The 236,926-nt window shown below is 40.3% G+C and overlaps 3 protein-coding genes and 1 pseudogene across 11 annotated transcripts; 3 read left to right on the top strand and 1 right to left on the bottom strand.

Moving 5' to 3' along the window:
* Window positions 1–9,632: 9,632 nt before the first annotated feature.
* Window positions 9,633–34,647, top strand: ZMYM1 (zinc finger MYM-type containing 1). 4 transcript variants are annotated; one of them, XM_081086314.1, is made up of 10 exons: window positions 9,633–9,782; window positions 15,877–16,032; window positions 17,261–17,333; window positions 17,532–17,781; window positions 24,412–24,568; window positions 24,661–24,873; window positions 28,657–28,810; window positions 30,678–30,833; window positions 30,997–31,034; window positions 31,853–34,647. In XM_081086314.1, the coding sequence occupies exons 2-10, from the start codon at window positions 15,940–15,942 to the stop codon at window positions 34,157–34,159; spliced, it is 3,441 nt and encodes a 1,146-aa protein (XP_080942440.1). In that variant the 5' UTR covers window positions 9,633–9,782; window positions 15,877–15,939; the 3' UTR covers window positions 34,160–34,647. The 4 variants fall into 4 exon arrangements, with proteins under 4 accessions (XP_080942440.1, XP_080942441.1, XP_080942442.1 ...); XM_081086315.1 differs by having other exon boundaries at window positions 9,689–10,215; XM_081086316.1 differs by lacking the exon at window positions 24,661–24,873 and having other exon boundaries at window positions 9,701–9,772.
* Window positions 34,648–44,065: 9,418 nt separating this feature from the next.
* On the bottom strand, window positions 44,066–58,982 carry SFPQ (splicing factor proline and glutamine rich). Of its 2 annotated transcripts, XM_081086313.1 has the most exons (12): window positions 58,083–58,982; window positions 57,122–57,310; window positions 56,266–56,567; window positions 56,071–56,166; window positions 55,522–55,718; window positions 55,333–55,417; window positions 54,773–54,890; window positions 54,409–54,457; window positions 54,206–54,327; window positions 45,181–45,228; window positions 44,767–44,848; window positions 44,066–44,155 (listed from the first exon to the last, which is right to left on the bottom strand). In XM_081086313.1, the coding sequence occupies exons 1-10, from the start codon at window positions 58,911–58,913 to the stop codon at window positions 45,205–45,207; spliced, it is 2,013 nt and encodes a 670-aa protein (XP_080942439.1). In that variant the 5' UTR covers window positions 58,914–58,982; the 3' UTR covers window positions 44,066–44,155; window positions 44,767–44,848; window positions 45,181–45,204. The 2 variants fall into 2 exon arrangements, with proteins under 2 accessions (XP_080942439.1, XP_080942438.1); XM_081086312.1 differs by lacking the exons at window positions 44,066–44,155; window positions 44,767–44,848; window positions 45,181–45,228 and adding an exon at window positions 50,532–51,535.
* A 47,856-nt stretch (window positions 58,983–106,838) lies between these two features.
* On the top strand, window positions 106,839–109,916 carry LOC308515576 (large ribosomal subunit protein uL11-like; annotated as a pseudogene). Its single transcript has 3 exons — window positions 106,839–107,009; window positions 109,398–109,524; window positions 109,719–109,916. The product of its transcript is annotated as a large ribosomal subunit protein uL11-like (transcript).
* Window positions 109,917–111,910: 1,994 nt separating this feature from the next.
* On the top strand, window positions 111,911–236,473 carry ZMYM4 (zinc finger MYM-type containing 4). Of its 4 annotated transcripts, none has more exons than XM_081086307.1 (31): window positions 111,911–112,346; window positions 136,954–136,999; window positions 175,770–176,291; window positions 177,870–177,931; window positions 178,269–178,439; window positions 188,395–188,479; window positions 188,716–188,971; window positions 194,986–195,160; window positions 195,271–195,483; window positions 198,853–199,003; window positions 199,528–199,643; window positions 200,080–200,355; window positions 200,525–200,675; window positions 201,899–202,071; window positions 202,603–202,753; window positions 203,308–203,448; window positions 204,280–204,317; window positions 205,217–205,361; window positions 209,350–209,468; window positions 210,225–210,393; window positions 213,497–213,757; window positions 215,328–215,381; window positions 215,800–215,979; window positions 216,379–216,473; window positions 220,144–220,315; window positions 220,505–220,600; window positions 221,372–221,523; window positions 229,206–229,317; window positions 231,245–231,493; window positions 233,462–233,591; window positions 234,484–236,473. In XM_081086307.1, exons 1-31 carry the CDS (start codon window positions 112,308–112,310, stop codon window positions 234,689–234,691), a joined length of 4,908 nt encoding a protein of 1,635 aa, XP_080942433.1. In that variant the 5' UTR covers window positions 111,911–112,307; the 3' UTR covers window positions 234,692–236,473. The 4 variants fall into 4 exon arrangements, with proteins under 4 accessions (XP_080942433.1, XP_080942435.1, XP_080942432.1 ...); XM_081086306.1 differs by having other exon boundaries at window positions 111,957–112,355; XM_081086309.1 differs by lacking the exon at window positions 213,497–213,757.
* The last annotated feature ends 453 nt before the right edge of the window (window positions 236,474–236,926 follow it).

The raw sequence follows: 236,926 nt of genomic DNA, 5'->3' as shown, positions 1-236,926 counted from the left end.
AAGAAATTAAGTTGTACAAAGTCAAGATTTGGTATGTTTTAATTCAACATTGTTTTGGAGATTCATCTATGACTTGTGAGGCTGTCTCGTTCGTTCATTTGGACTGCTGTGTTGTATTCCATTTTAGAAATATGCTGCAATTTAACCTCCTACTATTGATGGACATTTGACGTGTCTCCAATTTTTAGCTCTTAGGAATAATGTTGCTGTATTTTGTGGCACATATGCACATATGGTAATTTTATACCTAGCAGCGAAATTGCTTGTTATGTATTTGTATAACTTAACTGGATAATGTCAAACAATTTTTTTAAAAGATCTTTTATTGATTTTTTAGAGAGAGAGGAAGGGAGCGGGAGATAAACACCCATGTGATCGGCCGCCTCCCACACGCCCCCTAGCGGGATCGAGCCTGCAACCCTTTGGTGCACTGGAAGCCCAACCTAGCTGCACTGTCCAGAGCTCAAACAACTTAAGAAAGTAGTGGTTTCAGTTTGCACTTCACCAGCCATGTATGAGAGTTCCAGTTGCCAATAACTGGCCAATAACTACTACTGTACCAGCACATCTTTTTAATTTTAATCATTCTGGTGGGGGTACAGTGGTATTTGATTATGGTTTTAATTTGGATTTTCCAGATTACAAATGAGTTTGAGTCCATTTTCATGTTGTCGCTTTTTAAATATATTTTTATTGATTTCAGAGAGAAAGGGAGAGGAAGAGAGAGATAGAAACATCAATGATGAAAGAGAATCCTTGATTGGCTGCCTCCTACACGCCTCATACTGGGAATCAAGCCAGGCGGGTGCCCTTGACTGGAATCGAACTTGGGACCCTTCAGTCCACGGGCCAATGCGCTCTCCACTGAGCCAAACCAGCTAGGGACATTTTCATGTTTTTTTTAATATCTGGATATCCTCTTTTATGAAGTGTCTATTTAAGTCTCAGACCTATTTTTGTATTGGATTATCTGCCAATTTCTTACGATATGTATTCTGGATATGAGTCCTTTGCTGAATATACGTATGTATTGCCATTATCTTCTCCCACTCAGAGGACAGTCTTTCCACTTTATTATTTGTGTCTTTTTAAATTTTATTTGTTGATTTTAGAGAGAGAGAGGGAGAGAGAAAGAAACATCAGTTTATTGTTTCACTTATTTATGCATTCATTGTGCCCTGACTGGGCATGGAACCTACAACCTTATCTGAACAATGCTCTAACCAACTGAACTACCTGGCCAGAGCCTATTATTGGTGTCTTTTGTTGTTGTTGTTAATCCTCACCTGAGGATATTTTTTCCCGGTTGATTTTTAGAGACAATTGAAGGGAGGAAGGGGGAAGGAGGAGAGAGAGAGATAAACATCGATGTGAGAGAGGCACATCAATTGCTTGCCTGCCGCCTGCACGTGCCCCCCCACTGGGGATTGAACCTGCAACCCAGGTACATGCCCTTGACGGGAATCGGTGCTCAGACTGACTCTCCAACCACTGAGCAACACAGGCCATGGCTATTGGTGTCTTTTGATGAACATAAAAGACCTTTAAAGCTCAGTGCTTCTTGTATCTGTTCAAAAATATTTTCCTACCAAAGGTTCTTACTAATTTCTGAAACTGTTATTACTTTGTCTTTCTTATTTAGATCTACAACCTAAAGTTGGTTTTTGTGTACGGTATGAGATAAGTCAAATTTCATTTTTTCCATACGAATGCTAATCTGATTAAGTGCTGTTTTTGAAAAGTCTGTCTTTTCCCTACTGCTTTGTATTGTCGCCTTTGCATATATAGTTGTCTATAAAGGTGTGGATCTGTTTCGGGACTGTGTAACCTATTCCTTTTGTCTCTCTTTGCAGAAATATTACACTGTCTCCATTTCTATGACAGCTTTATAATAAATCTTGTTATGTGATAGAAAAAGTTTTCCTTCCCATTATGTCCTTCAAGATCATCTTGGCTTTTTTTGGTTCTTTGCACATTCATATAAATTTTAGCATCAACTTGCCAAATGCAACAAAACTTTCCTTATAAACTTTAGAAGCAGCTAGGATTTTGTTTAGTATGCACTAAAGCTGTAGACGTGTTTTGGAGAATTAGCATTTGTTATTCATTGTGTTGAATCATGTCCTCCAAAAAGATACGTTGCAGTCCTAATCCTGAAAATGTGGCTTTATTTGGAAACTAGAGGCCCGGTGCACAATATCCGCACACAGTGTGGTCCTTAGGCCTGGCCAGCGATCAAAGTGTGACCTCTGGGCCCTGGGCAACACCTGGGCCCCCAGGCCCCTGCGCACCGCCCATATGCCTGAGTCACAGCGCCAGAGTCCCCATGTCGAGATGTGGTGAACGCAGCCAGATGCCACAGACTGGGGCACAGTGTAGGCCTCTGGGCCACCCAGTGGCACCACAGGGATGCTGGGCGGGCAGCACACTCTCTCCCAGCCGGCCTCGTAGACCGGGTCCTGCACAAACACACAGGGAGCTGGACAGGCCCCTGCGGTCCCAGCGGCCACAGCCCAGCTCACCTGGAAGAGGCCACGTGGGTGCGGGGCAGGCTCCTCACAGGTGCCCAGCACCTGAGCATGGGGGTGGGGGGGACAGGGGGTTCCCCAGTGAGCGAGCCCTCACATCCCAAGGGAGGGTAGCAGTAGGAGTGAGAGCAAGCTCGGCAGATATCCCGCATTCTCACTGCACCTCCATCCCATCACCCTCACCCCCAGGTAGCCAGCGAGAGGTTGCAACGCATTGCTGACACCCGCCATGTTCCGCGCCTGCTTCCTGGTGGTCAGCACACATCATAGCGAGTGGTCGAACTCTCCTCCCGTCTCCTGGTCGAACAACCGCCCAAGGGGACAATTTGCATATTAGGCTTTTATTATATAGGATAGGGTTGTTGCAGGTGTAATTAGTTAAGATGAGGTCATATGGGTGTAAGGTTAGCCCTTAATGCAATATGACATGTCCTTATAAAAAGAGGAGATATAGAGACAGACATATGGTGGGAGAACACCAGGCGACAATCGAGGCACAGATCGAAGTGCTGCAGCTGCAAGCCAAGGAATTCCAAGGATTGGTGATAAACACCAGAAGCTAAAAGAGGCAAGGAAGGATTCTCCCATACAGATTTCAGAAAGACTAAGGCTCCACTGATACCTTGATTGTGAACTTCCAGCCTCCAGAACTGTGCGACAGTAAATTTCTGTTTGTAGCACTTTGTTACAGCAGGCCTAGGAAACTAAGATAGCATTATATAGAGTATACCACTCCATTTAATGTGTCTGTAATTTCTCTTAATGTTTTATAGTTTTTTAAGTGTAGAGATCTCACATCTTTTTTAGGCTTATTTTAGATCTTTGTTATTTTATGGTATTTTTAAATGGTAAAATTTAATTTTTATTAGTTATTTTCAGTATAAATATAGAATTACAATTATCCTTTGTATATTGGTCTTAAAGCCAGAACTCTTTTTAAAAAATATTTTTTTATTGATTTCAGAGAGGAAGGGAGGAGAGAGAGATCAACAATGAGAAACATCATTGATGAGAGAGAATCATTGATCAGCTGCCTTCAACATATCCCCTACTGGGGATTGAGCCCGCACCTGGGCATGTGCCCTGACTGGGAATCAAACCATGATCTCATGGTTCATAGTTCAACACTCAACCACTGAGCCATGCCGGCTGAGCTTGAATCTAGCACTCTTGCTAAGTTCACTTATTAATACTAATAGTGTAGCCATATGCATAAAAATCCGTGCAAGAGTAGGCCTTTCTTCCCCTGGCTGCAGCACCTGGGGCCCAGGCTGGCTTCCCTCCAGCCCCGGCTTCGTCAGGAAGGATGTCCGGAATGATGTCCAGAAGACATCTGGTCTAATTAGCATATTACCCTTTTATTATTATAGATATCTATATATAAAAGCATAAGTGACCGTTACGACCAGTCACTATGACATGCACTGACCACCAAGGGGCAGATGCTTAATGCAGGAGCATCCCCCTGGTGGTCAGTGTGTTCCCACAGCCAACCTCCTGCAGCCAGCCCACCTCCAGCAGTTCCTCCCCCTGGCCGGCTGCCCTAAACGGTCTTGGTCACCAACCAGGCCGAGGAACTCCACCTGTGCATGAATTTGTGCACCAGGCCTCTAGAGTGTGTGTGTGTGTGTGTGTGTGTGTGTATACATATATATATATATAATTTTATCCATATATTTTCTAATTTTTGAAGGTTTCAAGTATATAGAGAATAATAACAAATTTATCCCTTCCTTTCCAAGCATGTAACTTTTATTTTATTTTATTATCTTATTGCATTGGCTTAAACTTCTAGTAATATGTTAAATGGAAATGGTGATATTGGCACCTATATCTTCTTTAGGCTATATTGTTTTCAACATAAAATCATTAAATATTATACAGGGGTGGGCAAAAGTAGGCTAATAATAATACAAAGATAAATAAATATATAATAATACAAGAATAAACTCTATTTTATGTACTCACACTGTAAACCTGCTATTGCCCACCCCTTTATTTGCTTTAGAATTTTGTCATTAACCTGTCGAGGATTACATATGGTCATTCCTTTGTAACTCCACCCATCAAATGAGAAATTCTATTTCTCTACCCATTGTTTCTGGGTTGGCCTTTGAATTATTTTAACTACTAGAATGTGACGGATGTGATATCATGTGAATTCCCAAGCACAGGCCTCAATAGTCCTTGCAGCTTCTGTTTTTACTTTCATGAAACATTCCCACCACCATGTCAAGGTTAAATGGGTTAAACTGCTGAGTGATGAAAAATTACATACAGAAAGTAGCCCCCATGGCCAGCGCCAAGGCCCCATTCATATGAGTGGAACCATCTTAGACCCTCCAGGTTGTTAGATGACTCCAGCCTCATGAGTGAGCCCACGCAAGATCAACAGAATTGCCCAACTAAGCCCAAATTGTAGAAGAATGAATAAATAAATGGTTCTTGTTTTAAGCCAGTAATTTTGGAGTGCTTTGTTACTTAGCAATATATAACTTATAGAATTGTTATCTAAAAGTGGAGTATTGCCATAACAAAAACTTAAAATGTGACATTTGTCCCTGGCTGGGTAGCTCAGTTGGTTAGAGTGTCATCCCAACATGCCAAGGTTGTGGCTTCAATCCGTAGTCAGGGCACATACAAGAATCAACCAATGAATGTATAAATAAGTGAGAAAACAAATCTATCTTTCTCTCCCTCCCCCTACCTCTCTCTTTCTAAAATCAATACATTTTTAAAAAATTAAATGGAGCCGAAGCCGGTTTAGCTCAGTGGATGGAGCATCGGCCTGCGGACTGAAGGGTCCCGGGTTCGATTCCGGTCAGGGGCATGTACCTGGGTTGCGGGCACATCCCCAGTGGGAGATGTGCAGGAGGCGGCTGATTGATGTTTCTCTCTCATCAATGTTTCTAGCTTTCTGTCTCTCTCCCTTCCTCTCTGTGAAAAATCAATAAAATATATTTAAAAAAAAAAAAATTAAATGGATTATTAAATCATTCCCACAGAACAAAACAAAGAGCATCCCTGTCTTTAGAGTTTGAGAATCTAACAACAGGTGCCCAGGTAGTGAATTACTATGAGCAGGGGAAACATGGTGGGTAGTTGGCTAGCTGCAATAGATGCTGGGGAAGGTTCTGGGGAATCTAACTATTCTAAGTTAAGAGTTTCTACCAATTCGTATTCCACCACATACCATTTGAAATAACCTGATGCTTCTGCATCCTGAGCCTTTCTGGAGTTCTATGGAGTGGGCTGACTTCATTCTAGGGATACCTCACCTCTGCAGGTATACAGTAGTTTCCTCCTCATGTAAGTTACCTCTCTTCCATAAGTTTCCAGTCTTCTAAAATGTGGTGAACTCTTCAGTTCTTTAATTATCTCCTTTCCCATTCTTTTTGCCTTTTGTATGTATCCTTTTTATTCCTTTAATGTCAATTTGAGTTTTAGGAAGAAAATATTTTTAATCAGAATTTAGTTCTGTCAATACTACTCCCAAATATTTTTCACTGTTTTGCTCTTTGAAGGAAGCATGGGGACATGTGTGAAGGGATCATGTCCTGCCATTCTGCCCCATGCCAGGAAATGGGCCTGTCATGAGTGGGAAATGGTGGAGATTCCAGGAGGCCAAGGTTCATCCTATGGCTGAAGAAAGCCAAGGTTCCAGGCAGTCTGTGAGTCCTGTTTACCACTCACATATGCCCAGGACATTTTCGATGGGGGAGCAAGAAGGGCTCTGGGAAGGGTGGGAGGACCCCAGATCCTCTTCTCATCCTTTGACTTTCTTTCCAAAGCTGTTCCAATTCTTTTGGAAAGAGTCTATGGTACTGGAAAGGCATGTCTGTCTGTCTGCCTCTCTCTCTGTTTACCTGCCTGACTGCCTATCAGTGTTCCTCCCTGGTCTAGAGGGTTCTGACTGTGCTTCCCTGCCCAAGCATCACCACCTCTGCCTCTAGATATTGGTCTGGGCTTCAGAGTCCCCTCCAGCTGTATTGGCCTGGCTGACTTGGGAGTGGTTATGAATTTAATTATTTAGTTTCTCCATCCATCACAGACAGGCCCAACCTTCTCTATACCTTTTGCTGTCTTGGGACTACCTGGCCAATCCCAAGAAGAAGGAACTCCATAGCTTTACCTGAGCCTGGGGGTAATGGAAGAAGTTTTAAATAGAGTGAAGCAGTATTTATAAATTGGGGCCAGTGAGTATTTATTTAATGATGCATTTATGTTTTAACATGTTTATCTGCAAAGAATATATGAAGATAAACATTCATAACAGCATGTATATACAGGCAGGTGTTTCTGTTATTTGTAACTTTTTTTTTAATTGATTTCAGAGAGGAAGGAAGAGGGAGAGAGATACATTAATGATGACAGAGAATCATTGATTAGCTGCCTCCTGCACGCCCCCTGCTGGGAATCAAGCCCGCAACCTGGGCATGTGCCCTTGATCAGAATCGAATCTGGGACCCTTCAGTCCGCAGTCCAATGCTCTATCCAACTGAGCCAAACCAGCTAGGGTTTTTTGTTTTTTATTGGTTTCAGAAAGGGAGAGAGAGAGAGAAACATCAATGATGAGAGAGAATCATGATTTTGTCTGTGATTTAAATAACTAACATGGGTGTCCATGTACATGGAAGGGATAGAAGGAATTGGGGGTTAATTAGATTGGGACAGTATCCTGAGTGGTCTTGGGCAGCCTTGGCCATGACAGGACATTTCGATAGGCAGTTTTCTGTGTGCTGTACCTTTCTGGGACCAGCCTCATGCTCTCCCACAATCTTAGACTTCAGAGTTGGAAGGCACTACTAGATCTCCCAGGTATTGTGGTTAGGTCAGTGAAGGTCATTTGATGGAGTCAGCACTTTGCTGGTATTTCCCACCCAAAAAAAACCAGGAAATACATTTCTACATCCAGTGAAAATATCCTTCAGGAATGGAGGTAAAGTAAAAACATTGTTAGAAGAGGAAAACCAAAATAATGTTTTGCCAAAAGACCTGCTCTAAAAGATTTGCTAAATGAAGTTCATCAGATAGAAGGCAAATGATATCTGAAGGAACCTGGAGCATCAAGGACAGAAATGGTAAATATCTGCGTAAACATAATAAACTATTCCCCTCTTGAGTTCTTTTATAAAAATATTTTATTAATTTTAGAGAGGAAGGGAGAGGGAGAGAGAGATAGAAACATCAATGATGAGAGAGAATCACCCCCTACTGGGCATCTAGCCCACAACCGGGGCATGTGCCCTTGACCGGAATCAAACCTGGGACCCTTCAGTCCGCAGACCAACACTCTATCCACTGAGCAAAAGCAGCTAGGGCTCCTCTTGAGTTCTTTTTAAAATATTTGATAGTTTATAGCAAAAATTGTAATTCAAATTTTCACAATTAGAATTTTATGATTCTAATATATATGACAACTATATATAAAAGGTAGGGAAGATAAAGGGACTTATATGAGGGTAAAAATCCCACTTGAAGTGGCCAAATTTTAATTCTAAGTGAACTCTGAAAAGTTACTTATGTTTATTGTAATCCCTAAAACAACCACTAAAAATAATATACAAAGAGATATGGTCATAAACACAATAGATAAAACCAAATACTAAAAAGGTGTTCAAATTAGCCAAAAGAAGACAAGAAAAGGGAACAGAGAACAGATAACAAAATGTTATACCTAATTTCTATATACCATATTATGAAGGTAAGAATAGCTGTTGGAGAAATTAACTTCAGTTACCAGTCTAATACAGCAGGTCCTTGAATAACGTTTCATTTAAAGTTGATGAGGCCGTAGGAACTTAACACTTGTTTGTGCCAATTAGCCTAAGGTAAAATTGAGTTCATTATACTTCATTTCCCTTAAAGTTGCTGAACCTATCAATGATATTGAGGACTATTTTCAACATCACCAAAGGGTCTGAATTTGAGGTTAATTAACTGCAGAAGATGTTTAGGGACTACAGCAGCTGGGATCAGGAGGCCCTTTTGGCGTCATCCCATTCACAAGGGGCCTCATATTTAGACTTCATAATATCTCAAATAGTATGGTCAAAGACAGGATTGCAATAAATCCACTCAACTTTATATATTGTATAGTCCTATTATGACTTAAGGAATAGCACATTTTTTGATCCTATGCTTTTTTTATGTATTGATGGTGTTCAACTCCTTAAATAGCATTTAAAATCTACCATAATCTCACTTACGTGTGGAATCTAATCAACAAAATAAACTGACAAACAAAATAGACATGGAAGCACGGCAAAGACTAAAGCATCTCAAAGGGAAGGGGGGAGAACTTTTGGCATCTATATATATAAAAGCCTATTATGCAAAGTGTCCCCTAGGGAGTTCGACCAACCCAGAGTTGAATTGCTCACTATGATGGGCTCTGACCACCAGGGGGCGACGCGGAAGGAAGGAAGGCCCCAGCAGGCAGCTGACAGCCATGAGGGACCCTACCTGTGCCAGAATTTGGTGCGCTGAGCCTCTAGTATATGCATAATCCCTGGACACAGACAACAGTGCAGTGAAGGGGGTGGGCGGAAGTGGGCTGGAGGGGGTCAATAGAGGAAAACGGGGCACATTTATAATACTTTCAACAATAAAGATACATTTTTAAAAAGTAAAGTCTACCATAATTTTTGCCACGCTGTTTTGGAATTATTTTAATTTTTAAAATACTCTGAGCTCCCCAAAACGGAAGAAGCCTGAACCCCCCCCCCCCTCTCTCTCTGCGAATAATTCCTTTTCCTGGGAATTTAGTCTGCACCCAGCACTTGACTAACATCCCTTTCTAATCTTCACAAGCCCATGAGGTAGGCAGTATAATTATCCTCATTTCAAAGATGAAGAAATGGGGATTAAAAAAATAAAAAGTCGCTAATAGAGTCGTCTCTCAAACTCAGGAAATCTAATGGCCCCGCCTGAGCTCTTGTCTGGGTCAATACACGCTGCTCAGCCTTTCGGGGTCCAGACTTGGCTGCCATCGCGATGAGGCCGCAAGGGTTAAGGTCCCCGGAGGCCGGCGGGCTCGCCCCGCCCCTCCCGCGCCTCAGGCCCCATCCGGCAGCGTCGCCCTCTCCCACCCAGGGAGTCGGAGCCGCGGCGGTCGGCTGCGCTGCGCTGCGCATGCTCGGCCGCAAAGCACCGCGGGAAAAGGGCTGGGCCTCCGCGACCTTTCGGTGCCTGGGAAGTGGCCGTGAGAATCCTCCCCTGGCAAGCGGCCTGGCGAGGAGCGTGTAAGCCTCCGTACGTGGCCCCGGTGCCGGTCTTTACGTCTGTGCCTGTCGGATGGGCAGAGAGTTTCGCGTGTGGAGGGAGGAGGAAGCGTCTTGTTGGGTAGAGTTTCTGGAGACACGGCCGTGCGTGCGGTTTCCGCCGTCGGGGCGTCGGGAATGCGGAGAGGAGGCCCCCGGTTCGCGTTCGCGGTCTCCTGTGAACGGACGCTCCCTGAGCCGGCGGGTTACTGCCCCCCGCTTGCGGCGTGTCTCGTCGTCTGCGGCTTCCGTGTCGCACTCGGGCTTCCAGCCTTTGGTTTCTCTGCGGCTTCCGTTTCTAAAACGTTCGTCTGATAACATTAGTGGCGTCTCCTTCGTTCAGTGGTCATTGGTTTCAACCTTGGAAACCTGGAACTCCTTTTGCAAGTTGAATTGTACACGGGATCTCGGCTAAAAAAGATGAAGTAATTATTTAAGAGTTTGACTTTTTTATTTTATTTTTATTTTTTTTAAATATATTTTATTGAATTTTTACAGAGAGGAAGGGAGAGGAATAGAGAGTTAGAAACATCGATGAGAGAGAAGCATCGATCAGCCGCCTCCTGCACACCTCCAACTGGGGATGTGCCCGCAACCAAGGTACATGCCCTTGACCGGAATCGAACCTGGGACCCTTGAGTCCGCAGGCCGACGCTCAATCCACTGAGCCAAACCGATTAGGGCGAGTTTGACTTTTTTTAAAAAAATGATTTTTAGGTAAAGGTAATAGAATTTTTCTTTTTCTTTTTAATATGTTTTTATTTTTAGAGAGATAAGGGAGAGGGATAGAAAGAAACATCAGTGAGAGAGGAGCATCACCCATGGGCTGCACGCCCCCACCTGGGGATCAAGCCGCTTTCGGGGTCCTACCGACCCCTTAGTTCCTGGGTCCACGCTCAGTCACTGAGCCCGTACACCGTCCGGGTTTAAAAGTTTGACCTTTGATGAATTAGGATTTGATCTGGGATCAGATGAAGGGGCAATTTTTATCACTTTATGTGTGTTTTGCTTTAGTATGCAGGATGGAGAGTATCGTGGTTTGCATGGACTAGTGTTTGCAAGCGGATATTTTTTCAGCTTTCTCAGGATGCCATATTGGCAAACTTTTCAGTTAAACTCAACCGAAAGCTTGAAAGTAAATGAGAATTTCTTCTCAGGAGTTGAATTCCCCAGTAACATCTGACAATTACTTGTCATATAACATCTCATCCCAAATAATATCTCATCCCAAATTTTGTAAGACAAGAAGCCCTTAACATAACAAGAACTAAATTACGCCCTATCCGGTTTGGCTCAGTGGATAGAGCATCAGCCTGTGGACTGAAGGGTCCCAGGTTCGATTCTGGTCAAGGGCATGTACCTTGGTTGAAGGCACATCCCCAGTAGGGAGTGTGCAGGAGGCAGCTGATCGATGTTTCTGTCATTGATGTTTGTAACTCTCTATACCTCTCCCTTTTTCTCTGTGAAAAATCAATAAAATATACTTTAAAAAAAAAGAACTAAATTACAACACCTTGCCCGTTTAACTCCTAGGTTTTGGCAAGAATATTAGAGCCCTGACCGGTTTGGCTCAGTGGATAGAGCTTCGGCCTGCGGACTGAAGGGTCCCAGGTTCCATTCTGGTCAAGGGCACATCCCCAGTAGGAGGTGTGCAGGAGGCAGCTGATCGATGTTTCTGACTCTCTGTCTCCCTTCCTCTCTGTAAAAAATCAATAAAATGTATTTAAAAAAAAAAAAAAAAAAAAAGAATATTAGAGGAGTGGATGCCTTTGCTAAATTAGTGAATTTGCTTCTAGGGTTTTCTGTGCATGAAAAAGGATAGGTATAAATTGTAACCTTCCTCATCAGTGACATAGCTACAAGGAATTGAACATTTACCCAAATGGCAGGAAAAGCTATTTTCTGGAGATCTGAAGTAAATTTTTATTTTTAAAATGAGATGCAGCCCTGGCCGGCATTATTCAGTGTTTAGAGCTTTGACGGCACACTGGAGGGTCACGGGTTCAATTTATGGTCAAGGGTATGTACCTGGGTTGTAGGTCTGATCCCACCCTGGGTCAGGGCATGTGTGTGTGTGGCAGGGGGGAGGGACGGGACGGGACAACCAATGGATGTGTATCTCCCATTCATGTTTTCTCTCTCCCTCCCTCCCTCTTCTTTTCTCTCTCTTTCTCCCCCAACCCCCCACTACCTTCCACTCTCTAAAAATCAATGGGGAAAAATATCCTCGGGTAAGAATTTAAAAAAGGGATGGGAATGAAATGTTTGCTGAACCTCAAAGGCTACTTATTTATAGGATTAATTTCAAAGTTTTTGGTTTTCAAAGACCTTCCTGACATGATCCCTTTCTGCTTTTCCAACTTCATTTCCTTCCACTACCATTTTTGTATTTTATCTTTAATGGTAACTCCACTCCTTACTGGTATAGTTCCAATATGCTTTTGCACATGCTGCCCCTATACCTGGAATATCCCTTATTATTGCTTCATAGAAACCTACTTTAATATATTAATTTTTTTACAGAGAGGAAGGGAGAGGGATAGAGATTTAGAAACATCAATGAGAGAGAAACATCTGTCAGCTGCCTCCTGAATACCTCCTACTGGGGATGTCCCCCCAACCAAGGTACATGCCCTTGACCAGAATCGAACCTGGGACCCTTCAGTGTGCAGGCTGATGCTCTATCCACTGAGCCAAACTGGTTAGGGCTTAGAAACCTACTTTAAAACCTGGCTCAAGCCCAGCTGGCATGGCTCAGTCATATTTCTCTCCTCCCCCCTTCCACTCTTTCTGAAAATCAATGGAAAAAACACCTTCTGGTGAGGCTTTAAAAAAAAAAAAAGTTATAGGCCAGGGGCATGACTACCCACCATGATCTGCCCAGTTAAGAATTTATAATCTGATCACCCTGTGAGGTTACTTTCCATAGAACCCCTTCTTTTGTCCACATGGGGAATTATGCATTGGGGGAACACAAGTACTTTAGAAGCAGGTGGGGGAAATGTTTGAAAAGACATAGGAGAAAAAAAACAAAAACAAGGGGGTATAAATTCAATAAAAATGAAAAAAAAGACATAGGAAAATAAATAGGTCTTAGAATCATAGGACTCAGGGAAGGAGAGAATTTCAAGAAGGGAAAGTAGTTCTGAGAGGGGCAATAGGTTTAGAGGTTGGATCATTGAATGTGTTTAAATGCTTATATATGACAGGAATCAAGGAGGGGAAGAGGGGTTGGTTCAGTGATAACTGGCTCAATAGGAGGGCAGTGGTGGGGAGAGGTAGTGCGTACAGGTGATTGGATTAATGTCAGATAGAAAGATTTACATTTTCTAAGACTATCTGATAAATAATCAGATTATTTTTGGATTTGGTGGCATTATGCTGTACTCAGACCAAGGAGAATAGAAGTGGAGAAGACTAGTCACAGAAGAAAGTTGAGAAGTGGAAAGCTTAGTGCCGGGGTCCAACCCCAGCAGGTCCAGGGGTCCCCGAAGGTGTGGACGGAGTTAGTGAAGAAGGAATGACACGGAGAGGGTGTTCAGATGATCATCATAGCGAGGTTCTCTAGCCAAGTTCTGGTCAGGATCTCCAGTGAAGTTCTGGTTAGGATCTCCAGCCAGGTTCTGTGTCCATGTTCTCTTGCTAGGTTCCCCAGCCAGGTTCTGTCCAGGTTCTCCAGCCAGGTTCAGTCACCAGATTCTAGTCAGGTTCTCTTGCCAATTTCTGTAGTCAGGTTCAGTCCAGGATCTTTTGCCATGTTCTCTCACTAGGTTCTGTCTCTAGGTTCTGTCCAGGATCTTTTGCCATGTTCTCTCCAGCGAAGTTCTTCTGTCTCTAGGTTCTGTGTAGGTTCTGTGTGTAGGTTCTGTGCCTCTTGGTTCTGTCTTCTAAGTTCTGTCTTGTTACATCTGTATTTATACCAGTTGATTCCAATCCTATCAATCTCTATTCCAAAGGTTAGGGCGTTTCTTATCTCCATTCCAGGGAGTAAAGATTATGTAGCTTAAGCATGATTGTTAAAGTGATTAATTACCCGCCTGGCACTTATTTAAGAGGTTTTATTCCCTCCCTAACTTCAGGGGAAAATCCCTACCTGGGAAACAACCTTTCTCAGAGACCTTGGTTAAAACACATAGTGCCAAGAAGGTGAGCAAACATATTAAGAACAGTATGCCATATATGCCAGGTCCCTTGAAACAGCAAGCATGGACTGGCTCCCGGCAAATTCCCCCTTTTTTATTTTTTAAAAGCAGGCATTAAAAAGAAAAACCTAAAAAAAAAAAAAAAAAGAAAGAAAGAAAAACCTGAAATGCTCTCTTGTATCCATTTTAAGAGTAGGATTGGCGCTTTCTGCTATTACCTGAGTCCTGATCTATCACCCCAGGGAGAGCTTGCCAATCCTGCACTTTCCTGGGGTGGAAAGGCTGCAGTGGGGTTAAGGATAAGGCTCCTTGGGCCTATCTTCTCCCATGCCTTTACATTTACCTTTCCGGCACCTTTCCTTCCTCAGAAAAGCATGGACATACTTCTTGTATAAAACATTCCATCTGACTGGGCGTAACCTTAACTCCTCTGCTAGCAAGCATATGTGTTAAAAGATCAATACGGAGTCTTTTTTCTTTAGACACAGTATGGCACATCTTCTTAATCTAAAGATCAATACAGAGTCTTCTTTCTTTGGACTCAGTATGGCACATCTTCTCAATCTAAGAATCAATAGAGTCTTCTTTCTTTGGACTCAGTATGGCACATCTTCTCAATCTAAGTTCTGTACTATCCACCTTCTTACCCTACTTATCCTCTATAGGGGGGTCTGCAGTACCCTGGTGGAGTCCTATCCGTCCCGAGTGTGGGGTTCTCAATGGGGGGGCGGGGAGGGGCTTACCTAGGGGAATCCTGTTTCAGGGGTTCCCAAAGGTGTGGATGGAGTCAGCGAAGACTATCCACCCTCTTCCTATGGTGGAGTCCTATCCGTCCCGAGTGCGGGGCACTTACCTAGGGGTCCCTGTTCGGGCGCCAGATTCCGGGGTCCAACCCCAGCAGGTCCAGGGGTTCCCAAAGGCGTAGACGGAGTCGGCGAAGAAGGAAGGACATGGAGACAGTGTTCAGTTGATCAGCAGCCTAGCCAGGATCTCCAGCCAGGATCTCCAACCAAGTTCTGGTCTGGATCTCCAGAGAGGTTCTGCTTAGGATCTCCAGCCAGGTTCTGTGTCCATGTTCTCTTGCTAGGTTCTCCAGGTTCTCCAGCCAGGTTCTGTAGCCATGTTCCCTCGCTAGGTTCTCCAGCCAGGTTTTGTCCAGGTTCTCCAGCCAGGTTCAGTCACCAGGTTCTAGTCAGGTTCTCTTGCCAATTTCTGTAGTCAGGTTCAGCCCAGGATCTTTTGCCATGTTCTCTCCAGCGAAGTTCTTCTGTCTCTAGGTTCTGTGTAGGTTCTGTCTTCTAAGTTCTGTCTTGTTACATCTGTATTTATACCAGTTGATTCCAATCCTATCAATCTCTATTCCAAAGGTTAGGGTGTTTCTTATCTCCATTCCAGGGAGTAAAGATTATGTAGCTTAAGCATGATTGTTCGTAGTTAAAGTGATTAATTACCCGCCTGGCACTTAGTTAAGAGGTTTTATTCCCTCCCTAACTTCAGGGGAAAATCCCTACCTGGGAAACAACCTTTCTCAGAGACCTTGGTTAAAACACATAGTGCCAAGAAGGTGAGCAAACATATTAAGAACAGTATGCCATATATGCCAGGTCCCTTGAAACAACAAGCATGGACCGGCTCCTGGCAGCAAAGCTGTATTGGGGAAAAGTGGATGAAGGGAGGAAAGTAAGTATTGGTATTGTGAGAACCTCGAGACCAAGCTATCTGAAGACCCTTTTGTTGCTTGTATGAGCAGCAGGAAAATGGCACCAGGTGTGAACCTTGGTTCAGCAAACTCAGTTCTTGAGTTCTGGCTAAGGGAAGAATTCAGAGCCACGTCTCAAATTATAAAAGAAAGTTTATTTAGAAAGTCACGGAGGTAGAGTGGGCTATAGGGAGTTGGAGGAGTTCTTATCTCAGAACTCTTCATCAACTCATTTTTCATTTTAGGTATCCGGAAACTGTTCCCCAAGAAGAAAGGAAGTGGAGAATTCCTTTACATCAGATACTCAAATGAAAGAATCACCAGCAGAGGGTGGTGACAAGGCAGTGGCACCACCACTGCTGCAGCTGGATGAAATTAAGACAGAACCCGACAATGCTCAGGTAAAATGGTACTTGTTTTCTTTTTTCTAGAGCAGCATCAAATTATAAATTTTATTTAGATGCTGGTTTATTGGTTGAAATTTTTAAATCCCAAAGCAGTGGATCAAATAATATAAGGTATGTGGTGTTCAGTGCCAAAACAAGTATGTACAAGAATGTGATTTGAGAGAAGAATGAACTGTTTAGAACTGGTCGCCCACAACTGCCCTCCTCTGCCAGCCTGGTCACCCACAGCTGGCCTCCCCTGGCAGCCATCTTGTGGCCATCTTGCAGTGACGTGAGGGCATCGTGTGAGGGCGCGAGGACCACCTAGGCTTTTAATAGTATAGATTAGGTGAAGTCACATTTAGGTACAATCCTATATAATAAAAGGGTAATATGCAAAATGGTCCTAACTGTGGAACAACCGGTCGCTGTGATGCACACTGACCACCAGGGGGCAGACACTCAATGCAGGAGCTGCCCCCTAGTGGTCATTGCACCTCCACAGGGGGAGCACCACTCAGCCAGAACTGGCTCATGGCTGGCCAGTGTCCTGCCTCTGTGGCAGCACTAAGGATGTCCTCTGAGGGCTCCTGGGCTGCCAGAGGGATGTCCGACTGCCAGCTTAGGCCTGATCCCCTGGGGAGAGGGCCTAAGCTGGCAGGTGGACATCCCCCAAAGGGTCCCGAACAGGCTGAGGGACACACACACACACTCTCTCACTCTCCCCCACCACCACCACCACCACCACCACCCACACCCAGTGCATGAATTTTCATACACCAGGCCTCTAGTAGAAAATAATGTAGTATTTGATTGGTGTTATTAGTCAAAGGTCACCAAAAGGGGAGTGTTTATCTATGTGCCATGGTTCAATTCAATTGTACAAATTCACTGAATAGACTTTAGCATAATTTATCATTTTGTTCAATTAAGTGGTTGGTTTTTTTTTTTGTTTTTTTTTAAATATATTTTATTGATCTCTTACAGAGAGGAAGGGAGAGAGATAGAGAGTCAGAAACATCGATGAGAGAGAAACATCGATCAGCTGCCTCCTGCACATCTCCTACTGGGGATATGCCCGCAACCCAGGTACATGCCCTTGACCGGAATCGAACCTGGGACCTTTCAGTCCGCAGGCCGATGCTCTATCCACTGAGCCAAACCGGTTTTGGCTTTTTGGCTTTTTTTTTTTTTTTTAATTAAGTGGTTGTTTAAAATACATTGTGTTCATTATTTTCTTTAGGAGTATTGTCAAGCCCAACAGTCCAAAACTAAGGAGAATGAAGAGAAAATAAGCACTACATTTACAGACAGTGGTAATGGAATTTTTTAAATTAATCCTATTTATTCTGACCAATATGATAGCCACTTTATTCTTTTTTAGAATGTCATTGAATAGTGCATTTTTTGAGTTTTAAATCCAGAAGTAGCTTCTAAAATAAATGGGGGGGGGGGGAAGCATACTTAATTTTATGTAAATACTGAATGTGTTCTTTCCTGTTTTGTGTTTATAGCTTCACAGACAATTACAGGCATTCAGCCTTCTCTGGCATCATCTGGCATGAATAAAATGCTTCCTTCACTTTCAACCGCAGCTATTCAGGTTTCCTGTTCTGGTTGTAAAAAAGTTCTTCTGAAGGGGCAAACTGCTTATCACAGAAAAGGATCTACTCAGCTTTTCTGCTCCACACCGTGTATCACTGAATACATTTCATCTGGCAGTTCATCAGCTCTTCCCAAGAGAACTTGTGCAAACTGCTCAAGGTATATAATTCTAAATTATGCCACTTTTTACTTCTCTACCAAGATCTTGATTAGAGTCTTGGCTGTAGTTTTCTACATTTTCATTTTTTCTGAAGAAATATTACCTTGGTTTAGGGCAGTGGTCGGCAAACTGTGGCTTGCAAGTCACATGCAGCTCTTTGGCCCCTTGAGTGTGGCTCTTCCACAAAATACCGACTTCTGCGCATGGGCCACGAAGTTTCAATCGCACTGTACATGCACGCCCACACGTGGTATTTTGTGGAAGAGCCACACTCAAGGGGCCAAAGAACCGCATGTGGCTCGAGAGCTGCAGTTTGCCGACCACTGGCTTAGGGAAAAGCTGCTTCTGTTTTCAGTTCCTCTAATAGAGTCTTTAGAAATCTTTTTTTTTTTTAATATATATTTTATTGATTTTTCACAGAGGGGAAGGGAGAGGGATAGAGAGTCAGAAACATCGATGAGAGAGAAACATCAATCAGCTGCCTCCTGCACACCTCCTACTGGGGATATGCCTGCAACCAAGGTACATGCCCTTGACCGGAATCGAACCTGGGACCCTTCAGTTCGCAGGCCGACACTCTATCCACTGAGCCAAACCAGCCAGAGCTAGAAATCTTTTTAGCCCTAGCCGGTTTGGCTCAGTGGATAGAGCATCGGCCTGTGGACTGGAGGGTCCTGGGTTCAATTCCGGTCAAGGGCACATACTTGGGTTTCAGGCTCAATCCCCAGTAGCGGGTATGCAGGAGGCAGCCGATCAATGATTCTCATCATTGATGTTTCTGTCTCTCTCCCTCTCCCTTCCTCTCTGAAATAAATAAAAATATATATATTTTTAAAAAAATCTTTTTATGTTATTTATTGAGAGATTTGCAGAATTTAAAATGTGAGTTCTGTTTCTCTTTAACTTTAAACAATGTGATTTCCAAAGCTTTTATGGTATGCCCATTTTATTTGATTTAACTGTGTAGGGAGCAACCGTTCAAAAAAAATTAATCATATAACAGTTATTTTGAATCTTCAAAGGTATAACTGAAGTTATTTAATTTTCTTGAAAAATTGAATAGCCATAGGTAAACATAGATGGATGGATATAATCTTTTCAAGATTTCTGTGAGCGCCGAAACCGGTTTGGCTCAGTGGATGGAGTGTTGGCCTGCGGACTGAAGGGTCCTGGGTTCGATTCCGGTCAAGGGCATGTACCTGAGTTGCGGGCACATCCCCAGTGGGAGATGTGCAGGAGGCGGCTGATCGATGTTTCTCTCTCATCGATGTTTCTGACTATCTCTCTCCCTTCCTCTCTGTAAAAAATCAATAAAAATATGTTTAAAAAAAAAAAAAAAGATTTCTGTGAGCTATTGTTTTGGTCTTAGTTTACTTTTTTACATATGTAAGTCATTTCTGATACAGAGAAAGAAGGTAGTAGTCATTTTGTAATAAATTCATAAAAAATGTCCAGAACTTTGAACTATGCCCTGAGATGTGTAAAGCATCGGTGCTTTGAGAGTCTTACTGTATCTAGTATAATTCTGGTTTATTAATACTCATTAAATGATAATGCTAAGTTTTAAATGTCTTTGTTTCAGAACACAAATTTCTTTCAAATGATGTCTTATTTGGGAATCAGATTACCATAATTTGAATCTTCTTTTTTTAAAATACTTTTTAAATTGATTTTTTATTTATTTTACATTTTTTAAAATATATTTTTATTGATTTCAGAGAGAGAAAGAGAGAAGGAAACATCAGTGATGAGAGAGAATCATTGATCAGCTGCCTCCTGCACACCCCACACTGGGAATCGAGCCCACAACCTGGGCATGTGCCCTCACCAAGAATCCAACTGTGACCTCCTGGTTCATAGGTTGATGCTTAACCACTGAGCCACACCTCCTGGTCACTGTTGAGGTTTTATAGCAATGATTTTTAATCTGTTTTTAGTTAATGAAATTCTTAATATATTTCATGAATGAGATAAAAAATAGCTTGGAAAATGACATTTTAAATCAGGTTAGACGACTTTTTTTTGAGAGCTATGTATTTAAGAAGTATCATTTCTGTCCTTTAGTATCCCAGTTGGAACCAACTGGAGATCCTGAGAGCAATCAGTAGAGTTCAAAATAGGCCCATGTACTAATGTTGAACACTTATTTGTAGGAAAGTTGTTCAGATCTATGCTGAGAGTTTGTTTAAGCTAATTTTAGGCACTTGTTACAAAATTCCCCTTTTGAGTTTTTATTTATAAGGCTTTAGTTGATTAGAAGCAGCAATCTAATATACTAACAATATAAGCCAGTAAGCATTTTCAGAGTTCCATGCTTCTGTCAATGCAATATCTTCTGCCTCTCTTCCCAACTGGCTAATTTTGTGTCTTAAAGGTCTGCCTCAAATATCTTTACCTCTTATCTATTCCCACACTATTCCTTCCTCTTTTACCACCATCCACCCACCCATATTTATAGTTCATGCTCTGTTTTTATAGTGTTCACAACTCCCAAAACATTGATCATAAAATTAATGTTTTAAAGAATTGATACTGCCCAGTTTAGATAATGAGCTTCATCTTCTTCATTTTTTTTTAATGTTTTTATTAATTTCAGAGAGGAAGGAAGAGGGAGAGAGAGAGATAGAAACATCAATGATGAGAGAGAGTCATTGATAGACTGCCTCCTGCACGACCCTTACTGGGGATCAAGCACCCAACCTGGGCATGTGTCATGAACTGGAATCTAACTGTGACCTCCTGGTTCATGGGTCAGTGCTCAACCTCAGAGCCACACCTTCCGGCTACAGTGAACTTCTTTTTTTTTTTTTAAATATATTTTATTGATTTTTTACAGAGAGAAAGGGAGAGAGATAGAGAGTTAGAAACATCGATGGGAGAGAAACATCGACCAGCCGCCTCCTGCACATCTCCCACTGGGGATGTGCCCGCAGCCCAGGTACATGCCCTTGACCGGAATCGAACCTGGGACCCCTCAGTCCGCAGGCCGACGCTCTATCCACTGAGCCAAACCGGTTTCGGCTACATTGAACTTCTTACCATTAGAAACTAGATTACAGTCATCTTTATATCCCCATCATATAAACACTGCCTGGCACCAGTGGATCCTAGAATTTTTGTCATGAAGTACAAGGATAACACAACTCAAACTGCATTTAGAGCTATGATTTAAACCAATAAAATGATTGATGATGTGATAATGAAATGAACATGTTATTTTGGGTATCATCTGTTTAAAAGGGTAGAAAAAGCATGCATAATACACTAAAACTTCGTAAACGTTGAGCTATTAAAATAGTGTTCATTTCAATAGTATTTAATCTCGGGGGGGGGGGTAGGGGAGCAATAGGGGATAAGGACACATATGTAATACCTTAATCAAGAAAAAATAAGAGTATTTAATCTGAAAAACTGTTATTCTGAAATATTGATATTCTGGAGGTTCTAGGTAGCCAGGTATGTTGGTCATTTCCTATAGTGGCAGTTCTCAAATTTTCTGTTCTCCAGGCCCCTTTACACTCTGGAAAATGATTGGAGACCCAAAGAGTTTTAGCTTTAGATAGGTTATGTCTACGAATACATACTGTTTTAGAAGTTAAAACTGAGGAATTTAAAAACTATTAGCTGATTTAAAATAATACACTCAGTGCATGTTGACATGAATATCATGAAAAATAGCCTTTTTTTTTAATATATTTTTTATTGATTTTTTACAGAGAGGAAGGGAGAGAGATAGAGAGTTAGAAACATTAATGAGAGAGAAACATCGATCAGCTGCCGCCTGCACATCTCCTACTGGGGATGTGCCTGCAACCCAGGTACATGCCCTTGACCGGAACTGAACCCGGGACCCTTCAGTCCGCAGGCCGACGCTCTATCCACTGAGCCAAACCAGTTTCGGCATGAAAAATAGCCTTTTTTAAAAAATTTCGTGAGAAGAAAAATTTAGTGGGCATTGTTTTTATCAGTTTTACTTTAATGGCAGGCTGGGTTTGCATATCTGCTTTTGTATCCAGTTTCTTGCAAAATACTGTTTTGGCAGAAGTCTAAAGAAATCTGGCCTTATAAAATGTGTAATTGAAAAAGAGAGGAATGTTCTACTAGCATTTAGATCATTGTGGATGCTCTTTGATACAACATCAGAAAACGAAGTGGTAGGTTTTTAAAGGTTGGTTGTAATATGTAATCTGAAACCATATCAATGAACTTTTTGTACTGCTAAATTAAAATTCATTGGTCTATTTGTACTTTGGTTATTTTCCCCATAAATGATTTCTGTTACGTGCAATCAATTGAAAATATTGGTTTAGTGAGTTATGCAGATGTTGATGTATTTCATTACACAATATTTTTAAAATCACTTGTTTTTTTAAAATCACTAATGTCATCAGGAATGTCTAAGTGATGGGGAGCGATTAAGCTGGAAGTAGCAGATACAATTTTTCAAAAATTCTTATTTTCAATGAAGCTCAAATTTTATCATTGGCAATGAATACTGCCAATTGTGTTCTTTGAAATAACAGTCTTACTTAATTCATTTTTGAGAAAAAATATCTTCCAGGTATCTACTTCTGGGTAATAGTTGTTCTTTCAGGTAAAAATGTGTTTCATAGAAAAAGTGGCTAACCTAGGTTATAAGTCTTAACATTCCCACACGTGGTTTTCCTTGAGACAACCGTCATTCTTGAGTGCACATGGGTAATTCTTTATGCCTATATCCTATTTTACCACACAGAAAAGATGTGATGTACTCAAGGATCAAGTTTAGTAAAGTGAGTAATTTTTACAGCGAATGCTTGGCTGTGAATAACACTAGTATTGGTACATTTTTGTGCTACTGCCTTGATTTATGGTAAGGTTCTGGCAGTTTTGCCCACCATTGCTTTCCCCCCCCCCCCCTCACAACTTAGGGAGGTGAAATTCACATAACAAAAAACCATTTCAGTAACATTCATACGTTGGCAGTGTTGTACAACTACCACCTCTATCTAGTTCTAAAACATTTCTGTCACTCCAAAGTAAAATGCTTTATTTAGTTTCTCCACATTTCCCTCTCCTGTCCCCTCAGCCCCTGGCAACCACCAGCCTGTGTTCTATGTATTTATCCATTCTGGATATTTCATATAAATGGAATCCTACAGGTGATCTTTTGTTCCTGGCTTCTTTCCCTTAGCATGTGTTTGAACTTCATCCATGTTGTAGCTTGTATATCAGTACTTCATTCTTTCTTATAGCTGAATAATACTCCACTGCATGAATATACCACAATTTCTTTATCCTTTCATTCATTGGTGAACATTTAGGCTGTTTTAACTATTGTGAATAGTGCTGTTATGAACATGCATGTACATGTTCTTTTTTAAGTACTTATTTTCAATTCTTTGGGGTGTAAACCTAGGCGTATAATTAAAGGGGCCACCATTGCTTTTCAGATGTACAGTTAAAAAAGCAAATAACATTTTTAAAATATGTATTTCTTTATTGATTTCAGAGAGGAAGGGAGAGGAAGAGAGAGAGAGAAACATCAATGATGAGCGAGAATCATTGATTGGCTGCCTCCTGTATGCCCCCTACTGGGGATCAAGCCCGAAACCGGGGCATGTGCCCTTGACCAGAATCGAACCTGGGACCCTTCAGTCTGCAGGCCAACACTCTATCCACTGAGCCAAGCCAGCTTGGGCAGTGATCAGCAAACTGCAGCCCCTTGAGTGTGGCTCTTCCACAAAATGCCACGTGCGGGCACGCATGTACAGTGCAATTGAAACTTTGTGGCCACACTCAAGGGACCAAAGAGCCGCATGTGGCTCACGAGCCGCAGTTTGCTGACCACTGGGATAGGGCAGCAAAATAACATCTTAATGTGGAAATAGTTTTTATTTTGTGGATTCCCTCAGAGCATCTGGGGGATCCCCAGGGATTTACAGATCATACTTTGAAATCTTCTGTCCTGTAGATTCCAAAGTTGGTCAGGTATGAATATGTGACATCATTTATTATTTCTAGCACCAGCTGACATAGGTTAGGTAATCCTTAAAACTGCATTGTCAGATGTGTTTTATAATCCCTACTTTATAGATGAGTAAACTAACATGTACAGAATAAAAATGACCTATAAGTAAAAGAACTAGATACTAAATTTGGGTTTTCTTATATGAAGGCTGATATTCTTACTGTTTCACAGTTCTACAGGTAAATGAAACAATAAGGGAGAAAGTTGTTTGAGGGTGTGATTTAGCTTATAGAGAGAAATTATAATTATGGTAAAACTGTTTAATGATGCCCTATTCTTCAGGTAAATGAAACAATAAGGGATGCCCTAGCTGGTTTGGCTCAGTGGATAGAGCATCGGCCCGCGGACTGAAGGGTCCCAGGTTCGATTCCAGTCAAGGGCACATGCCCAGGTTGTGGACTTGATCCCCAGTAAGGGGCATGCAGGAGGCAATTGATCAATGATTCTCTCTCATTATTGATGTTTCTTTCTCTCACTCTCCTTTCCTCTCTGAAATCAATAAAAATATTTTTAAAAAAGAAACAAGGGAGAAGGTTGTTTAAGGGAGTGATTTAGCTTATAGAGAGAAATTATAATTATGACAAAACTGTTTAATGATGCCCTTGTTATTTATTTTCAGAGACATTTCAAATCTAAAGGATGTCATCAGTGTCCAGCCGAAAGATTCTACCTTTAGCAAAATTTTTTGCAGCCAATCTTGTCTAAGAAAACTATCTGTTAAGCTATATACTGATAGGATTTCAACCAAATGCAGCATGTGTCAGAAGACTACTCTCGTAAGTTGCAATTTTTTCATCTTTAGGGACTCTGGTTGATCCGCTTAAATACTAGAATTTTTACTGAATCTTTTTTTTTTTTTTTACCCTAGATTCAGTATGAAGTAGAATATCAGAATGTGAAACATATGCTTTGCAGTAATGCCTGTTTTTCAAAGTTTCACTCTGCTAACAACCTCACCATAAACTGTTGTGAGAACTGTGGAGTTTACTGTTACACTAGTTCTGATCTGTTCCATATACTTCAGGTGGAAGGACAGTCCCATTACTTAAACAGTTCAAAGAATATTACAGCATGCCAGCAGGTATGAATAAAGATGTGTTGCCTAAAGGGAGGACTACTCCATTTGAATTTGACTGCATAGGACTCAATGAAAAATTGAAGATTGAGTCCCTTCTATTAGTTTGCTTGTGAACGGTTTCACTTTAGGAAAATGTGGGGGTAATAGATTTTAATACCATTGGGAACAGTTTCAGTTGGTAAAATGATGGAGATGAAATAAAAGGCTTCTGATAGTTCCTTCTTGAAAATAATTCATGATAAGTGCTAGGTGGAGATTTTCCTAAAGAATCTCAGGTGATCATCTTACCTTGAGGAAAGCCAAGCAGATGGAAGCTCGTTTATAAACTACAAATAAAGCTAATACAAATAACAGTCTACTGGTAAGACTCAGCCACAAAAGTGTTTTTGTTTTTAGTTCCATATATTTCTTTCTTTTTTTTTTTTAACACATTTTTATTGATTTCAGAGAGGAAAGGAGAGGGAGAGAGAGACAGAAACATCAATGATGAGAGAGAATCACCCCCTACTGGGGATCGAGCCCGCAACCTGAGCATATGCCCTTGACCGGAATCCAACCTAGGACCTTTCAGTCTGCAGGCCAACACTCTATCCACTGAGCCAAATCGGCTAGGGCCCATGTGTTTCTTCACACCTAAGCAAGGTTAAGGTGAATCAAGAATGTCATGCTTTTTCTGAGTGAATCATAGGAGGAAATAAACCAATGAGAAATACCCCCCTACTGTTGATAGGAGAGTCTTGGGTGGGTGGTCTGAGCAGAGAAGCTTTGGTAGATGCAATGAACATAGTCTGAGCCCCTTTCATGACGTGGGATTATCACATATCTTGTTTATATGATGCTTTGAGACTCAACTCTATCCGTATATAATTCTTTCTTTAAAGAAAGTTACTGGCCCTAACCGGTTTGGCTCAGTGGATCAAGTGTCAGCCTGCGGACTGAAGGGTCCCAGGTTTGATTCCGGTCAAGGGCGTGTACCTTGGTTGCGGGCACATCCCCAGTGTGGGGGTGTGTAGGAGGCGGCTGATCGATGTTTCTCTCATCGATGTTTCTAACTTTCTATCTCTCTCCCTTCCTCTCTGTAAAAAATCAACAAAATATATATATTTTTTAAAAAGTTATTGAAGATGGGAATCTTTTTTTTTTTAATATATTTTATTGATTTTTCACAGAGAGGAAGGGAGAGGGATAGAGAGCCAGAAATATCGATGAGAGAGAGACATCGATCAGCTGCCTCCTGCACACCTCCTACTGGGGATGTGCCCGCAACCAAGGTACATGCGCCCTTGGCCGGAATCGAACCTGGGACCTTTCAGTCCGTAGGCCGATGCTCTATCCACTGAGCCAAACCGGTTAGGGCTGAAGATGGGAATCTTATCAAACCACAATTCAAATAGGTCATTTGTGAGCCACATCTCTTTTTATATAGAGATAGCTATAGATAGATATACATATACACATACATATTTTTTTTGTATTGATTTCAGAGAGGAAGGGAGAGGGAGAGAGAGATAGAAACATCAATGGTGAGAGAGAATCATTGGCTACCTCCTGCACGCCCCACATTGGGAATCGAGGCAGCAACCCCGGCATGTGCCCTTGACAGGAATTGAACCCGGGAGCCTTCAGTCTGCAGGCCAACGCTCTATCCACTGAGCCAAACCAGCTAGGGCAAGCCATATCTTTTTTTTATGGCAGGCTGCCCACACCAGAGAATATAATGTCTTGGGAACAGAAATGGGACAATGGAAGTCAGGGAAATCTTCCAAAGGCAAGAAATGCCATTCCTTATTTTCCTTCTTTATCCCTCACACTTAATAAATACGCCTTGTCCTGGTTTTAAGAACCTATATTGAGTACTTATCCAACCTATGTGATGGGGTAGGGCTGATTTGGGTAAAGGAGTTTAAAAGCACCACCTAGCCCGGCCAGTGTTGCTCAGTGGTTGGAGCATCGCCCCATTCACCAAGAGGTCACTGGTTCGTTTCCTGGTTAGAGCGCATGCCCAGGTTGCAGGCTTGATCCCCAGTAATGGGGCATGCAGGAGGCAGATTATCGTTTCTATATCATTAATGTTCCTCTTTCCCTCTCTCTTCCTCTCTCTCTAAAAAATCAATATAAACAGCCCAGCTGGTGTAGCTCAGCAATTGAGCATCGAGCCAGGAACCAAGAGGCCACTGGTTTGATTCCTCCTCAGGGCACATGCCCCGCTTGTGGGCTCGATCCCCTGTGGGGGGTGTACAGGAGGCAGCCGATTGATGATGTTTCTCATCATTGATGTCTCTCTCTCTCCCTCTCCCTTCCCCTCTCTCTCTCTCTCTCTCTCTTAAAAAAAAAAATCAATAAAAACATATTTGTTTTGTTTTTTAAAGCACCACCTAACACTGTAAAGCATTCAAGATACTGTGTGACAGTGTTAATGGAGAAAATCTAAATTATTAGTGAACTCTAATCAAGAATTAGAAAGTGTTCATATCTGTCTAAAAATGGGGTGACTTAAAAAGTGGGTTGTTGGCGAAACTGGTTTGGCTCAGTGGATAGAGCGTCAGCCTGCAGACTGAAAGGTCCCAGGTTTGATTCCGGTCAAGGGCATGTACCTGGGTTGCAGGCACATCCCCAGTGGGAGATGTGCAGGAGGCAGCTGATTGATGTTTCTCTCTCATCAATGTTTCTAGCTCTCTATCTCTCTCCCTTCCTCTCTGTAAAAAATCAATAAAATATATTTTTTAAAAAAAAGAAGAAATGCAGAATCTTGGCTCTGCCCCAGACCGCCTAAGCCAGAAACTGCCTTTAAAAAAAAAAAAAAAAAAGTGGGTTGTTTGGTAGAAATGTAATTATTTTGGCTACATCTCAGTAGAGTATATTATTATAAGTATTATCTTTCCCATATGAATAATTAATAATAAATTATACCACTATTGTTGGTTAATGTTAAATATCAGTGGATTTTTAGGAGTTTCTGAAAATATAATCATACTAATAAAGGATAAAAATACAAATTTTCAAAATTATACTCTGCTTTTTGTTTCATTGTTTCTTTGCCAATATTCTTTCACAGAAAAAAAATTGTACAAGGTATTTTAATTTGTCTTTGTACTTTGTGGCCACAAAAGCAGTTCTGTTTCATCATTGCCATCAGTATTAACTTCTTAAACTCAAGAATGATGGTTCCTGTTTTACTAAAAAGAATACTAGTAGGTGATGAATCTCACAGTTTCTCTCTTTTTCCTTTGCACACATACTGCTTATTGAACACTTTATTCTATACCTCTTACTGCTTCAATGCTTTCTTTGAATATGCTTGCAATTTTTACCATGTAAGTTGGCCTAGAAAAAGTGACTTCCCACAACATCTTGTGAAGTGTGTTAAGACCTTTTCTAGCTCCTCCTTAGCACCAATAGGTTTTCCTGAATTGATGCTCAAACAGGTTTTGAGGAAAAAGCTATAGTTGTAAGACTTTTTTTTTTCTTTTTTTTTCCCCCCATAAAATTGGCTTTGATTGCCTGGGATGGTGAACATCTTCTATGATCACTTTTTTCATTGCTTGCACATATATTATAATTGCTATTAACATATCGGACAAAAAATACAAATAGTTATCTAATAGATTGATTAATTTCCTGTATTTCCATCATTGTAACTTATGATGCCTTTTCTGGTCTTTAATAAGGTGAAAATGTGGGTTCACTGTCATTAATTTGTAGAGTAGTGGTATTGGGTATATTTTTATGATAGTATGTTAAAAATTTGTCATATACCAGGAATATATTATATTAATCTCTTAACAGAAACCAGCCCGAACGCTTATATCTGGTCTTTGCAAATCATTGAAGCCCTCAGATGAAATGATTGAGATTACCAATGACTTGGGGAAGACAGAGCTTTTCTGCTCTGTTAATTGTTTTTCTGCTTACAGTAAAGCTAAGATGGAATCTTCTACAGGTAATATTTGCTTAGTAATCAGAGGTTTAGTAATTACTGAAGAATATTATCGCTTCATTTAATTTATAGCCTTGATTTATTTCCAAATTAGATTTAAAAGTCAGAACCATTCAAGACTTGTTGCAAAGAAATGGTTTCCAGTATTTTTGTATAAAAGGAAGACTACTTTACCACCAGAGATTTAATATTTGTAAAGATTGTTGTGTTAGAATAGAATCCTGTACTTAGCCCTCCTTTGTAAAAACAAGGCTATTAGAATTTTCACATGAAAGTGGAGCCAATTGGAACTACTTTGAACTTCACTAAGAGAAAAGCACAGATAATCCAGGGCCAACTATGTATGTAATACCATCGAAGAGCCACGTATAGCACCAGTGGTGCTATTTACATAGTCAGTGGAGTGAATGATGCTCTTGGGGCTTGTACATCTTGCAAAATGGCTTATTATTGAAATATCTACAATACTAGCTTAGCCCTAGCCAGTTTTGCTCAGTGGATAGAACGTCGGCCTGCAGACCAAAGGGCCCTGGGTTTGATTCTGGTCAAGGGCATGTACCTTGGTTGCAGGCTCCTCCCCAGCACATGCCCTGGTCAGGGTGTGTGCAGGAGGCAACCAATCGATGTGTTTCTCTCACATCGGATGTTTCTGTCTTTCCCTACCCTATACTCCCTAAAAATCAATGGAAAAATTTCCTCGGATGAGGATTTAAAAAAAAGTGAGAATTAAAAAATACTAGCTTTGCCGAAACCGGTTTGGCTCAGTGGATAGAGCGTCGGCTTGCGGACTGAAAGGTCCCAGGTTCGATTCCTGTCAAGGGCATGTACCTGGGTTGCGGGCACATCCCCAGTAGGAGATGTGCAGGAGGCAGCTGATCGATGTTTCTCTCTCATCAATGTTTCTAACTCTCTACTCTCTCCCTTCCTCTCTGTAAAAAAATCAATAAAACATATTTAAAAAAAAAATACTAGCTTGGATAGCAACCCAGCTCCATTCGTATTGAGGTTTGTGAATCCAGAAGAGTTAGAAGTGATACCCATTAGTAGATTCTGTAGGAGTCTCTTTTCTGTTCTTTTTTTTTTTTCTTCTTCTTCTTCTTCCTTTTTTTTTTTAAATAAAATATATTTTTGTATTGATTTCAGATAGGAAGGGAGAGGGAGAGAGAGAGACAAACATGAATGAAGAGAGAGAATTATTGACCGGCTGCCTCCTGCATGGTCCTGGGGATCGAGCCCACAACCTGGACATGTGCCCTTGACCAGAATCAAACCTGGGACCCTTCAGTCCACAGGCCAGTGCTCTAGCCACTGAGCCAAACTGGTTAGGGCATTTTTATTTTTATTTTTTAATCCTCATCCAAGTATATTTTTCCATTGATTTTTAGAGAGAGTAGAAGGGAGGAAGTGACAGAAGAGAGGCACATCAATTGGTTGCCTCCTGCATGAACCTGACCAGGGATGGAGCCTGCATTCAAGGTACATGCCCTTTGGCCAGAATTGAACCCAGGACCTCTAGTTCATGGGCCGACACCCTGTCCACGGAGCCAAACTTATTAGGGCTCTTTTTTGTTCTTCATGTGTAATTTCACAGAAAAAGTTGCTTTGAAATTTAAAACAAATAGCATAAAGAATGAGGAATTGTTTGCAAAGGTAAAAGATATAAAATGATAGGAAAGTAAATTATTGTATAAATGTTGTTATTGATATTATCCTAAAGAACCTGGCTATCCCTAAGCCCTACTAAAAATTACCCCAATACACAGCAACTCCTAAAGCTATTAGATATTTGCATTGTTCTTTGAAACACTTGTTATTAAACAATGCTAATTGATTCTGCCTGGTTTATAAGAAATCTCTTTATTTTTATCAGTAAATATTCCCATGGTGCACAATACTTCAACAGAGCTCCTTTCTCCAGAGAAGCACCTTTCTCCAAAGAAAGATACAACTCCAGTTATAAGCAATATAATGTCATTGGCAGATACTCATGCTGCCCTGCCCATCATGAACTCTGATATCTTACAAGGTAAAAATTGATGTGCTATTTGACATAATATAGTTTTGCCCTGCTTGATGATTTTTCTATAGTCTAAGTTTTCTTTATGTTGTCTCATATAAAAGAAGCAATTATTGTTTATGATGCTGTTTTATAGATTATGGTATAAGATCTTGAATTTATGCTTTAACAGGTACAGTTTCTTCAGTAAGAGGAAATGTCCTATTGGATGTAAGTTGTTGGGGTTTGGTTTTTTTGACTACTGTCTTTTCTTAAGCTTTTTAAATCGTGTGTGTGTGTGTGTGTGTGTGTGCATTTTAATTCCTATTTTGATGCTAGACCTCAAAAAAGTAGAGCAATAAACACCTTTTGGTATTTATATTCAGTTTCCCAAATCTCAAGTTTGAATTTAAATTATTAATAAGAATATTTAAAGAGAAGTATTCTTAACTCAGCATAGTGCCTAAGGGTGGAGGCTCTAGCCCCAGAATAAAGAGAAGTATTCTTTTTTTCTTTTTAAATATATTTATTGATTTCAGACAGAGGAAGGGAGAAGGAGAGGTAGAGGGAGAGGGAGAAAAAAACATCCATGATGAGAGAGAATCATGGATTGGCTGCCTCCTACACTCCTCTCGCTGAGGATCAAGCCCACAACCTGGGCATGTGCCCTTGACTGGGAATCGAACCCGGGACACTTCAGTCCACAGGCTGACACTCTATCCATTGAGCCAAGCCGGCTGGGGCAAAGAGAAGTATTCTTAGTCATGGGTTTTCCTTTAGGTTCTTTATTAATTTTCTTAATATTTATTAAGTAATTCTACTCACCTAAGCAATAAAAATTTTTATTACATACCAAAGTCCTTTGAACAAATGATATTGATTCTAGATTGCAAATAGATGTTATAAATAATTACTAATGTTTTCCCCTAGTGGAGTTCATACTGTAACTTATCCATTCACTAATTGTGTTACTAGCATAGATGTTTTTGATATTTTCATTATTTGTAAACAGTTAAAACAAATGTTATTTTATCATTTTTCTCCTAAAGGTTTCTAAGAGTTCACCCAGTGAGTCAAGCAGTGGTATCGCTAATAGTAGTATGGAACAACAGCTAAGCCTTTTGCCATCTTCATCAGTACTCAGTCAGCATACATCCCATATAGAAGTACAAAAGGATCAAGTCTCCAACCAAGATGCTACACTCAATAAGAAATCTATGAAAATAAGTAATAGACTATGTTACCCAAAATTTACATCTAAAGTACAAAAAGTTAAAAGTAAATCCCAAAGTATTAAAAAATCTTGGTGTTCAAATTTTCAGAAGTTAGGAACCACTATTAAAAAGGATTTAACATTCTGTTATTCCTGCCAGTTGTTCTGCCAGAAAAAATATAGCTTTGGAGGGGAGTCATTAGCAACCCAAGGAATTTCTAATTGGAAAAAAACTCTGAAAAATTTCACAAAGCATGAAAAAAGTATAATGCATTTGAAGTCATTGCAGTTTTGGAGGGAATACCAGTTTTGTGATGAAGCTGTCAGTGACAATTTATCTATTCATTCAAAACAGATAGAAGGAAATAAAAAGTACCTAAAGCTTATCATCGAAAATATTTTATTTCTTGGAAAGCAGTGTTTACCCTTAAGAGGAAAGGACCAGTCTATTTCATCTGTGAATAAAGGCCATTTTTTAGAATTGTTAGAAATCAGAGCAAAAGATAAAGGAGAAGAAATATTTAGACTTATGAATTCACAAGTTGATTTCTATAATAGCACACAAATTCAAAATGATATTATTGATATAATAAAGACTGAAATGTTACAAGATATTGCAAATGAAATCAATGTCTCCTCAGCTTTTTCAATAATATGTGATGAGGTAACTGATAGTGCCACTAAAGAACAGCTTTCAATTTGTGTAAGGTACCCAGAAAAAACATCAAAGGCTATCATAATTAAAGAAAGATTCTTGGGTTTCATAGATGTTGAAGAGATGACTGGAACCAGTTTACACAGGACTATCACAACTTACCTGCAGCAAATTGGAGTTGATATAAATAAAATAAGAGGCCAGGCCTATGATAGTACTACTAATTTGAGGGAAAAATTCAATAAAAGTGCAGCACAATTCAAGAAGGAAGAGCCAAGAGCTTTATACGTACATTGTTATGCCCATTTTTTGGATTTAGCAGTAATTAGGTTTTGTAAAGAAGTAAAAGAACTCCGAAGAGCTCTAAATACACTGAGTTCTGTGTTCAACATTATTCCTATGTCTAGGGAAATGTCTGCAAATTTTCAAAAGATACGAAAGCTAAGTCAAAACAAAACATGCAAGAAACATATATCACAATCATGTTGGACACTCCATGATCATACATTACTATCTGTGATTGAGGGCCTTCCAGACATTATTGAAACATTGGAAGATGTATCAAGCCATTCTAACACAAGTTTGGCTGATGAATTGAGTGATTTGTTGGCAATGGTTTCCAAATTTGAATTTATCTTTTGTTTAAAGTTTCTTTATCGAGTATTAAGTGTTATAGGAATTCTTTCCAAAGAGCTTCGAAGTGAAACCATAGACATTTTTTCTTTGTCTTCAAAAATAGAAGCAATTTTGGAATGTTTATCATCTGAAAGAAATGATGAGTGTTTCAAAATTTTCTGGGAGGAAGCAGAAGAAATATGTCAAAAAATAACCTGTAAAGGTTTTGAAGTTGAAAGGCCTTCTTTTCATAAAAGAAGAAAAATTCAGGAAACAAGAGCTCTTAATAATTCAGACAATATGTTTTTTCCTACCTCCACAGAAGAACAATATAAAATTGGCATTTATTACCAAGGATTAGATACTATATTACAGAATTTAAAAATATATTTTTCAGAATTTGATTATTGCAAAGTGAAGCAAATTTCAGAACTATTATTAAAATGGAATGAACCATTAAATGAAGCAACAGCCAAACATGTCCAAGAATTTTATAAACTTGATGGAGACATCATCCCAGAACTTCGATTTTATCGGCAATATGCAAAGCTCAACTTTGTCATAGATAATGATCATATCAATTTCAGCCACCTTGGCTACTTATTTATTCAGCATGGTCTTCATAACAATATTCCTTGCTTATCAAAGCTATTATATATTGCTTTGTCCTGGCCAGTCACTTCAGCAAGCGTTGAAAACTCATTTTCTATACTGCCTCGTCTTAAAACATATTTATGTAATTCCATGGGACAAGAGAAGCTTAGTGGCTTGGCCCTAATGGCTGTTGAACAGGAATTAGTAACTAAACTGCTGGAGCCTGAAAGACTCAGTGGAATTGTGGAAAAGTTTATACATCAGATGAATAAAATATAGTATTTGCTCACTGAATTTACCTGAGTTTCATATTTCTATTGGAATATAACAGTTTTTATTTCAAATGTTTGTCTAGGAAAAATCTATTTTCAACTTGCCTTTTTCACTTTACATGGTATTTTTGAGATTGTTCCATGTCAACACATAAAGAGTTTCCTGATTCTTTTTGTACAGCTGCACAGAATTGTATGAATATATCAATATATCCCATGATATATTGGGAACAGACATTTTAATTGTTTTCTTAGTATAAATAATGCTTCATTTAATAACTTTGCACATAAGTCATATTGCATATTAGTAAGTTACTGTAAGATAAAATTTTAAGTTAGAATTACTAGGTCAAAAGATTTGTGCATTCTTTATTTTTGATTGGCACATTGCTTTCTGTAAGGATTATGCCAGTTTACAGTCCTGCCAACAATATGTGAGTCAGATATTTTTATTTTTGCCAATCCATTAGTTGAATAAAGGTATATTAATCTCTGGAGATTTAATGAGTGGAATTTTGTACTGTCACTTAAGAATAAGGTTGGGTATGTGCTTGAGCCATTTGTATATCCTTTTCTGTGAACTGTTAACATTTGAATATTAAAACTTAACCTTCAAATATTAATATTAAATGTTAATATTAAATATTAACATTTAATATTTAAATATTAAAATATTGCTGTGTTTTTGCATGAAACCCTGACAAAGTAGTCTGCATAGTCCCAAAATAAGACTAGGTAGTGAAAAAATTCAAAAGCAGGTATAAGACCTGAATGGTATTGGCTGTCTGTATTGGTCATGGAGGAAAAGCAGTGGGATGTCTGATGGCCTTGAGAATAGATCCCCCCAATCAGCTTCCATTGGAAAGCATGCAGGCCAATTTGAAAACAACCAAAACAGGAAAGGATCCTGAAGATGCCCATTTGCAGGTGAATTTAAGGGGACTGAAGATGTTGAAATAGGCTAGGTCCTTATGAACTCTTGAAACTAATAAACCTAAGCTTCATTCCAAAACAAAATCCATTTAAGGAGAAACTACTGGCTGTAGATACCAAGTTGAGCAGGACAGGCAGACAATAGGGGCAGAGGAAAGACAAGGTGCATATTAAAGTGAGCGAGAGAAGACAAGGAAGCAGATCTCAGTAAAAATACTAGTAATAGGCCCTACTGGTTTGGCTCAAGTAGAGCGTTGGCCTGCGGACTGAAGGGTCCCCAGGTTTGATTCTGGCCAAGGGCACATGCCTGGGTTTCAGGCTTGACCCCCAGTAGGGGGCAGGCAGGAGGCAACCAATCAATGATCTTCTCTCATCAATGATGTTTATCTCCCTTCCTCTCTGAAATCAATAAAAATAATTTTTTTAAAAAAATACTAGTAATAGGATTTCATGAACCTTGAAGCTAGAAAAGTTATTCTGTCTCTTTCCCTCTCTTCTAAAAGGAAAATGGATTTCACATAAAAGTGAACAACAGAAAAGAATCGTGCCTCAGGGGGGGTAAGAGATCAACCGAAGGACTTGTATGCATGCATATAAGCATAACCAATGGACACAAGACACTGGGGAGGCAGGGGAAGGTCAAGGGGAAGAAAAAAAAAAGGAGACATGTAATACTCTTTGTAATACTTTAAGTAATAAAATTTTAAAAAAAGAATTGTGGCCCAGCCGGTATGGTTCAGTGGTTAAACATCGACCTATGAACCAGAAGGTCATGGTTCAATTTCTGGTCAGGGCACATGCCTGGGTTGGCTTGCAGAAGGCAGCCAATCAATATTTCTGTCTCTCTATCCCTCTCCCTTCCTCTCTAAAACATCAACTAAAACATTAAAAAAAAAAAAAAAAAAAAAAAGCCCCAACCAGTTTGGCTCTGGATAGAGAATCTGCCTGTGGACTGAAGGGTCCCAGTTCAATTCCTGTCAGGGGCACATGCCTCATTACAGCTCAATCCCCAGTAGGGGGCAGGCAGGAGGCAGCCAGTCAATGATTCTCATTAATGTTTCTATCACTCTCTGAAATAAAAATATATTTTTAAAATAATAAAGTTAAAAAAAAAAAAAGGACTGCCCGACTGGCATGGCTCAGTGGTTGAGCATTGACCTATGAACCCAGATCTGGGTCATGGTTCAATTCCCAATCAGGGCCCATGCCCAAGTTGCAGGCTCAAATCTCCACTGTAGGTGTGTAGGAGGCAGCCAAAAAATGATTCTCATTATTGATGTTTCTATCTCCCCCTGTGAAATCAATAAAGGTATATTCTTTAAAAAATTAATAAAATGATAAAAATTATAAAACAGCCCTGGCCAGTGTGGCTCAGTTGATTAAGCATCCTCCTTTATTCCCATTTGGGGCACATGCCCAAGTTGCAGGTTCAGTCCCCAGTTGGGGTTCATGTGGAGACAACCAATGGATGTTCCTCCCTTCTCTCTAAAAAAGCTATAAAACAGCCCTAGCTGGTTTGGCTCAGTGGATAGAGCATCAGCCTGTGGACTGAAAGGTCCCAGGTTCGATTCCGGCCAAGGGCATATGCCTGACTTGTGGGCTCAACCCCCAGTAGGGGGCATGCAGGAGGCAGCCAATCAATGGTTTTTTTCTCATCGATGTTTCTATCTCTCTTTCCCTCTCCCTTTCTCTCTGAAATCAATAAAGTATATTTTTTTAAAAAAGCTATAGAACAATATAAATCAGACTCAGATGAATAGATAAAAGATTTGAAAAGATAAATGACAATTCCGGAAGCATCTACACTAATAAAAGAGAAAAATGGTAATTGGTGTACGGCGCTACCCTTTTCATTGGCTAATCAGGGCTATATGCAAATTAACTGCCAACTAAGATGGCAGTTAACTGCCAACAAAGATGGCGGCTAATTTGCATATGTAGGCACAATGCAGAGAGGCGAAAGGGAAAGCAGGAAGAAGCCCCCTGCCGCTGACAGTGATTGGAAACCCTTGGGGCCGCCTTTGCCCTGCCCCCCAGCCATGATCGGAGAATCAGGTGCCTTTGCCGCCCTGGCCAGTGATAGCAGGAAGTAGGGGTGAAGCCAGCGATGGGAGCTGGGCACGGTTGAAGCTGGCAGTCCCGGGAGCTAGGGGTCCCTTGCCTGGGCCTAAAGTGAAGCCCACGATCGCGGCACCCCCAGCTGCCACTGCAGGTCCCCGCTGCCCGGGCTGGACGCCTAGGCCAGAGGCGTTAGGCCTGGGCAGGGGCGGAGCCTGCAACCGCGGGGAGCTAGGGGTCCCCTGCCCAGGCCTAATGCCTCGGCCAGAGGTGTTAGGCCTGGGCAGGGGCAGAGTGGGAGATCGCGGGGAGCTGGGAGTCCCCTGCCTAGGCCTAATGCCTCGGCCAGAGGCGTTAGGCCTGGGCAGGGGCAGAGCCTGCAACCACGGGGAGCTGGGGATCCCCTGCCCAGGCCTGACACCTCTGCCGGAGGCCTCAGGCCTGGTCAAGGGGCCGATCCGGTGATTGGTGATCGGAGGGTGATGGGGGTCAACTCCTCTGGCCGAGGCATCAGGCCTGGGCAGGGGGCTGGGGGTCCCCTGCCCAGGCCTGATGCCTGGGCCAGAGGCATCAGGCCTGGGTGGGGGGCGGAGCCGGGGATTGGAGGGATATGATGGTCCCCTTGCCCAGGCCTGAAGCCTGGGTCAGAGGCATCAGGCTTGGGCAGGGGGTGGAGCAAGCAATCAGAGGGAGATGGGGGTCCCCTGCCCAGGCATGATTCCTGGGCCAGAGGCCTCAGGCCTGGGCAGGGGTCAGAGTCAGTGATCGGGGGGAGATGGAGGTCCCCTGTCCAAGCCTGACACCTCTGGCGGAGGCGTCAGGCCTGGGCAAGGGGCCGATCAAGCGATCGGAGGGTGATGGGGGTCTATGCCTCTGGCCGAGGCATCAGGGCTGGGCTACGGGCAGAGCCAGCAATCGGAGGGATCTGGGGGTCCCCTGCCCAGGTCTGACGCCTGGGCCAGAGGCGTCAGGCCTGGGCAAGGGGCCGATCCTGCGATTGGAGGGTGATGGGGGTCAACGCCTGAGGGCTCCCAGTATGTGAGAAGGGGCAGGCTGGGCTGAGGGACACTCCCCCCCACACACACACCCAGTGCACGAATTTCATGCACCGGGCCCCTAGTTAGGAATAAAAAGTAATTGAAAACTAGAAGGAACTGAAAAGTGAATAAACAATTGATAATTCCTAGAAAAATAGAGATGGAAGGGATGAAAATGTTTTAAATCAGATTTGTATAGAATATTCCTTGGCTGTAAAAAATAAGGAAATCTTATCTTTTGAGATAGCATAATGCTAAGTGAAATAAGCCAATCAGAGAAAGGCAAGTAGCATATGATTTCACTTGTGGAATCTAATGAACAAAATAAACTCAAAGACATGGTACGGTGATTACTAGAGGGAAAGGGAGTGAGAGAAGGTAGACAAGGGTATTGGGGAAATAGTGATGGAAGAAGAGACTTGGGGTGGTGAACACAAAATACAATATACAGATTATGTATTCTAGAACTGTACACCTGAAATATATATACAAAAATACAGCAAAAAAAATCAATATAAAGCTATTCTGAATATAGAACACCTGGATATCTAATCTAATAAAAGGCAAACATGCAAATTGACCATACCTTCGCTACACCTTAAGCCATGCCCACCAGCAAATCAGAGCGACTATATGCAAATTAACCCAACCAAGATGGCGGCCAGCAGCCATGGAACTGGAGCAAGCAGGAGGCTTAGTTGCTCCAGTGATGGAGGAAGCCAAGTTTCCCGGCCGGCTCTGAGCTCCACTGAAGGCAACAAAGTTTCAATTATGGAAGATAAATAAACCCGAGATGCCTGCTTTCAGCCGGAGCTGGAGTGAGCAGGAAGCTAAGCTTCCCACCTGCTGTGGGGCTCTGAGCTCCACTGAAGGCAATAAAGTTTCTATTATAGAAGGTAAATAAATCGCGGAATAAAAAAAGAAAAAGAAAGGAGAGGCTGGGAACTTCCACCGCTGGGGGGCTTGGCCAGCCTGCAAACAGTCATCAGCCCCTCACCCAGGCTGGCCAAACCTCCATGAGGTGAGGGTCCCTACTGGGGGGGGGGGCTTGACCGGCCTGCAAACAGCCATCAGCCCCTCACCCAGGCTGGCCAGGCACCCCAGCGGGACCTCCACCCTGATCCAGGACACCCTTCAGGGCAAACCAGCCGGCCCCCACCCGTGCACCAGGCCTCTATCCTATATAATAAAAGGGTAATATGCAAATTGACCCTAACAGCATAACGATTGGGAATGACTGGTCACTATGACACACACTATCCACTCGGGGTCATACTCTCAGTGCAGGAGCTGCCCCCTGTTGGTCAGTGCACTCCCACAGGGGGAGCTCTGCTCAGCCACAAGCCAAGCTGATGGCTGCCAGTACAGTGGTGGTGGTGGGAGCCTCTCCCGCCTCCTCAGCAGCACTAAGGATATCAGACTGCAGCTTAGGCCTGCTCCCTGCTGGCAAGTGGACATACCCCAAGAGCTCCAGGGCTGCCAGATAGATGTCTGATTGCCAGCTTAGGCCCAATCCCCTGGGGAGCGGGCCTAAGCCAGCAGGTGGTCATCCTCTGAGGGGTCTCAGACTGCGAGAGGGCAAAACCGGGCTGAGGGATCCACCCCCCCCCCCCCCCCCGCCCAGTGCACAAATTTTTGTGCACCGGGCCTCTAGTCTGTATATAAAATGACTCCTCAAGTCCAAAGCAATGGAAAATACTGAACACTACATAGCAGTCCTTGTGATACCAGCACTGCTCTGTTAAGTTCACGCACATATTTTTTTTCTTTTATCTTAATATTTGATGAAAAGAAATCCCTGGTTCCAAGCTAATAGGTAAATTGAGAGCCAGTCTCCCTAAAGCACAAAATAAAATATCAATAAATTACTAAATACAAAAATTATTCCTCCTTAGGTCTATTACTGCCAAGGGCATAGTTTTTTCTACTGCTCAGTCCAAAACCCTTTTCTTAGACACACACTTGCTTCCCCTGTTCTCTTTTTCAAGGCAAGGCTGCTTTCCAATCTGTTGAGATTACTACTCCAGCATTTGTCATTTAGGTGTCTTCTCCCTCTCCTTACCACAGGCCGAGTCATTCTCCAAAGTCCCTCTTTGTCACTGGTCTCAAAGAGTCACTGGTCGCTTTTCCTTTTAGGAACTGAGACATATCTAATCATTTTATGGAAACAATACAATGTTCGAACCATCTCAGTTGAGGCCTCAGATATATGAGCAAAACAACCATCTTAGACAATAGTCATCCACCTCAACAGTCTTCAGAAAGTCTCTAGCTCCAGCCTCCATCTGACTGGCTGAGCCCTGTCAACATCCTTAGTTGTCCTGAGCCAGCAAGCATTAGATAACTGGCTGTGCTGAAAATAGATCACAGTGAGAAAGGAATAAGACAAATTAGGAGGCAATTTTAATTAGTTGATTTCAATACATCTTGTTCAAGTGGTTAATGAGAACAATGAAGAGCTCTTCAGATAAAAATCAGAATCCTAACATGGCCTAGAAGGGTTTCCATGATCTGACTTCTGTTCTGGTCTTGTAATTATACAAGTCCCAAGATCTTTTTTAAAAAAATGAAATTCACATTAACATACAATTTATCCAAAATATGTTTTTAGTATATTCAGATATGTATATGTCACCACTAATTTTATTTTCATTACTTCAGAAAGAACCTGTATCCTTCAGCAATCATACCCCTATTCTCCATTATACTCTCCTTCCTCAACTCTGATCCCGTCATAAACAACCATTAATCTACTATAGATTTTCCCATTTTGACCATTTTATAAGTAGAGTCATCTATGTGATCTTTTGTGACTGGATTCATCTATATTGTAGCATATATCACCATTTCATCCCTTTTTATGGCTAATATTCCATTGTTTGGATATGTACCGGTAATTTGCTTACCCATTTATCAGTTCATGGACATTTGAGTTGTTCCCACCTTTTCACTATTATGCTAAACATTCACATATTTTTGTTTCAGGTGTTAGAATTGCTGAGCCATACATAGGGTATGCAGGGGTGGGCAAACTTTTTGACTCGAGGGCCACAATGGGTTCTTAAACTGGACCGGAGGGCCGGAACAAAAGCATGGATGGAGTGTTTGTGTGAACTAATATAAATTCAAAGTAAACATCATTACATAAAAGGGTATGGTCTTTTTTTTTCGTTTTATTCATTTCAAACGGGCCGGATCCAGCCCGCGGGCCGCAGTTTGCCCACGGCTGGTATAGGGTAAAGGTTTGAGCAACTACCAGACTGTTTTTCAAGCTGGCTGACACCCTTTTAAATTGCCATCAGTAGTGCAAGGATTCGTCTCTCCACACCCTTCCCAACACTTGACTTTATTCTAGATATGATAGTGGGTGTTGAAGGGATATCTTCTCCCCCTACCCAGATTTAACTTAAGTTTAATTGACAAAACTGTTAAGATATTTAAAGTGTACATTGTGATTTGATAGCCATGTGCTGTTTAATGACAGGGACACATTCTTAGAAATGTGTTGTTAGGTGATTCCATGGTTGTGCAAACATCAAAGTACTATAAGCTTACACAGTATATAACTACAAAATGAGATTAAACCAAGCACAAGAAAAAAAAAAGGATGCATTTAAGATGCAGTAAACACAAGATGAGGTTGCTCCTTGTATAACATCGCATGTTTGGCAGCAAGCTTTTTTTTTTTTTTTTTTTTTTTTTAGAAAGAGTACTCTCTAACAAAAGTAAATACTTTTACCAAGTATTATGTAATGTACCTAATTGTATGTGCTATACTATTACACAAATTGCAGCACAGGTTTGCTTATAGCACCATCACCAGATGTAATATGTGGCACACCTTTGTCACTAAATAAGGAATTTTTCAGCTCCATTAATCTTTTTTATTAAATGTAGTTTATTGATTTTTTACAGAGAGGGAGAGGGATAGAAAGTTAGAAACATCCATCAGTTGCCTCCTGCACACCCCCTAGTGGGAATGTGCCCACAACCAAGGTACATGCTCTTGACTGGAATCAAATCCAGCACCCCTCAGTCCGCAGGCTGATGCTCTATCCACTGAGCCAAAGCAGTCAGGGCCACCTCCATTAATCTTATGAGACCATTGTGTATGCAACCTATTGGCTGAAACCAAATCACATGACTGTATATATAAATTGCAAAAGCTTCCACCACCTCACTTCTGAGAACAAATTCTCTTGGCAAGTTTCAATTCTATAATGCACTATTAACTTTAGTTACGTTAGATCCTCCGACCTTTCACCTTATAGCTTTTTTTGAATTTGCCATCTTATGGTTTGATTTGCATTTCCCTATTGACTGATGTCAAGCATCTTTTTAAAATATTTCCATTCAAACCCTTGGCCTATTTTTTAATTGGGGTTTTGTTCTTTACTGATAGAAGTCTCCAGAAATGTTATCTTAACTAAGAATCCTTTGCCAAACTCAGGATCATGATGTACCCACCCATCCCCACCAAGTACCTGTTTTCATTGCTACATTTGGATATCTGAACCATTTTTTTCAGTGTGGTAGAGGCCATACGAATCTTAGGATCAGTTTATCAATTTCATGAAGTCAGCTAGGATCATGTTGAATCTGTAAATGTTCAGAATATTGCCCGTATTCTTTCAATCCACAAATCTTCACAATTTCTTCCAAGTCATCCACTCTTAATTGCCATATTCCCTCTTACCTCATGCATTTAGAATTCAACCCATTTTGGTGCAATACATTACATGACCCCATATATCAGGTGTTAAAATCTTATTGGGCTTTACCATGTTAAAGTTCTGTGCTTTAATCTTGGTTTCCCGCCACCATGTTTTCATACTTATGCCAGACATTGTGCCAAGTATTTAAAATATCAACTACTAATCAAAATATAACGCCGCTAGGGCAGGGATTTAATACTTAAGGTTAAGTAACTTGTTAAAGCTGAATGGTCTCCCAATCCCTTCAGTACTAAGGATCTAATTTTCTCCTGAAGACTCCTTATGTCTAAAAGCTTACCAAAATTAACATGTCTCTATACTATGAAACATATAACTATCTTTCGCATCTTCTAATTACATGGTATAACTAGGAAGAGTTCTCAATTTTGTTGACTTTGAACCCTGATTTGAAAATATGGTCCAAAAAAAACATCTGATAGGTGGTTAATCTCACCCCAGTACACCAACGTTGCAGGATGGAACCAGGGTCAGGGAACATACAAGAATCAATCATTTCTCACTAAAACCAAAAAAAGCAAAAACACACACACACACAAATGAAAATATGTAGTTTGTAGGAGCATTGTCCTGTCCACCAAAAGGCTGCGGTTCAATTCTGGTCAGGGCACAGAGGGCAACCAATTGATGTTCTCTCTCAGCACGTCCTTGGGTGAGTATTAAAAAGTAAAATATCCTGATGTCCAAATCAAGTTGGTTAGGACATAAGTACCATCTAATTGATTGATTAAAAGGTTGAAGGAGCTTCGGCCAAAAAAAGTCTCAAGAAACAGTCCTGAATTATATATAATCTGTTCTATGTCTAGAACAGTGATGGCGAACCTTTTGAGCTCGCCGTGTCAGCATTTTGAAAAACCCTAACTTAACTCTGGTGCCGTGTCACATATAGAAATATTTTTGGTATTTGCAACCACAGTAAAACAAAGATTTATATTTTTGATATTTATTTTATATATTTAAATGCCATTTACAAAGAAAAATCAACCAAAAAAATGAGTTCGTGTGTCACCTCTGACACGTGTGTCACAGGTTCGCCATCACTGGTCTAGAATATGTAACCTCTTTACATCACCTAGAAACAAACTGATGACATAGGAAAATTCTAGAAAATTAAAGAGTCCCACTTAAAAACAGAATAAAAGGACAATCTGATTTTTTTTAAGATGTCTTTATTAACAATTAGGTTGTTCATTCCTCTTTGCCCTCTTCTTCACTGGTTTCCTGGACACAGTTCACCGAATCCTGCCAATAAAAGGAAACAATTACTTCCCAAAGATGTAAAAATCAGTTATCAAGTTTGTTAATACCAACCAAGTAAACTTCCTAATAACAAGGAAATATTAATAATGCAATGTGGTATCAAAAGTATTTAATCGTCTAATATATAAAGCTTATTTAAGATGTAGATTGTTTAGATTTCATACTGATTATAAGGGCCTTTTAAAACTGAGTGATATCTATCTATACATGCAATTTATGAGAAGTTAGTAAGCTACTATACACAGCCATCTTTTTATAAAATAATTTTATTGGACACAGCCATGTCCATTTGTTTATACACTGTCTATGACTGCTTTCTATCTAGACAGCAGAGTTAGGTAAATACATACATATATACTATACATATATAGACACTTTTTAATTGAAAACTGAAGTCCATTTTTCTGAGGCTTCAGCCAAACCAAGAAAGCCTACAACCTCAGAAAGCTGTTTTTACAATACTTAAATATTTACTTGTTTAAGAAAATTTCAATGTAGAAGAAATTAAAATGACATTCACACACAATTATTTTTGTACCACCCAAGCGTCCTTTTTTTCTGAAGGCAGTTAACAGTAAGATTGCTTAAGGTACCTTGATACTTCCTCTGTCTTGTAAGTTTTGGCTTTCTCTCTTGGTTGGCTTATGCTTTGACATCTTGAGAACAATTATCCACCTATTATTAAAAATGTAATTTTATTAAAATAAAGTAACATGCTCACCATATAACATTCTTAATATATAAACTGTGTTTTTTTATGTTTGGGTTCCAATCAATGGTTGTTTTATTTAGCTATGTTATTGCTTAGGAAAGATCTGGTCTACACCACAGTCATACTCTAAATTTTTTTCACCTGTACATACGAAATTTTGCCTATTGTCAAGGACTAGATAGACAGTAGTTACTCTACTATTTACTAGATAACAGCATTTCTCCACTAAATTCAAGCCCTCTTTTCTGCTCTTGATTGTTTTCTCTACATAACCATGTGTTCTAAGGATACTTACTTCAGGCGAATGAGCACTCGAGTATCAGCCAACATCAATCATTCGTACCTAAAGAATAATAAGAAAAAGTTAATATAAAAGACAAAGGCATAAGGTTTGAAAATGCTAGTTAACGTCAAAATTTTAAAGAGTAAAATTCCAGAGACCAAGATTGGGGGCAAGTTACAGCATAAAAAAATAGGAAGAAACTTCATGGGGGGTAGAAGGGGGAATCTAAAATTATTCTCACATAAATAAAATAGACACCTGAATCAGAATGAAAACTGTATCTTCTTTAAAATACGAAAGTCTAACTACTATTTATTTTCACCAGTCTGAGCACAAGTTTGACTGCAATCCAAAATATACTATCCCTTATGTGAAGGTATGTGACAACGTCTACCTTACCAAATGAATTTTAACATCGGTTCTCTTTTCATAAAAGCACATACCCTGCTCCCCATTCAAGTATGTTTTCCGTTCTCAGGTGGACTGACCACCTTCAGCAGAAGTCCTCCAAGAGTACCCTCCCCGTTCCACAGTACACAATGCAGTTGTTATCCTGCAATCCTATGTATTTGCCTCGTTCTTTCCCCTAAGTCCTCACTGAGTTTTAAGTTAGGGCAGGGAAGAGCTTGCCTTATTGGGACAGCAAGGAACCTGAGGGTTTTGTTTTTTTTGAGGGAGAAGACATTCACCTTCATTATATATACCTGCAGGGCCACTGCACAAAAACTGGACAGATCAGCCTTAATTCAAATTCTAGGTTTTTCTTCTTCCCTGATTATCAGTTACTGCTAAGGGCATTTGATAGTTCCCTGTTGCACATTTACCATCCATAAGGGATACTATATCGTTTTGCATTCTTCCCATTCTCCAGATTATCCTATGCTGCAACCAGCCCGCCCTTTTCATCCTCTGAATAAAATCTTTTCAGCACTGGTGTTCAAAAGCAACATTTTTATGGTTGATGGTTTACCAACAACTGTGAGATTTCCACAGTTGAGTCTTAAAAATTGCCAATCATTATCTAGCAGCAATGACAGATGATTATTAGGAGCAGTCAAATCCTCGGAGTTCTTTCCCTAATAGGCCATTTGAAAACTGCACTCGCTGACAAGAGCACTGAAACATTATCAGCTAAAGCCCAAACCAAATAAAGGCCCAGAACAAACATCCTGGCTCTCTAAAACCTGTCCACAAATCATTAAGGGAAGGACAGTAAATGCAGGACTGGGGATCGTGTCACTGCAGCTGACAATGATTAACAATAGGAGACATGCAACCCCCATTAAGGTTAAAAGTCCAAAACTAGTCACACGCATCTATCTCTATTGGGGGTGAGACTATTATACAGTCTTTGTAGGTTTTGCAACCTTGTGTGAAAAGCACCCATTGCATTTCTTTCATCTTTCAGAAAGCACCTGTATCTGTTTCCAAGGGCCTAACAGTACGAAAATGCATTCTGGCATCACACCTCTGAACATCAGACCATTCTCATTAAAAAGAGTAATTTTGATTTGTAACAAGGCTTATGAAATACAATGCAAGCACCTCAGTAGTGTTATTACTGAAACCCATTTATTCCCAGATTTTTGACTGAGTGGATTTTTTAAGACCCTCTGCACTAAGATTTACAAATTATAGCTATGTACAAATCCAAACTAATAAGAATCGACTTAAGTCACAAGTTTCTCATTTGAAAGTGCAAAGACCTATTCGTCTTAAAAGAAGCAAGAATGAAGCAAAGTTAACCCCCCACCCCAATGATGTTCCTGAAGTCCATTATTACAACAAGCACATTCTCTCAAAATTGTTATTGGTTGTTTAAGAAATAAACCTGAGCTTTTAAACACTCAATCCCTAAAATCACGGCAGCAAGTGCTGGCCACCGATTTAATGGATCATGCCACAGGAAAACTCCATCGGGATTATATGCCAACTTAGTGACACTCTTGTCACTAATACCTAAGCACTGTGTTTGCTTTGCATTATATTATTCATGTAGAGAGCTAAACTAATCACCATTTGTTCTTTCCTCTAGCAGGAGAGTCAGAAGTTATTTGCTTGAATGGTCTATGCATTACAGTACAAATTTGTCCCCACCTTGTGAATTGCTTGCTAAAGAGCAAGCCATTTTTCTTGATATAATGGAAGAAAATTCTCATATTCACGAAGAGTTTTCACACATTTATGCAAAATAAACCTCAAACCTTCCAGTTACAGAGCAGAAAGCATTATATATGAAAGATGTTTCTCATGCACACTAGCTAAAAACCAGAGAACAAAGTTCAGTTGAGGTCTGGAATAATAGTCGATGCAAAGCTTAAGTACTAAGCAACAAAATAAGGTGGTTAAGACCTTTTTTTGGTAATTAAAATCTTGAATTATAACATCATATACCTAAAGCTAAGGTAACCAAATTCAAAAACCTACTCTGAATATTTGCAGTTATCCTACAGAATACGACGAAGTCTTATGACTGGGAAATGATTCCCACCATGTATCCAACTGTAGGCAAGTCAATGTGCCACACCAATTTTCCCCAGGTTTAGAATATAGACATACTTAGTAAAATCATGTAATTTGAACTATTCACATTAGATTCCCATCTAAGCCCAAGTTAGTAAAGATGTTTCCATGGAGCTCATTTGAAAAAATTTATTAAATCACATTACAAAAAAAAACCACCCTGTACTTATAGTGTTAATTCACTCATCCTGCAGAATAATTACCAAGATTGCATTCTGAATTATTGATATTGCTGACCTATGGGCAGGTCAGTTGCTACAACAGAGACTAATTATCACATGCTATACAGTCCATATCAAGAGGCTAAAAAAGCACTCTACCTCCCAAGTATGGTTTGGTTCCCTTTCCCCCACACCACTGATATGTTCCATGTTATCTTCAGTTACAATGCAACTAAAGGAAACCACACAACTGAATCAGATATACCAAGGAATCAAGTTTGCACTTTTTATCTGAGAACTGCAACAGCACTGAATTCTGCCTGACAAATTACAGCTCTAAGCCCAAACCCACGCACTTTTGATAAGCTAGCTTTACCATACAAGTGTTAGGTGCTGCACTGTTATTTCATTGTCAGAAGTGTGATGTCAGAATGCCCACGGAATAAAAGTACATAGCAAGTCACCAAGTTAGATTATATTGCTTGTTACCTACCTGTATGCAGTCGGCAATGAGAATCTTGGAGCAAGCAGGAATACTACATCCGGGTCCTAATGTCCATTGCCATTTGCGGTACTACGTTCCTCACAGTTACGCACTGCAGAAATGCTGGCTAAATGCAGTTATGTAGCAGGCCACTACTTTAATAGTGCATAATTGCAGTCCAAGAACACCAGAAAACATTCTACCAAAACTTAGTGGCTTGCCCAAGAAAAGCCAAGTATCTAAGTTTTATCTGCCATAATATGCCACTTATAAAAATTGCACAGGCGTAACATTACAATTTCCCAAATTATAATGTTTATAATAGTGGTATATCTACATAAAGAGTGGTAGGGTTTATAGAACTTGTTAATGAGTTCAATTAGTGTTCTAAACAAAGAAGGATTATGATTTCACTAAATGTGAGCCAATGGGTTAAAAGCTTGAGATACCTATTAAAATATACAGGGGTCTCTTAGAGAATGCGGTTAACGATTTGGACTACTAAGTTTTAAAATGATCAGTGTTCCTCTTAAAAACAAAATTATGAGAATGGAGAAGGGGAAAATGGGGGCAGGTGATTTCTTCAAATGAGAAAAATGGCTAAATACTTTGAAACTACTACCTTCCCTCTCCCATCCCAAGTTTCACATCAGCTTTTAGGCAACGTTTTTTTTAAGATGACTTAAATTCCCATTAGGCTAAAAACTATCATATACAAGACTTACAGAAAGTCTATTTGAGTACCTTACAACCCTTGGTACACTGCTATTTCAGTGATAAAAGTAAAAAAACTTAGTTGAAACTGAGCAAGATTATTTGCTAAACAACATTTAGCAATTCTACAGCCCTCAGTAAGGCTATCAAAACCACAACTTTCAGCAGATTATCCATGAGCATCCTTCACCACTCTTCAAAGGTACAGTACTACCAAAAGCTTATTTTAGGGGTCTGTGCCAGCATCCCTTATAAAGAAAGGCATGTAATCTGAAAAATAAACTGAAACATTAATTTTATAGGCAGATTATCCCATTTCCCCACCAGCCCCCGCCCACACACATACAAGTTCACCCTCCACGGGTGTCCCATGAACACCCCTTATTTTATCATTAGTCGAGTCCCTACTACACAATCCAATCAAATTATAATGGACTTCTTTCAAATCAAGATCCTTGTTTCCGTACAGAAAAATCTCATATATAGCACCAATTCATACCTTAACTGGGGACAAAACTTCCTCATTAATATAATTATGGTAGAACTACCACCCATTTCCAGGTGTCTTAGTGAATAGAAATAATGAACATTTTCTAATGAGGTTTCCTTAATTAACACATCATGTACCTGTCAGTCACACAACCAGAATTGGGTGACATGCCTTTATACTCCACTAGTGTTTTACTTTTAGTATTATCCAGTTTCCCAGGCAGAAGGTGCTCAATTATTTCAACAGTAGGTGTCCCTTTGTACTCAGGCACAATACTAAACTTCAGCATTTGTTAAAATTTTACTTTTGCCAATTAGCACCAAGAACAGAGGTGAAAAGGAGGAAGACACATTCCATAGTAAAGAGTTCTACAATGTACAAATTTGAATGGAACCATAACTAAGAACAAAGCCAAGCCATTGAATTATTTTACCTACTTTTAGGAAGCTGTTCCCTCTGCTAACATAGATACACTGGGAAAACAGATTCCCACTGTTGTACTAACAGACAACAGTAACAATGTGCTTTAATATTAAGTCAAAATACCTCATTCTAATGGAAGGAGATTCAATGAAGTTGACAATAAACTGACAACACCATCGAAACACTCCAAAGCTTTATGGTGGGAGGGACATTTATATTTGCACTGTGTAACATAAGCAACTCTCTCCAGATTTAGTGCTGCATCAAAAGGGAACTATGGAAAAACAGATTAACAAATATTTTACAATTAAGAATGAATGGCTATCTGCAACCCTAAATGTCAACAGTCACCACTAATTCTTTGAAAAGAGAGCAAGTAGATTCATGGTCCTATAGTTTTTGCCCAATGAAGTAACAAAAGGAGATATAAAAGGTTCAGAGTACAAATGTATATATAACTACACCTCGTTACACCTCGTTTATGGTTACTATACTTCTTACTTTCAAGTTGAAATTTTCAAACTAAACCCCATCTTTACAAATCGCTTAAAGTAATACATGAAAAGACTTCATGTTTAATAATCTTTAATTCAAATGTGAAAGTTCAATACAAGCCAGTTGTAGGGCTTGGGACTTATTCTTTTAAAAACAAGAATGGAGGAATGCAACAAAATGATCTTTCCACTTTTTCTCCAGAAGCTTTCAAGAAAAGGATAACTCATAGGGCCATAAAAGATCCATTTAGTCATGCCCACTTTCTCCCCCTACCAATAGTCATACACCCAATTCCATAATCTTAATACATATTCCTGAATGAAGATTTACAGTTGTTTTACTTATATAACCATTTAAAAGTACTTAGCACCGCTTGCTTCCTATAATGCCAAACAAATCAAATCACGAATCTACTTCAGTATGTATTTCTTCTTTTTAAAACAAAGGGGTACTTATTTGTAAAAAGCAATACTTAGCCTACAAATACATTTCCCAGAAATGGCACATGCCATTTGAAGGTCTCCACACTCTCATGCTTTCAAAGTGGAATACCTAGCCTAATGTGCATGGAAGCATGAATGGCAAAATTGAAGATCAATATTTTAACTATTTTATCTATTTATTTGAAGCACAGTAAAAAAAAAAAAAAAAAAAAAAAAAGTACACTTTGGAAATTCGATGGCACAAAGTACACTGCCATAACTTGTGGGACATTATACAGTTAAAAAAAAAAGGAAAATAAAAAGGAAAAAATCCTGTTTCAAAACACTGTATTACATAATTTTACCTGCCCAAACAGACCATTTACAAATATTAGGTCAATAAACTGCTAACATCCATAAAAAGGTAGCTTTCTTACTAAAATGCAAGAATTTAAAAGATTGGTATCTAAACAAGAAAAGACAAAAACAAACTAGAATGAGAGCCTACATATCACATCTAAAATCGGGGCTTTTTGTTTGGGCCTTCATACTCTTCTCTCCCTCTACCATATCCTGCTGGAGTTCCAGGCCCCATTCCTCTAGGACCCTGTCCACCCACAGGTCCCGCGCCTCCCTGCCCAAAGCGCTCAGTACGCTATTGGAACAGTAATTAACAGTTCATTATATGTAGTTGATGTCCATGTGTGTTAAGTAAATATTTTAGAAGGTTCCGTAGTCAACGTTCGTCGATACAATCACCAATGAGTCGATCCACAGGTACCGGGAACATAGAAAGGAAAAAAGGGTAATTTGAAAATTAGTTTACGATAATACATGCCTTGTGGTATGTTCCCACTTGAGCCATTCTCATACACCTGTTTCAAAGAATAGATCTTCCCTGTAGTGCTAAAAAATTTAAGAATTAGTGTAGATGTGAAAACCCATTCCAAAATGAGTTAAAGAAATTTCACATCAGAATAAACCACTGAAAAGCTTGCAAACTTCTCACTTTCAAGGTCTGAACAGGAAAATTAATTTCCAAGTAAGCCTAGCAAGCCCAACCAGACAGATTCAATTCACTCAAAGAAGTGACAAAGGACCTACTCACCAGTTAGTGGCATGTGCTGCATAAGAAACCTTGTGCTTTTCAAGATCTCAAGACACATCTGCTAAGTTGCAGAAATCTTAAAAGGTTCAAAGTTTTAATAAAATGCTACCAGACTACAAAAAAAAAGCATAAAAGACTAATAGATTTAGTCATTTTACCGGCACAGTAACTTGATTAAAAAAAAATGTGTTGCCATATTCTCACAGGTGTACCACCTTTAGGAGCCATCACTATATGACAAGAGACACTTATGTTTACAGTACTATTCTGTATTATTGCAAATTGACTGGATATACAGCCCACCCCCATTAACAGTCCAACTTTTCCCTTAGGTCTTTGAAAAGTCCACTGGCACTTAGCTATGATTCCATGGTCTGGGTATCTCCCAAGCAGCCTAGCACCATGCTTAAGTAACTGCAATAAAGCAGGAGTTTATTATTCCATCTAGTTTCAGGTACTTACTTCTCAGTCTTAGAAAGCTATGTATCCAAAAAGAAAAACCCTAGAAATATGGAAGCACAGCAGCCTGAACTATCTTTCAAATTCCATTTAAAATAGATGTTACTAAGTATTACCACACCTCCCCCCCCCCCCAAATTTAAACAAAATACAAAAATGGCATTAGGGTTTAACTGTTCCTATATGTTGTAATTTCAACATGTCTCTTACAAAATACTATAGGGCTACTTGAAAAGACTAAATCTTGCCCTGGCTGGTTTGGCTCAGTGGATAGAGCATCAGCCTGCGGACAGAAGGGTCCCAGGTTCAATTCCGGTCAAGGGCACATGCCCGGGTTTGCGTGCAGGAGGCAGCTGATTGATGATTCTCTCATCATTGATGTTTCTACTGGTATCTCTCTCCCTTTCTGAAATCAATTAAAACATATTAAAAAAAGGACAATCTCAATCCTTTAAACTATTTTTCAAAAACCTAAAAATTTTAGGGTTTTAGCACACTGTACTATATATTTCATGAAGGCTATTAAGGAAAATTTGGGGATTTCACAATTATATCATTACATCTTAAACCCACAGGTTTTTTTTAACCTGTTATATGGAATACAGAATTTTAACTGTGGGAACATCATGTGAAGTTACATTTTTAACAAATTTGTTTACATACCTACAATATGCCTTTTAGGAAGCACATAAATGAAAATGTTACCCACACTATTTTTAAAATTTTATTTGAAGAAAGCTTATAGCACTACATTTAATGTAACCAGTCATTTATGGTTCTAATTCCCCAAAAGCCATAAATGGGTTTTAAAATAGGTGAGTTCCCATACTAAATTCTTATGTTCCTTATTTGTAAAGTGAAATTAGTGAGTTACATGCTGCAGCTTCCTTCCTTTGCCAAAATCCTGTAGATGAACTAATCAGACTTAATTCAGTTGTGAAAATGTATTCTTCCTTAAACCCATTTCTAAAGTCAATATTCAATTCTCCTACGGATTTGTAAAGCCCTAAACACAGCCACTCAGACCAATTCACATGCTTGTTCTAAAGCATCCGGATAGGCTATCTGCAGTTAAAATATGATAGCATCAAGAAGGTTCAGATCAAATGCACACAACTAGTATGCTTAAAATTATCATTGGTTTTGTTGCTACTCTGTAGCAAAACAGATGTCAGTTTATTTTAGAAGGTGTACCTATAGACAGCCCAACAGGTGGGAAACGACGAGTCAAAACTTTAAACAATTCCCTTTTCATGGATAGAAGCCACACCAAATATAGGTCAGAGTTCTACACATCACTAAAACATGCCTAGGAGCTGCAAACTACAAGTCTAATTCATATAGTTATGGCAAATGCCAGCTGAGTGAACAACAGTTTGCCATTTGATTACGCTCACTTAGATGTAGAATAATTAGGTACATTATCTAACGTTTAGAATTTGGATTTGCCATGCGATGGAGTGCAAAAGTACACAAGCAATATAATGGAAAGCACCTAAGTCTACTTATTGCCAAAGATAACTCCAACATACTAACAGCACTGACTTCGCGTTGGCAACCGTATCTGTTTAGGTTACCACACACTGAGTTCTTCTATGTTGCCAAAGTATCCCTCAATATTACGATTTACATGATAGGGAAACTAAAAGAAGTCCAGTCACCTACTTTAAAAAAAAACAAAACACAACAAAATAAAACACACACACAAGTTGTGAAAATGAGAATTTCCTTTGTACTACGTCCCACAGGATACATTACCATGTCGCTTCCCATCATGGAACCAGTCATGGTTGCTGGTGGAACTCCAGGATTAGCTTCATAACCTATGCCACCAGCACCACCTAATGGTGGAAATTTCTGGCCTCCTGAACCATAGGGATCTAGGGGAAACAAAAATGCCTGTTATAACTAAACCAGAATATTGCTCTCTAATGGCACTGCTAATTTATTTTCATGCTTACCTCCCATGTTCATTGCTCCTCCACCACCCATCCTCATGTCTCTTTCTCTCTGAAAGAAAAAAAAAACTTTCATGCATCTGTACTATACCCATACCATTTTTGAAAGTACAAAAAATCCCCAAACTTAAAGTTTCTAACCAATAAAAAAGGTTCATTTAAGGCAATTTAAAAAACTAGACTCTGAAAAATTTTTTTAAAATTTACCCGTTGACTTAATTTTCAAAAACCTAAAAGCTTCTTCCCAAAGAATCTTTGGCCTACCAAAAAAAAATGATAAAAGGCATATCATCATAATACATGTTTAAAATAAGTGGATATGATATGTTATTTTACTCTAATTAGATTACAACAGAAATTTACTTACTGGATCCATGTAGCCCATTCGGCTATAACTTTCCTCTCTTTGTCGTCTCATTTGTTCTTCCATCTCACGTTGACGAATCATCATCTCTTCTTCCCTTCTACGTCGTTCCTCTTCTTGTCTGGAAATGTTCATTAAGTATATAAATCAAAGTGTTTATCCACATCTTTTCAAACTCACTTTGAAAAAAAAAAAAATAGAGCGACAGAGAGAATAGTTTGCCTCACAACTTTACAAAGACTAGGTTGGGGCAAACACATAAAAGACCAGGAGAGTGAGTGTAGAATAGCCCTAGGGGCATTCTGGCTAAGAAAATAAGTATTACAGTACTTACTGACAATTGTACACACAATTTCAATTTAAATGTTATACCAACACTGACTCTTTCATTTGACTACACTGCAAAATTTAGGTTCACCTTTTGTCTAAATGTTAATGCAGAAGCAAAGGCCCTGGACGGTGTGGATCAGTTGGTTGAGCAAAGTCTCCCCTCCCTTCCCCCTCTCTAAAATCAATAAAAACATTTTTTTGAAAACAAAAGGCTTAGTTTAACAAAATTTTACCTTAATTGCATTTCTTTACGTTTCTGCATTTCTTGATTGTGAAGTTCTTCCATGCGTCTTAATTCTTCCTGGCGTCGCATCAGATCTGAACATTGGAAAATTTTGTTTTGGATTCACATTAATGAGATTACAGTAAGTTTTTTTTAAAAAAGATAATTGATCCCATCAGCAAACTTCAGCGTTTTTTACCTTGACGCAAAAGATTTGCCTGATGTTCATGATAGGCATCTTCCATTTCACTTTCCAGTTTGTCTTTTGCATCTTTCATGTTTTTTTCAACTTGTTCCCTTTGCTGTTTCTCCATTTCATCCAAGGACTTCCATCGCTGAGAATATTCATACTCAAATGTGCCATGCTGGGCAAAACGAGGAGGGGTTTCTCTCTCCCTGACAGTATTTAAATTTGAATCAATTTGGGATGCACATTAAGAAACACTACCTGACTCCCCTAAAACCACTGGTCTCTCCCCCGCCCCATCACTTGTAAGGAACACCGAGGGGCAAAGCCCACTTTGGTTCATATTGTAAGAACAAGAATAAATTGTGAAATATACATACTTCAGAAGCAAAAACTAGGCATTTGAATAACTGCTTCAAAACCTCAAATTTTCTGAGCCCAATGCTTTTATTAAGCATATTCATTTAGGAGAATTTTGCACATTTTAAACAAAACTGAAAAATTACTAGAACCAGTTCTCCCTTAAACTTAAAAACCTGCCAAAAGTTTAATCCATCTTACTTTTGATACATTGGATTCTTCTGTGCAAGTTTTTCAGGAAGCCCATCTTCATCATCCAATTGTTCAAGTGGTTCCACAATGACTGGACGAGGAGTTCTAATACAAAAGAAGGCTGCATCTTATTTTCCAGTCGTATCACAACTTCCTCATACAAGTTAATAAACAAAAATTATTAAAACAGGCACAAGAACTTACGTTGTCAGTAAGAAAACGCCTTCACTGCATCTTTCAAATGCTTTTCTTGCTGCTGGTTTAGAAGCAAATTCAACAATGCCTTTCCCTGTAGATCTTCCGCGATCATCCACAATTACAACAGCCCTTTCAATAGGACCAAACTGGCTAAAGGCTTCTTCCAACAGTTCATTGGAAACATAAGGTGAAAGATTTCTAACAGAAAGGGCAGCAGCATGTGTGGCAAAGCGAACCCGAAGCTGTCTACCTCTCATGGGTGTATCATCAAGTTCAGCTTTGGCAATTTCAGCCAATGCCCTGGACTCCTGAAAGTTATCAGACATACTCATGTTAACGACCTAAAAAATTGCCTAATGCCTACTCTGAAAGTCGTAAGCCTAATCCCCATTCCTATTCTTCCTCCAGCTCCCACCCTGACAGGGTTCTCAGTAGTTAAAATGCCTTGCCCCACCTACTCCCCTTGATTCTTAGATACCAACAATTATACACTATACAACATTTCATCTTTTCTGCAAGAATGATGAAAACATTGTTATCCTTTCATCCTCACCTGTAGATATACATGGGTGTGTGTGTGTGTGTGTTTCAGAGTTAAAGAGAGCATAAAACACTGATGTGAAAGAAGCATCAATCAGTTGTCTGTGTATGCCACCCCCTCTAGGATTGAACCCACAACCTTTTGGTGTACAGGACCACGCTCCAACCAATGGAGCAACCCGGCCACGGCAAGAATGACAAAAAATTAAAAGACCAATTGATTCATGTTCGTTTGAAAACCAGTACATTTGTAGTAGCAAAAAAAAAAAAAAAAAAAAGAGGACCCTTTAAATAATTATACATAAAAATCCAACAAACTCACGAGTTTAATAAATCCGAATCCTTTGCCTTTGTTGATAAAAACTTCTCCTGGTTCTCCATATTTAGCAAACAGTCTTTTGAATTCCTCCTCTGTAATATCAGCAGGTAGGTTCCCAACAAACAACCGACAACGCTGAGTGTAGGTTTTCTCCCCGGGTCTTCGCAGGAGAGACAAGTTGGCTTTAAAGCCCTAGTGGAAAACAAAGGGAATTTTTCAGACACCAGTGACCTGTGCCTGCAGGGGAAACGCGCTAATTTTTGCTTTTACCAAACTGGATTTTACCAACGGGGTTGCTCTTCTGTTTGCGTTTAAAGTCAAAGCAAGGTCCTACTATACTCGTGGGATTTCCAATGTCACCGCTATCCTAAACCAAACAGCCAGATTCATTCAAAATACTCGAGAACGGGCACTTGGCCCTCGCTATAGGTCCTTTCGGTGGGTCATTCCTTCCTCAATATTAGCTCACGGCTGACTGTCTCCCTCTCCACCTCTGTGTCTGTTCATCGTCCCACATCTGTATCCACAACCTCGTCCTTTCCATATGCTGAGCGTCCCTGGCTAAAACTGTAGCGGACATAAATTCAAATGGTCAAATAGTAAATGAAAAAAGAAAAAGAGCAAAATCCCGTCAGCAGCGACACGACCTCTGCGCGCCTGCATCTCACGGTCCGCTCTACTCCGGCTCCCAGGACCTCCTGGCTGTAGCCGGGCCCGCCCATCCCGTCACGGCGGCTCCTCGCCTCGCTGGCCCCCTCCCGCGAGCTCTGGCCGCCGGGCGGGAGGACCACGCGGCCCACCCCGCCGCCGCCGGAGAGCCCCGCCCCCGCCGGCAGCGCGCAGGCGCCCTTCCGGTCTCCGACAAAATGGAAGCCGGCGGGGGTGGGGGGAGGGGAGGAAGGGGGGCGAAGAGGGGGTAGCGGCCATCTTAGGCGAACGGACGCGTAGCTCCGGAGACACTCACCTCCGAGTCGGAGATCTTCTCCTCGGTGCGGCCGCCGGGCCCTCCGGGAGGGGGACCCTGGTGGTGCTGCTGGTGGTAGGGCGGGTGGTGCTGCCGTCCTCCGCGCGGCTCGACGCCTCCTCGGTGTGGCGGCTTCGGATGGCCGCCTGGAGTGCTGAGGCCCGGGCCCCCACCCGGCTTCGGCCCGCCCGGCATTTTACCGCCTTTGGGGCCGCCGGGTCCTGGGCCCGGCTTAGGCCCGGGCACCGGGCCCGCGGCGGGTGGAGGCGGCGGGCCCCCAGCCTGAGGTGGCGGGGTGGACACCACGCTGCTCGGAGGCGCCGGCGGGGGCGCCCCGGAGGGCGCCGAGGTGACAGCGGGCGGCGGGGTCGGGATAGGGCCTGGCCCCGTGCTGGCCCCAGAAGTCGGGGGAGTGGCGGGCGGCGCCGGGCCCGAGGCCGGCGGGGCGGTGCCTACCCCGGGAGCCGGGCCGGGTCCCGGAGGAACCACGGGCTTGGCTGAGTCCTGTGGCGGCGGCGGCTGCTGATGTGCAGGCGGCTGCTGAAGCGGCGGCGGCTGCTGATGTGGCGGCTGAAGCGGCGGCGGCTGCTGTGGGGGCGGCTGCTGCGGCGGCGGCTGCTGCTGCTGCTGTTGGTGTGGAGGCGGCGGCGGGATCGGGGGTTTGGGGCCGCCCTGGACCGGGCCGGGACCCAGGGGTCCGCGGTTCTGATTGAGGCCCATGCCGGGCGGCGGCGAGCGGAAGTCGTGAAGGCCGCCGCGGCCGCCGCCTCCTCCGCGCCGGTGGAAGCCGCCACCGCCACCGCCGCGACTCCGGAACCGATCTCGAGACATGTCTGTGGTCAAGGGGCGGTCGAGGCAGAAGCGGAGAAGTCGCTCAGGGAATGTGGATGCCACCTTGCTTCGCACAAAATGGCGGATGACACAGGCTGCGTGCCGCCTTTGTCCTCGTCTTATATAGGCAGGCTGAGAGGGCCCCGCCCACTCCTTGATCGGTAGCTCCGCTAGCCAATTGCAAGTGCCGTATTTGATGACACTATTTTACCGAGTGCTAGTCTCTTCTATTGGCTTCTTGGTGAGAGGCGGGAGGAGTGCGTAGCTGAAGTTTCCAGCTGGCCAATGAGCGGAAAAGGAGTTGGCTGTTGGCCACTGTGATTTGCTGGGAGAAATTTGAATGGGTTCGCCAGACCAATTTTCTCGGGAAAGCAAATCGTAAGGGCTCTATCAGCTCCAGGGGAAAGATAAGGGCCCTTTTCTTTCTCGATTGCCCCGGAAGCGGTCTATTGTTATCCTTTCCCTGAAAGAACGTTCTCTGGTTCAAAGGCATAAATTAAGTGCCTGCAATCTACTCTACCTTGTGTTGGGCCAGTGAAATAAGAAAAATTAAATATTACCGATTTCGCACGCGATCTTACTGTCATCTACGGAGCTTTTGGTGGGTCATTCCTCCCTCAGTATTCGCTCTTATCGCTTACCGGCCTTTTGGCTAAGATCAAGTGTAGTATCTGTTCTTGTCAGTTTAATATCTGATACGTCCTCTATCCGAGGACAAAATATTAAATGGATTTTTGGAGCAGGGAGATGGAATAGGAGCTTGCTCCGTCCACTCCACACATTGACCCAGTATTGCAGTACTTCCGGGAACGGTGCGCACACACACACACAAAATTTAGCTCTTTAGCTCATGGCTTATTGTCTTCCTTTCCACCTTTCTGTTCATCATCCAACGTCTATGTGGATGACCACCCAATACTCTGTCAATTCTTTATCTCCTCACCTCCAACAACCTTTCCTTCCATCCTTTATCAGCCGCTCCAACCCCACAACTGCTCTAAAGGTCACCATTGTGTTTGTTGTTGCCAGTAAGTATTCCATCTTTAAAATTTCTATTTCAAGAATCTCTACTGTCTCGCCCTGGCCGGTTTGGCTCAGTGGATAGAGCGTCGGCCTACGGACTCAGGGGTCCCAGGTTCGATTCCTGTCAGGGGCATAGCCCCAGTGGGGAGTGTGCAGGAGGCAGCTGATCGATGTTTCTAACTCTCTATCCCTTTCCCTTCCTCTCTGTAGAGAAATCAATAAAATATATTTTTAAAAAAAGAATCTCTACTGTCTGATCATAATAACTGATTCTTTGACTTCATCAAAAGCTCCAGACCATTAAATGTATTACTTTTTCACTCTCACATTTTTAACTTATTATTATTATTATTATTATTATTATTGATTTGAGAAAGGGAGAGAGAGATCGAAGCGAAACATTGACGGGTTGTCTCCTGCTCCAACCGGGATCAAACCTGCAACCTCCTGGTGCGTGGGAGGACACTCCAACCAACTGAGTCACACCGTCCAGGGCTCTCACATTCTCCTATTCAGAACTTGTGTTGCAGTTTAGATGTTAAGATTGCCTACAGCCCTAGCCGGTTTGGCTCAGTGGATAGAGCCTCGGCCTGCGGACTGAAAGGTCCCAGGTTCGATTCTCGTCAAGGGCATGTACGTTGGTTGTGGGCACATCCCCAGTAGGAGGTGTGCAGTCAGTCGGCAGCTGATCCATGTTTCTCTCTCATCAATGTTTCTAACTATCTCTCTTCCTTTCTCTCTGTAAAAAAGCAATAAAATATATATTTTAAAAAAAAGATTGCCTACAAACACAAACAACTTTTGTTTTCCTCCTCCATTATACTCACCTGGTAAAACCCCATTCTAGTTGGACCCAACAATTTACCTTCCTGAACAAAGGCTGCGGCTTTCACTTTAAAGTTGTGACCACAAGTCTCAAAAGGACATTAGACTCTCCCTGGCACTCTTACTGAATTCCGCTAGTAAGTTCACTTTCCCACTTCCAGAGATAGTGTATTTCATGCCTTCTCTGTTCAAACTCCTACACTTCTTCTATCACTTCACCATATATATAACCAATGCCTTTTCATATTTGAGAAAATAAAAATCATCAGGGAGGAACATTGTCATTCAACTGGAAAACCATGAGCCAACTTGATTTGTACTGTGGGGCACAAAAAAATAACTTTTCTCCCACCTTCTAAATTCTTCTAGCTGGGCTAATAATCCAATTAGCATGAGACAGAATAACAGAAGAAAAGATCCAAAATTTATTACTGGTGTATATTTTGGGGTGCCATAAGATATAAGACCCAAAGATGCATTAGGCAGTTGAGGTTTATGTGCTATTTTGGATGAAGGAGAAGGGGGCAGGGGTCTGGGATTTCAAAGAAAAAGTAGGCCATTCATATAAAAAGATCAAACATGTAAAATTCTTGTTGGGCCACCCAGAAACAATGGGACACAAAGGAAATGCAACAAACAGGCATTACTAGATTTCTCCTTGTCAGCCACATTTGGATTACTATTATTGTTATTATTTTTATTAATCCTTATCTGAGGATATTTTTTCCATGATTTTTAGAGATAGTGGAAGGGAGGGGGAGAGAGAGACGAGAGAGCAAGACATATTAATTGGTTGCTTCCTGCAAGCACCTAAACTGGGGCCAGGATGGAGCCTGCAATCGAGGTAGTGCCTTTGACCAGGGAATCAATCTGTCCCAGGGCCTACACTCCATCCATTGAGCCAAACCAGCTAGGGTTTAGTTTGTATTATGATGCTAAGGTTCTTTAAACAGGTTTTCCTATTTTAATTCCTTTAGGCATAAAGGGGGAGGAGCAAAGATTCATTCTGAGTCTTTCATTTCTTTTCTTTTTTAAATATATTTTATTGATTTTTTACAGAGAAGAAGGGAGAGGGACAGAGAGTTAGAAACATCGATGAGAGAGATCGATCAGCTGCCTCCTGCACACCCCCCACTGGGGATGTGCCCGCAATCAAGGTACATGCCCTTGAGTCTGCAGGCGGAAGCTCTATCCACTGAGCCAAACCGGTTCGGTGAGTCTTTCATTTCTTAATAACCAGCTTAAAATTAATATTCCAAAAGACACATTTTGAGGTGGCAATACTTTGGTTCCCCTCAATACCCATCTTCTTTTCCATCTTCCTGGTATCATGAAATATGTGTCTTTGCTCCTTTCAAAGGGCACCTCTCCTCCAGTTCTAGGGTCCATTGATTTTTAGAGAGAGTGAAAGGGAGGGGGAGAGACAGACATGCCTTTTCTAGGACTTTTCCTTGGATCATCAATGACTTCTACTGGATCATTATAATCTTAAAAATAAACAAAACTTTCCCTTTATCCTATTATTTCATTTATTCACTCCTCTTTACAACAAAACTAAAACAAGTCATTTACACTAGAAGTCTCCATTTCCACCCCAAATCTGCTTAACCTGTTCTTAAACTAGCTAAGGATACCAATGATTTACATATTGCCAATCCAACAAACACTTCTCTGTGCTCATCTCTTCTTACCTGTTAGTAACATTCAATAAAGATGGCACTTTCTTTCATGAAACACTTTTCTTGCTTGCCTCTGTGAAACCACATTCTCATAACTTTCCTCCTGCATCAGAAATCTGTCTTCTTCTCTGACTCCTTCCTCTTAGACCTCTAACTTTTGGGATTTCTCAGAGCTCATTTATGGATCCTTTTCAAGACTTCAAATACCACCTAAATTTAATAATCTTCAAATGTATATTTCCATGATAGCAAAGATCTCTCCTTTGAACTCCCAACTCATATCCAACTATTTATTAGACATTTCCACTTGGGAGTTTTAGCTGGCATGTCAATTAATATATCCAAACTGGGGCTCTCTATTTTATTAAGCTAATCTCTTCCTTTCCCTAATTTTCCCCAGCATAGTAAATAGCATCACCTCGTTATTAAAATAGCAAGGATTCATCCTGTTCATAAACTCCAAACATTAGTACTACCTCCAAAGTATATCTCAATTCCATTTACTTCTCTCCATCTCTGTCACTGCAAATCTAATATTTTTTTTACCTCCATCTCTTACCTAAATTACTGCAACTACTATTTAACTTGTCTCCTTGCTCTCTTTCTCGGTCCACTCTAATCTATTTTCCATGTGGCAGCTAGAGTGACCTTTTAAGAAAAACATAATTCATAAAAAATTAAAAACAACAATTCAGTTGTCCTTTTCCTTCCATATTTAAAGTGACTTCCATTTATCTTAGAATAAAATCCAAACACCTTAGCAAGATCTACATGACCTGACTCAATCTGACCTCTCTCTGCTTTAGCATCTTTCCTCTTAAATTCCCTAATCCTATCTACAGGGGGCCCTGTCTGGTTTTAGAATTTATCAAGTTATTTTGCATGCTTTTTGCCTTGGTCTACTTGAACTTGCTACTTATTCAGCCTTCTGCCATTATGGCATCTCTATTTTTCTATGTCACCTTGACTGTCACCTCAAAAAAGCCTTCCCTGCCAATTACTACATCTAAAGTAAGCCTCCTCTCTCAGTATGATAGCTCTCTTTGCAATTTGTATTTATCTTGTTTATTTATTCATTCACTTGTTTATTGTCTGACTAGGATTCTGTCTGAGTTCTTTAAGGTGATACTACTAGCCCAGAGATGCTTAATAAATATGTGTTAAACGAATAAATGAATGAATGAAAACATAACAATGAAGAACAACCTTTAGCCCTGACCGGTTTGGTTCAGTGGATAGAGCGTCGGCCTGCGGACTCAAGGGTCCCAGGTTCGATTCTGGTTAAGGGCATGTACCTTGGTTGTGGGCACATCCCCAGTGGGGAGTGTGCAGGAGGCAGCTGATCGATGTTTCTCTCTCATCGATGTTTCTAACTCTCTATCCCTCTCCCTTCCTCTCTGTAAAAAATCGATAAGATATATTAAAACAAAAAAAGAGAACAACCTTTACTTCCATCTACAGGACCTTGTCCCAAGGTCCTTCAAATTTCTGACACACTACCTTAGGTAAGTCATGATGTGTGAAGTGTTTAGTACTAAGTGCTCAGTAAATACTAGTAATTGATACAAAAAAATATCAGACTTCTAAAGGCACTTGAGTGTTAGAGGCTATAAGACAAATGGAGCCCTCTGGCCTGTCTCATTGGTTGAATGTGACCTATGAACCAGGAGGTCACGGTTCGATTCCCGGTCAGGGCACATGCCTGGGTTGCTGGCTCAATCCCCAGTGTGGGGTGTGCAGGAGGCAGCCAATCAATGATTCTCTCTCATCATTGATATTTCGACCTCTCGCTCCCTCTCCTTTCCTGTCTGAAATCAACAAAAATATATTGAAAAATAACAAAGACAAATGGAGATGAGTAATAAAAGTTTGGTTAGTGTATTCTTCTCGAAGAAGCAAGGAAGTTTATAATGCACTAAAAAAAAAAAAAAAAAGTCTAGCCCTAGCATTTGGCTCAATGGCCAGAGCATCGACCTGAGAACTGAAAGGTCCTGGGTTCAGTTCTTGTCAAAGGCACATGCCTGGGTTGCGGACTCTCTCTCCCTCTCCCTTCCTCTCTGAAATCAATAAAAAAATATTTTTAAAAATGTAATATAAATTCAATTAATCTGTTTCAGACCTCAACTGATTCCCTGTTGTAACCTTTCTTTTTTTTAACCTCTCTTATATAGTACACCAGAGGCCTGGTGCATGAAATTCATGAACGGAGGGGTGGTCGGGGGTCCCTCAGCCCGGCCTGCGTCCGCTCAGAATCTGGGACCCCTCAGGGGGATGTCAGGCCTAAACCAGCAGTCGGACATCCCCCTCGCAATCCAGGAGCTGCATTCAGCAGTGATCATACTTTTCATACAAGTGAAAGGCATCTTGCTATTGTATGGGCAGCTACATTTTTTTGCCCTAATTATAAAAAGTAGTACATAACATGATCCTTCTGAGGCAGTACTACCATTTTCCCCTTCTTATGGGTGGAAAAACTGAAGCAGAGAGAAGTTAAGTAATTGGCTTTGTCTTACAGTTATAAGTGTCAGAATCAGGGCTGACCACAAAATGTGCATGCCAGGATCCATACATGTCATTGCTGTTTTTTCAGTGTTAGAGTAGCCTTGCCAGGTTTTGGTTTTTAAATGTAAGAGACTGTTCCCAATATATAGGGTAGGGTCCCTAGGCCTGGCCGGCAATCAGGGCCCTCAGTGGGGTGACCGGTGGGCGGGGTGATTGGGGGGGTCCCCTGCTGGCACCGGCCTTGGCTGGTGGCCTGGCGCTGCCTGCTAGCTGGCCCCGAACCCCGATTGCTGCTGCCACTGCCGGGCACCTCCCTCTTGGGGGACAGACACTCAACGTAGGAGCTGTCCCCGACTGAGGGCAGCTTCTACGTTGAGTGTCTGCCTCCTGGTGGTCAGTGAGCATCTTAGCAACCGGTCATCCTGCCCTTCAGTCAATTTGCATTTTAGGGTTTGATTATATAGGATGTTTAATATACTGTTTAATCCATAAATAAACACTTCTTTTCTTTTTAAAAAAATATATATTTTATTGTTTTTTTTTACAGAGAGGAAGGGAAAGGGATAGAGAGTTAGAAACATTGATGAGAGAGAAACATTGATCAGCTGCCTCCTGCACACTCCCTACTGGGAATGTGCCTGCAACCAAGGTACATTCCCTTGACCGGAATCGAATCTGGCACCCTTCAGTCCGCAGGCCGACGCTCTATCCACTGAGCCAAACCGGCCACAGCAACACTTCTTTTCTTAAATTTATCGAACTAACCCTTACTAACCTTAAAGGAATTTTTCATATATCACTGCCTCCAAAATGCTATCACTGGTTAACTGCTTTTCCTTTATCCAATCAACAGTTTTTCTATCTATTCAATTGCCTGTAATTCTTATTTTGTGAGCATTTCCACACCCTTAGCAACATTAGCACTTTCTATGTTTATTGTTTTATTTTGCTTTAATATATTTTTATTAATTTCAGGGAGGAAGGGAGAGGGAGCGATAGAAACATCAACGATAAGAGAGACTCATTGATTGGCTGCCTCCTGCACAACCCCCACTGGGGATTGAGTCCACAACTCGGGCATGTGCCCTTGACTGGAATCAAACCTGGGATCCTTCAGTCCACAGGCTGGCACTCTGTCCACTGAGCCAAACCAGCTAGGGTACTCTTTATGTTTTAAAACTGTGCTAATCATAGATTTTGCCAGCAACAAAAACATTCTTAACTTTGCCTGAGAGACATTTTTTTGGTATCGGCATGAAAGGGTTGTCAAGTTGAAAACCGAAATTTTGTTTGACAACAGACATTTTTTCTTCAACAACTTGGTTGAACTGAATTGTTCAAGATGGGAGGTTTGACTGTAGAGTAAAAGAATGATCCCTCCCACCAGTATGACTCAGTGGTTGAGTAGCAACCCATGAACCAAGAGATCATGGTTCAAGTCCTGGTCAGGGCACATGCCTGGGTTGTGTGCTTGACCCAAGTATGGGGCCTGCAGGAAGCAGCCAATCAATGATTCTCTCTCATCATTGATGTTCTTTCTTTCCCTCTCCCCTCCTCTCGGAAATATATAAAAAAATATTTTTTAAAAAAGAATGATCCACCACAACTAAGTAGGAATGTCTATAATATTAGGGAAGTTATGATATTAGAAGAAAAGTATCAAGCTAATACATCCCATCAATAAATCAAATAAAGAAATAATCCTATCTAATAAGGAGGGAATATGCAAATTGACCGTCATGCCATACAAGATGGCTGCACCAACAGCAGAAGCTGAGTTCCTATAACAAGTTTTAACGAGCAATCAACAGGGCCTCTAGTAAATAAATAAAATAAGGAAAAACATGGGAGCTCAAAAGGCATTTGATAAAGTTCACTACTGATTGAGTTTTAAAATTTTTTAAAGTTTGGAACAGAATAATTCCTTAGAAAAAATTTTTTTTTCTAAGATTTTAAAATTGACTTTGAGAGAGAGAGAAGGGAAAGAGAGAGAGAGAAACATACATGTGCGAGCCTCTCTCTCTCGGGCCTCTCTCTCTCTCTCTCTCTCTCTCTCTCAAATCAATAAATATTTTTTTAAAGTTTGAAATGTGAACCAAAAGGAAAATCCTTTAAAATAATATTAGCTGCCTCAAATAATAACCAATATCATAACAATAGCCAAAGTTAATTGTTCATTTACTATATGCTAGTAAGTACTCAATATTGAATTCTCATTACAACTCTGAGATTGATAGTATTGTCATTTTCTCCATTTTACAAATTAAAAAACTACCGCCCTTATTGTTAAGTTGCCTAAGGAGGAAAGCATGAGGCCAGAGTGGTGAGGGATTACGAATTTATTCAATCATCTGCACACCAGGTGGCTGAGCCTGGATGGCTCCAGCACCCAGGGAGGGGAATCAGCAGCTTTTAAAGGACTTTTGGCGGGATTTTTCTGGGCAGAGACTTCATTGACTTCTTTATGCATACCCAGAGGGGAGAGAATGGAATGTGGTCACCACAAGTGAAATGTGGTCTTCAGCAAAGGGGAAGTCCATAGTGCAATGAGCTGAAAAGCCAGTTTCCAGGGAAGAGTATCAACTCAAATGCTCCATCAAACATAACAACTATAATCCAACCTAACAAGCAACGTGATTTCTCACCTAAACCTTTGCAAAAGCTTCCCAAATGGTGTCACAGTTGCCCTACTTTCTATTTTCTAGGCAGCAACCAAAAGTATCTTTTTAAAAAGCAGATCTGATGCTCTTAATCTCTTCTTTCAAGTCCCTTATTGTCTTCACATTACCCTTAGGAGAAAAATACAATGATTGCCCTCCATTCCCTGGCTATCATTTCCTCTCCCGTCACCTCCCCCTCTTGCATTCTTTGCTGCAATCACACTGACTGCCTTTTAGTTCTTCTTTTTTTAAAAAAAAAATATTTTTTTTTATTGATTTCTGAGAGAAAGGAAGAGGGAGAGAAAGATAGAAATATCAATGATGAGAGAGAATCATTGATTGGTTGCCTCCTGCAAGGAGGCTAGGGCTGCCTTTTAGTTCTTTTAACTTACTTTACTCTCACCAGAAATAATCTCTCCCTGGACACCCTCTTCCCATTTTTTGGTTAGCTCCTGTCCATCTTTCAGGACTTGACTTATACTTCTGAAGGCCTTCTGTGATCCCAAGGATCCAGTTGCTTTATTTGATTGGCACCCTGTACTTTTACTCCCATAATATTCATCCCACTTTATTGTAGAGACTTTCTAAAGTGTTCCCTTGAAACTGGAAGATCATTAGGGCAATGACAAAGATGCTCTTTTAACCCTAGAGCCTGGTGCTGGGATACTCAATATATATTTGAATGAGTGCATAAATGAGTGAATGAATAAACCCATTATCTTTCATTTTCTGAACCATTGAAGAATGCCCCTAGTCATAAATGACTAATTTCCGATATTAAACAACTCCATAATTCAAATGTGTATAAATTATGCTGGATAGTATGTAGGACAATCTTTACCTTGAATACTCTGAATGTGGATGAACTTACAATTCAAAACTATAATTACAATAAATAAAGAGTACAATTATCCTCTGGTTTGACTTTCTATAAGGCCTAAAAGGGTAAAGAGTGGAGACAATATGCTTGATGAAACACATTGCTACTCCTCAATGAATATTAATTGAATTGACTAAATTTATATCTTCAGCTGTATTCCAGGGCCTGAGAAACCATGTTGGTTCATTTAATTTGTATTAATTTAGCTTCATAGTTCCAACTTTACAGAGGCTATTCAGTTTCCAGGTCTATCAGCACTTGTCTCTATACCTTCATGCACACAATAGAGACCTCAACATATTTTGTTTGGGAGCAGAAAAGAGAGTACCCAAGCTCCCCAAATGCACAAGCCCCTGTAATAAGTGGTTCCTAGACCCACCCAACTGGCAAACTATTAGGGTGCAGTAAAGATCCGCACCACTAGGTGTCTCAGGACCATGCCACGTCCCTCATCTCTTTGGAAAACAGCTAGCTGCACACACTCCATTACTCCATTGTTACTGAGTCTCCAAACAAATAAGCTTTCCGGAGGGTCTATTTCAAATTTCCCAGCAGATCTATTCGGCATCTAGAACGCCCCTCTCAATAACAGAAACATTAGCTTAAACATAATCTCTCATTCAGCTATTGCTTTCCTTTGTTTAGAGATAATATGCTGTGTCTGTAGTACATTTATTTAATTATTTCTCTATCTATTTATTTATAGAAGAGGGGAGGCCTGAAGCGATTAGGATGTTCTATCGGATCTTGACCACCTCTCACCCTGACAGTAAGCTAAATGTCCTTCCAACCTCTCTTCTCACAGGTACAATAGACTTAAAGGCATTTATAACTCTTCGTTGCTAAACTAACCACTTAGGCTGATTTTTAAAGGTCAAAAAAGAGTTAAAGAATCACCAATGGAGGAAGAAGATAGCACAGAGACAGATTCCATACATGTGCATTTATTTATTTATTTTAAAATCTTTATTGTTGGAAGTATTACCAACAATACATGCCCTCTTTCTTCCCCCATTGACCCTTTCCAGCTCCCCCTGCCCCCCATTCATATGCATTTATATCATAAGGGGACTTCAGAAATCAATGAGATAGGAAAGAAATACTCAACAAATGATAGTAGAATAACTAGTTTACCAAAAACATTACTGAAGTAATTCCAGAAGGATTAAAAATATAAATATATTTAAAAATCAAATCCTGAAAGAACGAGAAAAAAAAGTGAGCGTTAGATCTTTGTCAGAAGAGAAATTTCTAAGATTTAATATTCTTTTTTTTTTAAAATATATTTTATTGAATTTTTACACAGAGGAAGGGAGAGAGATAGAGAGTTAGAAACATCGATGAGAGAGAAACATCGATCAGCTGCCTCCTGCACATCTCCTACTGGGGATGTGCCTGCAACCCAGGTACATGCCCTTGACCGGAATCGAACCTGGGACCTTTCAGTCCGCAAGCCGACGCTCTATCCACTGAGCTAAACCGGTTTCGGCTAATATTCTTATAAATTACAAAATATCAATAAATTTCCCTGCATGAAGAGTAGAAATCACCACATGAAAAAATGAGACAGTAACAAGAATTAAAAGTCAAACTGAAAAAATAATTGCATAGAAAAATTGTAATGGTTAATACCTTTAATATATAAAGAATTTATACAATTTTATAAGAAAAATCACTAAGACCCCAATAGACAGCCAAAATAAATGAACAAACATATGGAAAATATTTGTCTTGATTGATAAATTGAGGAATTCAAAGTAAATGGGGTAACCATTTTTCATCTAAGTTAACACAAATTGAAAGAAACACTACTGATATAACCCTTGTGGAAGATAATTTAATATAGCCTTTAGCATTCTCATTCTCTCTCTCTTCTCTCTCTCTTTCTCTCCTCAGACTCCTTCTCCCTCCAGCTCCCTCCCCCCTCTCTTTCATTCATTCATTTTTATTTTTTAATTTATTTTTTATTTATTTTTAAATATATTTTATTGATTTTTTTTTACAGAGAGGAAGGGAGAAGGATAGCTAGAAACATCTTTTTTTTGTTATTATGTTATGTTATGTTATTTTATTTTATTTTATTTTATTTTATTTTTTTATTGCTTAAAGTATTACAAAGGGTATTACATATGTGTCCTTTTTTTCCCCCACCCTTGACAATCCCCTGGCCTCCCCTACCCCCCAGTGTCTTATGTCCATTGGTTATGCTTATATGCATGCATACAAGTCCTTCGGTTGATCTCTTACCCCCCTCCCTCCTGCCCCCCAACCCTCCCCGGCCTTCCTGCTGCAGTTTGACAATCTGCTTGAGGCAGCTCTGCCTCTGTATCTATTATTGTTCAAAAGTTTATAATGGTCTCTATTATCCATGAATGAGTGAGATCATGTGGTATTTTTCCTTCATTGACTGGCTTATTTCACTTAGCATAATGCTCTCCAGTTCCATCCATGACGTTGCAAATGGTAAGAGTTCCTTCTTTTTTACAGCGGCATAGTATTCCATCGTGTAGATGTACCACAGTTTTCTAATCCATTCATCTACTGATGGGCACTTAGGCTGTTTCCAGATCTTAGCTATGGTGAATTGTGCTGCTATGAACATAGGGGTGCATATATCCTTTCTGATTGGTGTTTCTGGTTTCTTGGGATATATTCCTAGAAGTGGGATCACAGGGTCAAATGGGAGTTCCATTTTTAGTTTTTTGAGGAAACTCCATACTGTCTTCCATAGTGGCTGCACCAGTCTGCATTCCCACCAGCAGTGCACAAGTGTTCCTTTTTCTCCACATCCTCTCCAGCACTTGTCGTTTGTTGATTTGTTAATGATAGCCAGTCTGACAGGTGTGAGATGGTACCTCATTGTTATTTTGATTTGCGTCTCTCGGATGATTAGTGACTTTGAGCATGTTTTCATATGTCTCTTGGCTTTCTGAATGTCCTCTTTTTTTTTTTTTTTTAAATATATTTTATTGATTTTTTACAGAGAGGAAAGGAGAGAGAGAGTCAGAAACACTGATGAGAGAGAAACATCGACCAGCCGCCTCCTGGACATCCCCCACCCGGGATGTGCCCGCAACCCAGGTACATGCCCTTGACCGGAATCGAACCTGGGACCTTTCAGTCCGCAGGCCGACGCTCTATCCACTGAGCCAAACTGGTTTCGGCTGAATGTCCTCTTTTGAAAGGTGTCTATTTAGGTCCTTTGCCCATTTTTTGATTGGATTGTTTATCTTCCTTTTGTTAAGTTGTATGAGTTCCCTATAAATTTTGGAGATTAGGCCCTTATCAGATATGACATTGGCAAATATGTTTTCCCACGCAGTGGGTTTTCTTGTTGTTTTGTTGATGGTTTCTTTTGCTGTGCAGAAGCTTTTTATTTTGATGTAGTCCCATTTGTTCATTTTCTCTTTAGTTTCAAGTGCCCTAGGAGCTGTATCAGTGAAGAAATTGCTTCGGCATACGTTTGAGATTTTGTTGCCTTTGAATTCTTCTAGGATTTTTATTGTTTCTCGTTGTACATTTAAGTCCTTTACCCATTTTGAGTTTATTTTTGTGTATGGTGTAAGTTGGTGGTCTAGTTTCATTTTCTTGCATATATCTGTCCAGTTTTCCCAACACCATTTATTGAAGAGACTGTCTTGACTCCATTGTATGTTCTTGCCTCCTTTGCCAAATATTAATTGAGCATATTGGTTCGGGCCGATTTCTGGGCTCTCTATTCTATTCCATTGATCTATATGTCTGTTCTTGTGCCAGTACCAGGCAGTTTTGACAACAGTGGCTTTGTAATACAACTTGATATCTGGTATTGAGATCCCACCTGCTTTGTTCTTTCTCAGGATTGCTGCAGCTATTCAGGGTCTTTTTTTTTATTCCAGATGAATTTTTGGAGAGTTCGTTCTAGATCTATGAAGTATGCCGTTGGTATTTTAATGGGAAGTGCGTTGAATTTATAGATTGCTTTGGGTAATATGGACATTTTAATGATGTTGATTCTACCAATCCATGAACACGGTATGTTCTTCCATCTGTTTATGTCTTCCTCTATCTCTTTTTTCAACGTCCTGTAGTTTTCTGAGTAGAGGTCTTTTACCTCTTTAGTTAAGTTTATTCCTAGGTAGCTTAGTTTTTTTGGTGCAATGGTAAATGGGATTGTTTTTTTAGTGTCCCTTTCTGAAAGTTCACTATTGGTTTATAGAAATGCCTCAGATTTCTTGGGGTTAATTTTGTATCCTGCTACATTGCCAAATTCATGTATTAAGTCTAGTAGTTTTTTGATGGAGTCTCTAGGGTTTTGTATGTATAATATCATGTCATCTGCAAATAAGGACAGTTTTACTTCCTCTTTTCCAATTTGGATGCCTTTTATTTCTTCTTCTTCTCTAATTCCAATGGCTAATACTTCCAGTACTATGTTGAACAGGAGTGGTGAGAGTGGGCATCCCTGTCTTGTTCCTGTTCTTAGGGGAAATGGTGTTAGTTTTTGCCCATTGAGTATGATATTGGCTGTGGGCCTGTCATATATGGCTTTTATTATGTTGAGGTATGATCCTTCTACTCCCACCTTGCTGAGAGTTTTTATCAAAAATGGGTGTTGGATTTTGTCAAATGCTTTTTCTGCATCAATTGATATGACCATTTGGTTTTTTTCTTTCAGTTTGTTTATGTGATGTATCACATTTATTGATTTGTGGATGTTGTACCATCCTTGCATCCCTGGGATAAATCCTACTTGGTCATGGAGTATGATCTTTCTGATGTACTGCTGGATCCGATTTGCTAAGATTTTGTTGAGGATTTTAGCATCTATGTTCATGAGGGATATTGGCCTGTAATTCTCTTTCATTGTGTTGTCTTTACCTGGTTTTGGTATTAGGATGATGCTGGCTTCATAGAATGAGCTTGGAAGTGTTCCTTCCTCTTGAATTTTTTGTAGTAGTCTGAGGAGGATAGGTTTTAGTTCTTCCTTGAATGTTTGGTAAAACTCCCCTGTGAAGCCGTCTGGTCCTGGGCTTTTGTTTGCTGGAAGCTTTTTGATGACTGCTTCAATTTCTTCCATAGTTATTCGCCTGTTGAGATTTTTAGATTCTTCCTGATTGAGTTTTGGAATGTTGTATTTTTCTAGGAATTTGTCCATTTCCTCCAGGTTGTCTAGTTTGTTGGAGTAAAGCTGTCCATAGTATTTTTTAACAATCATTTGTATTTCTGTGGGGTCTGTTGTTATTTTGCCTCGATCGTTTCTGATTTTGTTTATTTGGGCCCTCTCTCTTTGCTTCTTGGTGAGCCTGGCTAGAGGTTTGTCAATCTTGTTATCCTTTCAAAGAACAAGCTCTTGGTTTCATTGATTTTCTGTATTGTTTTTTTGGTCTCTATGTCATTTATTTCTGCTCTAATCTTTATTATCTTCTTCCTTCTGCTCACTCTGGGGCTTTCTTGTTGCTCTCTTTCTAATTCTTTGAGTTGTAGAGTTAGATGATTTACTACCATTTTTTCTTGTTTTTTGAGATAGGCCTGTAGAGCTATAAACTTCCCTCTCAGGACTGCTTTCATTGCGTCCCATAGGTTTTGGATTGTTGTGTTTTCATTGTCATTAGTTTCCAGGATGTTTTTAATTTCTTCTTTGATCTCATTGGTAACCCAATCAATATTTAATAACATGCTATTTAGCTTCCAAGTGTTTGAGTATTTTGGGTTGTTTTTGTTGTAGTTTATTTCTAGAAACATCTTTTTTAAAAAATATATATATTTTATTGATTTTTTTATGGAGAGGAAGGGAGAGGGATAGAGAGCTAGAAACATCAATGAGAGAGAAACATTAATCAGCTGCCTCCTGCATACTCCCCACTGGGGATGTGCCCACAACCAAGGTACATGCCCTTGACCGGAATCGAACCTGGGACCTTTCAGTCTGCAGGCCAACGCTCTATCCACTGAGCCAAACTGGTTAGGGCTCATTCATTCATTTTTATTCAACAAATACTCTCTGTGTGCCTGCTAGGTGCCGGAATTTAGCCTAAATGCTAAGTACAGGAAAAAAAATTATCCCAATTTGTTCATCTCAATATGATCAGTAGTAATAGCCTCAAGTTGAACACCTCCTACATTGTCACCCATAGACAATGTGACAAATATACTATTTTGCTCAAGACAATCTTGGTTTATGTCTGATGTCCTAGTGTAATTATTAAATGACTTAGAGGCTCAGTGCATGAAATTCATGCACTGGTAGGGTCCCTAATGGCTGCTGGCTGCTGGCTGCTGGCTGGGTACTCCCTCCTTTCCCCCAGCCGCCTGCCAGCACTGGGGCCTCCCTCCCTGGCCATCCCCACGCCCTGGTTGAACTCCCAGACAACTCCCAATCGAGGGGACAATTTGCATACTACACTTTTATTATATAGGATGCCCCCTATTAAGACAACTTTCTGGCTGATGGCAGTCAAGTGCCTTGAGTTAGGGCCAGATTTTCTAATCTGTACAAAAGTACTTTGGGATTAGCCACTGACTATAGAGTTACTGAGGTTGGGTGATTTCTGGTTTTGTCTCTATTTTTAAAATAATTTCCAGATTTTTCTAAAATGGACTTTATGCCCTAACTGGCTTGGCTCAGTGGATAGAGTGTCAGCCTGCGGACTCAAGGGTCCCAGGTTCGATTCCAGTCAAGGGCATGTACCTTGGTTGAGGGCACACCCTCAGTGGGGAGTGTGTGGGAGGCGGCTGATTCATGTTTCTCTCTTATCAATGTTTCTAACTCTCTGTCCCTGTCCCTTCCTCTCTGTAAAAAAATCAATAAAATATATAAATAAATAAATAAAATGGACTTTATGTGCATATGGGCTTTACATTGATTAACTCATTTCAGTTTCATAGCGCTATAATTATTTCTTTTTTTATATTTCACTGTTTTTGAAAGATAAGGAAATTGAAGTACTGAGAGATTAAGTTACTTACCTAGGGTCACACATTAAGTGGTGGAACCAAGATTTATACCCAGGCAGTCTATCTCCAGACCTTTACACACTAAGGTAGTCTACCCAGAGTGACATTTACTTCCAATTAGGTTTACTATTCACTTATGGGGAATAAAGATTACCTATGCTGCCCGGCTGGAGTGGCTCAGTGGTTGAGCATTGACCTATGAACCAGGAGGTCACGGTTAGGTTACGTTCCCAATCGGGGCACACGCCTCCTCAATTGTGGGCTCTATCCCCAGTGGGGGGTGTGCAGGAGGAAGCCAGTCAGCGATTCTCTCTCATCATTGATGTTTTTATCTCTCTCCCTCTCTCTCCTTCTCTGAAATCAATTAAAAATATATATATAAAGATTACCTATGCTTATGAATGTTATTTGAAAAATGGTTATAAATAATAGCTCAAAAAGATTTCTCTTTATTTCTTAGAAATAAAGCCTTTTCTTTTTAGTCCACTAATTCTAAATACATTAATATTATAAAGAGTTGATTTATAAAAAAAATAACTTGCAAAGATTTATAAACAAGATTTAGAAGTAAGCTATAAGAATCCTAAACACCAAGTTATAAATGTCTCTTTTTAAAATTATTATTATTGATTGATTGATTGATTTTAGAGAGAGAGGAAGGGAGAGAGAGAAACATCAATTTGTTATTCCACTTATTTACTGATATGCATTCATTGGTTGATTCTTTTTTAAAAAAATATATTTTATTGATTTTTTTACAGAGAGGAAGGGAGAGGAATAGAGAGTCAGAAACATTGATGAGAGAGAAACACCAATCAGCTGCCTCCTGCACACCTCCCCACTGGGGATGTGCCCCCGACTGGAATTGAACCCGGGACCCTTCAGTCCGCAGGCCGATGCTCTATCCACTGAGCCAAACTGGTTAGGGCATTGGTTGATTCTTGTATGTGCCCTGACTGGGGATTGAACCCGAGACCTTGGCATATCAGAATGATGTTCTAAGCAACTGATATGCCCAGCCAGGTCTTACATAATTGATGTAAAGTAAATTAAACAATATGCTTACTATTTAAATGAAGAAATATAAAAAATTATGTATATTTTATGAGTATTACTAAAATTTATAGAAACAACTATATAATGCTACCTTTAATTATGGTAATCTAATATAAATTAACTTAAAATCACTTCATTATCATATACTAAGGAAGGACAAATTTAAATTATCTCCTTAAATGGGACCCTGTTATATGCAAGTATCATCTCTCATCAATCTGAATCATACTATGCTGGTACCAATCAATTAAATTCTCTTTAATGGGCTTGAGTGCTCCCAAGTCTCCTAGGCTGTAGATTCACAGATCATGTTGAAAATTAGAAATAGATGTCTCATCCATTATGTGTTGATATTTCCTATTTTCACAGTCAGGCATTGGAAGCAGCTTAGGTGGCTATGAAATGAAAAAGATTCAGGTTCCCATCCCAGTTCCATCTCAGGCCATTTGTCCTTTGGCAAGTCTCTGAACCTCCCTGAGTGTCATGTTCCTCATTTGTAAAATAATAAAATAATAACACTTCCTGGTGTTGGCTTCAGAATTAAGTGAAATGGGTCACATTGAGCACCTAGTATAGTCAGGTTTCTAGTAAATTTTCTTTTCTTTTTTTTCATGTTTTTATTGATTTCAGAGAGAGGAAGGGAGGAGAGAGATAGAAACATCAATGATGAGCGGGAATCATTGATCGGCTGCCTCCACACTGAGGATCAAGCCCGAAATCGGAGTACTAGTATGTACCCTGACCAAGAATTCCTGAGACCTCCTGTTTCATAGGTCAACGCTCAACCACTGAGCAACACTGGCTGGGCTAGTAAATTTTCAATTAAACTTTGTTATTATAATTGTGAAATCTAATTTCTGCGAACTCAGCTGGAGCTCTTATGTGCTGACTCCAGTTAGGCTTGAAAATAACCTCACTGGCGCTAGCCAGTTTGGCTCAATGGATAGAGCGTTGGCCTGCGAACTGAAGGGTCCTGGGTTCGATTCCTGTCAAGGGCACATGCCCGGGATTGTGGGCTCAATCCTCAGTAGGGGGTGTGCAGGAGGAAACCTATCAAAGATTCTCATCATTGATGTTTCTATCTCTCTCTCCCTCTCCCTTTCTCACTGAAATCAATGAAAAAATGTATATATTAAAAAAGAGAGAAAGAAAGAAAGAACCTCTCTGGCTTGAGTAAGGAAGTACACAATGGAAGCACAGCTTGAGTGACCCTTATGAGAGAGGGCATAAGGGAACAATCTGGACAAGCAGGGCAAAGCAGGCAAGATCATCAAGGCTGGTTGCTTTTGGGCAAGCATGCTAGGTCCTTCAGGGGAGTACCTGGGGCAAACTGGATTGAATTTTAATATCCTTCAGACCCCAAAAGGGATAGGCTTCCTGTACTCCGAACAGTGCTGTGAAAGACTGGACACTGGCTGTCCCTCCTAATAATCAGCAAGAGCAGCAAAAGAGCCTGTCTCATCTGTCTCCCCTGCACAGGCCCAGATAGGGCCTAAGCTCCAGGTTAAGTGCTTCTATTCGTCTCTCATTATCACATAACATGCCTAGAGGTTCCATGAATATAGTACCATAGAAATAGGGCATCACATGGGAGGCAGTATACCTTGAAATCTCTTTGCCATCTTTTTTTTTTTTTTTTTTTTTTTTAAGATATAAATATCCTGCATGCCCCCTATGGGGATCCTGCGACAACCCGGGCATGTGCCCTGACCAGGATCAAACTGTGACCTCCTGGTTCCTAGAGAGGGGATCATAGGCAGTGAAGTGGGGGTGACTTAGGGAATATGCTTGCCTCTCAGTCTAACCTGGGGGAAAATATCATTAGCTAAAATGGTGGAACCCAATGCAATTGCGAAAATCTTAGGGACACACTGTTTTCAGTGCTGAGGTTGGGACTCAAATCCAGGTCTATAAAGATTCCCAAATGCATATTTTTTTCAATGTACTTTGCTTTATTTAACAGTCATGAAACATTCATTAGGCACCTAAGATATGAATTCACAGATGAAGGATGTGATCTTTGTCTTCACTGAAAACAAGGATGATAACTCCCTCCTGACATCTGTGAGGATTACCAGTAAATAGGACAGTGTTAGAAAGGATATAGTCCCTGGACCTGTCCAGTTTGGTGCTCAGTGAGTTCCCTTCACCCTTAAGAAATTCATACCAATAATACAAGTCTCGTGGACTCTTGAGTTTCCTTCATCTGTAAAATTCTCATAGAGTAGGAATACGTGGGATAAATGTAAAGAGCACTATGATGTCTTTGGCTAAGCAATGACTGTGTTAACTGAAGGAAAAAGTCTGATGTGTTATTGGTGAGCTTAATTAAGTCTTCTTTGACATTCTATTATACTGGGAGAAAATCCATTCTCCTTGGGGTTAATTCAAGGAACACTACTCTCTGAGAGGGAACGTCTGGGGCAGAAGTCATCAGGGAGGCCCACCTCCACTCCCCCCACCTCAGGCAGCAGCAAGCCTTCCCAGCCCTCTTCACAGACACTAACAGATCTGCCGAGTGCATCCTCCTCCTCCCCTGGGGCTTCTTTGTAAATCATCCCAACCAGCCCAAGGCTAGAAACAGGGCTCGGAATTCATCAGGCCTGGTGGATGGCTGACAGCAGGAACTGAGCCTGACAGAGGGTGTTACATTTTAAATAACACAAATCCGATTGGACAGAGGGTAAAAGATGATGAGAAGGGGAGGTAAACCCCAGGGGTAAATGGAGAGATTTTCCAACCATCGCCCACATAAGTCAGATTCCGAGGTTGCGTGGTAGCTCCTCCCTCAAATCCTGTACCCACCTCCACCCCTCCCCCACGGCCTTTTCACTGCTTGCTGAATTTAGACCACGAACCACGTGCCCGCTGCCTTTTCAGAGCCCTCCTGGGAATGAGAATCTGATGCTTCGGAAGCAGCCCGGTGATCCACCTCACAAAGTCAGGCCGCCCGCTCCTGCTGTGTTCCACGCTTGGCCCCAGATATTCTGGAGGAAAAGATGCAATCACACAAGAGATGACTCTAGGAGCCAATGGCCTACAATTCTGAACAGCATATTCACAGAACTGGATTAAATCCATCGCCCACGCCTCGCCCCTTCTGGTTCTTTCAGCACTCGTCCACCACTTTCCATTGCCTCCTTCCCCCTTCCCAGTGCCTTCCAACTGGGGCCCACTCAGTGAGGAATGACCTTTTCTGCCCCTACTGTTTTCCCTTGGTTTTCAATCTCACACGGCTAAAAACATGATTTTGAAAAGCTTAAAGCCTTTAATTCATAAACATTAGTATCTCCAACCTCTTTTCTTGGGATGTTTTATCCATCTCCATATGAAAATTGCCCTAGCCCTGACTGGTTTGGCTCAGTGGATAGAGCGTCGGCCTGCAGACTGAAGGGTCCCGGGTTCGATTCCAGTCAAGGGCATGTACCTTGGTTGCAGGCACATCCCCCGTAGGGGGTGTTCAGGAGGCAGCTGATCGATGCTTCTCTCCCATCGATGTTTCTAACTCCCTTTCCCTCTTCCTTCCTCTCTGTAAAAAATCAATAAAATATATTTAAAAAGAAAATTGCCCTATGCTATGTTTCTCATCTTCTCAAAATTCTAAGTAATTACCTAATCTACCCCTAGATGCTTTAAGTCAGTCCCCCCCTCTTTTTTTAATAAAAGGAAAGCAGCAACAACAAACCAAAAATGTTTCAAGAAATAGAGTGAAAGTTACTCTTTTTAAAAATTATTATTCCTTTTTAAAATTTGTTTTAAATAAATCTTTATTGTTCAGATTATTACAGTTTTTCCCCTTTATTCCCCTCATAGCTCCCCTCCACCCAGTTCCCACCCCACCCTCTGCCCTTACCCCCCCACTGTCCTCATCCATAGGTGTATGCTTTTTGTTGCTGGGTCATACACATGGAAAATGTAGCTATTTCCATCCGTGACGTATCCCTGTGTTCGGCCTCACAGGGATTGTCTCAGCCTCACAGCGGCCGTCACAGCCTCGCAGGGACTGTCTCAGCCTCTCAGGGGCCGTCTCGGCCTCGCAGAGGCCGGCGCAGCCTCACAGGGGGCGCCACATCCCACATTGGGGGTGAAGCTGTGAGACAGAAGCTCCTCTCACTCTCTCTCCTGCTGCTCCCTTGCGTATCGTTGATGCTGGAAGTTTCTGAGAGCAGTCTGCAGGTGCTAGACATTATACTTTAACTAGTCAACATGAAGTTTGGCATTCTGTCTTTTGTTGGGCGGCTTCTTGATGGACCAAATCTCCAGGCGTTCTTGCTGGCTGAATATCTGGTATGCTTGCTTGGATTTCGTTTTCTACTAAGTGCACAGACTGCTTGTCTGCCGTGTCCCGGCGTCCCATGTGAGACTGGACCTGGTGGACCTGTTTGTGCGTTTGCTGGTACAGTGGTTCCATGTTGCCGGCCCAGCCGGGTCCGGTTCTGGCTTCCCCAGAACCTGATTCTGCATCTTGAGTGTGTCCCTTATGGGTGCGAGGAGTTGAAATCTGCAGTTTGTTCCTTTTGTACCACTGGCACAGCTTGGGCGGGGATATAAATTGAGTAGGGCGGGGTCTCAGGGAGTCACCAGGGCGGAGCAAACAGCAATGGCATCTCCGTGACTCCTCACCTCTCCGAGTCTCTGCGTACCCGAGTGCCGGCGAGCAGCTCCGCGAGAAAGCCACTCTCGCTTTCCAACCCACTTCAAGGCCATCCCACCTCTTCCCATAGTGGTCTGGGACCTCAGAATCCCACCCCAAACAAGCTCAGTGGATTTGAGAGTTTGTAACCCCTTTCGATTGAAAAAAACCGTGCATCCAGTTGCAGCCCGCCTGGCATGCGACTCCGTACCTCTGTTCTTGGTGCCTCTGTATATCCTACTCAGTCTCGATGCTCTTCTTTCTTTCCTTCCAGTTGTAGAACTTCCACTGGGCCAGCTTTCCCATGGTTCTGAATGATAGCTGTTTTGTCTTATAGTTGGTATTTTCAATGTTGTTGTGGGAGACAGCACACACAGGTCTGTACCTTATGCCGCCATCTTGGTTCTCTGAAAGTTACTCTTGAGAGGCAAGTAAGTGTAGTTTTTAGGAAGGGCATAGACTCTAGGGCCAGAATGTCTGAATTTGAATCCTGGGTCTACCACTTACTAGTTATGTGGCTTTGTCCAAGTCCCTTATTCTCTCTGGACCTTGAGAGAGGTTTCTTAATTCCTAATATGAGGATAATAATAATAGTACTTACTTTTAGCATTAGGAAGATTAAATGAGTATTTAAAGCATGTAGTACAGCACCTAGCACATGAGACATGCTATAAAACATATGCTATTTTATTTATTTATTTTAAATAATTCTTTATTGTTGAAAATATTACATATGTCCGTTTTTCCCCCATTGGCCCCCTTTGCCTCCCCCCTCATATGCTATTATTTTACTAGAATATAGATTTGAATCCCAATATATAGATTGCAAATGGAACTTATATCCTAGTGCAGTGATGACGAACCTTTGACACGCGTGTCAGAGGTGACATGCGAACTCATTTTTTTGGTTGATTTTTCTTTGTTAGATGGCATTTAAATATATAAAATAAATATCAAAAATATAAATCTTTGTTTTACTATGGTGGCAAATATAAAAAAATTTCTATATGTGACAAGGCACCAGAGTTAAGTTAGGGTTTTTCAAAATACTGACACACCGAGCTCAAAAGGTTCGCCATCATTGTCCTAGTGTTATTGGCATTGAAGCATAGTAACCTCCATCTTATATAAAACTGCTGTTTGAATTCTCTAATGTTAGATAGTCCCTTGTTCTGCAAACTCTGTCATTTTTGGTGGGGTCCAACCCCAGCAGGTCCAGGGGTCTCCAAAGGTGTGGATGGAGTCGTCGAAGAAGGAATGACACGGAGACAGCGTTCAGTTGATCAGCAGCCTAGCTAGGATCTCTAGCCAATTTCTGGTTTGGATCTCCAGCCAAGTTCTGGTTAGGATCTCTAGCCAAGTTCTGGTTCGGTTCTCTCACTTGGTTCTCCAGCCAGGTTCAGTTACCAGGTTCTATCCAGGTTCTGTAGCCAGGTTCTGTCTCTAGGTTCTTCAGCCAGGTTCTCTCGCTGGGTTCTGTCTCTAGGTTCTGTCTCCTGTTGTCTTGTTACATCTGTATTTATACCAGTTGATTTTAATCCTATCAATCTCTATTCCAAAGGTTAGGGTGTTTCTTATCTCCATTCCAGGGAGTAAAGATTATGTAGTGCTGGGGTCCAACCCCAGCGAGTCCAGGGGTCCCCAAAGGTGTGGACAGAGTCGGCGAAGAAGGAATGACATGGAGACAGCGTTCAGTTGATCAGCAGCCTAGCCAGGATCTCCAGCCAAGTTCTGGTCTGGATCTCCAGCGAAGTTCTGTTTAGGAACTCCAGCCAGGTTCTGTGTCCATGTTCTCTTGCTAGGTTCTCCAGGTTCTCCAGCCAGGTTCTGTAGCCATGTTCCCTCGTTAGGTTCTCCAGCCAGTTTCTGTCCAGGATCTTTTGCCATGTTCTCTCCAGCGAAGTTCTTCTGTCTCTAGAGAATGTTCTGTGTAGGTTCTGTGCCTAGGTTCTGTCTCTCTCTGTCTCTTGCTGTCTTGTTACATCTGTATTTATACCAGTTGATTTTAATCCTATCAATCTCTATTCCAAAGGTTAGGGTGTTTCTTATCTCCATTCCAGGGAGTAAAGATTATGTAGTGCTGGGGTCCAACCCCAGCGGGTCCAGGGGTCCCCAAAGGTGTGGACGGAGTCGGCGAAGAAGGAATGACATGGAGACAGCGTTCAGTTGATCAGCAGCCTAGCCAGGATCTCCAGCCAAGTTCTGGTCTGGATCTCCAGAGAGGTTCTGCTTAGGATCTCCAGCCAGGTTCTGTGTCCATGTTCTCTTGCTAGGTTCTCCAGCCAGGTTCTCCAGGTTCTCCAGCCAGGTTCTGTAGCCAAGTTCCCTCGTTAGGTTCTCCAGCCAGGTTCTGTCCAGGTTCTCCAGCCAGGTTCAGTCACCAGGTTCTAGTCAGGTTCTCTTGCCAATTTCTGTAGTCAGGTTCAGTCCAGGATCTTTTGCCATGTTCTCTCACTAGGTTCTGTCTCTAGGTTCTCCAGCCAGTTTCTGTCCAGGATCTTTTGCCATGTTCTCTCCAGCGAAGTTCTTCTGTCTCTAGAGAATGTTCTGTGTAGGTTCTGTGCCTAGGTTCTGTCTCTCTCTGTCTCTTGCTGTCTTGTTACATCTGTATTTATACCAGTTGATTCAATCCTATCAATCTCTATTACAAAGGTTAGGGCGTTTCTTATCTCCATTCCAGGGAGTAAAGATTATATAGCTTAAGCATGATTGTTCGTAGTTAAAGTGATTAATTACCCACCTGGCACTTAGTTAAGAGGTTTTATTCCCTCCCTAACTTCAGGGGAAAATCCCTACCTGGGGAAACAACCTTTCTCAGAGACCTTGGTTAAAACACATAGTGCCAAGAAGGTGAGCAAACATATTAAGAACAGTATGCCATATATGCCAGGTCTCTTGAAACAGCAAGCATGGACCGGCTCCCGGCAATGTAGCTTAAGCGTGACTGTTTGGAGTTAAAGTGATTAACTACCCGCCTGGCACTTAGTTAAGGGGATTTATTCCCTCCCTAACCTCAGGGGAAAATCCCTACCTGGGGAAACAACCTTTATTGGAGAGGTGACCTTGGTTAAAACACATAGCGCCAAGAAGGGGAGCAAACATATTAAGAACAGTATGCCATATATGCCAGGTCCCTTGAAACATATGCTGTGCAGATGTTTCTTCCCTGCAGCGACTGTGTCAAGCAGCAAGGATGGACCGGCTCCCGGCAATTTTTAGACAGTCTCTTATTCTATAAAATAACTGTTTTAGTTTGAATAATAGAAAAAGATAAAAACTTAACTGTCTGACCTTGAAAACTAGCCATCTGACGTAATGGACTAATACTGATAATAATTCCTATATTCTTTTTTTAAAAAAATATATTTTATTGATTTTTTGCAGAGAGGAAGGGAGAGGGATAGAGAGTTAGAAACATCAATTGGAGAGAAACATTGATCAGCTGCCTCCCGCACACCCCCCACTGGGGACATGCCCGTAACCAAGGTACATGCCCCTGATCAGAATCGAACCTGGGAGGGACCCTTCAGTCCACAGGCCGACGCTCCATCCACTGAGCCAAACCGGTTAGGGCTAATTCCCATATTCTTATGCCAAATGTTTGTTCTTTATGTATCCAAGATTACAAACTGTCTGTAACAATAACTCACACAGAGCCCTTTGTAAATCTGCAGACAAAGAGCCTGAAAGGTATAAATAGAGAGAACTTCCTCTATTTGTTGCTCAGAGATTTGGAAGAGACACCTCCCTCCGGGCCTCATGCAATTGGCTCATTAAGGAGTCTTGTATCTCATTCGCTGATTTACCATACTACAGCATAATTAGTTAATTTATATTAATAATAGAAAGAGAGCAAAGGGGAGGCCAGACATTATAAGCCTGGTCATCTGGGCAGCTTCACCAGGAAGCTGCAATTTCACACTCACCAGGGAACCACCAGTCCATTCCCTGCAGACCACTGGGAGAAGGGATCATAGGCAGTGAAGTAGGGGTGATTTGGGGAAGATGCTTATCTATCAGTCTAGCTTGGGGAAAAAGATCATTGGCTAAAAGGGTAGAACCCAATGCAAGCCCGGAAATCTTAGAAGATTAAAATCCCCAAAGAATTCTCTCTCTTTCTAGCTTCTTGCTTTCTCCCTGGCGCTCTCTTGCTCCATGACCCACACTCACCCATGTGCCTCCATAACCATGTGGGCTTAAGCAGCCTCATTGCCCATGGCCATGCAGACCCCACACACAATGGACTGCAGCTGAGAACACAGCTACTAGTAAATAACCCAGACAGAAAATTGTATACAATATGGTAGTTTTCATTAAACACATGCACACACATATATACACTGACAGATACAACAAAGGGCTGAATTATGGCATTTGTGGTGATTTAAAAATAATTCAACTTGTATTCTAAATTCTCTGAAATGAGGCATGTTATTTTTTATTACTTTTTCAATAAACTTTCTATTTTAAAGTAGATTTAGTTACAAAAATTTGTAAACATAGAACAAAGAGTTCTCTTATATCCCACACTGTTTACCTCATTATTAACATCTTTTGTCACAATTAGTGGACCAATATTAATATGCCATTATGAATGAAACTCCATGCTTTGTTCAGATTTCCTTAGTTTTTGCCTAATGTCTTATTTCTGCTTCAGGGTCCCATCCAGGATGCCACATACATTTAGCCATTATTTCTCCTTAGGCTCCTCTTGGTTGTGACTGTTTCTCAGACTTTCCTTGCTTTTGATGACCTTGGCAGTTTTGGGGAGCATGGTCAGGTATTGTAGGATGCCCCTCAACTGGGATTTGTCTGATGTTTTTATCACAATTGGATGGGAGTTACAGGATTTGGGGAGGAAGACCACAGAAGTAATATACCATTTTCATCACATCATATCAAGGGTATGGCTCTCACTTGTTGGAATGTTGTTTTTTTGTGTGTTTTTTTAAAAAAAATATATTTTATTGATTTTTCACAGAGAGGAAGGGAGAGAGATAGAAAGTTAGAAACATTGATGAGTGAGAAACATCAATCAGCTGACTCCTGCACACCTCCCACTGGGGATGTGCCTGCAACCCAGGTACATGCCCTTGACCGGAATCGAACCTGGGACCCTTCAGTCTGCAGGCCGACGCTCTATCCACTGAGCCAAACCGGTTTCGGCAGGAATGTTGTTTTTATAATAAAAAAATAAATGTGCTTTTTTAAAGTTCTGCCTCAGAACATATGTGATGCATTTTCTTATATGGTACTAGAGGCCTGGTGCACAAAATTCATGCACAGTTAGGTTCCCTAGGCCTGGCCAGCAATCAGGGTGGGTCAGTGTCTTCCAGCTGCCGGCTGGGGCCTTCCTTTGTTTCACGCCACCCACTGGTGGTCAGTATACATCATAGTGAGCAATTGAACTCCCAAGGGGACACTTTGCATATTAGCCTTATATATATGTATAGATTTTTTTTTTTTTTTAAATATATTTTATTGATTTTTTACAGAGAGGAAGGGAGAGAGATAGAGAGTTAGAAACATCGATGAGAGAGAAACATCGATCAGCCGCCTCCTGCACATCTCCTACTGGGGATATGCCTGCAACCCAGGTACATGCCCTTGACCGGAATCGAACCTGGGACCTTTCAGTCCACAGGCCGACGCTCTATCCACTGAGCCAAACCGGTTTCGGCATATGTATAGATTTTAAGATGTAAGTTTGGTTGCTATACCAAAAAGGAACAACAATATTAAAACATGATAGAAGTCAATTTCTTTCTCTCAAAAGAGAAAGCAGTTCAGAGCTGGTAGGGCAATATGTTTCACAAAGTTGGTAAAAGACCCAGGTTCCTTCTGTCTTATGGGTCTATCTTCCTTAACAAGTGGCTTCATGGCTACAACAAAAACTTCTGTGGTTGCCTGGCTAAGAAGGGTGCTCTAGAGTCTGCCATCACATCTACATCCAGTGGAAAAGACGATATACTTTTTCCTTTTAAAGATAAATCTGGAAGTTGCACATTTGATTCATTCTGCTCATATTCCATTTGTTAGACACTAGTCATATGGCCACACCTAGCTGCAAGGAAGGCTGGGAAGTGTAGGCAGCTCTATGCTCAGTTAAAACTTCTATAATAATTAAAGAAGGAGAGGCTGAATTTTGGGGAGACAGTTAGGAATCTTAGCCAAAGCTGGAATGTAAGCATCCTAAGAGTGAAAGATACATGTGGAAAATCCAGATGTGGGGAGGAGGAAAATCGAATTTACTGGCTATTAATCATTACCTTCATTACATTACCACCAAAAATGTCAATGTGAACACCAGAATTTTTTTCTTCTTCTAACGTTTTTTTGGCTACCCCACTTTTCCTCCACATAGTCCTCAACTTCATGCCATTTCCACCTCTCTCTATCCCATCCCACCCTCCTTTCCTGTCCCAAACTTCTCAATTCACTTGAAGTGGTTTATCAAGCCAAAGTCAAGCCCCTAGGGTTTTACCTTCTATTTCAAGAGGATTATCAAGTTATTAGTGGCTCAGTGCATGAATTTGTGCACATTGAAAGAAAATTAATTAGAATAAATATTTTAATATTGTTATTCACCCTTTCTCTATAAAAGAAGTGTCAGAAGTGAAAGAAAATTAGTAAAATGTACATGAAAATAATATATAAATTAATTAATAAATAAACAATAACAACATGATATAACAACAACAAAGACCTGATATGAAAACAACAAAAACATGATATAAAAACAACATTGATACAATGACTGATAAATTGATTAAACTTATTCTAATATCTCCCGGTAAACTACATTAAGAGTAAAAACACTTTCAGAGTGCTTAACTAATTTTCCTTGTGATGAAGTATTTACAACTTTAACTTTAACGTAACATTACTCTTTGAACTCGAGAGAAAGCAACATATAACTGACCATGTCTGAAAACGGGTTCAGGTAGGAATATTCCTACTTTGTCAAGAGTTTGTCCTTGTGATTTATTTTTATTTTATTTTTTAAAAAATATATTTTATTGCTTTTTTACAGAGAAGAAGGGAGAGGGAATAGAGAGTTAGAAACATGGATGAGAGAGAAACATCGATCAACTGCCTCCTGCCTCCTGCACACCCCCCCCCACTGGGGATGTGCCCGCAACCAAGGTACATGCCCTTGACCAGAATCGAACCTGGGACCCTTGAGTCCAAAGGCCGACGCTCTATCCACTGAGCCAAACCAGTTAGGGCAAGAGTTTGTCCTTGTGATTTATTAATAGTCACCACAAATGCTGGCATCACCGGAAATTCTCTTCGAATTAATTTAAATCGGAGGCCAGTATCAGAGGGGGACAAATCAATTCTTGGAATCAGAACAACCTTTCCTTCTACTGATTCTGTTAATTCAGCCTCGATCATGTTAGGTCGCAGTATTATGATAATAAATCACTGAAGCAAAAGCAAAGGAACTACTTATTGAATGAATATTTTCCATAAAATTTTTATTGTCAGAATCTTCATTTATCATTAATTGTTAAGAATATGCCAGGTATTCTGGAAAATTTATATCATTTGGAGAAACTTCGCCTTTGCTACAACATCGAGTAAATTTCCAATTAGATGGTTTTTCATCGGAGAAATTTAGGGATAGGCAAAATTGACATGTAACAGTCATTCCACCACAACTGTGTTTGATAATTGCATCCTCATTTACCTCATTTTCGTTATGAAGGCAGTTCCTACCAGTATTGGTAGTACTTGTTGATGACTGACTGCTCTTCAGACATATTCTGTCGATGATGCCAGCTTATTTCGGTTTCAGAGGTACATTGTGGCAATAGTTGGTCTTCAGACATATTCTGTAGACAATTTTGGCTTCAGAATGTGAACAAAAACATGATGTCGTTACCTGGCCCCCACAGCCACCATTTGCGGGCTGGGCTGGGCTGTGAGCCGCATTTTGCGACATGGGGTCCTGGCTGCATTGGCTGAAATTTGGTGGCTGTCACTCAGGGTGGTGGCGGGGCCTGTGTCCCATTTGGGGGAAGCCGAGTGTTGCTTTGTCAGCCAGGTCTGCGCTGCAGTTTCTCTGTAAATGGCAAGCGTGCTTTATGGCAGCTCCTGTGTTGAGCGTCTGCCCCCTGGTGGTCAGTGCGCATCATAATGACCGGTTGGACAGTGGGAAGGAACTTAGCATATTAGCCTTTTATACATATAGATTCTCCTAAAGACAAACCTTCCCTTACAAAAATTGTTAAAAATTCAGCACCTTTTACGGTAAGAACAACCTTTCCATGAACAGAGGAGGTAAAATTTTTTGGTCTGGCACTCCTTGAACATTTCTTCACATGGGAACTGGGAGTATAAGCTGAAAGCCATGGTATACATCAGGCTCGCTGGCCCCATGTAAGACGATAACTTTGGAAAAGTTTGTGTTCTCAGGTGCCTTTGGTTTTCCTCTATACTCTGCCCTTCTTCCTCAGCCTCTCCTTCTTTCTCTCCTTCGTGGCACTCCCAAGCCATCTTCCTGCCTTTGCATTCTCTAAACAATCCGTGAGCCACATTTGACTAAGACATAAATAACAGTGGGGCATCTAGTTACTGCATTACATTTAAAAAATATATTTTTAATTGATTTTTAGAGAGAAAGCAAGGAAGAGGGAGAAAACCATAGGTATGAGCAGAACATTGATCAGCTACTTCTTGCACACCCCATACCGGGGATTGAGCCTGAAACCCAGGCATGTGCTCTTACCGGGAATTGAACCAGCAACTTTTTGGTGCATGGACGATGCCCAACCAATTAAGCCACATCAGCTACAGCTCCATTACATTTTAACAGGGACTAAATGCCTAAGAGGTGAATGTCTAAATGGGAGAATTTCAAGTATCTTATTCTTTTCAGGGAAAACTCTTCATCCTGGGTGCATTGCTTACAACTCTTTCAAATAAGACAGTGTATATCATCCTCACATTAATTTTAAGTGGCATTATAACCCTCATTTTCGAGGCTCAAAGAGATGTAACAATTTGAATCCAGATCTGTCTGATTTCCCAAATCTGCACTGTTTCCACAATAGCAACTGTGAATATCTTTTACTGAAGAAAAGAAGTGTAAGGATTGCCTCAGTCTCAAGGGGCCACATCTTCTCAAGAACTACCCCTAGACCCGTGGTCGGAAAACTACGGCTCACGAGCCACATGCGGCTCTTTGGCCCATTGAGTGTGGCTCTTCCTAAGCCTTAGGAGTACCCTAATTAAGTTAATAACAATGTACCTACCTATATAGTTTAAGTTTAAAAAGTTTGGCTCTCAAAAGAAATTTCAGCCCTAACCGGTTTGGCTCAGTGGATAGAGCGTCGGCCTGTGGAATAAAAGGTCCCAGGTTCGATTCCGGTCAAGGGCATGTACCTTGGTTGAGGGCACATCCCTAGTAGGGAGTGTGCTGGAGGCAGCTGGTCGATGTTTCTCTCTCATCGATGTTTCTAACTCTCTATCCCTCTCCCTTCTTCTCTGTAAAAAATCAATAAAATACATATAAAAAAAAAGAAATTTCAATCGTTGTACTGTTGATATTTGGCTCTGTTGACTAATGAGTTTGCCGACCACTGCACTAGACAGATCTTGGATGAGTATTAGCAAGATAGGGAGTGGCTGCAAGAGATGGGCCAGACCCAACCCCTTTTATGGTGTTTCACAAGAAGTGGTGTACATCAGAATCATCAGGAGCCTTGCTCAAAATGTGGCCTCCTGAATTCCTTCCCAAACTACTAATTGCAACCTCCAGGGACACTGCCCTGGAATTTGCATTTTATTTTATTTTATTTTATTTTATTTTATTTTATTTTATTTTTGTGTCCCCTCCACCCGCCCCGCCTTCCCAGAATTTGCATTTTAAATAAGATTTTCTAAAGCATACAAGGATGTAAATCACTGGTTTAATGAATAAACCAGTGATTTATTCATTCCTACTGTTATCAGAGAGGAGTGTGTCTTGTCTCCTCTGGATGCCGCTGGGGTGGAGTTCTTGCAATAACGCAAGAAAAGGAATTTTCTAAGACGCACACAGGAAGATACAATATTGTAGAAAGCTTTATTTTTGTGGAACTACATCCCTGGGTTTCCAAAGGCCCATTTCCCTTGGTCCAGTCATAGAAGAAGTTTCAGCAGATCTAAAATCAGAGCCAGAGTCCAGAGTTTCCTTTCCATGTTGGAGCCCCGTCCAGTTCAGCATTAAGCTAGCTGCAGTCCATTAGTCTATTGTGTATGTGGGCCATGTGGGTGAATGCAAGGAAACAGAAGCAAAAGAACACTGCAAGCCCTAGTCGGGTAGAGCTGGTTAAACATGGAGAAGTGTGAGAACCATTTCTCCTGCGCTTCCAGTGGAGAAGACAGATCACTAGCTTTTATATTGCTAGGAGCGCTTATATCTATATACTCAGCAAATCCAGATTTTGTAGGACCTGAGCTTTCACAATTCTAGAGACCCTCTCCAAGAATATGAGTGCAATATGACAATGAGCGTGAATATTTGTTTAGAATGAGAAAAAGAAATCAGGACAAATTATTGAAGACTCAAGAGATTCAGATCTCTCTTTTCTGGGATCTTGAGGCAGGTCTCCAGAAATGCTTACACAAAAATGCTTCTTGATCACAAACTGCTTCCTCTCTTTAACTCCCAGCAGCTCCCACCTCTCACAGGGGACCCTGCAAATGAGGGCCCTGAAACATGAGCTTCATTAACTTTACAATAAATCCTCCTTCCTTCCTTCTTTCCTCCTAGGACAAAGTACCAATCTTCACTCCAGTGGCCTTTGCTGTAACCTAGCTCCAGTAAATACACTCAAGGTCAGCTGTTAAACGGATTTAGCTGGGGAACAATCCTGGCAGAATAAACTTCTGATATTGGAAGAGAAAATGGATTTTTGGACCTGAGAGAGTTATCCTACCCCATTTACCCTGGGGAATCTGGAAACAGCAAGGAGCTTGGGAGTATTCCAGCATGGTTATGTATTTGCTTCAGCCTGGCAGTGCAAGCTGGGAAATAAAATTCTTTTGGCTTGAATTTATTAATTCACTTATCTTATCAGAGGCATTGCTCTCCTACTATTGAGAAATTCTCACTGACTGTCACCTTGTATAAGAGAATACACATTAGGTAAGAGAATAAATAATTTCTTAGTAAATGCAATTTGTTTAGTAGATAAAAACTGGTATCCAAGACAGGGGCCTTAGCAGTAAAAATGTTGAGAAGTGCTGTTCTGGTCCAAAGTTCCTTTTAGAGATGCTAAAACTAAGGCCAGAGACAGAGATGTGTTCAAAACCACATAGGTAGGCAATAGCAGAGCCAAAACAGAACTTTTGGTTCAGGCTTTTCTTTGACCAGACAACTTTTCCAGCTAAAATCTTGGTTTCCAATAGATGGCATAGGAATGACTCAGGAAACACACAATAACCTCCTGTTAAATGGATTCGGAGTTGCTGGCAACCTGATAAGGAGGTGATGGACCAGGCTAGTTCTCTGCTGAGAAGAGTGACAATCAGCCTAGTACTGCGGGAGAGTTAGTTGGTAGTCTGTACCAAAAGCCTTGAATATACCCTGATGGGTGGGTGGTTAGAGCATCATCCCAATACACCAAGGTTGTGGGTTCACTCCCGGTTAGGGCACATATAAGAAGAATCCAATGAATGCATAAATAAGTGGAACAACAAATTGATGTTTTTTTTCTCTCTCTCTCTCTCTCTGTCTCTCTTCCTCTCTCTCTCAGATTCAATAAATAAAAACTTTTAAAAAGCCTTGAATATATGTATACTTCTGACCTTGAAATTCCACTTTTTGGAATTGATTGTAAGGGTATACTCAGAAGTGAGTGCAAAGGTATATGCATATACGTATGTATAGATGTATGTATTTACAAACATACATATATTTATTGCAGAACCATTAACATACAATTTTTATACATACAGGTAATTAAAATATCAGCAAGCTTATTATGAAACCTAGTGATCCTTTTCCTACCAGTCCCCACCCATCAGTTTCACTGTCCAGACTGTCCACTAAATTACCTGTATTATTTTATTGTGCTTTGCTTTATTGTGTGTCACAGATGCTGAATTTTTTCCAAATTGAAGGCGAGACACTCTACCAACAAAAAGAATACAAATCGTTTTTCTTTAAAATTAAACTATATATACTTTATTGATTTTTTACAGAGAGGAAGGGAGAGGGATAGAGAGTTAGAAACATCAATGAGAGAGAAACATCAATCAGCTGCCTCCTGCACACTCCCTACTGGGGATGTGCCCGCAACCCAGGTACATGCCCTTGATCAGAATCAAACCTGGGACCCTTGAGTCTGCAGGCCGATGCTCTATCCACTGAGCCAAACCGGTTAGGGCTATATTGTGATACTTGCTTTGTTGTGATGGTCTGAAACTGAACCCACACTATCTCTGTGCTTTTATGCCCTTAATCATATGCTCATTCTGCTATTTCTTGATTTTTTAAGTTCAGACATTATTCATTGATTTCCTATTATGGTAAGTGAGGGTTTAGCTCCTTATACTCACTGTTCCCACTTCCTCTCTTCATTCTCCCAGTATCACAGTTGTTTGTTAAGTCAGTAATCAGCATTTGCATCGTTACGATTTCATAAGCATTATTCACTTGTTATGTGAAGTATACTGTGATTGCACTTAGTTTTTATCCTCTTGTCTTTTCTAATCATTGCTTCACTTTTACATGTGCTTACTTAGTTTTCAATATTCATAACATTAACTTCCTTTATGTGCTCCATGAGATCTACTATATATCTTTCAATGTTATTTTTCAACCAGTCAAATGTATCAGATATTAATCAATTTCATCTCCCCCTCCGCCGCCACCCCCCTTAACTCCCCAGACATCTCTGTTCTGGAGCCTTCTGTCGCTCTGTTCTTGAGTATGAGCTGGATTTCTAGATCTGCCACAGCTATTACCATACGACTTCTTTTTATCATTTTCTTGTGTTGTGTCTTCTGTTTCCCCCATCGTATTTCATTCTCTTTCTAGATTTATCCCCTCGTTTTACTAGAGCACAGCCTCCAATAGTTTCTCTATTAAGGGGACATGGAAGGTAAACCTACTGAATCTTTCTGGATTGGAAATATCATACTTCTATTCTGACAGTTAATAGTACGGCTGGGTGAAGAAAACTAGGTTGATAACCCACTTTTTCCCCCTTCAGAATTGGAAAAGGGTCCATTGTCTTTTAGTGTTACATCCCAGCTTCAGGATGTCATCTATTTCCCCCCTCTCTGGAAACTTTCAGGACTTTCTTTTTATAATTTGAAATTTAAAGATAATGTGCCTTTAGGAGTGCCTCTTTTCATTCATTGTGCTGGACAATTTAGTAGGCTTTTCCAATCTGTAGGCAATTTCTCTCCACATGAAAGTATATAAAAGACCAATTGCGCTAATAATGTATTTGATTCTCTTAAACTTTTCTCTTGCCAAAGCCGGTTTGGCTCAGTGGATAGAGCGTCGGCCTGGGGACTGGAAGGTCCCAGGTTCGATTCTGGTCAAGGGCATGTACCTGGGTTGCGGGCACATCCCCAGTAGGAGATGTGCAGGAGGCAGCTGATCGATGTTTCTCTCTCATCGATGTTTCTAACTCTCTGTTTCTCTCCCTTCCTCTCTGTAAAAAATCAATAAAATATGTTTAAAAAAAAATTAAAAAACAAACAAAAAACTTTTCTCTATTAAATTGTAAAACTTTCCAGCCCTAAGTGGTTTGTCTCAGGCCCACGGACTGAAAGGTCCCTGGTTCAATTGTGGTCAAGGGCATGTACCTTGGTTCAGGCACTCGATCCCCAATAGGGAGCGTGCGGGAGGCAGCTGATCAATGTTTCTAACTCTCCCTCTCCCTTCCTCTCTGTAAAATCAATAAAATATATATATTTAAAAAATAATAATAAATAAATTATAAAACTTTCCAGAGTTACAAGATGCAGACCAGGAAAAGAAACATTTACTGAGGTTATGAATGACCACAGAATATTGAACCCCGTGTTTAAAATTATATAAATGACTCATTAACTTCAAGTGGAGTATAACACAGCCCATGTTAAATATACACATTTCCTAAATTTTCCTCTTTCTCACATTCTACTCATGTTAATTAATTAATAGAATTTTGCATTTCTTGGTTCTTGAGATATGTCTATGCCATTTCTTTCTAGTTCTTAAAACTTTTGCATTTGATAGGATCCCAGGATATGTTAATGTCTTCCATTCAAATTTTTGAGTTTGAAACTTGATGGAATCTTACAAACTTGCATTCTTTACATATTCCTAGAATGAGACAATTAATGCTTTTGAATATTTTAAATGATACCTTATTTAATTTTGAATATCTCACAGATTTTGTCGGATTTGCAGCTATAGTCTAAAAGAAGCATGTCAAACTCACAGCCCGCGGACCACATGCGGCCCACAACAAATATTTTTGCAGCCCATCCAATATAATGGTGTGTAAGAAACATTTTAATAAAAATTTCATAACTTAATTTTTACAATATCATTTTATACGTTATATATATGTACATATACATATATGTACATATACACACACACATATACGTATATATACATATATACACACACACATATATGTATATATATGCATATATATATATATATATATATATATATATATATATAAACCTAAGCAACCCAATGACCGAACAACTAGTCGAACGGTCGCTATGATGTACACTGAACACCTGAACACCAGGGGGCAGATGCTCAACGCAGGAGCTGCCCCCTGGTGGTCAGTGCGCTCCCACAGCGGGAGACCAGCTCAGCTGACCTTTGGGAACCAGACCTCGGTTTCATGGCTGAGGAGCACAGTTGTAGCTGTGCTACCAAGCAGCGGGGGCAGGCACAGCAGGGCCAAGATAAGTGGGAGCAGCATGGGCCTGTCCTGGGCTCCACCCCAGCTGCCTACCACTTCATGCACTACTACATCCCTCAGTCCCAGATTGCGAGAGGGCACAGGCCAGGCTGAGGGACTCCACCAGTGCACGAATCTGTGCACCGGGCCTCTAGTTATTAATAATGAACTACAACATTCGCTAATAACTGACTACTATAACCGTGCTGCATTTGTTTCCCTTACGCGCCTTATGTGCAGGCACACCATTTTTCTCCACTAATACTAGCAGCGAATATTTTAGCAGCCAATTGCCATGTCATTAGTCTTGTACTGACTTGTTTGGTGTGTGCAACAGGAAATATTTCGCTTTCGGAGAACGAGAAAAATAGGTTTATTTGCATTACACTTATTAATTTGTGCAGTTATTCAGTGTCTGGTAAGTTAATGTTCAAGAAAAAATATTAATTTTTATTATAAGGTTCTATTATTTTATGTTAACGATGATTCATTTATTTCAGCCCTTTGTATTCAGCATGTCTCTATGGAAATAAATGTACATTTCTATGAAAATTGAAGCTTTTGTTTTTTTGTGGCCCACATAAATGTAAACCTTGTTTATTTGGTTAACCTTGTTAGCCTTTGAGTTTGACATGCTTGGTCTAAAAGATCATCCTACCAAATTTTGAGTGCCGAGGGTTCTCTGGGGAAGCTTTAAAAGATTCATGAGTCCAAACCTGCATGAGGAAAGTCAGAGCATGATGGATGAAGACTAGAGTTCCCTTGAAACAAAGGATTTGCTCCAGGTGTTCTAACAACTGTTAGCACTTCATAATCCTAGTGTTATTTGCTAAATAACCATAACCAAGATCACAAATGTTTCTCTAAATTCCTTTTTTTTGAATTTTACATTACTTCCTTATTCAAATTTGTTGACTTGCTCTAGCTGGTTTGACTTAGTGGCTAGAACATCAGCCTGCGGACCAAATGGTCCCAGGTTTGATTCCAGTCAAGGGCATACACTTTGGTTGCAGGCTCCTCTCCGGCCTGGACCCTGGTCAGGGATTGTGCAGGAGGCAACCAATCGATGTGTTTCTCTCTGTTTTTCCCTCTCTCTTTCCTTTTCCCTAAAAATCAATAGAAAAATATCCTCAGGTGAGGATTAACAAAAACAAAGGAAAAAAAAATGTTGACTCATCTGTTAATTCAACACCCACTAAGAGAAAAAAGGGTCTTCCCATTTATCAAGGGCCTAGCATGTGCCTGGCATTAGGCTAGCCATCCACAGACATGACCTTCTTGGATCTTCCCAGGAACTTTCAAGATGGTGTCATTATCCCTGCACAAAATTCCTTGGGGTCCCTCAGCCCAGCCTTCCCCCTCTCACAGTCCGGGAGCCCTCAGGGGATGTCCTATTGGGGAGTGAGGAGCTGGCCTAAGCCGAAGTATGGCCTCCCTCTGTGGGAGGCCACTGGCTGATCAGGGGAAGGTGCCACTCCCATCACCCTGCTGCTGCTGCCACTGCCGGCCACTGCAGCCACTAAGGTGTTTTCATCAACATAGACTCCAGTCCCTTCACCGCAAAAAAATGACAACTTTCTTTAGGCATTTTCAAGATGTCTCTTTCATAGGATATGACATTGCTTTCTTTTTTTTTTTTATCCTCACCTGAGGATATTTTTCCATTGATTTTTAGAGAGTGTTGAAGAGAGAGGAAAAGACAGAGAGAAACATCAATGTGAGAGGGACACTTCAATTGGTTGCCTCCTGCATGAGCCCTGACCTTTGCCCCAGCCAGGGAGGAGCCTGCAACCTAGGTACATGCCCTTGATCAGAATTGTTCCACAGGCTGAGGCTCTATCCCCTGAGCCAAACCAGCTAGGGCAGGATATGCCATTTCTTAGCCCCTCCAGCAGTGGACCTTCATTTTTTTCCTCCAGGAGTGAGGAGGAAAAACCCTAGATCACCTTCTTTGATTCTTATTACCCAAGTTACCAAGAACACTGCTAGTGGCATACAGGAAGGTTAGCCAAAGAGCAGTAAGAAAAGGTGTTTCCTCTGCCGCTCATGTGCAGAGGCGGGACTGCTGGTGCACTGTCTCCTATCGGGCGTGGGCCCCCCTGTGTGTTGTGTCTCCACGCCAGGCCCGCACCCGGCCCCAGTGGCTGCCATGCTGAAGCCAGCATGAAGCCAGGGGGTCAGGGGTGGGCCCCCTGTGTGCGCAGCTCCCTCCTGAGCCGGTCATGACTGTCATGGTGTCATGGCTAATTTGCATATTACCTCTTTATATATATAGATACTATAATGAAAGTCATGTAAATGTGGTTTCTCTCTCTTTCTTTCTCTCTCAAAATCTTATTGTGCTGTACTCACTCTTCTTCTTCCTGTGATGATATGAGATGATTCGATACATATGTCATGAGATGAAGTGGCTCCACAAAAGAATGATTCACATCCCAGGTGGGATGGAGTGGGATGACATGAGATTTCATCACAATACTCAGAAGGGCACATACTTTAAAACGTATGAATTATTTCTGTCATTTTCCATTCAATATTTTCAAACCACAGTTGACCTCAGGTTACCTAACACATGGAAAGTAAAATGCCATAATAGGAGACTGCTATAACCTGAAGAATTTTATGATAAGATTGGTGGTGATATTAATAAATGGGATTTTTGATATTTTATAAAAAAAATGTATCGCTGAAACCGGTTTGGCTCAGTGGATAGAGCGTCGGCCTGCGGACTGAAGGATCCCAGGTTCGATTCCGGTCAAAGGCATGTACCTGGGTTGCGGGCATATCCCCAGTAGGAGATGTGCAGGAGGCAGCTGATCGATGTTTCTCTCTCATCGATGTTTCTAACTCTCTATCTCTCTCCCTTCCTCTCTGTAAAAAATCAATAAAATATATTAAAAAAAAAGTATCAGCATTTGGAAGATCAGCATAATGTACTAAACCAATATTTTCCAAATGATTCAAGCATGGTTCTATAAAATTAATCATAGGTAGAACATCCACTAAAGATAGGAGACAAATGTATTTTAATGTAAGAGAATGCAGAATTCATAAACATGATTTCAGATTCATTGAAACTAACCTTTTATACACTACTCTATCTTGATTATTGGTGTAATACCAAAGAAAAATGTCCATATCCACAGGCTTTTAAGATAATTCTCTTGCCCTAGCTGGTTTTGCTCAGTGAATAGAGTGTCGGCCTTTAGACTGAAGGGTCCCGGGTTCAATTCCAGTCTAGGGCACATGCCTGGGTTGCGGGCTTAGTTCCCAGTATGGGCATGCAGGAGGCAGTTGATCAATGATTCTCTCTCATCATTGATGTTTCTATCTCTCTCTCCCTCTCCTTTCCTCTTTGAAATCAATAAAAATATATTTAAAAAATAAAAAATAAAATAAAATACTTCTCTTTTCCAATTACAAAATCTGTGTGAGGCCAGATTTTGTCCATAGATTTCAATCAAAACAGCATATCTCAATAGACTGAATGCATATGTGAGAATCCAGCTGTTTTCTAGTAAGCCAGACACAAAAGAGGTTTGCAAAAATGTAAAACATTCCATTTTTCTTACTAACATTTTTGATTTGGAAAATAAATTATTTATATTAGCACACAATGGGTTCATTCAAATAATTTTAAATACACTGATAAATATATATATTTTAAATATCTTTTTATTGATTTCAGAGAGGAAGGGAGAGGGAGGGAGATAGAAACATTGATGAGAGAAAATTATGGATCAGCCGCCTCCTGCACGTCCCCTAGTGGGGATCAAACCTGCGACCCAGGCATGTGCTCTTGACCGGAATTAAACCCGGGACCCTTCAGTCCGCAAGCTGACGCTCTATCCACTGAGCCAAACCGGTTAGGGCCTGATAAATAGTTTAAAACTTTCTGTTTTAACTTTAAATATGGTAAATAGTTACATAAACACTAGAGGCCCAGTGCACGGCATTCATGCACTCGGGAGGGTGTGTGGTCCCTCAGCCCGGCCTGCGCCCTTTCGCAGTCTCGGAGCCCTTGGGGAGATGTCTGACTGATGGCTTAGGCCCGCTCCCTGTCTCAATCAGACATCCTTAGCACTGCCGTGAAGGTGGGCCACTGTGCTCGCCATCCATCAGCCTGGCTTGTGGCTGAGAGGTGCTCCCCCTGTGGGAGCACACTGACCACCAGGGGGCAGCTCCTGCATTGAGGGTCTTCCCCCTGGTGGTCAGTGTGCGTCATAGTGATCAGTCATTCCACTGTTCGGTCAATTTGCATATTATGCTTTTATTATATAGGATATGTATTATGCTCAATCATTTTTAGGAGTGTGAGGGGTTTCCTGACACAAAGAGCTTGAGAACTGGTGATTTAGAGGCTGAGTGCAATATAATCAGAGCAGTTTTTTTTTTTTTTTAATCCTCACCTGAGGATATTTTTCCATTGATAGAATGAGAGAGGGAAAGACAGAATGTAATGAACATTCTGACATCTCAATGCAAAGAAGTAGCTAATGTACAGGGAAAATGTTTCAACTCAGTAAAAAAACTTTAAGAATACTCAAAACTACAAGAAAGTACCATTTTTAATCTGACTGGCAATGCTAAAGAATTCTGGTAATAGATTTAGTTGATGAAGGTGCAGAGAAACAGTAGTTTTCATGCATAGATGGTGGATAAACAGACCTTTAATAAACATTAACATCTTTCAATATATATATTTTAAAAAATACTTTATTGATTTTTTTACAGAGAGGAAGGGAGAGGTGATAGAGAGTTAGAAACATCAATGAGAGAGAACATCGATCAGCTGCCTCCTGCACACTCCCTACTGGGGATGTGCCCTCAACCAAGGTACATGCCCTTGGCCGGAATCGAACCTGGGACCATTCAGTTCACAGGCCGACGCTCTATCCACTGAGCCAAACCGGTTAGGGCAACATGTATCAATATTTAAAATAGACATATGTATTGACCCAGAAATTCAACTTTTAGGAATTTATACTACAAATGTATGCATATTTGTTCAAAATTACATATACACAGCAAAAAATTGCATATATGTGTAAAAAATGGACTCTAAATGTACATAGAGGATGGTTAAATAAGTTAAGTATTCATACAATGGCATAAGATGAAGCATTTGAAAAGAATGAGTTCGTTTTATGGGACTAATATAGCATTATCTCCAAAAACTTTTTTAAAGAATGTATTTTATTGATTTTTTTATAGAGAGGAGGGGAGCGGGATAGAGAGAGAGTTAGAAACATCAATCAGCTGCCTCCTGCACACCCCCTACTGGGGATGTGCCTGCAACCAAGGTACATGCTCTTGACCGGAATCAAACCTGGGACCTTTTGGTCCGCAGGCTGACGCTCTATCCAGCCGTGGGCAAACTACGGCCCTCTGGCCGGATCCGGCCTGTTTGAAATGAATAAAACTAAAAAAAAAAGACCGTACCCTTTTATGTAATGATGTTTACTTTGAATTTATATTAGTTCACACAAACACTCCATCCATGCTTTTGTTCCGGCCCTCCGGTCCAGTTTAAGAACCCATTCTGGCCCTCGAGTCAAAAAGTTTGCCCACCCCTGCGTCTATCCATTGAGCCGAACTGGTTAGGGCTCCAAAAACTTTTGTTAGTGAAAAAAAAAAAGGTATAAGGTGCCATCCTCTATGAAAAATATATGAGAGTGTGTGAGTGTGTGTGTGCGTGTGCGTGTGTGCACGTGTGTATGTGTGTGTGTGTGTGTTGTAGATGTGGCTGCCTCTGAGGTGGAGAATTAGATGGCTGCAAGATTATAATGGAAGGGAGATATACTTGTTACTATATAACCTTTCATATATTTTTTATTCTTAGAGAGAGGAATATCAATTTGCTTTTCCACTTATTTATGCATTCATTTAACAAACATATATTTTTATTGATTTCAGAGAGGAAGGGAGAGAAAGGGAATGATGAGAGAGAATAATTGATCAGCTGCCTCCTGCAAGCCCCACACTGGAGACTGAGCCTGAAACCTGGGCATGTGCCCTGACTGGGAATCAAATTGTGACCTCCTGGTTCATAAGTCAATGCTCAACCACTGAGCCATGCGGCTGCGCTATTTATGCATTAACTAGAGGCCCGGTGCACGAAATTCGTGAATGGGTAGGGTCCCTAGGCCTGGCCAGTAATCAGGGACAATTGGGGCCTTCCTTCCCCTGGCTGCTGGCTGCCAGCCCGGGGCCTTCCCTTTTTCCGCACCACCCCTTGGTGGTCGGTGCATGTCACAGCGAGCGGTTGAACTCCCGAGGGACAATTTGCATATTAGCCTTTATTGTATAGGATTGGTTCATTCTTGTATGTGCTCTGACCGGGGGTTGAACCCACAATCTTTGCATATCAAGACCATTCCCTAACCAACTGAGCTACCCGGCCAGGGTCTTTTATATCTTTTTATTTCATTTTATTTATTTATTTTTTCAGAACCCCCCACCCAGGCTGCCGGCCTCGCACCCGTGAGTCTTTTATATCTTTTTAAAATTTCACATCCGATATATATATGTATATATATATATATATATATACATATATATATTATATTCAATTTTTTTACTTAAATAATTAAGAAAAAGAAAATAGTTCCCACAACAGTTGGCGAGGGTCTTATCTATGGCTGATGCAGTGAAGTGGACCACTGGAGACGGATATGACAGACATTTCAAAAGTGGAACTGATTGGTCTTATTCATAAGAGCCAACAACTGAAAACAACCCAGATGTTGAGCAATAAAAGAAAGAATAAACAAATTGTAGCATACTCACAAAATGGAATATTACTCAGCAATAAAAGAGTGAACTACTGATATAAGCAACAATGTGAATGAACACCAAAAACATTCTGTTGAGACAAAGAGTTCAGACACAAAAGAGTACAATTGAATGACTCCATTTATATGACATTGAAGAACAGGTAAAGCTAAGCTATAGTAATAGAATCAGGATAATGGTTGCTTAAAGGGTAATGGGGATTGAGCGGAAGGGGGCATGAAGGTACTTTCTATCTTGATTGGGGTGGTGGTCACATGGGCATATAAATTTACCAAAATATTAAATTATACACTTTAGATCCATGTATTTCACTGTATCTAAATTTTACCTGAATAAAGCCCTGACCAGTTTGACTCGGTGGTTAGAGCATCAGCCTGTGGACTGAAGGTCTCAGTTTCAATTCCAGTCAAGGGTACGTACCTCGGTTGCAGGCTCGATTCCTGGTCCCCCGTCAGGGTGTGTGGGAGGCAACCAGTCCATCTGTCTCTCTCACATCAAGGTTTCTCTCACTCTGTCTCTCCCCTTTCCTTCCATTCTCTCTAAAGAATCAATGGAAAAAATATCCTCTGGTGAGGATTAACAAAAAATTATTATTTTTTACCTAAAAAACAACACACAAATAAACAGCCTGGTCAGGTAGCTCAGTTGGTTAGAATGTCTTTCTGATACACCAATATTGTAGGTACAATCCCCAATTAGGGGCACATGCAAGAATCAAACAATGAATGCAAAAATAAGTGGAACAACAAATTGATGTCTCTCTCTCTCCTTTCCTCTCCCTCAAATCAATAAAAATTTTTCTTTAAATAAATAAACAAAACCTGATGTAGTGGAAATAACATAAGTGTTGGTGTTAAAAATCTTTGAATTTGAAAGCCATTTCTATTCCTAAGTGTGTAAAGTCCCATAATCTTGATAGACTTTAATATTTTTATCTATAAAATGGGAAAGTTGTTTACCTCATTTCATTTTATTGTGGTAAAATATGTATAATATAAATTTACTATTTAACCATTTTAAGTGTACAGTTCTATAGCATTAAGTACATTTATTTTTTTAAAAATATGTTTTTATTGATTTCAGAGGGGAAGGAGACGGAGACAGAGATAGAACATCAATGATGAGAGAGAATCACTGATTGTCCGCCTTCTGCGTGCCCCACACTGGAGTTCGAGCCCGTAATCCGGGCATATGTTCTGATTGGGAATCGAGTCATGACCTCCTGGTTCATAGGCCGATGCTCAACCACTGAGCCACGCCGGCTGGACTAGGTACATTTAGTCCACATTATCATTATTCCTATCTGTAACTTTTTCACTTTACCAAATGAAACTGTACCTATTAAACACTAAATCTCTATTCCCCTCTCCCCTCAGTCCCTGACACCCATGCTTCTGCTTCCTGTTTCCGTGAATTGGACTACTCTAGATACTTTATATAAGTGGAATCATACACTATTTGTCTTTTTTGTGACTGGCTTATTTCACATAGCCAAATTCTTCAAGGTTAAGCCATGCTGTAACCTGTGTCAATATTCCCTTGTTTATTTATTTTTTAAATGACAACCTTTGATTTTTTTAATACATATTTTTATTGCTTTCAGGGTGGAAGGGAGAGGGAGAGAGAGATGAAACATCAGTGCTGAGAGAGAATCATTAATCGGCTGCCTCCTGCACACCCCACTGGGAATGGAGCCCACAACCTGGGCATGTGCCCTGACCGGGAAATGAACCGTGATCTCCTGGGTCATAGGGTGACACTCAACCACTGAGCCATGCTGTCTGGGTGATCCTTTTTGTTTTTATAGAATTGGCAGTAATGGCCCCATTTTATTTATGATTTTACTTATTTGAACCTCTCTCTTTTTTCCTTAGTCAATCTAGCTAAAGTTTTGTCAATTCTATTGAATTTCTTCTCACTGGGTTTTTGAGGGTTAAGTAATATTTAACATTCCTAAAGAAGAAATATGCCCTAGCTGGGTTGGCTCAGTGGATAGAGCGTCAGCCTGCCGACTGAAGGGTCCCAGGTTCGATTCCGGCCAAGGGCACATGCCTGGGTTGTGGGCTCGATCCCCAGTGGGGGGTGTGCAGGAGACAGCTGATCAGTGATTCTCTCTCATCATTGATGTTTCTATCTCTCTTTCCTTCTCCCTTCCTCTCTGAAATCAATAAAGAAATATATTTTTAAGAAAAGAATAAGTATAGCCGAAACTGGTTTGGCTCAGTGGATAGAGCGTCGGCCTGTGGACTGAAGGGTCCCGGGTTCGAATCCGGTCAAGGGCATGTACCTGGGTTGCGGGCATATCCCCAGTGGGGGATGTGCAGGAGGCAGCTGATCGATGTTTCTCTCTCATCGATGTTTCTAACTCTCTATCTCTCTCCCTTCCTCTCTGTAAAAAATCAATAAAACATATATATAAAAAAAAGAAGAAGTACAAATGGTCAAAAGTTACATATATATATTTTAATATATTTTATTGATTTTTTACAGAGAGGAAGTGAGAGGGATAGAGAATTAGAAACATCAATCAGCTGCCTCCTGCAAGCCCCCCACTGGGGATGTGCCCACAACCAAGGTACATGCCCTTAACTGGAATTGAACCTGGGACCCTTCAGTCCACAGGCCAACGCTCTATCCACTGAGCCAAACCGGGCAGGGCCAAAAGTTATATTTTAATTATTTCCTTAAATAATTCAAAGAAATTAAGTTAATAGTAAGATACCATTATTTTACCCAATTGGCATTGTTATTAACAAAACCCAGCTGGAATTCATCCTCTTGTGTGTGGGCTTAGTTACTAGAAGGAGATACTTAGGGGAGCTTAGGGAGACTGGTAATATTTTATTTATTGATCTGGGAGCTGATTATATGTTTTAAAAATTCATCAAGCAATGGGGAGTTATCATTTACTTGGTGTAGACTTATAGTTTTACATGACGAAAAGAATTCCTGAATTGGATGCTGGTGATGGTTGTAGAACAATGTAAATGTTTTATTTAATGCCAATGAATTGGACACTTAAAAATGGTAAAATAGTAAACTTTATATGTATTTCACAAAAATTTTTTTTTTTGTAAACGTATTTTTTTCATGGATCATGGATCGGCTGCCTCCTGCACACCTCACCCTTGGGATCCTGGGCATATGCCCTGACCAGAATCGAACCCTGACCTCCTGGGTTCATAGGTCGATGCTCAACTACTGAGCCACCTCGGCCGGGACAAAATTTTTTTTTAAAAACATTGTTTTACACTTATAATTTGTACACTTTCCTGTATGTAAGTTATAGTTTAATTATTAAAAAAATGTAGTACCTCGTTTGGGAGCTTGTAGTAAGCTGACACTGCTGGTGCAAGTGTAACTGATCTCTTTCTGGAAGGCAATCTGTACCAAAAGGCATAAATTTTGACTCGGCAATTCTACATTTAGGAATTTATCCTAAGGAAATATTTTAGATGTTTGCAAAGATGTGTGTAAAAGGACATTTACTGTAATGTTGTTTATTATAATGTTGTTAACAGAAAAAAAATAAATAATATAGAAAACACCTAATCCTATATAATAAAAGGCTAATATGCAAATCGACTGAACGGCAGAATGACTGGTTGCTATGACACACACTGACCACCAAGGGGCAGATACTCAATGCAGTAGCTGCTCCCTGGTGGTCAGTGTGCTCCCACAGGGGGAGCGCTGCTCAGCAAGAATCCCTGAGCTGGGCTCATGGCTGGAGAGCGCAGCTGCGGTGGCAGGAGCCTCTCCTGCCTCCCCAGCAGCGCTAAGGATGTTGGTCTGCCGGCTTAGGCCTAAGCCAGCAGTCGGACATCCAAGAGCTCCTGGACTGCAAGAGGGTGCAGGCTGGGTTGAGGGCCCCCCTGAGTGCACACATTTTGTGCACTGGGCCTCTAGTGTCCTATAAAAGGGGACCAGGGCTTTCTGGATTTCAGCTTAGAGGAGGCCTAGGTGCAACTTCCTTCAGTTGTCTTCAGCGTAGGTTTGTCTGACACCAGCCACATCCACCATGCTGCCAAAGCTCTATCCCAACAAGATCAAAGTCATACACCTGAGTTGCACCAGTGGAGAATTTGGTGCCATGTCTGCCCTGGCTTCCATGATTGGCCCCCTGGGTCTGTCTCCAAAAAAGGTTGGTGTTGGCATTGCCAAAGCAACCAGTGATTGGAAGGGTCTAAAGCAAGTATGTCAAACTCGCGGCCCACAGGCCACACGTGGCCCACAACGAATATTTTTTTTTAAAATATATTTTATTGATTTTTTACAGAGAGGAAGAGAGAGAGATAGAGAGTCAGAAACATCGATGAGAGAGAAACATCGACCAGCCGCCTCCTGCACATCCCCCACCGGGGATGTGCCCGCAACCCAGGTACATGCCCTTGACCGGAACGGAACCCGGGACCCTTCAGTCCGCAGGCCGACGCTCTATCCACTGAGCCAAACCGGTCTCGGCCCACAACGAATATTTTTGCGGCCCAGCCAATATAATGGTAAGAAACATTTTTTTTTAAAATATATTTTATTGATTTTTCACAGAGAAGAAGGGAGAGAGATAGAGAGAGTTAGAAACATTGATGAGAGAGAAACATCGATCAGCTGCCTCTTGCACATCCCCCACCGGGGATGTGCCCGCAACCCAGGTACATGCCCTTGACTGGAATCGAACCCGGGACCTCTCAGTCTGCAGGCCGATGCTCTATCCACTGAGCCAAACCGGCTTTGGCGGTAAGAAACATTTTAATAAGAATTTTTTTTTAAATATATTTTATTGATTTTTTACAGAGAGGAAGGGAGAGAGATAGAGAGTTAGAAACATCGATGAGAGAGAAACATCGATCAGCTGCCTCCTGCACATCTCCTACTGGGGATGTGCCCGCAACCCAGGTACATGCCCTTGACCGGAATCGAACCTGGGACCTTTCAGTCCGCAGGCTGACGCTCTATCCACTGAGCCAAACCAGTTTTGGCAAGAATTTTGTAACTTTATTTTTACAGTATCCTGTTACACATAATCTATATATATAAAAGGCTAATATGTTAAGTGTCCGACTGTCCAACCGGTCGCTATGACTCACACTGACCACCAGGGGGCAGATGCTCAATGCAGGAACTGCCGAGCTGCAGTGACTTGGCAGTGGCAGTTATCGGGTGACACACCCCAAAACCAGAGAGGAGGGAGCCTGATTTCCTGTGGAGTCACGTGATTCCACCTTCAGCTGTGGGTTATGTTGTTGCTGGGGCACTGTTGACCTGAATCTGGTTTACTACACACTTGAGTTTGTGTTCTACACTCTGTACGACAGCAACTTTGCAGAGTGCCCTCTCCAACTCTGGGACCCCTTGGGGGATGTCAGAGGGCCAGTTTCGGCCTGATCCCTGCAGGCCAGGCTGAGGGACCCCACCTGGTGGAGGGACTCAGTTCATTCTGCAGAAGCCCTTTGAGCCACCGTGCCACCCCAGGTGCAGCCGGCCGGGGAGGGACTGTGGGAGGTTGGTTCCAGAGTGTGTCCTGCCCATCTTGGCCAGTCTTGCTGGCTACCTTCTAATTCAGTGGTCGCTAACCTTTCAGACCTCATGGACCACCAGTGGTCCGCAGACTACTGGTTGGCGACTGCTCTTCTAATAATTTCCTTTCAATATGCATGAATTCATGCACCAGGTCACTAGTTATTAATAATGAACTACAATGTTCGCTAATGCTGATTACTATAATCATGTTGCATTCATTTCCCTTATGTGCTTTACACACAGGCACACCATTTTTCTCCACTAATACTAGCAGTGAATATTTTAGCAGCAGACTGCCAAGTCATAGTCTTGTATTGACTTGTTTGGTGTGTGCAACAGGAAGTATTTCACTTTCAGAGAACAAGAAAAATAGGTTTATTTGCATTACACTTATTAAATTGTGCAGTTATTCAGTGTCTGGTAAGTTAATGTTCAAGAAAAAAATATTACTTTTTATTATAAGGTTCTATTATTTTATGTTAACGATGATTCATTTATTTCAGCCCTTTGTATTCAGCATGTCTTTATGGAAATAAACCTACATTTCTATGAAAATTGGAGCTTTTTTTTTGTGGCCCACATAAATGTAAACCTTGTTTATTTGGTTAACCGTGTTAGCCTTTGAGTTTGATATGCTTGATCTAAAGATTACAGTGACCCCTGGCCAGGTAGCTCAGTTGGTTAGAGTGTTGTCGGAAATTCTAAGGTTGCAGGTTCGATCCCTGGTCAGGGCACATACAAGAATCAACCAATAAAGGCATACATAAGTGGGACAACAAATCAATATTTCTCTCTCTCTCTTTAAAAAATTAATAAATTGCCCTGGCTGGTTTGGGTCAATGGATAGAGCATCAGTCTGCGGACTGAGGGGTCCCAAGTTCGATTCCAGTCAAGGGCACATGCCAGGGTTGTGGGCTCGGTTCCCAGTGGGGGGCATGCGGGTGGTGGCTGATTGATGATTCTCTCTCATCATTGATGTTTCTATCTCTCTCCCTCTCCCTTTCTCTCTGGAATCAATAAAGATATATTTAAAAAATTAATAAATTAAAAATAAAAAAAGATTACAATGAAACTGACCATTCAGTACAAATAAGCCAGATTGAGATAGTACTTTCTGCCTCTGCCCTGATCAGCAAAGTCCTCAAAGAACTGCCAAGAGACAGAAAGAAGCAAGAAAACGTTAAGCACAGGGAAATATCACTTTTTTAATCGATTTTTTTTCTTTTCCTTTTTTAGAGAGAGAGAGGAAGGGAGAGGAGAGAAACATTCTTGGGCACATTAGATTGAACCAGAAACCTGGGTGTGTGCACTGCCTGGCAATGGAACTGGCAAACTTTCAGTGCATGGGATGATGCTCAACCAACTGAGCCACAATGGCCAGGGCTGGAAATAACACTTTTGATGAGATTGTTAACATTGCCCAACAGATACAGCACCGATCTTTAGCTAGAGACTCTCTGGAACCATTAAAGAGATCCTGGGGACTGCCCAGTCTGTGGTCCTCAATGTTGATGGCTGCCACCCTCATGACATCATAGATGACATCAACACTGGTGCAGTGGAATGTCCAGTTAATTAAGAGCCACAAAGGAAAATATTTCAATTAAAGATCATTTGACAACCAAAAAAAAAAAAAAAAAATGCGGGGACCCAGAAAAATATATGCTCTAGTTATACAATGAAATATATGAAGCCACAAAAAGGTTGTAGGTTATTATTTATCAGCATGATAATATGTTTATGTTATATCAAGTGAAAAATGTTAGATATAAATATTGAAGATATAAAAAGCAACAAAAAATTTGACGATAATCTAGAAACAGTTTGATATAGGAGACGGCCTTAGGCTGGGGGTCAAGATAACTGTTTTAGCCCTGTTGTTACTAACTTGTAGTTTCAAGCAAGTCACATCTTTCTTGACCTCTGTAATCCATCTCTAAAATGTGGAGTTGGGTGAAATCTGGCTTTGAACTGTCTTCTGAAAAATGCAACATGTCTGTAATAGTGGGAGGTCACATGAAAAGAAGAGAGGGGGCAAAGGGAAGTCTGGTGAGCAGGTTTATGGATTCCCTATTTCCACTTCAAATTTAGTAACTTCATTTTAAGTCATCAGATCTTATTAGAAGGGAATATTCCACTATTAATAAAAACAGGTGGAAACTACTAGACCTTTCATGTACCCACTTTCCCTGGAACTACTTTTTCTTGGCTTTTCTTTTTATTTCCTTCTTCTTGCTCTGAACATGGAATGAAAGATTCTGGCTAAAATATACATTGTAAAATTCTGGATGAAATATACATTTTTCTTTCTTTTGGCTCTTCTCTCTTTTTCCCTATGCAGAAGTGAAATTAAAGATGAATAGGCCTAAGGAAGAATCAGCATGGAAACTTCCAGCAATTTCGCAGATAGTTTCCAGGAAAATTAGGAAAGTTCTCAGTTTCAAAAGAGCCACTAAGTGACACACAAAAGCTGAAGTGACAAACAGAAGTTTACATCTCATTATCCTGTGATTTTAGGAGTTGCTTTTGAACATGGGGAATGATCTTCAGAGGCAACTTCTTTGCAGTTCTTACATATGATCTCCCTGAGCTATCATCATGGAAACCATTAGGGCAATTTTCTCCACCTTAAGGTAGGGGACTGGAATGGATAAAGAGGAAAGAATCAAGGCCCCATTCTCTTCAGGCATCCTCAGCTTCAGTTTCAGGGCAAGATAAACCCAAATCTATTTCCCAGTTTTCTGATTAGAGATTAAGTTGCTTATCCTTTAAGTCAAATTCTTAAAGCTGCTATAATGGAGGTGAGTGAGGACACATAATATCTGCAAATCATGGCACATCTTCAGAGAAGAATTACAAATTTCTTAAAGTATTGTAGAACTTTAATCTTCTAGGTTAAAAAAAATTACCTCTTGCTTTGAAGACAGCTTGGTGCATTGAAAAGCCTGGATGAAGATGACTGAAATCTTCAGTCTATTCACACTAGCCTCTAGGTGCCTTGGGACAAATTACTTCCCTTGACCAGGCTGTGATTTTACCATTGGAGTAGAGGTTTCCTAAAATCCTCTTGATTTAGATATTCTAAGGACAAGTTATTGAGGGAACTATCACCAGTTGTTTGTTCAGTCTTCAGAATCACCAAAGGATCTAATTTGAGGTTAGGCAGTCAGAGTTGGCCCTGAATGTTCTACGCTCTGTGCTCCAGACCAGGCTGTCTGAAGGCAGGAAGGCTGTGTCTCCTTGAAATGACTGGTTGTTCTCTCATTGATTGGGATTCTTCACCTTCAGAGGTCCACTGAGAACTTCAGTTCACCATCATTTTCTCTATACAATGGTATTTCTGCAATCAGGTGTAAGATGGTGATCTGGACCACCCCCAATCATATTTCACCCAATTCTCCAGATAGCCCTTTCACTAATTTCTTTCATCCCTCCTTCATCACTGTGTCACGGTCCCTTTAAGACAGCGGCCATAGTTGAGTGGTGGGAGTAGCTGTTGGCAAGCAAAGAGACTTGCAGGATCTGGCCTACCCTGGGCCACTCACCGCGCAGGCTCAGAACCCGGGGCTTGATGGGAAAGGAAGGCGGGGCTTAAGGTGCGCCTGCGCATCAGGGGCGCGCGCAAGGGGCTGGTTTAGTGATCCCTTTAAGAAACCGCAGGCGGAGGAATTTCTCTGAGAGAAAATAATCCTACTCACGGGGCCCCTTGGAGGCCATTAACCCCCCGAGTCCCAGCCCCCACCCCCTTTTCTGGGCAGGCCCTACCGCCCACGCGCGCACCCGTGGGATCTCAAGATATCCCACCCAGCGCGCGGCACCCGCCACCTCCCCACTTTCAGCACCAGGTTCGGCCGGATCCCGGGAAGCTGCCTTGAGGCGGCCGTGCCTGCAGTGTGGGCGGGGGCCGGGGGCCCGAGAGGTTCCACCGCCACCGCGCCGGGAGCCGCAGCGGTTCCAAGCGGGGCCCAACATGGCGGAGAGAGAGGTGGAGTCCGGCCCCCGAAGGAGGGTAGGTGAGGTGAGGCTGACTCGGGTGGCGGGTGGCGGGTGGCGGGTGGCGGGCGGCGGGCGGCGGGGGGCGGGGCGGGAGCTACGTCCCGGGCCGTGGCCGGGGCCGGGGCCGAGAATGGCCAAGCGCAGGCTCGTCGCGGGTCGCCGAGTCCCGGTTGGGGGAAGGTTGCGGGCAGGACTGAGGCAAGCTTGGGTCCGGAGCGCGCTGGAGAGTGGTCCCTCGGCAGGTGGGACAAAGATTTCCTGCTGGTCGGGAGGGGGAGGGGCGGGGGCTGTTTGCTTCTAAAAATTCTTTCCCAGCCTTGGGGGTCGGTTACTTGGGCCTGGGGAGGGAGCGTGTCATGATCTTAAGTGCATCTTTAACAAATCAGTCTGGAAGTTGAACCGGGGCGAGGACCGGTGCGGGTGGCGGCGGCGGGAATAAAAGTCGTGAGGGGTTCTCGCGAGGGAGACCCGGAGGGTTCCTTGGTAACACCGTCGCGAATTCATTTTCCTGCCTCTCTTACCTCCTCTCCCCGTAACCGTTACAGACCGGGGTAGAGGTCGTGCTCTTACCTGTGAACAAGTGGGGTCGTTGGCATGTCCTGATTTAGGAGGAAGATTTTTGGCAGCTATACATGCCATGTTCTAGGCTAGTTTCGTTACCAACAATTCAGAACGTGGATGAGTATGGCAAGTTTTGTCAACACAAGATGTACCTAACCCATCTGCAGCGGGGAACCGCCAGTTCTGTAGTTGTTAAGTGCCTTATAAAGTTTGTCTTGAAACTTTTAAAATTTAATTCCAAATGGCTTTTTTCAGATGGAGAACAATATTGTGCTATCGATTGAGCAATATTTTTCAGACTTCTACAGCTCCACCCCCCACTCCCTCCCTCGGCCCTAGCATGTGAAGCAGTGAGTTCGCTATCAGGAATCTTCCTTTTGGAAATGGTCTCAAAATGATCAAATGAGTGCTAAACCAACCGCGGAAAAAAATTATTAATCTTTTAAAAAATGTGTTTTTATTGATTTTAGAGAGAGAGGAGGGGAGAGGGGCATCGATGAGAATCTGAGAATTGGCTGCCTCCTCTGTACCCGCTATCGGGGTTCGCACCGGCAGTCAGGGCCTGTGCCCCGACCAGGAATCCAGCCGGTGACCTCTTGGTTCATGGGTGCACGCCCAACCACACCAGCCGGGCACTACTTAATCTTTATTGAGAATGACCGTTCTTAGCACAAAATTAGCGATCTCATGATATTACATCTAACATTTTGAGTAAGTGCTTATTATATGCCTGGCATTGTGGTTTCTAGGGAAAATTTAACTTCACATTAATTCTATGTAAAACTCATTTTTCAGATGAGAAGGAATGTAGGCATAGCGGGGGTAAGTAATGAAGATCAGATAGCTAGTTAAGACATTGAGCTGGGATTTCAATCCAGGTTTGTCTCAACTACAGTGCTTGTGTTGGACGCCACATACGCGTTTCTTTAATCTATGTTTCTCTCCTTAAAAGCCTGAATTATAAAGAACCAAAGAAGTGTCTAGTATTTTTTTCAACAATTTATTAAGAAAATATTTTCAGCTACACAGCAAAATTGAAAAGTGTACAGGGAACATCTGTATACCCACAACCTAGATTTACCGTTAATATTTTACTGTACTTGTTTTAATCACATGTTTAGCTATACTTTATTCATCACCAGTTATTTAGGCATTTCATTGTGTTTTGAGCAATTTTAATTTAATGTTTATAGTCTTAGTTTTATAAAATTTTAGATCCTCCTCATGCAATAATTTGTCATAGATAGAACAGGTTAAGCTGTATGAAATAGGTCCAAGTGGTTCATTTAATATAAATATTGGGTGTGGAATGCACGTGTTTTTAAATTTAAAATTTTTCTTCAAGCTTTGAGTTTTATTTCTCTTTTTTTTTTTTTTTTTTTTGCCTTTTGAGAATTCTTCTATTTTTAAAATCTCCCAACGTCTCTATACATTTTTTCTCACATAAAACTGTGGAGAGTGAACCTTAAAAAAACAAAAAAGAAAATTCAGAGCTCTAAATCTACTGAATTTGTTTTTTCTTAAAAAAAAAAATAAAACCCCCAAAGGAAAGTCAGTAATTTTTATACAAATATATACAAAGAATTTCCCTCCCTTCCCCACGGCACTGAGAGTAGATGCCGTCAGGGTACATTTTTGGAAAAGTATGTTTGGGGTTTTACCTGCATGGAAAGCTATTCCGGCGGTGCGCGCCGAGAGTTTAGTCCGCCAGCCTACGTGTGCTCCAAGCTTTGAGTTTTAAACTGGATTCTTCCTCGTTAGGCTTGACCATATGGCATATGACCATCAATTAAAATAATGGGGGTAAATTACTTTAGATATTTAATGTCATTCAAGGAGATTTCTGAATTCGTCTACTAAAGCTATTGTTATTCACCTTATAAAATAGAATGTTCTAGAAAACATGTATGCACTTTGGTAACAAATTCAACTAGATTTTAAACATATTCTTTTATAATACACTTAAAACTTTTAACACTCTAAACCTTTTAGCTGTCTAAACTTTTAACAACATGTAAAATACATAGGACTTGTACAGGTTTCCCTTTAATTTTACCAGTTTCGTTGTGGTGGAGAGTTATATTCAGTATCTTTTGGGCTCCCTAATCCATTTTGGTTTTGATATTTGGTTAGAATGTTCAATTCTAAATAGTACATGTGGTACATGTGTGCTTTTTTTCTGTGAGCGCACGCACTGGCAATGAACTCCACGTGATTCCATCATGTGCCTGTGCGTGATAAACTCCACCTGGATTCTATCCCCCGCGTGCACAATAAATGTGGATTCCATCGCGAGCATGGGAGATAAACTCCTCGTCGATTCCATATGTATACTCCAAGGAGATTAGTAGGGACTATACAGTACAGGATCTTTTAAAATAACTTGACTCTTTGCCTTGAGGAAAGTTTAAACAAACAAAATAGGCCTAGATAATAACTTTCAGTTATTTAATCTGAATTTGCATTGTATTTATGATGCTTACTGCCTTTTTATAATCATAACTCACAAAAAGTTGTTAAGCACATATGTTAATTGATGACCTGTATGCTAGGCATTGTGTTACGGTATTTGTGATTATTAAGGTAATATATTTTGGCGCTCGCTAAATTGTGCACTCCTTTCCGGTAGAGCTGATTTCATTGCTTTTTTGCGTCTCTGACACCTGTGATATTCACGTAATGGGAACTCAGAAAACATTGATTTTTGATAAGAGAAGTTTATCTGTTACAGTAGAGGCTCTATGGCTTTAGTACTAAGTTATCTGCTTTGTATTTTTGGGAGCTTCTGTAAATCTTTTTTATCATCCTCTATATCCCAAATTTCTCTCCTGTGGATCCAGATTTAGGGATCTTCTGATTTTTCTGAGTTATGGTAAGGTAGGAGAGTGTGGGAAAGTGTATTTTAAGATCATTGGGTTAACAACCTTAAAGTTCTTTGTAGGCCTTTCTGAAGTCATATTTTCATGCTTGTGGGCTGTTAGAATAATAGGTATTAATTGGCCAAGATTTTTTACAAAAAAATAAGCTTTTATTGATTTTTTTTTTTTGTAGAGAGATTAAGGGGGGAAAGGAGTGAGGGAGGGAGAGGGAGAGAGAAAGAGAAACATGCATGTGTGAGAGAGAAACATGGATGGGATTGGTTGCCTCCTGTATTCTGACGGGACTCTGAACCTGCAACCTGGGCATGTGCCCTGACCGGGAATTGAACAGGTGACTTTTTGGTGCATAAAACCACGCTTGACTAACTGAACCACGTCAGCCAGGGTTATATAAGATTAATATTATTGTATTCAGACCGTATCTGAATGCTAGTCTCTCTCTGAACTTTTTTTTTTTTTTTTTTTTATAAAGCTTTTTTTTTTTTTAATATATTTTATTGATTTTTCACAGAGAGGAAGGGAGAGAGATAGAGAGAGTTAGAAACATCGATGAGAGAGAAACATCGATCAGCTGCCTCTTGCACATCCTGTGCCCGCAACCCAGGTACATGCCCTTGACCGGAATCGAACCCGGGACCTCTCAGTCCGCAGGCTGACGCTCTATCCACTGAGCCAAACCGGTTTCGGCCTCTCTGAACTTTTGAGGAAGCAAGTGCATCATAGTATATCCATCTATCATCTCTGCTATAGAAAGCACCAAGTTCACATGAAAGCTAGTATTAAACACACATCCTCTCTCTTACTTTAAAGTCAGTATATTTTTGAGTGAATTTTTAAGATTGTAAAATTTTATTTTCTAAAATAAGTTTTAAAATTTATTAGGTAGGCTTGTTCTAAGTAGTGAATTTATTTTATGTTTGGATATTATAACAAACTATCATAAAGCATGGTATCTAATGAAATCTGGTGTCCATATTTTTGCATGAAATTCCTATGTCTTTTATTTTTTTATTTTTTTAAAATATATTTTTATTGTTTTCAGAGAGGGAGGGAGAGGGAGAGAAAGAAACATCAATGATGGGAGAATCATTGATCGACTGCCTCCGGAACGCCCCCTACTGGGGATCGGGCCCACAACCCGGGCATGTGCCCTTGTCGGGAATCGAACCCAGGACCCTTCAGTCTGCAGCCAAGGCTCTATCCACTGAGCCAATCTGGCTAGGGCAAATTCCTATGTCTTTTATTTTTATTTTTTTTAAATTAAATCTTTATTGTTCAGATTATTACAGTTGTTCCTCTCCCCCCCCTCCCCATAGCTCCCCTCCACCTGGTTCCCACCCCATCCTCTGCGCTCACCTCCCCGCCCCCCACCCCCCCCACTGTCCTCATCCATAGGTGTACGATTTTTGTCCAATCTCTTCCTGCATCCCCCACACCCCACTCCCCCTCAAGAATAGTCAGTCCACTCCCTTTCTATGCCCCTGATTCTATTATACCACCAGTTTATTCTGTTCATCAGATTTTTTATTCACTTGATTTTTAGATTCACTTATTGATAGATATGTATTTGTTGTTCATGGTTTTTATCTTTACCTTTTTCTTCTTCTTCCTCGTCTTAAAGGATACCTTTCAGCATTTCATATAATACTGGTTTAGTGGTGATGAACTCCTTTAGCTTTTCCGTATCTGTGAAGCTCTTTATCTGACCTTCACTACTGAATGATAGTTTTGCTGGGTAAAGTAATCTTGGTTGTAGGTTCTTGCTATTCATCATATTGTATATTTCTTGCCACTCCCTTCTGGCTGGCATGGTTTCTGTTGAGAAATCAGCTGACAGTCGGATGGGGACTCCCTTGTAGGTAACTAACTGTTTTTCTCCTGCTGCTTTTAAAATTCTCTCTTTGTCTTTTGCCCTTGGCATTTTAATTATGATGTGTCTTGGTGTGGTCCTCTTTGGATTCCTTTTGTTTGGGGTTCTCTGTGCTTCCTAGACTTGCAAGTCAATTTCTTTCTCCAGGTAGGGGAAGTTTTTTGTCATTATTTCTTCAAATAGGTTTTCAATATCTTGCTCGCTCTCTTCTTCTGGCACCCCCATAATTCGGATGTTGGTACGCTTGAAGTTGTCCCAGAAGCTCCTTACACTATCTTCATATTTTTGGATTCCTTTTTCTTTTTTCATTTCCAGTTGGGTGTTTTTTGCTTCTTCGTATTTCATATCTTTGACTTGATTCTTGGGATCCTCTTGTCTGCTGTTGGATCTCTGGATGTTATTCTTTATTTCAGTCAGTGTAAGCTTAATTTCTAGTTGGTCCTTTTTCATATCCTTGAGGGTCTCACTAAATTTATCGGCGGTTTCTAGAAAATTCCTGAAAAATCTTATAACCGTGGTTTTGAACTCTATATACAGTAGTTTGCTTTCCTCCATTTCTGTCATTTGTGATCTCTTTCTTTGTCTTTGCATTTTGGCTGCTTCCCTGTGTTGATAGAGTGGCTTTGTGTGCTAGGTGTCCTATAGGGCCCAGTGGCTCAGCCTCTCCAATTACCTGAGGTGGACACTCTTGGTGCACCCCTTTGTGGGCTTTGTGCACAGTCTTGTTGTAGTTAAGCCTTGATTGTTGTAGGTATCACTGGGAGGAATTGACCTCCAGGCCAATTGGCTGTGAGGACCAGTTGTGTCTACAATGGGAAAACTTCTGTGCTGGAGACACCCTTATGGGGCAGGATTTGCTTCAGTGGGGCTTTGGTGCTCACTGAGTCTGCTCCCTGACTGTGTCTCCTACGGATGTGAAGACTTGTAATCTGACCACTGGGTAGACTGGCTCTTGGATCTCCAAGGAGGTTTAAAGTCAGCCATTGCCTGGGGCCACCCAGCAGGAGCTACAGCGAGATCTGCAGATTCCTCCTCTTTGTTTGGGGTTTGGAGGTACTCAGATGAGGCGCAGCTGTGAAGTAATGCAGGCTGCTGACGAGCCTTAGGCCTTCTTTGGAAGCTCTGGGGTTCTCTGACCCAGCTACAGTTTGACAGGTTTTTAGGCGGAGAAAGACCAGGCCATTAGTATGCAAAAGCCTCTGCACACAGCTTGGGTGGGGTTGTAAATTGATTGGGGTGTGGTCTCAGGGAATCACGGGGTGGTGCAAACAGCAATGGTTGCCTGTTGGCCCTCCCGCAGATAGGTCCCTGGGTCTCTGTGTCCTGTAGCCCCGTGTAGGAACAATGAACGCTGCAAGCACCTCTGCAAGAAAACCACCCTCAACGTTCCGGCCGATGCCAGACAGTACAGTTTGTCTCTGTATTAGTCTGGGTCCCCAAATTCTCACCCAGAACTGGAGTGTAGAGCTGTTGGGAGCTTGTATCTCCCTCCCAATTGAAAAAGACAACTGCGTGCCCAGCTGTCAGCCCCTTTTCAGTGCGCCTCTGTACCTCCACACTTCCATACCTCTGCACCTCCTCCCAGACTCAGTGTGGTTTTCTTTTTCCTTCTAGTAGAATTTCCCCTCAGCCAGCCTTCCTGTGGTTCTGGATGATATTTGTTTTGTCTTTTAGTTGTAGTTTTAATGTGGTTATGCGCGGCAGCAAGTTCAGGTGTTTACTTATGTCGCCATCTTGGTTGTCTATCCAACGACTACAAATTTCTGACTTTGTATTTGTAAAGATATGATTCACATTGAGCATTCATTAATAATGGTCAAAGCCATGGATCATTATTATAAAAAGCCTTGCATTGAAATGTATAAAACAAAAAATTTAATGGTTTAGAGGAACAAGAGTTTAATTGAATTTGGTACAGTATGGGGGAAAATTACCTTCTTCTTACACTCGCCCATGGAGCATTTACGTAAATTATTCATAATTTATACTCCATTTTAAAACCTTAAAATTTAGATACTACGTGCTTTGATCACAGTGCAGTGAAGCTGAAATGAGTAAAGTGTCAAAACAACCCAAACATTTGGAAATTTTAGAACCTTTAAGCACCTCTTGGGCTAAACAAGTTGAAAGTAACTTTATTTACAAAACTCTTAGTAATATTACAATGAGTTATATGCCATTTATATCTCAATTAAAAAAAGGATTATAACAATGAGAGTCTGTCATTTCATAACTTGGGATATGAGCAGAGCTAATCTCTAAAGAAAAGATTTAACATTAAATGCTTTTAGTGTAAAAAAATAAATTGCATATTCAATTTTATGTGTTAGAACAATGAAATAAACCTGAGTAAAGCATAAGGGAAAAATTAATAAAGTTGAAAATAATGTGTTAGAAAAATGAATTAAGAAATAGAAAATTTATAGATTGATAAAAATAAGAGCTGATTTTTGTTTGAAGAGATCAATAAAGTAAACAAGTTTCTGCCAAGTCTAATTGAGGGAAAAAAAGAAAAAATAGAAACACATAGTATTAAGAAGAAGAAAACACTATATAACCATAAATATATTGGGATAATATGTTGAACATGTATAATTAACTCAGTGCTGATTCAGATATAAATTAGATGAAGTGGGAGATTTTCTAACATAAGTCACCAAAATGATTCAAGAAGTAGAAAACCTGAATAGGCCAATAACTGTGTAAAAAATGGTAAATAATGTCAATGAACAACTCCCTACGTTTCTAATCTCTTTTTGTAACTTTTGAGGAATAGTTTATTGTTTTGTTTTAAAAATATTTGCCAAAATAAAAAAAAAAAAATCTCATATAAGATGCCAAAAAAGACCTTGGTATGTTTAATTTTCATTTCTGATAAAGTCCTATTCAATGAAGCTAAGAATACAGGGTTATTTCCTTCATTTGTATTAGAATCCAGCAAGCATCCTTAATTACTTAGTTCTAGGCAATATAGTTAGGTGAGGAAAGGAAATAAGAGGTGTAAAGTTGGGGAACAAAATTATTTTCAATGATATAGTTATTTATCTGTAAACCTCAAGAATATCAATAGAAAATATGACTAAGAAGTGAAAATGCAAAAAAGAAAACAATCTGGAGGAAAGAAAGAAAATATAACAGGGAACAGTAAAATGCTTAGTTACAGCATAAAAATGTTTTTCAAACTTCTATAAAACCCAATAACCTGACTGTAACTAGTTGGAAAATATGTTTTTTTTTTTAATATTTTTTATTGATTAAGATATTACATATGTGTACCCTCTACCCCCCCTCTCCCCGCTCACCCCCTCACCCCCCCGTTGTCCGTGTCCATTGGTTAGGCCTATATGCTTGCATATAAGTCCTTTGGTTGATCTTTCCCCCTTGCCCCCACCCTCCCCTACCTTCCCTCCAAGGCCCGACAGTCCAATCAATGCCTCTCCGTCTCTGGATCAGTCCTTGTTCATCAGTTTATGTTGTTCATTATATTCCACAAATAAGTGAGATCTTGTGGTATTTATCCGCTCTCCAGTTCCATCCATGCTGTGGCAAATGGTAAGAGTTCCTTTTTCTTCTTCCTCTTCTTAAAGAATACCTTTCAGCATTTCATATAATGCTGGTTTGGTGGTGATGAACTCCTTTAGCTTTTTCTTATCCGTGAAGCTCTTTATCTGACCTTCCATTCTGAATGATAGCTTTGCTGGATAAAGTAATCTTGGTTGCAGGTTCTTGCTATTCATCTCTTTGAATATTTCTTGCCACTCTCTTCTGGCCTGCATGGTTTCTGTTGAGAAATCAGCTGACAGTCGGATGGGTACTCCCTTGTAGGTAACTGACTGTCTTTCTCTTGCTGCTTTTAAGATTCTCTCTTTATCTTTTGCTCTTGGCATTTTAATTATGATGTGTCTTGGTGTGGTCCTCTTTGGATTCCTTTTGTTTGGGGTTCTCTGCGCTTCCTGGACTTGTAAGTCCATTTCTTTCACCAGGTGGGGGAAGTTTTCTGTCATTATTTCTTCAAAAAGGTTTTCAATATCTTGCCCTCTCTCTCCTTCTGGTACCCCTATAATTCTGATGTTGGTACGCTTGAAGTTGTCCCAGAGGTTCCTTACACTATCTTCATATTTTTTGAATCTCTTTTCTTTTTTCTTTTTCGGTTGGGTATTTTTTGTTTCTTTGCATTTCAAATCTTTGACTTGATTCTTGGGATCCTCTTGTCTGCTGTTGGATCTCTGTAAAGTATTCTTTATTTCAGTCAGTGTATGCATAATTTCTAATTGGTCCTTTTTCATGACCTCCATGGTCTCACCATATTCCTTGAGGGATTCATTAAATTTATCGGCGGTTTCCATAAAATTCTTGACAAACCTTATAAACGTGGCCTTGAACTCTAAATCCAGTCGTCTGGCCTCCTCCGTTTCTGCCAATTGTGACCTGTTTCTTTGTCTCCGCATTTTGGCTGCTTCCCTGTGTTGATAGAGTGGCCTGCGTGCCAGGTGTCCTGTAGGGCCCAGTGGCTCAGCCTCCCCAGTTACCTGGGGTGGACACTCTTGGTGCACTCTTGGTGCCTCGCTAGTTGTAGGATCACTGGGAGGAATTGACCTCCAGGCCAATTGGCTGTGGGAAGCAGCTGTGTCTGAAGTGGGAGAATGGTCCCCCTCTGACTACTGGGTACAGTGGCTCCTGGATCTAAGGAGGTGCTAATTCAGCCCCTGCCTGAGGCCACACAGCAGGAACTACGAAGAGGCTCAGCTGTGAAGCAATGCAAGCCGCTGCGGGGCCTTGGGCCTTCTCTTGGAAGTTCCGGGTCTGGCTGGCCCGGCTGCAGTTAGGTAATTATCAGGTTGCAAAGTTCTGGGGCATTCACATGCAAAAGCCTCTGCCGGGTGGGGCGTGGTCTCAGGTAGTCAAAGGGCGTAGAAAGAAGCTATGGCTGATTCTCCGCGCCCGGAGTCGCGCGTCTCAGTGTCCCGGTAACGGCTGCAAGCACCTCTGAGGGAAAGCGGCCCTCAAGTTCGCCCGCTGCCGCCTGAGAGATCCGCCTCTCCCCGTATGAGACCTGGGTCCCCAGAGACTTCCCGGAACCGGAGTTCAGAGCAGTCGGGAGCTTGTGATTCAAAAAGACAGCCGCGTCCTCAGGTGCCACCCCCTTTCCGCGGCGCCGCCGCCGTACCTCTGCACTCAGCCTCCGCAGCTCCTCTGGCTCTCAGCGTGCTTTTCTTTTCTTCTAGTTGTAGAAATTACACTCAGCCAGCCTTCCTGTTGTTCTGGACGATGTTTGCTCCGTCCTTTAGGCTAATTTTCAATTGTTGTGGGAGGCGACTATTTCCCGGTGTTTATCTATGCCGCCATCTTAGTTTCTCCAAAATATGTTTTTTTAAAAAATATTTTTATTGATTTTTTACAGAGAGGAAGGGAGAGGGATAGAGAGTTAGAAACATCAATGAGAGAGAAACATCGATTAGCTGCCTCCTGCACACTCCCCACTGGGCATGTGCCCGCAACCAAGGTACATGCCTCCGACTGGAATCGAACCTGGGACCCTTGAGTCTGCAGGCCGATGCTCCATCCACTTAGCCAAACCGGTCAGGGCTGGAAAGTATGTTTTTAAAAGAAGTTGATTCACAAAGTAATCAAAAAATAAAATTTCTTGAGATAAACCTAATAAGAAATATGTGAGATTTAAAGAAAATGATAAGACTTTTCCATAAGGACATGATAATAAAATAACAGTAGTCACAACAACAACTAATTTTTATTGAGTCTTGCTTTAAGCATATGTCTTAACTCATTTAATCCTCAAAATGACCCCATAATGTAGTGTTAAGTCTGGGATAACAGGAAAAGTGTCTTGTCAAGGTTATTTAGCTGAGTAGAATGAGGAAGAATGGGATTGGAACCCATTCAGGCTGTGTAAATGAGGATCTGTAGCAACTAAGCTTTGATGATTCTTGGAAAAAAAAAAGGCTGATTGATATGCTATGTTCCTGGATGGGAAACGCCAATATTATAAAAATACTAGAGGCCTGCCAAAGCCGGTTTGGCTCAGTGGATGGAGCGTCGGCCTGCGGACTGAAAGGTCCTAGGTTCGATTCCGGTCAAGGGCATGTACCTGGGTTGCGGGCACATCCCCAGTAGGAGATGTGCAGGAGGCGGCTGATTGATGTTTCTCTCTCATCGATGTTTCTAACTATCTCTCTCCCTTCCTCTCTGTAAAAAAAAATCAATAAAATATATATTAAAAAAAAAAAAAAAAAAAAAAAAAAAAAAAAAAAATACTAGAGGCCTAGTGTACAAAATCGCACATGGGTAGGGTTCCTAGGCCGAGTCTGTGATCAGGGCCATCTTCTGCCCACTCGCCAGTCCCCAGGTCCGCCCTGCCGCTACCCACCCTGGTTCCCCGTGACTCCCTGTTCGTGGTCTGGCGATCAGAGCCTGCGGGCCAGGAGGGAGGGACTGAGAGGTGGTCAGTGCACCTCATAACGACTCTCTAGAGGTCTTTCTGGTTGTTACGCTGTTATGGTTGCTGGGCTTTTATTATATAGGACGTCCCACTACTAAGTATTATCTCAGTCAGTAGTACAAGGGAGTTTTTTTCTTTTTTCTTTTGATGGTGAAGAGGGTAGAATTTGACAAAACAATGATCAAATTCATTTGGAATTATAAATATGTGAAAGATCGCCAAAGTAATTTTTAATTGAAGAATAATGGGAGAATGCAGGAGTAGGGGAATGTGTGGGTACCTTGTTCTGTAGAATCTTGAATATGATACTGGTATAGGAATGTTCAGACAAATTATTACAAATAAAGAAATAGACTCATCCATACATAAGAACATAATTATTTATTCATTAAATGGTGTTTGGACAGTCTGCCAGTCATTTGGGCAAAAATAAAGTTAGATCTTTTTCTTACTCCTCATGCCAAAACAAATTTGAGAGGGATTGAATATATAAATATAATAAAACAAAAGTATAAAGGTACCTAAGGAAAATTAGATAAATCTTAGATATTGATATAGGGAATGCATTTCTAAGCATAGGTAATAATAATAATGATAATGCAATTCAAAACAATGATAGATTTGACTACATTGAAAAAATTATCAGATAATTTTTTTTTTCCCATTCTGACCCAAGGATAGGTTTTTGATTTTTTTTTTTTTTTAGAGAGAGAAGTAGTGTGTGTGTTGGAGGGGAGGGAGAGAGAGACAGACAGACATCAATGTGAGGGAGAAACATGGATTGGTTGTCTGCCGTACTTGTTCTGAATGGGGCTTGAACCTGTAATCTAGTTGTGTGCCCTGACCAGGAATCAAACCTGCAACCTTTTGTTGCATGGGATGACGCTCCAACCAACTGAGCCACCTGGCCAGGACAAAAAATCTCACATTTTTAAAAAGGAAAAGTGTTTGAAATGTGTGACAAATGGAAGTGACTACGGAGTACTGGACAGATAAAATCAGATAACCACTTTATTTTTTTTTTTTTATTTTTATTTTTTTTAAATATATTTTATTGATTTTTTACAGAGAGGAAGGGAGAGGGATAGAAAGTTAGAAGCATTGATGAGAGAGAAACATTGATCAGCTGCCTCTTGCACACCCCCCACTCGGGATGTGCCCGCAACCAAGGTACATGCCCCTGACCGGAATCAAACCGGGACCCTTGAGTCCGCAGGCCGATGCTCTATCCACTGAGCCAAACCAGTTAGGGCAGATAACCACTTTAAAAGTCATCTTATAATTCCTCAGTGTTCCACATCCAGTCATTATTCATTTCTTCATTAAAATGCTTGAGTGTCGCCCTAACCAGTTTGGCTCAGTGGGTAGAGCGTCGGCCTGCGGACTCAAGGGTCCCAGGTTCGATTCCGGTCAAGGGCATGTACCTTGGTTGTGGGCACATACCCAGTAGGGAGTGTGTGGGAGGCAGCTGATCGATGTTTCTCTCTCATTGATGTTTCTAACTCTCTATCCCTCTCCCTTTCTCTCTGTAAAAAAATCAATAAAATATATTTTTTTAAAAAAATGCTTGAGTGTCTATACAAGGAACCATTGTAGATACTGAGGATATAGTAATGTATAATAAAATGGAGAAAATCTCTGCTCTTCAGAGTTTACATTCTGTGATGGGAGAAATAATTGTTAATTAAATAATGAGGAGGATTTAAAATGGAGTGTTTCTGTAGAGAAACAAAACAGAAAAAAGGAAATGCAATATGCTATGGTGGAAAGGCCATTGCAATTTTAAATAGTGACATTTAAGCAAAAACCTGAAGGAGGTGAGAAAACGATCCATGTCGGCACCTGAGAGGAAAAATATTCCAGGTAGAGGGAAAAAAGGCAAAGGCTGTGAGGGAGAGTGCTGTGCATGTTATGAACAGCAAAGTTGTGGTAGCTTGAAGGGGAGTGAGCAAGATGGTGGTGAGTAGTAGGAGATGAGGTAAAGGAAATAACTGTCTAAATCCTTTAAGGGCATTTAAGTCAGGATTGTCCTTTGCTGTGGTGACTGTTGTGTACATTGTCGGATGTTTCACAGCATCCCTGGCCTCTACCCACTAGATGTCAGTAAAAATCCCCAGTTGTGGTAACCAAAAATGCTTCCAGACATTATCAAATTCTAGATTTGGGAGCATTGCCCCTGATTGAAAAGCACTGCTTTTCTAAATCACTGTCAGTCCTTCTGGACAAGGCTTGGAGGAAGATTTATGGTGTGTACTTGTGGTAACAGTGCAGAGTTCGTAAGGGCGACCCAATCTCTCCTCAGTCAAGTGGCTATGGGTCTTTGAATCGACTAGGTCTGGAAACGGCAAATGTATTTGACTTCCACTGTGATGATTCAAGTCAGATTGGCCTCCAGATTTAGGCATTTTCATGTTATACAGATTAAACTGCCCATCTATTTCATTCCTAGGAACATCGTGATCAATTAGCCACTGCCAAAGATCCCTGTGGGCCAAAGCATTCTGATTACTGGTATGTCCCTGCTGCCCTTACCTATGGGGTTAATGCTGTCACTTGGCCTTTATTACTTTGGGATCCCACAATCCTCAGTGAAATCAAAAGAGCCCATCTCAATGATAACATTCCCAATAGTAATACCAAAAGAGCAGCCACACAGCTTTTCAAGTACGCAGAGTTTCCCTAACGAATATAGTGTCTCCTGGACTTTACCCCTGGTGGTACCATTCTTTTAATAGTCAGAGGACAGAAACCTCAGAATAGTTTGAATAGGGAAAGTTCAATATAAGGAATTATTAACTAGTTACAAAGAATTGACCCTAGGGGGGAAAGAGAACTTTAAGATATGCAGGATAGCAGGTAGAGGGAGCAACCACTAACTTTAGGGCTGAGTCAGAGTAGCAGGGATGGAATTAATTTGAAAGATGCCCCATCTCTCAGCTTGAAGGCTGAGATTCAGATCTTGTTGGGGAGGATGTGTTCCACTGGATGCTGGACAGGTTTGAAGTGCTGCAGCTTTTTGTTGGCAAACAGGAAACCTCCCTCTGGGGTGCTGACAAAAGTCACTAGGAAGGCCCTTGCTGAACCTGGTTAAGAAGACAGCTGGAGCATTGGTAAAATTCTCTGGGGAGCTTCTTGCCCTCTGGGGTGCTGACAGAACTTTCTGGGAAACCAATCATATGGTTGTGTGTGTGTGTGTCACTGGAGACTTGATGGGAAGTTGGCACCTGGGAGAGGGTCATTGGGTGTTTTGCATGCTACTACCCTCCACTGGAGCAAGCAGTTCAGAGCACAGTTTAATGAGAAGAAAACCCCTTTCCTTCTGGAGTACTCTTTTCCAGTGCATCTGCTGACAAAGATTGTTAACATTGTGCCAGTTGGCAAAGGAGAAGTGTTCACAGGTGCCAGCTGCATCACAGAGTAGATTTGGAGATTAGAGGAAATCTATATATATATAAAAGCCTATGACCGGTCCACTGGTCGCTATGATGTGCACTGACCACTCGGGGCAGACGCTTAACGCAGGAGCTGCCCCCTGGTGGTCAGTGCACTCCCATAGCTAACCTCCCGCGGCCAGTCAACCTCCCGCGATCCCTCCCCCTGGCTGGCCAACCTCTCACGGCCCCTACCCCAGCCAACCTCCCATGGCCCTGATCCGCTCCTATCACATACCAGGCCAAGGGTCCCTACCCATGCACGAATTCGTGCACTGGGCCTTTAGTTTAAAAATAAATGTTGCCCAAACCGGTTTGGCTCAGTGGATAGAGCAGGGGTCCTCAAACTATGGCCCATGGGCCACATGCAAATACAAATATTGTATTTGTTCCCGTTTTGTTTTTTTTACTTCAAAATAAGATATGTGCAGTGTGCATAGGAATTTGTTCATAGTTTTTTTTTTTAAACTATAGCACGGCCCTCCCACGGTCTGAGGGACAGTGAACTGGCCCCCTGTTTAAAAAGTTTGAGGACCCCTGGGATAGAGCGTCAGCCTGTGGACTGAAGGATCCCAGGTTCGAGTCCGGACAAGGGCATGTACCTTGGTTGCGGGCACATCCCCAGTAGGGAGTGGGCAGGAGCAGCTGATCGATGTTTTTCTCTCATTGATGTTTCTAACTCTCTTTCCCTCTCCCTTCCTTTCTGTAAAAAAATCAATAAAATATATATTAAAAAAATAAATAAAAGTAAACGTTGACTGGCGCATGCAGAATACATATAAAGCTCTTCCTGGCACCAATTGGATATGACCAGAAGGAATTGCCATGGAATATTCAAAATGATGAAAAGGAAGGATCTAAAACTATAACTATTTACTCAAGAAAACTATAATTTAAAATTAAAGGTGAAATAAAGAGCTTCAAGACAAGAAAAAAGCTAAAGGATTTCATCACTACCAAACCAGTATTATAAGAAATGTTAAAGGGTTTTCTTTATGAAGAAGAAAAAGAAAAGAAAGAAAAAGCAAAGAACAGTTATAAAGAATAAAATGACAATAAATACGTAACTGTAAATAATCACTTTAAATGTAAATGGCTGAAATACTCCAATCAAAAGACATAGGGCCCTTGCTGGTTTGTCTCAGTGGACAGAGCATCAGCCTGCAGACTGAAGGGTCCCAGATTTGATTCCTGCCAAGAGCACGTGTCCAAGTTGCAGGCTCAATCCCCAGTAGGGGGCGTGCAGGAGGCAGCCGATCAGTGATTCTCATCATTGATGTTTCTATCTCTCCCTCTCCCTTTCTCTCTGAAATCAATAAAAATATATTTTAGAAAAAGATATAGAATAGCAGAATGGATAAGAAAACAAGACCCAAAAGGAGACATAGGTACTACTATTTGTAATACTTTAAACAAGAAAATAAAATTTAAAAGAAAAAAAATTTAAAAGAAGAAAACAAGACCCATGTATATGCTGTCTACAAGAGACCTACCTCAGAATGAAAAAATACGTTAAAAGTCAAGGGAAAAAGATACTTCATGCAAAGAGAAATGGAAAAAATAAAACCTGGGTTAGCAATACTTGTACCAGTCAAAATCGACTTCAAAACAAAGGAGATAACGAGACAAGAAAGGCTATCACATAATGCTAAAGGAATTAATCCAACAAGAGGCTATAACCCTTGTAAATGTTTATACACCCAACATCGGAGCACCTAAATATATAATGCATATCTCAATGGGAGAGATTGACAGTAATGTAGTCAATAGTAGGGGATTTATTTATTGTTAATTCTCACCAAGGGAATGAGTCTGCAACCGAGGTATGTGTTCTTGACTGGAATCGAACCCGGGACCCTGGACTGACGCTTTATCCACTGAACCAAACATGCTAGGGCCATAGTAGGGGATTTTAAGACCCCATTGACATTAACAGATCTTCCAGACAGAAAATTAAGAAGGAAGCAAGGGCCTTAATTGACACACTAGATCAGATGGGTTTAATTGATGTCTTCAGAACATTTCACCCCAATGTCACAGAATATAAATTCTTTTCAAGTGTACATGGAACCTTTCTCTAGGATAGCTCACATTAGGACAGAAAACATCAATCAGTTGTTTCCTGTACATGTCCTGAATGGGGATCAAACCCACAACTTGGGTATGTGCTTTGGGAATGGAACCTGCAACCTTTTGGTGTGCAATGCTCCAACCAACTGAGTCATACTGGGCAGTGGTTAAGAATTTTTTTTTAATTGAATTTATTGGGGTGACATTGGTTAATAAAATTATATAGGTTTCAGGTGTACAATTCTATAATACATCATCTGTATATTGTATCATATTGTGTGTTCACCACCCAAAATCAGGTCTCCTGTCACCATTTATGCTCTCTTTACGCTCTTCTACCTTCCCCTACCCCCTTTTACCTCTGGTAATCACCATACTGTTGTCTGTGTCTATGAGTGTTTTTTATTTATTTTTTTCTTAATCTCTTCACCTTTTTCACCCAGCCCTCTCCAAATCTCCTCCCCTCTAACAGCTATTAGTCTTTATTCTGTTTCTATGTGTCTCTTTTTATTTTGCTTAGTTTTTTTTGTGTGTTTTGTCCATGAGATTGTACATAAAAGTAAAATCTATGGTATTTGTCTTTGTCTGACTAGCTTATTTTACTTCATATAATACAGTAAAACCTCACTAAAAATGGACTAATTCGGGCGAGGGGGGTGTCCTTTAAAGCTGAGAGTCTGTTATATAATAAAATAGGTTTTCCAAATGCATATGTTTAAAAAATTGACAAATTAGTTTACCTGTTTTTACTTATGTAAACCCGTTTGTGTAATTAAAATCAAGTATGGCCGAAACCGGTTTGGCTCAGTGGATAGAGCGTCGGCCTGCGGACTAAAAGGTCCCAGGTTCGATTCCGGTCAAGGGCATGTACCTGGGTTGCGGGCATATCCCCAATAGGAGATGTGCAGGAGGCAGCTGATCGATGTTTCTCTCTCATCGATGTTTCTAACTCTCTATCTCTCTCCCTTCCTCTCTGTGAAAAATCAATAAAATATATTAAAAAAAATAAAGTAAAATCAAGTATGTATGAAAAGTTTAATTTCACAGAAAAGTTTCCTATATGTATTACTGTAATTTTAAATTTATACTGAATAGGTCTAGTAAATGTGTACATTTCACCAGTTACCATGATTAAATAAATGCACACAGATGGGGCATGTAATTGTTGGAAGTTGAATCAAATTTGGAAAGGATTATGACAGTTTGCAAAGGCATAGAAAAGATGCTTATTTTGTGCCATAAGTTATCTGAGAGAAAGAAGATAGCTAGCACTATGTACTCATGATAAAGCTATTTTTACAAAGCAGTAAGACATTTTGATTCTCAAACTTTATGTTTTAAATTATAGAATAACTATTACACAGTTTTAAAAAATTTCCCTATATATTTACAAGTGATAGTTAATACTTTTAAAATGTTGTGACAAAAATCTTAAAGATCACAGAACAATTGTAATTTTCCCCCCTTTGATTATTAAGATTGCTTTGCTCTTTTGGTTTTAATTTTCAAGGTCATTTTATGGTCTTGCACTATAGTGAAAAGTGAGTATTGTCTGTATGAAAAATGTTTTTTTCCACAACAACTTTTTATATTTTACAATGATAAAATGATTATCAAGATCAATACTATGAATAAGCTTTAAAGCATAAGTAGGGGATGTGTGAATACAAAGACATTACCATTATGGGGATGAGGAAGAGGAATGGATGTTTAATTTGTGATGTTCTGTTGCGGGCATTAAAACTATATGAAGCTTCTGCTTAATCTTTGAGATTCTTGCTAATTTTAAAATGCACTCTAGGATGTTTATGTTTTTAATACAGACACGTTTTAAGTTACTTAATAATAGTAATTCTTTTATTCAGCAAACATTAATTGAACTTCTGTTCTGTGTTGGGCATTGTTGTAGTTGCTAAGGTTACAACAAATTTTCTGTAAACTAGGATACAGTCTAATCTGCCCCTTCTGCTTTGAGAAATGTGGATTCTCTAATCCTTTACAGAGTCTTGATTTCATTAGGGTTCTCTTGAAAGAAACTAGATTATTTTTAATTTTTGTATATCTCCAAAGGCTTTTGTTTAAAAAGTGTTCTTTTTTTTATGACTTTCTTTTTTAGGTAGTCTTTAGAATGTAGTTAAAACTTCACTTTTGTATAGCCCCAGTTAATTGTCAGCAGATGTAGACACATCTGATGTACTAGTGCTAGGAAAGAGAGTTGTGAATTCTCCCTTGTTTAGGAAGTTGTGTCTGTGGGTTGTGTGAGATGGCATCATTAAAGAATTGTAACTAGCTTACTTATGAAATCTGAGTAGGTGTTTACTATTGGATTAAGACTGGAAATGCTTGAGCGCAGTGCACAATGATCCAGAGGCATAAAACTACCTGAGAGATTGGGTGAGCTACAGGTCATCCTATATAATAGAAGCCTAAAATGCAGATAGTCCCCTCTACTGGGAATTCGACTGCTTGCTATGACATATGCTGACCACCAGGGGGTGGTGCGGAACATGGCGGGCGTTGGTGACACAGTGCTGGCAGTGGGTGGCAGTGGAGGTGCTACTGGCCCCTATGGGCCCCAACAAGAGCGGGACCATGGCGGGATGGTGGAGCAGGTGAGCAGTCAGCGCCAGGCTAAGGCAGGTGCGAGTGGGGCTTGATCGCTCCGATGATTGACCTGCAGATAGCAACCAGCGGCAGTGGCGGGGTGCAGTGCTCTGATGACTCAGTTGGAGAGGGGCGTGTGGGGGCCCGGGGACCCAGGTGCTGCCCAGGGCCTAGAGGTCAGCTGGGACCTGCCCTTCCATGCCAGACGCTCGTGTTTCGATTGTTGGCCAGGCTTTGGGACCGCACCCATGCACGAATTTTGTGTACTGGGCCTCTAGTTTATAACAATAATAGCTAGAGCAGTGGTCGGCAAACTCATTAGTCAACAGAGCCAAATATCAATAGTACTTCTTCAAAATAGACTCACCCAGGCCGAAAACCGACTTCTGCGCATGGGCCACGAAGTTTCAGTCGCACTGTATGTGTGCACCTGCATGTGGTATTTTGTGGAAGAGCCACACTCAAGGGGCCAAAGAGCCACATGTGGCTCTCGAGCCGCAGTTTGCCGACCACTGAGCTAGAGCATTTGCATTGGGGAAGGGGATTTAATTGGAACATGAAGGCAGGAAATGATGAAGGCCAGATTTTGGAGAATCAGATATTTGGGCTTTTTCCTGGGGAGCCTTATTCAGAGATGTGTGTGTGTTTGTACCCCAACCTCCATTTATTTTATAAAATAGAGGTGTAAATAGTACTTATTTAATGAGACTTTAAGAAGGCTAAATGAATTAAGTGAATTTAAAAGGTGAAAGCAGTGCCAGGCACAGTGTGAGGGTCCTGATAATTGTTAATCACTAGTTAGAATGATTTAGGAACCATTGCCTCAGGTCACCTAAAAAGTTCCATAGTTGGGCACTTGATAAATACTAGAATCACAGGTGGTTAGTAACTACTTACAAAGATTAATCAAAATTTAAAAATGAAAACAAGCCGTAACCGGTTTGGCTCAGGGATAGAGCGTCGGCCTGCGGACTGAAAGGTCCCAGGTTCGATTCTGGTCAAGGGCATGTACTTTGGTTGTGGGCACATCCCCAGTAGGAGGTGTGCAGGAGGCAGCTGATCGATGTTTCTCTCTCATCAATGTTTCTAACTCTCTCTCCCTTCCTCTCTGTAAAAAATCAATAAAATATATTTAAAAAAATGAAAACAAATGTAAAGTAAAACAGCAAAATGCAAATTTAACAATGAGATAACTTTTTTTTCTTGCCTATCAAATTAAGGAAGATGGTAGAGAAGTTCTTGAAACAGCTGAACTCACCTTATTGATATATATAAATATAGTGCTTTTAATGGGCAGTTTGGTAACATCTATCAAAAATTTAAGTGCTTTCTGGCTGGTGTGGCTCAATTGAATGGCATCCCATGGACCAAGAGATCCACAGTTGATTCTCAGTCAGGGCACAAGACCAGGTTGCTGGCTTGATCCCCAGTGCGGGGTGAGCAAGAGGCAGCAGTGGTGGTGGGGGGCGGGGCTACTCAATGTTTTTCTCCCCCCTCTCTCTAAAACCAATAAAAGCACATTAAAAAAAATTAAGTGCCTATGCTCTTTAATTTCATGACTCTACTTCTTGGAATTGATCATAGATATATGATCAAACATACAGTCACATAAACACACACACTGACATATATAAGTCAACTTATGCTATATATGTATCCCACGTTCAAAGGCTGTTAAATCGCGTTGTTTACCCATAGCTTCAGAAAAAAATCACTTCTGCTGTTGTGGTAAATAACCTGCTTCCCTCTTTATAATGGTCTGGCCCTCTAGCAACTTCAGCGCGAAATTATAGCTAATTTGCCTACAAATGTCAGGTGGTCATAATAGTCTTGCCACTCAGTGTATATACAGTGGTAACAATTATAATATTTGGAAAAAAGCTTGAAATAACCTAAGTGCCCATTTCTATCTATACTAATAATAGAGAAATATGCAAATTATCCATTGCAGTGTCATGTCATGACTGGATCAGCAGGCTGCTTCCCCCCCCACCCCCCCCCAGGCAACTGCAAGGTCTGGGGTAGGATAGGATACGATAGGAGGGGATAAGAAAGGAGAGGGAGAGGAGGGCAGGCCTGCATGCAGACAGGTCAAGAGGAGAAACAAATACAGAAAGGGAACAAGAAAAAGACGCAGGAATGGAAAAGGGAAGGAAATGCGGGGCTGCATGTGGGAGGGGGTGGTGACCACGGGGGCGGGGGGGGGGGGAGCAGGTGAGCCCGGTGAGGGGCCGGGCAGGAGCCCTACCCAGACGTGGGAAGAGGGCGGTGTCCCCCGGGGTGGGCTGAGGCCTTCTGGATATAGGCGCCCCTGCTTCCCAGCATCCTCGCTGGGCCGGGCATCCTGGGCAGGGAATGGGAGTAGGATGGTGGCAGGGAGGCTGGGAAAGGGGAGGCCGTGAACACCTGGCCGGGGCTGAGCCCTGGGCTGGGGATTAATGCCCCTCTGAAAAGAAGCTTTAAGAAGGGAAGGAGGGAGAGAAGAACTTTATAAAGGAGTCAGTAGACAGCAGAGTTAAAGAAGGAAAGAGAATGTATGAGTGAACTGTAGGAGCTATAATGAAAATCAAGTATAGTTGTGTACTGGGGACAGATTTTAAAAGTAGGAGTCAGAAAAGAAAAAAAGATAAATGATAGTGAGTAATTAGGCAGGTAGATATTAAAATAGTGGGAGTAGATAAGAATGTATGAGAAAGGTAGGATGAAAGAGAAAGAGGGAGGGAAGAAAAGTTTTAAAGGGGAGCTGGTAGAGCTTAAAAGGAGAATGGGAAGAAGGAAGAAATGTGGGAGGGAGCAAAGCAGGTCTGAGGGTGGAAGTGAAGAAAAAAATTAAGGTGGGGCCGAAACCGGTTTGGCTCAGTGGATAGAGCGTCGGCCTGCGGACTGAAGGGTCCCGGGTTCGATTCCGGTCAAGGGCATGTACCTGGGTTGCGGGCACATCCCCAGTGGGAGATGTGCAGGAGGCAGCTGATCGATGTTTCTGACTCTCTATCTCTCTCCCTTCCTCTCTGTAGAAAATCAATAAAATATATATTTAAAAAAAAAATTAAGGTGGGAAGGAAAAGGGGAGGTAGGGTAGGGGTAAAGATAAAATAAAGAAGGGATGTGGGGAGGGAGCGAGGGTAGGAGAAAGATGGGAAGCAGGATGATGGAACAGAAGTAGGAAATAAGGAGGAAAGAAAAGTTTATAAATGATGAGTCAGTAGGAAAAAGTGTTACATAAAGGAGAGAGAAAAATTGTGTAAGAGGGAGAAGCCAATAAGGAAGTCAAATACAGTTGTGTGTGAAGGGGATAAGATGAAAAAAAAAAGTTAATAGGGGCAGCTAGGCCGGCAGGGGAGGGCAGTTAGGGGGATCAGGCCAGCAGGGCAGGGCAGTTAGGGGGACCAGGCAGGCAGGCAGAGTGGTTAGGGAAGGTAGGCAGGTGAGCAGTTAGGACCCAGAGGTCCTGGGTTGTGAGAGGGATGTCCAACTGCCAGTTTAGGACCAATTGGTTGGACACTTAGCATATTATGCTTTTATTATATAGAATTTCCTTCTTAATTTGATTAATAATTTGAAGGAAATACTCTTTAGCATGTTGAGTAATTACACTTTTTTCTATGTATTTGTGAAACTATCAAGTGGGAAAGCCCTTTTACAATACTTGTGAAAACCACACATGGTCAAATGACATGATTATTAAGAAAAGCTGAAAAAAACATGACTTTGGAGTATATTACTAAATTAAAAATGACCTTCTTGTATTAAAATGTATAGATACAACTGCTACTGTCATTTAGCATCATTTCTCATAGTATTTCTGTAGTATGTTAATGTTATCCTTCAAAAGGGTTCTGTGGTCAAATATGTTTGGGAAATTTTGTGTGAAACAAAGCATTATCGGGGTCAGTTATGTTTGGGAAATGCTGGGTGAAACAAAGTAGTACAAGTTTCTTTAGTTTGACTTTTTAGTGTTTAATTAATTAACAACCATTATAAATTACTAAAAAGATGTTTTGTATTTCCTATATTAATTTGATGACAGAACTTTTCTCAGAACATCTTGCAGGTTTGCATAACAAATGTTGAGAAATGCAAAGTATAGCATATGGTTAATAAAAAAGATTGAGAGGTTATACAGTATAACACATCCTCAAATGACTTCATTTCATTCAAGATCATTTCCTTATAACTTTCAGATGCCATAAGAACTTGTTTATACATCAACCCACCTATGGTAAAATTGGTCTCATTATACATTATTTCACTTAAAGTTGCAGAACCTATCAATGATGCTAAGTTAAAACTTACTGTAAAATATGCTAGGGTGTATGGGTATCCCAGGATGTTGATTGTTCTGTTTAGTGTTGATTTGGAGTTTCGCATAGTTCTTAAGAGATGTTAGTAAGTTCTCAACAATTGTTTATTGAGAGCATGTATTGGCTACATTTATTATTACAAATATATGTCATTCTCTATTTTGTAACATAAAAGTGATTTTCAAAAAATAAGGTGTTTTTTTTTGTTTTGTTTTTTAATAATGAGGGCATACATTTATCTCTTTATTTTTGGTTTGTAGGTTTTGGCCTGAGAACTTCTTTTGTTTATTCTGAATTTTATTTTACTCTAGTCGATGGTATTTCTGCTTTTGTAAATTGGAGTACTCTGGGTTGAAAATTATAGCTTTTGGGGGAGTTGGGAGGGATACTAAAAAAATGCTAGAAGATTATGATGGTAATGTTATTTTTCTCTTTTTGCTTTTTCAGTTTGAGCAGAAAACTGGTGGAGTTTTTGATGAAATTGTAGAGAACTGTAAGTACCATTTTAGAAAAAAAATCATGTATTTATATACATAATACAGATAATATATAAGCCTAGATAGAACATTTCTCTATAGCAGATTTATCTAAATCAGTTTGATTTATTTGAGAGCTCATCACACCTTCTTAGTATATTGAGTAAGTTAATCTGAATTGTAAACCTTAATTTTTAAGGTTGACATATAGCCACACTTTGTGTATGTGTGACGTATATAAAAGTTTATATACTTCTTAGTATATAAACTTAGTATTTACAGGGTATCTTAATTTTCTCTTTATATTTTTTCTTTAATATATTTTATTGATTTTAGAGAGGAAGGGAAAAGGATAGAGAGAGAGATAGAGATAGAAACATCAATGATGAGAGAGAATCAATGATTGGCTGCCTCCTGCACATTTCCTGCTGGGGATCGAGCCCACAACCCAGGCATGTGCCATTGGCCGGAATCGAACCTGGGACCCTTCAGTCCACAGGCCGGCGCTCTATCCATTGAGCCAAACCAGCTAGGGCTTTTTATATTTTTTTCATGGTACATGGTTTTCTTTAAAAAAATCTGTTTCTTATAATTATAAAACTAATACATTCAATTTTACAATACAAAAATGAATAAAGCTGAAAACCCAAGCCTTTGTTTTTACCATTCTCCAAAGATAAACAGTTTTAAAAGTTTAATATATATCTTTCCCAATATTTTTTCTGTGAACGTATGTGTTTCTATATATGGTAGGTGCGGTTTATGTATGTATACAGGGAATTATATGATTTTTTCTTATTTTTTAACTCAACTGCCTAGATATCGTTCTATCTCATTGGATTGGATCTACCTACTGCATCTTTCTAACAGTATTTTTTTCTAACTCAGTATTTTTTTTTGTATGGCTGTACGTACTATAATTAAATTACTGTCCTCTTTTATACATATGTATATTATTTTTAATTTTTTCTCTATTACAAGTAATATGCAATATGTTTTCCTATATACATCTTTGTGTACTTGTTGAAGTAATTGATGAATCATCATAGGATGTTCATGCACTTGTTTATGAAGAGTAAATTTTGTCACCTATAATTCCTAAGTCGGGAAATGTGTATTTCTTTTGTTTTTTAAGTTTATTTCATCCAGTAAGATATGTGAGTACCATCTTTCTCTTTGAAATTAGGTAATATTGGTGATAACAGTTTTTATACTACATATTGAGAGGTAACTAGCTTTTCTGATCTTTAGTAGATTTAGTTGTCTTTTTCTTGCATGCAAGAAAGTAAATTAGGCTTCAGCTAGCTTATCCAGAAGAAACCTCAGAAATGTATTGGAGTACTTCACAGAATTTAGGGATGGTAGAGAACAAATTTCCTCCAGGGAACTCAATGAGAGGAGACCATGTGCCTGCTCTGTCTATGCTGCTAAAAACAGTTATGTTCCAGTGACTTATTTCTTCTGTATGCCCATTTTAAATTTCAAGTTCCTAGGAAAAAAATTATGATTGTGCCAGCTTAGATTTAATGTTTATCTTTGACCCAATCATCTGTGGTCAGGAAAAGTAAGGTTACAAAGTAAAACATGACTGCTAGGAGGTATCCATCAGTCTCTACTACTCACTTTTATCAAATAATTTTTGATTACCTTTTTCTCGACATGCCTTTGCTCAAGTCTATATACTGGTAGTGATAGAAATTAATCAAATAGGTTTCTAATGAAGGTTTGAACCTGATGCTTTGTTTGTTAAAGATGTTGAATAACAACTATCTTAAGTGGTAGCAGGAATCTTAATGCATTAACCAAGCTGCTGTAGTTGGGTTACTATACCAAGTATTTGGAGTTTATGTTTATGATGCCTGGTGCTTTTCTGTTCCAACCCCACTTTAATTTAAGGGTGGAGGTTTAAAAGCAGGGAACTTTATACCAAATGTTGAGTGCAAATGGTGTGGTAGAGATTGCCCTATATCTCCTTTCTGGAAGATTATCATTAAGGGGTTGTTAAAGGTTCTGGAGGCAGAGAAGTGAGTTGCTTGGAAGGGGAAAGTGGCCTCTCTCCATGAAGGGGATTCAGGAACATAGCTACCTATCTAATAGATATAAAGGCAGACTGCTACATAGATAGTGTTTAGGAAGCATCTAATTCCCAAGATGGTCATTCAAGGTATACCACTTTGTCTTGGAGCGCGTATCTAGAAAAAAGGAGATTCACTGTTTCTCAGGCAAATAATGTGTTAACTATCCTACCTAATAAAGAGCTAATATGCAAATGGTCATCACACCCTCGTGCCTTCGTGCCAGGGCCAGGATACCTGAGGCTGCGCCCGCCGGGGCCAGGGGACCTGAGGTCTTGCCCCCTGCCCAGTGGGGCTTGACAGGGGACCTGAGGCTGCGCCCCCCCGCCCTGTGGGGGTTGGGCCGGCCGGGTCTGGGTCTTGCTTGATTTCAAGGAGCGTGCAGGTGGGTGGGGACTTGACTCTGGGTCCTGCGATGTGTCCTAGATTCTGACAGGAGGGAGATTTTCGTATACATTTTACTAATTTTCTTTCATCTCTGACACTTCTATTATAGAGAAAGGGCAAATAGCAATATTAAAATATTTCCTCTAGCCCTACCCCTGGTTTGTCTCAATGGATAGAGCGTCGACCTGCGGACTGAAGGGTCCCAGGTTTGATTCCAGCCAAGGGCACATGCCTGGGTTGTGGGCTCGATCCCCAGTTGGGGACGTGCAGGAGGCAGCCAATCAATGATTCTCTCTCATCACTGATGTTTCTATCTCTCTCTCCCTCTCCCTTCCTCTCTAAAATCAATAACATATATTTAAAAAATAAAAATAATAAAATATTTCCTCTAATTAATTCCCTTTTAATATGCACAAATTTCATGCACTGGGCCACTAGCCCTATATAATAAAGAGCTAATATGTAAATGGTGTCACGTTCTCACATCATCACGCCCTCATGCAGTCACACTGTAAGGGCTCATACACTCAACACTGGGGAGAGAAGAATGGGGACTAGCCAGGCACAAATGAGCTCGCGGGAGGGGAATGGGGATCAGCCAGGCACAAATGATTCGCGAGAGAGGAATAGGGACCAGCCAGGCTGCGGCCCGGCAGAGGGACAAGCCGCCTGCCCAGTGGTTGTGGGCGCCAGTGGCTGTGCCTGTGTCCCAGGAGAGGGACAAGCCGCCTGCCCCATGGTCCTGGGCGCCAACGGCTGCAGCTGCGCCTGTGGCCCGGGAGAGAGATGAGCCACATGCCCTGCGATCTCAGGTGCCAGTGGCTGCGCCTGCAGCCCTGGAAAGGGACAAGTTGCACGCCCTGCAGTCCCAGGCACCAGCAGCTTCGCCTGTGGCCTAGGAGAGGGACAAGCCTCCTGCTCTGTGTTCCCGGGCACCAGCGCCTTCGGCTGTGGCCTGGGCAAAGTTTCCCACCCACTGCCCCCTGTGGCTGCGGCCGGCCTGGGTCCTAGTTGCCTGCAGCCAGCCAGAGGGAGGGAAGCCCGGGTCCTGGGTGCCTGCGACCGGCCAGAGGAGGGAATTTTGGGTCCTGGGAGCGGGGCAAGGCAGAGGCTATTAGGGGTGATCATGCCATCAGGGGAACAGTTAGGGGCGATCAGGCAGTCAGGCAGAGGTGGTTAGGGGCGATCAGGCAGGCAGGCAGAGAGGTTAGGGATGATTAGGCAGGCAGGCAGGTAGATAGCTGAGCGCTTAGGAGCCAGTGGTCCCAGATTGCGAGAGGGAGTTGGACATCCCCCAAGGGGTTCTGGATTGGAGAGGATGCAGGCCGGCTGAGGGACCCTCCCACCCCCGTGCACAAATTTCTTGTACCGGGCCTCTAGTCCAATGTAATAAAAACCTAATATGCAAATTGTCCCCTTGGGCAGTCATTGGACTGGGATTTTGACTGGGGACCGGGAGTTTGACCGTTTGCTATGGTGTGCGCTGACCACCAGAGGGCGGTGCCAACATGGCGGGCGTTGGTGATATGGTGCTGGCAGCAGGCGGCAGTGGAGGTGCTGCCAGCCCTGATGGGCCCTGATGAAAGCAGGACCACGGCGGGATGGTGGAGTAGGTGAGCAGGTGGTGCCAGGCCAAGGCGGGTGAGAGCAGGGGCCTGATCACCCCACTGATCGCCCTGCCGATGGCAAGCAGCAGCGGCGGTGAGGGGTGGGGCAACCACCCGGCTCCCAGGCACTGAGGGAGAAGGGGCAAATAGCAATCCTATATAATAAAAGCCTAATATGCAAATCGACCAAACAGTGGAACGACCAGTGGAATGACAGGTCACTATGATGTGCACTGACCACCAGGGGGCAGATTCTTAACGCCGGAGCTGTCCCCAGCCCACAGGCCCCAGGCCAGCCAAGGCAGGTGCCAGTGGAGGCTCCTGATTGCCCCACTGGTGGACTCCAGCTGAGGGAGGTGACCAGCAGTGGCTGTGGGGGTCGGGGCCGCCAAGCGGGCTGCGTGAGGCCTGTCAGCTGAGTGCCAGCGGAGCTCCCTGTATCGCCTTACATGTTGCCCCACAAATAGGCCCTGATCGCTGGCCAGGCCTGTGGCCCCTACCCATGCACAGATTTCATGCGTTGGCCCTCTAGTATTAAAATATTTCTTCTAATTATTTTCCTTTCAATGTGCACAAATCTGTGCACAGGGCCAGTAGTCTATTTATTTATTTTTTCCTTTTTTTAAAAAAATTAAATCTTTATTGTTCAGATTATTACAGTTGTTCCTCTTCCCCCCCCGCCCCCCCCTATAGCTCCCCTCCACCCGGTTCCCACCCCACTCTCCGCCCTCAAACCCCCCCCCCCCACTGTCCTCATCCATAGGTGCACGATTTTTGTCCAGTCTCTTCCCGCATCTCCCTCAATCCTTTCCCCCCCAAGAATAGCCAGTCCACTCCCTTTCTATGCCCCTGATTCTATTATAATCACCAGTTTATTCTGTTCATCAGATTATTTATTCACTTGATTTTTAGATTCACTTGTTGATAGATGTGTATTTGTTGTTCATAATTTGTATCTTTACCTTTTTCTTATTCCTCTTCTTAAAGAATACCTTTCAGCATTTCATACACTGCTGGTTTGGTGGTGATGAACTCCTTTAGCTTTTTCTTATCTGTGAAGCTCTTTATCTGACCTTCAATTCTGAATGATAGCTTTGCTGAGTAATGTAATCTTGGTTGTAGGTTCTTGGTATTCATCACTTTGAATATTTCTTGCCACTCCCTTCTGGCCTGCAAAGTTTCTGTTGAGAAATCAGCTGACAGTCGTATGGGTACTCCCTTGTAGGTAACTAACTGTTTTTCTCTTGCTGCTTTTAAGATTCTCTCTTTGTCTTTTGTTCTTGGCATTTTAATTATGATGTGTCTTGGTGTGGTCCTCTTTGGATTCCTTTTGTTTGGGGTTCTCTGCGCTTCCTGGACTTGTAAGTCTATTTCTTTCACTAGGTAGGGGAAGTTTTCTGTCATTTTTTCTTCAAGTAGGTTTTCAATATCTTGCTCTCTCTCTTCTTTTGGCATCCCCATAATTCGGATGTTGGTACGCTTGAAGTTGTCCCAGAGGCTCCTTACACTATCTTCATATTTTTGGATTCTTTTTTATTTTTGTTTTTCCGGTTGGGTGTTTTTTGCTTCTTCGTATTTCATATCTTTGACTTGATTCTTGTGATCCTCTAGTCTGCTGTTGGAACTCTGTGTAATATTCTTTATTTCAGTCATTGTATGCTTAATTAGTAGTTGGTCCTTTTTCATATCCTCGAGGGTCTCACTAAATTTATCGGCGGTTTCTAGAAAATTCTTGAAAAACCTTATAACCGTGGTTTTGAACTCTATATCCAGTAGTTTGCTTTCCTCCATTTCTGTCATTTGTGATCTGTTTCTTTGTCTTTGCATTTTGGCTGCTTCCCCGTGTTGATAGAGTGGCTTTGTGTGCTAGGTGTCCTATAGGGCCCAGTGGCTCAGCCTCCCCAATTACCTGAGGTGGACACTCTTGGTGCACCCCTTTGTGGGCTTTGTGCACAGTCTTGTTGTAGTTAAGCCTTGATTGTTGTAGGTATCACTGGGAGGAATTGACCTCCAGGCCAATTGGCTGTGAGAATCAGCTGTGTCTACAGTGGGAGAACTTCTGTGCTGGAGACACCCTTATGGGGCAAGACTTGCTTCAGTGGGGCTTTGGTGCTCACTGAGTCTGCCCCCTGAGTGTTTTCCTTATGGATCTGAGTTGTAATCTGGATGGTCCCACTCTGACCACTGGGTACACTGGCTCTTGGATCTCTGAGGAGGTGCTAATTTAGCCTCTACCTGAGGCTACCCAGCAGGAGCTATGGAGAGATCTGCAGAGTCCTCTTCTTTGTTTGGGGTTTGGAGGTCCCCAGATGAGGCCTAGCTGTGAAGCAATGCAAGCTGCTGTGGGGCCTTGGGCCTTCTTTTGGAAGTTCTGGGCCTCTCTGACCCAGCTGCAGTTTGTTAGGTAATTTTCAGATTGCAAAGGGCCAGGTCTTTCATATGCAAAAGCCTCTGGTCACAGCTTGGGTGGGGCGGGGTCTCTGGGGATCAACAGGGCGGAGCAAATAGCTATGGCTGCTCCTCTGTTCTACCCTAAGAGGCCCCGAGTCTCAGTGTCCTGGTAATCGCTGCAAGCACCTCTGAGAGAAAGCCGCCCTTGAGTTCTGCCTGATGCCAGACAGCCCAGTTTCTCCCCGTATGAGTCTGGGTCCCCAGAGACTCGCCCGGACCTGGAGTTCAGAGCAGTCGGGAGCTTGAGACTCCCTCCTGATTGAAAAAAACAACCGTGTCAGCCCATTGCACATGCACCGTGTCCTCAGTTGCCTGCACTTTCCACTTGCGCTGTGTTCAGTTGCCAGCTCTTTTCGAGTGCACCGCGTCCTCAGTTGGTAGCCCTTTCCACGTGCGCCTCCGTACCTCTGCACTTTACTTCCCCACCTCCTTTGAGTCTCAGTGTGCCTTTCTCTTTCCTTCTAGTTGTAGAATTTCCACTCAGCCAGCCTTCCTGTGGTTCTGGATAATGTCCATTTTGTCTTTTGTGTTTTTGAAGTGGATGTGAGAGGCAGCAATTTCCGGTGTTTAAAAATGCCTTCATCTTGTTTTTTTTTCCAGTAGTCTATTTATATAAAAGCCTAATATGCTAAGTGTCTCTCCCACTGTCCAACCAGTCGCTATGACGTGCACTTACCACCAGGGGGCAGACGCTCAGTGCAGGAGCTGCTGTGACACAGAGGAAAGGCACTGCGGACTTGGCGCCCATGAAGCAACACTCGGCTTCCCCCAAGTGGGGCACAGGTCCTGCCACCACTCCAGAGCAACAGCTCACCAAATCGCAGCTGAAGCTGCCTAGACCCCGGAATGGTTGCTGTGGGCACCGAGTAATAATGTCACGTAGTAAGCCTGGCTTCCATTCCTTTGCGATGACTAGTATCCTTGCAGTTTCTTCACCCCAGGAACCCGACTTGCTTTATAGCCTGGAGCAAACATTTCACACTTTAACCAAATGTTTGTGAAGCATTTTCCCTTGCCTCACCTCATTTGATCCTCACAGAAGTCTGGGAGTAGGTAGATAGGAGACTCAGTAGAATCCTCGTTTCTTTTCCTTAGTCAGAAAACAGAGATTTTGAAAGCTTAGAAACTTGACCTGACGGAAAAGTAGGAAGAAATGGTGGACCTTGAAAATGATTTCAGGTTTTCTCACTGCATAGAATATAGTCAAACACTGCTGCAGTTAAATGTTTTATCCTTTGTTCTGCCTGTGTGATCTACAATAGTAATCTGCTTCATGTTGATATTTACTGCTGTGTTGCTGACAATAACATGAAAGAGAAGTTGGGGTTCTTCACTGGGCTGGAAAAAGTTTAGCTGAATCAGAAAGTAGGTTTAATTAAGCAAGTTTATTCTATACCTATAAAAGGCTAAGTTGACTTGCACATGCACGATACATATAAAGCTCTCGCTGGCGCCAATCACATGCATGTGTTTCCATCTGTCATTGTCAATTGTGAATTTGGTTGAGACTTCTATTATAGAGAAAGGGCAAATAGTGATATTAAAATATTTCTTCTAATTAATTTCCTTCCAATGTTCACAAATTCTGCACTGGGCCACTAGTCAAGAATAATACCATACCTACCATGTATTCATTGGCCAAGATCATCAGGACATGCGGCTTTAGATATTTGTTTTGTAGATCAAATTCAACCATTCTGAAACTTTCACCAAAATATAGTATCTGCTAATTGTTGGTACACATAAACTGATAGAGCTTAACACCATCAGTGAGGAATTTGGGAAATTTGGTTTAAACATGAAGAAGCTGCATTGACCTTCAAAGATGTAGAGTTTTTAGTGAAAAGGATTTAAAAGAAAAAAGCCTTCAACATTTCATGCAAGTGAAAGAGAAAGTAGGGTTTTTCAACTTCTAGTTCAGTGGTTCTCAACCTTCCTAATGCCGTGACCCTTTAATACAGTTCCTCACGTGGTGGTGACCCCCAATTTCATTGTTACAAATTGAACATAATTAACGCATAATGATTTATCACAGAAACAATACATAATTATATACGTGTTTTCCGATGGTCTTAGGCGACTCCTGTGAAAGGGTCGTTTGACCCCCAAAGGGGTCGTGACCCACAGGTTGTGAACCGCTGTATCTAGTTCATCATCTCTTAGGAGAATTTGTGCTGTGGATTTTATAAGATACATGGTTATACAGGAAATGACTGATACTGAGGATTACCTTAACTCATGTTCCCTTAACTCTTGCCAGTTAATGTGAACTTTGGAGGAAATTCAGATAGAATAGAGAAATTTTTAAAAAGGGCGTTCAGATAGTTGCTTCTTTTTATCAAGGCCATTTATTTAGTGGCTCTAAAAGAACTACCTGGTCATTCTCCTATGGTTAATTTCTTACTGTCATCGAACATAACAGATTTTAAAACTTCAAGGGAAAAATAATATCATTGCTGAGTTGTTGAAGTATAGTTATATGAATTAAAAAAATTACTCATTATTTTGATTACTTGTAATGTATAAGTTTATTTGTGGAAAATTTTGCATGCATTATCTTTTGTTTTTGTTAATCCTCACCAGAGGATATTTTTCCATTGATTTTATATACAATGGAAGGGAGGGAGGGAGGAAGGGGTGAGGAAAGAGAAAGGGAGAGGTAGAGAGACAGAGATAGAGACAGAGACCGCCAGACATACAGACATGAAGAGAGAGAGAGATACGGGTGTGAGAGAGACACATCAATTGGTTGCTGTGCGGAAGCCAGGTGCCCCAACCGGGACCAGGCATCAAATCTGCAACCCAGGTACGTGCCCTTCACCTGGAATCGAACTTGAGACCCTTTGGTGTGTGAGCAGATACCCTAACTATTTAGCAACACCAGCTAGGGCTGCATGTATAATCTTTTAAAATTCTAATAATAAATTTTATTAACTAGTAGATTAGATTCAACTATATATAATAGAAATATGATATAAATAAATTTTTTATATGGAAGAACTCTAGATGATGAGGTAGCTCTGGTTTTCAGGAACATATGGGCCTCTGGTTTTCTGTGTCACAACCTTAGCATATGGCTTCCATCCCCTAGTGTTCTGAGGTGTTTGCTGTATCTTCAGCCTGCTGTGGGGTAGGGAGGAGGGCAAAAAGGATCACTTCTCTACAGAATCAGCTTCTAAAAGAACTTTGCTAGAAATTCTACCTCTGTACTTTGGTTTACATCTTATTAGCTACCCTAACTTCAAAGAAAACTGAGAATTGTAGTCCTTTAGCTGAGTCTATTGTTGCCAGTAATAAAATCAAGGATATCTTAGTAAGGGAACAGGAGAGAATTGTTACTAGATATGCAGTCTCTTCCATAACAACCCTCCAGACAAGTACTACAACTGTCTCTTTTATTAATGGAGAAAGTAAGGCTTAGAGACATTATTTAACTTTTACGTGGTGCAATCAGGACTTTTACTTAAAAATATGTATATTTTACATTGATTTCAGAGAGGAAGGGAGAGGGAGAGAAACATCAGTGATGAGAGAGAATCTTTAATTGGCTGCCTCCTGCAAGCCCCTTACTGGGTATGGAGCCGCAACCCAGGCATGTGCCTTAACTGGTAATTGAACTGTGACCTGCTGGTTTATAGGTCAATGCTCAGCCTCTGAGCCTTACTGGCTGGGTAGCAATCAGGATTTTTTCCTTTTTAAAAATATATATTTTTATTGTTTTCAGCGAGGAAGGGAGAGGGAGAGAGAGAGAGAAACATCAATGATGAGAGAGAATCATTGATCGCCTGCCTCCACAATCAGGATTTTAATGCAGGTTTACCTAATTGCAAAGCTCCTCCTTATTAATCTTTTGTTACTTCTTTCGTAACTGCCTCCCTAGTTCACTGGAATCACAAGTTTTTAAGAAGAATTATTTGCTAGAAATAAAGGAACAATTTGTAATGTAACTTAGAAATATATATATTTGTAAAATATATTTTTTATTGTTGATAGTATTACAGATATCTCCCATTTCCCCACCTTACCTCCCTGCCCCCTAGCTCTTCACTACTTTATTGCCCATGTAGAAATATTTTAATGAGTGGTAACCATGACAAGTTTTTGTGGCTGCCTATGATGTGTCAATGGCATTTTGTTTTAATTGTAATATATCAATGCAGCTCAATTTTGAAAACAACTTGAGCAGTTATTTTGTTTTTTGCCCAGAACTACATATTTCTGTTTACATGGTCTATTGGTGAGTATTATTTGGGTCCTTCCAACATTGTAAAGGAATATCTTTATGAAAATATTGAAACCAAAGCCTAATGTTTTGTTTAGGGTGTAAACATGGGTACAAAATTGATATGACCTTATAGAATAGCTAGAGGCCTGGTGCACAAAAATTTGTGCACTCGGGAGGGTCCCTCAGCCTGGCCTGTGCCCTCTCGCAGTCTGGGACCCCTTGGAGAATGACCACTTGCTGGCTTAGGCCCACTCCCCAGGGGATTGGGCCTAAGCTGGCAATCAGACATCCCTCTGGAAGCCCGGGAGCCCTCGGGGGATGTCCACTTGCCAGCAGGGAGCAGGCCTAGCTGCAGTTGGACATCCTTAGCGCTGCTGAGGAGGCGGGGAGGCTCCCACCACCACCGCTGTACTCGTAGCCATCAGCCTGGCTTGTGGCTGAGCGGAGCTCCCACTGTGGGAGCACACTGACCACCAGGGGGCAGCTCCTGCATTGAGCGTCTGCCCCCTGGTGGTCAGTGTGTGTCATAGTGACCAGTGATACTCAGTCGCTCTGCTGTTTGGGTCAATTTGCATATTGCCTTTTTATTATATAGGATAGAGGCCTGGTGCACAGGTGGAGGCCGGCTGGTGTGCCCTGAAGGGTGTCCTGGATCAGGGTGAGGGTCTCCCCTGGGGTGCCTGGCCAGCCTGGGTGAGGGGCTGATGGCTGTTTGCAGGCTGGCCACATCCCCTTCAGGGTGGGGTCCCCGCTGGTGCTTGGCCAGACTGGGTGAGGGGCTGATGGCTGTTTGCAGGCTGGGCACAGCCCCTTCAGGGTGGGGGTCCCCGCCAGCCTGGTTGAGGGGCTTATGGCTGTTTGCAGGCTGGCCACAGCTCCTTCAGGGTAGGGGTCCCCGCTGGGGTGCCTGGCTAGCCTGGATGAGGGGCTGATGGCTGTTTGCAGGCTGGTCACAGCCCCTTTAGGGTAGGGGTCCCCGCTGGGGTCCCCGCCAGCCTGGTTGAGGGGCTGATGGCTGTTTGCAGGCCGGCCAAGCCCCCCAGCAGGGACCCTCACCCCATGAGGGTGTGGCCATCCTGGGTGAGGGGCTGATGGCTGTTTGCAGGCTGGCCACAGCCCCCAGCCACCCAAGCTCCAGTGGAGTCTGGCTGGAAGCAGGTATCTGGGATTTATTTAGCTTCTATAATTGAAACTTTGTTGCCTTTTGCGGAGGCCACTTCTAGCCAGAGCACGGGGGAAGCTTGGCTTCCTCCATCTCTGGAGCAACCAAGCCTCCTGCTTGCTCCAGCTCCATGGCTGCCGGCTGCCATCTTGGTTGGGTTAATTTGCATATAGTTCCTCTGATTGGCTGCTGGGCTTGCCTTGGGTGTAGCAAAGTTATCATCAATTAGCATCTTTGTCTTTTATTAGTGTAGATCCTCACCATTCCCAAGAAGTTTTTTGTTTACTAAAGATAGAATCTTTTTGAATTATACAAATTATATTATGTTTTGAATGAATAAAATGGACAAAACTAATTTTTGTTTTATCCCTATATTGTTTAAAGGTATATAATTTATGCAAACAATTTGCAGCTATATTTTAAGATTATTATCTTTAAAATTGAGTGGGAAATTTTGTCACTGAAAAGAAGATACAAATTGTTGTATGTGTATTTTAGTTTAGGTTGATCAGTAGTATAAGAGACTGATAAAGAATGAAAGTGCAGCCAAGCCGGCGTTGCTCAGTGGTTGAGCGTTGATCTGTGAACCAGGAGGTCACGGTTTGATTTCCGGTCAGGGCACAGTCCGGGGTTGCAGGCTTGATCCCCAGTGGGGGGTGTGCAGGAGGAAGCCGATTGGTGATTCTCTCTCATCATTGATGTTTCTGTCTCTCCCTTTCTGAAATCAATAAAAAAAATATATTTTTAAAAAATATATTTTATTGATTTTTTTACAGAGAGGAAGGAAAGGGATAGAAAGTTAGAAACATCGATGAGAGAGAAACATCGATCAGCTGCCTCCTGCACACCCCCTACTGGGGATGTGCCTGCAACCAAGGTACATGTCCTTGACCGGAATCGAACCTGGGACCCTTGAGTCCGTAGGCCGACGCTCTATCCACTGAGCCAAACTGGTCAGGGCAATGAAAATATCCTATATAATAAAAGGCTAATATGCAAATCGACTGAATGGTGGAACGACTGGTTGCTATGTTGCACACTGACCACCAGGGGGCAGATACTCAATGCAGGAACTGCCCCCTATTGGTCAATGTGCTCCCACAGGGGGAGCACCGCTTAGCCAGAAGTCAGACTCACAGACTGGCGAGCACAGCGGGGGTGGCGGAAGTCTCTCCTGCCTCCACAGCAGCGCTAAGGATGTCTGACATCCTCTGAGGGCTCCTGGACTGCTAGAGGGTGTAGGCCAGGCTGAGGGACCCCCTCCCCATCTTGAGTGCACAAGTTTTGTGCACTGGGTCGCTAGTATTTTTTAAAAAAGAATGCAAACACATTGCAAATATTTGGATATAAGGTGATTCCACATATAGGGTGCTCACCCATTTTCCAATGAAAAGATCTAAAAGCTAAAATTGTTGCCTTCTAGAATACATGTTCTCTTAGGTTTTGGGATAAAGGCAGATTTCTACTGATCATTTGTTAATTTATTTTATTTATTTATTTTTTTAAATATGTTTTATTGATTTTATACAGAGAGGAAGGGAGAGGGATAGAGAGCCAGAAACATCGATCAGCTGCCTCCTGCACACCTCCCACTGGGGATGTGCCCGCAACCAAGGCACATGCCCTTGACCAGAATCGAACCTGGGACCCCTCAGCCCGCAGGCCGATGCTCCATCCACTGAGCCAAACCGGTTAGGGCTGTTAATTTAATTATATACATAGTTAAACCTAATTATGTGAAGTCATATTAACTTAGGAAATATTGCTTTTCTCTCAACTATTTTAGGAAAAAAATTTACCTAAGGGCATATTTTAGAAATTTGATCTTGTCATCACCATCGTCACTTTTTAAATCAGTTAACATAGTTTTCTAGAGCCTACTGTCTGAATTGTTTAAGATGGAACATAGTTTAAATTTGCATTATAATTACTGGTATGTTCTGCTTAACTAGTAACCACCTGAAACCTAGTGGTGTAAAACAACAATAAATTTTGTTTGTTAATCCTTACTCGAGGATTTTTTTCCCATTGGTTTTTAGAGAGTGGAAGGGAGGGAGGGAGGGAGGGAGGGAAGGAGGGAGGGAGGGAGAGGGTGAGAGAGAGAAAGAGAGAGAGAGAGAGAGAGAGAGAGAGAGAGAGAGAGAGAAGGAAAAAGAAACAGAAACATTGATGTGAGAGAGACACATTGATTGGTTGCCTCCTACAGGCACCCTGACTAGGGCTTGGGATCAAACCTGCAACTCAGGTACATGTCTTGACCAAGAATCAAACCCAGGACCCTTCGATGTGTGGGTTGACACTCTAATCGGTGATCAACACCGGCCAGGGCACAACAACCATTTTACTATGCTCTTGCATTCTGTGACTCATATATTTACAAAGGGTATGTTGGAGATGCCTTGTTTTTGCCTCACAGTGTCTTGGGTCTTTCCAGAAAAGATTTGAAAAGTTCCATGACTCTGTGTTGGAATAATCTGGAAGTTCATTCACCCATGTCTAGCCTTGTTTAGGAGACAAGGTCTTCCTATTGCCTTCCCTTCCTCATAGCATAGCGAACTCAGAGTAGCCAGACTTTTTTTTTATGTTGGCTCAGGACTCCAAAAGCAAAAGAGTAATTTGGTGAAGAAGGTAGAAGCTCCATCTTTTCTGACCTAGCTAGCTTTAGAAGCCACACAGCATCACTTCCACCACATTCTTCTGGCTACAAACAAGTCCCAAGTCTGCCTAGTTTCAGGAGAAGATATAGACCTCACTTCTTTATAGGAGAAGGATCAAGGTCACATAGTAGAAAAGCATGTAGATGAGAGATACTGGTGCAGCCATATTTGGAAAATGCGATCAGCTATGACAGCATAAATCCTTTCATAGGATATTTTATTCTAAACCAGAAGATGGTTTAAAAGAAAATGTATTTGTATCTTCCCTAAACACAGCTGCATGAATCTGACATGTATGATTTTTTTAAAGAGTAACTTTTAAACTTTTCTTGTGGCTTAGTCTCTCCGTCCCATATCATTGTCTCTATCCCCCCTCAAAACCCTTGTCAACAGCTTTGTAGTTAGCCTTCCATGTTTTTCTCTAATGCTCATAAACATTATATACATAAGGATTTTGAGGGTCTTTATTTTATATTTGTTTAACAAATGGGATTATATACATAAATTTCTCTGCCTCTCTTCTGTCATTTAAGAGTTCGTGATATCCCTCTACCTCAGCAAGGACAGCTCCAACTCTTATAGTGTATCATGATTGATTGAGATATATAGTAAGTCACTTTTGCCTTATTTGTAGGCATCCATGTTGTTTTAGTTTTGTTTTTGTTTTTTTTGCCATGATAAACAATGATGCATTAAAATTTTTTATTCTATGTCTTTATATATTAGTGGTTTTATATCTGTGGATAGATTTTAAAAAGTGGAAATTGTGGAGTAAAGGGTATGTGTAATTTTAATGTGTTGCTAGCCTGCTTTTCAAAAAATCTTTTTTTTTTAAATTAAATCTTTATTCAGATTATTATAGTTGTTCCTCTTTTTCCCCCCCATAACTCCCCTCCTCCCAGTTCCCGCCCCACCCTCCGCCTTCATTCCCCACCCACTGTCCTCATCCATAGGTGCACGATTTTTGTCCAGTCTCTTCCCACATCTCCCACACCCCTTCCCCCCCCAAGAATAGTCAGTCCACTCCCTTTCTATGTCCCTGATTCTATTATAATCACCAGTTCATTCTGTTCATCAGATTATTTATTCACTTGATTCTTAGATTCACTTGTTGATAGATGCATATTTGTTGTTCATAATTTGTATCTTTACCTTTTTCTTCCTCTTCCTCTTCTTAAAGGATACCTTTCAGCATTTCATATAATCCTGGTTTGGTGGTGATGAACTCCTTTAGCTTTTCCTTATCTGTGAAGCTCTTTATCTGACCTTCAATTCTGGATGATAGCTTTGCTGGATAAAGTAATCTTGGTTGTAGGTTCTTGGTATTCATCACTTTGAATATTTCTTGCCACTCCCTTCTGGCCTGCAAAGTTTCTGTTGAGAAATCAGCTGACAGTCGTATGGGTATTCCCTTGTAGGTAAGTGACTTTCTTTCTCTTGCTGCTTTTAAGATTCTCTCTTTGTCTTTTGCTCTTGGCATTTTAATTATGATGTGTCTTGGTGTGGTCCTCTTTGGATTCCTTTTGTTTGGGGTTCTCCGCGATTCTTGGACCTGTAAGTCCATTTCTTTCACCAGGTGGGGGAAGTTTTCTGTCATTATTTCTTCAAATAGGTTTTCAATATCTTGCTCTCTCTCATCTTCTGGCACCCCTATAATTCTGATGTTGGTACGCTTGAAGCTGTCCCAGAGGCTCCTTACACTGTCCTCGCATGTTTGGATTCTTTTTTCATTTTGCTTTTCCGGTTGGGTGTTTTTTGCTTCCTCTCATTTCAAATCATTGACTTGATTCTTGCGCTCCTCTGGTCTGCTGTCGGGAGTCTGTGTAATATTCTTTATTTCAGTCAGTGTATGCTTAATTTCTAGTTGGTTCCCCATCATAACATCGAGGGTCTCATTAGTTTTCTTGTAGATCTCATTAAGTTTATCGGCGGCTTCTAAACAGTTCTTGAGAGACCTTAAAAGTGTGGTTCTGAACTCTATATCTTCCATTGACAATTTTGTCCTGTTTCTTTGTCTCCGCATTTTGTTATGCTTCCTTGGTGCACCCCCTAGTGGTCTTTGTGTTCAGTCTTATAGTTAAACCTTGATTGTTGTAGCTAATACCAGGGAGGATTTGACCTCCAGGCCAAGTGGCTATGAGAATCAGCTGTGTCTGCAGTGAGAGAACTTCTGTCCTCTAGGGAGGTGCTAATCTAGCCTTTGCCTGAGGCTATCCGGCAAATGCCTCTGTGCAGGGCTTGGGCAGGGCTGGTCGCACAGGATCAACAGGGTGGGCGGGAGAGAGCAGTTATGGCGGCTCTCAGTCCTGTCCCCAGGGGCTCTGCCTCTCTGAGTCCCAGCACCCGCTGCAAAGCTCGGAGAGAAAGCTGCACTCGCTCTGACCGAAGCCAGACAGTCCCGCTTCTCCCGTTTGAGTCTAGGTCCCTAAAGACTCGCCCGTATCTGGAGCTCAGAGTCTGCGACTCCCTCCCGATTGAAAATGCCAACCGCGCCCTCCGCACCTCAGAATTTGACTTCAGCACTGCGCCTCCTCTGAGTGTCCGTATGCGTTTCTCTTTCCTCCTAGTTGTAGGACTTCCACTCAGCCAGCGTTCCTGTGGTTCTGGGTGATGTCCGTTCCGTTTTTTAGTTTCACTTTTGAAGTAGTTGTTCAAGGCAGCAAACTCCGGCGTTAACCTATGCCGCCATCTTGGTTCTCTCAAAAAATCTTTAATGCTTCCCATTCCCACCAGAAATGCATAAGGATAATATACTCAGTGTATATTATAGCTCTATATGTTTGGCAATCTGATGGGTCTTAAATATCAGTGTTACCTTTAGTTTGCATTTTGTTAAATTCTTATTGAATTTGAACTTAAAGAGCTTCTTAAAATGTATTTGTTTTCATTTTTTAAAAAATAGAATATATTGGGGTGACACTACTTAACAAAATGATACAGGTTTCAGGTGCACAATTCTATAAAACATCATCTGTACACTGTATTGTATTTTCACCACCTCAAGTCAAGTCTTTATCCATCACCACTTATCTCCCCTATACCCTTACCCATCTCACCTCAAGTCCCCTCTCTGAGGCAATCACCACACTATTGTCTTTTATCTATGAGTTCTTCCCCCACTCCCCTACCCCTTTTGCTCTGAATTTAAGCAACTTTTAATAAGTTTAACATTTGTACTGGCTTCTGTATTGTGTAGTCATAAATATTTGTTAAATAAATATCGGCCTGGCTGGTGTTTCTTAGTGGTTGAGCATCGACCATACACCAAGAGGTCACTGGTTCGATTCCCAGTCAGGGCTCATGTCTGGGTGTGGACTCCATCCTCAGTAGAGGCTCTGCAGGGGGCAGCCAGTTGATGATTCTCTCTTATCATTGATGTTTCTATTTCTCTCTCCCTCTCTCTACTTCTCTCTGAAATCAATAAAAACACATAAAAATACTTTAAAAAATATCCTTTTCCCAGTTATTAAAGTGTTTTTTAATGCCAAGTTGTATCCTTCTTTTATATTGTAATAGGAGTTGTTTAAGGTGAGTCACAGTAAGCATGATAAAGGATAATTCTGAAATGAGATTCAGGTATACATTTGAAAAGATAGACAATCACTTGATCATTCAGAAAATTTAACTTTTATTTATTTATTTATTTATTTTTAAAATATATTTTATTGATTCTTTACAGAGAGGAAGGGAGAGAGATAGTTAGAAACATCGATGAGAGAGAAACATCGACCAGCCACCTCCTGCACATCTCCCACTGGGGATGTGCCCGCAACCCAGGCACATGCCCCTGACCGGAATCGAACCTGGGACCCTTCAGTCCGCAGGCCGACGCTCTATCCACTGAGCCATACTGGTTCCGGCAGAAAATTTAACTTTTAGAATGCATCATCTAAAATTCTTTTGATAATATAGTGTAGGGGGGTTTGATTTCTCATGCTTTATTTTCTTTTCTTTGTGTCAACTTTTCTGAAACAAATGTTTTTAACATAAATGTGACATTTTAACATCAGGGTTTTCATTCTTGGTTAAAAAAGTTTTCCTTACACCTTGATTATATGCTATCTAGAGTTTCTTGGAATATTAGAAAGCTGTTTTCATCAAGTGGTAAATAAACACAAAATATTAAAACGTGAGATATTTAAAAAATGGCAACAAAAAATCCTTGGATTGACCACCCAGTTTAAAAAAAAAAAAAAGTACATTATTGTCATACCTTTGATGGCAGTTCCTCAGTCCAATTTTGTTTTCCCCTCCAAATAGCCATTTCCTGAACTTCACTTATGTTTTGCTTTTCTTTATAGTTTTTACCACATTAGCATTATTAATCAATATATAGTTTAGTTTTGGTTGTTTATGAACTTTATATATTTCTTTGTTTTTAAATATATTTTTATTTCAGAAGGGAAGGGAGAGGGAGAGAGAGATAGAAACATCAGTGATGAGAGAGGACCATTGATCAGCTGCCTCTTGCACGCTCCACACTGGGATTGAGCTCGCAGCCCAGGCGTGTGCCCTGACCGGAATCCACCCATGACCTCCTGGTTCATAGGTCAATGCTCAACAACTGAGCCACGTTGTCTGGGCTTCATATAATAATTCTATTTTAACTATTTTGAGGAATGTGAGGAACTGCCATAATGTTTCAGTAGTGGTTGCATCATTTTACATCATACCAGCAGTGCACAAGGATTCCAGTTTCTCCACATCCTTGACAGCTCGTTACTTTGTGTTTTTGATAATAGTCATTTTAATGGGTGTGAGGGGATATTTCATTGTAGTTTTGATTTCCTTTTTTCTAATGATTACTGATGCTGAGCATCTTTTCACATTTGTATATCTTCATTAGAGAAATGTATATTCAAGTCCTTTGTCCACTTTTGAATTGTGTTATTTGTTTTTTTTGTTGTTGATTTGTAGGAGTTCTTTATTTATTATGGATAGTAACCCCTATGTGATAATGTGATTTGCAAATACTTTCTCCATTTTTGTACGTTGTCTTTTCATTATGTGGATGATTTCTTTTGATGTACAGAAGTTAAAAAAATGTGATATAGTCCCATTTGTTTATTTTTGCTTTTGTTGCCTGTGTGTATTATTTTAATCTTCGTCAAAGGATATGTTTATTGATTTTAGAGACAAGGGAAGGGAGGGAGAGGGGGAGAGAGAAATAAACATTGATTGGTTGCCTCACGTATACCGCCCCGACTGAGTTTTGAATCTGCAACCTTTTGGTGTATGGTACGACTCTTTAACCAACTGAGCCACCAGGCCAGGGCTTGTTGCATTTTTGTGCTTATTGTACTTTTGATGTCATATCCAAGAAATCATTGCCAAATCCAGTCAGTGTCATGAAACCTTTCCACTATGTTTTCTTCTATGAGTTTTATAGTTTAGGTCTTATTTAAAAAATATATCACAACTTAACATATTATTTTACTGTTTATATACTTTCTGATTACAAATCTTTCCTCTATGAACATTCTTGATTATGTTTTTCGATACATACAAGAAACTATCATGTATGTAATTCCACGTAAAATCTACTTCTTAAGGTGGGTCTCTGTCAAAAACAGGTTTAAAGTGTGTTGCTTTAGGACAGTGATTGACAACCTTTTTCTGGCCAGATAGTAATACTATTTTAGGCTTTATAGATCATACTGTCTCTGTTGGAATAACTTGACTCTGCTTTTGTAGTGTGAAAGCAGCCATAGACAATATAAAAAGGAGGCTAAATTTTGAACTTAAGAATATTCATGAGTCAGAAACATTTTCTTTTGATTTTTAAAATTTCTTAACTGAAAATTATTTGTTGCTTTAGGGTATTAAAAAAAGAACAGGTGGCTTCTAAATTTGGCATGCAGGGATAGTTTATCTGTTCTTGCTGTAGGGTATACCAGGTGTACCGGTTAATCGGATTTTGTAATAAAAAACACAATAATTTTAAGAGAAACATCAAAAGTGCTTTATTCAAAGTAATGTCCATCGCTAGCTTCACATTTCCCCCAACTTTCGGGTAATTTGTGGATACCGTCCCAATAGAACTTTTCTTGTTTTGAGGCAAAACATTCAGAGACCCAATTTTCCACTTCTTCGTACTTTCTGAAGTGCTGCTCAGAAAGTGCATGTGCCATCGATTGGAACAAGTGGTAATCTGAAGGAGCAAGGTCTGGTGAATATGGTGGGTGGGTTAATACTTCCCAGGCAAGATCTTTAACGTGTCTTTAACTGGTTTTGGAGTGTGTGATAGTGCGGTAGCATGAAGCAAAATACCTTTGCCGTGTCTTCTGGCACATTCTGGTCATTTTACAATCAAAGCGTGGTTCAAATTGATTGATTGTTGTCGGTAGCGATCAGTATTAACGGTTTCACCGGGTTCAAGAAGCTCATAATACACCACACCTTCCTGATCCCACTAAATGCAGAGTTTTGTCTTCTTCCCGAAGCGATTTGGCATTGCAGTCGATGTTGATAGTTGACCTGAATCAACCCATGATTTTGTGCATTTGGGATTCTCAAAATAAGTCCACTTTTCATCACCAGTCACAATTCAATGCAAAAAAGACTTCCTTTCGTGCTGTTGAAGCAACATTTTACTGACAACTTTTTGGTTTTCCATTTGTCTTTCGTTCAATTGATGTGACACCCATTTTCCTTGCTTAAAATCTTTCTCATTGCTTGTAAACGATCAGAAATTGTTTGCTAAGCAACTTTTAAACTTTCTGCAACTTGTTTTTGAGTTTGACATGCATCTTCATCCAGTAATGCTTGTAATTGTTGGTCTTCAAACTTTTTCAGTTGACCTGGACATTCTTTGCCTTTCACATGGAAATCATCACTTTTAAAGCGTTTAAACCAGCGTTCACAAGTATCTTGAGATGGAGCACGTTCATCATAAGCTTCCCGAAGTATACAATAACTTTTCAGCAGCACTTTTCTTCAAAATAAAGTAATGAATTAAAACTTCCCGCAAATGCTTTTTTTTGGCATGAAATTCGACATTTTTAAGTGTAAAAATATCTATGATGTTAACACTTTCAGAAAATTTGATATACGAAGTTTTGAAGCTTGTGGTCAATACAACAAAATAGCGTACATATCAAATCGCATATACTCAACATATGTGTAACTCCATCTATTGAAAAAATCTGCATTATTAACTGGTACACCTGGTATATGGGGAGATGATTGCTCAGGCCTTGGCTGTGTTCACTCTCAACTTAATAGAAATGTAAAACTTTTTTCCTACATAGTTTTATACATTTATACTTGTGCTATTGGTGAAAAGAAATTGGTGGTGAAAAGAAATAATATTAGTTCCCTAATAGAGTTTTGGTTACTGTGCATCTGTCCAACAATTGATATATCAGACTTTTAAACCTTGTGAATATGGTAGGTATAACATGAAATTCATATTTTTATAAAATTGGATTTCCCTGATTAATAATTTAGTTGAATACATTTTCATATTTGCTGGTCATTTCAGATTCCTCTTTTGTAAGATGATTGTTCAATTAAATCTATTGTCTATTTACTATTGGGTTGTTGGTATTTTCTTAAATTGTAGTTCTCTAAATATTATGAAGAGTAAACTTGTCAGTTGTAGATAGTACAGATAACTTTTCTTAATTCATGACTGGTTTTTAGAAATTCTTTTCATAAGCAAATATTAATTTTAATGTAGTTGAATGAAAACAGTTGTATCAGTCTCTTTCTTTGTGGATTGCTTTTTCCCTCCATTATATTTAGGAACATTTTTCATAGGCTGAGGGCGATTAGAAAGATCTCTGATATTAAATCCTAACATGTTCATTAGTTGTATCTTTTACCTATAGCTCTTGAATTATCCTAGATTTAATTTATTTTATGGCTTGGGTTAGGGAACTAATATTATTTCTTTTCACCACCATTTATCAAAAACTACTTGCTTTTCCCAGTGATCTACAAAGTTATTCTATAATGTATATCTGTGGGCTTTTTTCCCTATGTTCTCAGTTAATGTTCCTGTGGACTATTTCTTTATTACTGTGCCAGTACCATGTTGTCTTAGTTAATTCAGTTATATAATAAATCTTGATAATCTTATGGTTCAGAAGCATGAAAATTGTTCTTCAGGAATGTTTTGCCTATTCTTGCATTGTTCATTTTAGAAATACCTCACCAAGTTCCTGACAAAACAAAATTAAACAACAATTTGGGAATTTGATTGGAATTGTCTTGAATCTATAAATCAAGAGAGAGAATTGGCATGTTTATGATACTGAGTCTTCCTATCTATGAACTTGGTATGTCTTCACATTCATTAAAATCTTTAATGCCTTTCAATAAAATTTTATAATCTACAAAGCTTTTTATTTTAGCTTTTAACATTTAAGTGTTATTTAATTTGAAATCTATTTTTAGAGTTCGGATCAAACTGGGTTCTACATTATTTTTAGATGAGTAGCTGTTTGTGCTACCATATGTTAAATAATTTATCTTTTCACCTAAATAATGTTTTCATCACTGAATTGGCACTGCTGAAATATGTTTAAGTTCTGTAGATGTGGAAATCTCCTTTTGGAATTTCTGTTACATTCTATTTATTTATATGTATTTATATTGTAAATAGTACTGAGTATTAATATTTACTTCTATACCAGTATCACTTATTTTACTTGTATATATTATAATTAGAAATGTCTTTCAATTTATTTAGGCCTTTTATTTCTCGGCAACATTTTGTAGTTTTCAAAACATTGGTCTTGTACATATTCTGTTATTTCTATATGTTTTAAATTTTTATGCTTTTAAAAATTAAATTTGTGAGGTATAATGGATAGATAAGACTTACCATATTTAAAAATCACTTTTATTTTCAATAAATGTTGCTGATACAGCTAGATATCCAAAAATTTTTTATTTTAACTCTTACATTACACTACATCCAAAAGTTAACTTGAGATGGATGATAAACCTAATCATAAAGCTAAGGCTAAAACTATAAAGTTTTTACGGAAAAAACAAGTGAAAATACTCATGATTTTGGGATAAGTTTCTTAGAACATTAAGAATGTAGACCAAAAGATATAATAATAATAAAATGTGACTTTATCAAAATTAAAAACTTGAGCCTTTCGAAGGACATCACTGAGGTAATGAAAAGGCAACCTATAGAATAGATATATGGATGGGTATATTAAAGGATGGATGGGTGGATATGTAGAGAGAGATATAGATAGTGAAAATATAGACTCCCATCTATTTCTATCTATTGATCTAAACAATAGAAGACTTGTATCCAGAATAAAGAATCCTTACAACTTAATAATGAAAAGACAAACAATGAAATTTTTCCAATGAGCAAATATTTGAAGACACTTCATAAGAGAAAAGGAATGACCAATACACACATTTGTTTGACATCATTAGTCAGTATAAAAATACAAGTTAAAACCACAACAAGATGCCATTATCCTTCCCAATAAAATAACTAATTCAAAAGACCACTTTAGTAAAATGGGAGATTCCTCGAAAAACAGACTTATAAAATGAATTTAGTGTAAGTCATCCAACTCTGTTATTCTTGAAAGTTGTTTGTCTATTCAAGTCTTTTGCATTCACATATACAACTTAGAGTCAACATAAATTATACAATCAAGCCACTGGGACTTTGATTGGAATTGATTAAATGTATATATCAGTTTTGGGGGGAGAATTAGCATCTTAAATGTATTGAGTCTTCATAATCACGAAAATGGTATTCTTTTTATTTTGGTCTTTTTTAAATCTCCAAATAATTTCTAAATTATTGTTAAATGATTCTCAAGCATTATTGGACATCATGCGCAAAATTATCTAGGGGCACTTGTTTTTATTTTGTTTAAATTTGTTTTAATTGAGATAAAATTGACATAAAACATTGAATTAGTTTTAGATGTACAACATAATGGTTTGCTATATGTATACTGTGAAATGATTACGGTAAGTTTAGTTAACATCCATTGGTAGTTTTTTAAACTTTGAAACACTATTAGAAATATATTTTATGCTGAGACCTATGTGTATACACAAAATTTTTTTGTAGTATTATTATCAGTCTGAATGATGCGCTTTGTTTTCTGTTCTAGCCTATTTAAACAAATCCTGGCCCTGGCTCACTAATGGGTTGGTAACTGCAGTTTGAAAGAAGAGTGAATTGTTGTATTTTAGTTATTATCCCATTTCCATGAAAAGTTTCCTGCTGGTCACTGGCCTATTAATAGCTAAGGTACTCTTTCAGTTTATGATCATAAGTAAGAATTAAAATTCTTCCTATTACTGTAAGTGTGCCCTGATAAGAATCAGGGTCTGCATTAAGGAAGGAAGCTAGAATGGCTGTTGAGGAACCATCTAGTCATTTCAGACAAAGCCACATGATTCAGCTGTTGATGAATTGCAAGCTTATCAAGAGCCAGTTACTTCCAAACCTCTTTATTCTAGGTGTCATTGTAATTATTTTAATTGTACCATTTTTACACTAGTGAAATTTACTTGTTTCTGTGAATAATTTAAATGCTTTAGAATGAAAGACTTACTAAGTATGTCGGTAAAAATATGGAAGTGCAAGTGTCTTTATTTTCTCATTTCACTCTAAAGAAACCGAAATTGCATTAATGAATACTATATTATGGTTGTGATTTGTTCAAGAAAGAAGTCAAATAGGATACGTACACTTAAAGTCTTGCCCGATTATCACATGATTGCGTAATGTGCTTTTATATATTCCAAGTAAAAATAAATGTTTAAGGCATGTACATTTTGTTTTTTTAATGACTCTTGGCTTTATGGGACTCTTAACAGTTGAACTACATTTCTGATTTTATAGTTTAAAACAGTTTTATTATTTAGGAAATTATATTTTCTTGAATAACAATAAACCATCTCCTAGAAATATTTAAGTGACAAACTGCTAAGTTAAGTTTTTATTAAAATGGAACCAAGATTATCTCATTTTTATGTTTTTTATTTGGTTTTGCATTCTTTGGAGTTTCTGCTTTCTTTTCTTTTGATTTTTGTTCCTTTATATAAGAGAAAAGCAACTGCAGAGAATTGTTAGAGAAATAATGACTTCTAAAGTTATAACTGATATTACCTTATTTCTGAAAATTATGTTTTGATGAAAAACTAAAATATATGAAAGGAATTAAATGCTGTATTAGCAGTGAAAGTAACTGACAGCCCTTTGACAATGTTCATTTATGCAGTAATTGGGTTCCATAGTTGGTTGTACTTTAAAATGAAACGACTCTTGGGTACCATATAGAAATATCAATATTCCATTCAAGCAAGGACTAAGCAGAAGAAGGACGACACAAAGTACAAATTAATTTGACATCATGCAATTTACTTTCATTAGCAAATACAAATTGCTTACAATAACTTTCATTTTCCTTTCACAAAATCTAACAACCTACCTGCTTTTAATTCGTATACTCTTCATTCTTTATATACTGACTAGAGGACCGGTGCACGACCTGCACCCTCTCCAATCTGGGAGCCCTCAGGGCAGCCCTCTCCAATCTGGGAGTTTCTGTCTGTCTTTGCAATCATATGAGCCAATTGTCTGAGACCTCAACTCAGTTTGGTTTGTTGCTTACAGAATAATAGAGGCATTTTTTTTTCTTTGCTTTATTGGTGGAGATTTCCTGGAAGTTTTAGGATATCTTCCCTTTAATTTTTCGTAGACACTCTGATTTTACTTATTTTACTTATGTCTCTCACCTTTGCTTTCCCTCCATCCCCCACCACAACAGTAACTTGCTTCAGGCTTCCTTTGCTCTAGTGCAGTGGTTCTCAACCTTTCTAATGCCGCAACCCTTTAATACAGTTCCTCATGTTGTAGTGACCCCCAATTTCATTGTTACAAATTGAACATAATTAAAGCATAGTGATTAATCACAAAAACAATATGTAATTATATATGTGTTTTCTGATGATCTTAGGTGACCCCTGTGAAAGGATCGTTCGACCCCCAAAGGGGTCACGAAACACAGGTTGAGAACCATTGGTCTAGGACAGTGACGGCGAACCTTTTGAGCTCAGCATGTCAGCATTTTGAAAAACCCTAACTTAACTCTGGTGTCATGTCACATATAGAAATTTTTTGATATTTGCAACCATAGTAAAACAAAGATTTATATTTTTGATATTTACTTTATATATTTAAATGCCACTTAACAAAGAAAAATCAACCAAAAAAATGAGTCCGAGTGTCACCTCTGACACGCGTGTCATAGGTTCGCCATCACTGGTCTAGGAGATCTGTCTGCCACCAGAACTATGATTCCCAGCATTCCTGGTGCTCCCCGCGCTCTGGGCTTCCGCTTCCAGTTCTGGGGCTGCCACCAAAACTACTATTCCCAGAGTTCCTGGTGCTCCCCGCGATCTTGGTTTTCCCTTCCTACTCTGTCTCCGTCCCATGGTCTCCCACTCTCCAATTTACCAGCTCTCCCTCTCTGCTCTCCATCTGGCGGCTTGGGGAGCCAATTTCCCCAAGCCTCTCCACTCTCTGCCAGCTCTCCTGCTCTGCTCTCTGTCTGGTGCCTGTGTATACATCATTGTCAGGTTAATTTGCATACTCACTCCTGATTGGCTGGTGACCGTAGTAGAGGGATGGTCAATTTACATGTTTCTCTTTTATTATATAGGACTAGGGGCCCGGTGCACGAAATTCGTGCACTGGGGTGGGGGAGTGTCCCTCAGCCCAGCCTGCCCCCTCTCACATACTGGGAGCCCTCAGGGGATTTCCTATTGACAGCTTAGGCCCGCTCCCTGCTCCCCTTGGGGAGTGGTCCTAAGCCGCAGTCTGGCCTCCCTTTGTGGGAGGTGACCGGGCTGATCAGGGGAAGGAACCAGCCCCAGAACCCCGCTGCTGCAGCTACTGCCAGTCACCGCAGCCAGCAAGGTTTTTTCATCAACACGGACTCTAGTCCCGTCACCATGAAAAAATGACAACCTTTTTTAGGCATTTTCAAGATGTGTCTTTTATATAATAATAATTTCTTTGTTATTTTTTTATCCTCACCTGAAGATATGTTTCCATTGATTTTTAGAGAATGTGAAAGAGAAAGGGAAAGAGAGAGAAACATCAAAATGAGAGGAACACTTTGATTGGTTGCCCCCTGCATGAGCCCTGACCTGGGCCCCGGCCAGGGAGGAGCCTGCAACCTAGGTACATGCCCTTGGTCAGAATTGAACCCAGACCCTGCCATCGGCAGGCCAAGGCATTATCCACTGAGCCAAAGTGGCTAGGGCAGGTTATGACATTTCTTAGCCCTCCAGCAGTGGACCTTCGTTTTTTTCACCAGGAGTGTAGTAAAAAAACCCTAGATCACCGTTTTGGATTCTTATTACCCAAGTTACTAAGAATATTACCAGTGGCATACAGGGAGCTTAACCAGTGAGCGGTTAGAAAAGGTACTTCCTCTGTAGTTCACACCAATATGCGGCTTGGCACCCCACCCACCCCCACCCCAGGCTTGATGCCTCTGGCCCAGGCTTCAGGCCTGGGCAGGGGAACCCCATCTCCCCCAATCACGGGCTCCACCCTTGTCCAGACCTGACGCTTTGGCCAGAGGCGTCGACCCCCATCACCCTCCGATTGCCAGATTGGCCCCTTGCCCAGGCCTGATGCCTCCACCAGAGGTGTAAGGCCTGGGCAGGGGACCCCCATCTCCCTCCCATAGCTGGCTCTGCTCCCCGCCCAGGCCTGATGCCTCTGGCCCAGGCATCAGGCCTGGGCAGGGGACCCCCAGACCCCTCCGATTGCCGGCTCCGCCCCTGGCCCAGGCCCGATGCCTCTGGCCCAGGATTCAGGCTTGGGCAGGGGACCCTCATATCCCCCGTTATCGGCTCCGCCCCCCACCCAGGCCTGATGCCTCTGGCCCAGGCATCAGGCCTGGGCAAGGGGCCCCCAGCCCCCTCCGATTGCTGGCTCTGCCCCCCGCCCAGGTCTGATTCCTCGGCCAGAGGAGTTGACCCTCATGACCCTCCAATCGCCGGATCGGCCCCTTGCCCAGGCCTGAGGCCTCCGGCAGAGGTGTCAGGCCTGGGCAGGGGACCCCCAGCTCCCACCATCCCCGGCTCCGTCCCTGCTACCCAGGATCTCTGGCGCTGCCCCTGCCAAGACCTAAGGCCTGTGGTGGAGGCATTGGTCCTGGGCAGGAGACCCCCAGCTTGCCGCGATCTGCTCCGCCCCTGCCCAGGCCTAATGTCTCTGGCCAAGGCGTTAGGCCTGGGCAGGGGACCCCCAGCTGCTCACGATTGCTGACCCCTCCCCTGCCCAGGCCTAACGCCTCTGTCTGAGGCCTTAGGCCTGGGGAGGGGACCCCCAGCTCCCTGCTGTTGCAGGCTCCGCCCCTGCCTAGACCTAATGCCTCTGACCGAGGCCTTAGGCCTGGGCAGGGGACCCCCAGCTGCCCAGAATCACTGACTCTGCCCCTGCTCCCTGCGATGGCTGGTTCCGCCCCTGCCCAGGCCTAACGCCTCTGACCGAGGCATTAGGCCTGGGCCGGAGACCCCCAGCTCCCCGCGGTTGCAGGCTCTGCCCCTGCCCAGGCCTAATGCCTCTGGCCAAGGCATTAGGCCTGGGCAGGGGATCCCCAGATGCTCACAATTGCTGACTTCGTCCCTGCCCAGGCCTAACGCCTCTGGCCGAGGCCTTAGGCCCGGGCAGGGGACCCTCAGCTCCCTGCGATTGCAGGCTCCGTCCCTGCCCAGGCCTAACATTTCTGGCCAAGGCAGGCCTGGGCAGGGGACCCCCCAGCTCCCCACGATCTCCCGCTCTGCCCCTGCCTAGACCTAATGCCTCTGACCGAGGCCTTAGGCCTGTGCAGGGGACTCCCAGCTGCCCAGGATCACTGACTCCGCCCCTGCTCCCTGCGATGGCTGGTTCCGCCCCTGCCCAGGCCTAACGCCTCTGGCCAAGGCGTTAGGTCTGTGCAGGGGACCCCCAGCTCCCCTGACTGCCGGCTCTGCCCCTGCCCAGCTCCCATTGCTGGCTCCACCCCTGCTTCCCGCTATCACTGGCCGGGCGGCAAAGGCGCCAGGTTCTCTGATTACGGCTGGGGGGCAGGGCAAAGGCGGCTCTAAAGAGTTGTCTGTACTTACCGTTCCCACATTCTCTCCTCTCAGTCTCTATTGGGATCATCTCACTCCAGTTTGTGCGCACAATTTTCCACTGATACAGCTCTTGTCGAGTTAGAAGTTCATTTTAGCTTTGCCAATATTAATAATCAATTCTCAATCTTCATTTTAATGTTATCTCAGTAGCATTCATGATGGTTGGTCACTTCTTTATGGAAGTATTTCTTTCACTTAGCTTCTGTGACATTCATCACCTTGTTTTTCTTCTACCTCTTTGGCTTTTCTTTCTTAGTCTCTTTTTCTGAGTCCTCCCTTTCTACCAGATTTCTAAATGTTGAGGTATTTCAGCACTTTAAGCTCTCTTCCATCTATGGTAAATAAACTCCCTGGGTGATCTTACTATTCCCATTAATTTTAAGTACCATATATGAGTCACACATTAATATGCCATTTCTTGGCAAGAGTCTCCTCTTTAACTCCTTTTTAATAAATCTAATTGCCTTGTTGATATCTCCATTTGAAGATTTAATAAGGTTCTCAAAATGAACAGGTCCAAATCAAATCATTCATTTTACTCCTTTCAGTCTGTTTCTCCTTTAGTGTTCCCATCTCAAGAAATTGCACCCTGTTTATTATCCTTGACTTCTTTCATATCCAGCTTCTCATATATGAGGATCAGGAAGTGCCTCTACCTTTGAAATATACCCAAATTTGACTACTACTTCTCATATCTACCATTATCCTCCTGGTCTTAGCCACTAGTTTTTTTCCTTGGATTATTATAGTAGCTTCTTAACTGGTCTTCCTGCTTCTGTTCTTTATTACCTGTAACATTTAACAGTTTTAAGTAGTCCTGCAGAAGCTAGGACAATCCTTGTAAAATAAATCATGTTAATGCCTCCTCAGAATCTTTTAATGACTTTTTTTCACACTTAAAAATATATTGCATTTTTTTCCTATGGTTCATCAAATTCTTAATAGAGCTATCCTTTGGCTTTTCTCTCTTTCTCTTTACCAGGTGTACTGGTAAATAATGCGGATTTTTTTCTACAGATGGAGTTACACATATGTTGAGATATATGCGATTTGATATGTATGCTGTTTTGTTGTATTGACCACAAGCTTCAAAACTTCATATGTCAAATTTTCTGAAGGTGTTAACATCATAGATATTTTTACACTTAAAAATGTTGAATTTTGTGCCCAAAAAAAAGCATTTGCGGGAAGTTTTAATTCATCATTTTGAAGAAAAGTGCTGCTGAAAAGTTATTGTATACTTCGGGAAGCTTATGATGAACGTGCTCCATCTCAAGATACTTGTGAACGCTGGTTTAAACGCTTTAAAAGTGATGATTTCCATGTGAAAGGCAAAGAATGTCCAGGCCAACTGAAAAAGTTTGAAGACCAACAGTTAGAAGCATTATTGGATGAAGATGCTTGTCATGCTCAAAAACAAGTTGCAGAAAGTTTAAAAGTTGCTCAGCAAACAATTTCCGATCATTTACAAGCAATGGGAAAGATTTTAAGCAAGGAAAATGGGTGTCACATCAATTGAACGAAAGACAAATGGAAAACCAAAAAGTTGTCAGTAAAATGTTGCTTCAACGGCAGGAAAGAAAGTCTTTTTTGCATTGAATTGTGACTGGTGATGAAAAGTGGACTTATTTTGAGAATCCCAAATGTACAAAATCATGGGTTGATCCAGGTCAACCATCAACATCCACTGAAAGCCAAATCGCTTTTGGAAAAAAGACAAAACTCTGCGTTTGGTGGGATCAGGAAGGTGTGATGAACTAGTACATACTAATACTCATAAGATTTTATGCAATCTGCGTACTTACTTGGTGGTAAACTAGCAAAATTAACAAATTTAAATTAGATGCTTTGTTAGAAATTGCCATCTCTGAAAAGCTTTAAATCTCAAGTACATTCTCAAATTAGTATAAAAAAGTTTTTAATAGATGTTAGATACATATGATTCAAAACTCAGGTACAAAAAGGTATGCTTTGAAAAGATTGTATTTTCTGTCTTCCAGTCACCCAATTCTTTTTCTCATAGAAAATCAGTAGAATATATTTTTAATGCATAATTACACATACACATAGATTTTTAAAAAATATAGTAGTGATACCATATTACAGAGTGGGTAAAGTCTGGTTTACAACATGAATACATGAAACACAGTTATTCTTGTATTATTATTTATCAATTATTGTATTTTATATATGAACAGCTATGAAAATCTACTTGTGCCTTAACTCTATATATGTATATTCTTACTTTAAATTTTTTACTTATCCTTGGGAACTCATATAAAGCTGTGTGCCATGCCAGCACAGCCAAGGGTTCGGTGAGCCTGAAGAGGGTGTGGCGAAGGATGCAGAAAAGATAGAGAGAATAAGCTGGGTCTAGGTGCATCTTCCTGTGCCTGGCTGAGGCCCCAGAGAGAGATCCAGACAGCAAGCTGAGCCTTTATTGTATAGCCAGAGGTAAACAAGGTAGTGGTCACCACAGTTACAATGTTCTTGTGAGTTTCACTTGTTTTGGCAGCACTTGTTGCACCTCCCACAGCCCATTAGCTACCCACATAAGATCTAGGGAGTGTCATAAGGTCAAGCCTAATTATGCTAAGAGGGCTGTGCCCTCTAAGCTGGGACTTGTTTGTGGCTTTGCCAACAGGTCAGTCTGAGGCTTAACCCTATATCCGCTTTCTACAAAGCTGCCTCATTCATTTTCTTTTTAATTATTTTTGCCCCATTATTTTTTAACAACGATATAACATTAAAAGCCCGTTGCACGAAGATTCGCGCAACAGGCCTTCCTTCCCCTGGCTGCTGGCACTGGTTTTCCTCTGGCACCTGGGACCCAGGCCTTTGGTCCTGCCACAGTGAGGCTTGGCTTCTCCCCTCCAGCTGCAAAGAGGCTTCGTTTCTCCACTGTAGCCTCAGGGGAGAAGTCAAGCCTCTTCAGTCTTCAGTCTTCACTCTGGCCAAAGCCTTCAATCTTCGCTCTGTGCCTACATATGTAAATTAACCACCATCTTTTTTGGGTTAATTTGCATAGTCGCCCTGATTGTCTAGTGGGTATATCAGAGTGACATCAATTTGCATGTTTCTCTTTTATTAGTGTACATTCCATTGTAGGTATGTCGTAGGATTAATTTAGCCTCATTGATAAATGGATTGTTTTCAGTCTTTTGCTGCCAAAAATGTTGTATTTCATAGATCTCTTATGAGAGTATATATGTAGGGTATATTTTTAGAAGTAGAATTGCTGGCTCAAGTGGTATGTGTATTTAAAGTATTATAAATATTGCTAGCTGCTCTTTATTTGGATTGTACCAATTTATACATTCTTTCTGTTAAGGGCCAGATTAGAAATATTTTAGGCTTTGCAGTTCACATATAGTCTTGTCACAAACTTTGGCCTGTAACATAGCTGCCAGGTTGTTATCAAAACCTTTGTCATTACCAACCTCATGGTATATCTCATTGCATTATTATTTTTTAAATAAATCTTTATTGTTCAGATGTTCAGAATATTACAGTTGTTCCTCTTTTCCCCCCCCATAGCTTCCCTCCACCCAGTTCCCACCCCACCCTCTGCCCTTAACCCCCCTCCCCCTGTCCTCATCCATAGGTGTACGATTTTTGTCCAGTCCCATACCGCACCCCCCACACATTTCCCCCTGAGAATTGTCAGTCCACTCCCTTTCTATGTCCCTGATTCTGTTATATTCACCAGTTTTCTCTGTTCATCAGATTTTTTATTCACTTGATCTTTAGATTCACTTGTTGATAGATATGTATTTGTTGTTCATAATTTGTTTCTTTATCTTTTTCTCCTTTTTCCTCTTCTTAAAGAGTACCTTTCAGCATTTCATATAATACTGGTTTGGTGGTGATGAACTCCTTTAGCTTTTTTTTTTTTGTTTTTTTTAATCAGTGAAGCTCTTTATGTGACCTTCAATTCTGAATGATAGCTTTGCTGGATAAAGTAATCTTGGTTGTAGGTTCTTGCTGTTCATCACTTTGAATATTTCTTGCCACTCCCTTCTGGCCTGAATAGTTTCTGTTGAGAAATCAGCTGACAGTCGTATGGGTACTCCCTTGTAGGTAACTAACCGGTTTTCTCTTGCTGCTTTTAAGATTCTCTCTTTGTCTTTTGTTCTTGGCATTTTAATTATGATGTGTCTTGGTGTGGTCCTCTTTGGATTCCTTTTGTTTGGGGTTCTCTGCGCTTCCTGGACCTGTAAGTCTATTTCTTTCACCAGGTAGGGGAAGTTTTCTGTCATTATTTCCTCAAGTAGGTTTTCAATATCTTGCTCTCTCTCTTCTTCTGGCATCCCCATAATTCGTATGTTGGTACGCTTGAAGTTGTCCCAGAAGCTCCTTACACTATCTTCATATTTTTGGATTCTTTTTTCTTTTTGCTTTTCTGGTTGGGTATTTTTTTGCTTTTTCATATTTTAAATTTTTGACTTGATTCTTGGGATCCTCTTGTCTGCTGTTGGATCTCTGTATATTATTCTTTATTTCAGTCAGTGTATGCTTAATTTCTAGTTGGTCCTTTTTCATATCCTTGTGGGTCTCACTAAATTTATCGGCGGTTTCTAGAAAATTCTTGAAAAACCTTATAACCGTGGTTTTGAACTCTATATCCAGTAGTTTGCTTTCCTCCATTTCTGTCATTTGTGATCTGTTTCTTTGTCTTTGCATTTTGGCTGCTTCCCCGTGTTGATAGAGTGGCTTTGTGTGCTAGGTGTCCTATAGGGCCCAGTGGCTCAGCCTCCCTAATTACCTGAGGTGGACACTCTTGGTGCACCCCTTTGTGGGCTTTGTGCACAGTCTTATTGTAGTTAAGCCTTGATTGCTGTTGGTATTACTGGGAGGAATTGGCCTCCAGGCCAATTGGCTGTGAGAATTAGCTGTGTCTACAGTGGGAGAACTTCTGTGCTGAAGACACCCTTATGGGGCAAGACTTTCTTCAGTGGGGCTTTGGTGCTCACTGAGTCTGCCCCCTGAGTGTGTCCTTTGTGGATCTGAGGAGTTGTAATCTGGATGGTCCCACTCTGACCACTGGGTACACTGGCTCTTGGATCTCTAAGGCAGTGCTAATTTAGCGTCTGCCTGAGGCTACACAGCAGAAGCTATGGAGAGATCTGCAGAGTCCTCTTCTTTGTTTGGGGTTTGGAGGTGCCCAGAGGAGGCTCAGCTGTGAAGCAGTGCAAGCTGCTGTGGGGCCTTGGGCCTTCTTTTGGAAGTTCTGGGTCTCCCTGACCCAGCTGCAGTTTGTTAGGTAATTTTAGATCTCAAAGGGCCAGTCCATTCATATGCAAAAGTCTCTGCTTGCAGCTTGGTTGGGGCTGGGTCTCAGGGAATTAACAGGGCGGAGCAAATAGCTTTGGCTGATCCTCAGTCCTGCCCTAAGAGGCCCCACGTCTCAGTGTCCTGCGGTAATCATTGCAAGCACCTCTGAGAGAAAGCCGCCCTCGAGTTCTGCCCAATGCCAGACAGTCCAGTTTCTCCCCACATGAGTCTGGGTCCCCAGAGACTTGCCTGGAACTGGAGTTCAGAGCAGTCAGGAGCTTGATTCTCCCTCCCAATTGAAAAAGACACAGGCGTCCTCTGTTGCCAGCCCTTTCTGTGCGTGCGCCTCCATACCTCTGCACTTTACTTCCGCACCTCCTTTGAGTCTCAGTGTGCTTTTCTCTTTCCTTCTAGTTGTAGAATTTCCACTCAGCCAGCCTTCCTGTGGTTCTGGATGATGTCCGTTTTGTCTTTTAGTTGTATTTTTGAAGTGGTTGTGGGAGGTAGCAATTTCAGGTGTTTACCTATGCCGCCATCTTGATTTCTCTCTCTCATTGCATTATTAATTTGCATTTCACTTATGAGCAAAGTTCAACCTTAGTGTTTCGTTTCCTTTGAAATATTTGTTTAAATCCTTTGCTTTTTAAAAAAATACCTTTTTATTGATTTCAAAGAAAAAGGGAGAGGGAGAGAGAGATAGAAACATTAATGATGAGTATCATTGATCAGCTGTCTCTTCCACTCCCCTACTGAGGATTGAACCTGCAACTTGGGTATGTGCCTTAACTGGGAAATTAAACCCTGACCTCCTGGTTCATACATTAGTGCTCAACTACTGCGCCACACTAGCTGTCCCAAATCCTTTGCTTTTATGTATTTGGTTGCTTGTATCTTTATTGAACTGTAAGAGTCTTTATACAGTAGGGAAATGACCTTTTTCCATATAAACGGCAGTGAAATAATTTTTTAATGAGTTTATCCTTAATCTTTTGGTTTAGTTTGTGTTTTCTTCTCTGGTCACATTTGATCTGTTACTATTTTATTAAATTTATTCTGGATTTTGTGTCATCATAAAGGCTTTCCTCCACTTTAAGACTAAAAAATAATTGTTCCATCGTTTCCCAACCCTTTTAAGTTTTATGTCTAAACTTTAAATACAATATGGCAATTATTTTGGTATGAGTTAGGGATTCAGTTTTTTCCAGGTGGTTACCCTTTTCTCCCAGTACCATAGTTTGAATTTAAATGTAGAAAATTTGAAAGTTGATTGCAATATTACTTTTTAGTATTTTCTTATTTGCTATGGAACTTAAATTGCTGACCATATGAAATAAGTATCCTTTCCATTCATTAAACAGCTACTGTGCACATGCAATGTAGTCAGATATTAGGAATAAACTGTTGTATAGAGAAGGCTCTAACCCTGACCTTTAGTTGCTTATAGTCTGGTAGATTTATCACACTGTCTATACTAATGAAAGGGTAATATGCTAATTAGACCCGTTATCCTTCCGGACAAAGCCATGGTGGCAGCGCTGAGGTAGAGGTGGTTAGGGTGGATCAGGCTGGCAGGGGAGAACAGTTAGGGGCCTCTAGTAAGTATATATGTATGGTAACATCTTGCCTTTTTATTTATGTTTTCTCCCTAACTTTCTGTTGTTATGAGAATTTAATAATAAATAGAACATGGAAAGAATAGTACCATGAATATCTGTAACACTGTGCATGCTGTTATCCCCTCCCCCGCTTCTCTCTGTGACATACTGTGTGAAAATAAATTATACACATTCCTAAGATCTTAGCATCTGTTGTTTGCGTTTATTATTTCTTAGTTAAGTAAAATTGTTAATTATTTCCTCTGTCTGTTTTTCTAGTTTTGTGAAGAGGGGGGTTATCACAGTCCTTATCATATAGTGGTTTTCTAATAAATACAGGTTGGGGTAAAATTTGGTTTATAGTTGTGTGTAACCAAAACATGGTTGGTTATTCTTGTATTAGTTATTAATTATTGTATTTTCTGTATCAACAACTGTAAACATACTTTTGCTCCTCCCTGTATGTGCTGAATGAATGAGTACTTTACTTTAGGCCGTGGGTTGCTATTAAATGATTTCAGGAGAAAGTATAATATGGAATGATTTATGGTTTAAAAAGAGAATTCTGTTGTCTTTATGGAGGAGGGCAACTTGAAGGAAACTTTCATTTGGAATCTGTATCAGTTAGGACTTGATTATCAAAGAAGAATTTATTCTGGATCATACCCAGGGAATGATTTGAAGAACCAACCACACTGAAGGTTTCATCTGGTCTTCAAATAAAAGCAAGGCTGTTGTTTGTATCTCTATTTTTAATGTTTGCTTCACTGTATGTTTTTGTCAGTTGTCATGGACCAATTAAATGTGTTTCGGGGTTAGGATTTGTAATAGTATGGTTGCTTCTTAGATACCTATGTGGATTGAGTTAGTACACTGTCAACAGGAAGAGATATAGGATGTTGGAATGGTGCCAAGTGGAGGAAATGGATTTGGAGAATTAGTCCAGGGGAAGGGGAATTGGAGTGTCTCTCTTTTCTATCTTGAGCAAACGGCTGGTTTGGTGATACTGTTAATCAAATGAAAGAAATACTAGAAGAATATGCTTGGAATGGGAGCAGGATGAGTTTGGTTTTAGAGGTACTAAATTGGAGTCCTTAGAGAAGCTAGAATAATATAAATATCCGACTCTTGGGTCTAAGCTGAAGTGCTTAGGAAGTCTACTGCAAAGCCAAGGCTATGGTGGTGTAAAAAGTAGTCCAAGAGTGTAAAATGAGAAGATAACTGGAATCTTGGAGGAAAGCTGATATTGAGTGCATAGAGGAAGAGGTGTATAGACCAGTTTAAAAGGGAGGAAGAAATATAGAGTCAGAAAAACCAAAGGAATTTTATCCAGGAAGGATATGCCACATAAGGGGTACACCACATAAATCCTAATGGATTTGACCATTAGGAGATCATTGATGATCTTAATGAGAGCATTTCCAATGCAAAATTGGGAACCAGATTGCTTTCATCTAGGATTAAGGTGAAGTAGGAATAAACCACTGTAGACTTTTTCCTACAAGTTTGACTGTGAAATAAAGGTGAATGAAGGAGAAGAAATACAAAGCTGGAAATTTTTTGTTGTTTTATTTTGGAATAAGAGAGACGAGCATATAGTTTAAAACGGTAAACACTTTTAAAATTTATTTTAGCTTGGATACACTTCATTTTTATTATTATAAACATTAACTGCTGTGTTTATTAGAATTAGTGCAGAGAAATTGGGACTCCGAGACCAGAGACCTGGGTTCTAATATCAGGTCCCAGAATAATCACCATACTAATTATAATTATCACTTTTATACTCTGTTAGTAGGTCCTTTATACACACTACCATTAATCCCCACCATAAATTAATTTCCAAGGTCAGTGTTACACCTCTTTATAGATAGATAAACCTGAAAGTTTACTTTTCAAGATAATATAGATTTTCTGTGATCATGCTATGATTCCAACACAAGTATGTCTGATTCTGAAGTTGGTACATTTATCTAACTCACATTGCCTTTCTTCCTAACTAAAAATAGTTTTTCAAGATTAGGGCCCTGTTTCCTTATCTGTCAAACAGGGATAGTCATATCTGTCACTCCTGTCTTAAAGTGTTAATGGAATACTGTGATATTACCTGTATTTTGTTTGGAAAGAAAAAATATTTGATTAAATACCAGACAGACCTTATAAATGTGGTCAACTTGAGCATTATCGTTTGTCTAAACAGTATTTTACTTTTTAAGGTGGTGGTATCATGGATACAGAAATGTCTGAAGATATAGACCACAACTTAACTCCTACCCTTGACAGCATGCCTTATGGAATGCCGAATCAAACAGGATCTGAAAATTCATTGCTGGATGAAGATGATTATTTTTTGAACTCTGGGGATCTTGCAGGAATTCCAGTCGTTGGTAGTGACAATGAGGATGAACAGGATTTTAGTTCAAAAGACAATCTTGTTTCTTCAGTTCATACTGATGATAGCTTGGAAGTAGAGAGAAGAGTCACACAGCATGAATCAGACCATGAAAATGAAATACAGATTCAAAATAAATTTAAAAAAGACTTTCCTAAACAGTTTGATCAGGTTTCTGTCTTTAAATCAATACGGAAAGATTTTAGTCTAGTAAGAGAAAACAGCAAAGACACATTTTCTGGAAAGGAGAAAAATAGAGACCTAACTTATGAACATGAAAAACAATTGGACAAATCCCATAAAGAGGTGGATTCAAGGTTGAAAAGCAGTTTTTTTGATAAATCAGGTAATAATTGTTGGAATAGAGCCATAAGCCACAATCAGTAACAACATACTTATAATAATATAGCTTTTATTACTTCTGATGCTAAGTGAAGTATATGAACAGTTAAATTCATTGTAAGCTTGTCATTTTTTTTTTATCCTTGTTCTTTGCAGAGTGACTGAATTTCTCCCCGTAACTTTTGGTAATGGTATAAATGGTTGAAAAATAGCTCTAAACCTCATTTCTCCCTCCCCTGGTTGCAATATTTTGATGAGAAGGCAAGATACTCGAATCACCTGTTCATTTTCTTTGGTTGAACATTGGAACCTGAAGTTGGATTTAACTTCTTTGTGCTGTAAGCACTAATTCAAACTGCTGTCCCACCAAATTAGGGAGGGTTTTTCTTTTTGATAACATTTCTATTTTATGTTTTAGAAGTTTCTTGAGGCTCTTCTTGAGCCTCTTTGCTCAGTATATCCTGTACTTTAACCCTAGTTCCATTCTTGAGTACATCATATATTTTCCTCATGCATCCTTTTTCTATTACTGTTCTATTTACCTGCATGCCATTTTCTCTCTTTGTATATATGTTTGTAAAAGTACTTTTTATTCACAATGCCTACCTCATAAACCTCTACTACTCTCTAGTCACCACTAACCTTCCTGTATCAAGAATGAATTGTTTTCTTATCTATATTTTCATAGCATTTTGTTCATGCTTCATTATTTATAGTCCTTCTCACACAGTATTATAGTTTTGTATTTATTTTTGCCTTACATACTAGTGTAGGTGTTTATGGAGGGTCAGATTGTATCTTATTCATCTTTGTATTCTTGGTTATAGTGAAAATAGTAATGTTTCAATAAATATTCAGAAAGAAAGGTATAATTTATCAACCTTAAATTTCTTCTGACAATGCTAGGAGAAATACGGTAGAAAGAACAAATCAGTATACATTTTCAGTATCCCCTGTAGTGATATTGAACATTATGAGGCTACTTATCCTCAAGTAACATAATGTCTGGTAGTAGAAGGGACAAGACAAGTATTAGAAGTGTCAGTGACCAATTGAATAGCATAGATTTAATTTATTGTTAAAGAAAGTGGTGGAAGAGTTTGTCATAAGGCAGGCAGTACATGAAGATTTTCAAATTATTGAAACAGGGTTTTGGATATTTCTAGAGATGATTTTTAACTTATTGGCCAGAAAAGGTTTTATAGAGGAGAGGTGAATTTTGACCTGAGCTGAGTCTAGAAGACTGTATAAAGATTAGGATAGAGAAAGGGGACTTGGAATGATATAAGCAGAAATGGGGAATAACAAAAAAGTAATTTACAGAGCACAGCGAATAAAGTAACCACTATTTAGATTTGAGAAGGAAAAGTGTTAGATGAGGCTAAAAGTTAGATGGTGTGAGATTGTTTACTGTGAATGAAACTACCTTTTGGGTGTTCTTGGGGGACCCATCTCATGCTAATGAGCATCTTTGTTGGAAACGAGAGGTGATTATCAAATGATAGCTTTTTAGGTTACTTTTTATGTAAGATTTGTTATTCATATACATGTGTTTGTTTTTGTTTTGTTTTTCTTTCAATAGCTAATCAAGTTGAAGAAACATTACATACTCATTTACCACAAACCCCAGAAACAAACTTTAGGGTAAGTTTTCAGTGTGTATGTAGAATGCTGTAACTGTGGCAAGTGTCAAAGTTTTCTTTATGTTACTTTCTAAACTGTAACTATATGTAGTAGGTAGAGCGCTGATTTTTATTTTATTTTATTTGCTTTATTATTTTGGAAAGGACATCTTTGGAAATAAAGTCTCAGCTCTTAGATTATTTGTACTTGATATTTAGACATTTACTTTTAGGTGTAGGGATTCTAATGAATGTCCATAGAGTTCTTCATTTCCGATGAGTTTTTCTTTGGGTGTTGAACCTGAAGAGGAATAAATCTAAAACCTGAATATTTATTAATCCTTTATATTGTGTTTTAGGATTCCAGCTATCCATTTGCCAATAAAGAACCCATTGGTTCGGAACTGGGGAATTCCTTTGCATCAAATATTAGAATTAAAGAAGAACCTTTGGATGATGAGTATGACAAAGCAATGGCACCACAGCAGGGACTACTAGACAAAATTAAAGACGAACCTGACAATGCTCAAGTAAACATTTCACCTTTTTTTTTCCCCTTCTTTTTGTTTTGCACATGAATTATTCATTTGAGAGCAGATGTTCTTGATTAAAAAGTGAAGTAGTTTGTTGACAGGGTGAGAGGAGACTCTTAATGAAAGTTGAGACAATTTGAATTATCTTGTGAGAATAATGCTAAGTAATCAACAGGAGTTTTATGAAATATTTCCTGACTAGTAATTAGGCTTTTTAATCCTGTTTGTTCCTAAATACCATTGTACTCTGATTTTTACAGTTACAGTGCAGAATTAGGGAAAGTGTGAGTCTTCAAGGATTAGAGATTGATATAGAAGATAGGGCTGAAGGTTTGTGGTGGTTTATTAGTTTATGGTTTGATTGAGCTTATATGAATAAGTCTTTGCAGTTACTGCTAGTGGAGTACAGGCTATGTATAGATTTAAATGTTTTTCAGGAGGGGGGTAATAGACAGGCTATCTTTGGAAGGATTAATTGATTGAAGAACCAGGTCATTGGATCAGTGGATAGAAGATAAAGAAGGGTAATAGGGGATACTAAATTTGAGAACTGTGACTAATAAAGGTAGGGATAGAGCTCTGCTATTTCAGTTTATCTCTGGAGGTAAAAGTCATAAGAGCTCTTCTATAAGCCAGCGAAGTTATTCATGCAGTTAATGACATTGGAGTGGTTAGGATGAAAGAAAGAAGTTATACCAGGCACCGTAATCATACTGGAATATGGGAAGGAGAACAAGGGATGAATACACAATAGTAGCAATTATTTGAGAGTTGTCTATGGTTTATACAGATCACATTAATTCAGAGGCTGAGAAAGCAAAGATAGTATGAATTAGCTCTTTCTCTGAAATGACAGTTAATCTGGAGGAAAGCTTGCTTCTCCAAATCTTCCTGTTACCCTTGAGAATGTGAGACTTCTGAGTAAGAGATTTTTTCATACAGGTGTCTTTGAGCAGGGTTTCTCAACCTCAGCACTGTGACATTTTGGGCCAGATAATTCTTTGTTGTGAGGGGCTGTCCTGTGCATTGTAGGATATTCAGCAGTATTTTTGGCCTACTAGATGGCTATAACAATGCTGCCCCCTGCCCAAGTGTTTCCAGATGTTACCAAATGTCTTCTGGGGGGAAAAATTGTCTATTGTTGAGAACCACTCTTTTAGAGTAAGGAGATAGAAGAATAGATAATTTATAGATACTAGGTGATCGGTACGGTCATATTGTTGCTCAGTTAAGCAAGAATTTCATGGTGTGTAGTGGAAGGTAGCTATATAGTGATGATAAAGCTGTAGGAGTTGGATGGGTATGAGTGTAGTGGCTACAAAGAAGATGGTAGAGAAGGAACATGAAAATATTTGAATAGAAGGTAGATTGTGAAAGCATCCTATCTAATAAAAGAGAAACATGGTAATTGGCGTACGACCGCTACCCTTCCCATTGGCTAATCAGGGCGATATGCAAATTAACTGCCAGCCAAGATGGCGGCCAGCAGCCAGGCAGCTTAAACTGAACATGAGGCTTGCTTGCTTCAGTGACGGAGGACTGCAACGTTCCCCGCCTGCCTTGCCGGCCTCTGAGCTTGCAGTTTAAAAAACATTGTAACAAATATAGAAGCTAAACAAAACCCCAGAAACCAGCTTTCAGAGAGCTGGGATCTCAGAGCTGGAGTTGATACAGAGTTTCGATTATAGAACCGAAACAAACCAGATACCTGTTTTCAGCAGCTGAGGCCTCAGAGCTGGAGCCAAGCCTCAGAGCTAAAGCTGGCCCAGAATAAAAAAGAAAAAAGAAAAAAAGGAGCAGTTGGGAGCTTCAGTCCCAGCCTGAAAACAGCCCTCAGCCCCTCACCCAGACTGGCCAGGCACCCCAGTGGGGACCCCCACCCTGAAGGGTGTATGACCAGCTGCAAACAGCCATCATCCCCTCATCCAGGCTGGCCAGGCACCCCAGTGGGGACCCCCACCCTGATCCAGGACACCCTTCAGGGCAAACCAGCTGGCCCCCACTCATGCACCAGGCCTCTATTCTATATAGTAAAAGGGTAATATGCCTCCCGGCACCGGGATCAGCGTGACAGGGGGCAGCGCCCAAACCCCCTGATCGCCCTGCGGCTCTGTGTGTGACAGGGGGCGGGGCCACAACCTCCCTATCGGTCCTGCTCTGTTCGTGACAGGGGAAGGCGCCCCAACCCCCTTATCACCCTGCGGCTCTGTGTGTGACAGGGTGCAGCGCCCCAACACCCTTCCTCACCCCCCTCCCCCTCCCCCACTGGCCCTGCTCTGTGTGTGACGGGGTAGAGCCATAACCTCCCCATAGGCCCTGCCCTGAGTGTGAGAGTGGCGGCGCCCCAACCCCCTGATCGGCCTTGCTCTGTAGGTGATAGAGGGAGGCGCCCCAACCCCCCCCTCCACCCCCCACTGGCCCTGCTCTGTGTGTGATGGGGTAGAGCCATAACCTCCCCATCGGCCCTGCCCTGAGTGTGACAGTGGCGGCGCCCCAACCCTCCGATCGGCCCTGCTCTGTGGGTGATAGAGGGCGGCACCCCAACCCCCTGATCTGTCCTGCTCTGTGTGTGACGGGGTGGTGCGCCAACTCCCCTATCGGCCCTACTCTGTGAGTGACAGGGGGGAGCTCCTCAACCCCCTGATGGGCCCTGCTCTGTGCGTGACAGGTGGGAGCTCCCCAACCCCCTGATGGGCCCTGCTCTGTGCGTAACAGGGGGGAGTTCCCCATCCCCCTGATTGACCCTGCTCTGTGTGTGACGGGGTGGCGCCACAACCTCCCCATCGACCCTGCCTTGAGTGTGACAGGGGCGGTGCCCCAGCCCCCCAATGGCCCTACCCTGAGCGTGACTGAGGGTGGCATCGCAACCTCCCAATCCACCCTGCTCTGTGCATGACAGGGGGCAGTGCCCCAACTCCCCAATCGGCCCTGCTCTGAGCCCGACCAGGAGCTGCACCTAGGGATTGGGCCTGCCCTCTGCCACCCGGGAGCAGGCCTAAGCCAGCAGGTCGTTATCTCCCCAGGGGTCCCAGACTGCGAGAGGGCACAGGCCGGGCTGAGGTACCCGGCCTGTGCACAAATTTTGGTGCACCGGGCCTCTATATTTAATAAAAGCAGGCAAAATGTAGATCTTGGATATCTGAATTAGGTGTAAAAAATGTCTTGACATCTAGGGAAAATTTATGTGGCAGTGTATGCCTCAGAAAACTACACCATGTATGTATATAGGTTCTGTCTCTTATCTCTTTACACATCCCAGTGTGGATATGGGAAATCCATAAGAAATCATGATGGTGGGTTACCAAAGGCATCCCATTCTTACTGTACATGATCCAGTGACACTTTTCTTGGACAAAAAGTCAGTTACAGCAAAAACCAAATACATTGAGGAGGAGGAGGAGTTATTGGTACTAGTGTTCTGAAAATAATCAGAGGTTCTAGTGGCTGGAGAATTCCCTAAGACAAAGAAACATCTACATTTTTATATTCTATTCAGATTGTGATGATGTGTTATAAAATGCCGAATGTGAAGTTTCATCATGATTACGGGGAAGAACTTCCTCAAAGGCTCACCACCTGTTTGATTGGACTCTTGAGAACCAAGCAGGAATGTGTGTAGGTCCTAGGCATAAGGTCCTGAAGCAGTCTTTACCCTGACCTTTCAGTAAGGTATCCCAGTATGTGAGTGGGTAAAGCTACTTTTCTCTAAGAAGTTGTACCAATCCTGTAGGAGCAGATCTTTGATAATTCTTCCAGAAATCCCTCAGGGGACCTCATGTTAAACTGGTTCTTCCTTTTCTTTTTCCTCCCCTTTTCTTTCCTTCTACTTTCCCTCTGTTCCCTCACCTCTGTTTTTCTCCCTCCTCTCCCTTTTTCATTGTTCTGTTCTTTCAGGTCTTTCTTCCCCGCGACCATTAGAAACCTGTATTTCTTGCTGTTCACTACTGCTAATGCTTTATCACTTAAAAAAAAAACAACTTTATTGTTGAAAGTATTACAGATATCCCCTTTTTTCTTCTGTTGACCCCCTCAACCCCACTTCTGCTCCCTCCCCAGGCCTTTCCTGCACTATTATTTGTCCTTGGGCTATGCATATATGGATATAAGTTCTTTTATTAACACTCCCTCCCCCTTCTGAAATACATCAGTCTGTTGCATATTTCAATGTCTCTGGATCTATTTTGTTCATCAGTTTATTTTCATTAGATTCCACATATAAGTGAGATCATATTATACTTGTCTTTTTCTGACTGGCTTATTTCGCTTAGCATAATACTCTCCAGGTCTCTCCATCCTGTCTCAAAGGGTAAGACATCCTTTTCATATAGCTGCATAGTATTCCCTTGTGTAAATGTACCACAGTTTTTAAACCCATCAATCTACTGATGGGCCCTTGGGCTGTTTCCAGATCTTAGCTATTGCAAATAAGGCTGTGATGAACATAGGGGTGCAGGGTGCATATATTCTTTGATTGGTGTTTCAGGCTTTTTAGACTATATTACTAGAACTGGGATCAGCTTTATCACTCTTACTCATTTCCCATAGACTGGAAAAGGGAGTTCAAATGTATTATTATAACTATTAATCTGAGGTTCATAAAATGCTGGTAGATTTTATTTTTGACCATTAATTACTGGTAGTAGCTTTTCTCATGATTTAATAAGATCATAGCACCTGGCACCTTGTCAAAACCTCCCTTGGCTTTTCTCTTGGCTTATTAACTTGTAGTTTTGCTTTCAACTCACTCTATAATTTTCCTTGTATGATTCATTTGGTTTTAACTTTTTTCCCATATAAATCACTAAAGTGCTAAAATGTGTTCTTATAAATTTCACTGCTTCTACTTATTTGCTCTTGATTATTTTTTCTTTTACAATTTTCTGGATTTGTCAGTTATCATTCTGTTTCTGTTACTGGTATAACATCATTTGGCCTCCCAGTTTCATTTCCATTCAAATCCCATTACATGTCACATTTCTTCATTCAAATCTCATTGCATGTCACTATAGTATTTTCTGTGGTATTTTTACAGTTACAAGATATTTTTATGTGTGCTGTGTTGTTTCATCTTATTTCATAAGGCCAGAGTAGATGATACTAACTCCATTTGTAAATAAGGAAACAGGTTCTAGAGGATAAGTTAATTATACAAGGAGCCAATCTAGCACCACAATCAAGTTCTTACTTTTATTAGTCTACCAATCTTTTGGTAAATAAAAGTTGTTTAATTAAAAAAGAAAACCTACAGACGGTTTTAAAATAGAAACTTTAAAGAGCCAGAGAACTCCATTTTTTTTTATAAGTTCTAAAAGTTGGAAATTCAGTAAATGTTACATCAAAATCAATTTTTTACCTTTTCTTTTTGCACATAATAAAAGGTAGCTAACTATAATCTTTCATTGAAATAAATGAATTAGAATGAGAAGGCAAATTATTTGTCACAATAGTGAGTCACATAGTCTTAGAAATCAGAATTCAGTAATTAAATGTTGGGGCCTTTTTAAAGTCATATCAAGTTAACTTGCTATAGGAGGAAGTGGGTTCTTCATTTCTAAAATACTTTCTTGGGATAGTGATATGTATCTTCCTTTTTGGTAAACAAAGGGAAGTTAAAGGTATTGGTAAAGGATCTTTTTGTGTGTTTTGTTTTGAACCTGTTTTTCTGCTCTGAAAGCTTTTGGGTCATCAGATTTTCACTTCTGAAGTTATTAGTCATTGGTTTGTTATTAAATTTGTAAATTTAGTTATTATCGGGGGAATCTTAAAGTAACATGATTCTGCCTTGAAGGCATTGTGAGGTGAAGAAACAGAGTACTTAAGATATGTACTTATTTTATTGTATTACATGAGTAATGTATATTTGAGGCTTACAGAATGTATCAGAAAGTTGGAATAATTGTTACTGACAGCTGATGGGAGACCATTAAAATATGCCAATAAATATTGATTTTTATTTGGAGTTTTCTGAGATAAAAAAGTTGTTTTTACTTAAAATTTACATTGTGGTATATAACATTGGAATGTTAAGATTGGTCAATGTTAGAAAATCTTTTTTTTTTTTATAAATATTTTTTATTGATTTTTTACAGAGAAGAAGGGAGAGGGGTAGAAAGTCAGAAACATCGATGAGAGAGATTGATCAGCTGCCTCCTGCACACCCCCTACTGGGGATGTGCCCGCAACCAACGTACATGCCCTTGACCGGAATCGAACCTGGGACCCTTGAGTCCGCAGGCCGATGCTCTATCCACTGAGCCAAACCGGTTCGGCAGAAAATCTTTTAATATATAACTTTACTAACAGGTCAAGTAAGACTATATAGATAGATATATAGATGCCAGAAGACATCTCATGTAATTCACTATGCATTTCTTATAATACTCTCTTGATCGTGGTAAGGAAATACCTACTTCAGATCAATAACAGTCATTGAATTTAAAACTAAAGTGATTGTTAATTACTAAAAGAACACAAATTACTGATTCATCATTGTTATTTAACTCTTGTTGGATTTCGCCCCAATATAGTATGTTAAAGAAATTAGAAATAATGGAAAAGGGGAGACAGAATTATCGTCATTTGCTGGTAAGGATCTTTATTAGAAAATTAGTAGAACTCATGAAAGTTTAATGGACTAGCTAGTTGAATATTAGTTAAATAAAAGATAGCAATATTCTATAAATCATATTTCCTCAGTTAGATAATATGATAAGAAGATAACACTATTTTCTATAGCAAAGGAACTAAAATGTCCTATGTTAGATGAAACTTGAATAAATGGTGAGACTTTTTTTTAAAAAAAGTAAGATATCAGTTATTTCTAATTAAGGTATAGGTTTTATATAATTCTGATGAAAATACCAATATGTTCTGATGTTTTGAAGGAGTAAACAGACATGCACATACCACGTTACATATATGTTCTAAAGATAGATAGTGACAAACTCTAATAATTGGTTAAACATTCCACAATTATTTTCATTAGAATAGTGTGATTTTATAAGGTTAGTGAGACTAATAATGATACAGAATGGATTGCCACAAAAAAGATACTATATTTAAAGGAATTAGATATATTAATGATGAATGGAAGGAATTCACCAGCTATTCAGAGAAAGAAAAAGAATAAAGCCTATCTATAATAATAAGAGTGTATATGCCAATTAGACCAGACGTCCTTCCAGATAAAGCCGGGGCTGGGAGGGAAGCCTGGGTCCTGGGTGCCAGAAGGAAGCCAGTGCCAGCAGCCAGGGGAAGGAAGGCCTACTCTTGCACAATTTTCGTGCATCGGGCCTCTAGTTATACATAAAAATAAATACCAGGTGGATTTAAAGTAGGGGCTGGTAAAATAACAGTAATGGGCTAAACCCAGCTTATCCTCTGTGTTTCTGTCTTGTTTTGCTTTTTTTTCTTGCACACATTTTTTTGTAAATGAAGTTTTATTGGAGTATTGCCACATTCATTTATTTTCATATGGTTTCTAGATGCTTTTGCTGTACTATGGCAAAGTTGAGTGGTTCTGATAGTATGGCTTGCAAAGTTAAAAATACTTAATATCTGACCCTTTGCAGATTAAGTTTGTGGACATCTGGATTAAAGAACTGTATTATAGACAATGAAACCACATTCTTAGAGTTTGTTGCAGAAGTAGAACTTTGTAAGAAATAGAAGGAATCACAAAGGTAAAAAGTGTCAGCATTTTGGCATAAAAATGGAAACTTCAGTACATAAAATTTTATCTCAAAGTACATAATGAGAAAATGTTGATACCAGATGTTACAGAGGGCTAATACTATTACAGTATACTCTTTTATAAATAGATATTAGAAAAGAATTGCAAATTGAAACACCAATGGGGAAAAGACTTTTAAATGGCTTTTTTCACAAATTACTAGAACAAATATAATTAAGTGATACTTGTTTGTTTGTTTTTTAAACAATGTCATTGCGTATCAGGAACTTTTACTATGTATTTGTTTACTTAGTAATTCCACTATAAGGATCATTTCTTTTAGGAGTTAATCCTAAAAATGAGAATTTGAGTATTCACAAAGATGTTCTTCATGGAATGTGTAAAAAATGGAATGACACTGGGTTGGGGTTATGTAACTCTATGTCATGCTGGGCCATGAAAACGGAGCCTCAGTCCAAAGGAAAAATCAGTAATACTGATCCTGTCCTTATTTATTTCAAGTTTTGATACTATATTCATCATGGATTTTGCATTTTTTATTTTAAAAAATATTGCATTAACATAATTTTTTATCTTGATTACTGATATTTTTGGTGCTTTAATTTTATGCCTGAGGCAAGTGCCTCTCTCACTTCAACCCAATCTCTTTCCTGTATAATCTGTTACATCTGTTAAAATATATCAGTATTTCTCAAACTTGAGGAGTAATATACAGATACCCCTCACCACAAAGAAAGGGAGTATTGTTGGAGTTACCTGAGAATTCCAAGAATAAGAAGTCTTGCGGGATTTTTGCAAGTCCAGTGTGATAAACAATGAATTAATCTACCACTTTGCAGTTTTACAATGCAATAATATAATTGTAAAAGTAAACAATAGCAATGAAAACTGGTAGTATAACTCAGTTATATGTGGTTATTTATGACTTTAAATATGTTTACATTCACTAAAAATGTCATTGAAATAAAAACACAGTTTTAAAAAATTATTTTAGAATTCTCAGACTCCCCATATTATATCTATAGACCTCATGGTCTATAGACAATGAAACCACACTAAAAATGTCATGTTTACATTCACTAAAAATGTCATTGAAATAAAAACACAGTTTTAAAAAATTATTTTAGAATTCTCAGACTCCCCGTATTATATCTGTAGACCTCAAGGACTCTTGGACTCCAAATTAAAAAACACTGATGCTTAACCACTTAGACGTGGAGTAATATTTAATATGCAAATGTTCAGTTGATTCAAGTGGTCAAAAAAATCATTTTATGAGAATGGTGTATTTAATATAATCGCAAAGAAATAAAACCTCTGAATGCAGGAGGGGAAAGAAGCCTAGAAAAAAATATACCTAAAGAATAACAGTGATTGTTTTGAGGTGATATAAATATGATTAGAATGTTTTTCTTTCTTTTTTTTAAAAAAAATATTTTATTGATTTTTTACAGAGAGGAAGGGAGAAAGAGAGAGAGAGTTAGAAACATCGATGAGAGAGAAACATCGATCAGCTGCCTCCTGCACATCTCCTACGGGGGATGTGCCCGCAATCAAGGTACATGCCCTTGACCGGAATCGAACCTGGGACCTTTCAGTCCCCAGGCCGAAGCTCTATCCACTGAGCCAAACCGGTTTCGGCTAGAATGTTTTTCTTATTCCTGTTTGTCTAAATTTTGTATAGTGGGTGTGTATTACTTTTTTTTTTTTTAAATATATTGTATTGATTTTTTACAGAGAGGAAGGGAGAGAGATAGAGAGTTAGAAACATCGATGAGAGAGAATCATCGATCAGCTGCCTCCTGCACATCTCCCACTGGGGATATGCCCGCAACCCTGGTACATGCCCTTGACCGGAATCGAACCCGGGACCTCTCAGTCCGCAGGCCGACGCTCTATCCACTGAGCCAAACCGGTTTCGGCAGTGTATTACTTTTATAATAGGTAAACAGCAACTTAAAATACTGTAATATTAAAATTTTAAAAAATGATTTGTAAATTATCTGGTAGTACATACTATAAGTTAATTAGGTAACTGCTTTCATTTTTGGCCTTTTATTCTCTCAGCATATACAAATTTACTCCCTTATTGTAAATATATGTTGCTGCTGTGTTGTTGTTTTTTTTTTAATGTAGTAAATAAACATTTTCCACCCCTATATAGCTATTGTAAAATGTCTTCAGTGTTTGGATTTCTTTAGATACATTGTATTTATTCTTTCCTCTATGTATTCATTTCATTTTGTTTTGTTTTTAAAGGAGTTTAATCATGGCCAACAGCAAAAAACTCAAGAGGGGGAACTGAAAATTAGTGCTGTGTTTTCAGTCAGTGGCAGTCCTCTTGGTAAGATACAGAACTGAATGATTATATTTATTTATTCTGACCAATATGAGTGAGAAGTGTCTACTTGTATTAGTAAACTAAGCAGTTCTCTCTGCCCAGTTAGAATGGCTTTAACTGCGTATTGCATAATTAGTATTGAGTTTCAAGACCAGTTCTAGAAGAGAAAGGAAGATTCATACTTAAAATTCATGGTCAAAGTAAAACATTTTCTTTCAAAAAAAATTTTTTTTTTAAAGCTCCACAGTTGACTACTGGCTTCCAGCCTCCTCTGGCGTCATCTGGCATGAATAAAATGCTACCTTCAGTTCCAGCCACAGCTATTCGAGTTTCCTGTTCTGGTTGTAAAAAAGTTCTACAGAAGGGGCAGACTGCTTATCAGAGGAAAGGGTCTACGCAGCTTTTCTGCTCTACACTGTGCCTCACTGGATATACAGTTCCACCTGCCCGCCCACCACCTCCTCCCACCAAGAAAACTTGTTCAAGTTGCTCTAAGTATAGCAGAATTCTAAATTATCTTCTTTGTTTTCTTTCTTTTAAGATACTTTGTTCTTATCCGTGTATTGTTTAATTTTCTACATTTCCATGGTTTTTGAGAAATATCACATTATTTAGTACCAACAGATAAGTTGTTGTTTTTCTTTTTTCTGGATGGCAGGTGCTCAGCTTTCTTTTTAACTTTAAATTCATGGTCAAAATAAAACTTTAAATAATGCACCTTTTCTATATTAGAGATGTTTTTGAAACCAATCTTTTCATCCTTGTTAGTTGAGATACTTTATGAAACAAAAACTATACCATTTTAGGGGTATTATATGGCCAAAATATTTTGCTTGCAACTGTAGGCAATAGAAACTTAAATCCAACAAATATTTGAAGTTATATTTCCTACTATATAATTAGAATTCATTTAATACTTTCTTCTCTACATGGATTCAAATATATATATATTCACATATGTATATATATATTCAATATCTGAATTACTTCAGAGGTCCCATTTCAGTGTTTAACGACAAAAAAGTGTGTGTGCCCTTAGACCTTATAAGGACATCCTGATATATTTGAATAATATGTACTAATTTTGTAAGGCGATTGATAGAAATTTTAAATATGTCAGAAAAAGATGAATGATGCCTTGTTCTAATAATAGAATCACGTTGGCTTCTATTATTAACCTATGCAAACCATGTTTTAGTAGTTTAGATATTTGTGTTAAAGTTCCTCACGTGGATGCAGCTCTTTCTCTGTGGAAAAAGATGCTCCCTCTTGTGGTTCAGTTGGAAAAAGGCACATAGACAAAAAAAAAAAAGAATTTTGAATATGGTTAGATATTTTTCTGGAAGTTAGTCATAAGCACATCTCTTTATGTTTAAAGTTTAATTAACAGAGATAGATTTCTTTCTTTATACTGTTTGAATTGTGAAACGTGCTTTTAGAAATGAGTACTTAATATACCACATGGCTAATGTCTATATTCTGGTATATTAATCATCAGATTCAAAGATTAAATCAACTTAATGTTATAATTTTTGTAGTTTCTTATTTTGCAATGAAATAATTTTACATAACTTTCTATTATGTTTCTTTCTTGATTCTTACTTTGGGGATCAGCACTTTTTAAAATTTCAACAGTATTTCTCTTCTCTAATAATCATAGATACTTCTTTAAAAGAATGAGTGGGTTTCAAAATGACCATAGAAAACTCAAATACGTTTTAAATATTTTTTTTATTGATTTCAGAGAGGAAGAGAGAGGGATAGAGATATAGAAACATCAATGATGAGAGAGAATCGTTGTTGCGGCTGCCTCCTGCATGATTCCCAACTGGGGATGGAGCCCGCAACCCAGGCATATGCCCTGACCGTGAATTGAACCATGACCTCCTGGTTTGTAGGTCGACACTCAACCACTGAGCCAAAACATCTGGGCTCAGATAAATTTTAAAATGTATACCGTCTTTCTGTGCTTTCTAATTCTTGTCTACATACAAGGTAGGTGAAAAGTAGATTTACAGTAGTTCTTTTGGATAATAATACAATAATTAAGAAATAATTATACAAGAATAAACTGTGCTTCTCATCACGACTGTAAACCTACCTTTGCCCCACCTTATATGTTATGATTTTCATCTAAATTTATTATATTCATTTAGTTTGTGGTGTTTGCCTAGTGTTACCTGGTGATAGGTCATTTTTACCTACATGTCATATCTTATCTATCTTGATCTTATGTGATGTAATTATTCTTTAAGATTGCATTTTTTATATATATATTTTTATTGATTCAGAGAGGGAGAAGGAGAGAGAGATAGAAACATTAATGATGAAAGAGAATCATTGATTGGCTGCCTCCTGCACGCCCCCTACTGGGGATCGAGCCCACAATCCGGGCAAGTGCCCTTGACTGGAATAGAACCTGGGACCCTTCAGTCCACAGGCTGACGATCTGAGCCAAACCAACTAGGGCTAACATTACATTTTTTATTGCTGTTTAGTCTTATCCATACATTTTCTCTTTTTTTCAACCTGTCATTCATTGACTTTTTTTTTCTTTAAATCATCACCTAAGGATATGTTTATTGATTTTTAAAGAGAGGAGGAAGAGTGGGAGAGAGGGAGGAAAGGAGGGAGGGAGGGGAGAAAGGAGGGAGAGAGAGAGAGAGAAAGAGAGAAAAAGAGAGAAAGAAAGAAAGAAAAAGAGAATCATTGATGTGGGAGAGAAAACATCTTTTGGTTGCTGCCTGGACACACCTTGACCTGGGATCAAACCTGCAACCTAGGCATGTGCCCTGATTTGGAGTTCAGTCCACCACCTTTTGGTGTACAGGATGACGCCCAAACCAGTTGAGCCACCTGACCAGGGCTCATTCCTTGACTCTTAATTGTTCTACCGACTTCATTCACTTACTCTGTTACGCTTTTTATTTATTTATTCCTTGTTCTTTTTCATTTGCCTCTTTCAGGTTTTCTTACCTACTTATCACCTCAGCCCTTTCTTCTTCATTTTCTTTCTTATTTTCCCCCCTCCTCATTTTACAGACTACCCCTTTCTAAGGCTCAGTCCCCAGCCCCTGATCAGTCTTGGTTTTCTTTGTATATAATTTCCATTCCTGAACTACTACTTTTTCATCTCCTTTTCACCACTTTACCTTTTTCCCATTATTAACACAGTCATTACAAGTCTGGGATAATCTGGCAATCTGATTATCAAATTATTGAATTGGATTGTACCTTAAAAGGAAATTATATTCAAAGAAGTTTAAAGATTTGTTCAGTGGCACATAACTGGTTAATTTTGGCACATGCACTATCCTCCCTTTCTCCAATAATCGATATAGTTAAACAAGTTTAATTTGTAAGTCAATCCCTATAAGAAGGATTTCAATTTAGTTTGAATAGGTGGAGCTAGAAAAGATTTTCTTTCTGATAATTACTGCTGCTTTTATAGCAGCAGCATTTAGGTTGAAAGAAACTCATTAGTTTGGAATAACAGTTTTATTTTTCTTAATCTTTTATTTACCACTACAGGCCTGGTGCACGAAATTCAAATTCGTGTGTGTGTGTGTGTATGTGTGTGTGTCTGTGTGTGTGTGTCTGTCTGTCCCTCAGCCCACCTGCACCCTCTCTAATCTGGGACATCCCTCTCACAATCCAGGACTGCTTGCTCCCAACTGCTCGCCTGCCTGCCTGACTGATTGCCCCTAACTGCTTCTGCCTGCCGGCCTGATCACCCCCTAACCACTCCCCTGCTGACCTGATTGCCCCTAATTGCCCTCCCCTGCCGGCCTGGTTGCCCTTAATTACCCTCCCTTGCTGGCCTGGTTGCCCCTAACTGCCCTCTCCTGCAGGGCTGGTCCCCCCCCCCCGCCCCAACTGCCCTCCCCTGCTGGCCTGGTTGACCCCAACTGCCTTCCCTTGCAGGCCAGGCCCCTCCCAACTGCCCTCCCCTGCTGTCCGATCGCCCACAACTGCCCTCCCCTGCAGTTCATCTTGTGGTGGCCATCTTTGACCACATGGGGGTGGCCATCTTGTGTGTTGGAGTGATGGTCAATTTGCATATCATCTCTTTATTGTATAGGATATCTTTTAGTATCTTGGATTAACTAAAACTGAATATATTTTGGCTAATCATCATTTAATTTTTAGATTCCTTAGTCATAGGTACCTAATGATTTGTTTTTAAAAAGTATATTTCTGCCCAGCCAGTGTGCTCAGTGATTGAGTGTCCACCCATGAACCAAGAGGTCATAGGCTCAGTTCCCAGTCAGGGCACATGCCCGGGGGTTTGGGACTTGATCCCCGTAGGGGGCATGCAGGAGGCCGCTGATCAATGTTTCTCTCTCATTGATGTTTCTATCTCCCCATTCTTCTCCCTTCCTCTGTCTTTCTAAAATCAGTAAAAACTTCTTAAAAAAAATATATATGTATGTATTTCAAATCCTACATAAAAGAGGTAATTTTTAGTATAATTTTGTTAGTACTATTAGAAAAATTAGATTTCTTTATATAGTAACACTCAAGAAAATAACTGTTTCAGGGTTCTCTGTACCATTTCTGAATTTTTACTATCTGAATGAGATTGCTTCTTATTCTGGAATAACATGTACTCTGCTACAATAAGATATAATGTAATTGGACACTAAGCATACTTGAGAGCAGTGAGAAATACCTACATTTTTGTTATGTTTTATACTTCCATTACCTTGATTCATACTGTTTCCCAATTCTTTATCTCCTTAACTTTTAGAAAATTCTTATTAAGGTCTAGTTCAAATGTCATCTTCTTGTGGGTAGCCTTTAATGTCACATAGTGTCTGAAATAATTGTTCCTCATTTCTGTTTCTACATAGCACTTTATATGTATCTTTTTCAAAAGTATTACATTACTCTTTTATATTTTAAGGATGCTTCTTTTATGTTATTTGATATATCATTTGTCTATTTGTCCCAATATACTAGGAGCTCCTTGAGTGCATGCTTGCACTGTATCTTGACATAGGAGTTAGCTAATGCCTGGCTCAATACAACTGCTCAATAAATACCCTTGTAAATGAAATACAGTAAAACTTAATTAAAAATGCAACAACTATAAAGGCAAAAAAAAATTCTGAGTAGTCTGGAGCTATTAACTATAGAAGATGAGGTATGAAGTTGTGTATTGCAGTGTAGTGTGGTATCAGGTGTTCTTTATCATGATTCTCATGTTTAGTGTTATCTTTTATTGACGCAGAGATATTTATAATCTTTTCTAAAAAGTACTTTATTAGTATAACCTATTAAAGATGCAGGAATTAATAGAACACAGCTTATTCACTATTATGTGGGTGTGTACTCATAGGAAAGAGATACTCTTTAGAAAATTTATCAAGGTATTTTAAAAAATTTATTTTTTGCCCTGGCTGGTGTTTCTCAGTTTGTTGGGAATATCTCATGTACCCAAGGGTTGCTGATTTGATTCCCAGTCAGGGCACATGCTTGGGTTATGGGCTCCATCACTTGTGGGGGGCATGCAGGAGGCAGCCAATGGATGTGTTGCTCTCACATGCATGTTTCTCTTTCCCTCTCCTTTCCTCTCTCTTTAAAAAAATCAATAAACAACCATTCTTTTTTTAAAAAATTTGTTTTTAAAATGCTTTACACTTTATTATATAGGAAGACTGTTTTATGGAGGATGGGTGGAGTGGTAGATGCTTCAGATAGAGCGACAGATAGAGGAACCTTAATCCCTAGGATTTTAATCTCTATTCCCTTTGTAAGTGATGCCTACATATTAAATTATTTAGATATAGAATGGTTCAGTACTATATAATCATGCTAGAATATACACTGTAGGTTGAAAGGTGTCCTTACTTTTAAAAGATAGTTCTTTATAAAATTTTAAGTATTAATATTTTTAAAGAATATTTTGAAAATATAGAAGAGCCTAAAGAAGAAAATTAAAAATCTATATTTTTACCGATTAGAGGTAATGAATGATAACTCATGTATATATTTTTTAAAATCTGGAAACAATGTATAGTAGTAATTCAACATTTCTATGGAGTAAATCTCTATTAGGTCCATTTTATTTTATTTTTTAATTTTAAATATATTTTTATTGATTTCAGAGAGAAAGGGAGAAGGGGGGGAGAGAGAGAGAGAGAGAGAGAGAGAGAGAGAGAGAGAGAGAGAAACATCAATGATGAGAGAGACTCATTGATCAGCTGCCTCCTGTATACCCCCTACTGGGGATGGAGTCTGCAACTGGGCATGTGCCCTGATCAGGAATCGAACTGTGACCTGGTTCATATGTCGATGCTCAACCACTGAGCCATGAAGGCCGGCTTAGGTCTATTTTATAGAACAGAACTTAAGAATCAAAGCAATTTATCAGTTTATCCAAGAAAACCCAGGTTTTCTGATTTAAATATCAGTTACCTTTTCCTATACTGTAATTGCCTCTTTTATTTTATTTAGCTCACAAAAAGGAAAAAAATTAATTATACTGTGGCTTATTTTATCTTTAGAGACATTTTAAATCCAAAGGATGTGATCAGTGCCCAGTTTGAAAATACGACCAGTAGTAAAGATTTTTGCAGCCAGTCATGTTTATCAACATATGAACTGAAAAGAAAACCTGTTGTTACCATAAATACGAATAGCATTTCAACCAAATGCAGCATGTGTCAGAAGAATGCTGTTGTAAGTTATCTTTTTATTTTATTGGGGTGAGGGGTCTAATGCTTGTGCTTAAAGAAAAGTTTTGATAGTCTCTGCTTATTGTTTGTATTTTGTTATTTCTTAATTCCTAGATTCGACATGAAGTTAATTACCAAAATGTGGTACATAAACTTTGCAGTGATGCCTGCTTCTCTAAATTTCGCTCTGCTAATAACCTCACCATGAACTGTTGTGAGAACTGTGGGGGTTATTGTTACAGTGGCTCTGGACAATGCCACATGCTTCAGATAGAGGGACAGTCTAAGAAGTTTTGTAGCTCAACGTGTGTTACAGCATATAAGCAGGTACATGACCATATTTAATCCTGATGATTTCGTTTATTTTAGGGGTATTTAAATTTTTTGGTGGAATTTATTTATGAAAATGTCACAAAAATATTAAGATATTATTACCTTAATTAGTATTTTTACATGTAAGTAGTAGTTGTCAAATGAATGCCTGTTAAAAACTTTATAACAAGAGTTTTATAAGTAGCATATATTTCTTTCTTTGGTTAATCTTTACCCAAGGGTATCTTTTCCATTGATTTTTTTTTTTTTTTTTTTAGAGTCGAAGGCAGGAGAGAGAAAGAAAGAAAAACTTCAATGTGAGAGAGAAACATCAGTTGGCTGCCTCCCACATGTACCCCAACTTGGGAACTAAGGCAGGGATCAAACCTACAATTCCTTGACTGGGAATTTATCCTAGTCCCTTTGGTGTGTAGGCCAGTGCTCTAACCACTGAACATGCCAGTCAGAAAAGTGGCATATATTTCTGTTTATGCATTTGAAATACATGTTTTTAGGTATGACTTTTATTTCACATATGATTCATGTTTTTGAAGAATATTTCGAAAATGCAGAAGAGTGCAAAGAAGAAAAATAATGTACCATCTATTTGGTGTTAGCCTTCTGTTTTTTTAAATATAGTTTGTTTTACATACACACACACAAACACACACACATTTTACTTGCTAGGGTAATGTTCAAGTTGCATATGTATTCTTGAATTCAAATCCTTATGGTTGAAATTGCAATTCAGAAAATAAGAACTTACCATTAATTAAGAGTTTTTTCTTCTCTTCATGAAATAAAAAATAAATGTGGGTTATATATTATTTTGTGAATTAAGGGTTGTAGAGAATGAATTGGATGAATTCTAGTATGACAAATGTCTAATGCAATTTTGTACACCATTTATATTTTGTTACTAAATTTTGATCAAAAATTAGATTTTAAAATTATAAGCACAAAAGAATAGTACAAACTTTTTACATTTAAAATTTTACAATGGCTTTCTGTTTCAGTGCATTTGCTGATCATTTGTTTTCTTAGGAAAGTGAATTTTTATACAGTCAACTAAAATTTGTAAATTTAATAATGTTGGTTGGGAACTTTATTTAAATTGTTTTTTAATATATATCTATATATCTATATCTAATCTATATATCTAATCTATATCTATATCTATATCTATATCTATATCTATATCTGTATCTATATCTATATCTACTTTTTTCTTGATTTCTGAGAGGAAGAGAGAGATAGAAACATCAATGATGAGAGAGAACTACCGTTTGGCTGCCTCCTGCATGCCCCACACAGTGAATTGAGCCCGCAACACGGGCATGTTCCCTTACTGGGAATCAAACCATGACTTCCTGGTTCATAGGTGGATGCTTAACCACTGAGCCACTCTGGTGGGGCCTTTTTTTTTTTTTTTTTTTTAAATTGGTTTTAGAGAGAGGAAGGGAGAGGGAGAGAGAGATAGAAATATAAATCTGCTGCTTCCTGCAAGGCCTCTACCGGAGCTGGAGCCCATGACCTGGGCATGTGCCTCTGAGTGGGAATCGAGCTGGCGACCTCCTGGTGCATGGGATAAGGCTTAACCAACTGAGCCACACTGACTAGGCTTAAATTGTTCTTAAAACTTTATAATGGCCCTAGCCGGTTTGGCTCAGTGGGTAGAGCGTCGGCCTGTGAACTGAAAGTTTCCAGGTTATATTCTGGTCAAGGTTGCGGGCACATCCCCAGGTTGTAAGCTTGATCCCCAGTGGGAGACTTGCAGGAGGCAGCCAATCAATGATTCTCATCATGGATGTTTCTATCTCTCTCTCTTCCTTCCTCTCTGAAATCAATAAAAAAATATATTAATAAAAAAATAGTAGCTGTATTCTTATAAAACAAAACAAAAACTTTATGATTCTGAAATTTTAAACATTATACAGTTTTCCCATTTATTTCTGATTAATATACAAACATATTAAAAGGGGTTAGCTTCCTGCCCTAGCTAGTTTGGTTCAGTGGATAGAGTGTTGCCTGCGGACTGAAGAGTCCCAGGTTTGATTCTGTCAAGGGCATGTACCTCGGGTGCAGTCTCCTGGCCCTGTCTGGGGCATGTGGGAGGTAACCAATTGGTGTGTCTCTCTCAGTTCGGTGTTTCTCTTTATCTCCTTCTCTCCCTTCCACTCTCTCTAAAAATGAATGGAAAAAGTATCCTTGGGTGAGGATTAAAAAAAAAGAGGGTGGGGCGGGGTTAGCTTCCTTTAGGAAATCTTGTTTTTTGCTCTCATGGGGGGAAAAAAGCCCTAACAGTATTTTCATGTGTTTTATCTTTGTTCAAATGTTTTTCTGTATCAAGTAATAAAAGTTGCTTGGGCCGAAACCGGCTTGGCTCGGTGGATAGAGCGTCGGCTTGCGGACTGAAGGGTCCCAGGTTCGATTCCGGTTGAGGGCATGTACCTGGGTTGCGGGCACATCCCCAGGAGATGTGCAGGAGGCAGCTGATCGATGTTTCTCTCTCATTGATGTTTCTCTCTATCTCTCTCCCTTCCTCTCTGTAAAAAATCAATAAAATATATTTAAAAAAAAATTGCTTGGATTCAGTCAATTGAAAGATGCTGGTCAGGGCAAGTGCCTGGGTGGCACGCTTGATTCTTTGGTTCCACAATAGAAGGAACAATTGGTTGAAACATTTTAATTTTAAATTATTTTATTTTTAATTTTTTTAAAAAATGTATTTCATTGATTTCTTACAGAGAGGAGGGAGAGGGATAGAAAGTTAGAAACATCGATGAGAGAGAAACATCGATTAGCTGCCAAGGTACATGCCCTTGATCAGAATCGAATCTGGGACCTTTCTGTTCGCAGGCCGATGTTCTATCCACTGAGCCAAATCGGTTATAGGGCTAAATTATTTCATTATAATTTAGCCAGTATCTGTTAAAATTTTGACATATTAATATATACTGTGGTGTAGAGAAAGAACTTGGATTTAGAAGTAAAGCAGGTCTTAGTTTGATTCCCAGACATTATATTCAAATAGAGTTTTACTTTGGGAAAAGCAATTAAACTGCTTGAATCCATTTTCTTGTCTTGTAAATGGGTAGTAAAATACCTATGTCACTGAGATATTTTTAGGTTACATACGAAGAAAGAATGAGATAGCACCTAGTATAGAACCTGACACATTTTATAAAATGCAAACACAGAACCTCAGAAATATGTGTGTACTGGGCCTCTATGTAAAATTTATTTCTTACTGAGGATTGTAATTATAAAAGTTTGAAAGCCACTAATTTAAAATATTTTAACAGTGTTAAGTATAAACATTTCAAAGAATTATGCTTTTACTTGTAATTGGGTAAAATGAATTTTATTTTATTCTCTTAATAGAAATCAGCCAAAATTACACCATGTTCGCTTTGCAAATCATTGAGATCCTCAGCAGAAATGATTGAAAATACCAATAGCTTGGGAAAGACAGAGCTTTTCTGTTCTGTTAATTGCTTATCTGCTTATAGAGTTAAAATGGTTACTTCTGCAGGTAATATTGGTTTTGTAAACTATATTTATATAATCATTGGAAAAGCTATAGTTACTGCTTTGTTTATATAGTACATGTTTTTGTTCAAATTTGGTTGTCTTTTAAGGCCAATTTAAAATATTTCAGATTTGTGTTATAAAATATCACCTATTACCTGATTGCTTTTTTTATGTTTGTTTATTGGCTTGTTTATTAGTGCATTTGTCCTTAGCAAAAGAATTTCATGTGGCTTCTTTATTGTATTTTCTTTTCCACACCTGATTTATTTTAGGATTTGTTTATCTTATAGTTTCCGGATAGACTGACAACTTTAAAAGAAATATTTTTTATGTTAAGTTAATTTTTATCTGTATGTGCTGTGATTAAGTTTAGTTTCAGTTCCTGGCTCTTGAATTTTTATATCTTATGCAATATTTACTTATTTTCTCATACATTTTTGTAAATTTATATATATATATACACACATATATATATACACACACACATATATATATTACTCATTAGTTTTATTTTGATTTGCTAAGGTGTACAAGTTCAGTGTAACAGTTGTAAGACTTCAGCAATCCCTCAGTATCACCTAGCCATGTCAGATGGAAGTATACGCAACTTCTGCAGCTACAGTTGTGTGGTAGCTTTCCAGGTATGGCTTCAGGAACCTTTCTCTTCTCCAGTGAGTGAGTTGCCTAAAACTATATAGTAATGTGAACTTATTAGGTGTTTTCTAGTGCCTGGATTGACTAAATTTCGACTATTTAAGTCCTATTAAACTTGCATTCTTTGGTTCCTCCTATCCTGTATTTGGAGGCAAGTCATTTAACTGCGTTCTGTAAAATTAATGGTATTATTATCTCCTAGATTATCTTTTGGGAATATATTATTTTTGAATTATTTTATTTTATTTTTGTTTATAAGTGACACTCCCCCCTTTCAAGTATAAGCTGCTCACAGGCAGGAATTTTTGCCTATTGTCAAATGTATTTTAGGTGCTTAGAACTATGCTTGGTATTCTTAGACAGTCAGTACTACCTTGTTTGAACAAACTATGATATTGCTTTTGTTTTTTCTCTTTATTCCAGAATTTGTTTAACAAACCAACAGGAGTGAATTCTTCAGTAGTGCCCTTGTCTCAGGGCCAAGTAATTGTAAGCATCCCCAGAGGTTCAACAGTGTCAGCAGGAGGAGGCAACACCTCTGCTGTTTCTCCCACCTCCATCAATAGCTCTGCTGCAGCTGGTCTCCAGCGTCTTGCTGCCCAGTCTCAGCATGTTGGGTTTGCACGAAATGTTGTAAAACTTAAGTGTCAGCACTGCACCCGTCTTTTTGGCACAAAACCAGAACTTCTTGACTATAAGGTAAAGTGTAGAATCATGATAAAGGTTTTGAATATAAACTGATCTACCTGTAAAATTGTTTCTGGCTTTTTTTCCTCAAAATTGTGCTATTTGTTTTTTGTAAATAAGAGGGATAAGGATTTCCGTAAGATAAACGTTTAATTAGTACTTGATGATTATTTATTTGCAGGGTAAAATGTTTCAGTTCTGTGGCAAGAATTGTTCTGATGAATATAAAAAAATAAATCATGTAATGGCAATGTGTGAATATTGTAAAATTGAGAAAATTTTAAAGGAGACTGTGAGATTCTCAGGTGCTGACAAGTCATTCTGTAGTGAAGGTAAAGACAAAATTATCTTACCTACTATGCATGTTGGTTCTTTTAACAGTAGTTGATGATTTTAGCTGTTACTATGTGGGTTTATTTTATCTTTGTATAACACCAAACCCTTTTCTTTCGTTTATGCTTGTTTCAACATTTTTCTGATCAAATTCTTCATATCATTTAAATGTTAAAATGAAGGAAATGATCCTCCAAGTATATAGCAGAAGATGGTAATGTGATAAACATTTATCGATATTAGGTTGATAGGGTTTTTTCAGTTCAGGTGCTTCTAAAGGGAACTCCTTAAATTTGGTAGCATCCTAAGGTTATACTTTATTGTTCTAAACAGCCATTATATTTATGAACATAGATAATCTGAATTTGCAAATCAGTATGAGATAGACTTTCTTCTTTATTTAAATGACTATCTTAAATGTTTAGAATGTTTTGTGTTATTCTAAAACTGTACAGGATTAGCTTACTAGATTAGTGGATTCCAAACCTTTTGACCACAACATACATACACACAAAAATACATTTTACACTGTGATATCACATATCCAAATAAAACAAAAGTTTCATTAAACAAATTGACGTTTAGCTCAGCCTGTGTGGCTCAGTGGCTGGTTGTCGACCTGTGCACCAAGAGGTTGCCTTTGTGATTCCGGGTCAGGGCAAGTGCCTGGGTGGCACCCTTGATCCCCATTGTGGAGTGTGCTGGAAAAAGCCAATCAGTGTTGATGTGTCTCTCTCATTGATGTTTCTCTCTCTCCCTCTTCCTTCCTCTCTCTAGTACCAATAAAAAATATTTTAAAAAATTGACTTTTACTATATGAGATGCACTATAATATATTTTTTAATGTTTTTATTTTATTTTATTGATTTCAGAGAGGAAGGGATAGGGAGAGGGAGATAGAAAAAGCAATGATGAATCATTGATCAGCTACCTCCTACACGCCTCACACTGAAGATTGAGCCTGCAACCCAGACATGTGCCCTGATCAAGAATTGATGTGTGTTACCTCCTGATTCATAGGTCAATGCTCAACTACTGAGCCACACCGGCCGGACACTATAATATTTTTTAAATGATAGTATTGGTCCTGTATATTGATCTCTTTATTTAATTGGTGAAGACCCAGGTGTGGTATCTTTACTATGGGGCATTTAAATTAAAGATGGAGGTACTTAATATTTCTGCCTAATTTTAATTTCATCTTCCCTGATTTTTTTTATAGGTTGCAAATTGCTTTATAAACATGACTTGGCCAAGCTCTGGGGAAATCACTGTAAAATATGCAGTTATTGTTTACAGACATCTCCCAAATTGGTGCAGAGTAATTTGGGGGGGAAAGTGGAAGAGTTCTGTTGTGAAGAATGTATGTCCAAATATACAGTTCTGTTTTACCAGGTAAGTATAATTCACATTTATGGGTTTTTCAAATTAGGGCATACATTATTCCCTTATTTTATTTGTTGACCAAGTATGAAGGAAAATTTAAGTATTTAAACTTTTAAGATTAAATGTATTATGTTCTTTAGCATTAAATTAAGATTTTGGAAGACTTTAATGTCACTGAAGTTATATTTCTTTTGTTTGTAATTTCCATGGAGAAGACCTAACAAACAGTCTTAAGACATTAAATACTTAAAATTAAAATTTTATTCATTTATCATTTAACTAAAATGATTTTGTTTTCTGAAGTCTTTGAGGAAGATAGATCTTATTTCACTATGTTTTTTAATTACAATTTATTTGCATCTCTATAATACGACTTTTTAACACTTAGTATAAAATCATTGATAGATAAATATTTACCACTTCAGGATAATTAAACTTCATTTTAAATTCTAAGTTATTTTTCTCACTTGTTACATTTATTCTGTCAGACCACAGCTAATTTATTTCTTACTCTCTTACCATCTTTTGTTTCTTTTTCAGATGGCCAAATGTGATGGTTGTAAGCGACAGGGTAAACTCAGCGAGTCCTTGAAATGGCGGGGAGAAATGAAACATTTCTGTAACCTGCTTTGTATCTTGATGTTCTGTAATCAGCAAAGTATGTGTGACCCACCTTCACAAAACAATGCAGGTAAAATTAAACTTCAGTCTTTCACTGGTGTAGGGGACTAACTACGCCTACAGATTGGAACATTAAATAATTGTCAGTAATTTCATGAAACATAAATTTCATTCTATTCACATGATGTTAACATTTAGATAATTTTTTGTTTAACCCTTGAGATTAAAGCCCAGTAAAAATGATTTATTTATTTATTTTTTTACTTTTCTCTAAACATAATCAAATAAACTTTTAAGAACTTCATGGGAAGGAATGGCAATTGATGTATTATAATTGGGTATGTACACCTTGACTTCCTTAAAAATGGATTTGAGACTATAAAAAGAAGATACAGTCTAAATCAAATGGCCTCTTAAATGTATCATCTGCGTAGTTATGCAAGATAAAGTACACAGAATATTAAGTTTCACTAATTAAAAAACAACTTGTTAGTCCTGAGGTGACTCTGCTTCAATAGAATTTACTCTAACTTAAAAGCATTGTTTTACCTCCTTGAGATGTTGGTTTTTATGTATGTGCATATAAATTACATTAAGTTTTAAAATTGTTTTTATTTTAACCAGCAAGTATTTCCATGGTATCGGCTGCTTCAGCAGGGCCCCCATCGTTAAGAAAAGACTCAACTCCAGTTATAGCTAATGTAGTGTCATTAGCAAGTGCTCCTGCTGCTCAGCCCACAGTCAATTCTAACAGCGTTTTACAAGGTATGACCTAATTTGAAAGCATTTATCTAGCCCAGTGGCCGGCAAACTGTGGCCCCTTGAGTGTGGCTCTTCCACAAAATACCACGTGTGGGCGCTCACGAACAGTGCCACACTGAAACTTCGTGGCCACACTCAAGGGGCCAAAGAGCCGCATGTGGCTTGCGAGCCGCAGTTTGCTGACCACTGATCTAGCCTTTCTGAGGTGAATATAGTGGTTCTCTATCTTTTTGCCATCAGTGGTCATTATCATACTAGAGGCTCAGTGCACGAATTCCTGCATGGCTGGGGTCTGGCCGGCCAGCCCTGATTGGGGTTTGGGGGGCTGATCGGGAATGGGGCCAACGTGGGGGAGTGGCCGCCGGCAGTTGGCAGGCTGGCCCTGCCCTCTGGTTGAACACCCAGTCTAGGGGACAATTTGCATATTAGCCTTTTATTATATTGGATGTTGGATGTATTCATATTAGGAATGGTGGCTCACTGTGGGCTGGTAGGCATTAGTGTTTTCATGATTTGCAGATATTTTTTTCTCATATACTTCAGATGCCAGTCTTTCCATGAATTAAACTAAGGTAGTGCATATTTTTATTATGAGAGACTTTGTGTTTATCCTATATAATATAAGCGTAGTATGCAAATTATGCCCAAGGGTTTGACCAGGGGACAGGGCCAGCTGGGGAAAGGGTGGGAGGCCCTGGCTGGCAGCTGGCAGCTGCTAGGGACCCTACCAGTGCACAAATTTCATGCATTGGGCCTCTAGTTGTCTGATAATCAGCTTTTAATGTTAATGTTTAATTGTGTAAGATCCTAAATATATATTTTAATTTATATCAGGTGCAGTTCCAACAGTAACAGCGAAAATCATTGGGGATGTAAGTTTTATTTTTATTGGTATTGCCACTGTATTTATTTTCCATTTTGATGTTGGATAAATATGTCTAAACTACTTTGCCCTTTATTATTATTTATTTATTATATAAAATAAATTTTGTGAGCTCATTTAACATTTGTTCAGGAATAGGATTTTTGTTTACTTATGTATTTTATACACTTTAATTTCTTTTTATGTTTGCTATCTTTGTAATTACTGAAGTTTTTTATTATTGTTCTACAGACTTAAAGTTAGTTATATAGAAGTTAGGCATAAAAGGTTTTGGGAGCATTGGTAATGTAGTCAGATTGTAAATAAGATGTCTATAAAATGTAGTTTTGTTTTCTACCCAGTGTAGAGTATGTGGTAAACAAGCATTACTTTTTTTTTTAACTCAATATTTTTTGCTTTTCTCTTAAAATAAGAAAAAAATAAATAATGAGAAAATCTTATACTGAAACAGTGGCATTTCTTAAGTGTTTTCCTGGTCTCTGGGATACCATTGGTATCATCTTATTTTCAAGTCTCTGAAGTGATCATAAGTGATTCTGTTATTCCTAGTTATCTTGAAACTAAGGCTTCTAAGATTTAGTCAAGAAAAATAGTTCTCATTTTAAACTCTACCAGCTTTGTGCTTAATTAACAATGGCTTACAATAATAGAAATAGCATTTTTCTTGGTAAACAGAATTGGTAAATAGATATATTTAGAATCAATATGTAGTTATTAAAATATTGCTATATTGCTATTTCAAGAATGTGTGTTGTGTTTTCCATGTAATTCTAATATAATACTCCTTTAGAAATGATAATCTTGTTTTGTAATTAAAGGTAAGCTTTTGAAAACGTCTTTAGTTTCTTTGATTAATTTTTTATTTCTTTTGATTATGTTTTTAACTAGGCAAGTACACAAACAGATGCCCTGAAACTGCCACCTTCCCAGCCTCCAAGACTTTTGAAGAATAAAGCTTTATTGTGCAAACCCATCACACAAACTAAAGCCACCTCATGCAAACCACATACCCAAAACAAAGAATGCCAGACAGGTATATTTCTTATACTTTCTTCATTTAATTTTTTTAAGGGAAAGGAATGTGGGGTCTGCCTCTATTAATTGAGTGCCTGCTATTTCCTAGGTAATATATTTAGTTGCTAATATACATTGTTCAATTTAATTCTTACAGCATCCTTGTGAATTAGGTATTTTCACCATCTGAGACTTAACAAGTTATGACAGAGAGAAAGTAGTTAATTGATTATACCAGCCGTGGGCAAACTACGGCCCGTGGGCCGGATCCGGCCCGTTTGAAATGAGTAAAACTAAAAAAAAAAAAAAGACCGTACCCTTTTATGTAATGATGTTTACTTTGAATTTATATTAGTTCACACAAACACTCCATCCATGCTTTTGTTCCGGCCCTCGGGTCCAGTTTAAGAACCCATTGTGGCCCTCGAGTCAAAAAGTTTGCCCACCCCTGGATTATACCATACTGTGAACATTTCATTTAATTTCCTTAATATCATGGAGTAAGTATAGACTTTGGAATTATATAGATAGGATCTTAATTAAGAGTAACTATTGTTTTCCCCTTAGGCTTGACCTTTTTTCATACTCTTTTTCAAATAACACCAATTTCTTTGAGGAGAACTTCAGGGCTTCTTTCCTTATGAACTACCTTTCTTCCCCCTGCACCCCCTCCCCAAGCATAATCTCTGAGCTGCTTCTAGCCTCTGATCTTCTCAGCTTGCTTGTCCCAGCATGGAATCTTTGCCCTATAAGTCATCTGGAGTGAGGATGATTGGACCCCACTATTCTTAGCCTGCCATTCCTGTAGTAGGGCTTCTATCTTGTGAGTGGGAGTTGGGTGGTGGAAGGAAATTAACCTCTTGAACTTGTAGTTGCAAGAGATGAGAAGTAATGGTGGCCTGCTCCTCCTGGTGAGTAATCCTTGATTAGGAGCTGCCTGAAGAGAAGCCATTCTTCTGATTATATCCACCCAGAATGCTGCTTCAGTCCGTTGAATGGGAATATGAAGCAGGTGGTGGGTCAACTGTTCTTACTGAATTTCAGTAGATTTTCCTGAATAAATATTTCTCCATTTGCTGTATGCCCTAAGGACAGTTTCCAAATAATGTAAATGGTTGTTTTCAGCAGTTTTCACCAGTTTTGCTTGTTTCACTAGGGAATGGGTCTGTGGCGCTCCTCCTGTTGCCAAATGAAAGCCCCAGAATTTTTAAACTGGAAAGGAATCCTATATTCCTAGATCTGGAAGATTATCATGTAGGCCAGTGTTTCTCAAACATTAATATGCATATGAATTACTTTGGGATCGTATGTAGATTCTGATTCAGTGGGTCCTAAGGCTTTACATTTCTCACAAGCTCCTATATAAAGTCAGTGCTACTGGTCCATGGACCACATTGCATAGCAGGCTGTAAGTGACTTAGTCTTATATTTTATATCAACTAGAGGCCCTATGCACGAAATTTGTGCATGGGGAGTGGGTCCCCCTCAGCCCAGCCTGCACCCTCTCCAATCCGGGACCCCTTGGTGGATGTCTGACTGGTTTAGGCCGTCAGACATCCCTCTCACAATCATGGACCGCTGGCTCCTAATCGCTCACCTGCCTGGTTGCCCCCAACTGCCCCCCCCCCCTGCCAACCTGGTCACCCCTCACAGCCCCCACCCCCCGGCCTGGTTGCCCCATGCAGCCTACTGTTCAGTTGCTTGGTTGTCCCTCACTAACCCCCTGCTGGCCTGGTCGCCCCACACAGCCTGCTGTTCAGTTGCTTGGTTGTCCCTCACTAACCCCCCGCTGGCCTGGTCGCCCCACACAGCCTGCTGTTCAGTTGCTTGGTTGTCCCTCACTAACCCCCCGCGGGCCTGGTCGCCCCACACAGCCTGCTGTTCAGTTGCTTGGTCGTCCCTCACTAAACCCCCTGCCGGCCTGGTCGTAGGCAGCCATCTTGTGAGGGTGTGAGGGTTAATTTGCATATTACCTCTTTATTATATAGGATACATATTTTGTATTATGTACCTTGGTTATCAGACATCTCTATTCTGATAACTTTTTTTTTTTTTTACATTATTCTGGTAACTCTTTTTACATCCACTGCACCATGATAAAGCTGATCCTGTATTATTTTCTACTTCTAACCCTAGTTGAATTGTCAGCTTTTCACTTTTTGTGAATAGCATGATTTTTCTCCTACATTAATGATTTTATAGTTATCTAGAATATTTTTCTGGCACAAAGAAAGGACTCTTTAAATACTTATCAAATAATTGAATGAATCCTCCATCCTTTCCACTTTTCCCTGCTCATATTTAAGTTAGTTTCCAAGGTCTGTTTCATCTTTGTAATACTTTAGCATATGTATACATATAAAAGGCTAACATACAAAGTGTCCCCACAAGAGTTCAGGAGACGGGGAGTTTGATCGCTCACTATGACATACACTGACCATGAGGGGGTGGCGCGGAACGAAGGAAGGCCCCAGTTGGCAGCCGGCAGCTGGAAGAAAGGCCCTGGCCAGCAGCTGGAAGGCCCTGATTGGCCCTGATCACCCACCAGGCCTAGGGACCTACCCATGCACAAAAGGTGCACAGGACCTCTAGTCATATATCTATATCTATATCTAAAGTATAAGTATAGATAAGTATAGATAAGTATACTAGATCTATAAGTATAAGTATAGATATAGATATAGATATAGATATATATGTTTTTTGTAGGTGGTATTTTCACCCTAATTCAGGCCTTCATCATGTTAGCTCTACATATTGTAATTGTCTCCTACATTTACACTTTATGTAATTTTATTCTGTGCATTGCTGGCAGCCAAATTAATCTCTTTAATGCTATTTTCATCACATTACTTTGTATTAAAGGATCTGTAATTGCTCCCCACTACTACTAGAAATGATTTCACAAAAATGGTCATTCTACTTATTCAGTCTGCTTTTTAACATAATCTACTTACTCATGTTAACAGCTTTTCATACCCCTCATCTGTGATCACTGTTCCCATCCTTCCCTTTATTCAGCCACATTATATCTTTCATTAATTTTATCTTTGTATCATTGATAATCATTGTATTGCTCACTTTTTTGTTAGTGCTATACTCAAACTTTTCTTTGCTACTTTAGTTATTTCTCCTTTTTGTTTTTAGAATATATTTTTATTGATTTCAGAGAGGGAGAGGGAGAAAGATAGAAATATCAATAATGAGAGTGATTCTTTATCGGCTGCCTCCTATGTTGTAATGTACCCCGTGAATCACACAAAGGACACCCCAATCAAGAAGTTGAATTAAGGAGTCATTTATTCAAAAGCCAGTGGCTACGAGGGGGCATTAGCTCTCCAAATCTTGCAGCCCTGAGTGACTACAGTAGCAAGCTTATAAAGACAAAAGCCACATCCTGCTAGATGTTGGAATGTGGAGCTATCTTGCGAAAGCACATTGTACAGAAGCAGAATTGAGCAAAGTTAATAATCTCTAAAGGTCATCTACAGTCCCAATTCCTGGAGCCACTGAGTCAACGGGAAGCAGTCTTGTGGTTTTGGTCCTCAGGCACAGAAGAATAACCTTTGTGATATGGGCTGGCAACATAATTGGGTGATTTATGTGAGTTTCCAGGTCTCAATCTGGAAACTGAGGTAACTACCCTGTTATTTAAGCAAGCAAATGTTTACAGAAGCCAGAATAGCTGGGTTAAAATATAAATAGCAATTTCTACCCAAGATTGAGGTTACTATGCTTCACCTGCACTCTCCACACTGGGTATCGAGCCCACAATCTGGGCATGTGCCCTTGACTGGAACTGAACCTGAGACGTTTCAGTCTGCATGTCAACACTTTATCCATTGAGCCAAACCAGCTAGGGCATTTCTCCTTTTTATGAACTCTTAGTATTACAGATTATATTTCTCTTGAACTATAAATCTCTATATATTTTTAAAAAATATTTATTGAATATTTATTAAAATGTTGTTTCTAACCCTTTTTGTGTTTGTGCTTTTTTTCATCAGAAAACACGCTAAGCCCATCCCAAGTCATTATGGTGCCAGTTCCTGTACCAGTGTTTGTGCCCATACCTCTTCATCTGTATACTCAGTATGCACCAGTCCCATTTGGAATTCCAGTTCCAGTGAGTAATCATATAGATGCTACGATTAAGTTAGTACACATTTTCCTCTAATAAAATTTTAACAATTCCATAAAAAACTTTTCACTTGTTGGTAAAACACACCTGACTCTGGTTAGCTATTATTGTATGACTGCATTATTTAATGTGGAGTATATAAAGGACTGCTTCTATTTGTACCTTACTGTGCCAGAGAAGGCTATAAGGTAGCTTTTTTATATTGTTTCATACAACTAAATACTGATATTTAATGCAGTTTTTAGTGTTAATGATTCCACAAAGCCATAAATCTCAGAAAAAGATCAGAAATTTTGTGTGTGTCAGAACACTAGATTCTAGAAAGGTTGAAAAGATGAATGTGATTCATATGATTCTTACTTTTTATTAAAGAAAAAGGTATTGATTTTGTTATTAGAAATGTAGTTTTCCTCAGTATTGAATTTTTAAGGGAAACAGTTGTGTGAGAATATTAAGCAAGAAATATAATCAAAAGCAAAACAAAGGTGTGTTAGATAATTATCCATTTGGTGTATTCAGACACACATTTTGTTGAGTTTGCAGAAAAGCTCTTACTAAATTTTGATTTAAATGGCTGTATTCTTATAAAGAAAAACTCCAGCAATAGTACTTTAATTATCAGCAATAGAAAAATATCTTGAATTTGTTTATTATTTTAATACTTATATGATCTCATAAATAATACCTTTGATGATGAACCTGTTGCTCAAGAAACTCTTCAGTCCATCCTTGGTCTTTTAGATGCCTGTCCCTATGCTTATTCCATCCTCGACGGATAATGAAGATAAAGCCACTGAGAGTATTGAAGACCTTAATGAAAAGCTTCCTTCACATCCATTTGAAGCCGATCTCCTTGAGATGGCAGAAATGATTGTAGAAGATGAAGAGAAGAAGACTCTATCTCAGGGAGGTTGGTATAATTTTAAAGTAAAGAAAGAAAAAAATACCCCTACACATTTTCCTGTAACAAGTAATTTTAGAGTTGCGGCAGTCAAGGTGTTTCTAAATGCTTTATTGTGTTAAATACCAAGTCTGTGGGTTTGTTAACCTTTTTGATATCTCTGAAAGTTCTCACTTTTTAAGGAAGGAAACTAAGTGCTGATATTCAATGCAGTTTTTAGTGTTAATGATTCCAGAAAACCATAAATCTGAGTTTCATGATCATTTTCTGATTTTATCCCTGTATTGAAATCGTGGTCCTCAGATAAGAATTCCTACCTATGTGTATAAAAGCCAAGCGACTGGAATCACCGGTCCCTATGACATGCACTCTGACTGGCCAACCGGCCCGATGAGAGTAAGGCTGGTGGCTTACCTCCTGTGTCCCCTCTCCCTTCTCCCGTCCCTCCCCCGCGGCCCACCTCAATCAAGGCCAGGGCAGCCAGCCGGACCCTACCTGTTCAGGAATTCGTGCACCAGGCCTCTAGTTGTGTAATAACTAGCATGTTAGTAGCAGAATGGAAAACTATTGGCTCAAGTAATTGATTGATAAATCTCATTCTGGGTGTAGAATAATGGTAACAATAGTTAACATTTATATGCTTACCATAGTCTAGGCATTGTCCCACATTCACTATGTACGTCACCCCTTTTAATGTCAAAACAACCCTATTGGGGAGTTACTGTTTACTTCAGATTCCTCAGTTGAAAATAGGATATTTTACTTGCCTAGGTTACACAGTCAGGAAGTAAATGAAACAAAAGTTGAATCCAGATCTGACTCCAAAGCAAATGATATGTGATATTAACCAGAACTCAGTAATATAAACTCCTGAAAGGTTTTTAGCCTTAATTAGCAGCTACTGGGTTTTGGATATAAGAAGTGATCTATATATAAAAAAGGCTAAGTGTCCATTCTTCCCTCCAACCAGTAGCTATGACGCGCACTGACCACTTAAAAATAAGGGGCAGACGATCAACGCAGGAGCTGCCATGATGTGCACTGGCCAATTAAAAATAAACTGCTCCCTAGCCGGTTTGTCTCAGTGGATAGAGCATCAGCCTATGGACTGAAGAGTCCCAGGTTCGATTCCAGTCAAGAGCACATGCCTTGGTTGCGGGCTTGGTGCAATGTGCAGGAGGCATCTAATTAATGATTCCCTCTCATCATTGATGTTTCTATCTCTCTCTTCCTCTCCTTTCCTCTCTGAAATCAATAAAAATATATTAAAAAAAAAAATAAACGGCACCACGGACCTGGTACCGACAAACCAACACTCTGCTTTCCCCAAGTGGGACACAGGCTCTGCCACCACTCTGGAGTGACACCCCATGGAATTGCAGCCAACGCTGCCAAGACCCCATGTTGTAAAATGCGGCTCACAGTCCAGCTCAGCCCAGCCCAGAAACGGTCGCTGTAGACGTTGGGTAATGACGTCACGTAGCAACGCCCGGCTTCCTTTCCCTAGCGATGACTAGCCTCTTTGTAGTTTCTTCAGCCCAGGAACACGACTTGCTTTATAGCCAGGTGCAAACATTTCACACTAACCAAATGTCTGTGAAGCGTTTTCCCGTGCCTCATCTCATCTGATCCTCACAGAAGTCCTGGAGTAGGTAGATAGGAGACTCAGTAGAATCCTAGTTTCTTTTCATTAGCCAGAAAACGGAGATTTAGAAAGCTTAGAAACTTGACCTGACTGAGAAGAAGTAAGAAATGGTAGAACTTGAAACTGACTTCAGGTTTTCTCACTGCACAGAATATAGTCAAACACTGCTATAGTTAAATATTTTGCCCTCTATTGTAGATCTGCGTAATCTACAATAATAACAATTTTATCTATATACTAGTGGCCTGTGCACGGATTAATGCACATTGGAAGGAAATTAATTAGAAGAACTATTTTAATATCTCTATTTACCCTTTATAATAGAAATGTCAACCAAGTTCACGATCGACAATAACAAGATCAAAACACACATGTGCGATTGCCACCAGCAAGAGCTTTATATGTATCGCGCATGCACAAGTAAACTTAGCCTTTTATAGATATAGAATAAACTTCCTTAATTAGACCTTCTTTCTGATTTAGCTAAACTTTTTCCAGCCCAGTGAAGCACCCCAACTTCTCTTTCAGGTAGTTGTCAGCAACATAGCAGTAAATATCAACATGAAGGAGATTATTATTGTAGTTCACGCAGGGAGAACAAAGGGTAAAATGTTTAACTGCAGCAGTGTTTGACAATGCAGGGAGAAAACCTGAAGTTATTTTCAAGGTCCGGCATTTCTCACTTCTTTTCAGTTGGGTCAAGTTTCTAAATCTCTGTTTTCCAGCTAATGAAAAGAAAATGGGATTCCACTGAGTCTCCTATCTACCTACTCCAGGGACTTCTGTGAGGATCAGATTTGATGAGGCACGTGAAAACGCTTCACAGACATTAGGTTAAAGTGTGAAATGTTTGCACCTGGCTATAAAGCAAGTCGGGTTCTTGTGCTGAAGAAACTGCAAGGAGGCTAGTCATTGCTAGGGAGAGGAAGTCGGGCATTGCTAAATGACATTACCTGGATGGACACTTAGCATATTAGCCTTTAATATATAAAACCTAATATGCTAATTGTCTCTCCGACCGTTTGACCCATTTCTATGATGCACATTAACCTTCAACTAGTAGCTTAGCCTACTGCTGGGGTCCAGCCATTCAGGACTGGGTGAGATGGGCTGGACACTCCCTGGAGCCCTCCCATGATTCCTCCCAGCCGGACAACCTCCCATGGTCTCTCCCCTGCCCCTATTGTGCACCAGTGGGGTCACTCGGGCTGGCCTGCGCCCTCTCGCAATCTGGGATCCCCCAGGGGGTGTCGGAGAGCTGGTTTCTGCCTGATCCCCACAGGCCAGGCTGAAGTACCCCACCAGTGCACGAATCTGTGCACTGGGCCTCTAGTTTAGATATAACAGGCTAAGCTAACTCACACATGCACGATACATATAAAGCTCTCGCTGGCACCAATCGCACACGTGTGTTTTGATCTGTCATTGTCGATCATAAATTTGGTTGTTTTTGTTGACATTCTGAAGCCGAAAGAAAACGGCATCGTCAACAGTATATGTCTGAAGACCAACTATTGCCACAACGTACCTCTGAAGCTGAAAGAAGCCGGCGTCGTCGACAGAATATGTCTGAAGAACAACAATTGGCACAGCGTATCCCTGATGCTGAAAGAAAGCGACGTCATCGACAGAATATGTCTGAAGAACAACTATTGGCACAACGTACTGCTGAAGCTGAAAGAAGCCAGCGTCGTCGGCAGAAAATGTCCAAAGAACAGTCATCGACAAGTACTTATTTATTAAAATATTTATTAAGATATTAAAATATTTCTTCTAATTAATTTCCTTTCAATGTGCACGAATCTGTGCACCAGCCATTAGTATAACGATAAGAGAGAGCTAAAATGGTATATAAGATAGTTGAAATACATCAGTGAATTTTCACAAAGGCCTTTTAATATATCACTGATGAGCCAAAAAATCATTCTTTTCTGACAAGTTTTTTTTTTCAGTGACAGTTTTTACAAAGCTAACTGGGATTTGATTTTACGTAAGAAGTGCTAGATAATTTTTTGAACACTGTAGTATTTGAAAAACTGTTAAGTTTTCTGTTGTGTTGCCAGTAAGTTTTTAAGGCATATATGTTCTGAGTGATGAGTAAAAAGCATATTTGTTAATTCCAGTGTTTCTGGTCTCATTTTGTTCTTTAGTGTATGGTCTCATAATTCTGACCCATTTATATATGAATTTTAATGTCTGAGAATATTGTCCCTATGCTTATCTTGTAACTTTCTGATATTATATTTACTTTTGAAGTTCAAGCAATACCTGATGGTAAACCTCAATTTAAATTGGCTTCTACATTCATGTTAACAGTTAACATTTATCGAGTGCTTCCTCTGTACAAATGTAGTGACTTTGCCTTAGCCTACAATTGGAGTGAGACAGAAGAACTTTCAAAACTAAGCTTCAAGACAGATAGTTGTAATCACTATAGTGTAAGTAAAATAAAATAGTTTAAAAACATAAAGGAGGGAAAAATGAATTTCATCTGAAGGGATCTGGATAACTTATCTTTGATTTCAGGGAAAGAAGTAATTTTCCTGGGTCTTTAAAAAAATAGTTTTTACTACTTTGAATCCTTAAGCTTCTTTTATTTTTTTAAAAATATGTTTTTATTGATTTTAGAGAGGAAGGGAGAGGAAGAGAAAGAAAGATCAATGTGAAAGAGAAATATTGATTGGCTGCCTCCTGTACTCCCCTACCGGGGATCAAGCCTGAAACCTGGGCATGTGCTCTGACTTGGAATCAAACTACCAACCTTTTGGTGCATGAGATGATATTCAACCAACTGAACCACACTGGCCAGGGCTAACTTCTTACTTTTAAAGTAGTTTATAATTGATAGAACTGTGTTCTGTTTAGTTCCATGTGTAGGCTGCTCATGTAACTTTATGTTCTAATTCTATTGGTTTTCCAATGCAGTGTTATAGCATATTATATTTTAGAGGTAGAAAGGAATTTAAACAGATTTGTCAAATCTGTGAATATGTTGTGTGTGTCGTGGTGGGGAAGAATTTCAGGTAGCACACGAGAGCAAAATGCAAAATAAAGGTGTCTCTTGTCATGACTTCTTTCATACTGCTACCTAAAAGTTTAACTGCTGTTATAAGTCATAATTTAACTTCATTTACTATGCATGCCTACTTTTATTAATGAAATATTCTTTCTGCATGTGAAGGCTATTTCCTTAGAACTCTCTTTGTGATTCATGTATGTAGTACCGTCATTTATTTTGATGCAGTTTGCTTTGTGTGTATGTATAAATTATTTATTATGTGCTTTTCTTTTTCTTTAGGATCCCAAACTTCTGAACAAGAACTCTTTCTAGACACTAAGATATTTGAAAAAGGTTTGTAATTGTAAATATATTTTGGATCTTAGAATCATGTACTGTCCTGTTAATAATACAAACCCATAAGATATTAGCATCCTCGGATTAAATATTTGAAATTTTTGCTATTTTAGGGGTACTGGGTGTTTATGATTGTGTGCTAATTTATAATGAGAATAATAAAAGCTACCTCAAATATTTTTTTCTTTTTCCCCCTCAAATATTGATTTTAAGGATTGAGATAAACCTTTAAACTGTATACCAAGAATATGAATCCAGTTCTGTGAGACTGGTAAATAAGTTACTTCATTGTTAAATGTACCTGGGTAATTGTTCCTCGACCATATCTGTTTTTGGTATTTAGGGGTTTCAGGAAGGTTTCTGGCTATGTTAACAGTCTATCTTATTTTGAAGCTGTGCTTTCTGTCTATCTCAGACCAAGGAAGCACATACAGTGGTGACCTGGAATCAGAGGCAGTATCTACTCCACATAGCTGGGAGGAAGAGTTGAATCATTATGCCTTAAAGTCAAATGCCGTGCAAGAGGCTGATTCAGAATTAAAGCAGTTCTCAAAAGGGGAAACTGAACAGGATCTGGAAGCAGACTTTCCATCAGGTTTGTGCAATGTAACTTTTCCACTGAAAGTCTTTTATTTTAGAAGATTGGTACAACACCAAATTGACATTATGAAGCAATTATGTGTGATAATAATCTAGTGCACAGGTGGTCATTGCCTTTGAAGGTGTTAATTTGTACCATGTTGTTCTTACAAGAAGTTAATTTGTGTGTGTTTTTAAGCTTTCCCACAGTAACCATAAAGGTAGTTTTCTTGGTTGTTTATGAACTCCTAATTTAAATGCAATATCCTTTATTTCTCTTAAGTATATATGTCAAATTTTTATGTTATCACAAATAAAATAATGAATATAGTGATTATTATCTGCTATTTTCTTTCTTAGTCTTTAAGTCTCTGAGTTAATTTATCTTACATTATGCTTCTGCTGATTCTTATAGAATCCTTTGACCCATTGAATAAAGGGCAGGGAATCCAGGCACGTTCCCGAACAAGACGACGACACAGAGATGGCTTCCCCCAGCCCAGACGAAGAGTAAGCAGTAGATTAACTTTTCTTTTTGTTCCTTTATTCTATAAGTCTTGATTAATTCCAGTAGTTTACAAAACTCTGTATTACCAGGATCAGGAACTTCCTTACGTTGTTTTACAACCTCGTGGAGGGTGCGTGTGTGTGTGTGTGTGTGTGTGTGTGTGTGTGTGTTTCTTAAAGTCAACCATATCTTATATTTTACATTTTTTTCAGCAGGGATTTTTTAATTTTGTTTTTATAATTGAGGTTTTTTGCTTTGTTTTGTTTACTTTAAAAAAATTTTTATAGCCCTGACCGGTTTGGCTTAGTGGATAGAGCGTCGGCCTGCGGACTGAAGGGTCCCAGGTTCGATTCTGGTCAAGGGCATGTACCTTGGTTGCGGGCACATCCCCAGTAGGGAGTGTGCAGGAAGCAGCTGAATCGATGTTTCTCTCTCATCGATATTTCTAACTCTCTATCCCTCTCCTTCTCCCTTCCTCTCTGTAAAAAATCAATAAAATATATTTAAAAAAAAAAACAACAAAAAAACTTTTTATAATCTTTGTTATAAAATTTTTATTTTTTAAAGTCTAAATTTAGCTCTTAAAAAATACTATAATGAGGCTCACTAGTTTATATAATCTATATATATAAAAGGATAAGTGTCCGTCTGTCTGACTGGTAGCTATGATGCGCACTGACCACCAGGAGGCACACACAATGCAGGAGCTGCCATCACGTGCACTGGCCATCTATATATCCTATCTAATAAAAGAGAAACATGTTAATTAGCCGTACCTCCACTACCCTTCCCATTGGCTAATCAGGGCGATATGCAAATTAACTGCCAGCCAAGATCGCGGCCGGCAGCCAGGCAGCTTGAAGCGAACATGAGACTTGCTTGCTTCAGTGACGGAGGACTCCAACGTTCACCGCCTGCCGCTGCCTGCCTCTGAGCTTGCAGTTTGAAACATTGTTACAAATATAGAAGCTAAACAAAACCCCAGAAACCTGCTTTCAGCCAGCCGGGATCTCAGAGCTAGAGTTGAAACAGTGTTTCGATTATAGAACCCAAACAAACTAGATACCTGCTTTCAGCAGCCAAGGCCTAAGAGCTGGAGCCAAGCCTCAGAGCTAAAGCTGGCCCAGAATAAAAAGAAAAAAAGGAGCGGTTGGGAGCTTCAGTCACCCGCCAGCCTGAATACAGCCCTCAGCCCCTCACCCAGACTGGCCAGGCACCCCAGTGGGGACCACCACCCTGATCCAGGACACCCTTCAGGGCAAACCAGCCAGCTCCCACCCATGCACCAGGCCTCTATCCTATATAGTAAAAGGGTAATATGCCTCCCAGCACCGGGATCAGCAGAGCTGCGAGGCCTCCCGGCACCGGGATCAGCGTGACAGGGCAGCGCCCAAACCCCCTGATCGCCCTGTGGCTCTGTGTGTGACAGGGGCGAGGCCACAACCTCCCTATCCGCCCTGCTCTGTTCGTGACAGGGGAAGGCACCCCAGCCCCCTGATCAGCCCTGCTCTGTGCCTGATAGGGGGGAGCTCCCCAACCCCCTGATCGCCCTGCGGCTCTGTGTGTGACAGGGTGTGGCGCCCCAACCCCCTGATCAGCCCTGCTCTGTGTGTGACAGGGTGCTGCACCCCAACCCCCCCTCCCCTGCCCCCCCCCCCCACGGGCCCTGCTCTGTGTGTGATGGGGTAGAGCCATAACCTCCCCATCGGCCCTGCCCTGAGTGTGACAGGGTGCGGCGCCCCAACCCCCTGATCCGCCCTGCTCTGTGTGTGACAGGGGGCGGTGCCCCAACTCCCCTATCGGCCCTACTCTGTGAGTGACGGGGGGAGCTCCTCAACCCCCTGATGGGGCCCTGCTCTGTGCGTGACAGGGGGGAGCTCCTCAACCCCGATGGGCCCTGCTCTGTGCATGACAGGGGGAGCTCCCCAACCCCCTGATTGACCCTGCTCTGTGCGTGACAGGGTACGGAGCCCCAACCCCCCTGATAGGCCCTGCTCTGTGAGTGACGGGGCAGCGCCCCAACCCCCTGATTGGCCCTGCTCTGGTGCGTGACAGGAGGTGGTGCCGCAACCTCCCCATCGACCTTGCCTTGAGTGTGACGGGGCGGTGCCCCAAACCCCAATCGGCCTTACCCTGCGCGTGATTGAGGGTGGCATCGCAACCTCCCGATCCGCTCTGCTCTGTGCATGACAGGGGGCAGCGCCCCAACTCCCCAATCAGCCCTGCTCTGAGCCCGACCAGGGGCTGCACCTAGGGATTGGGCCTGCCCTCTGCCACCCGGGAGCAGGCCTAAGCCAGCAGGTCGTTATCTCCCGAGGGGTCCTAGACTGCGAGAGGGCACAGGCTGGGCTGAGGGACTCCCCCTCCCCCCTCGAGTGCACAAATTTTTGTGCACCGGGCCTCTAGTACTAGTATAAAAGCCTAAGTGTCCCTTTGACCCATAGCTATGATGCACACTCACCACCAGGGGGCAGACGATCAACACACAGGCATGGAAAAAGGGAATAGAATGATGGATCTCAGAGAGAAAAGGGGAGGGGGGGGAGGGCGTGAAGAGATTAATGAAAGATCTTATATGCATACAGAGGCCCAGTGCATGGATTTGTGCCCTGGTGGGGTCCTCAGCCTGGCCTGTGGGGATCGGGCTGCAACTGGCAGTCTGACATCCCCAATGGGTCCTGAATTGCAAGAGGGTGCAGGCGAGGCCAAGGGACTTCACTGGTGCATGAATCTGTGCACTGGGCCTCTAGTTTAAAAATAAGCGGCACCATGGACCTGGCCCTGACAAACCAACACTTGGCATCCCCCAAGTGGTACCCAGGCCCCGCCACCACCCCGGAGCGACACCCCACCAAATCGCAGCCAATGCTGCCAAGAGCCAATGACGCAAAATGCGGTCCACAGCCCAGCCCGGAAACAGTTGCCGGATAATGATGTCGCAACACCCGGCTTCCTCTCCCTAGCGACTAGCCTCCTTGCAGTTTCTTCAGCCCAAGAACCCAACTTGCTTTATATCCAAATATTTTACAGTTTAACCAAATGTTTGTGAAGCGTTTTCACATGCCTCATCTCATTTGATCCTCACAGAAGTCCTGGAGTAGGTAGACAGGAGGCTCAGTAGAATCCTATATGCTTGTAAGCACTGTTTTAGCATCATCACAAACATTTTGATATGTTTTGTTTATATTTTCACTTACGGTCAAAATATTTTTTAATTGCATTTGTGGTTTCTTCTTTGACCCATGGGGTATTAAGAAATGTGCCGTTTAATTTCCAGTTTTTGAGTATTTTCTTAGCATCGTTCCATTATTGGTTTCTAGTTTAATTACATTATAGTTAGAGAACTTACTGAGGCTTTTTTATACCCAAAATATGTTCTGTTCGTGTGTTCATTAAACAGACCTGATAGTAAATGTTATTCGACCTCATTGGTAGGTCCAGATACTGGCCCATGGTAAATACTCAAATCCTAGTAATAATTACATACGGTCTTCTATATTTCAACTTTATTTTTTTTCTCCAAAGGTCGTTTCAGCTCTAAGAACTCTGAATCTTTCAGATCTAATACAACTTCCATATTCTGTAAATGTATGCCCTTTCTAGCTTTGAGAACACTGATTCTTAAAGATCCAAGACTAAATTTTATATTCTGTATTTTTGGACTTCTGACAGGGACGAAAGAAGTCTATAGTACCTGTGGAGCCCAGGAGTCTTATTCAAGGAGCCTTTCAAGGGTGCTCAGTGTCTGGGATGACACTGAAATACATGTATGGGGTAAATGCCTGGAAGAACTGGGTTCAGTGGAAAAATGCCAAGGAAGAGCAGGGGGATCTGAAATGTGGCGGTAAATACACAGCATGAATTTGTGTTTTGACTTAGGGGATAAAGGGGATATGAATAAATAAATTAATGAATCTACTCTAAAAGAATAAATACTAGGTCAAAAATCCAAAAAAACTCTAGTTTTGGCTTTACTTAATTTTTCCCCATTTTTATTTAAACTTCTCATTTATTTATTTATTTTCCCTTTCAGGAATTGAACGTGCCTCGTCTAGCCCATGTTCTGATCCCTTAGGAAGTGCTCAAGACCATTCACTCTCCCAAGAATCCTCAGAGCCAGGTTGTAGAGGTAAAACTCATTTTGTTTCCTTGTGGTCACTTATAATATCATTGCCAATTTCAGATTATAAATGGAATGTTTAAAATTATTTAGAAATTGAAGTCTTATTGTTAAAAAGAAAAATTGATATACTACCAATTTTAGGGGTTTGTTATAAAGGTAAAATTGTATCTTTCGATTATCAGTTTATTATGTAAATATAAAGGATTTTGTTTATTTTTCTTAAATTTTACAAGTAGCTCAGATTCTTTATTTACCTGTGTAACTCTTCTTCACCTTTCAAGGTTTAGCATTAGTGTCACATTCTCTAGAATCTGACCTGACCCTTCTCGTTTATTAGATTTCCTTCATTTCCTTTCATAGAATCTCATTTAAATAAACCTCTATTATAGCACCTGTTACACCATACATACTGCATTGTATTTATTTCTTTAACTAAAAAAAACCTTGAGATCAGGATAGCACAATACTCAGTGTTTATTCAATGAATCAAGTAAATGGTACTGTATTCCTTTTTTTTGTTGTTTAGTAATTTTTTAATTTCAGAGAGGAAGGGAAAAGGAGAGAGATAAAAACATCAGCGATGAAAGAGAATCATTGATCGGCTGCCTCCTGTACGCCCCACACTGGGGATCGAGCCCACAACCCGGGCATGTGCTTTGACTGGGAATTGGACTGTGACCTCCTGGTTCACAGGTCGACGCTCAGCCACTGACCCATACCAGCGGGCATTATATTTTTTATAAGTTAATATTTCAGATGTCTTCTACCTTTCCACAGTCCGCTCTGTCAAGCTGAAGGAAGATATTTTGTCATGCACTTTTGCTGAGTTGAGTGTGGGCTTATGCCAATTTATCCAAGAGGTGCGGAGACCAAATGGTGAAAAATATGATCCAGACAGTATCTTATACTTGTGCCTTGGAATTCAGCAGGTATCAAATTCAATAGTTGTTATAAAATGTTACATTTTTAATCTGATAGGACTTGTGAATAAGTTGAAAATTATAGTGTATATTCATTGGTTGGTATTGTTCCTATAATCTCTTCTTATGCTTCCCTTTTTTTTTTTTTTTACTAAAATTTTTTTTTCAGTGACAGTTTACATTTAACATTATAATATTATTTTGTAATAGTTTCCGGTGTGCAGCGTTATGGTTGGAACACTTTACAAAGTGTTCCCCTTGATAATTTTTTATGTTCTCTTGTTGATGAAGCACTTATCTTGATTTAAAAAATCTTGATCGTACAGTCTTTTGTATACTGAATTGAGAGTATTAGTAGAATAACAGAAATTGAGGATGGTGCATTTTATTGTTAAATTAACAAGAAAACAACAACACAAAAATAGCAATTCACAAAAGAAGTGACACAGGAGACTGTGGTGAATGTATTTGTATAAATCATATAGTCTCATTTACATTTTAAAAATACTAATTAAAATAATAATTACACCATTATTTGTCTTTCACATTAGCAAAAATAAAAAATTATATAACACTTGTTGATATAAGTTCTGTGAGTCGAGTTCACCTTTAGAGTGGGTGGGAATTAGTACATACTTTCTAGAAAGCAATTTTGAGCATATGTTTCAGGAATATAAGTAAATATTAATACTCTTTTAAAAAATATGTTTTTATTGATTTCAGAGAGGAAGGGAGAGGGAGAGAGAAATAGAACTATCAATGATGAGAGAGAATCATTGATTAGCTGCCTCCTGCACGCCGCACACTAGGAATGGAGCCCACAACCTGGGCATGTACCTGGGCATGAACCATGGTTCATAGGTTGATGCTTAACCACTGAGCCACACTGGTGGGCTGTTCATACTCTTTGCAAGTAGTTCACTTTTGGGAATCTGTCAAGGCTAATACTCTGACAGCATTGCACAAAATTAGAAGTAACTTCAGTGTCCACCAAAGTGTAATAGTTAAGCAAATTATATTTATAAAGTTGTATATTATGTAGCCAATAAAAATTGTTTAAAGTGACTTCTAGTAATATGTAAAAATATTAATATTAAAGCATTGAAATGAACCAGAGTACACATTTTATGCATATCACTGTATGTTAACATGTAGTGGTTTAAAAACTAGTCATATTAAACACATAAAATGCAATGCATCAAAAATGTTTATAGTGGTTGTCTTCTGGGGGTGGTAGAACTCTGGATGTCATTGATTTTTTCTTTTCTTACTTTGCCAAATTTCCTTCCACTTATATAGGAGTTGGGGGTATTTTATTTAGCATTCATTCTATTTTTTTATTATTTCATTTTTATTGATTTCAGAGAGAGGTAGAGAGAGGGAGAGACAGAGATAGAAACATCACTGATAAGAGCGAATCATTGATCGGCTGCCTCCTGGCTGCTTCCTGCACACTCCCACACTGGGGATTGAGCCCGCAACCCCAGCATGTGCCCTTGACCAGAATTGAAACCGGGACCTTCAGTCTACAGGCCGACGTTCTGTTCACAGAGCCAACCTGGCTAGGGCAATATTTTATTTTATTTTATTTTATTTATTTAAATATATTTTATTGATTTTTTTACAGAGAGGAAGGGAGAGGGATAGAGAGAAACATCGATGAGAGAGAAACATCGACCAGCTGCCTCCTGCATACCCCCTACTGGGGATGTGCCCGCAACCAAGGTACATGCCCTGGACCGGAATTGAACCTGGTACCCTTTAGTCCTCAGGCCGATGCTCTATCCACTGAGCCAAACCGGTTAGGGCAGTGGTCGCAAATTGCGGCTCAGCAAACTGTGGCTCGCGAGCCACATGCAGCTCTCTTGCCCCTTGAGTGTGGCTCTTCCACAAAATACTGGCTCTTCCACGAAATACCGACTTCTGTGCATGGGCCACGAAGTTTCAATCGTACTGTATGTGCGTACCTGCACGTGGTATTTTGTGGAAGAGCCATACTCAAGGGGCCAAAGAGCTGCATGTGGCTCGCGAGCCGCAGTTTGCTGACCATGGGGTTAGGGCAATGTTTTATTTTTAATTACGTAAGTAATGTGTGCTCAGTGTAACTGGAGGAAAAATTTCTCTCCCTCCATTTCCATTCCCCAGCGTAACAGTGATGCAGCAGAAGTGTCCTTCTCTACCTTCTCCTGTGCTGTACCTTTGTTCATGTATACATGTTTAATAGTCTTTGTTTTGCTTAGTTTTTAGCAAAATAGGGACCATACCATACACATTTTTTGCAGTTTGCTTTTTTCAATCTGTGTATCTCTCCAGATGACTATAAATAAAACTTTTTCCTTTAAAAAAGAAATTTGCATAATGTTGCAAAGTATGAATATGCCAGTTATTCAGCCTTTTCTCTTTTTTGTATTCAGATTATTCCCCTCCCTCTTACTCTGACAAACAGTGCTTCAGTCAATATTTTGTTTGGAAAAAAATTTTTGTTTGTGAAAAAATATATTTTGTTTGTGTACCTAATGAGTTGGTGCTTTTTATATATATATATTTTTTTTTCTCCAGTTTTTTTTTTTTTTAAATATATTTTATTGATTTTTTACAGAGAGGAAGGGAGAGAGATAGAGAGTTAGAAACATCGATGAGAGAGAAACATCGATCAGCTGCCTCCTGCACATCTCCTACTGGGGATATGCCCGCAACCCAGGTACATGCCCTTGACCGGAATCGAACCCGGGACCTCTCAGTCCGCAGGCCGACGCTCTATCCACTGAGCCAAACCGGTTTCGGCTTTTCTCCAGTTTTAAGATCTTTTCAGAATTACTTTTCAGAATGGTGTTTTGTGAAAGGGTCATATATGTAAAGTGGCCCTCAAACACTGAAGAAACCAAAAGGCCAAAGAACAAGGCAGACAAGTCCACCTTGTTGGTTGAAAGAGTTTAATAGGGAACTTACCGACAGAAATTCAGTCTCAGGTGGCAGCAAGGCAAAGTGGACTCCTGTGCCTTCCACCCCCCACCGCCCACTCCCCGCCTCTGGACCATGTGCTTATACCTCCTAAATCAGAGAATGCTTGCGTGATCAAAGGGATCATGTGCCAGAGCCAGTTACATAGATAACATTGAGGGCGACTCATCCCAGAGGCATTGCTCAGAGCTTTGTGTGCATATTCCAGGCTCACACTGGGGAAGGGGAGGACGTCAAGGGTTCAGATTCACCCAGAGGTCAAAAATGCAGATTAGTTTTAAGACAGAGTTAGCTCTGTCCGCACAAATGATTGTCATTTACACTTTTATTAGCAGTGTGAATGCCCATTTCTTGAATCCTCTTCACCACTCTTCTTTTTAATATTCTAAGTTTTAAAAAAATGACTCCCAATTTTTTCAACTTTCATAAATTAGAATGTCTTTTTATGTTGTTGGGCATTTGAATTTTTCCTTTCTATCTGTAGAATCACTTTTATATTGGGGATAGTAACGTAAATATAAGCATTTTAAATAAAATTTTCTAGTGTGTTTTTGTCTTCTGGTTTTTATGTTATGTTTTGCCATTCAAGACGTTTTCCTTTTTTACATAGTTCAGTTTCTCTTGATAGATTCTGGGTTTTCCTTGTTGCTTAGGATGGTCTTCCTCCTTGAGTAAAATATTCTCATAAATTTTTGTCTAAAATACTTTGTTAGATTGACATCTTTAATACATCTGAAATTCATTTTTGTAAATAAATATACTAGAGGCCCAGTGCACGAAATTCATGCACGGGGGCAGGGGCCGGGTCCCCTCAGCCCAGCCTGCACCCTCTCCAATCCGGGACCCCTCGGGGGATGTCCGACTGCCAGTTTAGGCCCGATCCCGGGAATTGGGCCTAAACCAGCAGTCGGACATCCCTCTCACAATCCTGGACCCCTGGCTCCTAATTGCTCATGTGCCTGCCTGGTCACCCCTTACTGCCCCCTCCCTCCCCCCCTCCCCCCCACCAGCCTGATCATCTCTCACTGCCCCTGCGTTCCGGCCTGATTGCCCCTAACTGTCCCCCCCCCCCCCCCCCCCCCCGCGCCAGCCTGCCCTAACTATCCTCTGCTGCCGGCCAGGTCGCCCCCAACTGCTCCCTCCCTGCCGGCCTGGTTGCTCCTAACTGCCCGTCGCCCCCAACTGCCCCCCGTGCTGGCCTGGTCGCCCCAGGCGGCCTGCTTGTTCAGTCATTTGTTCATCCCTCACTAACTCCCCTGCCAGCCTTGTTGCCCCACGCAGCCTGCTTGTTCAGTTGTTTGGTTGTCTCTCACTAACCCCCCTTCTAGCCTGGTAGCAGGCAGCCATCTTGTGAGGGCGTGAGGGTTGATTTGCGTATTACCTCTTTTATATAGGATTTCTGATGAATAACATTTTGATGGGTAGTTAATCATGCAAGCAGCATTTATTTTTCCACAGAATTAAAATGACACCTTGGTTACTGTAATTTAATCCAGTTTCTACACTGTAAATGATAAAAATTACCTTATGAGAGGACTTTTATATATTCAACCAATTTTATTAAGCACAAGGATGTGCCCTTTATGCATTTTGCTTAGGTAAAAATAGTGAAGATTCTTAGCACACTTCCTGTACTTGTGGCATTTATATTTTGGATCTAAAGAACATTTTGTAATTTTACCACTGCCTATGTCAAGAAATAACATGTTTTGAGGCAGGTAATAATATTCTAATAATTTGAATATAATCATCAGAACACATATGATCATTGTCATTATTTCAGTCAAAAACATTTGAGTTCTTTACATTTCAGCTATACTTCTGCTGTATATGAAATACTCTAATTTATGAGACAAATACTAAAGCTATGAAACTTTTTCTAGTATGTTTATCAACTCTTGTTGATATTAATAAATGACTTCATATAATAATACTATTAAAAAGAGGCCATAAGTTAGCAGATTGTCAGATTAATATAGGAAGTAAATATTATGTAACTTTTATTTATTTTGACAAGAAATAAGCTTTCCTTAACAGTAAGAAATTCTAAAAGGGTATCTATGTTGACATCTCAAATGTGCTTTCTCTTTATTTGGATTATGAAAATAATCATGCTAATTGTGAAGAATTTTGAAAATACATAAAAAAACTATAATGTTAACCTGGACCACCACTGTTGACATTAGCTGGGAAGGTGATAATTGCAAAAGAAACAAATAGGCAAGTAATAGAAGAAAATTAACAGATTGCTAATAGAATGTACCGTGAACACCTAACAATCATGTACTATGCATGCTATGTATTAATATAAGTCCATTTCATATATTAATTCACTTAAGTATTAGTGTGGCCCTATGAAGTTTAAGAACTGTTACTTCAGGCACTTGCCTAAGGCCTCAGAAGTAGTAAATGGTGGGGCCAGATGTGAACCCAGGTAGTTCAGCTTCAGGGTCTTGTTATGAACACCATGTTGGACTGCATCTCTAATGTAAAAAGGTGCTTAACTGTAATCAGGGAAATTTTTTCTTCTCTCGGATAAAAAATGTGAAAGATTGAGAAACTTGATAGTACAAGTGTTATTGAAGATATGTGCAGTGGTGGAGGCCTTTTCAGAGGGCAAGTTAACAGTGGTTATTAAGTCTTAAAGTCATAGATTCTTCAGTCTAGCAAACCCATTGATCATTATCTCTCCCCAAAGAGAGGCTAGTATTTCCATTATAACATTGTTTATAACGGAAAAAAAATGGAAATCCCCTAGATGTTCATCAAAAGAACGTTTAAATCAGTATGTCTATACTATTGAATATTATACAACAAAAAAAGGAATGAGTTGCTTCTAGAGATATTGACGTGGAAAACTCTTACAGGCATACATTTTAAGGAGTTAAAGTAACTTGCCAAACTGTGTAGTACGATATTTATATTATGGGAAAATACACAAAACATAAAAATGTATAATTCAATGGCATTAAGTACGTACATTCATGATGTGAAGCCATCACCACTGTCTAGTTATATAACTTTGTCACCCTATATGGAAACCCTCTACCCATTAAGCAGTTACTGCTCATTTCCTCTTCCATCCTGTCTCTGACAACCATAAATCTGTTTTCTACATGGATTTTCCTATTCTGAGTATGTAATATAAGTAAAAGTGTGCCTGGCTTCTTTCACTCACTATAATGTTTCCAAGGTTTATCAGTGTTGTAGCATGAATCAGTATTTCATTCCTTTTTATGGCCAAATATTATTCCATCGTTGGATATACCACATTTTGCTTATCCATTCATCTGTTGATGGACCTTTGAGTTGTTTCCACCTTTTGGCTATTATGAATAGTGAGTGTTGCTATGAATATTTATGTACAAGTTTTTGTTTGAACATCTATTTCAAATCTTTGGGGTATATGCCTACGAGTGGTGTTGCAGGATCATATGGTATCTCTATGATTAGCTTGTTCAGAAACTACCAAACCATTTTCCACAATGGCTGTACCATTGTATGTTCCCAACAGCAATGTATAAGAGCTCCAATATCTCTGCTTCCTTGCCAACACCTAATTTTTGTTTGTTTGTTTTCTAAATAACCATCTGGTGGATATGAGGTGGTATCTTATTAAGGTTTTGGTTTGCATTTCCCTAATGACTAATAATATCAAACATCTTTTCAAAATAAATTTAAAATACCAAATCTTAAAAACACAAAAATTTTTTTAGCATATAATTAAAAGCTACCTTTTGTTACTCTGTGAATGCAAATTTATTTCCCTGAGTGATTTTATCTGATCTGATCTGCACCCTCAAAATGTTTTTTTTAACAATACTTTACCCAAGCTGTTGCTTGTTTCCCATCCTGTGATACGGTTCTTGATGGTTATAATTAGCAGTTTTACCTACATTTAGACTTGAACTTTTTGAAGGCTATTGTTGTGGGGCAAAGAGTTAAGAACTGTGATTAGAAGGCTCCAAATAGTTTTTGAATTTGGGCATCCTCAGGTCACCTGACACTAGCTAACTGTATTATTTCAGGAAGTGATCTAGGCCCGTGGTCAGCAAACTGTGGCTCGCGAGCCACATGCGGCTCTTTGGCCCCATGAGTGTGGCTCTTCCTAAGCCTTAGGAGTACCCTAATTAAGTTAATAGCAATGTACCTACCTATATAGTTTAAGTTTAAAAAATTTGGCTCTCAAAAGAAATTTCAGTCGTCATACTGTTGATATTTGGCTCTGTTGATTAATGAGTTTGCCAACCACTAATCTAGGCTAGAGCTAGGCTGACAAACAAAAACTTCTGAGAGCACACCTGCAGATCCTACTGTGAGTTAGAAAAATGATTTGGGAAATACAAATTAGGACCAATTTTTAATACATCAGTTTCATTAACTGAGTAAAGGTACTTATTTATTAGAATTTTTCTGTATACTCCAGGTTTTACAAAGCAAATAGAAAACTTTACCTTGCAAGCACAGTGTTTGAGATGTCAGTCCATGTGAAAGGGCCTTTAGCTGGAATCCTGGTATTTTAACATATATCCTTAAAATGGTTAATAATTTTGTAAGGGTAAAGCTAAAGAGTAACCTATGTTCTTTAAAATAATTTTTTTAAAAATTGTTAATATTAAAAAATTTTATTGGGGTGACATTGGTTAATAACATAAGTTTTACTTAAAATAATCTTTAAAAAAGTCTTGTCTTTGAATCAACATGTGTTTTCACTTTTTTTTCTCTTGTAGTACCTGTTTGAAAATGGTAGAATAGATAACATTTTTACAGAGCCCTATTCCAGATTTATGATTGAACTTACCAAACTCTTGAAAATATGGGAACCTACAATACTTCCTAATGGTAGGATGATTATTTTTTATTTTGATTTTTTTCATGGTACACTTCCTTAAATTGCTTAAGTTGTAAGATTATCTTTTTATAAATTGTTCATTTTCTATTTCTGTCCTGATTTGTAATGTGTTTGGACTCCTGAGGAGAAAGTCTTGGTTTTATTATTGATTACTAGAGCCCATTGTATGAAATTCATGCACTTGGGGGGGGGGGTGCAGGGGGCGGGGATCCCTCAGCCTGGCCTGCACCTTCTCGCAGTCTGGGTGCCCTCGGGGCATGTCCGACTGCCGGCTTAGGCCCGCTCAGTCAGTAGGCCTAAGCCGTCAGTTGGACATCCTTAGCGCTGCCACAGAGGTCGGAGAGGCTCCCACCACTGCCGCTGCGCCCACCAGCCATGAGCTCTGTTTCTGGCTGAGCAGTGCTCCCCCTTTGGAAGTGCATTGACCACCAGGGGGCAGCTCCTGCATTGTGCATCTTCCCCCTGGTGGTCAGTGCACATCATAGCCACCGGTCGTTTCTCTGTTTGGTCTATTTGCATATTAGCCTTTTATTATATAGAATTTTAGTAAAACTATAGCTTTCAAACAGTGTGTGTATAGTGTGTGTATACATACTGTTGAAAAATTTAAAAAAATTACTGGAGGTTCCATTTACAGTTGTAGAAACTGTTTTTGTTCTGGTAATGCTGGTATTGTTGTATGCTGTAGTAGTAACTGCCACATATTCTACTTCCAGACTCTACCTGTTAGCAGTGGACCTTCTTTAATTGTTTATAAAGTACCCTGAACTGGTTATTGAGACTTAAATCTTCATCTTCAAATTGTCTTTGACCATACATCATTGGACAAACCCTTAATTCACGCCTGGTCTTAGGCTCCTTGGCTGGGAATGGAGAGTTGAATGTGATGCTCTGGAATTTGTCTCCCTTTCTGTTGGGTTACAGAGCGCTTTTGAAGAGCAGCATTGTGGTTTGATGCATTTAGCATTCAAAGAGGAGGCTTAGGGACATAGATATATGGAAGTAATAATTCATGTTTGTGGAGAGTCAGTCTTCTAAAATAGGATGCAGAATCAGCAACAGAGAGGTTGGGTAGAGAACATGGGGAAAGGCCTGCACTTAAGGGGTATCCTGGGGAAGGTGCCTTTAAAGGTATACTTATTTTAGTTATTCTGCAAGACCTTTGCTTTTCAAGAAAAATCTCAAGTCATCATAACTTTATCACTCAATATAAATTTAAGAGGAGGATCACTTCTTGGCCTTTGGCTAAAATCAAGAGTAAAATAAGAGGGGGTGGGAAGAAGTGGGGGCACTATCTGCCTTTTATAATCTTACCTAAATAAAATTAAACGCGGTAACAGGAAGCGTATTGAACTGGAACAGGAGTCTGCAATCAGTGGCCCATGGGCCAGATCTGGCCTGCTGCCTGTTTCTAGATGTGGTCCATCAGCTAGAAATGGTTTTTACATTTTAAATGGTTTTGGGGCAGGGGGATTCCAAGGAATAATAATATTGTGAGGCATGTGAAAATTATATGAAACTCAAATTTGTGTCTATAAATAAACTTTATGGTATATTATAGCCATATCTATGTTTTGTCCGCAGCTCCTTATCTTCTACAACAACAAAGTTGTTCAGAGCCTATATGGCCCAAAATGCTTAAAATATTTACTGCCTGGTTCTTTACAGAAAACGTTTGCCAGCCCCTGGTCTACAGTAGCAGTAGATTAAAGCTGTTTCAGGAGGATGCTCAGTGTGCAATCATCTGACTTTTTCCTTGTAGTGCCTTCCCTGTTTTTCTGTATAAGGAAGGGGGGGAAGGAGAGGAACAGTCAGTCCCCCTCCCCCGCCCCCATGTCTTGTCTGAGAATTTGAGAAACTAGTCTTATTTATCAGGAGCTCAATGCTGTTTCTCCCCGCCCCCCTTCTTCGGTCCAGGTTACATGTTCTCTCGAATTGAAGAAGAACATTTGTGGGAGTGCAAACAGCTGGGCGCTTATTCACCAATTGTCCTCTTGAACACCCTTCTTTTCTTCAATACCAAATACTTTCAACTAAAGAATGTTACTGAGCACTTGAAGCTTTCCTTTGCCCATGTGATGAGACGGACCAGAATTTTGAAGTACAGTACCAAGATGACATATCTGAGATTCTTTCCACCTTTACAGAAGCCAGAGTCAGAACCAGGTGTGTGGTGGAGTTTGGAAGATTTCTATTGAAGTCTCAGTATTCAAATAGAAACTCATTGCAGAGGGGTAATTGTGTAGCTTTTGTTTAACATTTAAATGCTTTATGTCACGGTTAGGTTCAAGGCTTTTTCTCAGAATGAGAGGAATCGCTTACTTTCATTGGCCTTTAAGTTAGAAATTCTGATATCATTGGTAGAGCCCAAATAATCCACATTTTAAAACCTCCCAGGGAATTTAAATATATAGGTGATTTAGGGGCAACAGATGGGTCAATTGCTAGTTAAAGGAATCTGTTTAACTTTTAAATCTCCTGTTTCTAAATCGAGCACCTCTTTTTAGTTGACAATAAGATGTCAAATTTTAAAGAAACTTGAAAGCTGGCCTAGAGTCTCCTGCTTTTATACACAGTAGAATAATAGCAGCAATGACAATTTTAGAAGAGTTATGGTTTTTCATTCCAGTAGTAGCCTATTAAATAGTTTGTCTTAAAGATTAAAAAATCAACATTATTATTATGAAATTGGAAGTTAAATTTATTTTGACCAAAGTTGTAAGTTCTAAAATTCCAAAAATCCAGTTGTTACTTTCTTGGGATAGGAGTGAAATACATATTTTGAATGTGAGAATTTAAAATTACTGAAAGTAAAATCTTAAAGAATAATTCTGATGTTCATCTTTATGTTAACTTTTTTCTCCTTTACTTTAGAAAATACTAAGATTTATTTGCTTATTCACCACGTGTCTGTCCTATTTCCTTCTATTTGTTCATATATGGCCCACTTTGTGTTCTTAATTGATATTGATTGGGGAGGAGAGACAGTCAGGTAAAATTTTCCTATTTTCTGATCTTAGGCGCCTAATAAGATTTGTAATAAGTTCAGCTTTTCTGAATGAATAACTAACAAAGTCTTCCTTATTTAGGTAGCCTCTAAGTAGAAAACTGGGGCGAATTGTTGTTTAAATAATAATTAATGCAGGCAGCTGGGGGAAGTTGTGTGCTGGTAAGAGCAACTATAAGAAAAGAAAAAGAAAGCCTTTTTCCTCAGGTTCTCAGGTCCACCTGTTATTCTCTTGATGATTGAATGGGAAGGTGTAAAAGAAAGAGCCCACTTGCCTTGTCTTCACCCTTGGTCTCTGCAGCATTCTGTTAGGGGAAAAGGATTTGCTCTTTTCTTAGCAAATGCTCACTTTATTGAGAATTTCTTTTCCCAACAAAGGTTCCATTTCTCATAATACTATGACAAATAAACATGAACAAATGCCCAAAGGGCACTGATGCCCCATTGTGGAAATACTTTATTTGTTTGTTTGTTTGTTTATTTTAATCCTCACTTGAGGGCATGTTTTTATTGATGAGAGAGAGAGAGAGAGAGAGAGAGAGAGAGAGAGAGAGAGAGAGAGACATCAATGTGAGAGAGTAACACCGATCAAGTTGCCTCCTTCCAGTATGCACCTCGACCAGGGATGGAACCCACAATCTAGGTATGTGCCATGACTGGGAATCGAACCCACAGCTTTCGGTGTGGGGGGTGATGCTTCAGTCAACTGGGCCACCCGGCCAGGAGAGTATAAATATTTTTAGATAAAGAGGTGAAAACTTCTATCTTAATGTCTGCTGTAGGAGACGAGCACCTGAAACCCTTAAGAACTCTGTGCCTATTAAAATCTCTTCAAGTCAGGTTCAGAAGTCAGACACACTCTCTTGCACTATGCTTTTCACCATGTTCCCCCTACCTTGGTGAGCAGGGGAACATAACTTTTACAGGACAGGGACTTTGTTTTGTTCAATGCTATTATATCTAGTACTTAAAATTACATCTAGTACCCCCAGAAGTGCTCAGTAAATATTTGTTGAATGAATAAGGGAAAGGAAAGGGGAGGGAATGACAGTTTTGCCTGGAAGCAAAGCTTGTTGGGTGTCTTGATACTTGAAAAATATAATCTTTTTATTATTTCCTGCCTCAAGATAAACTAGCTGTTGGCAAGAGGAAACGAAATGAAGATGACGAGGTTCCAGTGGGTGTAGAAATGGCAGAGAATACAGACAATCCACTAAGATGCCCTGTCAGGCTTTATGAGTTTTACCTGTCAAAATGGTAAGTGCCCTTCCCCTGAACTAGATATAGTATTCTTCAAAAAGGATTAACATATTCTGGATTTCAGATGCTTGAATATCAGAAATGTAGCTCGCCTGTGATTAAAGTCAAAGTCTAAAGATGGATTTACCTCCTATTTCATTATTTCCCCATTCTTGTATCTGCCTGGATTTTGAACCAAGAAACAAAATGCATTATCTTGATAATCTTTTTCCCAAAAACCTCTTGAAAAGCAAGCATAAGAATTCCTGCCATCGTTTGATCTTTACAACTGTTACTCAACATTTATGTGATATCTAAACTTTGATTTTATTATTTATATAGAAAAGATATTTAGAGGAGCTTTTAAACTGCTACAACTATAAATACAAAAACAATTTGTGTTTAAGGTCTTGAAAATTTTTGAGTGGTCTTTTTCTTACAGAAACTTTATGACTTTAGAGTTGTAAGATCACACCAACACACTTTTCTTTCAAAGAAATAGGATGACTGTGTTTGCCCTTTGATATGTGTATTGAGTGCTCATAGGGTTCATTCCAGGATAGTGGGTGCTGAGGAAATGTGGTTCTCAGCATAATGTCCCATGTGAGTTAAATTTGTTGCTCCTAAAAATGTTATAAGTACTAAAGTTTGTGAAGGGTTTACACTGTGACTTCTACTAACATTAGACTCACTTCCAAACCAATATGATTTATTGAATGTGGGAGAAAAGATGTGGAATTACAGGTTGCTCCTGGGGGGAAGTGTTTATAAACTGTGGGTATGTTGCTGATCTGTGATATAAGTCACAGCAGAGCAACGTTGAGAGCCATTACATTAAAGAGTAGTTATGTATGACCTCTGCTCTCTGATCCCCAATTTTCTTTCTTTTTTCTCTTTTTCCTGTGGATAGTTCTGAAAGTGTGAAGCAGAGGAATGATGTGTTTTACCTTCAACCCGAGCGTTCCTGTGTCCCGAATAGCCCCATGTGGTACTCCACATTCCCGATAGACCCTGGGACCCTGGACACCATGTTAACACGTATTCTCATGGTGAGGGAGGTACACGAAGAACTTGCCAAAGCCAAATCTGAAGACTCTGATGTTGAATTGTCAGATTAAAGCAGAAGTGGGGTTCCAATTTTCATACACATTGGTATGCACCAAACTGTGAATGCATCCAAGCTTTGGAAAACGATGTATAAGTCCAAGTCCCCTTGACTTGATTATAACATAATGGAAAATAGATAACTCGTGAACCACAGTGTGGATGTACAAATGAAAATTGAAGGAAAGAATGTGAACTGAGAAATGTTGTTCTTTGGCAGTGATATAGTTCTTAGACATCTTCAGAATGACTAACCAATTTCTCTGAGTGGTGCATAGTCTTATTTTGTTTGGGAATAACAAATTGTGGAATATTTTTAAGGAAAACAGTTATATAAAACTCTACCATAGTAACCTTAGACCTTAGAGAGGTAACTTTGGAGTGAAACCTTGGCTGCAATAGGCTACTTGGAGGAGCCCTATGTCAAAGTCAGGGGAGCAATAGTACAGAGCTAAGAGTGACATCAAATGAGGACCGTGGGACCCAGACTTGAAGAACCAATAAAAATACTGAACTTTTATTATAAGGTAGAGAGTGAAGGGGTCTTGATTTTGATTTTCACTGCCAAGCCATTTCTGTGAAGGATCGAAGCCTCTGTGCTTTGCCGTTGGCCCTTGCATCAGGAAGCAAGGCCTTCCCTGCTGTTCCCAGAATACTGTGTCCTTTTACTTCCTGGGTCTAGCCGTCTCAGCTGTGGGTCGATGTGGGTAAATTAAGGTAAAGCAGTTGAAACTCTGCAGTCCAGTTACACACAGAGAAGTACTGTGGAGCCATTAGACCCCGGGTGTCTTGAAATGTTTCTAGAAAACCCACTAAAATGCCCACTTCTCTGGGTGTCAGCCTTTATTGCTGCTGTCTCATGGCATGAGCTGTGGTGCACAGAAATGGGGGTTATCCTTTTGTTTTCATTTTATCCCCAAATGGCAGCTTTCCTTTCATTGTTTTATCTTCCTATTTTCTAAATAATTCCTCTTATTTTGTCTTTAGCACCAGTTTCTGGAGGCCTGTGTCATTTCAAAAAGGCTAGTCTCTCTCCTAACTGGCAAACCTGTGGATGATTCCACAAAGACACAGTATTATTTAGCTATCGGAATTATGATAGAAAAGATCTTAGTGTGTTCCTATACAAAGTATTTGGAAGATGACCTTGTGGTCCTAAAGAACTTGAAAATGGGGCTAGGATGCAAAGACACTGACTGTCTTTCATAGTCATAAGCAGGTCTTCTTATAGCATTATTCCAAACTCTAGCTGTTTTAGTGGTTTTCTGAGGATTGCAAGTCATAGTGTGTTTGACATATCGATCCATCTCCCTCATCTCCATTCTCAGTTTCTTCCCCACAAAATTTTGAATCAAAGCTTTTATGATGTTGGCTAATCACAAAACTTTAGCAGAGATTAACTTGACCCTAATAGAAATGAGAGTAGTCCAAAGTCTCTCAGAAATTTTAACCTTGAAATACGTTTAAATATGTCCCATTTTTTAGGTGGGAGTGGCAGGTTTTTGGTTTTTTTTTTAAATAAGTAAATGAAAGTCATTTAACTACAATAAAAATTTAAAACTAGGCCTTTTGACATTGTGTACTTGATGGTTCTGTCCCTCGGCCTGTGACAAATTTCATTTTTGTTATGAGAACTGTGTAAAGAAGTAAATCCGCCCCAGTTCTGTATGATTTAATTCCATCTGTGTTTGTCATCTCTGATTGGAAAACTTCTTACTTCCAGACCTTGTTTAATATGGAGGAAAAAACAATTGAATTGTCTCATAAGTCTGCCAATAAACTGTCCAGAAACTTCAGGTGTAATAGTCCCCAATATATTCATTTTCTGTTTTGTATAAACACTAACATTTCCCTTTCTATTGTTGTATGAAAAACAAATATTCTTGGCACAGTAGAGAAATTGTTATAAAACACCAGAGAGGAAAAAGAAATCTGTATTTTTTAACTGAGAACAGCCAATACCCCACGTAAATGACTATATTGGGATTTAAATTGCATATTAAATCACAGAGTTGTTCAGACCCTAAATTAATTCATACAAGAAAATATTGGTCATTCCTCATAAGCATAGCTGTTGATATGTGTCCAATTATTTGCTTTTAAAAATTTATTAAAATTATGTAAAATTACATTTTTTTTCCAGGAGAGGGGAAAAAAAAATCAAACACAGAGAAACAACTAACTTACCCTTTCTGTTCTTTTTTTTAACCACTTTTGGGTTTTCCCCTTGCAGAAACTACAGAAATATT

The sequence above is a fragment of the Myotis nattereri genome (genome assembly GCF_964212035.1).
Source record: "Myotis nattereri genome assembly, chromosome: 3".
In the NCBI taxonomy this organism is placed as follows: Eukaryota; Metazoa; Chordata; class Mammalia; order Chiroptera; family Vespertilionidae; genus Myotis; species Myotis nattereri.
The sequence above is the reverse complement of the archived record's forward strand: the minus strand, read 5'-3'. Positions and strand labels throughout refer to the sequence as shown.

Coding starts and splice junctions, on each gene's coding strand:
- ZMYM1 (XM_081086314.1), top strand. CDS start 15,940: ATGAAAGAATCACCAGCAGAGGGTGGTGACAAGGCAGTGGCACCACCA. Junction 16,033..17,260: donor CAGAACCCGACAATGCTCAG/GTAAAATGGTAC, acceptor TATTTTCTTTAG/GAGTATTGTCAAGCCCAACA. Junction 31,035..31,852: donor GAGGAAATGTCCTATTGGAT/GTAAGTTGTTGG, acceptor TTTCTCCTAAAG/GTTTCTAAGAGTTCACCCAG.
- ZMYM4 (XM_081086306.1), top strand. CDS start 112,308: ATGGCGGAGAGAGAGGTGGAGTCCGGCCCCCGAAGGAGGGTAGGTGAG. Junction 177,932..178,268: donor CCCCAGAAACAAACTTTAGG/GTAAGTTTTCAG, acceptor ATTGTGTTTTAG/GATTCCAGCTATCCATTTGC. Junction 195,484..198,852: donor GTGTTACAGCATATAAGCAG/GTACATGACCAT, acceptor TTCTCTTAATAG/AAATCAGCCAAAATTACACC.
- SFPQ (XM_081086312.1), bottom strand. CDS start 58,913: ATGTCTCGAGATCGGTTCCGGAGTCGCGGCGGTGGCGGTGGCGGCTTC. Junction 56,568..57,121: donor GATTCGGATTTATTAAACTC/GTGAGTTTGTTG, acceptor GATAACTTTCAG/GAGTCCAGGGCATTGGCTGA. Junction 55,418..55,521: donor GGCAAATCTTTTGCGTCAAG/GTAAAAAACGCT, acceptor TCCAATGTTCAG/ATCTGATGCGACGCCAGGAA.